This window comes from Molothrus aeneus, chromosome Z, assembly GCF_037042795.1.
Source record: "Molothrus aeneus isolate 106 chromosome Z, BPBGC_Maene_1.0, whole genome shotgun sequence".
Taxonomy (NCBI): Eukaryota; Metazoa; Chordata; class Aves; order Passeriformes; family Icteridae; genus Molothrus; species Molothrus aeneus.
In genome coordinates this window covers 56,306,587-56,550,045 of record NC_089680.1, presented here as the reverse complement: position 1 = coordinate 56,550,045, position 243,459 = coordinate 56,306,587, and the positions used below count along the sequence as shown (strand labels likewise).

Here is a 243,459-nt window from a genome sequence, read left to right as displayed (position 1 = left end):
AGAGTATCTCTGCTTTTCCCTGACCTCTGAGCATAGAAAAGGGTTGCTGGCCAGTGAAACTGGTTGTGCCCTAAAACTGTATAGCTTAGCTATGTTTTGATGTGTTTGGCTTTATTGATTACTGAATAACAATAACAGAACATAAATCTTGGTCTGTGCTTTCTCCCCAAGGCTCTCTGTTCCCATGATTCTTCTGTCTGCAATGTCAAGATCATGGTCTTACCCTCACTTGTCAAACCCAGATAAATTAACCACAGGATCACTGAACCCAAAGAGACCTCATGTCTTTCCTGGTATTACAGCTGAATGAACCTGATGAGGTTCATCAGGCATTTTACTGGTCCAGTTTTCAGGTGTTTTCTAAATCTTCATCTCCTCTGTGCTGTCCATTGTCCAAGCAATTTAATATGTGGAGAGCCAAAGGGCAGGCCTTTTTGGATGCTCCTAGGCAGTATATACTGTATAATCTTTCTGAGAAGTTTGGGCATGCAGCCAGTTTATCTAAAGGCAGAAAAACAAAGACTAGAGTAAAGGTTTCTCTCTTAAACAGCCTAACATGAAAATGCTAAAGTGATAAAATGCTAAAATGAATAGGTCTGGGAGCAAGTGTCTCCAAACATGTGATAAAGTCAGCATCTGCCTCCGCCAAATACTCTCTTTTTCTTACCATGTGCTGGCAAGGAGTCTGTGGCTCTTTCAGTATATCCTGTCTCTCGATCAAAAGCAAAAGCTTGCTATGGCCTGTACATTGTGCAGAAGCCTTCCCAACCATTCCATAAATTCGTTACTTTTTTTTCACATGCAGATAGTTTACATTTTTCATTTTCTCTTATATCTGCATTGGATAAAGTTTTTTTTATCTTACAGTGACTTCAATTGAAAAATAAGCACCCGTCCATTGTACCATTATACCACATTTCTTTGTTTGAGAAGGAGTCTGAGGAGAACTCTTCTAAGTTTAGTACCTTTGCCTTAGAAATCTTAGGACTTTGTAAACCTCTTTGACATGAAGTACTTATTGGAGGCTCTGTAAGAGTTAAGAATCAATAATTTATATGGGATATCATCGGCACTTTCCAGTCTTAAACCTCAGAGGTGGAGAATAGCATTTTTTCTTGATTTTTCTGGGCTCAGAAGAAATGGTAATATTGATGTAGTTCAGAAAAAGATGATTTAGTACCCTTACAATTTGCTTCTCCAAAAGCACTTTCTTTGTTTTCATACTATAACGAGTGCTTTCTTCAGCCAGTGCGGCCAAGAAGAGGGTGTAGCCTCCATGCAAGTCATTAGTTCACTAATTCAGCAGTGTAAACACAAAGTTTAGAAGGCAAAGTCATATCACTTGCAGTAATTTGGCTTTATCCCAGTATTCATGATAAGAAACAGTTTTGTTATGCTAACCCAGAGTTTAGTCTGGCTTGCCAGCCGTTGAAGGTCTAGATTTTAACTGGGAAGAGTACCATGCTAGATTGTCATTCAGAAAATGATACTGCACAGGCATTGACAATCTTTACATGGAATTTAGAGAAGCAAATAATTCAATAAATATGAATGGAAAGGGGGCAATTATCACTTCATCATTGCTTCTCTTTTTCCACTCTCTGAATTTCTTCTTCAAGGGGATGGGGGAGGTTTGTATTCTTTTCCTTTGCTCTCACAGACGGTGACATTGGCTCAGCAAAGGGCGGGGCTGAACAGCTGCATGAAGGCAGGAATAAATAAAGGACCGAAGGAGGACAGGAAGTTTTAAAACCAGTGCTGTCACTAGAGACGTGTAAGATGAAATTGCACCTTCCACAGAGCTGAAGATTTGCTAACGCACCAGAACTGTCACAGAGACATTCTGTGTATGTGTATATGTCCCGTGCCCAGAAAACACAAAGCTGGCTGCAGCAAAAAATCCAACTGGTGAAAAGTTCCAGCATTTCTACATATTTTTCTTTTCACTTTAGTTGAAGGGTCTTTGCTAAATTCTACGTGCTTCAGTCTGAATTTAGAGCCTTGTAGATTTTTTGTGCCTTTTTAAAATAGTATATGTTTTATTAATATTACTTAATATTAATATAACTTAATATTTTAAGTTATTTTATTACATGTCTGTTAATAATGTTTTTTATTAGAAGTACTGTAGATATTTTAGTAATAAATATATTAAACTTTTTTCATTAAATTAATTACTGAAATTCCTACGGAGGGTAGGAAGTTGTAGTCATTATTGAATTGTTCACTGTTTCACAATTGATATTAAAAATTATAATATGACAATTTAAAATTAAGATATGAACAATTTAAAAAATATTTCAAAATTAAACCAGCTTGGAAATTATACGGTCTGATATGTTTGAAGTGTTTTGCTTCACATTAACTCAAAAGTATCACTTTAATATTTCTCACCAAAATTAATGTTTCCTATTTTTTTTGCTCAAGATACACACATATTCTGCCTCTGCCATGCAGCAAGATTTGCCTGGGTAGATGTGCTAGCTAACAACTATGAACTTTTCTGTCTGCAGTGAGCAGAGTAAACCTAAGGATGCAGCCTTAGCACACCACCTCAGTTGTGAGAGGCTTTTGAAGAGTAAGTAAAGAAACAGTAGAACAAAAAAAAGTCAAAGGAGAATAAAAAGTTATGATACCAGAATGCTGGATGCAAACCCCTAGTGTTATTTAACTACTTACAGTCTGTTGATAGTTATTTGGTTCTTACCTGTTTTTCTGGACCTCAGCAAGATGTGCTTTTGCTTTTATTAATTTCACCAGATTGCTCCAGTGAATTGTATGGTCAAGATCTGATTCCCAGGGCTATTAGAGAGCCTGGTTCTTTTTGTGTGGTAAGATGCTTACTTAGTTCTACCCCATTTTCTGATACTGCAGTCATTTTGTTGTGGTAGTCAATTTTACACAAGAGAGGTTAGCTACTTTTAGAAACAACCACAAAAACTTTCTATGTTAACTAGAGAGAAGTATGTTTACACGATGCAGTAAAGGTTGTAGCATTCGACTTCTAATAATTTCTCTTTTTGGTTTTGGTTTTGAGGCAACAGTCTTTCTACAAACAGTAAAACACATAATGCAAATAAGGGATTGATCATTCAGAATTTCCTCTCTCTTTTTTTCACCCCTCCTGCTGGAACTCTGTTGTTCCAATTCTCTGATTATTTGGACCATTCCTGGAATTCTTGCTTTTAATTTAAAAATTCCAGAAATGTTGTTGTGCAACTTGTCTGCATCTTTTTTTGTAATTGCAAATGAAATCACTTTGCTGGCAGAATTTACAATATAGAATAAGAGAATCTCTAACTGCCCTAACCAGCTCTGTATGTTCACGTTTAGTGTTTCTCATTGGAAAAAAACAAGCATATGCGTAAGCTGTGGCATTTTGTGAAGGTATCCTGAGATCTGTTTCAGTGTTAGACAGCAGAGCAGTAATAATGTGCATATACTTAGAGCAACACGATGCCAAACTTTAAAAAAGGGGTTATCAGAAATTGGTGCTCTTTTAATTGGCAATATATATGACATTCCTCAATTAGAGATACATAGACACCTTCCTTTTACCTGTAACATTCATACTTTTACATGCCTTCATCCCACACTTCTTTCCAGTTCCAAATCTGTCACTCAGTTCCCACCACATGACCTCTTTCCCTTTCTGGTATTTTCAGGAAAGCTTCTTTTTTTTGGCACAACAGTCATGGCAATAACAAGTGTTGGTGTGGCAAACCACTACTCTGGCCATGACCAGTGCCTAGATTTCTGCATGTGAGGCATTCATGCCTGGCAGGTTAAATGGTTGGCAATGAGGCAATAGGATCATTTTGATGTCTGCGACCCATTTTCTTCAAACTGCTGGTGAATATCATTATTTCACAACTGCTGGATAGATACGTGGATGATAAAAACTGTGGGCTCCTCTACAGTAGTGGATACATAAGCAACACTCTAACAAAGAGTTCAGGCAAGAAAAACTGATGGCTGCAGAACTGGAAGATGTCTCTCCTAGGAGAACTTTTAGCTTGGCCCTATCTTCCCTGAGAAGTGGTTCATTGTCTCATTGAACTGTGAGCTGCTGGGGTACTGGGGAACCTTCCTGAATGGACCCTCTCTGATGGTACTAAGGGATACAGTATGGCAACAGAGATATCAATAAACACAGCTGTTAGGCAAAAGTTAGCTTGTTTGCAGTTTAATGAGGACAGTTGTGATGTTAAAATGAAGTTACCATTCCCCATGGTAAAGTCTTTAGCTCTTGCCTACTATGATCACATCACTTTGTTTTAGAATTGACACAATGAATTTGGGAAGAGTACTGAGATAATTCTTGGGATACACTCCAAACTCCATTATTTCTACTACGTACCCGCAGCAAGGAGTCATTAAGATATTTGAAGCAATCCCTGACTGACATTTTATGATACAATACAATATGTTTATGAACTGAAGTGTCTATTATGTGAGAGAAGGAAAATAATGATTAAGTAGTGTAACAAAAGTGGCATACTGCCAGGGCTTTGGCTCACTTGCACTTTTTATAAATACAACTGTGTTAACTAAACTTTGAAAACATTTTCAGTTTGAGACATAAAACCCACAAAAAGTGACTGTATGCAGTAGTTCTGGTTTTGAGATGGAGTCCTGAATAGCTGCATTTGGTTCAAAAAGTTTTTTTGGGATATTCCCCCTAACATTCTTTTGAAAAACTACTTCTTGTGGTAGATTATCTAGCAATTGGATTAACCTTGTAATAAACAGAATGTGATCAGAGGGAAGTAAAGAAATCGAGAATGGAGTAAGTCATTACAGTAACTGTAACTTGGTGTGCATTACCATTCAAACAGAATTATTTAAGAGAAAGTTAATCACCAAGATGATTGAGTTCCACACTTGAGATTTCTATGTATTTTGAAATTAAATTGGACAGATTGTTGTAAAGGTTTGGGTTCTAATGTACGCCTGTTTGTATCCAGCTTTAAGAAACTGCTTACAAATGTCTCTCTGTTCCATACAGGTGAGGTATCTCAGCTTTCACCTGCACAATATTTGTGGGAAATCTTTGCTGAATATGTTTTAATGTAATCTATGTGATATAGGAATATCCCAATTACATGTTGTGTGTCATCTTTGCTTTGAAATATGTTATCTCTGGTCAGACCAAGGTGAAGAGCAGGCAAAAGGGGACTCAGCAAAATGTGTGTAATGTTACTCTGCATAGTGGTTTCCAAAAATTTGCTGCAGTAGAAGGCCAGTACTGGTGTCATTTTTTTGACAGCCCTGGAATTGTTTTCTTGCCTTTCACAATTCATTCTTTGTTTTAGTACTTTCACTTTCCTTATTGCTCTTCTGCATTTTGCAATGTCTTGATTTATGGAAGAATACCCTACCAAGGCTCAGGGTAGTTATAAACTACCTTGAGATAAGTAGTTGTTGCTGATGTGTACTCTCTATACTGAGCTTCATCTTTGTCTATCAACCACAGCAGGAAAAACCTTTCCTGTGAAGTATCTGTTTATAACCTCTAAGGTGCTATCAGCTTAAGCAGAGTATGGAACAGTAGTCAACTGAAGGGGAAAGAGAACACTTTGTTCTGTTACAGAAAGGAACACTTCAGAGTTCACATTTTGTTGGTGTATACATTTTTTTGTGCACATGGTGAGGGAAAAGTCATGCAACAAGGGACCAAGGGAATATTAAATGAGTCAGCATATTGAGGAGGTGCTTGAGAAGGGTAATCAAAACCAGGAGGGTTTGTTAATTCAGAAAAGAAAACACTACAAAGAAAAAAGACTGTTCATCCTGGACATCACTTGAAATGTGCATGAAATGGGTGTGGGTTTGGAAATAAAAGCTCAGCTTGCTTGACAGTCTTCCAATAGTTTCCCGTGAGTTCCCAGAAGAAAAGTTATTTAGAACTTCCCTTTTGTAAATGAGCCCATGATAATCCTGGTATAGTTATGTTGGACATCTGCTTGGTCTTGGAGGTTTATTTCACAGAATTTCACAGAATTTCTAGGTTGGAAGAGACCTTTAAGATCATCGAGTCCAACCCATGTGCTAACACCTCAGCTAGATCATGGCACCAAGTGCCACATCCAGTCTTTTTTTAAACACATCAAGGGATGGTGACTCCACCACCTCCCTGGGTAGATGATTCCAGTATTTGACCACTCTTTCTGTGAAAAACTTCCTCCTTAATTCTAGCCTGTATCTCCCTTGGCACAGCTTGAGACTGTGTCCTCTTGTTCTGTCTGTTGTTGCCCGGAGAAAGAGACCGACCCCCAGCTCACCACAGTCACCCTTCAGGAAGCTGAAGAGAGTGACAAGGTCACATCTGAGTCTCCTTTTCTCCAGGCTGAACAACCCCAGCTCCCTTAGTCATTCTTCATACAGCTTGTGTTCCAAGCCCCTCACCAGCTTTGTTGCTCTCCTTTGGACGCGCTCCAGCATCTCAACGTCCCTCCTAAACTGAGGGGCCCAGAGCTGGACACAGCACTCAAGGTGTGGCCTCACCAGTGCTGAGTACAGGGGAAGAATGACCTCCCTGCTCCTGCTGGCCACACTATTCCTGATACTAGCCAGGATGCCATTGGCCTTCTTGGCCACCTGGGCACACTGCTGGCTCATGTTCAGCTGGCTGTCAACCAGCACGCCCAGGTCCCTTTGCTCCTGAGCACTGTCCAGCCACACCGTCCCCAGCCTATAATGCTGCAGGGGGTTATTGTGGCCAAAGTGCAGGACTTGGCACTTGGACTTATTGAACTTCATCCCATTCGATTCTGCCCATCCATCCAACCGTTCCAAGTCCCTCTGCAAAGCCCTCCATCCCTCTAACAGATCAACACATGTTCCCAGCTTTGTCATCTGCAAATTTGCTAATGAAAGACTCTAAACCCTCATCCATGTCATCAATAAAAACATTAAACAGAACTGGCCCCAGCACAGAACCCTGAGGAACACCACTGGTGACTGGCCGCCAGCTGGATGCAGCACCATTCACCACCACTCTCTGGGCCCGGCCAAACAGCCAGTTCCTAACTCAGCAAAGAGTGCTCCTGTCCAAGCCACGGGCTGCCAGCTTGTCTAGGAGTATGCTGTGGGAGACAGCGTCAAAGGCCTTGCTGAAATCCAAATAAACATCTACAGCCTTCCCTGCATCCACTAGGCGGGTTACCTGGTCATAAAAGGTGACCAGGTTGGTCAAACATGACCTACCCCTCCTAAACCCATGCTGACTGGGTCTGATACCCTGGCCATCCTGTAAATTCTGTGTGATGGCACTTAATATGAACTGTTCCATTATCTTGCCAGGCACTGAGGTCAGGCTGACTGGTCTATAATTACCAGGATCCTCCTTTGCACCCTTTTTGTGAATGGGTATCACATTGGCCAGCTTCCAATCATCTGGAACCTCACCAGTGAGCCAGGACTGTTGGTAAATGATGGAGAGTGGCTTTGCAAGCTCGTTTGCCAGCTCTCTCATTACCCTGGGGTGGATCCCCTCTGGTCCCATAGATTTATGAACATCCAAGCATCTCAGTAGTTCTTTGACTGCCTCCTCTTGGATAATGGGGGGACCATTCTGCTCCCTGACACCATCAACCATTCCAGGCGGGCAGGTGTCTTGAGGGCAAGTCATCTTCCCACTAAAAACTGAGGCAAAGTAGGCATTAAGCACTTCTGCCTTCTCCTCATCTGCAGATGCTAACTTCCCTCCCCTGTCCAATAAAGAACAAAGGCTGGTCTTACCCTTCCTTCTAGCATTAAGGTATTTGTAAAAACATTTTTATTATCCTTTACAGAAGTTGCCATTCTAAGTTCAAAATGAGCTTTGGCCTCCCTAATTTTTTTTCTGCATGCTCCAGCAGCCTTCTTGAATACTTCTTTAGAGACCTGACCCTCCTTCCAACGCTGATACATCCTCTTTTTATTCCTGAGTACCTCCAAAACCTCCTTGCCCAGCCAGGCTGGACGTTTACCCCGTTGACTGATCTTTCAGCACACAGGGACAGTCTGTTCCTGTGCCCTCAGGATCTCTGTTTTGAGGCATGCCCACCTTTTCTGAACTCCTTTGTTTTTAAGGGCTGTTTCCCAAGGGACGCTCTGAATAAGTCTCCTAAACAGGCCAAAGTCTGTCCTCTGGATGTTCAGTGTAAGAGTCTTCCTGGTGCTCCTCCTGACTTCACCAAATATTGAGAACTCTATTATTTCATGATCACTCTGCCCCAAGCGACCTCCAACCACCACATCTCCCACCAGCCCATCTCTATTGGCAAACAGCAGATCTCTCCTAAGTGTCAACTTCAGTGGATGGGGCACAGATCTTGTGGAGTTCAGTTTTAAATTCTGGTTAAAATTGCAGCTGGGATCATACAGCCTTCATTCTGGTCAGAAGCAACCCCAGGGAAGTAAATTAAGATCTATTCATAATGCAAGGGACGGGAACTGAAAATGTGTACATGTCCTATGATCTGTCATGTGTGCAGTGGTCCCTCCAGAACAGGTGGACTGATGTGAGGACAAGGGTGGTGCACTATGGCCCCAAGTGAGATTCAGTGATATTTAAGATGATTCTGAGTCAGTATGATACCAGTGCAGTAAAGAAATTACAGTGAGCCAAAGAGTTCCTTCAATATGTGAATGAAACCCATTTGGGACCACTATGAGGTAAGAGTCTTAAGGACTAAAGTTCACCAAAAAGACATCAAGAGTTTTTCTCTCCAAGTTACTGAGTGTATTATAAATTTGCCAGAAGTCACTAGCTAAGACTTTAACAAATAATTCTGGCATGTGAAGTCCAGTCACCAGAGCAGATCATCCCAAAGGCTGGCCAGGAAATTGGAAGGGAAGAATCCTGGGGCCCCTCTTCTTTTGAGTGGCTAGCACTACAAAACTGTGCTCTTTTGCAATGTCAGCATTGAGCTTCTCATGGCTTGAAGTTTTGAATACTTTGCCAGAATGTCCTTGCTTATTCCATGGTATTTGTTTTGATTTATCTGCCTGCTAGGCTCCCCTCTTCCCTTACCTCATAACTAGATTTGCTAGTTTCTGAAGAATGAAGAATGTGGTTAGCTGCCCATTTCTGTACTCTATCAATGTCAATCTTTCTGTTTCCAGAACAAACTAATACTAATAACACATGTTGCATGCACCCAAACTTTCTCAGGTTGAACTTGTCTTAGTTTTCAGTAATTTCTCAGTTATATGTTGGGATTTTTTGGCACAGAGACTGTGTTTTTATCACTCTTGTACCAGACATGAAGAGTGGAATGCTCCTTTTTTTGAAACATCCTTCTGTCCTTCATAGAGATTTGATCATTTCATGGTTTAGATTCACCATAATGGCACAAGTTCCTCATGACTTTATAAGGAAACTAGCATTCCTGTAGTTTGGCTTCAAAGATTGAGAAGTTATCCCCTGAATTAACTAGTGATGTAGCCACTGGCTGCCTTCTAGGCCCTGTGCCTTCCTCCTGTTTTTCCTCACTTTGCCATCAGCTCAGAGTTTTTTTCTCACTGATCTTCATGTCACTACTGCCATCTTCCTCAGAGTGCATCCTGACTGTGCTCTCCTAAGACTTTTCCCATACCATCTCAAAAACCACCACAGCACACTTAGCAGTTGGTAGCATGGGTCAGCCTGCAGTCCCACACAACTCTATCAAAGGAAAGATCAGAAATACTTCCCACCTCTATTATTGTTACTGAGCTCTTCTCAAAGGCATCCACTGTATCATTAGTCCTGAAAGAAAATCCTGCTTTTGTATCTCTAGCTTTCCCAACACAGACAAATGCACAGAAGTGTTGTACTGGGTTTCTTCTTTGTTTAGTTTTTGGGGTTTTGTTTTGGGTTGTTTTGTTGGTTTATTTGTTTGTTTGTTTGTTTAATATAAAGAGATATCTAAAGGCTCACCCACATCCTTTATTCTATTGTGATCTTTTCTGCACCAAAGACAGGGTCTGGTAGCTAGCATTATTATTATTTTATACACATTAATTTTAAGTGAAAAATGTATTCCTATCCTATTGTGAGTAGGAATGTCCTATTTCTGTGTCTTATGTCACAGTCTTTGGAGAAAGCTGATTTGTACAAGAGCTCAGAGTACATTCCCTCCTCAGGTCCATCTATGCAGAAGATTTATTAATTATATTTTGTAATTTATTTATTTTGAGCTTCTTCTATGATACATGTTTTCTTGAGACACGTCACATGTCACCAAGCATGGAGACTTGCCAAAAATATTGGAACTCTTTGCCTGCCAATCACATGGGCTTTAGGAGAGATTTTTTTGTTTTTTAATTCTCATTGGAACAGAGTGTTTGGAGATCAGATGAGATCAGATTTAGGATTTAACAGAGCAAACCTAGCAAGTAGAAATGAAGAACTACAATGGGACTGCAAGCTGCACGAGGACAAGAATTCTAAACAGGTACTGTGCTCTGAGATGCCAGAACATACTAAGGGGTTAAACTAGAGACCTGCTTTATTCCACTTATAAATCAGGCTCAAACCTTAGTACATTTCCGCCAAAGGCCTGCCAGAAAGAGGCCCTGGAAAACAGGCTGTCTGGGGAATGTAAGGATATACAGAGCTCTGGCCAATTTGATCACAAGTTGACATGTAGCCACATTCTGCAGTAAGGGTTTGTTGGATCAATAAAGAAGAGAGTGTTTTGTGAACTTCTTCAAGAAGTCTATCTTTCAAAATATGATACCTCGAATCTTGGGATAAAGATGATGCATAAGCTTTATATCTCTTGGAGTCTTGGGTATTTAGGTCTGTGTCAGCATGGGAATTCCCACTGGTAATCTTCAGGTCTGACTGGTTTAGTGAAGATTTTAATGGGGAAAAAAGTGTGGGGGAATAACTGTACTAATTTCTCAGTAATTTTTGAAAATCTGACACATCAAAATGTGGCAAACAATTTATAATCTTAGAGGACAGATTTAAAACAATACTTTGGAATGTGAACTATATATACTTTTTTTGGTTTTTTGATGATGATGAGCCAGTGGAGCTTGCTGCAGATGTGCAATAATAGAGCTCTGTTCAAAGCTAACTCCCAGTACAGAAAAATTGAGCATTTTCTTAGGAAAAGGGGCTAAGAAAGATTAAGCTGACATTTACAGGTATGATGACCCTAAAGAAACAAAGCAGTCAGTACAGAGGACCCAGTGCCCAAAGCATGTGCATTTCCAGGAGTTAACTTTGGATCAGCTGTGATGCCCTGGACCTCTCTCTATTCTGTGTTTTGGCCCAAATGCCCATCAGTGGCTGGAATGCACAATGTGCCCCAGGAGAGAGGCTTCAAAATTCCTGACAAAGATTGAACATGGCCCACTCTTCTGGACAGCTGGACTGGCTGGCACCAGCTTAGTGCAGATGAAGAGGTTATTTCCAGCAGGAACAGCCATGGCTTTTTCTTCTGTTATCCTCCTGTCCTAACAGGAAAGCAAGCTGGATGTGCTAAGGTTCTGCTTATTTCCCTTTCAGCTCCCTCTGCAGCTCTAGGGCTGAAGTTAGCTTTGTGAAGCATTTCCTGTACTTGGCTGTTGCAATCTTAGGCTTGCATACCATCCAAGAGCCCTCCTTGCAACAAAAGCAGATGAAATAAAAGGAGACACATGGGTCCTTGATCCAAATCCATTGGTCCAACTCCATGGATGAGAAAAATTTTACAGTATCCCAATACATCAATTTTTCAAAGTTTTACTTGACATTCCTCCTAGAGAGCTGATAAACCTCAGTATGACAAGCACTCGGGGGACAAGTACTACATTCCTGGTTAATTTCAGTGAGGCTTCCAGAAAAATAATGGGCATCTAAAAGCTTTAAAACATATAATAAAAAAAGCCAACAATTTAAAAAATGACACCATTCATCATATTAAGCAATATCAATCTACTAACCACTTCCTTGCAGTCTGACAGGATGCAAGCCTGAAAATGTTGGCACATTTGGAGAAATGCTGTTTTTAAGTGCAGTAATCAGAATTAAACTTCACAAGAGAGGAGGTTAAATGGTGTCTGGAACAAAGTTTCATGGATACACTTATCCTTTTTTTATTAAATCTGAAACAATTTTCTTTCAAAACTTCATTCCAGAGTGCATTGTTCCAGTGGGTTTTTTTCTTGTTAAGCAGACTGATCAAAATGTGATGTTTCTTTGCCATACAGCCTCAGTTGCCAGACTTAGTTTATCAGTCCTATCGACTGCCTGCCAAAACTTCAAAGCCAACTGATAGTATCACCAGTTATTAAAACAAAAGAAACCAAAAAACCTTACAAAAATGCAGCCTCCTTAATTGTCATCTTCTGCTGATATTCTGGTTAGTGGTTTTCATGTGAGTTGTGCATATTTCTGTGTTGCTTTCCATGCTGTTCTGTGGATCTCTTCATGTTTCCTAGAATTGCTTTCCTGACCCTCCCTGAGGAGGAGGTGCTTTTCCCATGTATCTTACCTTCAAACAGGGCTGCAGGTCTTTCTGGCTTCTTTGGACACCCTCAGCTCTTTGGAGGGAGTCTTCAGCACCATGACTCTGCTCATGGATTCATCATTATTCTATTTTACCCACACTATTTAGGGACTACCCTGTTGTCTTCCACAAGCAGAAGTACCCAGAGAAATAGCTTTTTTTTGCTCCAGTGGCTGTTCTTTCTCCAGCAGTGAGAACCGTTGCTCCTACCCAGGATTTGCTCTTCAGATCCAAACCATACCAGCAGTACACACATCTACAGAGGCAGTCAGCAAGGCCCTGGTAAACAGCTCACAGCTGGTACATCAAACAAGAACAGAAATTACAAATTTTTGCATGGTTTCATCATCTGCAAGACAGAGGATTATCAGTGGCCTGTTAGTCTGAAACACCCAGGAACATATTCTAATTAAAGTATGGGTTAAAAAAGCCTCCAGTTATAGATCATTCATCATTACCAATAATGGTAGTATTTCAAGCATGCTTCCCTGCATACAACTTTTTAAATTGTTGTATAACTTGTGGTGAAAGCACTTGATTTGCTCATATAGTGACCACTGCACAATGACACCTCACTCAAAACCATTTACCTGAATTTTCAATTTTATTCTTTTTGAAGAATGAAATTGAATGCTTGGTCAAATGTGACCCTTTTAAATTTGAAATCTTCTCCCCTTTCCCTTTCTGTATTGCATTGTACTGGCCAATAAAGACAGTCTTATCAACACAAATACAGATCTATGTTCAGTTGACACTGTGACAACTTTTAAACTTTATATCCACTCACAGTTCTGTGCCAGAAGTGTACAAAATCTCTTGAGGGCAGAAATGGTGGAACAGAGTCTGGTGGTGGGTTTGGTTTCTGCTTGTTTGTTTGAGTTGCTTGTTTTGTTTGCTCTGTGGTTTTGTTGACTTGCTTAGGTTTCTTGTTTTTTGGGGTTTTTTTTTGTATTAGGGAAAGAAATGTCATTCTTTCAAGTCTAATTCTAGTTCCTTGGTAGCAAGTATCACGTGTGTTGAATTTGATATTGAAGGTACATACTCCATAAAGAATGACATAAAGTATTCATCCTGAGTCCCAAGGAAAGCTAGGAACTGCTTAAATGTGTCCAGAGACAAAAGATAAGGTCCTCAGCTGCTCATGCTTTGTTCATCTGTATAAATCTTATTTGCAGCTAAGCTAACTGTGCATGGTCACCTTTAGCTCACACTTCCTACTTCAGATGGCTGTGAAACATCCTGAAGTATCCATTTATTTGGACCTTCAGAGCAATGGTAAAAGTTTGCAGCTTCAGCATCTTCCATGGTATAGTTCCTGCCACAGATGCTCTCAGGCATTACAACATTTTTGGCTCTGATACATTATTGTAAAAGAAGGACAATAAATGATGCAGAAAAAATTAGACTTTGTGAATTGAGCAGACCAAGTTTTTAAAAACAGGGGGGGAGGGGGATTTCACTGTGCACATGGATTCCTCATGCCTAGAAGTTCTGGTCTTGTAAATACATAAGAATTCAGGCACTTCCCCAAAACCTGAAGAAGAAACATGATCCGATCTATTAAAATCAAAGTTTCAGGAGGGCTGATCACCCTTGACTGAATGCTGGAATTACCATATAAGCCATCACTCATCCTCAAATTAGAATGAACAAATCATTAAGAATGTGATTGAGGGGATCATCTTTCAGCATAAAAATTATTTCACATTGCTTAAACATGTGATTGTCCCATTTCTTGGCATTCAATAGATATGATTTACGATGACATTACAATATTTTTTATGAAAGCAATACTATTAATCTTAATATCTTGAAAAACTTTAGGGAAGGGTCACTAACATTTTGCTACTTGAAATGTGTCAAATTTCCTGGCCAGCTGCCAGAGGAACTGTTGTTTACCTTACTGCACTTAATAGACAGTAGATCCCGTGCTGTCAGATGTGACCTTTCTCTGTTGCCCAAAATTTAGGGGACACCCATAGTACTTTGAACAGCTGGTGAGCATGGCACAGACCCCATCATCTGAAAAAAGATAGTTAAGTTTGTCAGATGCTTTGGTGCTCTTCAAAGCAACAGAAAACTGACTTCTGTTATAACAGGTGATTTGTTTCGACCTTCAGATATGTATTAAAAGCTTCTTCTGACTTAAATATAAGCCTCTTGGTTCTGTTCAAGGTCAGGATTTGATCTGTGCTATGGCCTGAATAAAAACTCTGCCTTGCTTGCCGTGGTCAGAGTGTCTGGGTCGGAGTGTCTGGGACTGCCTGCATCTTCAGCTCCAGGAGCATGTCATTCAGATGTCTTAACTTTGCAAAGTCCAGCAGAAGGGATAAACTGTAATATTTGCACCAGAAGGTCCTCACATATTTTGTACTGCATGCAAATATTTCCCCACTTCTAACATTCCCTGGTATATATGTTTCAACCAGGAGGGGAATGTCCAGTTGTGGCCTTCACCCATCAGTCACTTTGTGACGTTATAAATTATTTGAGAGGAAAAGGTAGTTAAACAACACTTTTTAAAACATTTATTCTATGTCATAACTATTGTGGGTTTATTATGTGTTAATGGAGGAAAGGAGCAGGTTTGAATTTTCCACTGAAAACATGAGAAAATAAAGTGTGTTTTATTGATATGAACTGTAAACTTTGAAACATATCCCACTCTGTTAATAAGGGCAACCTTCCCATAGGTTGAAAACTTCTCAGAACTGAGAAATTCTGCCTCTTTTCACAGATGTGGAATGAAATGCCTCAGTTTTAACTTTACCTATGCATTATTTTGAGGAGTCAAGTGGATGAGGATGGCTCTACTGAACAGTGTTGACGATGAATAAAAAAAAAAAAAATTGAAAACAGGACATGGAAATCCTCCTTAATTTTCTAAAATATCTGTGCTCTTCTTTCCATCATGTCCTTCTCTGCAGTGCTGTCTTGTCCATTCTGATCTTTCTGGGAGCACATTCTTCTTACCTAGTCTCCCCAGTGTGTCAGTGCTTCTTCTATGGGATGAACCAGCTCTTTGGACTAGCACAACAACCTTAAAATGTTTCCCAAGCTTACAATGTCAACAAGAAGGAAAAGATACTTTCCTAAACACTTGAATACATTTTCTGCGAAATGTTTAAGTGACATGCAGCAGGTCATACTTGTTGGGGGGCAGTTCAGGGCTGCAGGTCCAGCAACCTCCAAGGAGTTGGCTGGAGGTTATTGTAAAGTCTTAATAGGAGAGCGATATGATGGATGTTGCAAAATATGCTAGGAGAAAAGGGAGAGGCTGCTGATGTGCAAGATGAAGAGTAAAGTTACGTGAGGCATGTGCAAGGATGATGGGTTAAGTGGAAAGAGTGTAAAGGCCTGAGCCAGGGAAACAGAAAAAGTCCCAGAGTGTGGGTGGTGAGGACTGGGGTGAATGAAGACCAAATGAGAAAAGAAGCGTGGAAGCAGAAACAGACAAGTCAAGCTGAGTGAAAAAAGAAAAGGAAGAGGGGTGAGCCAGCACCAGGAGACAAAGTGTTGTGAACCCAGTGGGCAACAGCAGCAAAGGCACTGGGACAGGCAGCAGATGAGGCAAGAAGAGTGGGATGCAACCAGTGGAACAGGCTGTCAGAAGGTATTCCCCCATCCCTCAAGTGACAGGAAAACAGATTACAGTCTTCTTCTGGAACATGAAATTTTCACAGTGCAGTGCAGTGGCTCAGAGCTATTCCCTAGACCTGAAGCAGCCAGCCCCGCTGTAGCCAGTATGAGAAAAGCAATACCTATATTCTGTATAGGACAACAGGAAAAGTTATTTATCTTAATTAACTACTAAATTAGCAGGAGATACAGCTTTTAGAGTGAGGTTATTGAGGTGAAATTTGCTTTAACTCTGGTGACCAAACAGTCTGTAATGCCTAATCCAATGCCTTGATTTTGCAAACAGAGATGTTTGTGGAATGTGGCTCTTGTGCAGACTACAAGCCCCAGGAAATTATCTTGGGTCCAAGACAATGTGGCGGGTGTGTGTTGGTTGAGAGTAAATTAAAAGAAAAAAAAAGAGAAAATAAAAAAGGAGGGGGAAACACTGTTTGTAATCCTATTTACAAAGTGCCTAAGGCAATGGCACCCAAAAACCACTGTTCCTGGCTTCTGCTTCTGTTAATGCATGGCTCATCATGATTTAGAAAAGGAGCAACTGAGAAAAAAACCAGGAAATTTTACAAGGTTTCATTTTTCAATCTTGCGGGCAATCTGACACCAAATGGCAAACCCTTTAAGTATGTGTTTAAATGGGAACACGGGATTAATCCTATTGATTGTAATGAAGTTAACTATGTATGGACAGCACAGTGATGTTTATAGCCTCAACTCAGCTTCAAGGAACGGGACTCTATTTATTAAAAACTCACTTTGGTCGCGCCTTTATGTGCCAAAGATTTTGCAGACTCGATCATCTAACATAGATTTCCCTCGAGAACAGATAACACTTCAACCACAACTCTTGTGCTCCTCAGTGCCCCTGCCATTTCCTCATTTTTTCTCCTGCCACTGTGGTAAAAGACGTAGAAACATTTGTGCAGTTTTGGTTTTGGTTTTTTGGTTTTTTTGGCTTTTTTTTCTGGCCGGTACATGGGGATCCCCCATTACCGGCCCGACGGTCGCCCCCGGACCAGAGTTTTCCGCAGCCCAAGCCTCCGCCCTGCGCTGAGACACGGCCGGGACCACCGGGGGCCGTTCCGTCCGTCCGGGCAGCGCCGAATCCCTCATTCCCGGGGGGGCCTCGGCATGCGGCATCTCCCGCCCACCCTCGCTGCCGGTACGGCCACCCGCACGTACATAAGGAGTGGCTGCTTGGCTGTCCGCCGTGGCGTTTCCCCCGCGGGCTGCTGAGGCAGACGGGACGGGGGCAGCCGCAGCTTACCCCGCCTAGGGCTGCCGCGCCCCCGCTGCCCGCACGGGGCCGGTGTCCCCGGGCCACCCGCCCCGCCGGAGCAGCTCTTGGCGGAGCGGCTTCCCCGGGACGGGGGGGGAACTCGACTCCCCTGGCCCGGCTCCTCCCGCCCTCGGGCGCGCTCACTCCCCCGCCCCGTAAGTAGCGGCGGCCGCGGCCGTCGGGGCGCAGAGCGGCGGGCATGGGGACCCGCGGCGGGGGGCTGTACGTGGGGCGGAGGGCGGCGGCCGTGGGGGCCGCGCTGCTGCTGGCGCTGCTGGTGGCGCTCCTGGCGCTCGCCGCTCTCTACGGGCGCTGCCGGCAGGAGGCCGCGCCGCCGCCGCCCTCGCCCCGCGCCCCCGGCCCCGCCGCCCCTCCGCCGCCCGCTCCTGCTGCCGGCTCCGTTCGCCGCCTGCCCCGCCACCTCCTGCCGCTCCACTACGACCTGGAGCTGTGGCCGCGGGTGCGGCCGGGCCAGGCGGGGCCGTTCGCCTTCACCGGGCAGGTGAACATCACGGTGCGCTGCCTGCAGGACACGGACGCGGCGGTGCTGCACAGCGCCGGGCTGCGGAGCCGTGGGGCCGCCGCCGTGCGCGGGCCCCTGTCCGAGCCGGGCGCCGCCGTGGAGGTGGCGGGGCTGAGGCAGGACGAGGCGGGCGAGGTGGCCGTGCTGGAGCTCCGCGGCTGGCTCCGCGCCGGGCGGCGCTACGTGCTGCAGCTGGGCTTCCAGGGCCGGCTGGAGGAGGACCTCGACGGGCTCTTCCTCACTCGCTACACCGACCAGGGGCAGAGCAGGTAGGCGGCGGCCGCTGCGGGGTCCCCGAGCCCCGGCGGCAGCGGGGGTGCCGCGGTCGGGGCCGGCCGTGCCGGGAGGAGGCGGGAGCAGCGCCGGGCGAGCCGCTCGCTGGCGGGCGAGGGAGGGGGACTGACTGCTCCGCACGGCGGGCGCACCTCCAGGGCTTGCGTCGCCGGCTCCAGAGGGAGCGAGCCGCAAACGCCGGGCTGTGTCCAGGCCGGCCGCTCCGCGCTCCGGAGAGCATCGGCCAGGCTGCCCTGGCTCTCCGTCGGCAGGTGACTTCACCTGCAGCACCGGCTGGACAACTTCTGTTCTCTCAGTGCCTTTTTTGTCTGCAGCAAGGGGGTCAGACAGTACTTGTGCCCTGTGCCTGGGAGATGGAGCCCGAATCAGAATCTTCATCCCGGCCCCACCGGGGTCCGCGTAGCGCTGACAACTCCCCACCTCCTCAACCCACGTCTGTGGGGAGCGTGTCTTTATCAAGAACCCGGGATTCTGGCTGTGTATTTGGGCATGAGTTTAGAGACGCTGACCACATACAATTTCAAAAGCATGGTGGAGTAGGATGGGTGGCTGCTTTAAACAGCTGTGTCTTCCTTGTAGATGCTAATGCACATGAACTTGTTCAGCTATCACCAGACAATCCGTGATTTGCACTGTGGGTGCTATCAGGATGCTTTCTTCCTCTTTTGAACTGCAAAATCAGTCCTGGGACAGTGTGAATTTATTAGGTAGTCAATCATCTAAAACATTTTCACACTCAAAATGATATTTTTCGTTTTCTTTTTCTTTTCCTTTTTCATTTCTGGATGTGAAACCTGCTAAAGAGAAGTGAAATTTAAGATTAGAATTTAAGTACTTCCACTGGAAAACAAGTTTCTCAAAATAGGCAGTTGAAGAAGAAGCAGATGAATTGCTGTCTTTAAAGTTATCTCTTTTTTAATAATCAAAGATGTCATGATTTGCTGAGCAAACACCAAGTCACAAGGAAACCCGGAGTTAAAATTAGAGAATTTTGGTTCTTGTCTGAGTCCACTAAAATAAACTTTATCTCAGCAGTTCATAGGCTCTCTGTTTGAGCAGGTAAAATGCAGTCACAAGATCCATACATTCAAGCCTCTGTAGAGGCTGCTCTGTAGTAGTAACAACATGAAATCACAAAATGAAGTTAATAGTTTTTACTGACATGGGGGAGGACTGTGTGGCTCTTCTCAATAAGCTGGCTTTTCAGCTGCCAGCTCTTGTGTAAATCTTGATACCATTGTCTGTGACATCTGGAAAATGCAATTTATCAACTTATACAGGCTTTTTTTTTTTTTGGAAGAAAAAGGTGATAATTTGGTAAGCCTTAGAGAAAAGTGCAGTATAACAATAAGTATTTTAGGAAGCACATTCTGTTTTCTTTAATTACTGTTTCTTCATTCACTGATTGTTGTTCACAGGATTATTTGAGCAATTTAAGGTAAGAAAAATCTAGATTTTTTTATTTGCATAATTTTATAAAAATCCAAATTAGAAAGGAGCAAGCACTTAATTACTTAATTCTGTGCCAGTGTGCTCTCTGATGTGGTATTAATTCAATCAAGTCCTATCTAAGTGATACCTAAAGATTTTTGGGTTTTAAGTATTTTTCATAAATTTGTAGGTTTTTAGACCATTTATATGTGATTATGCAGGTCCTGGTGTTTTTCTTAGTCCTTCTCTTACATTTCAGAGGAATAAGCTAACCTTCTAATACATTCCTGAAATGCTGTTTAGTCTTTTTTTCAAGTAGAGGACCTACAAGAAGAACATTTTTTTTCAGTCAGAATCTGAGAAGACCTAGCAAGAAGTAGGACAAAGAAGCCCTGGACCAGCTCCAATGGGACAGTACCCAGGGGAAAATTTACCTTACCACCTGCTCTTCTAATTGGACAATGTTTGTTATGTCCATATGATATGATAATTTGCTAGACTTATAAAAATTGTAGAAATCTGATACTGGCAGGCCCGCAGGCCATAACTGTGGAGAGACCTGGAAGCTTCCAATAAAGAATTACTTTTTCATCTTACCATTTTAATACTCTTGCAAGGGTTTGTTGCAAGGGTCTTTCTCTTATCAGGCAACATAAGAAACACTGAATTAGATGCTGGTTTTTTTTGATTCAGACTGTATAAAATTCAGAATATCTGAAAAAAAAAAAAAGTTGTCATCAGCCTTGCTGGAGCTGTAGAAAATAAGAAAAAGAGTTTTTAAATCATTCAAATAATGGGTATAATTAAGTTTCCAGTTGTTTAGAGGGTTTATGACAAATTCTCCTTTTCATTCTTAGCTCATCACAAAGCACTAAAGAAATGTGAGATTGCAGTCTGGTTAAAAAGATGACAGTGGTATTTAGACAATGGAATAAATCAAAGAAAATCCACTGAATGCAGATGCAATGTATTGTTTTTTTATTTGTTCCTGCACACATAACAGATATTATTGAATAATTTTGCATTTTTTTTTTGCTTAAAAAAGGTTTTCTCTGAATCAAGGGTATGCAATAGTATCTTCTTATTTTTCCTTCACTAAGATTTAGGTCATCACTTCACCTGCCATTTCCTTAACCTGATGGGTTCCAAAAACACTGAAGGGGTTTTGCTTGGAGGAGATAAATTTTGAGTGATTTGTAAGGTCTGTTAAGGTATTAATGACAGAAGAAGTTGTATTCTAATGAATTACATAGATGTGAAATAATATAAAAACTTCCAGTGCTTTTCAGCTGTCAGTACAAAGCCAGTTACTGTTCTGCAAGGAAACTTCCCTCTCCAGCAGACTGTCCTGTAAATTTTCTAAAGTGACTCGTACCAGTCTTCAGCAGACCCTGGGTCAGTTTCCTGCAGAGACTTTCTGACCTCAGCACCTCACTGAAACCAGCAGCTGTGATAGAAAATGTGACCTCTATGGTCATGCAGTTCTGTGTTTCTGCCATGTGTCAGAAGCCTTAGTGGTTTTTGTGATTTCTACTTGAGGAACTGCTGGAGATCTGTCATTTCAGAAGAGTCTGAGCAAGGCATGCTTTGAGAAGTGAAGTCCCTGAAATGTTTGTTCCATGTGAACTTTCTTTTTTATTGGCCATATTTCTTGGTCAGCTAACCCCACTGCTGTTGCACTGTGTTGGAAAGCTGTTCAGAGTGACAGCTATTTTCAGAAGTCTTAACCTTACCTCTGCAAAAAAAGAATAAACCAAAGTTCCAACTTCACTGAATATCCAACACAGAAATTTTTTGTTATCAGTTTGACCATTGATGACTGTATGTGTTTTCACTGTTGCTGACAATTCCTACTAACCACTTGATCATGTCTCACAAAAGAAAACGCTGAAAAATGGGAGCTCTTGTTATGGATAAAGGATAACCCATGTCTGCAGTGCTTGCAGGAGCAAAGGAAGTGAAAAGGGAAGAAACTCACACTTCTCTAGCTTTAGGTGTGTGAAGGGCTTCCCCTTGAAATGGGGAATCAATATTCTGCATGTACCTGTGGTAGTCCATGCCAGCACCTAGGTAGGAAGAAAGATACAGAAACCAGTTTTGCTCTTCTCTAGCACTGCGGGCTCAAACATACACAATGCAGGGGTTTTGTTGTTCATCGTTCTGCGCAGAGGTCTTGCTCTGCCATGAATGAGCTCATGTGTGCTGCTTCAGGGTTAGAGGATCCCTTAGGCTGTGTTATGAAGTGCAGGCTTTATGCATGTCGCTGTTCACATCAATATTTTGAAATCCTTTTGGAATTTTACTCTGCCTATGTCCTATGCGTGAAACACTTGACTGGATAGGGCTGAACAGGCATTCCAAAATGTAACTAAACACAGTATTTGTGCAGATTTTTATTAGTTGCTTCTGCACCAATTACTAGAACGTAGTGCAGATCTGACTCATTACCCGTTGTGGGTATGGGTACTGCCCTGATGGCTCCTGGCTTGTTTGGGGTGCCTCAGTGCTAAGAATAAGCATTTCTCACCTTGGTGGGAATAAACTGTTGGGAAACACCTCAACTACAACAGAAAAATATTTGCCCTGTAGTAGTGAGGTCACAGAAGCAGTTGATTATGCTGTTCTTGTGTGCCCAGCTGCTGGTACTGCTTGCCTGACAGGTCTGGAGCTTTGAGGACCATTGAATGTGTATTTTTTCTAATTCTTGGTATGGATGCCCTCATGTGAACAGCTCAGATGTACAGCTTGTTGAGAGCTCTGCCACAAGACATTGGTTTATCTTTTGCTTCCAGCAAGTGTGTGTTGCAGGAGAAGAGTCGGAGATAACTCCAACAGTAAATTTAGGTGTTAATATTTAACAATGAGTAAGTATTAAGTACAAATAGATATTTTAGTATTTAGTAAATATGGATGGATTAGAAGTCAATGCTCTACACTTATAGTTATGATGGGATATAAAGATTATTGGGTAAGTTTCCTATTAAAAAATCTTTAATGTTGCATGCAAAAAAATGTCAACAGTTCAGCCATGTCCAAGGCCAGGTAAAAGGTCTTACACCTTCAAGGGTAACCTTGAGAGGTCTACCTCCTTGAGGGGAGATCACTGCCCTGCAGCTAGCTACTGTGGAGCACCATACTATCTGCAGCTCAGCAGACTGATAGCTGCAGATAGTATGGTGTAAAGTGATTGATTTGTAGTCAGTTTTTCTACTATTAATGCAGTTCCTGCCATTTACCAGTCCAGTCCAGTCTCCAGTTTTGGTTTACTGCTGAATTCTCACTGACAGCCTCACCCAGGAGGATTAACCTTGACTGGACTCACTTGCTGAACATCTGAGAGGAGCAAAGCTCACTTGGTTCACACAGGAGGAGTGCATCCCTCACAGTGTGCCACAGAGATCTGCCTCAAGGGAGGTGTAGCTCCTTGGCATAAAGGATCCTTTTGAATATTATTCTGGGCTTGCCAGTGCACTGGAACATCACTGGTGCTGCATTCCCAAGGGTACTTCTCAGTGGCACCTGTCAGAGTTGTGCAAATGCATGCATATGCAGTTAGTTAACAGTTATCACAATGTTTTATAAACGTGTAATTAATTAATAAGAGTGCATGCATTAGGGAGAAGAGCAGGTGTAAAGAGATATGGTCTCCTGTATCTCTTTATTCAACTCTGTTTTAGCAAACAAAATAGAAATGCTCAAATATTTAATCTGGAAAAGGCCTGCTAGGAAAAAAAACCAAATGTGATTAAAAAGACTGCTTTTCTCTACAAACATCCAAACTGAACTGGCTGTTGGGTATGGGGATTTTGTCATGACCTTAAATAATAGCTGAATCTTTTCCAAATCTGCATATCTATGTGCTTCACTTGCTGCTTTTTCTGATTTGTTGTTTCTATGTATATATATATAATTTTGATCAGCTGTAGCATGCTGCATTAATCTTATTTGCATTTTTAATACAGTATGCTCATTGCCTCCCAAATGGAACCAACGTATGCCAGGAGAGTTTACCCATGTTTCGATGAACCTGCCATGAAGGCCATATTTAATATCAGAATTATCCATGACCCAAGCTATGTGGCTCTTTCCAACATGCCTGCTATTGGTAGGTAAACAACAACTTGATGTATGTTTTTTTTTCTCCCCCTACATTACTTTTAAAAAGAGTGCAATTCATCTGAGAAGTTTGTCATCTAAAAAAGTGTTCTGTTGTCCATTTTCTAGTGTGTTCAAAAGGCACAGAAAATCTATGCCTATGACCTTAAAAGTTTGGGCACTTTTATTGATAATTAATGTCCCCAATGGTAACCATTCTGTTGATCAATTTTATCAGTTGTGGTGTGCTCTCCTCTGCCTGCTCAAGGCTGCACAGAGTTTGATTTCTGATATTTACTGCTTCGTTAGTGTGTCTGTCATACTGTGTGACATCATTTTAAAGCAAAATCACAGCCCCAGGAATGCAAAGTCCATATTTGTGACATCAAGGGGATACTTTAATTCTCAGTACATGTTAAGATATTTACAACAAATTAAAATATTTTTTTCTAGGCAGAGACATTCTAGCCTCCTGTGTATGTGCAGAATAGGAACAAGATGAGTATAAGACTCTGGAGATGCCCCTTCTGTCCCTTGCTGGGATCTCAAGTGGAATGTCTGTGGAGTATAAGATTCCAAACAAATTTTCTAAATTAGTATTCCTAGAGAAATCCATTGGGTCACTTGCCTCCTTCTTAAAAACTCCTTTTTTTTGCAGTTCAATGCCATGAATCTTTATTTTTCAGCTAAATAATTTTCAGCCATTGTCATGGTTTTGTAAAACCACTACAGCCATAAAAGTGAGTTTTATGACATTTGCATGGAAATGAAGTCACTTAGGAATTATAATAGGTGGGATTGCTGTGAGAATCACTGGAAGCATTTTCTACCCCAAAGAATCTTGCCTGTGTCCTCCTTACTTAACAGGAAGGTATCTGATTAAGTATTTGATAATTCTTAGGCAGACCTAACCAACATTTTGGTCATAACAGGTTGTATGTTTTAGATAGGTAGCACGGGATAAATTATCCTCAGCTTCCCCACAACTTAAAAGTGATGGAATTTGATATCCTTCCAAGACTTCAGTCATGAAGCCCAAGAGTGAATTTTTGCTGCTTGCATGGAAGGTCATGGCTCTGGTACATGTCAGTAGCAGCAAGTCTGGCTTTCCTTCTCCCAGAAACATACCAGTTAATGCAGGAATACACCATATTGAAGAAAGGAGTAAAAAATAAACATGCAGAAAACACAAAATTCCTTGTTTGTTATGGGAGAATTTTGATTTTAATAATTCTTTGGCTTTTTTTCTAGATGTATGTGAAGTGAAGGATGAAAATGGAAGCCTGTGGACAGTTACCACATTTAACACTTCACTGAAAATGTCAACTTACTTGACTGCTTTTGTGATTTGTGATTTCGATTACGTCACCAGAACTGAGCGGGGAAATGAGGTAGATATGAGGCTGCCTGACACCTTACAGTAATTTACAACAGAAGTTGGCCCTCTGGTGCATCATCACAGACATTAACTGTGCTAAATACCATTCCCAAACTACCTGCTTATGTTGCAAAACTGCTAACATTTGTCCAATAGATATTTCTGCAGAACATTTTCCTTTGGGACAATGAGATTGTTGTCTTGTCCTGTTCATTTCATACAACTGCACAAGTAGGCATGACCTATGTATGTTAAAATCTAGGAGTGGCTACTCTGCAGAAAGAACTTGTTATAATTCATGATCTTCTTACTTTCTTAGGTGTCTTAGTTGGAAAACATACTCATTTCCACTGCTGTGACAAACCACTGATGTTCAGTGCCTTGTTCCTCAAGGTCCTTTGAGGAGCCACACGGTGACATCAGTAGGAGTAACACTGTACTCCAAACATTTTGTATACCAGTACATTAACCTTCTATTCCACAGTATGCACGCCTTTTAGCCTCCAAAAGTGACTGTTTTGGGTTTGAAGTTTCTTCATCTGTGAGTATTCAGTTTTGTTCTTAGACTAAAATGGCTAAGGCTTGCTGAGAGAAGCTGTAAAAAAATGTACTGCATGGGCAGCAGTTGCTTCACTTCCATTCTTTCATTCAAAGTTAATGGGGAAAAGATGTAACAAGTTCTTCCAAAATGAATAGTAAGTTCAAGCATAAAGCTATTAAAGATAGATTTACTTTATCTCCTTATTAAATGAGAGCACTTCACAGTTTAGTTTGCTCTCATCCTACTGGGAAAAGGTGGAGCAATGTAAGTGGAGAGTGCAGAGATTGTCTAAGAAGCACAGTGTTGGGTCTTTTTTACAGGGAAGGTTGGATTTGGTGTGTCAGATCTGCCATCTCCTGTGTTAAACTTGTTGGATACTTACAGCTATGGCTGCGGTGGCTTTTTCTTGGGCCTAGTTCTTGGACTGAGTTCTTGGACTGAGGAGTCAGCAGAGCAGAGCATTCAAAGGAGCTGTTTTTCAGAGGGAAAAGGCACCACCTGTGTTCTGTGAGATTGAGTGGAGAGGGTATTTCACCCCTAGGTTTTGGACAGAGTTGCTCAGTTTATGCCTCCACAGTATTTGTGTGAGCATGTTTCTTGTGCTTGTTTTGATGTTTCTGGTAAACTGAAACACTCAAAGCTCATACTAGGATTAGGATTTTAAGATGCTAGCTGTGTTAAGGTTAGCAAAATTAAGTGATTAGGTCTTTGAATCTCTTCTGAAGCTTTGGCTGAAAAGAGGGCTTCTCTTGACTGAATATGCCTAATTTTTTTTTCATTGTGAATTGAATCCTGATGTTTTCCAAGCATGCTCTTAGGATTTGGCTGTGCAGCTCCTTGTGAGATCATGCATTGCATTTAGATGCAAGAAATATGAAGGTTTTGAGCTGCTGGGCACCAGGCGAGGTATCTCTTGTTCAGAGATATATGATGGAGATAAAAACCTTTTCTCAGGCTACCCCATCACTTTTGGGCAAGCAGCTGCTCTTTTTAGTATGGGAACAAAGTCAATGGGCACAGGAGAGGAAAGATTTCTTGCTGCTGTGGTCTTGGAGGTACGGATGTCATCTGCTCAGATGTCACCTGCTCTCTCCAGCAAAGGAGCAGGCCAGTGGTCTCAGAGAAAGTTCAGGAGGAGAGATGTGCATGTTAGGACTGCAAACACTCTCTGGACATCTATTTCTCTCTCTTCAGGTGGGCTAAATGCAAGCTTGCCACCCAGACATACTCAGTGGAATACACTGGTTTTAAGATGTGTAATTCTTAATGGTTTTGCAGTGTTTTCCACTTAAAATAAAAGCTATGATTTCATTTGTTCCTGCTATGTATAGTTGTATTCAAATTGTTGTCCTTTTGAAGTACTGGAACTCTCCTAGATTTTAGCAGGATCAGGGTCTGTGCTGCAATTTGTTAGGTCCAGTAAAACTTCAGTTGGATTTTTTTTTAATTAAAAGTTCATTGAATGGTCTGGTGTCGACAGACAGCATTTTTCCAACCATGTCACAGAGGACAAGCAAAGAAAATGAAATGTGAGGGTTGTTTAAAAGCATTCTTCCTTGTTTTATTGCAGATACGTATTTGGGCCCGGAAGGAGGCAGTTAAAAATGGGTATGTTGACTATGCTTTAAATATCACAGGCCCAATATTTTCATTTCTGGAAGACAAACTTAATGTCAGCTACCCTCTGCCAAAGACAGGTGAGATGACTTATATTCTGGAATGGATGAGAAATGGCTGCTGATGGTGTAATGTTCACAGAAACTGTGGGGTTTTTCTGGGGTTCTCCTTTTACAGCTTACCACATTCATGGAATAAACCCCCTAAACTTTAAATCACTGAATTCTCCTTTCTGTCTCATGGCTTTTACAAACCTGTAATTCAACACTCTTACCTTTGCACTCCACCCATTTTTTAAGGCCTATTCTCCTAATAAAAGGGGCAAGTTGGACAACAAAGTGGATAGAAAGGTGTAGTTCAGTCACATGGGCTGTCTTGGGGATCACAACATGCAAGGATGTTGTAGTTCCTCTGTCCTTGAAGTAAGTCCATGCTGCCTCTATGTAGCCTCTGTCCCCACAAAGAATTCCTTACTTTCTTCAGTATATTCCTGTCTTGCCTTGGGTGTATGTTCCTGCACATTCCTCCCCAGAAAAGCAAGGAGGATTGCCTGCAGGAAAGCATTGTTTCTACTTCAAATGGACATTGGGTAAGTTGGTTCAGACAAAAAAACACATGACACCATGTTGTTTCACTCTACAGTTTGTTTGCTACATGTACTTGTATTCCCAAGGGTTTCAGCATTAATATTATGGGAAAATGGGTAGAATATTGAGAAGACAGTAAAAAGTTCTTATCTAAAAATAATTCTGGACCTGCCAATGATTTTAGAGGATTGCAGGACTGGGGGAGAGGAATTTCCCCTTTTCTTGACTGGATAGTTTGTTGATTTGTCAAATCTGTATTTTGGCACTTGAAAGAAATAAATTTTAATATGTGTGAATTTATTATCTCCCAGTATATTTCTAATAACTTGTAGAATTACTCACTACACTTCTTTTAGAAAATGCAATATATGCAGTCTACACTCTTCAAATTTTCTAGTCTTAGTAATCTTACAAGCTAGGCAAGGGCTGTAGATAAACCTGTTTCATGCATGTATTGCTGTGTTTAGTAGCAATGTCAATACATTAATTCATTAGCATAAAACTAATACACAACAGAAGTAGAGGAACAGTGTTGTAGACTTCCTGCTAGGCAGAATTTCAGTTTCAGAGAGGGCTGTAATACCATTACAATCCCCACTGTAATGCCATGCAATATCCACTGGATTTCCCAGTGTCTTTCTTTAAAATTTCACTTAAAAAATGCTAAAATTAGACCAATCGAGAGTGCCTCCATGTAAATGCAAGAGATTTCTATTGCAAACTCAAATGTGAAATTAAGAAAAAGCACATTTAAACCTAGGGTCTTTAACCCAGGGTTTTAGTGCTGTTGTAAGTGAGATCTCCTGCCCCAGGGCTGGATAAGGCCTGCCTCACCAAAAGTGAAATACCTTTGCTGTAAGATGGAGCCAATAATACCAGTTGAGATGCAGCCTACCTGTAAAGGGATTCAGCACCAATCTTGCATTAATTGCCTTGCTTTTGGTCTGCAACTTTCTTGTGGTCAGCTGCTTCTAAATGTTCTGTACAACTTTTCCAAATTTTGATTTTCCCTGCTGAGTTTAAACAGTATATCTTTCTTTGAGACCCTGATGTTTTGTCCGGCTCTCACATTTGAACTGGAAAACTAATGGCTGTGCATAAGACAGAAGAGGCAGTATAGAGGTGACAGTCTTACTGTGAAAATAAAGAGATGCTGTTTCTAAGGCACCTTTCAAACAAGAGTGGAAAAGATACCTCTTCTCACACAGCTGAAAGAGCAAGACTTCTTTTTTATCAGTTGCTAGGCTGAAAAAAGGTAATTATTACCCTACCCAAACACAAGAGAAACTCACAGAGAAAGATTTCTGACAGCCAGCAGTGAATATATATTCTCTTCTAACCTCCATTTTAATTCAGAACATATGTAGGTAGAAAATACAGTACAGATCTGGGCTTTGTGGAAATTAATTATGTGGCTTCCTGGAAGAATGGCATCATAGGTGAAAAGCATGACAAGAAGAAATTTCAGCAATCATTTGCAAGTTTTGCTGTAATGCCACAAAGAAGCACTATCATGTAGTATCCTTCAGTGGGGTGCTAAGCCAATGTGAGCATTAAAATTGTGAGCATTTTATTTATGAAAATGTTTAAGATAACTTTTTTTTGTGTGTGTGTCTGTTTGAATCAATTCAGATCTGGTTGCACTGCCTGATTTTGGAGCAGGTGGTATGGAAAACTGGGGGCTAATGATTTTCCAAGAAGCATCATTGATGAACCTCCCAAGTGATGAATTCACAAGCAGGAAGGCAATGATTGCCTTAATTGTGTCACATGAACTAGGACACCAGGCATGTGGTAAAAAATTCTGTACATGTATTTCCCTGTGACATTGTTTCCTCATGGCTACTGATTAATAGAAGCAAAATAATCACTTAACAATAGAGGGTGTGTGTGAGCACTAGAGAACTGAAAGCATATTTGATCGTATGTTCTGCTGATAAAGCAATGTTAAAAGTAGGTTCTCTCATCTTTCAGACTGCATGCTGATTGTACAGGACTCATTGATATGAAACTGTTAATGGGACACTTGGTTTTTTTCTTACACAGTACTTAATTGCCATGAGAGAAGATACTCTGGGAACATAGGGATGACACTACTGCCCACACAATAAACTTAGTATTTTGTTAGGACACTCATACTGAGTTCATCAGTATCCTTTTGTAGGGGCAGTGCACGTACATACTGCAAAAGGTATTTGTTCTTCTCTAAGACACAGCCCATTGTACAATAGAACAAAATTAACATGAAAATACTTTGTGCTGGATGTTTGCCCAGCCTTCATAGAGATTTCCAAATTCTTTCTTACTTTATTTGGAATGATAATACAGTTGCACTTCCTTATTGACAGTGTTTAATTTCCTGTTATTTGCTTGAGCAACAACTATTTACACTTAGTCAGTAAAATTAGCAAAAATAGCTTAACTTGGCTAGTGCACATTTATGCCTTTCTGACATTGTCTGTAACTTTTCAGATCTTCAGATGAGCAGAGTGTTTTTACTGCAGGCCAATTAAATAAATGTCAGTGGTTAACTACAATCTATTTTACAATAAACTTGTACTTCTGGTTTTTAAGAATTAGCAAATAAAATATAAATCCAGAAATGATAGTTTTTTTGTTAAATATTAAATGCCAGATATGAGAACACAGCAGCTGTTTTGGAAGATGTGTACTTGCCACGAGAGGGATTTGCTGGTTTTGGAAATGGTTATTTCCCCAGTTTTATGTGACATTCCTTTGACAATTTCTCTTTGTTAAGAGCATGGAAATATGATTTTGTAATTGCTTGATTGATGTCCTACTTTTACTCATAGCCTGGTATGATATTTTAGAAATTTAATTTATATTGAGAAGTCTTTAAAATTAAATTTTCTATAAGAATGACATAATGGACTGAGGTTGACCCTTATGGTATGAAATTGTAGATGAAGCAATTTAAAAATTACTGCCCTCAACTTCTGACTTTTTCTAAAATATGCCTTTTTCTACTGAATTTCACTACTTGAAAGAGCATTCAGCATTTTATTCAATTTACACACAGACATTAAATAAAGTTACTTCCACCTGTTTATGTGTGTTTAACCTGCAAAAGCTGTTTAACCTGCAAAAAAAAGTGAAAACAGCACTCCAAGAAGATTTTGAGATATTTTTTCTTTCAATTTAAGTGGTTTGGAAATCTGGTTACAATGAACTGGTGGAATGATCTGTGGCTTAACGAGGGCCTGGCATCTTACTTTGAGTACCTGGGAGCCACCTATGTTGAACCCAAGCTTTCACTGGTAAGTGCCAACACTCACTAGCCAAGTTCCATTGTGTACAAAGGAAAGGAAGGTGCAGGAGATGGGAGTTAATCAAACAGTGCTATTATAAATGTCACTCCTGGGGGAAAGACCAGTCAGTCTTGGTTCTTTCCCTGTAGGTCTCCATCTGTGGGGGCACTGGGATTCTATCAAGCCCTCAATGGCTGGTGCAGAGAACAGGTGGACAGCTGGGATTCTGCAGTGGCAAGGAGTGGGTGTTTGGCCCTAGATCTATCATGTGGCAAACCCAGATTTCTCTCCTGGGTCCTGTTGTAGCTAATGGTTTTCCTCCTCACCTGCCAGGCTCTTTTCTAATAATCCCAGTCCTCCACTATCTTTACGAGGCAGAGATTAGGCTGGGTCATTTTGAGTCTGCTTACCCCAGTGGGTCCCTGGATATCTGGTTGTAGATAAGACAAATTCAATGCACATAGCTAATCCAACAGCAGGGTAGAATTCCTTCCTATTCTGCCCAAATGGGAATAAGCATAAATCCCATAGCATATCAGAAGACTCTATCCATTGTTAAACTGAGAGACAGATGGATAGGGGCTGCTAATTGCAGCCATGAGATGCATGAGGTGCACTTGCCCCTGCAATCTTAAATGTCTGTACATGGTGCCATCAGCTTCTGAAGGAAGGAAGGGCCTTAAGTCTGGGCAGTTACTCCAGGGTGCTTTTTATGTGGCTAAATTGATACACCATTTGTCAATTTCCTTTTTGCATTCACCAAAGCTCTTAATTATATGTTAGATTGGAAACTAATAAAGACATGCCAAACAATTTCTGTCAGGAGGATTTCTAGGTCATGGGATATGCCTACCTTCTTCTTTGAACTTCAACAACAGCTCACTTTATTCTCTGCAATACAGTGTCTTAATACCAGTGAAAAGTGTTAAGGTCTCTGAATTTTAAATTGGAAATAAATACTTGACTTTTTTAAATTTAAACATTTAATTTAGAAGCTTCCCTTTCTGAAAATGAGCAGTTGTCATTTGTGTCCATAAAGTAAATTTTAATACTGGGCAATAATTCTGTTTGATACATGGCAGTTAGGTAACGTGCCTTGGGAATGCAGAATTAATCACATAGGTGTAAGAGTATAGATCTTGCAGTTTTGTGGGTCATAAATGTTCACAGAGTCAGAGAATGGCTGAGGTTAGAAGGCACATGTGCAGGTCATCTTGTCCAGCCTCCCTGCACAAGCAGGGCCACAAAAGATCCAATTGCCCAAGGCTGTGCCAAGACAGCTTTTGCACATCTCCAAGGATGGAGGTTCGACAACCTCTCGGGGCAACCTGTGGAAATGCTCAGTCACCTCCACAGTGAAAAAGCTGTTCCTGGTGCTCAGAGAGAACCTCCTGTGTTTCAGTGTGTGGCCACTGCCTCTGGTCCTGTCACTGGGCACCCCTGGAAAAGCCTGACTATGTCCCCTGCTCAGCTTCCCTTCAGGTACATACACTGGAGAGATCCCTCTGAGCCCTCTCTTGCCCAGGTGAGCAGTTCCAGCTCTCTTAGCCTGTCCTTACAGGAGAGATGCTTCAGTCCCTTCCCTGAGCTGTTGACCATGGTAGGTGACAATTACTTGGGAGACATTTTCTGAGGAGCCACTTTCCTTCCCCATTTCTCACGGGGTGACAGCAGCAATGCCACACAGCTAAACCCTGGTACCTCCAGTAGCTTAGGTTTTAGGTTATTGCTCAGGGTTGCAGCAGAAGAAACAGGGAAATTAGGAGGAAAATGCTGCCATATTCATAGCAGAAATAAATGAAATACAGGCTTTCGGTTTTCAGTATTTGTTCATTTGCTGTTTAATACAGTTGACTTATTTTTGCCTGAGGATTACACTATAACTGACTGTCAGACCCAAGCCCACAGTACTTTGAAGATGTAATATTTTCACTGGTCACTGATGCTGCATGTAGGAAATGTCAGGATCAGGTATATGGTCCCTTGTTCTTCAGTAGAAAGCTGGGGAATTGCGGAGCTTACTTATAGAAAAATTATTCATAATAGTGCTAATTCCATACTCCTCATTCCCTCCAGAAAATTAGTATCTTCTGTTCATCTCACATGACAAGAATTGTCTTCTTCTTGCAGGATAAAATCTTTTACGCTCATGTTGTACAACCTGTCTTAAGGGAAGACAGTGAAATAGCTCGATCACTGTCAGAGAGTGAAGACAAGATCAAAGGATCATTTTCTTTAATGTCTCTTTTTGACAACATCACATACAGCAAGGTAAAAAAATAGAAAATTTTTCCCATTTCTTGCAGATTCTAAGCTAATGGTATAAGGTAGGTTTGGGAGGAATTCTTGAACAAAACTACTTTGTCATTCAAAACGTGTTTCTGCTGCACACACAAATTTATTGGGTGTTGCAAATCTGTGTGGCTATGAAGGAAGAGGTGAAAACATTTTTAATCTCTGTGAAATATGAAGTGTGGGTGTAGACCAACTAGCATCTCTGGAATATTTGAAAAAATACTGCAGCAGTAATTGCAATAATAGTTCATTTTTTCTCATACTTGTTTTTTGTACTCTAGGGGGCTTCTATAGCCTGGATGCTTTCTGGTTTCCTGACTGAAAGGTTGTTCATCAGAGCACTTACTGTAAGTTTGAAAAAACAACCTTCTTTGTCTTGATTTATAAGTTTGAAAATTCCAGTTGTACAAATTGCTTGCTTTGCCAATGGTTTTCACTGAATCTCCATGGATTCTGATGCTTCTCTTTGTTTCTTCCCAGTCCTATCTGAAAGAATTTTCCTTCTCAAATGCTAATCAAGATGATCTGTGGACCCACATACAGATGGTACTCATTTTATGTCTCTAGTATTCTTTTCCTGCTGTTTAGCCCAGTCCAAATTTAAGGCATAAACTGTTTGTAGAAGACTGCATTGGAATGTGGCTGTCTGTAATGCAGCCTTTCTCCTGCATAAAATTTGCTTTGCTAGTTCCTCAGCTAATGTCTTCTCAAGTGTTTATTTGGCTGTTGTGCTGCACCTGAGATCAGTGGGACGGAGTACAAGGAGTAGAGAGATGAGATAGGAAATCAGGACCAGGCAAAGTTTTGGGTTCCATGGTAATTACATAAGCCTACATGAAATTCCTCTGTAGCTTAGGTTTTGCTAGATCAGAGTGTGTGATGCCTTAGGCTTGATGATCAAAGATGCTGGTATGTCACAGATCCAGCAGAGTCTCTACTCAGGGCAGTAGCTCGGCATTTCACCCTTCAATGGTTTTGGCAGAGATCTGACTAAGAAAACATATGCTAATATTAGTTTTTTTTAAAAAATCCACCTTCCTGGTCCTCTAAAGAAGGCTTCTTGTGTTTCAGATTCTGTCTTTAGAATGGGAGTGCTAGAATTTCAGATACACAATTCAGATATGTTTTAAGCCAGTGAAGACTGTGCCAATTCACACCAGTTTGGGCTCCAGCTTAATGTCTTTCCCAATTTGTCTTTACTAGTTCAGTTTATTATGACACTTAAAAATATTTGTGTTGCATCAGTTCTATTTGAATGAAATTAACTAGTCAAGTCTGTCATAGCCATAGAGATGTGTAAGTATATTAACGCTAAAAAGGAAAAGGTTAGCAGCAGGTTGTATGTGACCGTGTTCACAGGGGTTCTTGGATGAGGGAAGAGATGAGAATGTTGACTCCATGTTCAGAAGGCTTGATTTATTATTTTATGGTATATATATTACATTATCACTATAATCACTAAAAAGAAATAGAAAGGAAAAGGTTTTCTCAGAAGCTAACTAAGCTAAGAATAGAAAAGAAAAGAATGATAACAAAGGCAGCTCTCTCGCACTCTGTCCGAGATAGCCCGGTCCTCGATTGGCCATTAATTATAAACATCCAAGATGGGCCAATCACAGGTGCACCTGTTGCATTCCACAGCAGCAGATAACCATTGTTTACATTCTGTCTCTGAGGACTCATAGCTTCTCAGAAGGAAAAATCCTAAGGAAAGGATTTTCAGTGAAAAGATGCCTGCGACAGTTGTAGAATGAAAAATGTCATCTCAGTATTTCATAATTCCTGAAAATGGCTTATGCCTGTATTATGTCTTTATTAGGATGCCAAAAAGGTTCCTTGGAATTTGTTACATTGATTTTTTTGCATGAGCCAAAGACCAGCAAGCTGCTAAGCATTATTTTCTCTACTACATTAGGAGCACTCCCAGAGATTCACTGAAGCAATATCAGTAAGTACCTGTTCATCATAAGCATTTCTAATTTCTCTTTCCCTTTCAGGTCGTAGATGCACAGGATGAAGTTCAGTTGCCAGCACCTGTAAAGCAAATAATGGATTCCTGGACATGCCAAAATGGGTTTCCAGTTTTAACGTTAAATCTAACTTCGGGAACAATCAGACAGGAACAATTTTTTAATAAAAACAGTAGAAAGAGTACTGATTCTTACAAGTATGTTTAGCTTGTGTTTTTATTGTATATTTATACCCTGTTTTTTACAGGAAATGCTTCAGTTACAACAATATGTTTTGATCATCTGATTTTTTAACTTATGGTTTTTTCTTGTGATGAGCAGTCAAGCAAAATCTGTTTGAGATTTTGCTAGAGTTTGCAATGGTTCTGCAGATTCTGCTTGTTTTTCCAAAAGGTTGCTTTCTTCTGGAATAGTGACTTTTCCAAATCAGATGTAGGTGATGAGTGTGTTGCAGACAGGATTTTTGCCTGGCATTTTCTTTTTTCCTCATCCCTCAGGTATACGGTCTGGGGACCTGGATGAACCACACTTAGCTTCCTTCCTGTGCACACATTCCCAGTCTCTTCTGCCTGACAAGGATAGAAGGGTTGCATTTAAATACTTAAATAAATGACCCCTTTCGCAGAAAGTGCTGATACCTGAACAACAGTTTTAAGTTCTTGTGAGCATTGCTAAGTGTCTGGGGCTTTTGAAAACTTACTAGATGTCTGAAAATGATGATAGAAGTAGCTGCCTTTCGTCACCCACTTTGGAAACTCCTGGCTAGGGTTTGAGCATTTATGAAGAAGCAGTTTTTATGAGTCTTGGGGTGCATGGATGGAGTCCATGAGATGAATTGTCATGCGAGGAAAAAGTGAAAAGAGCAAAATCCAAAGCAGTTTTTCCTTGGAAATTATGGCTGGTAATACAAACAGACAAAAGGAATTTTAACAAAAGTCACAGGGTTTCCTTTGCTCCCGATCTCCAGGAACTGTAATGCATTAATCTATTCAATATTCTTGGTTAGCTCAGATAAGGAATTCTAAGTCACAAGTGTGAAGTCCTGTACAGTTAGCAAGCACAAATTACTGTGTGAATGTAAGAAAGCTCAGGATCCATATTACAGAATTTTTCAGGTATTTGAAGCTTTCATCTCTTTTACCAGAAAGGAGCTTTACATTCCCTCAGAAAAGAAATTACAGTTGTTGGAAAGACAGTTGTATTTCTTTCCTGGAACCTTTTTTTGGTAGATGTGCTTCTGAAAAGTAGCTTTAAGGTCTCCAGAAATAGGGTGAATTGTAAAAAGTGAGGAGAATAAAATTGCTGCCTGGAGAAGGAAAGATAGAACAGAAAAACTATGGTATTGAAATACCTAGCACTGAACAATATTCTTGATATTAGTGCCTTTTAAAATCCATGCTAAAGCTCCCTTTTGGAGAAGATAAATGCTGATCCAGCAGAAGTACCATTATCTGATGAGGTTGCATGCGTCAGAGAGGACAGAAGGTAGATGGATATTCTTGTAAGATGGAACTAATCTGCACTGTAGTTTAGCATCAGCTAAGAGGGATTTTTAAATATAACAATTTTAATAATATCCTTTTATTTGTCAAGTAACACCTGGATTATTCCTATTTCTTGGATGAGAAATGGATCATCACAACCCTTAACCTGGCTAGATAAAAGCAGCAGTAAGTAATGTATTTGTTTGCACATTCTAAAACCAAACTGATGAGAACACTCGAAAGTCTTTTTAAAAAAAAGGATATATTTGAATTAAATAGGGAGATAAAACTTTAATACAGAAATGTCTCTGTTTATCCATAACAATGATTTTGTGCTACAAAATAGCAGTAGATTTTCCATTAGGTCAATATAATGTTCTTTTCTCTGTTGTATCAAACTTCAGTGCAAGCTGGAGTTTTTAATAAGATGGCACGACATATTTTATGAGTAGAGATTTCCACAGAAATTATGATTTTATAATTTTTACACAAATCCAAACTTGTACGTCCTCATGCTTCTGTAATATTCTTCCCCCAACAGATCTCATTGATGTTAAGGACAGCTTTTGAATATAGACAGGATCTCAGCTGTGAAATATCAGAAAATTATCAGCTTGAGCAGTAGATAGAAGACTGAAAAAATTAACACTGGCTGTGGGAAGCAACCCAAATATTATTGCACATTAATACCTGTAACAACAGGAAAATTAATGTTTTCAACAGCATTTAATTTGTTTAATGCAAATTAAATTTAAAATCAACATAATAGGATTTTTAAAGTTTTAAATTCTTACAATAGAAAGTGATTTTATGGGTGTCTCCGAATAAAAAATTCAGTTCTTTCTGAACTCAGTGCTTTCCAATAGCTTTTTTCTTTTTTCTTTTTTTTGAGAAAGAAGAAGTATAATCATTAGAATGGGGTAATCATTTTGCTTTGGCAAGTCAGGCATGCATCAGGTTTTAGATGAGTCAAAATAAGATGCAGAGACTAATGCAGTGGAATGCTTGAGAGCAAATCTTCAATATGCTGTGTGCATTGCAGCTCTCCACCCTCTGTTGGCAGGGGTTAAAAGTTACTTCCTCTTTTTTTTAGGCAGTAAGATAGCTTGAGTGATCATTAATTCGACTGTATACAGACAGGCAAATAAGAAAAAATGTGTGTATATTCCTCTGAACACAGGATGAATCTTGCAGTACTTGCTCTGTCTAAACACTGGAGTGTTCAGAGTACATTCTGATGGGTGTAGATTACTCACCAGTATGGACTTACTGTCTTAACAGAGTGTGCCTTCTCAAATCAGGATGTGAAAACAGAATACTCTTCTGATGAGGCAGCTTAGAGCCTTCAGAGCTGCACTGGCTCCTTCAAAGCACAGTAGGCTCTCAGAAGCAGTCAACCAGGCAAGAACCTATGAGTAGTGAGATGGAATGCAGGAGGAAGTTGTTAGTGAGTGATGTAACTCAAAAGGACTATGGAACTATCTTCTTTTAAAAAAGCATTTTTGATTACTTGTCTCTTGTTAAACTTAATAGGTTTGGTTGGGTTTTTTTCCTTGATCTGCATTTATCTGAATAAATGGAGATGGATGGTCAGTTCTTCTGTGAGGTGCTGAGCACTGTGTTTTGGAGCTGGGAGCAGCAGGTGTACTGTGGATCTGTACCCTGCAACAGGTGTGGGAGGATATTGCTCCTCATCTTGAGAGTTTACTGTTGAGTAAACTTCCTGAACTCTCACAGCTGCCTTTCAGCTAAAGGGCTGGAGCAAAGTGAGTCTTCAGCTTTCTCCTTAGAATCCCAAGGTGCTCAGTACCTGAGGAATCATTGGCTTGTTGAAGTCATCCTGCTGGGCAGAGCAGAGATCTCAAGTGCACTGATCTCAAGTCCTTTTGGGGGATTCTTTTTGAGTCCAGCCTCAAACTTGTCTCATACCTCAGAGGAGTAGCAAGTCCATTGTTTGTAAATTCAAAAGAAGCAGTGCATGGAAAACAAAATGATACATTCTAATGTCACTTTACAGAAATGTTTCCTGAAATGCAAGTATCAGAGTCAGACTATGACTGGATCTTGCTAAATGTAAATTTAAGTGGATACTACAGAGTGAACTATGACCAATTAAACTTGAAGAGATTAGCACGCTTGCTTGAAAATGATCCAAAGGTAAGATCATGTTTGTTTTCTCAAGCTTATGAGCAGACTCTTTCTGTATATTTTTTCAGGCAGTTTTTACCTGGAATCACATTGATGAAAATCTGGAATAATGACAAACCCACCATTGCGCCACTAGTCACTGGCTTTTTGTAGTGGAAGATGACAGGCCTGAACACTTTCAGATAACTGTACATGACATTTTGTCTTCAAATTTGTGTTACTGGCCTATAGTTCTTCTGCTCTCTTTAAATCTCTCTCAAGGAGCTTTCAGTATGAATGTGGGACTTCAGCCTTAGCAGGTACAAAGTAATTATGAAGAAGGAAAACTGTGAGAAAGTTTATTTCCGTGTTTTGTCAAACCATAGTGTTTCTGCCCGTAGAATTAAAAAAAAAAACAACCTGACTTTTTTTTTTGGGTTGGTTGGTTGGGGTTTTGTGGATTTCTTTGTTTGATTTTTTTGGTTTTGGATTTTTGTGGATAATTTTCCTAGAAGTTCCAATCAATTCTATTTGAGCTCTTTCAGTCCTCTGTAGACAGTGACTTAGAATAGATTGCATCCCACCTTTGACTTGCCATAGCCAGAACTGAAGGTGAAAGTGGTACAGAACAGATGTGACTTTATATAGGATTGCATGGTCTCAGTGTTGCCTAATCCTACAGTGAGCCAGAGGCTGCAGTAGTAGTGTCAGCTCATTCGTTTTGCTAACAAAAGTGAGAAAATGTAACCTTTTGACCTAATAGTAATCGGTACAATCTTTCTCTAGAGAGTCTGGACACAAGGCTGATCAGAACATATGAAACCTTCCTACAGCACAGTGTCTTCATTTCTTCTAGGCTTCTTTCTTTCAGGGCAGACCTACATCATCAAGATGTTGGGTGTGTGCTGACTTGGGCACCATACAGGGTTGCAAAAATTTAACTCTGGGCCAGACAGGAGGGACAGGAATAGTCTATTAAGTATAGGTTTGGTCACATTCAAACAAGACAGGTTCACAAGTAGCATGGGCTATTAAGGACAACAAAGGAGTTATTTTGGATTGACCGTGACAAGTGCATTAACTGCAGAACAGCTGTGGATAGCACTAACAGTAGGACTGCAATCACAAGCCTAATTTCTTGAGTGAAAACATTTGGCATGGCCAAGGATGCAAGTCTTACCATAAGGCATCCCTTCTGGGAAGGATGAGAAGGACAGACACATCTTTCTGTGCCTAAAGTTTTGTGTCAAATTCTCACAATCCCCAGTCATGTACAAAATCAGAGTGCATTCTCTGCCTTATTAACCAGAATTGTGCGAAGTGCCTTGGCTGGCACTGCGGTGAAACTGTCTGTTCTTTGTCATAATGCTTCCTGGTGGGAAGTGTTCTTGGTAGCAGTTGCGCAAAACTGTCTGCTCCTCATGGTCATGCTGTTTTTAATGTGTCTTACTATCGAGAAGTGGAACGAGAACACGCAGCTTCCACCCAGCCTCACATTCCTGCCTGGCGGGTGTCAGCCCAAGACACCTGACTTGTGTCTGCTTTCAGCATCTCTGCTTTGCTTTATGCTTCCAGCTGTCACAGGGAATATTTGCTCAAGCAGTAAACTGCAGGGGCGTGGAACAGGGAGGGGACAAAGAGGACAGCAGTCCTGCCACAAGAGCATGAGATACATGCCTGTAAGCAGAGAAACAGCCATGGCTGTGCTTGGATCATTTATTTCATGGCAGTGATAGACACGCTGCTCTGCACCACTGTATTTAAACCTCAAAAGGGAAAAATGTACCAAAATTGTGTACCTAGGGTATTTTGAAGAAATGTGGCATTTCCATGTTTTAATTTCAATTACAGCATGCAAGTAAGAGGGGTCTTTAAATTCTCTGCTTAATGGCCTGTAGTTATATGTTTATATACAACGTAATATAGAACTATATTATGTAGCTCTGTGTACAGCACATATCTCTTAAAGCACATAAATAATTTCAGTTTAAAATTCAGGATCCATTTCTCAATGTTTTGTAGGCTGTTTTGATATAGAAAACCTGTTAGGGATGTTCTGAGACATCGTAAAGCTTTTTGTAAACTCTTAATGACATGTTGAAATCAACTAACACAACACCAATGCTTTCTGCAGGCTATTCCCGCTGTCAGCAGGTTCCAGCTGATAGATGATGTTTTTGCATTGACAGAGTAAGTATGTTTCCAATATGTTACAGAAATTGATTCAAAAATATGATTGCACTCAAGATTTCTAGTTCTGCTTCCTTCATTCCTATCCACGTGTGCCTCCTAAGAATAACTGCTTTTACAAAATGGTTGGGAGTTACTTAATCCCTTTTGTTAGTGCTGAGTGATTTACTTCAAAATTTCTTTTGTTCCAGCTCCAAGGAAATTATTTTAAATAGTTGCATTGCCATGAGTTCTTTGGGGATTAACCTGTATTTAACAGAAAAAATACTCCAAATGAGGATTCTGAATCTTCCTTCATTTATTCTGGACTATCTCAACTGTGCTGCACTGTGTCACTCAAAACCTTTTTAATTTCTCTTTTTGAGTCATGACTTGGTTGTTCAGGTCTGTGGTGCTAAGGAGGTCAGCAATGTTGTAGGGAGCTGAGAAGCATTAAGTGTGTCTCTGCCTCACTTGTGCCAGAGGTGCCAAAAGCATCAGACACCAATGATGAGGGTGTCCCTACGATGAGGGACATCAGGGATGAGGTGGCCAAAGCACACAGCCCTGCTTCAGGGCCTTGGAAGTACCTCTGACAGGATGAAGTAAAAATTCCCATTTCTCCTCCCATAAGAATGTAATTTTCCAGAAGAGAGCTCAAAACTAGGAGCTAACAAGAAATGTAACTGTGACGTACAGAACTGTGCTGCTACATAAGTACACCAATGTCATAGACATCTTTTGTGAAAATCTTTTCTTAGGATTTTTTCCCTTCTGAGAAGCTTTATATATATAAACTAAGCTTCCCTACAGAAGCTTTCTGTAAACCCTTCTGTTTACATTTTGTTTCTGAGGCCTCAGAAACAAAATGTAAACAATGGTTATCTGCTGCTGTGGAATGCAACAGGTGGATCCATGATTGGTCTTGTGTGGATGTTTGGATTTAGTGACCAGTCACGGCAGAGCTGGCTCTCTCTCTCTCTGTCCGAGCCAGCTGCCTTTGTTATCATTCTTTTCTATTCTATTCTTAGCTTAGCTAGCCTTCTGAGATGAAACTTTTCCTTCTATTTCTTTCTAGTATAGTTATAATGTAATATATATATAATAAAATAATAAATCAAGCCTTCTGAAACATGGAGTCAACATTCTCCTCTCTTCCCTCATCCAAGAACCCCTGTGAACACTGCCACACACGTGAAAAAATATTTTTTTTTCTGTAGGGGGGTGCTTGAATTGGAATTTTTTTGTGAAAAAATGAATTCTATGCTTATTACACACTGAGGGACAGAAATGCCATGCTGAAGAAGTTAATTCCACAAATAGTGTGCCTGTGAATTAAATGGTTTGACTTTTGCAATATTCCACAAAAGAACATGTAATGAAAATAAGTTGTTTCACAATAAAAATAAAGTTGTATTATAACCGAGACAGTACCTCTTAATTCTGATCCAGTGGGACAGACTGTCCTGCTGTCAATGTGTTTGTACCATATCCTGCAGACACAGAGTGTGCATGCTGCCATGCTTACTGCCATGATTGGCCTATTCCTGTGATAGCAGCACAGTGCTCCTTCATAGATGTTTTGAGAGTTCAGCTCCTAAAATCACCATTCATTTATATTTCTTTTATTTTTTCCAGTGCCTTTTCTAGTTACTTTTCACACAGTATCCTGATGTTTTATTGTCTGCCCCATAAATAAACATATATGTGTGGTAGGTGGTTAATGTGAATAAGCATGTTAAAATGTGTGGGCTTTTTTGTTTTGTTTTGGGGTTTTTTTATATAGCTTTGGATATGTTCCAATTGAAACAGCACTTGAGCTAACGAAATACCTTGCCAGAGAGGATGAACTCTTCATATGGAATGTGGTATTATTAAACCTTATACCTGAGACTTTGGAAAGTACGCTGAAGAACCATGAAGTATATCCACTTTTAAAGGTATGATCATTTTGTTAGTTACCCAAGATATTAGACCATACAAATACATTAGTCTAAAATTAATGCTTTTTAAATTCTCAAGGATGTAGTGGTGGCTATGATTAGTCAGAGAGCTTGTGATTCCTGTTCCATGACTTTATCAACTTTTGAGGTTTTATTAAAAAGGAGGAGGTACTTAATTATACATATTAGCCAATGATAAGTCTCATTGAGTCTTATCTGATCCTTATTGAAAAGCACAAATGCATTCACATTCCTTACATTAAGCTTCATCCTTCATTTTTTGAAACAGTGAATTTAGAAAACAGAACTGTCTCTCAGTAGCAAGTGAAAGGACCAACACTGCTATGTATAAAAGGCATATAGTATATTTGTGCTCTGTGCTTTGTACTGCTTTCCATTCACCTTCATGGAGTGAAAGAAGGAATAGTGTTTAGATACTAAATGAAATTATTCTCTCCCATATTTGACTTACCTGAGGTACTATTTATTTCCTTGACTGCTGTTTCAAGATTCCACTTATGTTTAAAGTACAGCCCTACAGTATTAGTTGTCTTAAGTTCTAAAAAGTAAAGGTATGTTAAAATAAGTGTGAAGAACAGAGTATTTTCTGTTGAGAAGGGCTTTTCCCTGTTTCTCTGAGAATTTGTTGTTTTTCATTATAAGTTCAAAGGTCCTAGTGATGTGAAATGGTTGTGTGCCAGTTTGACGTACAGGTATATTGTATTTTAGACCCAGTTTATATTTAATTTAATGCTCTGTGTTTTCAAGACATTAATAGCCATAAATTTTTAGGATAAACTGAGTAAATAAGGAAAATAAAAACTTGTATCTAAATGAAAGTAATTTTTCTTTCCCTTCTTTTAAAAGAAATACCTTTTAAAGAGAATGTTGCCAATATACCATTATTATGCAGGTTTTATTCGTCAAAATGCTGATGCTTTGGAAGATGACTATTTTGCTCAGTAAGTATCCTGCTTTTCTTAAGAGTTTTTTCTGGTGTGATTGGATCTGATACATTGCAGTTCGCTCAAGTAAATTTAAACCTTATAACTTATAACCTTATAACCTTAAAACGTATAACCTAACTTATAACCTAACTTAAAACCTAACTTATAACCTTAAAACTTATAACCTTATAAATTTAAACCTTATATCTCTTTTAAATACAAGATCCAGGAATAATTCTCTAACTAATGTGAATGTAACTGAATTGTTATTTTACTATTCTGTAAGTGTGACACCTTTGACAGGAACATAAAGGGTGATAGTTTAAGGATGATTAATTTTAAGGACCATTTAATTTTAGTGGTAGTTCTTGTTTGTCAGAGAACAGGTTCAGCAGGCTGCTGCTAGTTGAAGAAAAACTGACAGCAATGAACTTAAGATCTGATTTTGAGTCAATTACTAACTCTTGAAAATACTTCATTTTGCAAGGCCACTGCAGCCACAGGCTTAAACATCAGAGTGATTTGGATCATTCCAAGGAGGATATAAACCACGCAAAAAACTTACAAAAATATAATACATTTGTTGCCTCACTATATATCCACTAATATTAATTCTGGGGACCATTATTGTTTGATTAATTACTTTATTAAAACTCAATTGTTCCTAGTAGAGGTTCTTGTGGGTTAATGGCATCATGTTCTGAAACTGTGGTGGTCAGGCACAGTGCAAGTATGCCAAATGTGGTATGCATATTTTATTCTTACTGTTTTAACTTCCCTTCAAGAGTGTATTTGGAAAAACTCTTGGCAACAGCGTGCTGGCTGGGCCTCCAAGACTGTTTGGACCTGTCATCTGAACTGTATGCTAAGTGGAGGGACAACCCTGAGTACAAGTAAGAATGGTGATCTGCTCTTAGAGGTGTGCCTGTCTAAGGGAGGTGGAAAGTTAAAAGGCTGTTACAAGGGGGAGGCAGAATGAGAAATGTCTCTGTACACTGCTCTTATTTATTGCCAGAATGGTAGAATTTAGGGCAATTATGTCTACCCAACCTCTTCCTCTTCCCCAAATCCCAGCTTTATGACGATTTCATAATTGCTGCTTTTTACATAGACTTGACAGGCTGGAGGATGCAGATTTTGCCACGAAGACCAAAAGTTGGTCCATGTGGCCCAGTCCCTTTGCAGTAGTACAGCCTTGGGATTGTCACATACACCAACTCAGCTTTTAAGCTTCTCTTAACAATACTGAGTGAAGTGATGTTTGCATGATACAGCCAACTGCCCATGGTGAGCCATCAAAGTGCCTTGCATGTTCTGTGTTCACACAAAGAGGTGCTGGGAATAGCTGTCAGTCCTTATGCTGGTACTGGAGCTTAGTGGTTAGGGGTCTGGTCTGTGACAATGGACTCTCAGGAAGAGACTTTCTGTATTCAACCATTGCATCATTGAAAAAAAATTACAATGTATTGAAATTCTTATTATCTTTTCCTCCCTCTTTCTTTTGATGTTTTTCTATGCAATAGTCAAATAATGTTGGCACTGGTGAGTGAGTATTTAAAGTTTCTTTTTATTTGTGGTAGTTGTGATAAACATTTCAGTTTTATTTGATATATGTTGATACATGTAGTTGGCTAAGTAAACTGAACTTGTACCATTATATTGGAGTTTTCTAAAATAGTTTCATAGTGATCATCCTTATAAAAGCCAAACTGAGTTTTGCAGTCAGACTGAAAAGTTTAAATAGCCTACATAAATTTTGTTCCATTCTAAAGAGAATATTATTGCAATTCCACACTAAAAGCAACAGTGCTATGCTGAATTGTCAGTCTATTTTCAAAATAGTCATCTTTCCCTACTAATAACATTTGAGGTGATGGAATACTACATACCTTGTTTGACCTGAATAGCTGAAAAGTCTGTGAAATACATTAGCTGATTGGGTTTTGAATTTGATTAAGAATATTAATTTTGCTGTCCTTCTTGACACTGAGAAAAGTTCAAATGGATTTTACTGGGCTTTATGTGTGGAAAAAATGAAACTCTGAATTCGGTTAAGTTAAACATGATCATTAAAAAATGATCATGTTTTAAGGAGAAAGCCCCATAGAAGATAGGACACTTCTTTGGTTTCAAGTGACAGATCACTGTTCCCATGCAGCTAATGAGACTTTACATACGCTGGGTAGGAGAGAAAACAGGCACAATACACTTTTGACCCATATTTCACAGACAAATCCCTTTAGATGCGCCTATGTTCTCCATGCTGAGAGCAAATTCATAGCAGCTGTTTTGCCACAGGTGGAACCCAGAAGGATTCTCACATCTGTGGAACGAAGTAACGCATTTCTGTTTCAGATTGGGTGATCAACTTTCAGCTGAACATTTCCAAATTGTTCTGGGCAGAACATAACTGGACTTAATACAGTGCATTTTTATCTATTTCATGGAAATAACTAGAGCTGTAAACCCCAGCCAGTTTCTCAATTTTACTCTTTTTTCATTATAGGAGTGTAGTGAAGCTTGCTAAGTTAATGTATTCTCTTAGAAGCTGTTACTGGCTCGTCTTTTGAAAGAAGGAAACTACTTGGGGGAGGGACAGTATTTCAGTCCATTTTACTTTTTTACTAAAGGTTCACATATACTGCTGCTACTCTCAAAAGTTAAGAAATCACCATGTTATTTCTGGATTGATTCCAAATAACAATGTAAAATAACCTGCCCTGCTTTCCAGCAGCTTTTTGCATCTTCCTCAACATCCAGAAATGAGGGATTCTGACAGGCCAGTAATGTCAAATCACACAGCCAGTAAAGATGAGTTTATTCAGTAATGTCAAATCACACAGCTTATTCAAGATTAATAAGTCACACCCCTCACTTAATATACCCTCAAACTCCAAAGTCCCTTTTTGGACCATACTGGACACCCTCTGGGAACTACACAACATAAACCCCTTCAGAGCCCCCACAGATGTCACCAGCCAGCAAACCATTGCCCCATAGTAGGCTGCCTGTCCAGCCTGCTTCAAATGTTTTACATCAGAGTTGCAGCCAAATGATACACAGAACTTGTCTACTCACATACAACTTTACACCTATTAATGAACATTTTCTTGCAACTACTGGAGCAGCTTCAGTAGCAAAATAAATAGCTGTACTTTGGCCAAAATAGCTTTACCCTGTTGTCACCTTACTATGACCTCTTACTGCAACATTATGAAAAGATTATGAAACAAATTACTAAACCTTGTAACTCAGATCTGTTAGAGAAGGATTCCTCACAGGGCAATACTTTAGACTGATGAAACAACCCTACATGTCATTCTTGGTGGTAAATCCCTCATGTCCCAGTAAATAGCTAGGTAAATGAATCCAAACTATTTTTTAAAGTAAATATAGAACATGCCTATGCTTTCTGTTAGTATGACAATGAAATCCCCACATCTGTAACAGAACTACCAAAATCCCTCCATCTTGCCTTTTCACTGACAAGTAATGTCTGTCATGGAAAACATCCAAGTCTCTTGCTCTTTCCTACTAGTCCTTTGTTTCCAAAACTTATGACTTCCTTTTCTCTACCTTGTACTCTAAAGATTGATGTCATATATCCTTCCTCCTGACTCACTAACTCTGTTGGAATCATCCTCATTTTCTCTAAGATAATCTGCTGAAACTCAGGAATTTTTCTCAAATTATTTAAATTTGAATTTGCTGTTTCCAGTTTTGGGCCTGAAGAATGGCTTTTCTGACCAGAAACTTATCTGTTTTTCTAAGTGTATCCCCTGATCAAAGGGAGGGCATTTTTTACACCTTGATTTACAATCTTGGCTTAATGTAATAATAAGCAGACTAACAGTATGACATAGGGAAGTCAAATGTTTTGCTTATAGCAATGGGACCCATTCTTCTGTAAGAGCATTAGTCCATTGCTGAAATGCCATTAGCTGAAACTGTTTTCAGGTAGTCTGCATAGTAGAACACTGCTTTCACTGAAAAGTGTTTACAATGTCTTAATATTAGGGACACATCATTGCTACAGGAAAAATTTCCTGTTCAGCCTTTGCATATGGAGCATTACAGTGGTAATGTTTACATTTAATTTCTGTTATAAAATTCATTGCCCTGTTGAGGACTCTTCCCTGGGGAGGGAGTAATAGGAGGCTGCCTGTTGCATGGAAAAATGTCCCTTCTGTTTCCTTCTGTGCTGCAAATGGCTTTTCCTACTGGGCGCATTCACTGAAGGAACTTAGAAAAGGTTTGTCTGGGATGATGCATATATGCATTAGTGCACTCTTTAATGGTGTGATCCATTTCCTAGGCTGTGATATGGAACAGTGGCATTTTCACTGTATGTACACAAAATACTCTGGTCCAATTGCTCTAAAAACATTGGGGTTTTTTGTTTCCTTTAAACTGCATGCTTTTAAAATGTTTAAATCATAAATAAAGCAAACAGATTTCCTATCCTTATTTACACTGATATTTTATATTTGCATTGCTGTGTATCTTTTAACTGTAAATAAACATTTGGTTTCAGTTACGCATTTACAACAGGATTTGTCTCTACAACAGTACAGTATCTTTAAATATTTTACTTTGCAGAATCCCCTTTCTAATTAGAAGAACAGTCTGCTGCTATGGTGTTGCAGTGGGAAGTGATAAAGAATGGAATTTTGCATGGGAAATGTACAACCAAACTGACTCCCTTGAGGAAGATGAAGACATCCTGCTCTATGCCATGAGCTGTGCCAAAGAGTCATGGTTACTTTACAGGTGACCTTGATCAAAGTATATCTTTGTGTATGTAGAAGTAAATAACAAGAACAAAAATACTTTACTGTGCAAAGCTGGTAGAGGTTTGCTTCCCACAGAAGCATGTGCCTTGTCAACCACTGGTAAAGTTTTAAAGAGTTTTGTTAGGGAGCAAGTATGAAAAATGGGACAAACAGCAATAAACAATCCTTCTGCAAATACAACATGTGGGCCATCAGGTCTTAAGTCCTGACTTCATGTGGGCCAACCAAAAAGTTAAGACGTATATCGAAGAATCTTGTTCAAAAGTTTCCAGAACATAGTTTGGAATGCTGTGTTTATTTTCTTTTACTGGCATTTGTATCTTTGTCAGTAAAATGATGTTGAATTCTCTAATCAGTCATATTTGTAGTAGCTAAAGCATTTGTTAAGGGGTGGAATTTTGGCAGTGACGGTCTAAAGAATTATCATCCAAACATTCACATAAACTCCATGGGTCTAAAGGTGTGGAAGTAACGCTTTAGTCCTTCCAGTGTGGTGGTCATTTGGGAAGACAGAAAAATATGACTAAGATAATAAGAGAATAAGATAAGAAATATGAATAAGAGAATAAGATAAGAAATGTGGCAAAGAGATGCCCAGCCGCCTATACTAATTTCCCCCTTGACCTATGATCCTCTGGCCTTTTTCTTGGAACAGGCTATCACCATTCCCTGATAAATCAGGAAGTTGTTATGAGCTTCTTCCTCCATATACTCAGTAGCTGACAAACCAATCTGTTTTTTGAAATGCCACCCAGGGAGTGTTTTGGGGTAAAGAATGTTAAGATGTGCTTTCCCTAGCCCCCACAATTATGCCCATTATGTTAAACATAGGGCCTGCAAAAGGGGAGAAACCCAACTCTACCCATAAAGCAGCTGCCTGCAACACCCTATGAGAAAATAACTCTAAAAGGGTTCATTTGGAAGTAGGAGCATGCAAGGTAAAACACTGAGGCAAGACAGAGAATAATTACTTTTCAAGATGTTCAGGCATTCACTGCCACTGACATCATTAGAAGACACTTCTGAAATCCTGCTTTAGTCCTCATAAAAATTTTCTAATTGAGTCTCACTGTAGGGGAACCTATAAACAGGTTGTTTTTGTGTAAAAGTGTCTCACTGGCATACTCTATAGGCTCCCTCTGAGTCACAATGAGGTGAATTGCCTGAAGGTGAAGAGCAGTCTGCCTTTCCAACTGGTAGGAGCAGTTGTCTTTCTGGTGCCAGGATAAGAAATACATCTATGTCCATTTGATACTCTACACCCTCACTTTACTAAGAAGTGAAGAGTCCGTGTGCAAGAACAAATGTTAAGGACAAAACCCGAGCTGAATACACAGCTCAGAGTAACACCAACTTTGGTATAACCTTCCACATGCTGATATTAGTTGAGATAGGATTTTTTGTGTACTGGATTTCATTTCCAGATTGCAATACTGTATATTTCCATTTTAAAACACAAGTGAAAGGTTCACTTCTTTCCTGCTTTTCTAACAGATACTTGCAATATGGACTCAGTGACACATTATTTTCTTCCAATTGTACTTCAGTCATCATCTCACATGTAGTGACTAAGGATATTGGGCACCATATAGCCTGGGAATTTGTTACAGAAAATTGGCCACTTTTAAGTCAAGGGTAAGGAACAAGTTTTGGTTTCCTTTAATTTCTGTGGCTCTTTGGCTTCTTCCTCTCTCTTTATATTTGAGCTATGAAATTCAGGTGCAGATTTTCCTTCCAGGGATGGCTATTTGTAATGATTGAGTATTGAGTATGCAGAGCAGAGTTTTCAGAGGATTCAACTCTGATCAGGGTTTAATGCCAAAGAATAGCTCAACAAACACAGAAGACTTTAAAAATTAGTCTGTTCATGACTGTTTCTGTACATTTAAGTACTCCTGGGAATCCTGACTCTAGAAGTGGGTTTATCCACTAGGATTTTACAAGAGGGTGTAAATGCTGTAAATTGTGGGTATAAAATGCTGAAGTAAAATCCTCATATGTAAATTATTGCTAACACTAGAAAAGGCAAGTTGTAGCAGATTTGTATCATATCAACTTGTTCCCTTACAGAGCTTTTCTGCGTTCCAAATTTATGAGAAATTTGCTGGAAAATTGTCCCCTTATTTTCAAATGAAAAGAATAGTGCAAGTGTTTTCTTGTACGCTACCCTCAAGATAGCAACAGGAACACCAGCTTGTTAAACACATTACTGTTTAGTCTTTTTAGCTCAGTTTGGCTGTATGGCCTCAGAGACATTATCTGTTTCATGCAAAGAATTCATATTACCAAAGTACAAATACCAGATCTTTCTAGGAAATGAAAATGAAGGGTAATTATTGTATTTCATGCTGCTCAAATGTCTAAATTGAATATTAATGGTAGTTCTTTAAAAGAGGGAAAAGAGTCCATAGTTGCAAACTTCAGTTTGCATACTTAGTTGGTATTTGCAGCATAGTAAATAATCACTAAATAGTGTCAGTATTTTCAAATGAGATGAAATTTAATATATTTGCTAATGTGCTATTTGAAGGACCTTTATGTCAATTTTACAGATATGGGCATGAATTATTGCATGATGTACTAAAAGCCATGGGAAGATTTGTCAAAACAGATGTACAGATCCGAGAGGTAAACCAGAGAAACGTTTAGTCTCAACTTCATGGCCAGTTTGTAAATACAAGTTTTGGTTCTTAAAAGGAATCATTAACCATAATGTTGATGTCTTCCAAACCTTCATGTTTCAAGCAGAATCTCCACAAATTCTATCAAAACTGTCTCATTTTCCTCTATGAAATCTCTCTGTAGAGACAACCTCTGCCGTGATATCTACTGAAAATGTACCAGCATTTGGGCAGCTGGCCTGTTAGGTTGTCATACTGACATCTGTTTAATTCCTCATACTGTTCAATCACTGCTTATCCCAAATATTTATTTACTATTCTTCACTCCTCTCTTGTCTTTTGCCTATTAGACTGATGAGAAAGATTTCTTGTTCTGATTGTAGAACAGGCAGCACAAGAGGATTCTTCTACCCAACTAGTCCTAGACAGTGTGGTACCACCAGTACCAGTGAAGTTGGCTGCATTTGAAAGGATTTTTAGAGGAACAGCAAAAGGGCACATTCTTGATATGTAAGGAGCTTTCCCACGTTAGTGTAAATCAGTAACCCTGCCCCACCCCCTCTTCAGTCTCTGTCATCTGCCCCTTTTCTGTGCAGTTCTGTCTAAAGCATCTGTCAGGCACACAGTTGCTTGCTGCAAGTGAAGTTATGTGTGAACTAAGCCCCTGTTTATTTCTTCAGTTGCAGGTTTTTTATAATGCTACTTTGGAAGAGGATGAGAGAGAGGCTATTACTATGCTACTGGAATCTGCAAAACTTGAAAATATTGAAAGGAGAAAACTACTAATCAAAATTGCCAACTGGTTAGAGAAAAACATAGATGATTGACTTGGAAAACAATTTCCAGTATATTATATGTGATTCACTATCATATTGGTATTCATTATATGCTGTAATTAAATGTAAAGCACATTTTTATGAGTGCTGAGGTTGTCTTTCCACTGTAAAGTCTGGATAAAATGATTCACAAGGAAATCAAGGATTTAGTAAAAGAGGGTATAAACATATTTGCATCTTATATCTAAAATAATTTCCCCCTGAATGAGGTCTTAGGGATGCATTGCTAATAATCTAACATATAGGTAGAGTCTTGAATACTTTGGGGGTTTTCTTCTGAATATTCAAATGAAAGGTGTGCTGCATATTTGTGGCAAAATAACATAAGGAAGCTGAAAAAGTTTATATTCTGTTTTGTTTCATTTGTACAGTGGTCTATAACCTGTCTGCCTCCACTTCTATGTTCTTAAATTGCTAAGAGGACAATAGTTTAGAATAGTTCTGTGAAACATAAGCTTCACAATTACTTCAGACCTGTATGGAGGAAAGGACTACAGAATCCTCAAATTGTAATTTTAATTAAGAAATTAATGCCTTGTCATTCAAACTTTGATTTTTCTCAGCAGATCTGTACATAAGGTGTCTACATTTGTGTTTGATTAGGAGATGCTTATGAAGAGACCCTGCTAGTTATCTCCATTTAGCATGCTTCAGCCCCCAGAATTGTCTTGGAGTATGTGAACTGGATTATCTTTGGATAAAATTTATCTTGGAGATGATGTGTGTGACATTTGAGGGTCATTTTGTCCATGGCACCAATGTGTAAAGTCTAGTCTAAACTAATGCTTCTGGAACATCACTGTTCTAACTGCACTGAGGTGCTCGCTGATCACAGAATCACTGAATATGTTGAGTTAGAAGGGACCCATCAGAATCACAGACTCCAAATCCTTTGCTGTAGATACAAGGTTAGTCACCTTGATTACATAGCATTTTGGAGGTGACAGGCAGAATTCAGCAAACCACATTAACTTGTGCTTAAAAAAAAGCATGGGATCCTCAGTCCATGCAAATTATTTATAGGGAGTATTGTGGCAAAATTACAGTACTGGTGATCAGTTAACATGTTAACAGGAAACAGGAAACACTGTTAGATGGGAATGCAGGAGACAAAATAAATCAGAATACTGATCTATGAAAAGACAAGAGTAAACTCCAGACATGTTAATACAAAGGATTTTTCACTGGTTCCCTCTAAATACATTTAGAAAAAATGCTGCCATGATGACTGTACTGAATTTCCTCTGCTTTCTATGGCTGCAAAGAAAAATTCAAACTATTTTGAGAGTGCTTGGGAAGCCCTTTACTCTGTGGAAATTACCCATATGAATGATACAAGTTTGTGCTGGAAACAATTGACCTCTTAGCATTTGATCTAGTTAAGATCAATCTATCTAGATAATACCAAAGAAAATTGCATGTATTCTTGCAAGTCTTCAATTTGACTGAGAGAGCAGGGGAAGTTGTCAAGGCTGTGGTGAATTGCAGGGGTTTTATCATAGACTCTTTAGGATGGTTTGTAAGGGACCTTAAAGATGATGTAGTTCCAATCCCCCTGTCATGGCATGGGACACCTTCCACCAGACTGGGTTCTTCAAAGCACTGTCCAGCCTGGCCTTGAACACCTGCAGGGATGGGAAGTCCACAGCCTTCCTGGGGAACCTGTGCCAGTACTGGGGCTGTTTTGCTTCAGCATTTTCTGTGATTTCCTGTAGTTAATCACTGGCACTGTATGTCTCATCATGTGGGTTAAGCAAAGCTCAAGAAACATCCCATAACTTCACCTTGCGCCCAGCAAGTTCAAACCCTTTCTCTCCAACCATGAGCAACCACACTGCCTTTCTAACCAGGCTTTCATGCTTTTGTCACTTTTTCTTCATCCTACTGAACAAAACTTTTAATTTGAACCACCAATATGTTAAAATTACTGGAAGAATTTAAAATAAGAAGATATTTTCAAATAATGGCTGCTGACTTAAGTCTGCCTCCCAGTGACAATCTATATTTCAGAATTTCAGCACAGTTTTCATGGAAGAGGCAGAATGGTGAAGGTGATTGCTAGGCAAGCTGCCTGAGTAGGACCAGATCTGAAACACTTCCAGAATCCACACATTTGCACTTGGTGGCATGTATCAGTGGCAGCTCTTGCTGCTGTTGAGTACAAGCTGAGTGCAGAGGTTTGGAGTGGCAACTGGGAAGTACAGCAGGGGAAGAAGAGGTGCATGGGATGAATCCAGGAAAAGTTGGGAAAGCTGCTTTATTGAAGAGAGAATTGGGGTGAAAAATTTTGTTGGAAATGAATATGAGGACATCAGAAAATGAGCTTTGATACTACTTATGCAGACTGTGTATGTGTTATGGGGCCTGTGGTTGTGAAGGTGTGCACGTATGGGGCAATTTCCAGTAAAAATAGCTGTGTGTCATTGATAGATAGGATGCATTCAGTAGGCCCTGAGTGGGGGAAAAAAGTAGATATGATGTGAAAAGACCAGCTTTGCTTTAAGTCCTGCCCTCTGCCTTGAGAGTAAGGAAGTCACAAAGCTACACTTATTCTGCCCATACTGTATGTATGTGTGACAGGGCAGCAGACTCGTGAGCTGGCAAGAATGCACACCAAGCCCAATGGAGAGGGAGACTTCAGAGCTGCTTAAGCCAAGGTTCAAGAGCACCAGCCAACTTTTCTTCTGCACCTCCTGGCACAGTTATCTTGCTTCCCAACTGGTGGCTGCGCCCCCTATCCCTCCTGGCACCTCAAGAAACCTCCCAGGCAAGCGAGGAGAAGGCAGCTGGTTTTGGGGCCTGGCACAAACCCCACGCCATCTGGCTGCACTGATGGCACATTGATGAGATGGGTAGAGCAGCCTGTGGCTTCTTTCAGGGTTGCTGGAAGTCCCAGAAGAGTGAGTATAGGGTAGTGAAAGGGGATGTGGGCTAAAATGCCAAAAAATGAACTGGGTTCATGTGGCCTTGCCACACTTCTGCTGTGCAGTGACTCACAAAAGATAAAAAGAGATGTCATCTCTGCATCCCCTGGCTCAGAGGTGCAGGGACTCCTCCAGAGCCAGCTGTGATGCCTGGACACAGCCTCTTGGCCAAACTAATGGCACTTTGGTTCAGACACCAAAGGAAGCAAAGGTCCAGACCGCGACCAGGCTAAAACTTCTCTAGTTCCAACTTGTTCTCTGGTAGCCCATGCAGGAAAAGGGTGGCGTGGTGAGCATTGATGCCATAAACTTGGAAACTGGAAATATGTGACTAACACAGGAACAGTAAACTCATTTGTCAAGGAATAAAGGAGGCACAAGGAGTCTCACCTTCACCTTTTCCATCGCTGGTAATTTGACTGTTAGTCAACTCCTGTCTTATTTATCCCATAAATAAGACAGCCTACATGAACCTTCTCTCAGCTCTCTGCCTGCTCTCTTCTGTTTGCCTTGTTATACGCAGTAGTAAAGAACTGTTATCCCTATCCTCATATCTTCACCTGAGAGCCCCTTAATTTCAAAATTATAATAATTTGGAGGGACAGGGTTTACATTCTCCATTTGAAGGGAGGCTCCTGCCTTCCCTAGCAGACACCTGTCCTTCAATCCAAGGCGATTGGTAAGTAAGTGAGCAAGATCATGCATAACCTTGTATCATAGTGCGCGAAGACTGTGAATTGGTAACTTTGAATCATTACTATATCTTCTGCACAGTAAATAACAGAATGAACCTATTGTTAAACAACCATTTGATAAGTTTCACTTTCACAATATCTTACTTCAATAAAACCACTGTTGCTGCTATGGTTCTTTAAGCTGTGGAAACCTTCCCTGCGTCAGAGGGGCTGTGAGCTCTGGTCTTTGGGGGGTCACTAGTGTCCTTCTTTGTGATGGGATGAGACAAGGACCTGAACAGGCAGAGGGCGAGGCTGACCTTGGCTGGCTGAGGGATAACCATTGTGATGCAGGAAGAACATGAGGTGAAAAAGCACATATGTTGAGAGAAAGACAGGGATATCACTTACTGCCTATCATCAGGATCATGTTGTAGTTAAGGAATAGCATTCCCCAGTTTAGTGCTCCCACTGAGACTCCAAACCATGTGCTGCCTGTTCACTCCCTCCTTCCTCCTCCCTTTGCAGCTTGATGGAGAGGAGAGGAGGCACAAGAGGCAAGTATTACAGGTTGAGATATGAACAACTGACTGCAAACAGCAATGAAATATGAAAACAACAGTAACAGGAACAGTACTAATGACTGACTGTACAAGAAAGAAGCAAAGATTCACATAGAAACAATACCTGATCCATCCTTCCATTGGCCCTGTAAGGGACCTCTTCAGAAAAGACCCCCTTCCCTGTGGGAAATAAGAAAAGCCTTATGGAATAAAGACCTTTTCCACCTTTGTTAAATCCTGTTCTGTTGATTTTTGTTCACCAGAATGCACTCAGGGAAGGGTTCAGCTGTGGGTAAAGGTGAAGGGCTTGTCGAGCCTCTAAAGGGAGGAAATGATGCCTTAAGTTTTAGCTTTCGTATTTTTCAGATTCTGTGCTGCTTTACTGTGTAGCTCTGAGCTTCATGTTAAGTGTTGGCATGGATTCTCTTCATACAGTAGGTAGACAAAACAATCCTTTTCCTTGAGACCAGGGACAACTGGTATAAGCTCCTAGCCCAAAAAGTATAAACAATGATTAATTGAAAAGAGACAAACAAGGAGGATGTAACTTCATAACCTGGGGCTATAATTGGACAATTAGCTCCATTATGCAGATGGACCAAAACTTATAAATCTGTGAGACCTCGTGACTGGTCGTCTACTTTGTGACTATTTTGGGTTCATCTTGGCTGTAACTCTGGCCAGGCTCTTGTACTGCCCAAAGTGTATTCATTGAGGCCTTTTAGTAAATGCCTACTTTATTCTTTAACTCTGTCTAGCCTCTGTTCTAGGTCAGACTTTTATCACGGCATCAGGATGAGTGGGTTGATAGTGACCTCTTGTGTGAGGCAGGGATCAGTTTGGGAGACACGTGGACACCACGTGATCAGAGAGTGTTGTGGTGTGTTTTTATCCCCAAGGGTTTGTTTCTTTCCTCCCCTGCATTGTTGGCTTAGTCTGAGTTGCACCCTCGCACCTAGCTGTCAATCTTATCCTAAGACCTTCCCTTTGTTACAGAATGTTCTCTGCCCCTCTTCCTTCTGAGATTGTACCTGACCCCTGCTGTGGAAATCCCCTAATACCCAAAACTCCATTGGCCTGTTTGAACTCTTCCCCTCCATTGTGTTAACCCATTGAATGTTGTGAACCCCACCTAATGCTCCTCTCTGTCACTTTCCTTATTGGCTAAAAATTTGTACCCTCTCCTGAGACCTTCCCTGTATAAGAATCCCTGCACAGCTGTGTTCTGCGTCTTGTGGTCCTGGATCCTGTATAGAATATGCCCTTTAGGAACATTTACAAAAGACCTCTCCCTCATTCTTGCCCCTGCCTTCAACGCTGAACTATTGACACTGAAGTCCTACAGCTATATCCTGGACTGTGCTGCTTTCTGGGAACAGCGCACTCCTGGTGCATGGCCGGGAGCTAATGGAGAAACTCCAGCGCTGCGTCAGGAGAGCTCACTGGGTAAAGCAACGCGTGAACGATGACACCACAGCCACAGCCAGCAAATGTGGGCCTATTTTGGTTAGGTTTTGGTTAAGTTTCAAGTATAAAAAGGCTTGGTTCTTTACAATAAACTATCTTCTTTGGAGCTAGCAAGGAGGTCCATATGTCTGTTCTCATTGCTACGGTTCCCCTGTCCCTGGCAATGATGTGGTGGTACAGAATAACACCCATCACATCACTATCCTGGACATGCCCGCCCTGCAATTATTGCAAAAATTATCTGTCTAGCTGGAACCAGGACAGGGCAAAATAGACTTGACTTGGGGAAAATAACTTGATTTTTTCTGCTATTAAAATAGATGCCTAATATTTGTTGTTCATTAAAATAGCCTCTGATAATGAGAAACAAAAGAAAAAATTAACCATCCCCCCACTCTTCCTTTTTCCTAGGCTCATCTTCATTCCCAGCTCTTTCACCTCCCCTCCTAGAGTAGCCCAGTGGGAAGGAAGGAAGCAGATTCAGCTCAGTCCCGAACCACTTCTTTCTGACATTGCTTCCTCCTCACTGTTCCTCTGCTTCAGCGCGGGGTCCCTCAGCAGTTCCTGCAGTGAACATCATCCCCCTGCCCGGCCGTGGTGCTCCCCGGTGCCTCCCCGCCGGCGTCGCTCACCTCGGCGCTGGCACCACTGTTCCTCCCGTTGAGGTTTCCCCCGGCTCCTCTGCTCGCAGGGCCCTTCCCTCCGCGGACTCTCCCCGGCTGCAGCCGGCAGGCAGGGGCGCTGGGGCCGCTCCGGCGAGGTGCGAGCGATCGGGGCAGCGCGGGGGGAACGCGAGGCGGGCGCGGCGGGGCGGGAGCGGGGCCAGGCGGCAACTCCGGCGGCTGCCCCGTGCCCTGGGGCCCGGGGAGGTGGGCATGTGCCCGCCATGCCCAGGAGGCTCTGGGCACACGGAGGCGATACGATCGCACCTGTGCTCTAGGCTCGGGGGCACGACTGGGTCGGTTTGCCGGTGGGAGACGGAGCCTTGAGAGGTCGGTCCGCAGCTGCAGAGCCGGGCCGATCGGCAAGGAGGATTTGCAGCCTTCTCTGGAAAAGGGGAGCTGGTTTGCTCTCCCCTTGTGCCTCGCACAATTCTTGCATGTTCTCTTCTGGGCATCTTGGCCACTAGAATAATCTCCCAGATGCTATGAATGAAGTTCTATATGTCTAATTTAATAAACAACAAAATTAGAATTTTAGCAGCAATTTTAATTGAGCAGCAATTTTATATAAAATAAATGCAATCAAATATAATCAAACAGGTACAAAAAGAAATTTGGCAATGGTTTGGATAAAGTATATGCAAAACTAGTCAGGGTGCGGGGGAGGTTTTCTCACCCTGCCTCCTTGTACAAAAAGCACAGGAGTCGAAACACAACTTATATACTGTATGCTAATACATATTCATCAGTATTTTCCTGTAAATCTCCTCCTATTTTCAATACTTAAAATCTACATCACTATACTGCACAGCCCATGCTCCGGTTGTTGCAAAGGGGTCTTTTGGCTTTTTGGTGGTCGCTTCTGACCAAAGCTTCTCATCATTGTCACTGTCCTTTGAACAACCCCACAGGTTACACATGCACCCCAAGTCTTGTGTTATAGAGCATTATAAGCCAGCATTATATTCCAAAAGTAAGCCTTATTATTTCATAGATACCTGGAATAATTTCAATTTTGTCCATTTCAAGGATGATTCTCTAATTATCCCGAGGCCTATTCCGTTTTGGGATTTTACTTATCTCAAACTATGTCCTGTATCCTATTCTCTGATGAACATCTGAGAACGTCTGGTTTGTGACACTAATTACATACCCTTTTCCTCTATTACTTTTTAACAAATATTTTCTAAAATATCAATATAGTTGCAATTGTTAGCACGAATCATATTCATTTATCATGTGGACATTGATGTACTTCCCCCGTGTCTGTTCCACCCCTTCCACCCCACCCCATCCTTCCAATGACTGCTGCCAATTTGAACATGCAGGAAGAGGCAGAAAGACCTGATAAACCTGGTTGTTTGGAAAAAATGAGGGTAAAGAGAGGAGGAGGAGGAGGAGGAGGAGGAGGAGGAGGAGGAGGAAGAGGAGGAGGAGGAGGAGGAGGAGGAGGAGGGGAAATTTAATTATAAAATGGGAGGAACAGCACTCTGTCAAAATTTTAACAATTAAATAATAGAGATCTGAAGAAATGTTTGCAACAGGACAAGAGCATCACAGATTAATTGATTACACTGAAAAACATGTTTTTTTTCTTTTTCAGCTGCCCCATTTGTCCCATTTGCTGTAGGTCCTACTGAGCACATTGCAGGCAGAATGTGTTGGGGGGTTCTAGGAGCAATCAGCCTGACCCGAAAGCTCAAGAGAAATTTAAGACATCTGCTCTTCTGCACCTCCCTCTGCCCAGGTAGGGACATTTGTATGGTATCTACCCAGGTGTATTTACAGTCCCGTGCTCATGGCAGAGAAAACTTGTCCCTAGAGAAACCAGTAGGAGTTTCACCTCTGAAATCAATCTCTCTAAGTGTCACCTAAGATTTTAATCCTCCTATGTTTACATCCTTATAGCCTGACACGCACGCAGTAGAAGTTTTTCTGAGCAGATTGCAAGCTACATGTTACCACGTATGCCATAATAAACAAATACAACTCATGCACAAGCAATTCAGAAAAAGTTCAGGTACACAAGTATAATTAGCAAAGTGGAAAGAGATATTAGGCATAAGATGGTTTAATTACAATTTTTATACTGATAGAGTTAAATTCTGTTTTCTTCATCAAGTAGAATATGGAGAAAGAAGAACCTTGGAAAAATTATGAGAATAAAACAGGTTTTTTTGGTTTTGTTTGTTTTTATATAAGTACCCAGGATACTGTGATTTTTTTTCCCCTGGAGTGATTTCTGGTTTATTTTTCACAACACAACCCCCCAAAACCACTCTGTGAAGCAAAATGAATACATGTAGCTACACATGAATACATGTGTAGCAGCATTTGCATCACCTAGCTAAGGTCTGCTACTTGAATTATGGATCAACTTTTTGGTTTAAAAATGTTTGGAGGGAAAGAAAAATATGGTAATTAAAAAAATCTACTTTCCTCCATCTGGATTAGAAACTACCTCAGAGAATGGGTGGATACAGCTGATTAAGATAAAAAGACGTGTTGGGCTATTTGTCTAAGCCACAAAAGGAGAATTTGTAAGACTTGACAGTTTCAGATGCTTAGTATTTAGCTGTGTTGTAGAGAAGAATAAAGAAAGCCATTAGTGATTACAGCATGCTGAAAATTGGCATCTGAAGGTATCAGGAGAAGGCTGAGTTGTCTGCAGTAGTGCAGCAAATAAACTTGAAAGGCAGCAAGCTGAATCATGAGGTTGCACATCACTTCAGGAATTGGGGAGCATATTTATTTTTGACTTCTGGAAACAGTGAATCAAATCAAGAACATTTTATCTAAAATGGTAAAATATTTCTCTACTACATCCACATCCTAAAATTCATCACTTTTAAATATTTTTAAAATAAAAAATGCAATAGTTTATTACAAAGTATTTTTCTTTACTTACCTTAAAAAAAAAAAAAAGCCCTAGGAAATACATTTGCTCTGTTGTTCACCAATGCAAATTAGAAATTAGAACTCTCATCCCAGTTTATCCAATCTCTTTATTCCCACTCTTTGTGCTCAGTACTATGTAAAAGCCATAATTAATGGGACAGAAAGTGTGAGGTCCTTTAAGACAGTTACCTGGCACTGTCTTCAGCCTGCTTCTCTGGGGAGCGCTATTTTGATTATTTGTCTTCTGTTTCAGTCTCTCTGGGGCTGATGTCATACTTTCAGTATCAGAAGAATTGTGCAGCAGTAAATGCAGGCTGTGCCATTCCCCTCCTTTCTTTGGTAAGTACACTTTAGGATTACAGAGACCCTCCTTGCTCTCTTGCTGTCTTCTCTGAACTGAACATACACCCTTCAGAACCACAGATTTTCAGAAGGTAGGTAAGTACCTGGCAGATCTCTTCTGCCTATTGTATGACAACCAGAAATTGCACATGACATTATAATTAACTGTTTAACTTCAGCTACAGAACCCCTCACTTCCAGATGCAGCAGAAAATGTCTGGGTTTGGGAGGGAGAACTCATGAGGATTTGTGTTATTTTACTTGGAGAGGGATGTATTTGCTCCTCCAGACCCCTGTTAAAGGATAGGCCATTGTATTGTCACCATGTTTGTCAGGGTTCTGGTAAACCAGCTGAGTTATAAGAGATGATTTCTATTTCTTCATCTGGCCTGTGTTTCCTACCTGGCTTTAAGGCTGTCCTCTGAACACACGTGCACATTTATAGCTGTGAGAGAAGGTGCAGAATAGATGCCAAGTGGTCTTCCCACAACTTTACAGTTCAGTCCATAGTTGATCTGAGAAAGATTAATTTATTCCTATTCTTAATTTGGCTGGCATCAGATGTCCCGTAGAACTCCAAGATGTGTACCTGAATGTGCCACAAAATTGACTACTGGTTCCTGATCTCCCAGACATCTCTGCAGAATTAGGGCTGTGAAGAATGTAGGAGTGTTGCAATAGGTCTGCCTAATCTGTGTGTGCACAGGGGGATTAAAGGCAAAGGGCAGCATCTCTTCTTTCCCCGGTGAAGGGGATGAATATGCTCACATATCTCAGCCAGAACCCCTCTAATGGCACAAACAAATACTACTTGAAAACAATGTGAATTCACTCTGGCAATCCCTGCAGAGACACTAGCTTTAGGCTGCTGAGATCAAACACCCTGAAGTATCTGGGATGCTGGTCACCACATTTCACACCAGCTGAAACATGTAGCTGTGTAATCTGCAGAGAGCATAAACAGAAATATTAAATTCTTGAAAAAACAGATATAGGAAAATATTTCCTTTATGAGAATCATAAACAAATGTAATTCCTTCCAAATCCCAACAACTTCTGAAATTGTTCTCTGAGCAGAAACATCTGTGTCACGGATAACACTCTAAATATAACACAGCCTCTGATTTTCTTCCTCCCTTACTCTGTTTTTGGCCTGGTCAACTGTTTCAAGGCTCTGTGCTGAAATTGCCAGTTCTTAGCCATACACTGTAGCCACAATGGGATGTTCAGCAGTGGGTGATCATCTCCAGAAAAGTACTTGCTGTATTCAAAAAGCATGGAAGAACCCAGGTTTTGGTGGAGGAAGAGTGCAATTGGTGGTTGTCCTCAGAGTTGAAATTTTTATGGATGAGAACAGTGTTCAATGCATTGCCCCCAGATTATCACTACAGTCAAACTAAAAATGGTAGAAGAAAAAAAATCTGTTTCAGGACCAAGAACACTTTCCTTTGTATAATTAGGTTCTGCAGACTCCACAGTGGGTGTCTGCGTCTCCCTCATTTCCATCTATCCTCAGAACACACTGTGGAGGATAATCAGTCCTGCTCACTTTGTTATTCATTTTTTGTTATCTCTCCCGGAGATTTAAATTCAACATTATCTACTTAAAATATTTGTGGAGGCAGAAGTCTGCTACATTCTCTGCATAGGAAATTTTTGTTGAGGTGCAATGGCATTTGAAACACATCTGTGGAACAAGATGCTTGTTCTTTTCTGCTAGTATTTAAAATGAGGTCTCTGATTTTGTGTGTTTGTTCTAGATAACTGTTAGGACCTAGTTGTCAAAGCAGTCAAATTTTTACACTGCCACAGGACACATGGAAGCTCTCCATGCTTACACTGGTAGCTGCTGATGGCTTTTCTGCTCCTGAACCTGGTGTACTGTGAAAAAACAGGCATGGATGACAATCATGCATACTCATAAAGAGCTTTAACAATGCTAGATGTATGGTTGGACTCAAGAGGAAATGTAGGAAGCAAATCCTTACCAGGACTCCAACTTGAGCAATGTTTGCCTTCTTTTGAGTGCTGCCCTTCATTCTTTATTCAGTTGTGGACCCCTAACAAATTTCCAGTAGGAAAGCAGGCTCCCCCATCCAGTAAATATTAATTGCCTGGCAATAGAATTCCTTTTTCAACCCTAAAATGATACTCAAGTCCCAGAACTAAAACAGTTGCTGTCAAGCCTCCCATAGTGAACTGTGTCACATCTATCATTCTTCAGGTTACTGAAGAGAACAGGAACCCCCCTCTGAAACTGGCTGAAGGCTGTTTCACCTCTCTAAAAGACATTCCACCCAGGTAATACAAAGTCACTCCCTTGTGGTTCCTATTCTCACGTTGACTGTTGCCTTGCAGGAAGTGGCTGCAAGAGAGGAAACCTAAGGCTTGGACTCCTGATTATCTTATAGAAGTGCTGGTCCTTTGGCAGTGGTGAAATGAAGATCTTCTCTGGGGCAGGGTTGGGGCAACAGTTCTGAAGTACAGGGTAAACTGATAGAGGCCACTGTGCTACCTTTCAGAGGTGATGAGGGAGATTGGGTAGCATGTGGGGAAGGGTTGGAGGAACTCCAGAAATCTTAAATTATTTCTGGTTGTGTTTGGGGTTAAAAGTCTGAGGCAGTGGTGCATAAAAAAAATTTAATTAAGTATCCACACAAGGTTGGTAAGAGGTAGCTAATATCCATGCCGAACCTATGTTGATGACAGAGAGGTGATGGATGGCATTTGTAGGATAGACTCACAGAGCCCACAGACCTCCGTAGGCACCTTGTTAGCAGAGTGAGTGATGCCCTTTTTCCTATTAAACCTAAAACGTCCACATTCTACTTTATTTTAAAAAAGTCTTTCCCAAAGGAGTGAGATTCAAAAGCCAAGCAGCCTACGTCTATTCCGTTGGCTGGCGTCTCCGGGAAGAGAGCCGTGGATCCGCAGGGAATGTCGCGGCAGGCGCGGGGCGCGCCCGCACGGCTGGGGCGGCAGCGCCACCTGCGGGCTGGTGGGGGCACTGCGCCCTCGAGCTCTGGGCCGCTCGAACGCCTGCGGTGCTCCGCGGCTGCGCAGTGAACTTGGGGCGCCTTCGGTGATGCAGCTTTTGTACATGCTCGTGGTATTGTTTAATACAGTCTTAAAATCGAGCTTGTCACCGAGCTACATTCTGTTCTGCATTTGCTGCTGCTTAGGAATATGTAAAAGCCTTGTGTGGATATCACCTGCTTACCTTAAAGTGTTAAATTAAAAGTTGTTTATACCGTAGTATATGTTTAACAAATATGTGCTTATTTCACAAGAGTGGTCAAATGAGTGATCTCGTGGAAGAAAACTGCAAGAAAAGCTATTCTTCCCAGGAAACATCTGCAGAAAAAAATATGTCTCCTGCTGAGGACTGCTCAATAAGACACAAAAATGTGGTATGACTTCTCCAGTACTATTTTATTATCAAGATACTTAAAATTGCCTTCAGTTTTTTCAGTCATTACAAAAACAAAGAGCTGGAGTCAAGAGGGAAATATCAGTAACAAGAACAGTGAGATGCATCAAGTTTGTAATGCAGTGATTTAAAGGGCTAAGAGCAATGCTAAGTAGGGAAACAGAAGAGTAGTCTTAGAGGAAGGAATATCACCATACCTTATTTTTCTTTTGCAACTTAAAATTGCATTATTTCTGATCACGAATGGTGATGATGCTGAAAAATCTACCCCAGAATCCAAAGCAGACATGTCTAAATAAGGTACATGAGATTGCCCTGTATGTTTTCAGGAGAATGCAGCTGAAGATGCACAGCATCACCACCTTGGGAAAAAGTGCACTCAAGTGCATGGACATTCCTGAATCACTGTATCAGCAGATTGGGCTGAATGGCCACTGCTTTCCCCTGAGAAATAGTGAAAGTGCTCAATTGTTTGTGGAAAATCACTGTGAACTCTGATGGGAATGACACCCTCCAGGGAAGCTAAGAGATGGCAAGGCAGCTCCATTTATATAACAGGAGAAAAATATAAATTTGTATGTATTTTTGTGCCTTTACATAATGAATGATAGGTGTCAAAGCTTACAGTCATTGTCCAAAGGGAAATTGTTTGACATGATGCTTATGTTTGCAGTGACTTTAGAAGTATCTGTCAACATATGTGGACTATATGGAATGGTAATACACAAAGATAATATTTTAGTTTCCAAAAGTACTCAGCAGTTTTAACTAATTGTAAACATGAATTCCATAAAATTGGCAGAAAAATGCATCTTCCTATTTCTCAGAAAACTGTGCTCAGTTGAGCTTCTTTGTTTTTGCCTGTGTGTTGGAGTTTTTTTTCTCATACTTCTCACTTGTGCAAATATTTTCTTACTCTAGTAGTTGCTCCTTCAGACATTTTTATTGCCCTCAGATTGTTTGGACATAGTTTCTAGGCATCTGAGGGAACAGTGAAAATAAGAGTGAATCCATTCAAGATGCTTATAATCATAGTACTTGTTTTTACATTTTAGATGAAGATGAAGAACAAAACACATAATTCTGCCTTTCACATGGCAACTTGCAAACTCCATGCTGCTGTACCAGAGTCATGAGTTCAGAGTCATGATTGTTCCATCCCCAGTCAGGATGCACAGTCGGTAAAAGGAATACTTGATTAATAGTCAGACAAGCAAACATTTTAAACAATCAATATGATCTTATAAATTATCAGGAATATTAATTTTAATGTCATTCAGAAGCCAGTGAGGACACTTGGCAGCTGATAAATATATTTTCCAATTGTACTAATTACAAACTTTCTGTTGTTCATTTATAGCAAAAACTCGAGAAACAATTAAAATGCTTAGCCTTTCAAAATCCAGGACCTCAGGTAGCTGACTTCAATCCTGAAACTAGACAGCAGAAAAAGAAAGCATGCATGTCACAGATGAAACAAAATTTTTTTTATGAGTCCAAGTAAGACCTCTAATTTATTACCTGATTTACTTTAAAAAATGGCTGGTAGACTGTTCACTGAACCTAAACAAAATTAATAAAAGCATTGTATTTTGCAGAATGATTTCTTGAAAGCCGTGTTGGGAAAACAAGATTTTTCTGTGTGACTTTAAGGGAATTTTGATATAGTATGGCATGGATTCATTTTTTAGTACCAATGGCTGTTGCAATTAGGATATAATGCTTGTATTTCATTTTGCTGTGAGTTTGTTGAAGACTAAATACTTGTTGTACAGATGTTTTCCATGTGTTTGATTTAGTGTCTGAATGCATTGAAGCATTGTCTGAAAATAATTTTTGTTCTCTTTCACAGATTTACAAAGAAATATGACAAACATGGCAGGCTGCTCTGTAATGACATAGATTTATGTGATTGCCTGGAAATGGACTGCCTGGGTTGCTTCTATCCTTGCCCCAAATGCAACTCGAACAAATGTGGGGCAGAATGTCGCTGCAATAGGAAATGGGTTTATGATACAATTGAGACTGAAGCTGGGGATGTGATCAGTGAGCTACCATTTTTTGTCCCTAACTGATTATGTTCTGTTAGGCTTTGTGCCTGAATATTGTTCTTTTAAATTCATGTTTTATTAAAGTAAATCACCACCTGGCAGAGGTGCTTGTGCTTTTTTATTGCTGCCTACCTAGCAAGTTTTAGCATTCCCCATCAAGTAAAAGTGTGTATTTCATTCTTCCTCATCCTTGTAAGCTTTGCTGAGGCACCTAGTCAATTCTTTCTAAATCTTGACTTTCTAAAATTGAAGGTATCTGAACTGTTATGGGAAGATAATTTTCTTACCCTGGGAAGCTGAACTGCTTTACTTGTAATGAGGGTTTTTTGCTGATTTCTCTGCTGGTTTAATTACTCAGATGTGTGACACAGCTCTTTGTTTTGTGTAGGCTTGTCCAAGAGCCTTCTCATCCTGCTGCATTCGTTCCTTGTATAGGTGAAACAGGAGGCATTTGAGATAACACTGTTCTTTGAAACTAGGTCACTACTTTCCGTGTTTGTCTGTATATTAAGTGAAGGAGAGTGGAAACAACTCTCTCTCAGCAATTCTTTCTTGCTTCTTGCTGTCCAGGTTGAAAAACCGAAACCAATATGTACAGTCTGCGCTAATTTTTTACAGCATGTGGCACGTTAAATGTCCACTGGTCATTAATTACATGGCTAAACAGAGTGGATATTTTTCCTTCTGGACAGAAAAGTGTCTTTAGTTCCTTAAGTTTCCTCTTCAGGTAAGACATGACAGATTTTAAATACAATAACTTACACCCAGTCTTCTTATGAGGTAGGTATTCTCATTCATGATAGGCATTCGCACTCTTTTTGAGGAGTGAGGGTCCCTCTAGACCTTGAAGGCAAGAAGGCTGCAGATGGTTGCAGGTGATTTCCAGGAGCATGCTGCTAGTGGGGGAATCATTCCTTGGGCCTAGTGCTTGTTTCTTTTTGAGGAGGTTCTCCCAACTTTGAACATGGCACCACTTTTCTCCCTTACCACAGGCCATTCTCTGTTACAAAGACCATCTGCTCCAAGACAAAGATACCTTCCAAGACATGGAACTTGGGAACAGATCCCAAGAATGTCTTAACATCAAAATTTCCTTCTGATTTGCTATCTTGGAAAATTTTTTTTGTTCCTTTCAGCTATATAATGCAGGCAGCATGGGCAACAAGCTGGAGGAGCTGGAAGCCATTGTGCAGTGGGAATGCTGTGACACAGTTACCATCAATGAAACATGCTGGGACAATTTACACAACTGGAGTGCTGTGATAGATGGCTGCAAACTTTTCAAAAGGAATGGGTGAGGAAGGAGAGGTGGGAAGGTAGCCATGTAGGTTAGGAAGAGTTTTGGTTGTCTCAAGCTCAATGATTATGACAATGGGGTTGAGTGTTTCTGGGCAAGAATCAGAGGGAATGATAACAAGGCAGATATCCTGGTAGGAATCTGTTATAGACCACCAAACAGAAGGGAGGGGCAGATCAAATATTCTATAAGCAGTCTAACAATTGCTTGATCTTCCTCTCTAGGGGAACTTCAGCTTTCCAGATGCCTACTGTCAATACAATATAGCAGAGAGGGAAAACAATCCAGGAAGTTCCTGGAGTATGTGTAAGACTATTTTCTGACACAGCAAGTCAGCAAAGAGAAGGCACCTGTTGGACCTGTTGTTTGTGAACAGAAATTAACTAGAGGGTGATATGATGGTCTGAGGCAATCTTGGGTACAGTGATTATGAAATGATAGAATTTTCAGTTCTCAGAGAAAAAAATGAAGGGGGTCAGTATAACTGCCATCTTAGATTTAGGAAGATCTGTCAAGGGGCCTGGTTGTCAAAGTCCCTTAGGAGGCCGTCCTGAATGGCAAACAAGTCCAGGTTTTTAAAGAAGAAAATCTTTAGGGTGCCGGCTATTGTCATGTGCCAAAAGACAAGCTGATGTGGAAGAAGGGTATCCTAGCTGAACAGAGAGCTTTGGCTGGAATTCTGGGTAAAAAAGAGAATATATCACCTTTGGAGGAAGGGGAAGGCAACTTAGGAGAACTAGGAGGATGTTGTGAGGTTATGCAGGGAAAAGAAATAGAAGGGACAAGGCCCAGAAATTAATCTGGCTACTGCTGCGAAAGACAACATAAATGTTTTTATGAATACACCAAACGTTTTCATAAATACATAGAGAAGTGTTGGACAGTATTCTCAAGCACATGGTATAGCTCTTGGGATGTGCAAGACTAAAAGTCCCTTCTGACTCAGCATATTCTGTGATTAGGTGACCACAAAAAAAAGGAAGGCTAATGAGGATCTCATTACCCTCATAGATGTGGGTAGATGCAACATGACAAAGGATGAGGAAAAGGCAGTGGTACTTAGTGCCATCTTTGCCTCTGTTTTTAAAACAAGACAGGTTGTTCTTTGGGTCCCCAGCCTCATGAACTGGAAGACAGGGATGGGGATCAGAATGAAACCTGCATATTAAAGGGGCCATGACCACCGACCCGTTATATCATACCCAAGTCCATGGGGCTGGATGGGATTCACTGAAAGTTACTGAGGGAGATGTCAGCAAAGCTCACCAAGCCGCTTTCTGTCATGTACCAGCAGTCCAGGATAACTAATGAGGTGACAGATGACAAAAGGTTGGCAAATATTATGCCAATCTACAGGAAAGGTTGGAAGGAACATTCAGGGAACCATAGGCCGGTCATTTTGACCTCGATGCCAGAGAGGGTCATGAAGCACATGCCTTCACTTGGCGTGTATGGGGCAACCAGGGGATCAGGCACAGACAGTTTAGGTTTAGGAAAGGCTGGTCCTTATTGACTAACTTGATCTTCTTTTGTGACAGGATGACCCTGCCTAATGGATAAGGAACAGACTGTGGATGTCTATCTGGACTTTGGTAAAGCCTTTGATACTGTTCCCCAGAGCATTCTTCTGGAGAAACTGACTGCTCATGGCTTGGACAGGGGCAGTCTGCCCTGGTTAAAAACTGGCTGGATGGCCAGGGAGTGAAGGTGAATGGAACTACGTCCAGCTGGAGGCTAGTCAGAAGTGGTGCTCCCCATGGCTCAGTGTTGCGGCCAGTCCTGCTAAACAAGTGGTTTGAGTGTTCCCTCAGTCAGTTCAGAGATGACACTAAGTTGGATGGGAGTGCTGATTTGCTGGAGGGTAGGAAGGTTCTGCAGAGGGATCTGGATTGATAGGCCAAGGTCAGCTGGGTGAGATTCAACAAGGTGAGGTGCTGGGTCCTTGGGCCACAACAGCCTCATGCAGGAGTTGGAGAAGAGTGGCTGGAGAGCTGTGTAGAGGAAAAGGACCAGGGGGTGCTGGTCATCAGCAGCTGAACATAAGACAGTGTGTGTGCAGATGGCCAAAAGGGCCATTGGCTGGTGGTGTAGCCATGAGTACCAGGGCAGAGATTGTCCCCCTGTACCAGGCAAAGGTGGTACAGGGGGACAATGAGTGCTGTGCCCAGTTTTGGGTTCCTCACTACAAGACAGACCTTGACTCTGGAGCATGTCCACATTCTGGAGTAAGTCCAGAGAAGGGCAGTGGAGTTGTTGAAGGATCTGGAGCACAAGTTGCATTAGGAAAAGCTGAAGAAGCTGGGAGTGTTTATCTTGGTGAAAAGGAGGCTAAGAGGAGACCTTATGTCTCTCTACAACTCTCTAAAATGAGATTGTAGACAGGTGAGGGTTGGTCTCTTCTCCTGAGTAACAAGTAATAGGATGAAAGGAAATGGTCTCCGTTTGCACCAGGGGACTTTTAGGTTGGATTTTAGGAAAAACTTCTTTACTGAAAGCATAGTCAGGCATTGGAATAGGCTGGCCAGGGAAGTGGTGGAATCACCATCCATGAAAGCACTCAAAAGGCATGTGGATGTGGCACTTTAAGACATGGTTTAGTGGTTGGACTCAATGATTTTAAAGATCTTTTCCAACCTAAACAATTCTGTGATTCTATAAAAACGCTCACTACCAAAAAAAAAACAAACCAAAAACTATCATAGGAATGTCTCCTGTGGTGGTTAAAACACTCTGTTTGGTAATTGGATCTGGTGATGTTCTCTCATATACTTTACTGCTCCCCAAGTATCCTTTGACTTCTGCCAGGAGTCCAAATAGCTCACATAATTTCTTAAGGTAGGTGGAAATCCTGCTCATAAGTCAGGAGTTAGGAATTGTTTCTTGTTCCAGATGTGCCATAGACTCATTCTAGATTTGATAGAACAAGCAGCTCTTCAAGAAGATGAAGTTGATTTAAGTTGACAGGAAGATGGCAGCCTTTGACATAACTTCAAGATCTGAAATGGACAGGTTTGAATTATCATCTATTTCTTTTTATTTTAAGGCAAAAACCTAAATAGTTTATCACATGGATTCCTGTGGTAAGGCTACATGTTACATTTTCTGAGTAATGTGATTAATGCCAGATTGGTGGAAATACCATTGTTGAATTAATTTGTGTTACTCTGTGGTTTTTAAAATGGACTGTGACCCAGTCAACTCCACACAAGCACACTTATTGCAACCTTGGAAATAGAGCACAAAACATGAAAATAAAAGAAAGGTGAAAGCCAAGATAAAGAAATAACAGGGCAGAGGCAGTTCTGCTGTGGTTTGAAAATAACTCTACTATTGCAATGATCCTGCTAACTTTTCCCCAAATTCCAAATGAGCAATTCGGAGTGAACAAGTATAATTCTATTAGGGCAGATGTACATGGGGAAGAAAAAAACATGTTATACCTATTTTTATATGGATTGTGAAAGTTAGTGGTAGATACAAATAGCAACACAGTGCCCATATTTGACAGTTTTCTTAGGAAATTACATACCACCATACTGCATGACATTATGGTTTTAAATCCCTTGAGAGAAATGGCAGAGAACATTTTATAGTCTCTTGAGAGATTGGTTTTGCTCCAGATGACATCAGATCATCTTACACCTTATAAATCAGTCTAAACAGAATATGATTTTCCCTATGCAATAAGTTTGCTCTACAAAACTGGTTAAGGGAAAACAGATCAATGACCTCTTCCTTAAGGTCTGTGTGTCCTTCTCTCTCTTCCAATTCCTCCCCTCCCCCACAGATTATGCACTTGAAACAAGTAGTGACTCTGTAAATCATTTTCCTGTCTTTTCCTGCTCCATGTGGCTGCTTTGCTCATGGCTTCAAGTGATCCCATTGTGGCTTAAGGAAAGGGGAGAGTATAGATAGATACATATTGAACTATACCCTAAACTAAGATACCATCTCTCAATCTCTCAATTCTGTGCCTAAAAATTGATTCAGATTGTTTAATTTGAAATTATTGTGTCTTCCACTGTATTTCCCTTGCTTACAATCATTATCTATCTGGGAGGAGATATTCACCCTCTGCTTTATTAGATGTTGTTACTACAAAGAAGCCAATCTCAGGGAAATGAACATTGTGTTCCCATATGATTTTTGCATAAGGATGCTTCTTTTCCTTCTAAGCTCCTATGTGCTTGGGCATTGTCTTATTGGAGTTGTTTTAATTCCAAAGATTACACTGTGCATCTCCTGCCTTTTATAAACTCGAAAATTCAGAAAATAAAATAAACCTATGCACAGCATCTTGTTGTTTGCCTTCATTGCACTGAGTTAGACAACAAGCAAGGAATCCATCCACTAAGGACACTCTATTTGACAATGTGTCTATTTCTCTACATCTGAAGTTGTCACTGAGGAAAAAACCACAATAGTTGTCCTTTCATATTGTATTGGATACCTACAACTGCTTCTACAACAAAGGCCAATTAAAAGGAAGTATTAATAGAATTATTAGCATGTGGCTTAGGAGAGGCAAAGGAAGAGCCATTAAATATTATGACTTTTAAGATCTGAAAGTATGCGGAAGACCATGAACATCGGAGGCTTTATTGGGTGAGTTAAGAGATAGAAGTTTGGAATATGGAAGACAAAAGCTGTGCAGGGGCACAAGGCTGGGCTAGCTAGCCAGCTGTAGCAGGACCACCTTTCTCTTGTCTACCTCTATTTCTCTGCTACGAGAAGGGACACACAATGTTGATTTTTCCCTTGCTTGGTATTTGCAAATCCTTCATGCAAAGTTCCACAGTGAAAATTTGTATAAAATAGCACTTCTGAAAACACAGTCTAGGAGTAATAGATCATAGCACTGTAAAACAACAGGCAGAAAAAAAAAAGAAAGAAAGAGAGAGAGAACAGAAAAAAGAAAGATACATTTTTGAATTCTTTTCGAGACTATTTTCATTATCCTTTTAAAGACCTCCTATAAGAGCAGAATTGAACTTTGTCTATATCCATCCCATACTCTTTAGGGCAAAAAACCAAAAGAGATGAACTAAAGAAATATAGACCAATGCTTTCTGAATAAATATTCAAATATACTTAAATACATATTTGCACCAAATGCATTACAGTTGCTACAGCTCTTTTGAGTCGGCACGGCAGGATGGGGTGATGAGGGGAGAGCAGTGGATGTTGTCTACCTCAGCTTCAGCTGAGGTAGACATTGTGTCCCACAGCATCCTTGTAGTTAAGCTCAGGAAATGTGGGTTAAATGTCTGGACAGTGAGATGGATCAAGAACTAGCTGAATGTCAGAGCTCAGAGGATCATGACCAGCAGAGCAGAATCCAGGTAGAGGCCTGTAGTCAGTGGCATTCCTTAGGGATCAATACTGGGTACAGTCTTACTCAGCCTGTTTGTCCATGACCTGGATGAAGGGACCGAATGCACCCACAGCAAGTTTGGTGATGATACAAAACTGGGGGGAGTGGCTGATCCACCTGAAGGCTGTGCTGACCTTCAGTGCAACCTTGATGGGCTGGAGAGCTGGGCAGAGAGAAACCTAACAGGGTTCAAAGGGGGCAAGTGTAGAGTTCTGCACGTGGGGAGGAAGAACCCCAAGAACCCGCACAGGCTGGGGGCTGACCTGCTAGAGAGCACACACTCTTTTTTTCTGTGTGCATACAAGTGTGCACGTGCTATACCAAATGTAGGAGAAATGCTGCTCTCCTAGATTTTTAACTGCTTAAATTGTTTAACTTAAGTTATAAGTTGGATTGCTACTGTTGTTAGCCCAGAAAAACCCACCTGAAACAACATCTACCTTGAGCAAATGCCACCAGGGTAAAGAGCACTTGGCCTGGGTGCTCCAACATTTTAAAGGGATTGGCACCACCCCCACCTGCCATGCAGTTCTGCTTCTGGCTGTGGCGCTGGGCCTTAAAGTGTCAGTAACTATTTTGGGCACAGATAGATATGGAATCCAATAACATTTTGGGTTACCCAGGACAGAGTATAGTACAAACGAGTTTTAAGTCTCAGGCAGGAATTCTCTGCTTTAAAACTCCTGTTGGAATATGGCCATGTCTCTCACAGGGCTTTTTTTCTGCTAAAGTTGCTTTTTAAGGCCAAGTCTATTTAGTCAGAAATTATCTTTTCAGATGTTCTGGCTGCAATGGTGACCATATTGAAGTTGACCCTACTGACTAAATTCCCTTCAGTTAATAGAGGCAAGATTTCAGCATATATGTTTATAAAACATTTCTTCACAGTACTCTCAAAAATTTCCAACCTTTTCCCACCTGTCTCTTCAGGTTACCATAATTGATTACCATTTATTACATTCGTGACACATATTATAAACCTTTGCAGCCACATTCTGAAGAAGTCTTCAAAAGACTTAATATTTTTAGTTGGCTTCCTAGGAAAACAAGGCTTATGCAGTTATGCTGCCTGTTCCTCGGTTTGCTCATCCCATTGTCTTTGATCCTGTTTTTCAATTTCAGCCAAACCTGATGGAAAATAAAGGTCTCACAGACATTAGATCCATTTGTAAAAAATGCCAATCACTTGTTTTTAAAATTTTAAAAGTTTAATAGTAATAAAATGGTTATAAAAATAGTAATACAATTAGAGAAATAATAATTTGGACAATTTGAATTAGGACAATATGAGACAATAGAAACCAAGAGTTATGGACATCTGGGTACCTTTTTCTGGGCAGCACAAGCCCAAAAAAGGACACCTGTTAACAAAGGATTAACCATTAAAAGCTAAAATAACCCTAAAAAATATTCATACACCTCATACATGATGCATAAATTCCATTCAAATACAGGATTCTGTCTAGTCAGTGTCAACTTCTTCCTCATAAGCCTAACAGTGTCATCCTGGCTGTGCTAGGTGGGAAGAAGTTTGTTTCTCCTGATAATGGATCAATAAATTCCCTTTCTCTGAATGATTTAGGTGTCCTGTGACTGCTATCTCAGTGCGAGTCCTTTCTTTAGAGAAAAAATGTATCCTACATAGCATAGTTTCTATTTTTACATTTTGTTATAACCTAAAACTATATTTACCACACTACTTAAGAGAATTAATACAGATTACTTTCTAGCACAACATCTGTAATATTCATTTTAATAGTTGCAAAAAGCCAATCATAAAATACACATTTTTCACACATTCAAGTGAAGTAGAAACACTCAATCCAATGCTTAAAAGTTAATGGTTCTGTTCTTGTAGCTTGAGAACCTTGTACTCGGCCTGAAACAAGGCATGGTGTGCTCTGTGTCTTGTGCAGGGGAGTTCAATGGCGTGGGATGGGGTGGGACTTTGGGAGCATTATCTGGGCACAGGTTGTTTGGGGAAGGCAGAAACTGTAGATTCCATGGCCTCCAGAACAACTCGCTGTTGCTCTAAGGGCGGCAGCTTGCTTTGACAAGTTCATGGCCTACAAGCAAGGATGGTGATGACAGGTATTTTAGGGCTGACGGTGCACTCCCCCATGGGAACAAATATCCCTGTGGTTCCTGAGAGGCAGAACAGTGAGGGCTCAGGGATGATACTCAAGGATGAGCACTGGTCCCCGCTGCCTGCTGGTGGGCAACAGGGCGGCTCGGAGCCGTCCCCGCCGGGGTTCCGCCGCAGCCCTGCGGCCGCCGCCGCTGCGGAGCCCGCGGGGAGCGCCCTCAGGGGGCGCCCGGCGAGGCTCGGCACCTTCGCCCAGGCTACCGGCGACGAAGAGAGAGGACACAGCCTCAGGCTGCGCCCGGCGAGGTTAAGGCTGGATCTAAGAAGGAATTTCTTCACGGAAATTGTAATTAAACATTAGAATGGATTGCCCGGGGAGGTGGTAGAGTCACCGTCCCTGGGGGTATTTAAGGAAAAACTGGACGTGACACTCCAGTGCTGTAGTCTGGCTGACATGGTGGTGTCCGATGATGGGCTGGAACAGGACGATCCCAGACGTCTTTCTCCACCAAGTTCATTCCGTGATCCTCTGGGTCCGCGCTGCCCTCGCTGAGAGCGGCGAGGCAGCGCTTGGCCCCGCCAGGCCGCCGTAGGGGGCGGGCCCGTGCCACAGCCATGGCGGCGCCCGTCGTGCCGGAGAGCGACAGGTACCGGCGTTCCGGCGGCGCTGCTCCCGCCGGGCCCCGCTGCCCCGGCGGGCCGGGCCGAGCTGGGCCGTACGGGGCGGGGCGGTGCGGGGCGGGATGGAGATGAGCAGGTACCGCCAAGATGCTGGGGCGCAGCGGGGCCAGGGCCCCTCTGACACCCCTCTCTCCCTCCTCCCAGCATCCGCAGGGCCGTGTCGCTGCTCAACGCCGTGGACCCCGGCCGGTTTCCGCGTCTCCTCTCCCGCCTTCTTCAGAAGCTGCACCTGAAGGTTGGCGGGGAGCCGGCTGGGGGTCGTGTGACGCTGGGTGGGGTGGGTTGGGGTGGGGCGGGAGCGGGGGCTCGGCGGTGCTGGGAGGACGCGGGGCCGGGCCCAGCCGGAGCTTGGGAAGCGCGCCTACGGAGCCTGAACACAACCCCCGCCCCCTCCGTTCCTTCGTAAGGATTTTAGATCTTGATTCCATTCATCACTAGTTCTTCAGAACTGATTTCGGGAGGATGAAGTAAAAGCCGGTAACGAATAGCCTGAGAAGGTGAATGGCATGCGAACGAGTGATGCTTGTTGTAGCCCGCCTCCTCCAGGTGCTGCTGCCTCCGAGAGCGCTGTCAGAGGACCCGCGAGTTGCTTGGCCTTTTGCAGAAACTCGTCCTCTGCCCTCACGAATGTTGTCCAAAAAAAAATCGGATGTGTTACCTGGTTTGCAAAAAGCCAGTAATTACACACTCGAGCGAGACATTGATTATTTATTTCAGAATTGTGCAGGCTCGATTTTCAGTGGCATTCCCCAAGGCAAGCACCCCAAGCATCAAAACTTTTTACCGTTTATGCATCTTAGCAAACAGAGGCTTTAGTTTTCATTGGCAATAAGTTACATAGTTCTTTTTAGTTAATATTCTGTCTTCTACTGGTTAATGATTCTCTCGCTTCCCATGCTAATTAGTCTGCCTACTCTTTCTTTTTTTTCTTTTGAGTCAGTGGGCTTCTTGGGTTTGTGGTCTGTGAGCCGGTGGTTGCAGATTCCTCTGCAGGAATTACCTTTCACCCAGTCAGAGCTAATTTCAGCACAATTGCTGAATTGGCTTTATCAGTTTCTCCCTTATCTTGGGAGTTCTGCCGAATGTCCTTGAGGCCCATAAATTCTGCATTATTTGTGTTCACTGTTGGTGGTACATCCTTCTTCCCAGGTTTTGTTACCCTTCCCCTAGGTCTGAGGTCACTGATGCATGTCAGGCCTTAAACTTTAACAAGGCAACTCTTCCATCAAGTGTTTTGTCTTTCTAAATCTTGCACATCACTCAGAGCTCGTTCGCTGCTGCTCTGTGTTTCATGGGTTAATTAATCTTTCTTCTTGATTAGGCTTGAAAGTATGCAAAGATTAACCACCAAAGAACATCCTTTCTTAAGAAAATGTTACATGTTCTGTGTTTTACAACACAAAGGAAACACTAAATAGATGTTTTGTGTATTTTTCTGAATTTGTGGATGTCCATCAACTGAAAACACCTCTGGAATTGAGGAAAAAAATTAAATCCAGAGCTTTTAGTGAATATTTCTGTCGTCTTTGCATAAGACAATTATTGATTGCAGAATCAAAAGAAATAAATAAAAAAAGAGAAAGAAAATCAGTAGTCAGTTTTTCACAGTGCTCAAATGTCAAATGCAGGCTAACTCTAAACTTTGTACTAAATATTGCTGGGGAGACTGAAAAATGAATCTTACACCAGAAATTATTTTGTTAGTTTCATTGTCTTACGGTGTCAGATTTTGTTTATTCCATTGCTTTGTGTTTAGAAAAAGTATAAAAAGAAACACAGAATTTGTTTTCTATACACTTATGCATATAGGCTAAATGGTAAAATATTACAGGAGCAGCATGGAAAAAATGCAAATATATTAAGGATTGTAAGTGTGGGACTGTAAGGATTCATTTGATTCAGTTGCTGGTTTGTTTGTTTGGTTTTTTTTTCTATCACTAGCTTGGATGCCACTGTTATTGCAGAGAGTTTTCTCTGTTTTGCATGGATATTAACTGCTAGGTAACAGGAATGCATCACCAGCTTTTTGTTTGTTTGGTTTATTCTTTTTCACTACTCCATAGCATTTTAGTAGCTCTTCACAGTTTTAATTGGCATTTACATGAGCTGAAGTGGTTATTGTAATTCAGCCCACTCAATCTCATGAATAGTTTTACTTTCTAAAGTACCTAAGTAACTAGTTAAATTGCTGGAAGCTTGAAATGAACTTCATTGCCTTAGCAAAGCAGACACTGGGAACTCTGTGTTTCCTTTTAACAACTAATGATTCAAATAATGTTTCCACTTTGATACTCTTGTTATAAACGTTGTGATCATTGAAAGTTTTGTGTAATTGCCTCATTTTTTTATTTGGACAGCTAAATTGTTTTGCTTGTCTAGCTTTGCAATTTCGGATTGCTAAGTGGTCTAAATGTGGTGTTTGTTAGTAATTGGATTTTAAAAGAAGGCAATATCTGGATTTTAAATTACTATTTAATTTGCTGTAGTATAGTAAATACAACTGCTGTATTTTAAAAGTACAGCAGATTCTCAATTGTCTTCAGTAACTCAGTAGGCTATAGATTCAAATTTGACTTTCAAAATAAATATGCATTAGGCCTTTATTTCCTTTGCAGCAGCATGGGTGATTTTTAGAAGGGTATCCAGAATGGAAGACGCATACATAACTAACTTAACTATAGTTTTGCCTTCTGTTTTCTGGGGTGTGATTTAACTAACGCAGTTTGTATTTGCCTTATTTTTGTTTATAAAAGTTTGTTGGAGATGATCTGATAATTGAAAGACTAATATTTCCATAGTGTCTATGAGGTACAAAGAGAAAGCTTTTTCTTCTGATGTATGTCAGATAATCCTGTGGTACTGTGTGGGCTTTTAGTTTTTATTTTCAGTGAGAGGAATTGTACCTGCTTTGTGATTTCTGTTTAGAAACAACTGTATAGCCACTGTGTTCATAAAGATGAGGAGAAAGTTTTTATTTTGATAACTATATTATTTGTCCTTAAATGAAATGTCAGGACTAACCATTTTTGTGCTTCAGGCTGAAAGTACCTTCAGTGAAGAGGAGGAAGAAAAACTTCAAATAGCTTTTTCATTGGAAAAACAGGATCTTCATCTGGTTCTTGAAACTATATCATTCATTTTGGAGCAGGTATTTTGTTTTCACTATTAGGCATTAATAAATGTATTTTTTTTATCCAGCTATAGATTTCAAAAATAGGATAGTGAAGTTAAAAAGGAATTAGTGAAAATATATCTGTAGTATATTTTGTATGTTTTGGGGTTATGATTTAACTGCTTTTTGTTTCAGGCCTTTCTGATTTGGATGGGACTAGGTGCCTTTGTGCAGTGGTTTTTCAGCTAATGTAAATATAAATAATATTAGTGAGGTCTGCAATACTCCAAGGGAACTCTTGAAAATTATGAGATTAGTATTCTCTCTTATTCATCGTATCAAGCCAGCCATGCATTTTTTAAGTTCTTGTGAGGAAAATTTTAGATAACATTACTGAGCACAGCTTAACTTACGTTAGGAGTCAGTTATGGAAAATTTTCATGCACAGAAGCAGGCTGTACTGAGGTGGACAGGCACAACTAATGTAGCTCAAGAATTTGGAGGAGTGGATGACTGCATGGTGCAGCCCGGTGCAGTAACCTTGTAAACAGAGAAGGTTTTCTGATTCTGTGGTCTACCTCTACTAAAGCTGGGAAGCTGTTGTATTACCCAGTAAATATGGTAACTGTTTTAAAAATTATGTTTTTTATATAAACATATAAAAATGTTTAATGTATATAAACAGTTATATAAAAATAACTGTTTTAAAAATGCTGTTATCTACCCATTTAATGTAAATATAGAAAGTGGAGTCTTGTACAGAGGGTGTGCATAATGATGGTCTTTTGGTGGGTTTAAACCCGTTCCTTTCTTACACATGTCAATTTATGATCAGTTTACTTAATTAACACATTCCACTGTATTAGAAATAAAACAAACAGTTCTCCTCATGGCTCCCATCCACCAAAAATCAAAATAAAACCTGAGGTCACCTCCAGACTGGAATTTTTTTATTTTCATCTCAGCAAAACAGCAGAATTACCTTGTCCTGATTTCCTCAGACTGCTTAATTTATATTATAATTACTGAAGATGAGCAGAAAAAGCAGTTAATTCTCTTCATGATTCTTATGCATTAAAAAAAAAAAAGAGGGAAGAATATTAATATCTTCCCAAAAAAGAGTCCAAGATGGACTACATGTTGGATGAGAATTCTTTGTTTTCCTGCTGATAGCTGTGCTTCTTGGAGCAGCTGCTTGTTCTGTCAGATAATAACTGTTTTAACAGCACTTTGGTCTGTGGAGGTATTATAGATAAAAAGACTGCTATACAGTTTTTGCCATGTATGTTGCTTCTTTTTTTATCTGACTTGGTGGTGACACAATCCTGTTTTGAAAGTGAAGAACCATTCCCAAAAAAATGGACCCTAGTAGGGAGGTAATATCTAACCCATTCAGTTTAGGCAAACTTCTTGGTTTTTCAGAATATTGCCTTGTAGTTTAATTTTGCTTGAATAGTGTGAATTTGGAAAAGTTCTCCTTTCTTGATGGTCACAATTGGCTTCAAAGCCCATCTGTTTTTCATTGATAGCTGCTTTGTGATTATGTACAGTGGAAATCTGTACATATACTCAGATCTTACTTGTGTCTACATTTTTTTTGTAGTGTGTCTATCTTGAGAAGAATAATTTGTTACACTGCATTTTGAGATAGTTACAGTTTTCCATCTACCAAGTAAGAGGGTTAAGATGAAAAGGATGCAGATAGTTCCCCTAGCGGAGTTGCTAGTAAAAATCTTGAGTGAACACGGTGGCCATTTGTGCTAGAACGTATCTGCTACAACCTGTAGAACAGCACCTGGCAACAGCAGTTATTTTTCCTTTAACAGGCAGTCTACCACAATTTGAAGCCTGCTTCACTACAACAGCAGCTGCAAAGCATTCACCTGGATCAAGATAAAGCCGAAGCATTTGCTAGTGCATGGGCAGCTGCAGGTCAAGAGACGATTGAAAAGTTCAGGCAGAGGATTTTGACCCCTCAGAAGGTAATGTGCGTGGCTTTTCTTCTGAGAGAGACTAAAGTTGTGTTGTATTAGTTCAGTTTAAAGCAAAGAGTTTTAAACTAAGGTGCAAAGTTTGTGACAAGCCAGGTCACTTACAGGTACTAGATAAATTTGATTGAGACAGTTAAATTCTGTTGTCTTAAGGAGATGTTGCATGTTAGCTGAGCTGCTGTAACTGCTGGAACCCAGCTATATATGTAGTATTAGAAACCTGCATGCTGTTTGTGAGCAGACCTTACAACATGCCCAGGGGACAGTGTGTTCGTGAGCATTTGTGGTGATTGAGCTCATCAGGTTGGTCATTCTCTGTGCTTGTATCTGAGCTCCTGCCATCTTTAATTTTGTAAGCTGGTTGTGTAGTGAATTTTGCAAGATACTTATTATAATTTTGTGGTGTTTTTTTATTTAGTAGGAGAATATTTTGCCCAGTATTTCTCAAGGTACAGAAAAGTAATATAATTAAAAAGCTCTCTTGTGGCTTGCTCTCATATGTGAGGTGCCCTTCCCTGCCCTTCCTATCCTTTCATCATCTTGGTGGCCTTTGCTGTACTCTTTACAGTACCTATATGACTCTTATACTGTGGAGCCCAGCAATGATTATGCTACTCCACGTGAGGCCTCACCATTGTTGCATACAGGGGAAGGATCATTTTCCTCAGCCTGTGGGCAGTACTTCTCCTGGAGCAGCCCAGGATGGCTCACGATTGACTTGGTGTCCACCAGGAGGCTCAGGTTCTTTTTCACAAGGCTTTCTTCCAGCTGGACATCATCCAGCTTGTACTGGTGCTTGTCCCCTCCAGTGCAGGACATTTCACTTCCTCTTGTTGAATGTCATGAGGTTCCTGTCAAACCATATATCCAGCCTGCCCAAGTCCCTTTGGATAGCAACACAACCCTTTGGTGTACCAACCACTCCTCTCAGCTCTTCTCAGACCTCACCTGGAATACTACATGAGGGGCTGGCTGAGGGGCCCCCAGCACAAGACAAACTCAGATCTGTTGAAATGGGTCCATAGGGCCATTGAAGTGATTCAAGGGCAAGAAGACCTTTGCTGTGAAGGCAGACTGAGACAGTTGTCCAGCCTGCAGAAGAGAAGGCTCCAGAGAAACATTCTTGTAGCTATTCAGTACTTAAAGGGGGCTTACAAGAAAGATGGAGAGAGACATTTGACCAGGGCTTGTAGTGGCAGAACAAGGGGCAATGGTTTTAAATTGAACGATTATGGATTTAGACTGGATTTAAGGAAGAAGTTCTTGATGAGGGTGATGAGACACTGGAGCAGGTTGCCCAGAGAGATTGTGGATGCCCTGTCATTGCAGTGTTCAGAAGATTAGATGGGGCATTGATCAACATGATCTAGTGATCAACATGTTCCCAGCCCATGGCGGAGAAGTTGGACTAGATGATTTTCAGAGGTCTGTTCCAATCCAAACCATTCTATGAGTTTATGAATGCTAGTGGTTGGTTGGTTTTTCTTTCCTCTTTCATGTTCTTTCAAAAATACATACCAGCTTTTTGGTTATCATTACATATTTGGTACGGACTATTGCTGACCTGTTTAGGTGGCGTGCAGCACTACATATGAATTCAGAATTTAGTTCACATGTGATTCTTTTGTACTTTTGCTTACCATCTGCTTCCTCCACATTAGTAACTCTGAATTTTCTTTATTTGAAGCTTTAGTGGGTGTGTAAAAGGGTTTGCTTGTGTGGATCCAAGTGCAGAATCAGGGTCATGGTTAACATTACTGAGGTCTCGATAACTCTCTTCCAACACATTGTCACAGTGTCCCTGAACACATTCACAGGACAGAGTTTGTGAAATAACTAAGATCTGTTTGGAATTTTATATTGTGTTTTACTAAAATCTGTGTGGCAAAATAATTCTAAGTCTTACCTGACACTTGGTACTTAGAGGTTGTCTGTTTCAGTAGTATTGAAACGCTGACAGTACAGTATTTTCTGTCATGTAGACAAGAAGGATTGGGCTGTAATCCATTTCTGTTTCAAAACAATAAAAAATGGCAGACAGTTTAATTTTTTTTTTATTAGGGGTATGGTTTACATATTAAGAGAACATTGGAACCTGTGTGATTCATTAGCTTATGGTCAAAAACTAGTGGATAACTGAGTGTCCAAGTTTGTTGTTTCATAATAGAGCAAAAAGTTTGACTTCTGACATTTTTGAGAGTAGGCCAGTGCATCTTTTGGCTTGCAGAAGTGTTCAGGTTTGGACTCAAAACCACTAGTTATTATGAGAAATAATTTCATACTTTTTCTTTATTGATGTGCTATTTCTCTTAAATCAGATTGTTTTCTTGCCTGCAAACTACAAGTTGTTAAAAAGTAGTATTCTGAGTTCTAGGTCTGTTAGTTCTGAGCAAGAGGTGTAGGTGGTGATGTGCTGGTTGATACCTTCTTTACGATGACAAATCAAATTGTATTTATTAGAGCAGCAGAACAAGTATTTCCTAGAATATTGATTAGGTGAAGTTTTCTGTGGCATATTAAACACTATTTCTAATAGTTTGAGAAAAAAACATTCTTTTTGAGCAGAGGTTTTTGAAATTTTTTGTGCAGACTGTTTAGTAGATAGGGATGTTATTGACTTGAGGAATTAAAAAAACTGTGGAGTTAAAATAAAGCTGTACTGTTTAATACTGCTTCTCACTTCATCTTTTCATTTTTCTTTGCTGAATTATTGGCAATCTTCAACTGCACAAAGTTATTAATTATGTATATTCTGCTGTTGTGTTAATTGGTTCTTTGGTCCTTACTCATATGGCAGTGCCTTTATTATATGATTTCTGCTGATGATAATACAATCCTAGTCAATTAAAATCATGGTATTTGTATCATGTTTTTCTTTGAATGCATTCTTAATCTGGCCTTTAAAATGATAGGCTGGTAATAATAGTTTGATATTAATCTGATCCACTTTATAAGTCTTTTCTTGGTAATGTACAAGTTTAGAAATGATGGCACACTGATCAGATGAAAATGTGTTTTTTTCCTCCCTGCAAAGAAGAGCTGGATTTTTGATGGGGTTTATGATGAATTCTCATGGCAGTTTTACATCAGTTTTGTTGCTTTTCTCCACTTCTTCTCCCCCTAATATTCTGTTCTCTGTATGTGTTTTGGTATTCTGTGAAAATCTTTGTTTTAAAGGCAGATCAAGCTGAGTGCTTCATATCTTTCTAGTTTTGGAAAACTATTCAGGGTATTGTTAAAGTATCTATAAAGAAAAAGATAAAAGTCCTATGTTGCCAAGCAAGAGGAGTTTTTTATAGCTTTCAGACAGCATTGCTTAATATAATGATGCGTGGGAATGCAACTAGTGAAATTATGTACCTAAAATTCTTGACAGAGCTGTCAGTTCTGTATCTTGAGTGCCTATTTGAAGCCATATGGGGAAAACTCTGAAAGTAATTTTCTCAGAAACTGGCCTTCTTGCTAATGGGTGTATATGTAATGTTAATGTGCTAAATTCCCTCTGCTAAATGCTGGCACATCTACAGAAATACTCTGAAACACATGCATACTGTGGTTATGCCAAAAAAAAAAAAACAAGAGAATTGGTGTGCTCTGTGTGTGTATGTCATGGCCGAAATTTTTTTTTCTGATACCAGAAGAATGCAAAATAAGGAGAAATACAGCTCAAACTATAAGAAATAATTTTACAGTTTCTTGTTGGTATCTGATTAACTAATTGTTCTTGCAGTGACAAACTGAGGTCACAAAAACAGTGTTGTACCTACGGGTGTTGTCACAGTGAATTGTGAACCAGCTTGCATTATGTGATGCCAATGCACTCACAAAGAGACTGCAAATGATGAAATACAAAGTAAAACCACAATTTTATACCTAATGAGATTATTTTAATCACCGGCTACAGCACAAGTGAGTCTTAGTGTTTCACTCACTCAGCTTTGTTAGTAGGAATTTTAATTGTTAACAGTTTTTTGATACTACTTCTTAAGGTTTTTTTAATGAGTTGCTTCCTATCCTTGCCCTCTTCTGCCAAGAAAGTGTAAATTAAGAAGGTTGGAAGAATGTACGTTTCGAGAATGTTTAGGAAGATCTGTAAGTTTTGTTCTGTTCCTACATGAAAAATAGCATTTTAAGAGGTTATAAAATGAGTACTGTCCTTGTCTTGTGGAACTTCCTGTGTAATACAAATCATAATTTTTCCTCAATATATAAAAGAGCTTTTGGGACAGGAGTCTGGTTGTGATTTCAAAGCTTGAAATGACACGTAACTTCTGAAGGTTTTTTAATGGTTACTAAAAATGTTTGCCTTATCTCTAATTAAAAACTGTCCAACTTAATCTTTCATCCATTGGATCTTGTTATATTTTCTGCTGGGTAAAAACACCAGTCAGCCATGACTTAATAGAAATGGTCATAGACTGGTGTACATTTTTACTGCAGCTGTGCCCACAAATTTGCCATAGACGGAACACAGCAGCACGTTTACCTTTTACACTAAATGCTACGGTTTTTGAAATTGGAATGCTGTTTCTAATGTTTGTCATAGAGTCTCTTTCTGTTTGCTTTCAAGCTAGCTGTTTATCAGTAAAAATCAGTGAAAGATGAAAACTTGCAGTAACTTCAAGTAGGGGAAAGTCTTTTAGAGTTGTTGCAGCTTAGCACTAGTTTTACTCTACCAATGTCATGTCATGTTATTTCTCTTATATCCTTCCTTTTGAAGGATACTGGTTCTTTTTTGGAATGTGTCTTTTTTCAGATTTCCTAGGTTAAAGAGGTGAGGGAGATTGAGATAAATATTGAACAAAGAAGTCTGAAAATGCCACTTTTCTTCGTATACATGCTAAGTAATATTTGCTGAAGAAAAAAATAATTTATCCTTGAAGACAAAAACGGGAAATCAGAAGAAAGAAATCTCCAGTTAGTCTCGGATAAGTAATCTAGCTAAACTTAAATATTTGCTAATAAGGTGAATTTAGGTGCATAATTTGTGCATATTTTATTTTTAGAGTTAAATCCTAGTCTCTTCTATTTTTAATATGCTCTTAATGTCTTCTCTGAGAGGTAAGTGAGGTACTGGCTCTTTGTTCTGCTCCTGTTGCTTTTTCTAACATTAATTACAAGCTGAAACTGAGAGTTTACAGAGCTAAAAAGCTTACTGCTCTTCATTTTAATTTTTTTTTTGCTGCCTTCTTAAGTTACTGATGTTCTTTGGCAAAGTTATGCTGAGGGGTTCAAGAGTTGCACGGCAAACGTTATGTGTTTGTTCACATTAGTGACAATTCTTCACATTCAGTGGCTCTATCTCATTTGCTTGGTTTAATCACTTGACAGAGTCTTTGACCTAAATTGTGTTCAGTCTCTTGATCATAACACTGCCTTCCTTTCAGGTCAAGATACTTTTCTTCCCCCCTGGGAACTGTGCTCCATTTGATCAATATTTACATGATTCTGTAATTTCACTCTCTATCTGCCTAGCCCAATCCAACTCTTTCCTTGCCTTTATACTTTAATTTCTAGTTATTCTTGTCTACTGGTGGAAAGTATAGTTCCTCCTTTTTTTTTTTGTTGTTTGCTTGTTTGCTCATGGTCTTACAACATTGACAAGATTAGGGCAGAATCTGGTTTAACATTGCATTCAGGTATTGTGTCTAGGTAGAAAGGATCCATCCAGTGATTCTTACTTCCTTTTGCCTTCATGACTGAAAAACATTGCAAGAATATCATTAAAGTTTCAAAGTCCAGTCTTAAAAATGTAGTATGAGTCACTGTAGTTTACTATGCCACTTCGGCTTAACCTGGCTGTGCATATGTGTTATGACTGACTGTAACTACAGACTTGTAGTTCATAAAAAGCTTCAACCTATTGTAGTGAATCTGTTATGTGGCTGAGTAGTTGTACCCATGGTTTTGTTGACAGATACATACCATTTTTATGGGGACTGCTCTTGTGTTTATTTTGAAGATTTGTGTAATACTGTCAGCTGAAGATGCTAGTCACTCATTTTGTAATTCATATATACAGGTAAAATATGAATGTTACAAATTTTAAACCTGCCATGAAATAGAAACTTATCACTGAAACTACAAAATGCCTCAGTAACCTATTTATGCAATGGGGATGCTGAATTTTATTGAAGTTGAATATGTTTGTCCAGTAGAGGGACAGTTTTTTAACTACTGTATACTTTATTTTCTATTAAAAAATAGAAGTCTTTTTCTATGGCTGTTAAAAATGTGGTAAAGGACTGCAGTCAGAAATTTCATGCAACCATATGAAAATCCGGCTGTTTTCACTGTAGAATTGGCACCTGTGGAGCAATTGTTACAGAGAGACCTGCTGAGAAGAAGGTGCAGCATCCAGAACTTCTTCAAAGATATTCAAGCCATCTGAGTTCAACTGATGTCAGTAGCAACAATGGAGAATAGAAATCAGTGTGTTTGTGCAGTAATCTCCCACACTCACAATGCTCCAGGTTTCCCATCAGGAGAAAATTGGTGTTTGATATGGGACTTATCTTTAAGGAAACACTTTCTTTCTGATTACAGATTATTTCTGTGATGAAGACCCTACCTGTGGTGTCTGGCAAATTTTGCCTGTCAATCATTGCCTTCTCTTAAAAATTTGCCCCTTTTTTCTGTTTTAATATTCATTTGTTATATTGAGTACACTTTTGGCTACATCCTGCTGCTGTCTCCTCTGCAGTAATATTCTTTTCTTGAGATGGAGAGAGTTTTTGAAGGAGTTAATAGTCAGGCATGTTTTGTCACCCTTAAATCATTCCTAAATTATTTCTATCACCACAGAAGGCAAAATTGATATTTTCATGTCTTATTTTGATTTTTGATTCTGGAGTGCTGTTTGCTGATGAAAAGTGGAATTTGCACCTCCAGCTGCAAATTTTAGAGAGAAGAATTAATGGTTTCCTCTGGTTGTAGGCTGGTGTGATTAGACAGGTATGAAGTTAGAGTAATGCATTGTAGACCAATTTTTTTTTAAATATATAATAAACATTTTGTCCTCTCCCATCATACAAAACTGATACTTAATATATTAAAACTATACATACATGTTGCAATAATTTATTTAAGTGAAAATTACTCATTTATTTAACTATTACTTAGTGTATTTTGTCTAGTTGATTATTGAAAGATGAGGGGAAGAGATCCTCAAGCTTTAAACATGAGTATTTTGATTTTAGTTTTTTAAAATTAATTGAGGAATATTTTGTCTTCATTGTAGGAACTAAGCATGGCAGTTACTCTTTCAAGAATTAAACTGAGTGAAAGGATGGCCATACTAATTTTCTTCTAGGTTATTTGCTTAGAACAACCAAAAAAATATAAGTGAAAGAACTGCATTAGAAAATTTCTTATGTTGTGGAGTATTTATTTCCTCAAAATATTTTGTTGAGTGGAAAACATTTTAAAGTGTTTTGTTGTCAGTGTGATACATACTACTGTAATAATATGAGAAAAAGATTTTCTGAAGATGTCTTTCATATCCCATTGTTTCTTCACTGTTCATAATAGTTCCAATTAGAATTGTATCGTTGGCTTAAATTTCATAATACCTCTTCCAATTATTCTAGGAAATGTTTCATTTTTCAAGTTGGACTATTCCTCTGAAGTTAGGGGGAAAAATAACTGAAGTGAATGAGTTGATATCTGAGATAAAATGATGAAATTCTGATTTTTTTTGGGACATTATAGTCCCTTGCTAAGGTACATATGGCAGAGACATTAAGTTGTTCATTTTCCCCATTACTGCAAGCAGCAAAATTATGTGGTGCACTTTTTCAGTTTGTCAGGTTTCATTTTTAAGGTATAGTTTTTGCTCACACTGGGGCTATTCAAGGATAGTTCCTTTTTTCTTCTGCTGTGAGAAATCTACTTCCTCAAGAATAGGCTGAAGGTTGGGTTTTCATCCCCCTTTCATGCAGTCTTTGACACTGTTAGTTACTCATTCTTAACACTAAAATAGGCGTTTAGAGTTTACAATCTTAATATGTCAATATTTACTTTTAACTATGAGTTAAGGTAGCCTATTAAGTAGGGAGCCTTGATGTAGTGAAGCTGAACTTACCTCCAGAGTAGCTGCTGTGTGTAAACTGAAGATACACCACATTTAGTAGAAATAGATGACGAGAGTGTCACTTTGAAAAATAGTGCTGTGCACTTGTGCATTATTATGGTGTTTTTAATAGAAAGAGCTTCAAGCGTGTCAATTTCTTTCTCAGGCTATGAAAAGCTTAATCTGATGTTCAGTAACACTGAAGTTATTACAAATACCAAATAATTTTGAACTAAATGGTCTTTCAAAATAAGGATTAAATTATTTGTAAATAAATGGGTGAATCTATATACCAGTGGAGCATGACACTAATTTCTGTATTGCTGTAACTGACCTCCTTTGTCTGCAGTAGTTCGTTAGGCTTGAGCCTAATGGGAGACTGTTTTCTGTAGTACCTGTAAAAAAATGAGCCAGTAAGAAGTTATTGGCATTCTGTTTCCTTTATGCAGTTTTTAAAAACCTCAGAAAAAAATGAAGTCAGTTTCACTACTTTGGCATTTACTCAAATTAATCAGACTGCCTGAGAATGGAAGTAACTATAGATGCACTTAAACTACCCTGAAGTCAGTCTTTGAGTATGGATATAAAGTCAGGAGACCTGGATATTAATTCCTGGCTATGCAAGTCTACAGAAGCATTCTGTGCCATAAAAAGCTGCTGGCAACCAAGAACAGGGGTGTTCATGTTAATCAAGTCTTTCAGCCCCACCACTACCAGGAGGGGATGACCCCACAAGAAGAGCCTAGAGGAGAGCTGGAGAAGAACTTTTTACACAGGCATGTAGTGATAGAGTGAAGGGAAGTGGCTAAAAACTGAGGAAAAGGACAGGTTTAGTTTAGATGTTAGGAAGAAATTCTTTACTGTGAGGGTGGTGAGGCACAGGAACATGTGGCCCAGAGGAGCTGTGGAAGCCCCATCTCTGGAAGTGTTTGAGGCCAGGCTGGATTTGGCTCTGCATAACTTGGTCTAGTGGAAGGTGTCCATGTGCATGGAGGAGAGGGGAGTTGGAACTAGATGATTTTTAAGATTCCTTCCAACACAAACCATTCTATGATTAGAAGCACTTAGCTTTCTGCCAAGATTTGAATTTGCAGAAGGAATGGTAGGATTTATTTTCATTTGTGCTCATGTTACTGGCTTATAATTCTGACTGTGGGCTATAAGCTCAGTTTGCTTTAAAATTCTCTTCAGTCATGTTAGACGGCTTTAAGCAGTTCCTTAGCAACTTTGTGGTAATGAAAATCTTTCGCTACCTAAAAAGGCACATGTTGGGCAGTTTTTTGCTTTAAAAAAGTTCAAGCAGACGAACTAAACTATAGCCCAGTGACAGTGGAAGAGATACTGAATTGAAATAATACTGTTGAAAAACTGCATTATACAGCTGGTCTTCAAAGATTACTACTATATGGTAATGTTACCACTTTTATTGACCAATTACCTTTAGGCTATACTGAAAACATTTGTGGTGGTACTAGTAGTAGACTTCTACAAATTGGATATGTTAGTTTGCCTATGCTATATGTTCCTTTTCCATCCGGGGCTTTCATAACCTTTTTTGCTTCATAAGCATAAAACCACAGGACACTTGCTGCCAGTTTAGAGTTGCTTCTGCATTCTCTCCCCACCAGGCTTGTTAAGCAGTTCAGCATGGAATTGTGATTTTCTCCCTTTTTACGTTTTAAGATGAAACACTGTTTTTGACCATTCTTCTTTCTCTTTGCTAACTGCTAATCAGCATTTATCGCTCTGCCGGTAGAAATGCTCCTGATCATTTGCTTGCCAGAAAGGCTAATACTGGATATGACAGGACCTTTATACCGTTTTTCTGTAGTCAGGTTATCTGTAGTGGATTGTTAAGTAACATTTAACCTGTAGCACTGAATAATTGTCCACATATTTTGAATCGAGTATGTTTTCTGAATATAACATTTTTATTCTATTTCGTGAAAGTTAGGTGTTCTGAAAGCAGCAAATCTTGCCAAGAAAAGGGTGAGCAAGAACTTGAACAAAAAAATTAGATCTTCATAACAGGTTAAATTTGGTCTGTAAAGTAATTGGCTGTTTCATAACTGTCTAAGTGCCTGGTGGTTATAAAAATCTCAGTGCTGTTGAATTTGTGTGTCCAAGCAGTATTTCTCTAGTGTGGTTCTTGCAGGTTCATTGCAGTGTTGAGTAACTCATCGTTGCTCTTACTTTCCATGAGTCTGTGCTTAAAGCACTTTCTAAGGGACAAGCAGGTGCCAAATCATGGATGAGAAACAGTGGTTTGCATGGTATTAGGGCATCCTGCTGGCGCTGTGGTAAGAAGTAAGCTGCTACATCTGAGTGGCAGAGCGCCATATAAAATACTGGTTTTCTGTAGTTTCTGTAATGAAATGTTACAGCCCTTCTAGAATCAGATAATTACCTGTTTCTCTGGGTCTGGATTGAAGGCACTTGAGACAGTAGTTCATGTTCTGATTCAGGTGTTTATTATTCCCTATCAGTAAAACAGTCTTACAACCATGTGTTCGGCAGCTTTTCATTAGAAGGCACAAAATGGCTAACGGTCTCTTGTTACAAGGTCTTTTAAGACTAAACTATCCAATTAAGAATTGACACCTAGATTATTTTCCCTTTTAACCCAATGACTGATCTCAAAGAGCCCCCACTGCAGACTTTTCTGCCCAGCCACCCAAACCCAAGAAGAAGGAAGAAGAAGCATGAAGAAGAAACCCTGGACAGCACCCTGTGCCCTCCATCTTGCTTCCATCCATAACATACTAAAAAATCCCCAAACCTAAATTTCTCACCAAGTGATACACCTACACTACTCTCTATATCTATTTCACACTTTTGTGGATTCTAGTCTATCTTAAAGTCTAGGGAACTTTCTCCACAAATGTGGGTCAAACTCAGTGCTCCCCTGGGGGTCAGGACACTGCAGAGCAGACAGAGAAATATTCCTGGTGCCCTGGGTTTCCACAGGTAATTTACATGAAAATTGAAATTTTCTTCTTTAAAATTAAAGCAAACTTCCAGTCTTTATGAGTGTAGAGACAGACAGGAGGTGTAATCTCAGTTTATCAGCCAAGACCAATGGAAAAATATCCTCTTTTCCTCCTCTGGTACTGGCTGAGTATTTAAGGCCCTTTTTTGTCTTGTCCTTTAAAACTACTGGACCCTGCTCCAGAAGTTTGGCTGAAGTTGGAGGTATTAGGTAAGAAATTTTAGGTGAATACACGTTTTCTGAAATTCTGTTCTACTTCGTTGTCCCTGTTTCACAATACTTCCCCTTATTTTGTTCCTTCAAATTAGGCCCTTGCCAGCCATTTTTAGTGTCAGTTTCTTGTTCACTTGGGCTCTGTTCTTGCTCTTTCAGGTTGAAGTCCTGCAACATGCCCATTATTGATATTTGTTCTGCTTTCCATCTCAAAGTTGTAGTCCTTCATTTTGAGTCTGGCAGCCTCATTCTTGTATAGTTGAGATGATTAGACTGAACTTTCTTGCCAAAGAACATTTATTTGATTTCTTGTTGAAGAGTGTAAAATATATCTGTGTAGTTGAGAGAAGTATTTTTGACAACTAATATAGAAACTTGTCCTATTTGACAGACTTCTTGAATTTTTTCTCAGTTCAGATTTAATTCGTAATAATATTTATGGGCAGCAAAAAGTGGAAGTAAGGAACTGTGGTGAAGATATACTGGGAAGAGAACAATAGAGTATGCCAAAACACAATAGGTTGTAAGAGAAATGGTGGATTCTATGGGTGTTAATTTTGACTGTGTGAACCTTGATTTAGCTGGAGATTGTGCTTGAGGTTTATATCACCTGTAAAGGCTGCCTTGACATTTAATGCACTGGGCTTTTTCAAGAGAGTGACTTTCACACAAATGTTTTGCCATAGTTATGTTAGATTGGTGATGGTCTTGTCTTATTGTGTAAAATGCTATGCTCTACTATTTAGCATGTCTGCTGGATAGGGCTTGAGTTGGAAAATCCAGTGTTTTACACTGGAAGAAAATTACTGTGGCCATCATGGACAGACCAGGTGATGTTTTTATGTACCTGTAAAGGTGCTGCTCATCTTCAGTTGAAGAGTCAGATCTTCTTATAGGAGGGGAACTAGCTGCTTTCTGGTGTGGATCTGCCCTGGGACAGCTGTGGGTGGCCCTGAGAAGTGCTGTGGGTGGGGGAGTACAGAGCTAGTTCAACATGCAATGACACCTTACCTCTTCTACAGCCGGTACAGAGTGAGTGCTGGAAGGGAGAGGTGCTTCAGTTCTCCCGTGTCTGTGAGTCCCTAGTCCCATGGTAATCTCTTCAGAAGCCTGAATGAAACAAAATGGACAGAACAACTGAGGATTTACAGGGATTGTTGAAAGCTTCCTCATATCTTTATTGCCCTGACTTATTTGCCAGAGCGTTCATAAAACAGATCTGAAACTTTTTCATATGTTCTTACTATTGGTTTGGCTTAGTACTTATGTTTATTTCCCTTTCTTTTTTCCAGCTTGCACCTGTTTACTTTTTGTTGTGTTTTTTTTCCTAAACATATCCTTGAAGTTAAATAAGTGCCAGAGAGATCAGTGGGAATTTACAGCAATAAACAGTATATTTTCAACAGTGTTTAGTGTTGCAGTGACAAGGTAGCTTGCATATTTCTAACCTGCTGATAAGAAATTGTGAGAAGGAGGTCTACACTAGCTAAAAACATGGCTTTGTTTTCATGCTAGGCATGGAGAAATACTTCTCCTCTGCCCCAGTAAGTGCTTTTCAGTTAGTATATCACAGATTCTGGCACTGTTCTTCCATCATTCTTTTTTCTGTAACAAGTTTTATACCAGAAGTAAAAATAATTTTATAGTCCCTTCATATTTGAAAAAAATTGCCCTAAAGTATGTACCACCTTGTGACTAACAAATACTTTTCTTGACACAAATGCCATGCAGAAATGTGTCACTACTCTCAAAAGGTTAATTAACATTGCAAGATGTTGAATGTCTTCTAAGTAAACCAACACAACCATTGCCAGATACATGTTGCATTTTTCTTTCAAGAAAATGGACCATTTTGATGCCTCAGGCAGCATGCTATTTATTAATTAAAATTTATTCTCATACAAGTATATTTAAAACAGAAAACAATCATGGCTCATACAGGAAAACAATGTAATTTTTAAGGTGAAGCAATATAAAACAAGAGTTACAAGTGCTCCTCAGCTATAAACTCAGGCTGGTCTGCTTCCGCATGTATTGTATTTGTTCTAAGCTCTCTACGGTATTCTGGGATAGATGTGTATTAGAAGTGAAATAGAAAACACAAACTTAATTTTTTTTATTTTTGGTGGTTTGTTCTTCAGTCTACACAGAGTATACAGTATTTAGCAGCTTCAGCAAAGTCTTAAAAGTCAGACTTCTTTGTATATTGTTTTTGTCTCTAGTGGCATTGTCTTATGATCCTGGGTAAGCTGCTATCCTGTCTAAGGCTTGGTTTCTGTACTACAGTAATAAACTGTTTAAGTAGCTGATAGAAAGTCCTTTCTAACATGAGGAGCAGAGTGCTTGAACCACAGTGACTGTAGTATGAAGAGCTGTCACATTCCAGAGCTCGATGTCTCTGGTTTTGTCCTTAGTGATTAGCTGTTCTATCAATACATTGTTTATGTTACCAGTTGCCTGCTGTGGCCTCCTTCCACCCCTGTAACCCGTAACTTAGGATCTGAGTCCTTTTCTGTTGACCATTATCAATTTTCTTAACTGAGCTATACTTTTTTTTTTTCTTGATGAAAACTCAAAAGTTATTTAGTTTGTTTTTTTATTTTTAAGGTACTATCTTTATACTCCTGAAATAGAGTTAGTTTCTTAATTTCATTGAAGTTTGTGGAGAGAAAAATGTTTTCTAGTTGTGTCATTGTGGTATAATTTCCTGGAAAATAGGGGCTAGCAGAGGGACTTAGCAGAGTTGTCCATTGGTGTGATTGACTTGAGCATTTACACAGAATCCACTCTAGATTGTTCTGTACTTTTGGGTGGGATGGGTTATGCACTATTATTTTCACTATCCAAGATGTAATCAAGTTAGAGAAAATCAAAATCAAAGCAGAATTATGGTTAAAAATTCATCTGCTTTTATAAGTTATGTAACTTTTCTTTAAAACATCTTCTCATTCATAAGCTGTGGGCCTACTGTTATTAAAGCTATGCTCAAAATGAAGTGGGCTGGACTTGGAACATCTTCACTGAGTCCCTTTATGTGGTCTGCACGCTTTCATGGATTTTACTAAATGTAAACTTCCTTATTTTTATGACAAATTGAAGTTTGAATGGTGCATTGATTGCAAAGCAGCTGCCAGACTGCAGACTGACCTGCTGAAGTTCTTCCTGCTGCCCTGTTCTTATAGCTGTGCACAGAGTCAGTCTGAGGTGGTGTCTTTCCCTTAGCTGTGGTCTTGACTAAGCTCCCTAACCATCTTGTACTGGCCTTGGTGGTTAAGATATATCATGATACATAGTTTTCCTTCTGGTATGCGTAGATATGTGGTGTTAAGTGTTTGTTACATAGTTCTGCTATTCATCCTGCGTACAGATAAATGCAGTATAAAGTACATTAGTTTGTAAGTGTAAATCATATAGCTGCAAGAAATTTTCGGAGTTCTATCCTTGAGCTGTGTCCACAGGAGGAGCTTTTGCCACCCTTTCCTATCTTTCATCTAGAGATTACTGTCACTGTAGGATGCAGGGCGTGTATTGCTGTTCACAAGGCCTTTGGCATGGCTTTATTCTGTTAATGATTTTAGCTGAATTTAGCTATTAGATTGGTAAGAGATTAATGAAGATGTGGCACTATTTCACTTTTCCAAATCAGCTGCAATATTTACTAGAAGAGGGGAGACCCTAGATTAAAAAGAATTTGTGTGTAAATTATCTTGGCAGATGGTAAGGCTTTGTATTTCCATTTCTTATTATTCACTAAGGCCAGGAGGATCATTTTGTGGAAGTCTTGTGGTTCTGTTGTTGTGTACTTCATTTGTGCATGAGCTGTACCTTAATAATGCTTGAATTTAACTTCATATGAAAAAAGAATTTTCACTGTATTTAAAAAAAATTCTATTAAAAATTCTATTGCTCACATGCTTACCTGGGTTTTGTCCTTTCAGCATTAATAATTCAAAAAGCAAAATTATTTTTGTCGTTAAGATCTGAATATAGTACAACACACATGAGTAGATCTGTGGATTAAGAAATCACTATTTTTAAGTTGTTTAGTATTTACTAGTTTTTTTCTTTTTCCTCAAAGTAAAATAAATATGAAATTGAATCTGCAACTTTGCTGATAAACTTCCACAAGAAGAGGAAGCTACTGTATTCTGGATCTGTAGTTGTGTTCTATGGATTGGGTCCATCAGATCTGAGACACAGGAAGTTGCTCTATTTGAGTGGTAGTTTGAATGGTAATTTAGATAAAAGCACATCTGTCCTGGAGTCCAAGGTAATTTGAGGGAAATTGTGTACAAATATTCTGCATTGTAAGCAAATATTTAACATTTGTAGAATGTGACCCTCTGTTCACTGACAGACCACTGGCAGGCCTGAGGGTTGACATCAGTGCTTCTGTACCATCTGATTGTCATCTAAACTTGTGTTTTGTAGCTTGAAACAGTTGGATGGCAGCTTAATCTTCAAATGGCGGAGTCCATGCAAGCAAAGCTGAAGTCTCCTCAGGCTGTGCTAGAGCTGGGAGTGAGCAATGAAGATTCAAAGGTAAGAAATATTAGCAGAGCTGGAACGAGTTGTCATGGTGATCTTATGTTGAAGTTCTGTTAAAGGCATCCATTGGAACTCTTAATTGTTCTTATTCTTGCCATTATTTTTGTTTTGTATTTCATATAAGTTATAGTAAACTCTTGGAATCGTGAAATACTGATATAATAGCATAAATATTCAGCAGACTGAGAGCTGTGTTACCAGCTCTCTGGGCTGTAATAGGAGAAATAGGGAATATGGTTATTTTAGGTCTCTAAAGTTTTTGTAGATAATATATTTTTATCACATAGCATGTGACTGTAATTCTTATGCTTTTAATACATAGTAGGTTGCAGCCTTCTACCATGTGTGCAGTTATGCAAGACATTGCTCATCATTTGCAATAATCATCATATGCTATTGATAAATATATGTGAATGATGACACTATGTGAGGCCACAGAAACCCAGTATTTGGAGGTTTTAATGTGAAGTCTTAAGTTCAATGATTTTAGTGAGTTGGTGGCATATCAGAATCCAAACTCACTAAAGAACATAATTTTTTATTCGTAAAATCTGTCTCTTTGGTTAGCCGGCATGTTTCAAATTAGACACATGATTTGCTTTTAACCTTATCTTGCTAACGGAAATTGAAATTTATTTCTGTGGTGTCTGTCAGAATGTTTACCTATGTCAGAACGTTTACCTATGAAAAATTCAGTATAAGGAGTTTGAGGGGAGAAATCAGAACTCAGTGCTGCTTTAGCATTACATTTAATTCAGTAATTTTACTAATGTGAGTGGAATTTCTGATTTATGGTGAAATAAAATGAGAATACATAGCTTAAGTTTGTGCTTCTCACTAAGACTTGCAGCAGTTGTATTTTTTTCAGCAGTTCATTGCTGCAGATACAGGAACGGGACAAAATTTTATGCCCAAGCTACATTGGTGAGCATTGAATACAGATTCAGTTCTTATGGCAAAACTATTAAAAAATACAGACAGAAAAATGTCACTTTCATGTAAGACAGAAAGTTCTGTTTCTTGTACAAACAGAATTCATGTAGTGGACTTTTTCTACTGTTTCCTCTCTTACTTCTTTTTGTGGATATGTTTGGATATCAAGATCAGAATTACTTTGAGATAATTACAAGCCTAGAATAAACTATGGTGGGCATTTAGATGAAACAATGCAACAAGAAAACTGATGCTCTCACAGTAGAGACATTAAAATTTAAAAATCTGGGTTGGTGTGAAGATCACTATGGGATTACTTCCTAGTACCTAAGATTGACTAATATTTGCTTAGTGCTGGTAATTTTTCTGCTATATCTTGCATCTTTGTGATCCTTGGTGCATTAAGTATTGTATCTGAAAATTGTAGCTGCTGGATACCTCTTCTTTTCCTCTATGAAATTGTGTGTGCCTTTTGTGCAGAAATGTGGTGTAAATTTAAAATGTATATTCTTAATGATTGGATTATTTTTTCACTTCTTTTCATAATTCATGGATATAATGACTTGATTTTTTTTTCAGAAAGACACAAAATGCTGTAACAGAGGAGCTTTTATGGTCTGGCTCATTAGGGGGCAGTAGTGCTCTTTGTCACCCTGGTTCTTTGCTTTTTTTTTTGAGATAATACTCAGACTCAATTCTGAAGTCAGTCATTGTGGGAAGTGTTTAAGTGTTTACATTTCTAATCTGTATATGACAATAGAAATTTCTCTTGTGTATAGATAAAAATAAAGCCTATTAATAAAAAAACCATACTGAGCAAGGCAGATGAAATGGGCTATTATTTTCACTTTTGCTAACTAAAATTAATTATATCAATACATTTGTGTTTACTACAAATCACACTACTTAAAGAACAATTTAACTGTTCTTATTCACAAGAAGACATTTAAAATTAGTATTTAAATTATCTCTGCAGGAAAGGTAATCATAAAACCTGTGGCTATATGGATGTTACTTGTGTGTTGAGAAATGAAAAAAAAATCTGGTATATGCTGTATAAATATTTATAGAGTACATTTTGTCAGCTTCAGATGAAATGCAGAGTCCCAGAGGAATAAATCCATCGTAGTGCAAAAGTAGGGTATTCTTTATTTCTTTCAGGTGGTTCAAGCTGCTAGTGACATTTGCATTTCCCAGGAAATAAACTGCTTGTGACTAGCAAGAGTTGTGATCAGAGCTCATGATTTTTGTTAATCTGTTTTTACTGGGTTTTGTTACAGATTTGCTGTTTGCTTTTATATTCAGGCATGGAATTATGCTTGTGTTAGCCCCAGTGCAAGCAGGCGGGTGGATAATGTGGGCTGCCAGACACAGCCTTCCAGCCCAAGTTGTCCTGTGATCTAGGCTGCTTTGGTTGCTGCTGATGTTTTGTATGAGAAAGAGAAAAAAGGAACTTCCAATTAAAAATCCAATTAACAGTGTTTTATTATAATGATTAATTTTTTCAAATGTATAATTAATCTCAGAATCTGAGAGAAGTGAAATGTCAATGAACTAGACACATGAAACAAACTGGTATAATAGGAAGCATATTTTTGATTTGCAAGATCCCTTTGCTTCCCTTATGACATTTTGATGAGTTTAGGTGGCATTTGAGAACTAATGTGTAACTTAGCAGCTGTGTATAAGGGTTTTTTTTAATCATAAATTTGGTTTCAGGTTTTTGGACTGTTGATAGCAACGTGACAGTCTGGAGATTCTGTACAGGGTATCATTATTTTTATGGCTATAAGTTCAATTGACCACTAGAAGGAGCACAAATTAACAATCCTGACAATTTAGATTGTTGTTAATTTAGATTTTTTGGTTTGCAAACAAAGGCTGATGCCAAAAAGTGCTGTGTTTTTTTTTAGTATTTCTTTCCTTCAGTAATCTGTTTGGTAACTATTCACATAGACACACACTCTCACATTCCTTCCCACTGTTAATAGCAGTAATTCCTTAGGCTATCTAGTCCAGACTTTTTTAAACAACTGTGATAAATTTCTATAACTGTAGGAGAAGCCACATAAATAAATAAATAAATAGTATCGAATTGTGTAGTAAGATTGAAGGGCTTCGGAAATGTCACACAATTGGTGCTGAATATCTTCACAGAGAAATATGGGAAGTAGGAGTGTGTTCTTAGAGTTGTTGCTATTACTCATCATTAACAAGATACAGTAAGGCACATTACTATATAAGGTATTTGTTACTGTGTATTTTCACACATGATCTGTAGTTACCATTTATGCTTGAAAATCGTTAGGATAAATAAATTATTCTTGCCCAGTGTTGTCTCTCGATAGTTATCCAATTTTCTTCTGTAAATCCACTCCACAGATTTTATTAGATTCAGTTATCTAATTGCAATTTGTCCTATGGAAGGCTTTGCTCTTTTCTTGTTTTCCTTCTCCTTATTTAATCTGTGAATTTATTCTTAACCATAAAGAACTTCTTGGGGGAGCTCTATTTTTCAGTATAAATACTATGTAGATATTCCTTGTGAAAAATCAATATTTTGCTTCTTTTGTTCCTTCTTTATAGATGTATATGAAGAATTTTTACAGGATTTTGCCTCACAAAAAGTAACTGATAATTGTGCTGGTTTGTTGAACCTGGTAGTGTAATACTTTTGGCAAAAGACAGATAATATTATCCTGATTTACTTTTATTTCCTTTTAAATAATTTCCCCTAACATCATGATGCTTTAACAGGGGAATGTAACACATGAGAGACTGCAACAAATTAAGAGAGATGGGCAATCACTAACCAAATGTATTTTAATCAGGACAAATGCCAGATTCTGCACCTGGGCTGGGGCAACCCTGGGTATGTGGACAGACTGGAGAATGAGATGCTGAACAGCAGCTCTGTGAAAAGTGATGTGGGGGTTGATGGAAGTTGAATCTGAGCCAGCAGTGCCCTGGCAGCCAGGAGGTCCAAGCGTGTCCTGCAGAGCATCAGGGACAGCATGGCCAGCTGGGCAAGGGAGGAGATTGTCCCAGTCTGCTCTGCTCTGGGGCAGCCTCACCTGAGTGCTGGAGGGAGTTTTGAGTGCCACCATATGAAATAGATTTATTAGAGAATGGCTGTGAGAGTGCAGCAAAGATGGTAAAGGGTCTAGAGGTGAAGTGATACGAGCTTCAGATGAGGTTGCTTGCTCTGTTCAGCCTGGAGAAGGGGAGAGTGAGGAGACATCTCATAACAGTCCAGAGCTTCCTTGTGAGGGGAGAGGAGGGGCAGACACTGGTGTCTTCTCTGTGGTGGCAGTGACAGAACCTGAGTGAACATTGTGAGGCTGTTTCAAGGGAGATTTTGCTGGATATTAGTAAAAGGTTGTTCACCCAAGGGATGGTTGGGCCCTGGAACAGTCTGCCCAGGGAAGTGGTCACAGCACCAAGCCTGACAGAGCTGAAGAAGCTTTTGGACAATGTTCTCGGGCACATGGTCTGACTCCTGGGGCTCTGAAGGGCCAGGAGTTGGAGCTGGACATTGATAATCCTTGTGGGTCACTTCCAGCTCAGGATATTCTATGATTCTATGAAAATCAAAGAGTAGTCTGATTATATTTGAAACTGAGGTGATACTACATATTCATGATTTCACTGAGTAAGTAGAAATCTAGAAATCTGGAATTATTATCTTTTACTTGTTAAGATAATAGCATATGTGTTGAGCTTTTTTTTTTCTCCTGTTTTTTACAGATTTTTTATATATTTCTGGGCAGTGAACAAAATTTTTACCTTTTTGCTCTGTTTACTTCAATAAGTACACCATTCTGCTTTCTGGGTTTGCCATTGTGATTACTTTTCCCATCTGTTACAAAAAAAACCAACAAAGCAAAGTAAATGAGAAATCTTCTATCAGAGCTACATCAGTTACTTAATTCACTCTATACGTTCTCTGCAGCCTGTATGGCATGCAGGCAAGACCTGCACATTGATCAATGTGTAAGAAAATATGGTGGTACTTCCCTTTCCACCTCAGTTTAGCCCTTTGTTTTTCTCTGAAAAGAATTTGTGTTTGTGGAGTGGCACAACAGTGGGAGTTGGTGGATGCTAGTAATATGATCCCACTTCTGAGATGTAGGAGGTGGCAGAGTTGAGCATGTTCTCCTTTCATTTGTCATGTCAGTCCTTGCCTTTGGGGATGATGCATTTATGTGGCCTTTTTTTTTTTTTTTTCGAAATAGAAGAGTAATTTTTATCTGTAGGGCCTTCAAAAAAGAGGACACTTTAAAGTAATAATGCTGAAAGAACTATGATGTGGTCCAAAGATGAAACAATTGTAAATTGCTTCCAACATTCATCAGCTCCCTCTCAACCACTTTCTTTTCTGATGAGAACATCACCCTTTTCCTTCTCAGAGCACAAACAGCCTTGTATGTACACTCTGGAGCTGAGCTCAGTTTTCTCATCAAGATTATTTGTAAGTCTCTAACAATTGCAAAAAGAAAGTAGGACAGGCCTTGTGTGAATGCAAAAATATTTAAGGATTAGATTGAGAGAAAAGGGTTTCTTCATTCCTATTTGGAGGAGTTAATTGGAGACCGGGATAGCCTCAGACAGCACAGTCCTGTGCAGGTTTTTCTGTGCTTCTGAACAGGCAGTGTTGCTGCTTTTGGCAAGGTGTACATCATTAAATGAGTTTTGTTCCGAGTATTAAACCCTAATAAATAGTGCTGCTGTTGGGAAAGAAGAAAGTTCCCTAAGAGGAGGTTTCAGAATATGAGAAAGGTCCTCATATTTGTAGGAGTGGTAGTAAGAAAGACAGTATAATCTTGAGTGCGGGAAAAACACAGAAAAATGAGCCTGAAATTTATAACTTGATTCCAGCAGTCAAATTGCTACGGACAGATGACAGAAATTTAATTGCTCCATGAGTGACGGAAATTCAGCACCTAACGATGAAGAGCAAATCCTGCATTAGACTGTTTGGTTTTGATCTAGCATAGCTATTACTTCTGATTAAATCCATTTAAATAGAGGAAAAAAATTAATCTGTGGTCCGGAATTTTTAAAATGCTGAGAGGGTTTTTTTTTTCTTACTGGCATAGAAATGGATGCCCGTGTAACCTATGTTCTGTAAGTTTGGAGTAGTTTGACATTTTTCTTAGTAACTATTTGTCACAGGGTGTGGCTCCAGGAGTATGCACTCACCTCTGGCAATTCTACTAAGTGTGTACTTAATTATCTGACTTCATGTGTGATTTTACATTATTTCATTATCCAGCTTATAGTAAGGATCTCTTTTCAGTATACTTACATTTCTTTCATCTGGCTGTATGCAAAATTTATGAATACAGACTATATCACATAAATTTACAAACCCTGTAACTGGTTACAGCCTCTACACATGCTCTGCTCATGGCAGAACATTCTTAGACTTTCTCCCTGTCTCTTTGTGTCTTGGAACTAAAGAAGATAGTGCCAGTTGACTGTAGTTGGTTGCAGCCTTGGGCAACCTTGGCCTACAGTTAGAAATGAATCTTTTGTGCAGGAGTAAATTTAATTGTGTCTAATATGTAGCTGTACTGTTGTGAGTCTCAATAAGCAGCAGAAAAGTAGTTCAAATACTGAAGTTTAAACTTGGTGACCATTTCATTGCCAGGCAGAGTTAAACTTCAGGGCCTTGAGGGAGTTTAAAAAACAGAAAGATATGGTGAGCTTTTCTTATTTTATGCATTTGTTCATAACATATTTTTTCTTAGAAAACTTGTCTCCTGTTTGCCCCAAACTGGTTTTGTAGCCTTGGTACTTCAGTCTTTTCAGATGAAGAAGACAAATCCCTGGGATTCATGGCAAATTCTCAGGCACTTATATATTTTCTTGCCTGTTAGTCTCAGAAGCTATGGAGTGCCTTAACAGATGAACTGTTGCTTTTATTTGTATGTAGCAATGGAAGATAACCCTATTTGTTCAGTGCTTTTGCAGAACTTCTGGACATTATTTTTCCCTCTGCTTTTACTGAGACAATAAGCTCTGTGGTACCTTCGCAAATATGTAAAAAACCACCATCTCTCCCATGTCTGTTTCTTACCAGCTCTATGGTAGAAAGATGCAGTAGTCTAAGAAATGGGTGAGGTTAGGGAGAGATGAATGTGAAAGTTGGACTTGCTCTAACAGAAAATGCAATGTTACTAATATTGCTCTTCTGCCTTTTCCTTTGTCACACTGATTTTGACTGCTGCCTTTGAGAATTGAGTCAATTGGAGGCAGAAGTAGACAAAGTATAACAAAAAGAAGAGCAACAGAGCTATGAAGGGTCTGGAGTCTGATGAGAAGGGCTGGGGGATCTGGGGATGTTCAACCTGGAGAAAAGGAAGTCAAGGGAGACTTGATGGCTCTCTACAACTGCCTGAAAGGTCATAGCCAGGTGGGGGTCAGTCTCTTCTTCCAGGCAAGATAGGACAAAAAGAAATGATCTCAGTTTGCATCAGGGGAGGTTTAGACTGGATACTAGGAAAAATACATTCACTTAAAGGGTAGTTCACATTGCATATGAAACTGCTTAATTTGGTTTAAGAAATTACAAATTCTATTACTGGTTTAAAATAAGTAAAGTAAAAATACTGTGCAGCCCAAAGCAGAAAAACGGATCCATGTCAGAGCATTTGCATCTTGGCAGGGTCAGGCTCCACAGCTTACTTTGGGACCACGCTGGGGCCGTGCATCCTGTACCTAGTCATGTTTCCTCCTCCGTACACAATCTGTCACGTGTCTTATGGAAAGATATGTGCTTGTCTTTTCTTCCTGATAATGTCAATATTTGTATCAGAAGAGGCTGTGAAAACAGTTGAATGGGTGACAAGGAGCAGCTGCCAAACCAATTCAGTACCATGCAGATCGCACCTTGCTTTTCTGTCGTGTACCTTTAAAAAAGATTATGGTGAGGAGGACCATTTCCAATTACTCTGTTGGTTCATACCTTGCCAGCAGTTCTGTCTTGCTTAGACTACTACAAACTAATTAGGTGTTTTATGTGACAGGCATCTCACCAGGTCTGCTCAGAGCAGTGTAGCAAGAGCCCACACTTCTTTATTTGCATTCAGTTTACATTTCTGTTCACCATTGTAATTATCTCCTGTGTTTTACTTTTTCTTTGTCAGTTCTTTAAATTAATAGTTTTGTGAGTTTTGGTACAAAATGGTAGGTACTGTCAAGGAAAAGTAATCTTGTGGTGATGAGTTTCAAACCAAGCATCTTTGGGGGTTAATAGCATGGTTTTGAATTTAAAAGCAGTTTTATCGCCCACTTTGTCAAATTGCTGGACTTGCATTCCTGTTACTTTTGCTATTTTTTTTGTCAGTTTGAAACTAATGTAATTGCCAAATCTGGCTTTCTGGAGAAATAGTACGTCTGTTCTTGAAAGAGTAGAAAGTTAGTATCTCCTGTGTTGCTAACATCTGTCCTGCTCATGGCAGTAAATATGCAGTACAAGCTGTCAAACAGTATCAAGGCCAAGCATTTGACATCGAACAGGTGTCTAACAATGTTGTGACACCCTTTCCAGTCCCTCTTCAGGTGGAAGAAGGTAGGTCATCACCTCAATCATATGCAGAGGAGACAATTTTCACTTGTCTTGTTTCCTGTTGTTTACCTATGACAGGAGTCTGGTATCTGAAACTGTGTGGCATCTCAGTTTGTGCCACTTGGCTTTGTATGAATGTTTAACAAACTTTAAAAGCTGCTATGACAAGTGACCTTTTTCACTGGTTGAAATACATGAAATATGATCTCTTTCATAGGAAAACCATAAACCACAGCATGGCCTACAGCCTCTGAAAAAATCTTGTTCAGTATGATTGTATAAAATTACTACTAATGAAATAAAACATATTTCTAGAAGTGCATGCTCAGTGGCAAGACAGTAAGAGAAGATTTCAAGGGAGAGAGGAAAAACATTTTTTCCATATTGGACAGATCCTGTTACTAAGAATATATTTGGAAGCCTCGCAGTAATGAATAGATAATACAAAAGGCGAGAGAGATCCAAAGCTACTGAAAATGCTTGTCTCTCTTTTTTAGCAATGCCTGATTTGCAGCTTTTTGTATTACCTCTGGTGTACAGAGGCAGGCAGCAGACTTTTAAGAAAGTTAAAAATACTAGATTATTTCTCTGTCATCTTTTGCAATGTCAACAGAAACAAGAAGTTGGGAGATACCTATGCTTTGAAATAAGTCATGTTATGAGACTGGGAATTTGACAGCAAAACAACTTGCCAATATCTAGATTACTGCGGAGCTCTACTACTACTACTACTTCTGTTGGTGTACAATTCTTTGATTAGGTACTTCAGCACTAAAGGCTTCACTTGTCTGCTTCATGACATGGTGTAATGTATTAAAGAATCATAGAATCCTTAAGGCAGGAGAAGACCTTCAAGATCATCAAATCTAACCAGTGACTTAGCATTTCTAACCCATATCCCCAATGCCACATCCACATGCTGTTTGAACATTTTGGGAGTGGTGATTCCACTGTTTCTGTAGGCAGCCCATTCTGATGCCTGATCATGTCAGTGAAGAAATTTTTCCTGATATCTTTAGGAAGAGCCACAGGCTTAAGCTTTCTGGGGGATGGACACAGTACCTTAGGGGCTGCCAACAGGCAATTTAGATGTGCCGTCATACCCAGTAGTTCTGCAAGTTTTGCAGGCTGGAACTGAGTACAGGACTCAGTAACTGCACAGAGAATTTCAAATTCATGTCATCTTTACTCCTCTATTCTGAATCCTAAATAAAGGAATTTCAAAATCTACACATGTGAAAGCAAAGACATATTTTGTTCAGGAACCAAGTACATTTTCAGGCAAATACTGCCTGAAAATACCTGAACTTACTACTAGAAAGTAAGTGCCTTTTATTAGAAGATCTTAAGAATAGTCAGGAGGAGAAGGTTTATTTGAAGATGCAGTCAGAGGCAGGAAGAAAACCTGTAGATTACGGAAGGTCCTTTTGACTACCGAAAAACAATTCCTGAGCTGTTTTCTTCCTGGTTGTTATTTCTCTTCACATTCCCATTCCTTCTTCTTTTTTGTCATCTCATCTTCATAGGAACAGATGCATTATTCTCCTATCAAAGAAATGCAACAGATTCCAAAACATTTTTGAAATTCCTCAAACATCAGAGTTGCCATTCAAGTGGGACAGAATTCCTCAGTTTGATGCTATATCTAATAAATTCTATGCAAGCTCTCAAGGGCTGCCACATATAACTAGTAACTTTTTTTTTAATGGTTGTTTCTGTTTCTTTTATTGTTGAACAATGATTGATTAAGTACACAATCTGTCACATATCTAATAAAGCGTTATCATTACAATGCTTTATTAGATCGGCTTCCTTTGTTGTTGAGGCCTTAGAGCCCTTATGCCATGGGGTATCTTTTGCTCCATAAGGATGTAAAGCACAGTGTTATATAAACCCAAGATGTTTAGGCAGTTTTTACACAGCTTCAGCGTTCCTGAATGGCAGTATATTCCTGTCTGTATTTTTGACTCCAGTTTCTTGAGTGAACATTTTAGTTTCGTCTTTCTGAATTTGTATCCTGTTTAGTGGAAATGAAGGTCTTTCTTGTGAGGACCAAAATGGGGTTGGTAATAATATAGATGAAATGAAGAAAAGCCAGGTTATAGTATTGAAATTTATTTCTTTGATTTCTTTCCAATATATTGGGATATATTTGTGCGAATATATTTGAGACACCATACAGGAGGAAAAGGTAAACCTTTTCAGGAGAGCTACTTTGCTGTAGCAGCTAGGAGCTGCTATGTTGGAGTGCATTAATTTACCAAGGGTACTGTAGCCAGGCAGATTCAGGTGAACTGGCACAGTGATGTTTGGAAATGGTAAAACAGAGCAGAAGTGCATGAAACAGATAGGGGAGATGGAGGCAGTATGGGCAGTGAAGAGCACAGAAATGCAAGAAGGTAGTGTTCATTGAGAGCTATCTGAAATTGAGTTGAGCCTGAAGAAGTTTTTTGGAGTAAAACTGAAGGTGATTATCATGGAGGAAAATTATGGAGGAAAATCATGGGGGAAACCTCTGAGAAGGGTTATGGCAGTGCTTTTTTTTCAAGCACTGAACAATCATTCTGAAAAGCTCTTGAAAATTCAACTCAATTGTAATTTGATTTTACTTTCCTAGTGAAATTGCTTTAGAATTCACATTACTGTTTCAAACTGCAATTGTATGCTTTTGTGGCCTTCAGGAAGTAACAAAGCACTTGGAACTATCCTTGACTTTGACATTGAGGCCTTTGATGCTTGTCTAGGATGATGTATAAGTAAGTTGTGTTTGCTACTTTGAGAAGAGAAGAACATTTTTCTCTGAGGGACTGCATTCCAAGGGTGAGCCACAGACCAACAGCAGATCTTTTGAGGAAGTGTGGAAATAGTAAGGCAGAAGAAGGATATGACTCCAAAAAACTCCCCAAATTACCAAAAAGGCATCTAATATGTCTCTTCTTTTTGGATAGACAGATGAAATATATTTGTCATTGCAGAGCATGTGATGTGCAGTGCTGTAACTTAAGCACTGCAGTGAGGCATCAGATTGTGGATACTTGTTCTAAATTCCTTCTTTCCTTCTTTGCAATAAAATAATTTGTTTTCAAAATATTCTAATCCCACTTGACAGACTGCTCACTTTTTACAGTGATGTGGCTTTAGATGCTGGAAAAATAAATAAAAAAATGGAATTCTGTTCTTCCCACTGTTTTATGAAGCAGTTCAGTAATATGCTTTCATCATTAGCCTCCTTTTTCCTTTTCCCTTTTTTTTTTTTTTTTTTTTTTTGTAGTGGATATGGAAATAAAAATTGTAGACCAAACATGGATCAGCCTATAAAACTGCAAAAATAGCTTTGCATGTCAAAACCAAAGAGCTATTATTTTAGTATGTGTCTTTATATGCAGATAAGCACGTCCCATTTGCAGGCTTATGTGAAATTCATATGTGTGGAATTCTGTCAAAAAAGGTTGCAGGACTAGGGCAAGTTTGAGTGTCAGGAAGACTGCACATTGTTACCACTGGAAACAACATCCAGTAGTGTGCTGTTCTAGCAACAGGTTTGGAACAAGTGCAAAAGTAATCTGCCATTGTATTTGTACCTGTGTTAATATCTTCATATTACCTCAGAGCTTGAAAAATTAAATTATTCTTTGGCTTTGTGGAGGCAAAGCTTTTTTAAGAAAAGTACCTGTTTACATGGAATCACTGTTTCCTTATTTGCATCTAATTCCTAAGCTTCCAACAGAATACTCTCTTCAGTTATAGGTTTGAGGTTTCTTGTGTGAGTGGTTTTTTTGGTGTTTTGTTTGTTTTTTAGAACTTTTTTTGTGGGGGGAGTTTGGGTTTTATGTTTGGGTTTTTTTGTTAAAGAGTACTAGTGACTTTACTGAATGTAAAAGTGTGGAGAAGAAAGCCTTTGGGCTAGTAAGGTGTCTTGTAGTTTGTGCCACAAAATGACTTTCAAGTTTAATTGACCTAAACTGTATAAAAACTACCATTCCATTTCTGCCAATGGTTTCTCATAAAACTCCTGGATTTTTACCCAAACACTAAGTCGTTATGAGCATTCTGAGTTAAGGTCAGGCTTTAGTGTCATTAAGCACCACAATCTTGGGCACTGTGGGGAGTAAGTAGTCTAAGTGCTGGAGATAATGCGCCGTGGAGCAGAAGAAGGCTTGGTGCTGCTTCCTTCCTGCCTTGAATCTTAGTACAGGGAATCAACTGCCTTCGCTCTGCTTTCTGAAGTTGGCAAATAAAATAATGTAGAAGATGATGGCTGATATTCCCACAGGTGGAAATGTGGGGGAATGCTCTACAAAAAATCCCAACATTTCCAGGGAGTATAAAATATACTATATATAAAATAAGACACAGCCATACTAGCAGAAAGATAGATGAGGTGACCAAAAGGATTCTCCCTGTAATTTTTGATTATAATAAAATAATTTCTTAACAAAAAAAAAATCATATATATATACATGAAAGTAGTAAGGGACTGTATATGTGCTAGTGACAGCAACATCTGTGTTGCTCTCAATTCTCTTCCTCTGTCTGTGGCCTGCATGGCCCCTGGAAACTAGTTCAAAATGGGGCAGGAAATTCTAGACCAAGGAGGAGATTACCTCTGGAACAGGCATCAAGGACAATAGCCTATTGTGGGGGGTTCAGTTTCCTTGACTATTCTTATTAGAATGTTGGGGATGTTTTTAATCCTTAATGATGCTTAACTTACGTGGTATTTTTTGCATTGAAAGTAGATACCTTGTCAGCAATTGTCAAGTATCCTTCAAGGCTAGCACAAAAGCAGTAGAACAAACTATGATTGTAGATAGAAACCTTGGAAATAAAAACAAATCCAAACCCCTTTCTCCTTCTGGCAGTTGAGAATTGTGTTGATTCTCCCTCTAAATATATCAAACCCCCAAGTGTGTGGTTTTTTTCCTGTAGAGGGTGAATGAAGTTCACATTCTTATAGTTGTGCTGGTATGTTTGTAAAGTGGTGCTGCAAAATGGAGCCCTGAAATGAATTAGAAAATGAAACAAAACTGATGGCCTGAAGGTTTTTAGAAATTATGACACCTTATGTTTCTGGTGGGATCTACAGAAAAATTGTACTGGCACTCAAAGGAATAGACTGATTTGCAGGTGGTTGTGAGTTGTTAGCATGGAGAGGAGTGCGACATAGCAAAGAAAACACAGCTTTAAGCTGTGCCCTGTTTTTAACTGTTAACACTTCTTTTTCACAAAATAGCAGTCATTTCCCTTATTTTAGTAGGCATTTAAAGACTGTCATTCTGCTTTACAGATGTAGATAAAAGTGAGGCACTTAAATATGTATGTTTGTCCGTTTAGTATTGCTACTAATGCAAAGATAGGATGATTAAAACTTATTCTTTTCAGAGGCAGGAAAGATAAATTACTTGCATGGAATTTGTTAAAGTTGATGCATTGGCATTTCTTTTTAATGAAATCAGTTAGAAGGAGAGAAAACTAAATATTTTAAAAAGTCCCACAAATTAAAAAAGCAGGAAATTGCTTAGCACCTTTTTTTTGTAATCATGTTTGTCCTTTTTTTTGTAATCATGTTTATCTGATGTGCTATTTGATTAGATTGTTTTTCTACTATTAGTAGTGTTGTTCATACGCTCAACCTTAAAATTACATAATTTTTACCCCAAATAATTCGCTTTAAAAGAGCTGTCTGTATAAAGTTTTAGACATGAACATATTTTGTACTGCTTTAAAATAATACCTGTTTTAAAATAATTTTCCATTGTGTCCAAATGTAAACCAAAGTATACAATAAGAAGAATTTGATATGTAAGTGAAGTATATAGAACTAAAAGGTACAGGTGTAAAATAGCAATGATAAGAAAGAAAGGCTTATGTGGTTGTAAACAGCATGCATTATGAAAGAGAAAACAGCAAAGGAAGAAGAATGGGAATTAAGGAAGTGTCAATGTGGACCACATTTAGAGTAAATATTGGGCAAATTAGTAATAGATAAAATAGAATGAAGCCAAAATACTTTGGGTTAAAGGATTAAGAGTGACATGAAATGTATGAAATTAATCAAGGCAGGAAATGAATGTCTGAGAATCAAACTCCTCTTTGAGCTGCAGGAATTAGCCTACCACTTTGTTTTCGCAGCTAATAATTGGTGTGTATCTAAGGGAGCTGAGGAAATAATGGATGAGAGGGATATTCCTTGTAATATATCCAGTGATTAAAAGAAAAAATAAAAAGAAATTATGAAATTGCCCAAGAAAAGCTAAAAAATTGTTGCAGTGATCAGGGCAACTGAAATGAAGAGATTCTTTTCTATGATTATGGTGATTATTATCAAAAGGATTTCAATGTATTCCTTTAGTATTTTAAGTAACATTTTCAAGGAGGGGAAAAAACTGAGAACATCACTGGAAATGGCTAAATATGGTTTGGAAGAAAGGGTTTCAAACTTTGAAAAGTTTGAAATTTGAAATTTTCACATTTCACATGGGAAAGTGCTGTCCTCAACCAAGATGTGAGAAGTAGACATTTGTGGGGTATATGTTGAAAATTCTCTGTAAAGCAAAGTACTTGGACTTGCAGAGGTATCCCTGCTTTAAGCAGGGAATCTGGGGATGGTTGGGCCAGATGGCTTCCTGAGGCCTATTTTCAAGATAAATTTTTCTGCAGTTATGCAGAGATTTCATTTATGAAAACCACTTTAGAAGGGGGTTCTTTTCAAACTTCTAAAGAACCTTGGAAAAGAGGCTGAAGAGATTAATGTTAATTTTGTATTTAATCTGCCCTGTTTTGCTTAAACAAGAATAGTGAGATAGAGTGCGTGGGTTCCAAAGATGAACCTTTTGTGCAAGGTGTCTAATTTGTTTTGACTCTTTCTAAAAACCATGCTGTACTAGTCAGTTGGTCACATTTTTCATTTTGAGTTTCATGTTAAGGTGTCCAACTGAATTTTCATTAGAAATGCTGCTTAATGGGAGATGTAAAAAAAGCAAAACAACCTATAGCATTGCAGATGGGTTCTTCAATGGAATTGATTCTCATTAAAAAATCACTCAGTCTCTGTTAGATAATGGAGAATAACAAGTAGCACATAACCTGGCAGACTTGGGACCTATGTCAAACATTAATCAGTAGTATAATAGTTAGCATAGCCTGGCATTATAGTAATTATGTGAAACATGCACAATAAGGAGCAGTTTGACAAGAATGAGCACCAAAATGAGGTAAAAGCTGTTTACAGGATAAAGGACCGAAGACAATGCTTGTTCTGTGCCTAGAGTGCAAATTCTGTGGTATTCCATATTTAATGTGAAAATAGTATTTGGGTATATGTTTATGGTTCCAGTTACTCTGGGCATGGCTTGTAGTTTAAAAAACAAACAGCTTGAGACCTGGATTCCGATCCCTTGTGACTCTTTATGATTATGGATTTAGTTTATTTTTACTAGAGTAATGCTAGGGATTTAAGTTTGTTTAGTACCAATAAATAGAGTAGCATTTCATGGAAACTTTTTTCTGTTTCTTCTATGAGACTGTAATCTGATTCTGCATTTTACAGTGATTGAGGCATGAAGGTTAAATATTAAAATTAATAAATTTTTTATCCCTGAAAATCTTCAACATTTGTAATGTTGACCTTAATTTTTGCTGCATATTCCTTTCTAAACTCTGCAGTGTTCTGGAGAAAATACATTTTTGTAATTGGTAACTTATATGATTAATTTCTCTTGGAAGGTCTGAAATTAGCGGTAGATTTGTTTTAACTTGTTCCTTTGTGTGTAAATAAGATTAGCATTTGTAAATTCCTTGCAGCGATGATCCATTTTTGTCGTACTTAAAAATAGCAGATTTTTGCCACAACTGGAAAATGTTCTTCAGACTACTGCTAAAGGCAGTTATTGATTTTAGTCCAGCACTTTCATATTTCCTCATATCAGTGTTCTTACCGTTTACTGTTACACCTTGAATTCTCTTCGTTCTTTAGATGCTAATTTTAATATGATGCTAGTGCTCTCTAGAAGAATTGTGGAAATGCTGTAGAAGTTTTGGATTCTGCGTAGCTTTGCCTCTCTTTTTCACAAGTAACAAGCAGCAGCGTTCCTTATTTTAATCCACTGGCTGCTAAAATTGCATCTTGTCTGTACTTCAGTGTGACAAGCTGCGCACCCAGTTAACACCTGTGCCCGAGCTGGTGTGTGCCATGGGTGCGCACGCGCCTGTGCTGTGCCGCCGGCTCAGGGCTGCTCGGCAAACATGGCTGGCTGCTGGAGCCATCAGTGGGGTGTGCAGTCCCAGAGCATCCCCTGGCACCTGGCACTACACCCCTGCCTCCACAGTGCCTCCACAAGCAACTCGGGTGTCAGGAGTGTGCTGATGGGGCTTCCCTTAGGGGTGCAGCCAAAACATGTCACTTCTTTCAGTCTGCTGCAAACACTACCAGCTTGAGGTTGGTGAGTGAGGGCAGAGAGGCTGGACAGCTTGCTGGGGAATGTGGAATAATGCATGGCTGCATTTCTGTGGCATTGCTGATGGTGTATGTAGGATCACTTTATAAACCTACGGAAGGAGTTTGTAAAACAAAAAAAGTACAAGCCAGTTGTTGGACTGAATTCACATTCAGTTTTTGGAAAGTGTAAGGAACAGAAAGATGGTAGTAAAATGTTACATTGCTATAGTTAATAAATAAAAAAAGTTTTTAGAAAGTGTATTATAAAACAAAAAATATTGATTATTATTAGGCTAAACTTGGAAGCAGGATTTTGCTTGGTTTTTGTTTTTTTTTCTTTAACCGTAGTAATCGGCCAGTGGAAGGTGCTCATCCTAACATGCAGTGCTTGCTGGTGGTAAAGGTATGTTTGTGCTTGTTACAATACATAGTGGCAATAGTAATGCTGTTGCCTTCCTCACTTATTTATCCTAATAAAAATTATTTTTTTATTTAAAGTAAAAAAGAATCACACACTGAAATATGTGCCCTACATCCCTTTGGATCTTCTTTATTTTGTTGATTAAATTCAAAAATCAGACTTTTGAAAAGTTTTGGAAATGCAAAATTAATCTATTCTTTCTTTATTATATGAAACAAACTTTGCAGTGAAGGAGGAGTTGAGGTATTTTTTTTCCTCTCTTAATGCTCTTGTGAATTAGTAATGGAAACACTTTTTTCTGAGAATGTATTTTCACATGAAGTCATAGATTCTAACGGTAAATTTTCTATATTATTCCTATTTGTAAGTGGTTAAAAGTAAAAAAAAAAAAAAAAAAAAAAAATCCCAAACCAGAACAACCAACCTGAATTCTGTAATCTGAAACAGACTAACAGAGATAAAATATTAGCAAAAGGTCATGCTGTGTTTTGGTGGTAAGCTCAGGAATAGAGCCCAAGAACTTTCTCCTTGGAAGCAAGGTGTCTTAATTCTACTTCTTGTGAACAGAGGGGAAGAAGGATATTTGTGATGTGTTTTGTAACAGTTGATGGACTCTGAGCTATTCTTACACAGTCAGATTCTCAGAAGTAATAAGCATGTCTGAGGCATAGCCACATAAAATAAGAAATTCACACATGCTTTTATTGTCTTTAGTTCTGTGCTGTAACCATTTTGTAGGTCTGGACTGTGTTATTGCAGCTTGCTCCTTTGTTTTACTTTTAGCAGTACAAATACGACATGCAGAGCAATGTGGTGGGGGAGTAGAGGAGTGGATTTTGACAGTCATGATGTTTATGGCACAATTAAAACAGTCTGAATGAAACTTTAGATTTGCATCTCACTGGGGCTATCTGTTTTAAGTAAGGCTTTATGTAAGTGGATAATCTGAAGAAATCTTGAAATCCCTGGGGTGTGTTGCCTTGCTTTCTTTAAGATTTGCATTTATAGTGGCCATTTGTGCCTACCTCAGAGGAAGAGCTTATTTACAGCTTCTTGTGGCATGTGAGTTGTGGTAACTTGTGACAAAAGTGAAAACTAGGCATAATTTTAGACTAGATTTAACCTAATAGTTCTGTCTTTCAGGTCCTTGACTTGTTGACATATTCATTATTATTTGAATAATTTATTACAGACACTCTTATCAGGATATGTTATGTATTATTCTAGTAATTTTTTGGACATCATAATTTGATGGATAGATTGCTTGTTGAAAGTAAAAAGCATGTTATTTACTTTTTCTTGATTAATTTTTTTTATGAGCAAGGGATTAATTAATTCCCTATGCTTTATCAGTCCAACTGATCTATTTTATTACATTATGTCCATGATACCTATGACCTTGGGAAAGCCATAAAAATTTCAAATGACCTCTCCTGTTTGCCCATGTCACTTTAAAGGACAATCCTAATAGGGAAAATGGCAGCAAGCAGAAAGAAACATGCTACATGGAAAAAAAGCACGTTTTTCTTTCTTGCTTCTATATTTAGGTTGGAATACCTAATTTGTATTTTGAGAGCCCAGGTTTTTATAATCCAAGTAACCTGAGTAACCTGAATTCTGCATTTGGAATGTCGGTTTTAATACTTGACATTTATGTTCATTTCTGGACCACAATTCAGCCTCTTTGCAGGAATCAGAGAACTCAGTGCAACAGTTACTATGAACATGGTACACAATCTAAATATATTTGTGGAGGTGGTTTTATAGCTGTCTGTTGAGGAATACTGTATGACTTTGTCCTGAAAGATACTTTTAAATTGGCATTTAAAAGGAATAAGCCCTTGTTTCCTAAATTTCAGTATTTGTAAACAGGACATTGTGATTTAGTGGAACTGTGAATAATGCGGCAGGCACTAATATAAATTCTGATCTAGTGGGTATTTTTGCCTAAATACAATAATAATTCAAATTTTTAAATAATACAATTTGATAATCAATGAATCATAAAACATGGATGGAAGTTGGAGCAGAATTGTTGTGGACTATGGAGATACCTAAATATAATGTTACTGCTGTCATCAAAATCATAGGAGTAGTCCATTGAGCAGAATAATTGCATGCAGCACTGACTCAAAAGAAAACAGTTGTCTCTTGTTCATCTTTTTGCTGTGGCCTCTTTTTTTCAGTAGCAATTAGAGAGTGTGTTAAAATCAAGTGAAGTGTATCACATAGGGCACATGTGGAGACTTCCTTTCCTAAATCAGATACTACAGCTTAGCATAGTTTATGCAACCCAAGGTCGCATAAAAGATTTTATCATTACATTGTTTCAGACTTACATTTTAGCTTTTTCTGCTGTGTAAGACTCTACACCTTGGTTTTGTTTTCTTTTTTTTTTTAGCAGTAGTGGTAATGTAAAAGGTTGAGGAACATTTTACATCTAAAATTGTGTTTCTGATGAACTCCCATGTTCCCATAGCAATTTTAGTAACCACGCGCTGTTTAACTGGAAAAGCAACTTGAGGATATTGCCTGGTTTCTCTCTACCTCCCATGGTAAACCTTCTGTTTGTTTTGTGAATTTAGTAGTCAGAGGTGCGTGGATAAAACTTGCCGTCTCCTACTTAATGACATTTCACAGCCAGCAAGGCTGCCAAACTGCTATGCAACTTTCCTTTTTACTTCATTAAGCAACACAGAGGAACAGATCACAACAATTATTTTCTACCATAATGCCTCATGTTGACTGAAACATTTGAGTCTTAGAAATAGAACAGTACCGTAAAATAAAAGGCTTAAATGGGAGATGGACATCTTCACAATTCCAAATAGGTCTAATGGGTGAAAAAGTGCAGAGATCCAGGTTAAGAAAATTGAGCTTTTTCAGATGAGTGAAGCATGAGTTGAAAATGGTGAGTAAAGGTTAAGCTATGCTTATCATAGTATATTATATTAGAGATAAAATTGAAACTTTTTTTTCAGCAAAACCACACTGAAGGAACAAAACGGAGCTAAATGTTTCTGCTTTCCCTAGTGGTAACATTTGAACTGTAGTGACACTTAAAATAATCTGTGTACTATTTTGCAAAGAACATGACTGTATCAAAAGTTCTTTAGTAGCTGTCTGACCAACCTGCATCTGTGATGCTCTGAGGGTAGGGCAACAGTAGTCTGATAATCCTCTTCAGTACCAAAATGGCTTGCAATATGAATTGTTTACTTGTGGTTATGGAGTTTGTGATTTCATATGTGTATTTTGGTTTTCAAGAGCTGAAATTAAAAAGAAAGAAAACATATTTCCTTCTTTCTCTCTGTCTTCTCTCCAACAACAAAAAATTGGCCCCCCATTCATCTATAATAGTGGTTTTGGCACAAGGTGTTTTGTTTGTTAAAAGGCAAATAGACTCAGTGCTTGTGTTAGCCTGCCTTCAGTGTTTTTTTCCTTGAAGCAGCAGATCAGACAAAATGTTCAAGAAGAGAAGATGAAGAGTGGAAGAGTAAAAAAGTGCTCTGTGTGCAGACTACTGTATCCATTTGAAACATGACTGTGGCCTTGGGAGAAGCCTGCAAGTCAGTTAGAATATAATTTGATCTCCGCAGAATGTGATAGCAAATCCTTAGTACATATATGTGTTTCAAAAGTGTTTTTTCTGTTGTAGGTGGGCATAGATCACAGTTAATGGCAGGACTGTGGTGGTGGTGTTAACTGAGGTTGTGTCCTGCTGAGGACTTACTTTGCTTGTCAGTTCAGATTTCACTGGAAACTGGGCAATCATTATGATGATGCATTTGCAGAAGAAAAATTGACACTTTGATGAGCTTACAGTGTGACAAATTGGGGACAGCACTTGGGGAGGGCTGGAAGATAGCCTGCTATTGTTTACTGTTTTTACATTGCATTGAGAATAGATAGATTGTTACAGCAGAGGATAAATATATTATTGTGAGGTTTTTTGGGATTTTTTCTGGTCTTGTGTCCTGTAAGGAGAGTAGGTTCTGGAGCCATGTCCTTGTAATTTTTCATTGGTTGAAAACTTGTGTTACTATTCAATTTACATATTGATGGAACCTCCTGTCAGCTGATTTCAGAGTTAAATCAGTAGCATGCAGATTACTTAGATAATACTATCTGAAAATATTCCAGTACACCCTGCTGTAGGATAGAACACACTGAATTAATCTTGCACTTGAAAATTAGAACTCTACAGTTCTGATTGTTTCTGCCCTTCAGACAAAGCAGGACAAAGACAAAATAGGAGAATTGACTCTTACAGAAAGCAATTTTGAATTGTTGTCCCAAATTTCCAGTATTTCTTTATTTGTGTTTGTTATTTTAGCCTGCTTATCACTTTAAATTTAGGTTATGATTTCTAAAGTAGTGTCTAGTCTTTCAGATTCAGTTATTTTGATAAAATAATTTTACCTCTGAAAATATGATGTTTCATTGTCTGAGATTCTGTTACTTTTTCTGGCTTCAAAAATTTTACCCTGATCCTCTGGCCATTTCAGCTTATTTTTCCAACACAAACCTGAAATGATGAAAATACTGAATTATTTGAATTGAAAATGTAGAAATTGAGCTTTGTGCAGCAAGGTAAGCCATGACTTGATAAGTAATCAATTTAGCTAATTCTGCATTGAATTGATTGTAGAGGAAACCACTGGGAATTCTCTTCTGCTATATTTTAGGATTTTCCCTGCATGATTTTCTGTAAGGAGTCCAGAGAGATCACTTTGTTGAGTAATGGGTTAATGTAATTAGTTGAGTAGACATAAATTCTCCTTCTGCATTTAAACTAATGAAACTGCAAAGAGGCTGATTATATTCTCCTGCTGCAACAAGCAAAACCAGGAGATTTTTTGATGTGATTTTTAAGAAAATGTGGAAGTGCAAAAACTCATTTCTGTTACTATAATAAAGGCATTACAGATGCCAACTCCTAATTAGGATGATACTCCATAAAGCATACAGGTCTATACAAGTCTACAATGTGTGCTGACTGACACAGTGATACCTTGGAGTACTCATGCAGTGTCCCAGAGCTGTGGTGGATAGAGTAGAAGATGACAAAAGCAATGGAGAGCAAAAGGCAGTAAGTTTTTTGGACAGATGACGTACAGAATTTCTCCTGTTAAAATACTGGGTGTTGTTTACCTACTGTATGTCTTAATCCACTGCAAAATACTCAGTCATGCTTAAGAAAACTAAAAGATGCCAAACCAGAACCAGACCTACCACTGAGTTTCCAGTTTATTTTTATTTTCTTGCTTCAGGAGGTTAAAGAAAATCAGCTCTTCTGCACCAGGAAAGGAACCTATAGAAACAAGTATGCAAGAGCCAGTAATAATAATGGTTAGTGGTGCAGTCTGTTAAGTAACAGAGAGATCAGACTGAAAATGTTAAGCTTTTTAAATAGAACTTTTAATATCCCATTATCTTCTTAATTAGACTGTAAATCAGGAGTTTTAATTACCACTAGAGGTCTTAAAGAAAAAGTATGAGCTGATACCTTATTAGTGGTTACTGTGGTGGTTGACAAATCTGGAAGCACCAAGGACAAGTTGTAGAACCCCATTCATTATTAAAGACAAACTTAGTAGCTCATAGGATACTATGAACGCACTACCAGTCAGTTTCCTTTGCTGTAAAGTCCAAGTGTATGCATTGTGCGTGTTAGAAGTGTCTTGGCTTTGATTAACTCTGCCTGTAGGGAAAGAGCTGTAAGGTAAGAGGAACAAGTATACACGTAGTTCCTCCCAGTTGCCAAGTTTTTCTCTGAGTGCTAAAGCTTGCTTTAGCACTCAGAGTATAAGTATAAACTTTTAGAATGATTATAAAGCAAAGCTTAAAAATTACAGCAGTGAGGGTCTTCATGCTCAGACCTGGTCTTTCTTATGAATTTGTTGTGCTGAGCTTGAAGTACTACATGCTTTTACAAGGTAAAAGTGGGGTTTTTTTCCCCCACATTTGCTGGGATATTGCATTATTTAAGAACTTTTTTTAAAAAAACCCCAACCCTATGAAAGGTGACTGGACATTGAGGGCTAAAGTAACATTTGCATCGCTGGTGTTTTACTTCCTTTTGCTACATTTGGGGTTGGAAATGTTTCTGAGAAACACAATATCTGAGAATCTTGGAATGTTCTGCCCTAATTTGATGTTTGTTCAGTGCTTGCACAATACAGCTCAAGTGACATAAAAACTGAGAAGACATGGGAAGACATGATTTTGGGAGACCATGCAATACTTGCTTTAAGTGCTTATAGTGCTGTAAGCTTTGGTGTTTTTAACATGAATTTTTCAATTTGCCTTTATCCTCACAGGTTTCATGTGAGAATCTTAGATTACATTTCATCTGAAAAGGGGTGAGCTCTTTTTGAACTGAAACCTAAGTCCCTTTTCTTGTTCAAAAGGAAAGCTTTTACCATGGTTGCCTGACATAAAGATGACCACCTGCATACTTGTTTGCAGTGTTTCTTTTAATGTTGACATCCACATAGCTATAACTGGATTACTCATAAGGAGTAATTATTTGCTGCAAAATACAGAATCTTTTCTTTTATGAAGAGAATGGTGGGTAAAAAGTGGTAAAATTGAGATGAGGATTTATTCCAGCTTTTTAAAAGGTTGAAACTTTCAGATCAGAGATTCTATTTGCATGTTGTCTCTGAGTCAGTTCAAGAAAGAAATAACATGTTTATAACATCTGTTAAAAAATATTTGATCAATTGAGCATTGTAATGTCTGGAAGTTGGATAAAATACCGAAACATAGCTGGATAGCTATGCAACCATTCTTTATTTTTTATTTACTATTTGAAGTGATGATATTTAAAGTGCAAATAATCTACAGGTAAAAATCTGTTCCTATGGAATAATGTAGCCTTTTTAAATAAATTAATTTATAGTAATGTGTCATGACAGTATTGAGAAAATAGACCCCAGCCACCTTCCTTGAAAAATAAGTAATAAATCACTCAGTATTACCATTTTTTAAAAAGTGAGAACACATCTTAAACAATGCTAATCAAAGTGGGAATTTGTGGCACATGTGGCCATCATAAATCTAACAAACATCTGTTGTGTGGTTTCTTCTGCTTTCTTGTATTTACATTTAATTTGGTTTAACGTTATGAAGTGTAAAACTGGTTTAGGTATGAGGGATTTCTTACATACTATAATTTTGAACTGCACATGGGAAGTACTGAACAATACATACAGAAAGCTACATGTAGAACCCATTTACTTTAGTGCACCTAATTATTTGCAGATAAAAAAGGTAGTTTTAGTCTGGAAGACTGGTATTCATGCTTTCACCTCTGTGCAGTGAAGAACTGCCTGCTGTTTCATCAATGCCTGTTTCAGACAAATGTTTTTCCTTCTTGTTTCAGCCATTGCTGTCACTACCCCACAGGTGATAAAGCAGTACAAAGTGAACTTTTATCATCTAGAACCACTAAATATAGGAAAGAGAGAGAATTATGCATTTAAAATGCTCCTATTTAAGATATGTAAAGCAGAATTAAAATTTGGTTTCTTATCAAAGTGTAAGGTTTCAGTGCCTGAACTGACTCCAGAAGCAAAGCAGCAGTATATGAAGCAATGCTACTTTCAGGCAGGTTTAGCAACACACACCTAAGCTTCTTATCTTGGTGTCTGCCTTTCACAAATGCATACAGTGGCCTACTTAATTCTTCCAATTATTTTAACAAATTTCTAAATGCCTGCAAGCAGTGGCTGCTATGTGGGAAAAAAAAATTACCCACAGCAAACCCAGGTGAAATGCAGTTATAGGTGCATCAGCTTTTTCCTATTGTAGCATTTTTTACAGTATTTCAGTTTAATTAGTTTCAGAACTCTGTTTGAAAGAACACAGCTGTATTTCATGTCCATTGAAGCTTTCATATTTCTTTGAAGTTTTCACAGTGTCTATAAAAAGTGGGAAAGGAAATACTTCATGAAATTTTACAACAAGAATAAAATATTAAAAATAGTTCATAAGCTTAATAATCATAGAAAAAAGGATTTTTTTCTGTTGTTTTTTTTACTTTCATGTGTACATTTTAGAATTATAGCTGTAACTTCCACAATTCTGTTATTAACAGTGTTATTAAGAATGTGTAATAAACTATTAAATAGATTTCTGAAATACAGCAGGGACATCCAATGTTCAATACAATACTGATTGTAATTATATAGTGTTTTTATCATGCATCTTATTCTAGCCTATCTTCTTATTAATGATATGTTTCTTGGAATTTAATACCATGGCACATGGTTTTGGTTTTAGAGGGTTTTTTTGTTTAGTTAGTTTTTCTTTCTCTCTAAGGATCAGTTTGGTGCTCCTAGTCAAATTTCATGGCTTCCAAGTTAAATTTCATGTGAAATGTAGGGAGGAAAGATCATTATGATGCTTATGTTTTCAAAAGGAAGAATCCTAGGAGGGAAGCCTTTCTTAGTAGCATCCAGAAAGCAGAGGGTATTGAATTCACTTGTTTTGTATTGTGCAGTATACCTTTGTTTTGGCATTTGTTATCACATGGCAGTAACCTCCATCAGGGACTGTGATTTAAGGTTACTGGTGTATGTTAGCAACATACTGTTCATCTCCATTCTCTCCTATCTCAAAAGTATCACACCAGTCTTTACCTCAGAGGGATAGTCCTAGTCAGTCACTGTAGGAGGCATCACGCTGTCTAGGCCACGGCCTCATCCCAGTGAGGGAGGTGTACTGGTGCCTCCTGTGCTTCCAGGTGGTGTCTTGGGGACCTACTCTGCCTAGTGGTTTTCTCTGCTTTAAGCCAGTGCTGTTTGGAGTAACTTTCCTGAGATGAGATTTTGTCCTTTTATATTCCAGCTTGAGGAAAAGGAGTATTGCAAAGGAAGAGTGGAATTAATATATGTTTTACTTCAGGCTAAATATTGAGCCATGATCTATGTAGTAATTGCAAGTTGAACTTTACCACAGGTAGTGATGTTGGTCTTGCAGAAGAAGGACATTATGAATTTTTTCTGGTCATGGGCTTGTGCTAAGTTATTGAACAATTGCTTTGGGTAGAATAGCAGTAGACCAGGGCACTTTGCTGCATGTTTCTGTTGTTTGTAACAAATTGTCATTTTGCCTGTCCCATAACTTCATCTAAAAGTAATATATTTTATTTAGGCTGAGTATTGAAGTGGTATACATAAGGTAGTATGTACTCAGGTACCTTGAGAAAAGCACTGAGACTTGAAAATTGCAGTGGAGATGTAGCCAGTTTCTCAGAATATTTTGCTGGGGTGTTTCAAATATGAGTTTTGGACAGAACAAATTGCACTTAGAAAACAGAACAAAAAAAGCAGTCTGTTGTAAGGCTGTCATCTTGGGGTGCAGATACATATTTTTAGGCCGCTGGTCTGAGATTGTCCTGTATATAGCCACCAGTAGGTAGTGGATATTAATAACATGGACAGTTTTAACAGATGCTGTGATCAGATAAAGCTGTCTTGCGGTTGTATTACACAGTTTTTATGTCACTGAGAAATTGAAGTACATGGAAGAAACCACCAAAGGGTGAATATCACAGCTCCTGATAACCTACAGATCCATACTATGATTTAAATAATTGTAAGTGCAACTGTAGTTGGATTAACCATAGGGCAGAGCACATGTATAGCCTGTATATTTAACCTTGTGGTTTTCATCCTGTGTAAATACTAATTTTTAGTTGTATTCTCTTGTATTGGTATTTTCATGTTTTCTACCCACAGATGCAGGATATGCTTTAGGAATATAGGGTAAGAGCTACACAAAGAATGATTAGATTTTCAATGTCACATTAGATTTAGAAGTTTGTTATATTTTTTCAGCCATTTTCCTGAATCATCATCTCTTTTCAAAGACTGTACCATTAAAATAAAATCCCTCTTCTTGATCTGTTTCAAAACTGATGGACAAACCAAAAATAGGAAAGTCACACGTTGTCTTTTTGTAGCTCTTACATTACCAAGAATGTCTTCCTCAAATTAGCAGCAGAAGGAAAAATGACAATGCAACAAAAAATTAGTGATGGTGTTACTTTTGAAAGGTAACTTTTAAGTGACAATTTCTAAGGAAAACATTTTCATTTAAATTATTACTATTATATCTTCTTTGTTTGTTATCATGGAATCCTTCATAATGTTAGTGAATCATGTGACTTCAGTCATCAAATATTTCTTGTCAAATGAGTGATTTTTACAGAACCAGTGGAAATGCTGGTGTCTACTGAGATTATTGTATACTTCCAAATAAGACTAAATATGTTTAAGCAGAGAATGCTGTTTTGCCTGAAAGGACGAATCTCACAGAGAAAGATTATTGCCAAAGATACCTAATATTCTGGTTATAGGTGAAGGGCTGCATGCTAGCAGAGTGGAAAAGGAATCCAGCATGTATGCTGCTCAGTCTAATTATAACATTACAGATGGCCATTACATAAGGAATGCCTCCAAATCAATATCATGCATGCAGAGAGACTTCTAAGCATATACCTGATCCTGAAAGAGCAGCAGCTTGCTATTTTTCCCCAGGAATCTAGCACTTGAAGCAGCAAGGAAGATCTTCCCTTCCAAGTTACCTGCTTGGTTGTGCTGATTTGGTATTTACATTTGATTTTCCCTCCCTGATCACCATGCTTCCTTCCTTAATGTGGTTTTCTTTTTATTGTATGCATGCATCAAGCTGAACCACATATTAGATGGAAACAGTTATGCTTTATTAAAAATGAATGATGTATACCCTGGTTAGGATTTTTTCATTAGAAGGAAGAGTAGGGTGACGCAGAGACTGAATTTCGCTGAAAGGGAGTAAACTAAGCTAGCAACGAAATAATGTACAGAAACCATAGTTGCCCAAGTTAAATTTGTCTTCAAATGCCTACAGAAACTGGCAGTTAGCTTTCAATAACAGCTGTAATTAAGATTAGTGTGTTAGCACGCTATCTGCAAGCACAAGGCTCTAGCAAACTGCAAGGAAAAGTAACTGAGTAATACAACAGTAATATAACAGTGGTGGGAATTGGGCTACCAAGTTGCACCATTTAAGTGATGTTTAGGCCTAATACAGAATTAGACATTAAATAATTTATCATATTTTCATACTGAATAAAAATACCTCCCCATGGCTAGGTAAAGAGCATGTCACCTTTCCTGCCGTGGGCAGCGCATAAAGAGGATTGTGTTTGTATCAGCGGTTCTTATAGTTCCCATTTGTAACTAAGCATACACTTGTGTGTTTAGTTATGTTCAATTCTATTACTATCCACTTTTAAAAGGCAAAAAAAAAGCTAGTTTGATGGTACAATCTGCACAGGTTTAAGTAGCATAGTCTTCCACCTGTGTATGCATGGTTCTAGAATATATTGCTTTTTTACAGCTGACTGAGTAGAGAATTTTGAAGGGTCTGAACACCAGGGATTTTGGATTTGCCTATGCATCTGCCTTGCTGGATGCACGTTCATAAACTAGCCAGACTAATGCAAATAACTAATGTGCTAGATGAATCAAGGTAATATTAGAGGAAGACAATTGCTAGTCTGCTTGGATTTCTGGACATGTGTCTTTTCATAGCAGAATACTCTTCATTAGGATAATGTGCAACTTTTGGGTAGATAAGAGTGTTTTTAAAGTATGCTGCCCCCCGTTTTTAAAAAATAGGTGCCCTGCTAGGTTGCTATGTGTAGCTTCAAATAAGTATTACAGATTTAGCATATGGACTAAATTGAACATACTTAGGCATGAGTACAGATGGCAAAAGCACATTTCAAGCTTTTGTCAGGTCCCTGTAGTTGTTGGGTTGCATGATGTCAGCTACTCCTAATTATGTAAAGCTACTAAACAGCTAGTACAGTCTTTTCATGTGTTACAACTTTTGTGCACCCTCATTTATTTTTTATCTTTTAATTGGGACCTTATTTTTAAAATGCATTATCTTTTTAGCATTTAAATAATGAAATTTATTATCAGTATGATACGGTCTTTGTATGTAACAGTACATTGCATGACAAAGTTACATTTCTTGAAAGATTGAAATCCTTACATAAGGTGCTCACAATGCCAGGAGTTTGCTTATATTAAATAGTGTGGTTAGAGTGCTTGGCTTGTTGATTTAGTTTTTTGTTCTACATTGCAGTACAGAGCAGCTGTTAGTTTATTACCAGCTTTCTATGGGATTACAATATAAGGATGGGGAGAAGAAGCTGGAATTGGCAAATTGGTTAATTATGTAAAACAGCATGAGCTATAAAGTTGTTGTCTGGTGCTGCTGCATTGGGATGTCTTGCAGACATCAAAAATACCTTAAGTTTTTATTTACAGGAGAAGCTGACAAAACCACCTCTGCACCTTTAGGTGCACTAGTGGTTAGGTCAGAAAAGGTTGGTATTTTGGCCTTTCACCTAGAGTCTTCAGGCTGAGGAATACCTCAGAGTAAGAAGGTTTTGTAGGCAAGTGTGTGCAAATGGTTTTTCACACTGTATGTATGAAAAGATAACATTTGAAAGAAATTGCAGTCAGAAAGTCATATACTCATGGTATATGAGCTTGGAATATGAGTAAGGCACAGGCCTATAGAAAAAAGGACTTCTGAGATCTTCTGGCTTTCAGCAGCAGTAGTACTGTTTATAACCAAACCAAAAAGCATCTTGCTCCTGGGATGTTCCTTGCCTTGACTACTGCTAGCAAAAACTATTCAGCGTATTGTTCACCTGGTGATGAAGGCTTCCAGTTCCCAGCACCACTTGTTAATACCCACTTCTTGTGTGCCATTGTTGCCTATAGCTTAAGAGTTTTTCTCCTTCCCTTTTCTTACATCCCTGGTTTGTTTACAGAGAGTACTAATTGCCTCTCAGCTTTCATTTTACAAACACCAATTAAACAAGCTTCCATTGGTATACTCTTTATACTGTCCTCTCTTTGCTTCTGTGGTTGTTCTTGTAGCTTTCCCCTATAGCATGCTGGAGCGTAAATCATGAATTTTCTAAGACAGGTGACCAGAACTACTCACAGAGCTCCAGATGAGATCTTACCAGTTTCTTGTAAAACATCCCCATCTCTACTGAAAATTTGTCCCTTGATATAGCCAGATTGTATATGTCTTTTTGACAGCTGTAGCTCTTTAACAGGTTGTATTCATCCCAATTGATTAATACATCTAAGTCATTCTCCTGCTTTATTATTTTGACTTGATGATTCCCTAGTAGAATTACAGCAGAAATTTGTCCTGTTCCCAGAATGCTTGACCTTATCTTTGTGCTATTGTATTTTGTCATTACTATCACTTTGATCCTTGAAGGCTATTCAGTTCTTGCACTATGATGTTCTGATTTTACTCTGTATTGATACTAGTTCCAATTTTGTTATTTTTTTACACCATCATCAAGTATTATATTTATGATCCAGGGCTTTTTCTTTCTTTTTGCTACAAGGTCATTTCTCACAATGGTTTGTAGGAGCTCCACTCTTAATCTCACTTTTAGTTCAATGGTTTCCTTCCACATTGTAGTCTTATTTTTTCTAGTAAAATCCTTGTTGTTTTGCATTCAGTTGGGTTTTCTGCATCTTACTTACTAGTGTGCCTACAATATGGTATTTTAAGATTTAGTGAACTACCTGTTTTTGTAAGACACATTGATTTCAGTAGTCTAAAATATTAGTTATCACCACAATCAGTTACCTTGGGCTATTGTGCTTCTGTGTGTGAACATAACTAAGTCCAGCCATTTTTGTTTGGGTGAGAATCTGTTCATTAAAATGCAATATGAAGTTTATGAAAATCCTAAATGAAGAAAATTAGGTTCTTCAGTGTCAGAAGAACCATTAGTGACTCTTAGCAGTCTCTCTGAATTTCTTATGAAGTTTTCTGAATGTAAAATGTGATTATTTATAAGCTTGTCTATGCCTTTTTATGAGACCTTTAGTTGTAAGATGGTCTAGGCATGCTTTTCAAAAGTGTATTAGGTAACTGGGAACCCTGGTGACACTTCATTTTTGGATTATAAAATTAATGTAGGCTTAGAAGTACATTGAGTTCCTGCTTGCTTCATGCTGTGAGAAAGAGGCAGAGCATTTGACAAAAATTTTTGTAAGATACTAAGTTTTCTTTTTTATGATGAAAAGGAATACCGAGGATATTAAAAAAAATCGTGAATATTCCACTGGCAGGCCAGCCACAATATTACAGAACACTTTAATACACTATTCAAGCCTGTCTTTCTTGAATGGAAACATACTATGCAAATCTGCTGAAAAAGGCCTGTATTAGTGTATGCCTGCCTTAACCAATATGACTGTTAGACATGATTGCTAGATCCTATCTGTGTCAATCTTGCTAGCCTTCATCTTGATAGTACCTGACTGTCTCCTTTGTATTTAAAAATAGAAATGACAGTCTCTCTCCCTCTGCCTTTTTAGCTTGATTAGTTCATAGTTGAAGGTGTGAGACACTTGAGGGAAAAGCTAAATTGAAGGGTTGAGGCTCCATTCTGCATGTGGTTAGGATGCATTGTTCTCCCACGAGCAATTGCTGCCTTCTTGTCTTTTGTCACAGTCACATGAAAGTCTTCAATTTCAGTGCTTTCTATTGTTGTCAGTTGTGCTGGTGTGGAAGATTAAGGCTGTTGTGCTGATGGAGCAGGGAATGGAGAGGGAAACCAGCCTTTCAGCAGCTGGTGCAGTAAGAAACACTGGGAGATGCTTAAGGCTGTGCTCAGGGCACAGCAAAAGCTGCACCAGGGCAGTGGGTGCTCACCTTCCTGTCATGTAGGCTTTCTAAACTCATTTATGTGTGAACTGTGTTTCTGTTAATGTGCTCGCAGTGTTTTCTCACCACAATGATTTAAATAATTCAAGGCGGAGGTCAGGTATATGTGGAACAGTTTGTTTTTTATCTATCATGGGCAGTGATGGAATGAAAAGTTACTGTCTATCGATGACTGTGAGTGGTCTTTCTCCTGTTTTTATCTTAGTGTTTAGTAACACTGACACCATCAACAATGTGTGATGCTAAGCAGCAGCAAAGAGAACATTACTGTACATGCATCTATATGAAAAAGCTGTTTCAGTGGTTATACAACAGAAATTGATAGGATAGGTTTTGTGCCAGGTAAAGAGGCAGTGTTTGGACTGAATACTGTTCAAAGGAAAAGGAATAGAACTTCCTTAGGAGCATGAAAATATCTCTTTCTTCCCTATACTGTATAGATCCTATCCAAAGAAAACAAAATGTGTGCTTAGTTCTTTCAGGATTCCTCAAAATTATTTTAACTCTGGAAATGACACTTGTCATTACTCTCCGGCTGTAGTCAACATTATTGTAATTACTTGATGTAATTAATGTTTTTTATGATTCCATAACTTTGCAAGAAGAGCCCTCTTTAATGTGAGTAGTATCATATGAACAAAGAGAAAAAACAGATAAATTTACAGATAAACCTCATTAGTGTATTTTGAGTTCTCTATATTGCAATAATGTAATTCAGGGTTTTGTCTTTTTGGTAACTGAAGATGTTTAAAAATACATGTTTCCCCTTTAATAGCATCAGATGAGTTCAGATGTACTAGAGTGAGTCTGGGGATTTTGTGCAGCTCAGGGAATGTGGGGGACAGTGTTTAAAAATGAGACAGTTATGAGAAAGAAACACTAAGAAAATGTGAATGTGTCACTTCAGGCTATATGTAGAAATACAATCGATAGATATTCATCCCCTCCTTCAACCAAATATGCTTTCTTCTTTTGCCAACAGAGGGCCTTTAAGTAGCTGTGTATTGCTACATCTCTGTGTTGAAAATTATCCTACCCAGGGGCAGGTTGTGATCCTTCAGTGCTGTGTTGACAATTATGAAATGTAGGCCAAAGAGGGAGAAGATAAAAGAAGAGAACTTGGTGCATTTTCTCATGGGAGATAGGACCCAGGGCACAATGGAAGAGGCATTACAGTGATGCCAAACAAACTTCTGGAGCATTCAAGCTCAATTTATTTCCTCTAGTAACCCTGTTTCTGTGAAAATACTCCCAAGTGGAGCAAGGAGGGAGCATGGCCAACTTTCTCTTCAGGCAAGTTTGGTTTAGGTACTGGAATTGAATGTTAATAGATTAATTTGGAAACTTACTCAACCTGAAACTTCATCTAAGAGAAAAAATGCAGAACTATAATGTGACTGAAAATATTTAGTCTGATAAATTTTTGCAGATGCCGTAGCTTAATACCCTTTTGAAAGTGATGTATTTAAGCCCTAGGTATACCTAGTTTAAGGTATACCTTATTTAAGCCCTAGTATACCTAGGTTTCAGACTGTCATAGACATTTAAGTAATAAGGCAGTCTTGCCCTACAGAAATATCCCTGTGTTGTCAGGAACACAAAATAAAAAAGAGAATTTCTTGAAACTCACTTCTATTAGCAGTAAGTTGCCTCTGTCTTGTATAAACTAGAGGACTTTTTTTTTTAAAGGATTTCAGAAGGCATAGGAAGTTGGTGCACAAAGATAAATATGGGCTTCTGTTTGTTTGTTTATTTATCTGGGCTTGGGATTTTTCTTAAAATGTGAAACTTAAACATTGTCCCTGTACTTTTTTTTTTTCAGGTGGAAAAAAAAAGTAATATTTAATGTAATTTTTCAAAGATTTCTTTCAAAGATGTTTTTCACAAAGTCTTTCTTCTGTGATGTACTTGAAGACTATTATTTTTAAAATGAATAATTATCACTGTTATTATTCAGGTATGCTTGACCAAAAAGAGCTTAGTTCATCCCATTTTGCAGTTACTGCTGTTTGCAGTTAAAATCAGAAGTGGCTGTATGTTCCTTTTTTAATACAGAAGCATCTTGAATACTTCTACATTACACCTAGGTCATAAAATGAAACTTGTTGAGAATCAAACCTAGTGAAGAAAAAGGAAATTACAAAAAGAGAGGTCAGGAATAAAAGAGGTGGATGTGTAGAGGATAAGTCTGATGAGTAGGAAGGAAATAGGTGTGCCAGAACTCCAACATTTGATTCTAAAACCCCCTGTGCTTTGGAAACTAACTCAAAGGGGGTAGCCTGCAAAATTCAGGAAGTTAGTGTGGACATCTAAGAAATGTGAAAAGTATTTTAATTTCCCAAAATCTTATAATTATAGAATACAACTAATGTACTAGAGTTAATGTTGTGAGACTGTTGTAGCTCAGAACAGGCCAGTTTTATTTGTCTGTGAAATGAAGGGCTGGTTGGAAACTCTGGTTGAAGGGCTGGTTGAAGTGTTGTCAGTCTTCATGTATCTAGGGAAGATAGGATTATGTTTCTGTCTAATCCTATACACATAACAGAGTACAGCAATTAAACTATTGACCATCATAACTCTATTTGTAAAATCCACTTTAAAAAGTGGTACAGCACATAGATTTTTATTCCTCTTTTGGCAGGTCCCAGGATCAGTATTTTCCTTGGTATTGGTGTCCAGTCATCCTTGCAGTTGATATTTAGGATATTCTTTTCAGAAATATTCTAGTTACCAATAGTGAAGTTGTGGAAATATAGCATTTAGAGTTGAGATGTAAAAATAGGTTCTAATTGGAGGCTTATGTGGTTTTGGCTAAATCTAAATGTAATTCATTGTAAATCTAATATGCAGATAAGAGAAGTCCTTATACAGAATATTTAATCAGTCTAGTGGCAATGTATTCTTTTTCAGATAAGTGTTACAGGTATACTTGCATATGCATTCTGGACTGACCATATGGTTAAAGTATTCGTTAGTATTTTATATATTTAAACACTTGGTACTTGTAGGCACTGTTAAACATTCCTATATAAACATGTAGGAATGTGGATGGAAAAAAACCCAAAAAGACTAGCTTCCAAGTTGCTCTCTAAATTATTGATATTAATCTAGCTATGTGCTACTTGCTGATCCTGCATTGTACTGTAAAGTACATGTCATGATTACTGCCTGCCATTAGGTTGGAGCTGCTAGCAGTTGTGTAATTTCATCTTTGTGTTGTGGAATCGGATGCAACTACTTACCTAAATTGAGGGGGGGTTTTTCTCAGTATGGTTGAAAAGAGCTCCTGGTTTGATTGCAGGAAAATACCTACGTTCTAACAGTTTATTTTACCGCAGTAAATTGAAAGTTTCTGTGTTAGTTACTTGAATCTGACCACACTGATGTGGCTTCTTCATGAAGCTTGTGTCACCCAACCCTGCTCCGATACTTCTTGCTTCCTAGCTTTTTTAAGTATTCCTTTTAAAAATCAATATTAAGGATTTGCTTTAAACCTTCAAGCCTTTAAAAACTGCTTCTAAATTTTAAGTTGTCTCTACGTTATTCATGAATAAACTAAATAACTTTGTCCATTGCCTGTATTTGACACTGGAATAAGAGAAACAGTGGGGATTTTTTATGGTTATAATTTATTTCTCTTTCCCTTTTTTTCACTTCTCAGTACAAAAATATTGGCAAACTATCTCTTAGAGAGCACCAGCAGCCTTCCATTCTTAAGTACATCTCTAGATGAATTGATGTACAGCCAAAATGGAGTGAAGCTTGAAGGATAGTAGACTGACTATCAGCAGAAGGTGTGAATGGTCTAATGGTGAAAGAGACTTACGATTTTTACCAGACAGTAATTTTTGCTGCATTTTGTGATTTTGTCTGTGACATTTGTCACAGCACTTTGTATATTTTTTATAGCATGATAGCAAATTTTCAGTAACCTGATCTGTGGTGTTCAGGCTCACTCTTACCAGTTTTCAGTTCAGAAAAATCAACCTTTAGTTTTGCAGTATTGGATTTCTTTGCTGCTATACCTTCATCCACATATACAACACATATACATAGGAAGTAAAGCTCAGTCTGTTATAATCCAGATTCATCATTATTTGCAAACCAGTAGGAACCAGACATTATGCTTGGCCAAAATCACTTATGAAACTCAAAGTCCTTTCTCACCATGTTAATTTGATCTTCCATAAATGTCACCAAAACAAATGACAAAGTAAAATGCCACACGCAAGATGCACATATATGAAAAACTGCTGCAAATAACACTGACTGCAGTTTTTTCGCCACAGATGCTCAGCCTTGAGAGTCAGTGCACTTGTTTGAAGTGTTGCTGTTTGCGAGAAGGAAGATTGAGCTGTCATTTCATTGAATATCTAATTGTGGATTGATGGGGGAGCAGTCTGTAGAATCGATGCATGTTTCATAAATGATCCTGAGTTAATTACTTGTACAGCGCTGTGGAGTTTAAGGCTGCAGGTTCAGGCACAGATGTTAGAGAGTACATCTGTGTAACTTTCTTTGACTATAGGACAATGTGCTGTTTTTTCATAGCATTTCTCTCTTTTTTAGAAGGTATATAATGATGTGTAGACAAAGGTATCAGGACGAACAATAACAGTTGTAAGATAAAGAAATTGGGATATTCCTTGAGAATTCCTGGAAAAGCTAAATGAGTGATTGCCAAAAATTAGTTAAGTGAATTTAAAAGCACAGTCTGAGGCAGACAACTCCATAGAAAATTTTAGCCCAAGAATTGTATCGGCAATGTTGCGAAAACTCTCCTTGAAAAACCCCAAAATCCTATGTATATTCTTATGCAAACTGAGATTGGATGAAGTAGTGTAGTGTACATGAAGATATTAGATAGCTTGAATGTATGTGCATAGTCTTAAAGAGAGTTGACTTGTTTCTTTCAAAGGTCAGTACATCTGTAATAATTTTTAATTAATTCCTCATACCTTGGAAATTTATTTTAAGTTGTGTATAAGGCCTTAAATCTTAATTAAAATGAAAATGTCTTAGATGTTGGTCCACTTCTCCTAAGTTTACTCTGTGTTACTTTGACCATTTTTGTGCGAGTTAATATCTTAATATATCTACTAAAGGAATTACCTTTGCATAGATGGCAGTAAGTGGTTGATTTTATCTGAAAATCAAAACAAATCTCTCTCTCTATCTAAAACATATATAGCTGACTTTTAAGTATAGCTGTCTTTTTGGAAACTATCCTTTTTTATTGTTTTTTATTTATACCTTTTTCAAAATTTACCAGTAAAATAAAATCTACAGTCTAACAATGAATATAATTTCTAGACAATAAATCAGTTTTTTGAATCACCAAACCCTAGGGACAAAGGCAGGGAAATATGAAAAATTAAATGAACTTTCTCTGTTCTCAATGCAAACTCAGCAAGCTTCCTGTCCCTTAACTGACGCTGATCTGTGTACACCAGAAGGCAAAAGCTTTCTTGCAGAACTTTTTGGATACTTCTCCAAGACTTACTGTGATTTGACAAAATAAGCAGTTTAGAGAGAGCAGTTGTTACTTGTTGGAGACAATACAGCGTATTCTGCTGAGACTTGGTTGCTTGTAGCTAGTGACTAAATTTAAGGCACTTCTAAATTTGTTCACAAAAAATTTTCACAAATATTTACATGCTATTTTTATTACTCCAGACATGTTTTTTAAAAAGGCACCAGATAGTTAGAAACTGGGGTCATGTTTTATTTTATCTTATTTTTGAAAAGGAAGGACTTTTAAAAAATCTAATTGGATTTTTTTTTTGCCTACACAAAAAGAGTGCTAAGCACTAAACAGGGTCACAAGTTTTGTAAACTTGACTTAGTAGACAAGAGATTTTAATTTGCCTTGTGATTGATGGGATCTGGGATTTTAATGTGGTAATTGTGGACTAAGCATTTTATATACAAGTCTAGAATGGATTTGAAGCTGAGAGTGATAAAATACTGCCTGTTATTAAAGCACTTCTTAATAGACACTTCTTAACAGATATGCACCTATAAATATAGTTGCCTTTCATTTTTTATTTCATAACTATTGCATCATTCATTTTTATGGCTTTTATGTGACAATAAATTGCAAAAAGTTTATCACTGAAGTCAAATCTTCCTCTAAAACTCTCTCTGCACATTTTAAGATAATTTAATCTTTGTTCTTGTAACATGCATTTTGAAATACTTTTTTGACTGCACCATTTGTTACATTGTTTTAAAAAATACTAAATTTAATAAAAAGTGAAAGTCTCTCCCTCCAGAATTGAAACCCCAAATAAATTACAGCTAGCATTTATACAGAACAGAATTAGTGACTCCTTTATAATGTGTGCAGTACCATTTTCTGACATTGCCCTGTCTTTATTTAGGATTTGAGACTAGTGCTTACAGTTAAATTGCATGACATTATTATAATAATTTTGCAATTATATTGCACTGACAGAGGTACCTAAAATATAAGTTGGCTGACTAAACACAATACAAGTTTTTACTGTTGGATTAAAAAAACCCAGACTTTCTTAACTGTCTAATGGAATTTCTAGTGATGCCTGACTGCTGTGGTCTCATTGATGTGAGTGGACAGCTCTTACATGTCTAGAGGCACTGTTTAGATGTTTGAATCACTTACAACAGAATGTGTAAATTGGATGGTAATGTAGACTAAAAATTTAACAATTTCAGCAGCTAGACAGTGGGATGTAGAAAGACATGTTATAGGAGAGAGAGCAAAACATGTAGGGACGTGCCTAGGTAGAGGAGTATTACAGGAGAGCAAAAAATAGAAGCTAAGTGAATGAAGAAGTAGCTCAGCTGGATTGCAAATTGTATGGTGATTTGATAGAAATCCAAGTTATATTTTTTATCTCTAAGTTCTGATTTATGCAGTCCATTGCGCTTACAGTATCTTGGTCCTGGGTAGATTTACAAAACATTATCTTTAGACTTCCTTCATTATACAGTTATAACCAGTAATTGCAAAACCAGGATTTTTCTTTCTAGGAGCAGAGATTACTTTGCTTAGGACAAAATGCTGTATACCAGAAAGACACAACACTTGCTGTTCAAGAAATAGTGAAAGTGCAAGACAGCTCTTCAACTTCCACTCAGTTACAACTAGAAAAGCCTTTAAATATTTTTTTTTAATTTTAATTCTGTAGTTGTTTTTTTTTTTTTTTGTGGCCTGTGTATAATGTGTGGGAAACACAATCATGAACAAATGCCTGGTTAGCATGTTTATTTTATGATCAGTTCATTCATTGCACCTTCCTATACTTGCAAGATGGGCTGCTTGATAAGCTCAGATGGTTATTATGGTGTTGGAATGATCTTGATGTTAAAAAACAGTCTGTGAAGACAACCGTTTGTGCTGCTGCTTTTTCACTGTGTTTTGTTGGAATGTAAAAGAAATGTATTGTTCAATTGTTTTCTTTCACTATGTAGTTACAACAGTATAGCTTATTCTTCTTTCTTTTAGCTACTGGTCATTCATTTAATCAAATGCAGCCTGAAATTATGATACATATGAAAATGTATACTGATTTGGGGAAGATTGATTTCTCATAATGACTCAATTCTTCATAAGGCATATTAATAAATAATTTCTAATTTATTAACTGAATCTTTAATTTATTCAGCAAACTTTTATTTACTGTTCCCTTATGGCAGATCCAGATTTTGAGTGAGGTTGGGAGTGACCAAACTTGTTGAACACACAGATCAAGCTATTTTTGACAGTGTGAAACCTTGAGCAGGAAGTTTGAACTGTATATTCTCCAAAATCCCTTTCATCTTCACCCACTCTCTGAATCTGAAAAGGCTTCTTGAATTGCCTGCATAGATGGAAAAGTGTAAGGGTGGAGATGCAAAACAGGATCCTGCTCAATGTTGCTGGATTTGCATTAATTCTTCCTTATTGCAGAAAGTTTGCTGTTTCTCCAGATACAGGAGTAGCTGGCTGCACATGTTTTGGGTGCCACATTTAGTGATCTGACCTGAAGTGCAAAGCAACAAGACATGGTCTTTGGGCTGCATTTAAAAGTACTAATGTTAACTCCCCAAGTTGTTCTAGAAGCTACCTTACATTTGCACTCTTCTCTCAGTGAAATGGAGAAAGTGGCAGGTAGGAAGTAATTGCTGGAGAACAAAAGCAAATTCATGGGAATTTGTGTTTAAGCCTTTTTCGATAAATAATTCTTAACTTTTGTTTGCATATCCCAATGGCAGAGATTCTTAGGCTTCTTCTATACATTCTACTGGGGCAAATTTTCTTTCTAGCTCTATGGATATTAACATTAAATCTCTCTGACTGCAGTTTGGCCTGTTTATTAGTTTTGCCATGAAAAGGACCATGGAGCACAGATCTCTCTTGTAAGAGTCTTCCGAGTGTATCAAATTCTGAAATATATGCTCTTCATAAATTCTTTTGTTATGAACAGATTATTTTTCATTGTTTTAGTTCATCGTGTTCTCTGAATGTTACTTCATGCTGGTACTTTTCCCTGAATTCATTTCAGTTTGTGCACATTTGATGTGAAGTAACTGAAATCGGACACAGCTCATGCTTTTTCTTCTACAAAGAAAAATCCCTAAACAAAAAACCTCTGTGTCTTGTATGCAGCAGTTCTCTTAAAGCACTAGAGAGGGCAGCATCCTCCCACAGTTGATTCAGTTTGTGTTCTGAAGTAGGTTCAGGATCCTTTTCTACAGAAAGGGGTCACCTCTGAACATTACAGCATTAAATTTCTTTCAGTAATGGTGGCATGGTTCCTTTGTTGGCAATGGCTTTGTTTTATGTTTTCTCCAAATCTGGAACCATTTTTCATTCTGTAGTAAAAGAAAAGGAAGGGGAGCTATCTGCATTTGAAATACTTGATTATCAGAGTTTTGAGAGGTTGATTGCTTTTTTTACGTTTTTCTTCCTGTTTCCACTCTTCTCCATCCCCCTTACCCCTACCTCCCAAAATATGTCACACTGAAAAAGAGATTAAAGAAGAGCATTAAAGACTCTGCAGAGTCTGACTGCAGAGGTCACTCTTCTATAGAGAAAACAATCTAAGACCTTTTTTTTTTTTTCCCAAGGAGAAAATGAAAAAGTTTCAGGAAAGAAGGCCGTCATGCAAATCTTTCCATTGGAAAGTCTCTGAAAAGAACAAAAGCTGGCTTAGGAAGATCAGAGAATTCTTCATTCATTTTGATGGGAGCAAGCACGGCTCTTTACTCTTGGGGCCAGAGCTTATGGAGAAGAATACAGCTTTTTTTTTTTTTTCCTAGGAATATTTGAATCTATTCCTTGGGTTTTATTTCATATTCCATTTCCCAAAGAAACATATGAAGAAGAATGAATATATCTACATGTAACTCTACCATTCTAAATCATAATTTAAAAAAATAAGCAGAGTCAACCCAACAATTTCCAGAGCATCTAGTATTTTCTGCATCCTGTGCAGGTCTTGTCCACTGTGACTACATGATGCTCTATGGCAGAAAAAAATAAAAGTGATGAAATGTTTGCATGTTTTATGGATACTGCATGAAGGAGGGAAAAAGCAGGGAGGGTGGAAATTGTTTGTGTAATTATCTTGTCTGGATTGCACTTCAAATATACTGTAAGTCTAAAGCAAAAACAGTGATACACATTTGTTAGTCACAGTAAAATTAATATGCAATTGATTTCACTAGTGTGTGGCACTGTATTAACTTTACAAGATTTTTTCCATGGAGAAGTGATATTCATGGAACTGTGGTTACAAGACGCATGTCATTTTTAGCCGCTCATGTTTGTACCAGTCAAATGTCTGAGACATGTCAGTGTAAATATTATTCTGAGTCCTCTTCAGAAACTTTTGTTGAAAAAAATCACTTCAGCATCCTTTGTAGGTGGGTAAGGCACACTGTGAAGTACAGGTTAACTTAGTCTGGATAAAACCAAAATGTGATTGTGTTTGGAGTTTTAGTTACAATTACAATAAGATGCTACATTGCCTGATAGTTATCGTGTTGCCTTGTCTGTGGCCTCACACAGGATTGTGTGAGGATATAAAGTTGCTCATTTTTTTTTACTGGAAAAAAATCCCTCAATACTATCCTTTTACTGAAAAATTAAATAGCCTTATTTTTTTCCCCTTTTACAAATTCTTTGAATTTCCTATCCTTTAAAGCTCATTATCTAGCTATAATCACTTTAGAAACTATTATTGAGGGGAGGATAAAAAAACAATGGCATTGTTATATGAGTAAAATTGTATTAAGAATAAGGATGGTATTAATTGCAAAAATAAACTCAGTTACTGGAAATTCTTCCTCCACCCCTCAAGCTTTTGTTGACATGCAAAACAGATTTTAAGTAAGTAAATGAATTAAAATACAAAGCAAGCAAACAAACTGACATATGCCTCTGGCCCACTTTTAGTTTCAAATGACTTCTGAAATTTGAGATTGAATACACTTTCTTTCCCAGAAAATATCTAGGTACACTGGTTTATAACTTATAATTTATCATTTGTAACAGGTGCTAGGTTCTGAATTTTCATAAGCCCTGAATGCCATGAATAGTGCAATTGTGGTTTTTGGAAGGTTAATAAGAGGTGTTATTCTCTACAATCTTCATGTTCTTTCATTAAAGACAATGAAAACACTGGCCTGAAAGACCATATGAAACATTGAAAACAGTGATGAAGACACATATCCGCATGCTATTATTCTGCATGTTTAATTTGCACAATGGAGTCTCACTAGTCTGTCTCTCAGAGCAGTATCTGTTTTAAAAATCAGATCTCTGTCTTTTTAATTCTTGACTCTCTTTTATTATGCATTGCTGTCGGACATCCCATCAGGATGGAGTTAAACACTTCCCTGACAAAGCTGAAGACAAATACTATCTTTCTTTACTTAAGAATATTTAATGGTAAATATTTATGGACCGATCTTACTCAACAGTGTAGGCTAATTCTGAAACAGACTAGAATTTCCACTTTTGGAGTAATCAGTGCTCCATTGTTTAGGGAGGTTTGTTTTTCTGTTTTCCATGAGTCTTTGGATTCTACGCGTTTGTCTTCAAAATAACTGAAGAACAGCATTGTTCTGAATTCCTCTTTTTCAACTTGAGTCCATTATCATATCTTAAATTGTGATTCTGCTGTCACAAGAGCTTTTACTGCTGTTTCTGAGAACACAGAACTCCTGTAGTAAATCAGTAAAGCACAGCCTGTGCCTCGGGAGGGACTGTCACACCCGATGCTGCCGCCTGTTGCTGCCGGCACGGGGGTTATCATGACCTTGCTGTTTATTGTGCCGAGGCCAGCCAGCTGAATGCTGCTGCAGGACAGGTAGGAGTTGGCTGCTGCTGGCAAGCAGGAATGCTTCCTCTCATCTACAGAGGTTGCTGTCACGATCCCTTGTGTCTCTTCCTTTAGCAGCATGTAGGTTAAATACTCTACTGGTAATAAACCCCCGCAGAAGCTGCATAGAATTCTGTTGTTTATTAGTAATTATGTTGCAAAGATTTTTTTACCTCTTTCAGAAGCAAGTTGAAATATGCTTCTTTTTAGAATTGCTGAATTTTATAATTCAGAATGTATATAATAATTGAATGATTCATGTGGCAGCTCAAACCTTTGGTTTCTGGAAATTATTTGCATTACCAGCTACTGTGGGCACAAGTGTGAAAGCGTAATATGATTATTACAGAGCAGGGAAATATACACAGGAATTGGAGAGACAGGAATGGCTGAGAGAGTCCACAAGGTTATTATCCAAATCTTGGTCTTGAAAGTTTGTATTTCTTCAGAAACTGACAACAAAGAGATTTCATATGAATTTCTATCATGACAGCTGCTACACTTGTGGTTTCATTTTGTGAAGTCTTGCTATTTTGGACAATACTTTATACTTTAGTTCTGCAAGTTTTACTCAACATTGGATATTTAAGGAGTTGTTCAGCTTTTTGTATGAATGGTGCCATTCCTAGAGGAAAAGTTTTGGCTGGTATATCAACACCATATGTATTTCTCCTGCTGATTAATTAGATCTAAAATAGTTGGAATAGCACTTCTCATTGCTAATGGATACCTGTCCTGACACCTAGTCTGAAAGGGAATCTTCTCGAGTCTTTGGCATATATATAGGGGTTACTGAGTAGACCTCTCTAACCTTTTCCCATTTTCTATGTTTAAAATATTAAAAGCTCTTATTTTAAGATTCATTACCAAAGTCAGGTTTTTCCCTCCTGCCTCCAGTTATTCAAGACCTGTAATTTTTGTTACTGTTATGCTGCTTTTGTAATCAGATTGAAGAGTTACTAAATCATATAGTGAAATAAGATCTTTTCATCTTAGGGGATACTAGCATAGCATTTAATTGTTTTCATAGTAAAATAATATACTCTAATAATTAAGGCCATGGTACTTTAGTGTATTTACTGCTGCAATTGGTATGGCTATGTGTTTGAATATTTATGCTGATTGCATGAATCTATTTTTGCAGATAAATACTTTGTCATATAAATACTTAAGCACAAATACAGGCTGGGCAGAGGATGGGTTGAAAGCAGCCCAGAGATGAAGGATTTGGGAGTGCTAGTGGATGAGAATCTGGATGCAGTCCAGAAAACCAACTGTGTCCTGAGCTGCATCAAAATCAGTGTGGTCAGCAGGGCAAGAGAGGGGATACTGTTGCTCTGCTCTGCTCTGGTGAGACCCCACCTGCATCCAGTGCTGCATCCAGCTCTGGTCCCCAGTACAGGAAGGACAGGGAACTGTTGGAACAAGTGCAGAGGAGGGTCACAAAAATTGTCATAGGGCTGGAGCAGCTCTCCTATGAAGAAAGGCTGGGAAAGCTGGGGTTGTTCAGCCTGGAAAAGAGCAGGCTCCAGGAAGACTTTATTGTAGCCTTCCAATACCCAAACAGGGCCTATCAGAAGGCCAGAGAAGGACTTTTGACAAAGGCATGTAGTGATGGGACAAGTGGGGAATGGTTTTAAATGGAATGAGAATAGATTTATGTAAGATATTATCAAGACATTCTGTACTGTGAGGGTGATGGGGCACTAGCACAGGTGGATGCCCATCTCTGGAGATGTTTCAGGGTCAGGTTGGGTGGGGCTTTGAGCCGCCTGGGCTAGTGGGGGGGTTCCTTCCCATGGCAGGGGACATGGAACTAGATGATCCTCAGGGTCCCTTCAAAGCCGTACCATTTTAGGATTTGATATTGAAAACAAAGTGTCATCTAAGGGGAAAATTTAATAGGTGTAGAATGAAACTGAAAGACATCTGGAGCTGTGTGATTCTTATATGCAGTTTTATTGTACTTGGGTGTTTTACTTTTGCTGTTGCAGCTAAGTTTTTGACCAGTATCTATGCTCTGAGAACAATGAGCTTTTTTTTATTTGGTCTCTTTTCAAAGTCTTCCCTCCTTATTTTTGTGTGTAAGAATTATCTTTTATCCTAACAGTTTTCTGCAATGCTTCCTCTGACATTTAAAGAGCAATTTTATTCCTTAATTGCCATTGTATTGCAATCCTATGCAAGCCAGGCTACTTTTGTTGCTAGTGTAAATAAGCTTTCCATTCTCAGAAATTCCTAGCATCCTTTTCCTGTTCTTCTGCCAACTTGAATCATATTTTTTGTAAATGGATCACCAGATTTGCCTGTCTCAGTTCTGATGAGGTCTTACTGGTAGCCTGTGCTGTGATTTCCAAAGTTTTCCAACAATTTAATGGCTGGGTTCCTGTTCTTGTCCTGTACTCTACAAGACAGTAAACCTTGTGTCATGTCTGCAGTCAGTGTTTGTGTTCTCATCCCCTAGCAATCTGAACCTCTTATTTTTTTCCTTCCAACTTTGGAAAAAAGGGCAGAGGTATCAAACATAGTTTCTTCCCTGCTAATGTTGAGAGCAGGATGTAGAGTGTTCTGTAAGCCCTTGACTACATGAAAAGCTACAGAATAAGTTTATATACCATCTGGCAAAGAGAGCCCATGCAAGAAAGAGAAGTCATAAATGCCTCATCTTACGTGGACCACACAAGTGTGCGTGCACATAGGTGCATAGTCTATTAAGGACCACACTTAATTGTTATCAGTTTGTTAGCTTTCCAAGTTTTGTTTTGTTTTCTTTACTTAATTACATACTCAGCAATATGTAAGATCTGTTTCCTTTCATTGCCATACAAGTTCTCAGATTTTTTGGTTGTTTTCCTGGTATGTTTTAAAAAAATGCCAAGGTCTTGCCTTTCAACTCCTGAACTATTCAATAAGATTTCACTGTTGTTCTTACATGTTATTGTGTGGGAGCTCTAATCCAACGGACCATTTCCATGTGGTAAAAGTTGCACCTGTGATGCTTCTTTTCCTTTCATGGGACTACTCAGATGTTTGGAAATTATCAGATTTATATATTCTGTTGCGTTGGAGCAACTGGGGTGAGAAGATAAGGATTACTGCATCTGCCTCAAAATTGCATGGGGGATTTATGTTTGTATTTTCTTAAACAAGGCTGATCCATTCATCACTTCAGTTGAGTACTGAGAAAAATGACATATGCTTTCTGGGTTGTTGAGTTTTGTTTTGCTTGTGGTTTTCTTTTGATTTGTTGGTTGTTTTTTTTGTTGTTGTTGTTTTGGTTTTTTTTGGTGGGGGGGGGTTTGGTTGTGGGGTTTTTTTTTGTTTTTTTTTTTTGTACTCTTGTTGGTATGTTGTGTTGGATGGTGAGATTACTTCCATTCCTGAAAGCAAGGTAGTCTTGGATGCTAAATATGCTTCAGAGCACTCTAGGGTCACCTGAATGGTTAGTTTAAACAAATGACAATATTAAATAGATACATACTTTGATAAAAGTGGAAGTGTTGGAGTATTGAAATGTGTCGTCAAAATACGACAATACTGCAGCAACAGAAACTGCATCTGTTGGGTTCTTGCACATTTTGTCACCTTTTAAAATGTTTTTCTGAAACTATGGATGTGTTGTATTTTCAGAAAAAATTGTCTTGGAGTAACATCTCTCTTGATAAAATTCTAATTGTGTGTGAGCCTATATTGACTCGTTGGAGACATACAGAAACTCAGTTCTTCTCTCTGAAATCACTGATTAAGTGAACAATAATAGGTGACTGTTGTTGTTTAGGGTTTTTTTCATCTGTAGTAAATGGATCAGTATGTAAAGTCCACTTGAAATATATTGAAAAAGCAGTCTAAATAAAGAAGTCAAGCTATTTAACTGAAATGTGATTGAAACTCATTACTTCAAGTATAGACAAAAGAAGTTGGTTTTGGTCTCAGGAAAACAGGATGTATGTGAGGCTGGCAATTTTACAGAAGTAACATTTGTGAACAAGTGTTACAAGAACTCCTCTTAGAAGATAAAGACATGTTAGCAAATATGTATATCATGGATATAATAATGTTTAGGGAATGCTTAAGCATAAGTGTACAATCAGTGTTTCAGATCTGCTCTACCATCTTACTGAGAGGAAATTGGACAACAAAAATAGCCCAGTTATTTTAGTTTTAAAAATATATCCAATGTCCTCTGAATTGTTTACTTCTTTTATTCTTAGCATTTCTTTGTACTCTTTATTCTTGGCAGTTTGTATATTGACATGATATTATGGATACTAAGAGCTGGATTGTTAAGAAACAAAAATTTACCTTTTTGAAGCTGTTATGTTCCGAAATGAAGCCTTTTTTTAATATCCATAAAACTCAAGATCACTTTTTCACCTAATTTCTAGCACTTAAATTAGCTTTCACTGTGCACTTCAACATGCTGTAGGTCCCATGATTCTCATGACGTTTTTGTTTTATTTAAGTCTGAGCAGAGGCTAGAGGGCAAAAGTATAATTTAACTTTATGGGGTAATCTTAAAGAAGCTGAAGCAGACTGAGAAGATGAAGTACTATTGCTACTTGTTCTTGAAAAGGATGCCTCTTTAGTTTTGAAGTTAAAAGATACAACAGGGTTCAAATCCAAAGAAACTTACCTGTGTGGAATGAATGATTGTTGTCTGTTATCATTTAACTTTTCTGTGGACCACCCTTCTAAGAATGTTTTATGAGAAGTGCTACAAGTAATGTGATAAAATGAAAATGGAGAGCCATGAAATGCTACTTTTAGTGTCCCTTGCCTAAGTGTGAAAAAAAATTCTGTTTCTGAATTCCTTTGGAGTCCCCACTGTGGATCACCCAAGTAGCTGGAGAGGTGCATGGCTGATGGCAACAGCCTTTGGCTGCAATCTATCTGCCAAGGAAGGCATCCAAGTTCATGGGATAAAGCAGTAGGAGCAGTATTTAATAAATATGGTGCTGCTCCTGCCCCAGCAAGCCTGAGTGTCCCCTTCTGTGAGATTCTTTACCCTTTCTTAGCCGCCCAGCAGCTCTCAAGCCTCCACTGAGTAAAGTCAGGATCTTCTTGATGGAAGCTTTTTAATAAAGGTGAATTTTAGACTGCTACTGACATGCTGAAATGTAGTGACCAAGTCTGAGAATTGGGTAAAACTGAGTAATACAGAAATGTAGCCAGGACAGTAGGGATGGTCCTAAAAAGACAACTTTACTTAAGGAGTTGCTATTGTGAAGTAAAACAAAAGTTTGTGGGAGCAGAAAAATTTCTCCATACTGAGTGAAAGAATAAGGCAGTGAGAAAACTAATGAACATTTCCTTAATAAATTGCATTTTGATGGAAGGTTTTGCATTTCTATAATGTGTCTCATGTGACTAACAAAAGGACAGATCTTCACGAGAGGTGAGGTTTGGTGGGTGCCATTGTGTGTAATCTTTTTCTAGAATTGTGCCCCTTAGGCTGACCAAGTGGAGCACTGCCTTCCCTAATGCTATATAATGGTAATTATTAAAGTTTTCTGGAAACTGTATAAAAGAAGTTATCATTTGGATGAAAGTGCCATATTTTACAGGAATTATTCTTTCTTAAGTATGCTCATTTGAAAGTTCAAGGATGCTGTATCCTGCTAAGCCACTGGTATTTCTATTTTCAGTACTTTGTGTGCTGCTTGAGTCATATTGATTTCAAAATACTTTTATAGTGTACAAAACAGGAAGAATGTAATAGCCTCATACAGCAACTGAGATGCTGGTGTTTTTTTCCCCTAATTAAAGTATTTATTAAAATTGCAACAGGAATTGCTCAATGTAACAAGAACCTGCATTTTCTTTGTTTGCAACCCAAGCTACTGCTTGAACTCATTCCAGCTGTTTCTTGTTATTGTTCAAGTGGAAGCATTATCTGCTGTGGAAGAAAAGTAAGGGATATACTTTCTTTTAATGTCTTTTCTAAATGTAGGAACACGCAATTTTGCAGGTCAGAAGTGGGGAAGTCTAACAATACCAAATTACTGATGAAATAATAATTTTCCCTGTGTCTGTGTTATCACTGTTTGATCTATTTATTTGAATGTCATTATAATAATTAATATTGTGGAACACCAACTTGCTGTAATGAGGGTAATTTTTGTTTCCCTTACCCTGAATATTCTAAAGTACACAACCTGAATAGGATTTCATTTGTGAAATAGTGTTGGCAGTTCACATTTACATGTGGGTTTGGTTTGGTTTTGTTTTGTTTTGTTTTAGTGAGAATGCTTGCAGTATCTTTACTTTCTAAAGTAAGCTGCAAAATGCAGGAACAGTGTTAGTGTTTTTGGCTTCTAATATATATGGGTACCAAATACTTCCCCTTTTTTCAGGCAGAAGAAAATCCCTAGAGCACCTGCTTGGTTCCTCTCAGGAGGCTTTAAGTTCTGGGATTTGATGGTTCCACATAGCTGGTCATGTCCTATGAGTGATCAACAGTCTGCCAGATTTCCTGCACAGACATTAACAAGTCTGGTGGAAATCATCCGGTAGGATTTATTTTTGTGCTCTTAAGAGACTTGATTCATTTTTTTCCCCTCATGCATGCTTGTGATTTCTCTGAAGGGCAGGGACAAATACCAGAGCCTGAAGCCATCACCATCAATGTGCACCTTCCTCCTGGAACACAGAAAGCTTGCCTTTTGCTGTGGCATGATCCCCATAGTGGGAGGGAAAGGTGGGTTCCCATGTGATGCTAAGTGTTTTGGCTAACAGCATTTTAAACTGTGCACTCAGCCTCTGGTTTCCACATACAATTCATACACTGAGTCACGTGTGGCTAGACACATCTGTTGCATCTGAAGAAGAGCATCTGAAGTCATTGCCTGTTATAAGCTTAGGTCCCACATAAGATAGCCTTTATTATTACTGATGGAATTCTTGGTTTAAAGAAGGAAGATATCAGTGATAATGTTACATTTGTCAATATAAAGGCTTCCCAAATCTGAGGAGTGCAGAGTAGTTTGGACCTTCTCCAAAGCTTGAGGAGGTGACTGGGTTATTTCTGTAGCTGCTTGTGAACTGTAACAATAGCAGCTTAAACAGAGAAAAATTACAGGATAATTTTGAGCATGGGTAAGTTTTAAGCATTTTGCCCCAAAGTGCATAATGAACTTGTAAGAGCAGAATATCAAGTCCAAATTTCATAAGGCATAAGCCTTGCCTTTATCCATCTTCCTCTTGTACTGCTGATCCCTGCTCTTTTACAATCATTTAAATACAGCCTTTTTGCAAGCTGGTCCTTTGCTATTCTTATATCCTCTGCTTTTCACTTCTCCATACCTTTACTAAGATCTCTCTTTCTGGGAGAATACCTCAAGAGTGTGAACCAGGCTGTGCTGAACAGCAGAGAAATGGGAGGATGATGTAAAGGCAAAGAAAAGGGTAATTAGAGCATTCTGTATTCAGAAGTATCTCCTCAAAGAATTCACATAAATGGAAAGAAGGATTAGGCCTCTGAATTAAGGGTCTGCCAGGAAATCTGTTGCTTTGAAGACCAAGGAAATAAATGAATAAAAGCTTCACTAACATGGGGTTAAGATTATTCATTGGTGCTCTGTAGTTTTTGAGGATGTAGAGAATAGCTAATACAAAGACTCTAGAAACCAGAAAGTGCATGATTTAATGTGTTCAGCTTCCACTACAGGATTTTAATTCTGAATTTCTGGAATCATGCCTTGCTGTATCTTTACATGCTCTACACAGCCTCTGCAGGTGCTCTAACAGCTCTGGGCACAGAACACCTAGGTTCTTTGCCTGGCAAAATTTTGATTTTTAAATAGGTATGGTAAGTAGGGGCTTTTCCCAGCACTGAGATTACTCTTCACAAATTATACCCGACTTGCCTGGGGTTTCATTCTGAGATGCTCCTTTCATTTACCCATTGCTAAACTTTCAGGATTCATTGTCATATATGCCAGTAGGCTATTAGTAATTCCATGACACGGAGGCATTTTTGTTCATCTCTAGGGAACTTTTCCCACACAATCAATTCAGTTCAGCCCTGAAAAGAGGCATTCTTGATTCCTTGGGATAAATATATACTCTTTTCAAATCACAAGATGCAGCTCCTCCGGGCTGCTCTCACTAACAACTCCACTGGTTGCCACACTGAGTGTTAACATAGTGAATGCAGCTGGAGTGTTTGCAAATATGTGCTGGAATGTAAATGTGTGAATACAGCATAAACAATAACACATTGTTCGAGTTCATTCACATTTCTATTCATGTATCTTGTCGCAATTTTCAGGCCCCTGAGAACCATCATCTAGACTGGCCCCTTGGCTATCCTTTCTGTATGGATTTCTCAGACATTAGCTTTCTTCAGAAGTTCATCCTCGCGCTCCAAAGAAATTAAAAGATGGACAACCTCTACTAATTGCAGAGGTTTTCCTATCCATGGACACTTGTCACTGAGCCATTCCAAGAGACTGTTGGCAGCTCCCTGACTTTGTAACCAAGATCCCCTTGCTGAGGTGATAAGTACATTATTTTTCATGGCCTAAGGCACAGTCTAAAAGCATCTGAGGCACCAGTGGCACATTTGAACTGCAGTAACTATGTTGGTGAAAATTCAAAACATGCAGAGTTAAAGAATGTTTTTTGTCATATTTCTTAGCATCTTAACTTTTCATATGAAAATGTGGATGAGAGCACTAGGCCTCTTAAAACACAATAAATCTTTTAGGCCAGGTTTAAGATTGCTGAAGTTCTCCTGTGTACATGGCTCAGCTAGTCCACACAGGCTGTAATTCATATGAAGAGGAGTTAGCACATGAGTTGCCTTAAGGGGAGATCTTAAGAGGAGCCAGCTGAGAAAAAATACTTTTGTTGAACTTGAGTTTTGAGTACTCACTAACACCAAAGAGTAACAAGGGTTTGCATATTAACTTCTGGACTGTGTTTTCTTAAAGTCTTGGCTATGCTCTTCCTCTGTTAATTTTCTGTATGTGATTGAGCTGTGTTCTGGGAGAGCCATAGTCTCTAAAGCCTTAACACTTTGTATTAATTTATCTGTGATACTTTGCTGGCTTATTATGAGAATAACGCTTGCCAATGCTCTCTATTAACTTTCATAGTTATCCTTGCAAACAGTAATTGATCTTTTGGTGAATTTAAATATCCTTCTTCAAAGGCATGCTGGGAGATTTTTTTTCTGTGGCTGAGCGATAATCTTTATTATATTTACAACTTTTAACAAAGCTCTGGTTTCTCAGCTAATTAAATTGTGCAGGGTTTCTTTCTTTTTTCTTTTAATAGAAATACTTTCATCTTCACTGCATTTTTACCACTTGAGATATTTTTAAAATTAAAATGATAATATGAAAAAGCCACAAGACATATGTTAGACATTTGTAGTGGATTCTTGAGCCTCAAGTGAGAATGTATCAAGAAAAGTTTAATTTACTTAACCAGAATGATGAAGGAAGTTTGTTCATTTTGACACAATAGTAGTCACATTTTAATAGAATCAACTCATGATCTGTTGATGATGCATTAAGATTGTATTAATTTCCACTTCTTCTGTTTGCTGTATTTCGAATACAACTTTTAAAAATTAGTTGTTGAGTGGTCCTACATCACACTTCTCTTCTTTTATCGTGCATATATGCTGCAATATAGGTTGCATTAGTAGAACTTACTTTATTTGAAATAGTGTCTGAAAATCTATAGTAGCATATATGTGTTTCAGAATGCATATTTTCATATAGACTCAGATATTTTTGCTTTCCTTTTAAAGCATTGCAATGTTCATTACTGTCAAACCAGGTTAAGTCAGTAAAAGTTAAGTCAGTAAAAGTTTTTTCAAATTTGGTCTGGGAAGAAAAAGTAATTAAAAGTAAAACATAATATATTTTTTCTGGATCAGGAAACTATTTCTTGGTGCAAATGTGAGTTCTGTCTCACTAACGTCAGTATTCTTTTATCAGTTTTACATGGATTCAGCTAAATCTAAATGCTTTCTTCAAAAGAAATCAAAAGTCTTTTAATTAATAGTCTTTAGGGCCTTCCACTTTACAGCCTCAGAGCTGTAAAGTGGAAGGTTTTGATTGGGGTTTTCTAATAAAGAAAATTAATTTTGTCTTTATCTTACAACCTATTTTATCCGTGACATACTGAGCAATGCCATTTTGTTCTACTGATATGTGAAGTATTCTAGAACTTTCTTGTATGGAGTAATTTGGCTTTGTTAAACTAAATATTTTGAACATGTGAGTATGTGCTTTGTTCTCCTTGATCTATATTTTGAGAGGTTCAGCAACTAAGGCATACGTGGACTTTACAAAGTAGAGACAGTTTTTTTTAGACTCTTCCATGCCTGGTAGGACATCAAGATTTTGATTTAAGCATTTGGAATGGTTTAATCTCAAGGGTTAAATTTTGGAGTTTTTTTAAATGAATTTTTACATAAGCGGGATGTACAGTAAAAGGATGGTAGTATTCCCTTTCTGGAAGCTGCATTTGAGAAATCTAGTGGAAAGATGGGAGCTTTATAAATTTGAGCCAAGACTGCTTATGTTGGGAATGGGGGAATAAGATTTTTCTGGTGAGCTGCATTACTAAAGGATAGCGAAAGGTTGCGTCATGTTAAAGAAAGGGTGCCAGAAGTTGGAGGTTTTTTATATTTGAGTGAAAGTATATTATGAGGGCTAGGCTGCAGATTGAAAAGAAGGGACCCACTTTTGAAATGCTTGAAATAAGTTACTTTTCACCATCATGTTCCAGGTAAGCATGCTTGCTAAGGACAATAACCCCTGCGGTGTAAATGAAAGTGCATTGTTGTAATTAGAGATGCAGCAGGGGCTTTGGACTCTACAGTTAGTAGCCATAAATGTGCTTTTCCTGATCACAGGACAGTGGTAAGGTGTAAAAGCTGCTCACACTTTCCTTATAGAGCAAGTTCTTTTATAACTAGCTAGAATTTATTGTTCTTCTGCAGCACTGAATGGGTCTCTGAGTAACCTGATCTAGTTGGAGATGTCTGTGCTAATTTGCAGGGGCTTGGACTAGATGATGCTTAAAATTCCCTTCCAGCACAAACCATTTCATAATTCTATGATTTCTTCTCATCAGTAAGGCTAGAATTGAAAATATTTTAAAACCAAACCCAACCAGTCTGATTACAGTATATAAATGTAGTATATGGTAGAGATAATTCATGCTATATATGTATAAAATATTGTAGAACCCAAAGTATGTCTTTGACCACCCTGGCTGGGAGCAGAGTCTTATGTTTATTCAAGTAGTTCCCGGTCTGTTAACGTATGAAAGAAACCTTCCCGGACCATGAGTGCTGACTTCCTTGGAATGCTTGAGCCACTCACGAGGACCTGCAGCCTGGGAAGATTGCATCTACCATACTCAAGCACCGGCGCCACTCTGCTACATGCGAATACAGGCTCTGCCGAAGTGCTCAGACATCCGTCTGGACACCTGGATTTACCTTTGTCTATTTCTGCACACGTATGGCCCCAGTTCTGCATTTGAAGAGACACAAAGGACCCTTCGGTCATCTCTGCCTCAGGCAGAATAAACTGTATATTAGCTAGCAGCTTGAAGCAGTCGGGGTGAACCACTGGGGAGACGTGGGTTGGTCGGATCTCGGTTCACCCAGCGCCAGCTCCTGGGGTTGATGCTGCCTTGGCTGGGGTGGTTTTTCAAAATTCTATTTTTGTTAAGAATCTGATAAATCATTGTTAAATTTTCTTATAAATTTGGCTGCCGATTTGATCATTTATAACAATAAATTCGATCCAAAAGAAGCCTGGAAATCCCTTTTCAGCATCTGTAGAGTGTAGGGTGGGAGAACAAAGGAAGGGACCACTGCTGCTTGGTTGTTTTTTTTAATTCTGGATGGTTAATACATGAAGACTGTGTTATGATGCAGGCTGTGCCTAGGCTATTGATGACAGAATGTATGACTTGTGGGATAAGCAAGTGTGCCTGATCTCAGGCCCTGATTGTACTTCGCAGCATGTGTGTACTTCGCATTCACTGTCTCAATGTGAACATGTGTGATGCTTTAGTAGTTGTGGTTTGTGTTTGTTGTGTTTTCTCAGAGAAAGAAAAAAGTCGTTCACCATTTTTACAGTCTTTATTCAGGAATATTTTGAGGGAAAATACAGTCTCTGATCAGCTGTCACCTAGGCAGTGTACTGAAATGTTCTCACAGATTTTATGGATTTAGAAGTAAAGGAACTGAAACTGAGGGAGACTTTGAATTTTATCACTGCAAAAATATTCAGCAGTTTTTAGCCAGTGTACTCTTTTGTATATAGCTGCTTTGCTCCATTTGATAAATTATTCACAGATGACTGCAAATTCTAGCCAAATTGCTTATTTAAATGCATCATTACTGGACACCTCACCAGCTTCTCATCCATTTTCAGCACAGTGTACTTCTACTTCATTTCAAAGCTTATTTTACTCAAGAAACCACTCTATTTTTCCTGATTTACTGGCTTTGCTCAGAAACTTATGATTTTCCTACTCTTTTTAAGAGTAGTATTGCAACAGATACAATGCTTGACTGTAAGGTTTTTTCATGCTTATTTGGACCAGTTTATATGATAATGTGTAAAGTAATCTGTTATTTAATGAACAGTTGTTTATTGGATTTTACCATTCAGATTTGGTTGGTAGATATTTCATACAGAATGGGTCAGGATTTCTGGATCCAAGATGTCATTGTATATGTAGTCTTTGCTATTCAAATGTTTTAGCTGAAATATGAGTGAAAACAGCCTGTGTCCAAATCCAAATTTTAAGGGGCAGACTGGTTCTCTTGGATGATACCACAAATGTGGTTAAATCAGTAGCCTTACAGAGTACAAAATGAAGTCCCAGTGAAGGGGCAAGGTAAAGAAAATATTAATTAGTTGCATTTTCTTTTATGTTGTTTTTATATTATTTGAAACCCCACCAGCCACACAAATGAAAACCAGATACTTAGTGCTTTTTGTCCTTTGTAACAAAAAGCATTGCCTTTATCAAGCAGGCCAAGGCTGTAATAACTACAAAGCCTTCCCACACATAACAGTAGGTGTGAGAAAGTCCTATACAGATAGGGATCTTGGTTTCTTACAAAGGAACTTATCAGTTGCCAAGATAACCCTGATGACTTTGTAGGCTACCCAGTGTGACAGACTAGCAGGTGTTTGGCCAGCTACCACCGAGAAGAACTGGTAGTCTTGAGGATCCAGCTGTCTACCAGACAGCCTATTGGCCAGAGCTTCCAGCAGGTCCCGGAGCTCAGAAATCCCAGTGTCTTCATTGTCCACAAGCCAGGGCTGGCGCTGGTCTGGAAATCCCAGCCTTTGGCTGTCTCAGTATTCTTTGCTCTGCAGCAGTCCTCTGGACAGATTGGTAGAAAAGATGGGAACCTTGTGTCCTTCCCAGTCTTCAGGCCCAGGGAAGCAGGCAGAGGAGGAGACAGAAGAGCAGGCATGTTTCTAGCTAGTGTTTTGTTAGAATTTGATTTTTTTGTCAGGGATATGTCAAATTCAGCATTTTCTATCTGAAAGTTACTATACTGAAACTTTCTTAACTGGCTGTATTGAAACCTTAAATTCTTTCAGCCTGAAAAAGAAAAAAATTAGGATGTTGGAAGTTGGTGATATTTTGCATATGTGTGTCTACAATAATACTGTTTATTGAAGTCAGGGCAGAAAACTAAAATATCCAGAAGAGAGAAGGATTTGTATGTTTTCCATGAAGGAGCTTGAAACAGTATAAAATGTTCTGCAGTTAATTTAGAATTTTTTTAAAATTGGAGGGAGGAAAAATATATTGGGCATAAGAAAGAGGTTGTAAATAATTTTTAATTCTTCTCGCACTTTAATTCTGATTTACCCTGTAACAGATCACAATCAACAGTTTGCAAGGCAGTGTGCCACCCAAGTTCCCCTATATTTAATAGTTAAAACCTCAAAACATTTTTGTGCTTGTATTCCTATTCTTGAGTATTTGTTCAACTTCTAAGCTCCTGGTTTAGTTTTTTAAAACTACAGAGCTTAATAGCAAACATTTGATCTCAATTAAATATTTTTATTTTAATTACTAGCATACCAGAGAAGGGGAGAACAGTTTGTCCTGTTTCCAAATACATTTTAAACCTTGATGAGACTTGCTAGCAATCAGAGCATGATCAATGTGCATGTTCCTGACTGAATTTTTACAAAGATTACCTTAAGCACAATTGTTATCTTTGTGTAATATTAATTAAACAATATATCCCAAAGCACATCACGAGTGAACAAATAAAAACCCAGGTGGATTGCTACTCTCATTAGATTATCTTCTTTTCTTTTGCTTCCCTTGTCTGCCTAGAATTGATATTTCTATTTGGAAATGCTAGATCTTAAAGTGGATGTTTTGAAAAGTTACTGCTGTTAATGTGGCAGAGTGGATTTATCATTTAGAGAAGGAAAGATAGCTGAGAGGAGGCAGGAAAAGCGGGTTGCCAGAAGCCCCTTTTGTGCTTCATTCTTGTGTGTCTCTGTGCAAATGCAGCACTTTATTACTAAGACTGTAATACTACATCATCCATTGTCCTGAGATTATGGTAGTTATGCAACATCCACATTTAGCAGTAGAGTAAATTTTAATTTAGAATGAAGGACAATGTTGAAATGTCAGTTATAGAAAAAGTAAAAATAATAACAGAATAAAATTTTGTAAATCTTTCACCACCAACTGCTTGTAAAAACTGACCCTTTCAAGACATGTTCAGATTTTTTAAACTTTGTGGTGTTCTTACATGCTGGAACAGCTCCTTACTTCTGTATCAAATCTATAATGTATATTTTACACATATTGCCTCTTTTTTATCTCCTGTTCTTAACACAGAGATCCTTGAAAGTAGCATGTAAAGATAGGCATTGTGTTTAGTGGCTTTATATTGTGGTAGCTATTTACTTGTGCTGAGAAACAAAGCTCTTTTTCAAATATTTCTAATAAAAAGCGTCATCGCCATTTTCTTTTTCACCATCATAAAATAAGTTATTCAGACCTGATCCTACACTATGGCTTCTATGAACCATGTAGCTTGAATTTGCATCGTCTTTGATTAAATTTTTCTTAGTTCTCGTGGTCTCTGATGTGTGAATTTACTATTTACTCTGCATTTGTCCATACAGGTGTACGCTTGACAAGGAATTTGCTTGCTTTGTCCTTGTTTTGTTTATAGCTCCTCTTTCTTCTAAATAAAAAACCCCTAATGATGCAAAAGATACCAATACATGTTACTTTTTTTACAAATTTGCTTTTAGAAATCAGAATATGCCTCACACATATCCTCATTTTTCAAAGCAATTTTTGAGGAATGGGAAACTTTTCTTACTATTTGAAGGAACTTTCATTAAAAACATTAAACTTGTTTTCACTCAAGTGCAGATTGTTTAGTTATATACAATTATTGAAGTGTGACAGGATCCTTCTACAAAATCTCCTAAATTCAGCTTTGTAGTTTAAATGTTCTTTTTATATCCATTAGCTGAATGAATGCACAAGAAGAAAATTAAAATTAGTTTCTGTTGTGTATCTGAAAAAAGCATCAGAAGACTGCATTTAACGACAAATTTGAATAAAAAAAGCTTCAGGGTATTTTGGTGCAGAAGCAATTGGCTGCAGGAGATGAGATGATATGGAAACAGGAAGATTGTAGATTTTCAATTTGGACAAGACTGACTGAGAATGTTTTCTTTCTGTTGTGTGGAAATCAGTTCTATGATAGTAGCAAAATTAAATATTCTGCATGTGTTCATTTAGCTACAGATTGGCCCTTTCGGGACTTATCTCAAATGCAGGAGTAAAACAAACTGATTCTGAGAGTTTTGAAGACTTTCTTTCCTCTGTACCCAAGAGAATTAAAAGGAGAAAGAAGTAAAACATGGATCAATTAACTCCTTTTGCAATTATTTTACAAAACAATACAGATTGCAGGGAATGAATCATCTAATGATATTTCGCTTCTTAAAATTTTAATGAAAGAGATTATTCTCTGAAGTAACCTGCTGTGCCTGTTTCACAGTGACAATATACAATATTCCCTGAGGCTATTTCTGACATCACTGAGTCTAACGTGGTTTAGGATGTTTGATGGAAAATTAGGGCGTGGGAGAGATGCTGGTTAGAGTACCCAGTATCTTGGGGATGGTACACAAAACGGAGGGTCTGGGCAGAGTGGACTTTTATTTTACTAGCTGTCACATATACTGAAACAAAATAAACAAATGGACTGACATTCTGATATGCTATGCTGTCACTTCACAATGGTAGAAAGCGTGCTTCTGAGATTTTGTAGATGTGACAAAGTTAAGGTACATGTTGCTGTTGATGACGTGTTGTTTGTAGAACTGAAAGCTTTATGTCATGTTGGGTCATATTAGCAACAGCATTGCAATCAATGGGCAGAGACTAAGTGGGTGACTGCTTTGTTTTGAGCTTCATGATTTAAGGTTCATTGGAGGCTTGTGGCACTGGCTGATCTTAGCTGTCAATATCCAGTGGATTTTTGGTTTAATTTTAATGTGGCTTCATATTTAGCATACTTTGAGAAACTAATATTCTGTAATACCACTGAATTTACTTTGTGGTAATATATTTAGTGGTATAGATACCTTCTAAGTAGGGTGCATTACTCTTTAGATGAGAATTTAAGAATCTGGAGCTAAAAATCTGCTATTGTTTCACTGCTTTTGTTAGATTTTTCTGTCATGTAGCACCTTTGTAAGTTCTCTGATCTTCATTATAAAATTAATTCAGATTTTTTCCCCATTACTTTAATGGCAAGACTCTTCCAGGCTTATCGGTCACAGTGTTTGGGAAACTTCATTTCAATTTGAAGTGAATATTTGCCTAATTTATGTTCATTTGTTTTCATTCCAATGTTCTTTTACCCTCTTCTTTCTCTCTGTTGTATTTATGCCCTGTAATAAACGTAAGGAATCCTATATTGTGAAAGAATTTGAGGGAGCTGAGGTAAATTCTCTTCAAGCATCTCAATAATTAATTACTTCTAATGTTCTTCCTGCCTTTATACTGGTCACTCTTCTCTGCATTTAGTGGCGTAGCATTATACCACTGACATGGTTTTAAATGCAAAGTTTTCAGTACCCCTTAGGATCTGTGTTCCCTTTCTCTTTCTAGATGTCCTGTACACTTCATACTTGATGATGTAGAATACTATGTATATTATTTCCTGCATATATTGGCGCTAGATTTGGTAAACTTTCTAAATATTCAAACTAGCTCTTGCAATATAATTTTGATGTGATATTCTGTGCAGCATTTTATTTTCCAGCTATGATTATGTCAGTGTCATCAGCACAGATTGCTTTTGTTCAGCTCCTTTTATTTGGATGGACCTCAGAAAAGTATATATTATGTATGACCTCTGCAGATGCACTGTGAAATCATAAGCTGTCCAAATGTGGAGCTGCTTTTTGTTGTACAAGTGCCAGTAAATTTACAGAGTTATCGAATACTAAACTACTTCTGTACAGGAGGACCGAGGCACTAATGTGCATTCAACAAGTTCTTTGTTTTCTTCATTGCTGTAAAGACAAAGATCAAAAAACCATGTTGTCAACAGGGAAAACTGGCTAAATGAAGAACAGAGATGGTCTCATCAGCCTGTATTTGAGATTGTTACAAAGGGAGCTGAGGAGACACAGCAAGATCTTCGGCTAGAATTGTACTGCTGTTGTGCTGAATTTTATAAGCATAACAGGCTTGATCAGAAATTAATTTAAATAACTGTTAGGCTAATCTTAACAATTGCTTAGGTGTAGATACTGTTCCTGAAAAATGCTGTGACACATACTATGAGAGAGAAAATCACATTCAGCATCTTTAACTATTTCCCTATTTGTAGAGTACATATCTTGTAGACTTTATTTTCTCCTTTATGTTTAATATCTCTGCTTTCCTGCAGAACACTAAACATTGAGTGTTATTTTATGACTCAAGATTCATCAAATCATTACAGTAAATTATGGCTTTACAGTGTTCTTGTCTTTTTTTCCCCTTGTATTATGAGAATAATAAGCTTGCTTATTCTTTACTTCTGTAAAAAAGCAGTGAGCATATGTGTATATTAAAAACCTTAGTGTTAATTAGAGTTATGTTAATACAATTGCCTACAAAAATCACAGAATTCTGTTAAAGGTGATGAAAATATTTCTTTCTTCTTATTAGAAGTTTTAAGCAGAAGCCTTGGTGAAAGACATCACACTCTTATGGTGGAGAAAAAGCTACAACCTTAGAAAGTAAATAGATTGTTTAAATGTTGACATATGTGAATGCTACAATTTTATTCTTATTTAGCTTACAGTAAACTCCAGCTAAGACTAAGAAATTTGAAGGGTCTACCCATATGTCCTTTAGATAAAATTTTAGCTGCTTAGGTCCTAAAACAAAGACTCAAACAAACAAACAAAAGGAACCCCAATAACAAACAAAAAACCCCCAATCCAGTAGTAATAAAGTGTTCTTGATTGCTGTAAAAACACAAAGAAATGTAATGGGTACTAATGCTCTAAAAAGTATTTCCTATGCTATGAAGGGTATTTGGGATTAAATACTTTTCAAGAAATATGAATTCTTTTACTTACTAAATTCAGACAAGTTGTTGCTTTACTATTGAGACCCTCTGAAATCTTTGTAGAAGAGGGGAAATCTGCTGCACGTTGTTTTGGGGTGGCTCTTGCTTCTTACCAGGCGGCTGCATACCAGCTTTGCAATGTCTTGAAGTGGCTAAGCTATTATGGGAATGTAACTTCATTCTTCTGCCTAAAAGTCCTTGTGGATTTGAAAAGTTGACTCACATTACTCAGTTTGCTCCTTATGTATAAAAGTATGTCAGCTGAACTCTCCTGAACTGTGCTGCTTTAACCAGCTGCATTTGCATAGAAATCAGCTGTCTTTTAACATAAGCTGATAAACAGTTGACAACTATAGCAAGTCATTATCAGATTTGTCTGGGTGGAAATCCTTTTTTACATTAATGTGCTGTCACGTAAAGCTGTATGAAATCTTGAAGCATATTTAGACATGTTTAGGCATGGTCTAGTGTTTAGCAGCAGGCTAGGAATTTCTGCAGTAGAGCAGCAGACTACATTTTAAAGAAATAAAGGGAGTGAGTAGATGAATTGAAGTGATAGCCTTGCATAGGGGCATTGCACAAGGAACGAAAAATATTTTACCATCTAAAGAAGCAGTAGATCCTTTGGCAGGAAAAAAATTAATTACATAATTTTGTAGTCTGTATAAGTTTCTTAGTATTTTTTCTGTAAATTTAATGTATACTAATGTTCACTAATAGTTAATATTTTCACTAATGTTCACTAATAGTTAATATTTTTATCCAATATTCGATAGAAAGAGGGCTCATTGGGTTCTCAAATTTGAAAAGTGTGAGTGTAGAGGAAACAATATATACGAAATCTGCAGAAGCAACAATTAAATCAATTACTGTACTTTGTATTTACTTAAAAAATAATATTATATTCTGGTATTCCTAATTCTCAAGGGCAACAACCATTTTATAAAAAAGGTGTCTTTGGGAATGGGAATGCAAAATTGAAGGAATTATCCAGGTATTGAAAAATATACTGTGAAAAAAATGCATGTTTGCAAGAGAGTTGATGGTGAGCAATAATTCTGTTTCATTACCAATAATAATAATGATAATAATAAATTTTCAGTATCCACATGGATTCTTACTTTTAAAAATAGAACTGAAAGCAGGACATCATGTTTTTCTGAAGTTCATTCATATTTCAAAGTCATATTTCAAAGAATTTGGCCTATTCCTGGAGTTAAGCATGGGGTTTTTTTCCTGAAAGGAAGTGAAGACTTCACAAACTGTGAGTTCTTATAGAGAGAAAACTAGATTTTCAGGAAAGAGAAACTGATATAAAGGTGGAAAAAAAATGGAACAGAGAGTTAAGGTGCTTTGGGAGTTAAAGCAAATTCCTTCTTATTGCATTATAAAATGTATCTTTCTAAAACTGAGTGGATAAAATGCAGTATAACCTTTAAGCAGCGACTTAATATATTCTTCTCAATTTGACAATGGCATGACAATTAGCAGCTGAAGGGAAGGCATTTACTGAGATTAGCAATACAACTGTCATTGACTCATACTAACTTTATAAACTGGGCTGATACATCAGGAAGTGTTTTTAATTAAAGTGAGAGTGTTGGTACGGTCACGGAAGTAATAATCCTTTGGAAAGCTGTGCTCAAAAATGTGCTGGCAAACTTTTTATGTGAGTTTCAGGAAGGACAGAACAAGTCTTCGAATAGAGGTTGAAGGTTATTAGACAAATAAATTCACATGAAACTGAAGAAACCCAGCTGAATTCTGAAAGAGTGTCTAGTGGGAATGCATGGATATTGCCTTTAAAGCCATTGGTTTCAAAGTGTGCACAGTGAAACAAAAGAAACCTGAAAATATTATAGATTTTTTAATCTGGAGAGCTGATAATCTTTTAAGGGAAGCTCTGCCTGCACATTTCCTTTATCTTTTTCACTACAAATCTTTGTTCCATAATTTCTGGCATTTTGGTCTATGGGGTGACTTGCTAGGAATTTGTTAGGTTTTGTGTTCTGAGGTAAAATTAAATTGAAGTGCTATTTGGTCTGATTCTGTAACACTAAATAAAAATTTTAATGACCAAGAGTATTTTCAAGTTAATTTTGTTAATTAAACACATGCACAGAAGGATTATTTTGATAGTATAAGTAGACTGTGGAAAATAAATTAACATTTTATGACTTTTGAAGGCCAGACACGTTGTTTCAAGAGGTAGTTTCAAGAAGCTTTGGCAGCAATACCAAAGTGTTTGAAATATTTACTCTGCAAATGCATGAAGGGAGAAGACAGTCTGAAGAGAATTTACCAACTGAAATTGGTGGAATTTAAATGGTGTTGCAGTTCTGGTTAGCAGAGTGTGACAGAATGTGTTTCTTTCTGGACCATTAAATTGATTTCAAGTTTGAAAAGTTTGTAGAGGGCTTTAGGATCAACATGGATTAGGAATGGTGTCAAGCATCAAATATGCCTTTGATTTTCAGAATTCTTTGATTTTCTGATATTGCAAAATAAAATCTGTTGCACTTTGCATGCCTGGAAGTGTTCAAGGCCAGGTTGGATGGATTCCTGAGCAACCTGATCTAGTGAAGGCCCCTTCCAACACAAGCCAGTCTGTGATTCTACAATGAAAATTGCTTGCTTCTCCAAGATGGAGTCTCTGGCTTCCATGGTATTACTAGATATTCCTGTAACATGCTTCAAAGTCTCTTGCTGAAATAATTTCCAACACAGGAAAAAATGCATTTTCTGTCTTAGTTTTGTTTAATGGTAATTTTTCCTCATTTATTTCTTCTGTCCTCTGCCAGTTCTACTTGAGCAAAAACAAATGCAACTATGCGTTTTAAAAATAATGACACTTGGTTTATCCTCACTGTATAAAATGCATGTGTCACAACTTTCAAAAAAGGAGTTTGGGACAAAAGGTTTGCATATTGAGAAAATTTGTATTGTCAGTCTCCTTGCTATACAGACATGTGACCTGCTCATGTGAAGACTGGCATTCTGATTCCATGCTAATAGGCCCATTGTTATTAATATATGCTGCCTGCTTCTGATCTGCTCTGCTTAGAATGCATGAGGGTTTTCAGTGTGTGTGACATTTAAGGGTTATGAATTAAAAAAATTCTCCAAAACAAAAAATATCTCATACATTTTTAACAGAGTTTACAAAAGAGCCATTCTACATTTTCCCTCTAGCAAGATGGTACAGTATTAAATTAAGTATTGTTATTTCTATGGCCATGTAAGACTTAATGATCTGGGCAAAGATATTAATTGTCTTTTGAAATGGACAGATGGTTTTGCCTAAAATCTGCTTGTTAATTAATTGGATTTTTTGAAAAATAAGTAATTTTCAAATTAGGTTTGAGTCTCATTTTTTTGATAGTGACTTTTTCATATTGTAGGCATGAGGATTTTTTTAAGAAGTACATTGTGTGATGTAACATCTTCTATTGGATTGTGAAAGTAGAATCTAGGTAGGATAGTAGTTCAGATCATCACTCATGCAAAAGATGTCCAAACCTGGATTGAAAATAAATAAAAATAACTCAAGAGTCAAGGTGTTACAGCTCTTCATTACAACATGATGAAACTGAATTTATTGATTTATACAGGTCTGCACTTTACTCTTAGTAAAAAATATAAACTGCTAGTAGAAAATGATGTATGAAACAAGTTACCATTCTTAGAGTCTCCTAAGCTTTTTCAGAAGTGCCACTTTTGAAACTTCAGCTGTTAGTGTTGAGGATCAAGAAGAAAATGAAGTCAGCAGAAGTGTTAGCAAGTCATTTCATCTTTCTGCAAAAGCGAGAACTGAACATCAAAGCTATGGCTAGGTAAACTTATCAAGAAAGCATTAGACTGTATAGTCAGTCTAATCTCATGCTGTGCTGCAGATCACACACAAACCTGTGTACAAATGTAGTATATCTTTGGTAAGTTCTTGGGAATGCTGGAGAGCTCACTTGTGTACATTTTTTATACACTTGTGTACACCATTGCAGTTCTTTTATTCTACACTGGTGTAGTATTAATTCATTGAACACAATAAAACTGGTACTTTTACCCTGTTCCATTTGCCCCTTTTGTCCACTGATATTTATCTTAACTATAATAAAATGATTTCATGCTAAGCATTTATGTAAGATGTGGATGCCCTGGAGCATATTTCATTTTTGTTAGAAATTATCTGTAAAATGAGTTTATTTATTTCAGGTGCATTTTCTCTCCCTGTTATTCAAAAAAGCTTGAAGTAAAAAAAAATGTTTTAAAGAACAGAATACAAGATTTTAAGTAATGAATGCAGGGTGTATGCACCTAATATTTTCCCACAGGTTTTAGGGCAAGATTTTTAGACTAGAATAAGGGTAGTGCAGAAGGAACTATTTCTGATCTAGCATGGATAGGCTTTATGATAGGGGGCCCCAAAAAAAAATTAAAAGGCCCAAATTACATGTTCACTATAGTTCACTGGAAAGCAGCTATAAGAAAACAAAAAACCCCACCCAAACAAATTAAGTAATAAAGTATTTACTACAGTTTACTGAGAAGTAGCTATACTGGCAAAAATACTGGACATACTTTGAGACTTTAACGTCAAGTGAATTAAAGATTCTTATAATTTGTTTAATTAAAGGTGTTAAAAAATTATTGTACTGATAGAGCAGAAAGTTTTTATCACTGCAAAACTTAAGAATTTTACTTGACTTTTAAAAAAATATATTTACAAAAATTTTTCTCCGTTCCTAGTGAAGCACTCTAGTCAAATCCTTATTCAATAGGAACAAGTTGATAGGTACATTTTTTTAATAGGTGGACTTAGTGTTACTCTGTAACTGTGGTCCCTCAAAATTGCTTTTTGCCCTGGAAATACAGGGACAGACTGTTACTGGAGCCCAGGTATCTTCTAACTGGGTGTTACAGGGATGGCAAAAGAAGGAGTCTTTCCCTCTTCACTGCTAGAACACAGAGTGATGACAGGGCTCGACAGAAGCCACTTTTTGGAGAGTCTTGATCCTGAGGTCTGTCTTTTCCAAGGTCTGTGTTGATTTGTAGATCGATGTCCATGAACTAATTATTTTCTTTGTAATCCCCAGTCACAACTGATTTCACACATTTTCTTGATTGTGAAGCTATTAAAATAGCTTCCACCCGTGGTCAGGGTGGAAAACATTATTTGTGACAAAGTTATATTTAGTTGTAAAATTCTTGCATTATTTCGTACTTTCAACTGTAGCTGTTCAACTAGAGAAGATTTTGGAGCTTTTTTGTAGTCAGCAACTAGAAGCAGTGGGCTGCTGGGATTATATGAAGTAACTGAAGTAAATTACCTTAACTTTTCACTAATTTGTGAAAAGTTTTGTAGGTTTTGATTGTGAGTCTCTGTCAGTATTTCTTGGTTTCCATAAAACATGTATTTAGAAAAACATACTGGAAACTGCAACACTAGGGAGATGATGCCATGCTGCATTAGAGAGTGGTGTAGAAAATACAGCATTTTCTAGTAGCCGTTGTTATTATTATCATTTGAATAATGGCCTGTGAGATTCGTTCTGGTATGGCTTCAGAGTAGTGAAATATTCCAGGCAACTTTTGAGTAAGAGCATCCAGCAAGTCAATTTACAGCCCCATTTTGATACCCATCTTCACGTCTTCAGTCTCTTGTTTGCTTGAAGTATTGCCACATACTGGCCTGTAAATAGCATTTTCAGTTCAATTCATAGCCAGTCAGTACCCAGCCGTGAAATAAACAAAGTCTAATTTCACAATTAGGTTAGCGCCACGGAGTTAAGGCATGATTTGACAATCATTAATACTATATCTCTGCATGGCTGGATTGCTCACAGTAGAATTGTAATGTCGGGTACAAGATAGCCATTCTGTCACATTAACTGGAATATATGCAGCTAATACAGAGTTTATGCCAGCCTTGTGTTTTTATGCTGTCTTAGATTCTGAGAGAATGGGCTATGCAACCACTAATGCAAAATTAACATATTGACTTTCTATTAAGCACATTTTAGTGGTTGGAGGTAATCTAGCTCCTTGTATTATCTGACCATAGCATTTTACCTCTACACCAAGAGCCCTAAGGCCCAGTGGTGCTCTGAATGGTAGTGTCTAGAGAGGTGTAGCTGACTAATAGCAGCAATTTTTTATTCAAGAGCTCTGGATCTTTTGGGTATTCACTCTTATACTTGCTCTTTATGGATATTTTACTCTCTCTTTAAAGTTTCAGAGTTATTGAAGTTTGTGCTGGAATACTTTAATGAGACTCCAGTTGCAGCACTTTCAAACAGCTGGTGATAAACAAACAGGTCAGTAAGTCTTCAGATCCCAAGACTTGACTATTCAACAGCCTTGTCTCTTGTGAACTTCATTGGCCTCCTACTGAGTTATCTAGATCATCTTTCTGGCTACTCTCACTGCTTATCAGTCAGTATCTATTGAAATTACTTGTGCATCCACATCTACATCTTTTTAGAGTGAAGAACAGTGGCCATCTAAAAGATGTAGTTGCCAGCTTTTAGGGATTTTGTTTGGATCAGCTCCCTCTGAGAATTATTTGGAGAAATTGAAGTCATGAATGGATTGAAATTGTATTCCTTGTCAATTCATCAGGTTAGGGATGGTTATTATTTGTTGCCAAACATGGTTCTTTTTTATGAGGTGAACTCCCTAAGCAGGTAAGATCTCTAGTACTTAACAGAATAAACTAAAATCTCCTGTCACAGAGATACATTTTAATGCTACCATTGTTACAAATAGGTGTATAATTTTGAGACAATTTAAAGAGATGGGCAGTCTGAAATGGGTAACTTTCTTCTTGATTCCAACTAATCCCTTCCCACCAGTAATGAATGAAATAACCAAAGGATGTAAGTGAAAAATAAGAGTTTAGTAAATGTGGTGGTTTGACAGGAAATGTGTTTTTTGGGATGCTGTGTTTTGGGCCAATGGATATTCAGACTTTAATATTGGCATTTAACCTGACCATTGAGACATGGACATGCCTCTGAGAACACGGAGTTAAAAGCAGAGCTCTCCCCTGGGAGGGTCCTCTTGGGTTTCCGGCGGGAAAGAGTTCGGGTCTCTCCCCCGGCCCAGCTGCTGGCTGGGCAGGGGGAGGGGAAAGCCATGAGGCCGAGAGAGGTAGGCCTGAGCCCCGGGGTGGAAAGGTGGAAGAGAGAGAGAGAGAGAGAGAGAGACACCTGGAGCCATCGGGCAGCCCCCCCTGAGAGACACACAGAGAGAGAGAGAGAGAGACACCGGGAGCCACCGGGCAGCCCCCCCTGAGAGACACAGAGAGAGAGAGAGAGAAAGCGAGCCGCTGCCTGGGACTGTAACCTTGAAGCTTGATAAACATGGGCCTGTGCTGGCAGCACGGCTGGGACGGAGAAGAGCGGGGGGGTTCAGCCGGCCGCTTGTAGGAGCTTTTAACCCCTTTTTAGAGAATGAGAACTTTACAGATCATTGACCTCTCCTAGAAGATAGAGTGGAAGATGAGGAAAGAAATGGGCCAGTGTGAGAGAGGCCTGGGCGAGTGAGAGATAGTAGAAGAATAGAGAAGAATCCTAGTGGGAAGAGATGATGGAGTGGCTTTTGCTGGACTCTTTTTGTATAGCCATGGACAGAACCATGTTCCTTGTGATACAGAGACTGCATTCTAGGGGGAGGCAATGGCCTCAGAACCAAGAAGGTTCAGTGTTAGTGCCCCTCGGCCCCAGGGGGTGAAAAAATATGGGGGAGACAGGTGTCCCAAAAAGAGAGATTGTGGGGACAGGTGTCCCAAAGGAGAGACTGTGCCTTTTTTAGATCAGGACAGAGCATCCTTAAAAGACAACCCTAGAAGCAGTTCTGGTCCGTGTTCAGTGGTGAGAGCACTGGACATGGAAAGGAAAAGTCATGACGGCAGATGTACTCCGGGCGGTGCCACGAGTGACACAGAAACACACGAAGCTTCAGCTGTGTTTCCAGGGGAAGCCCATGGTACAAGAAAGACTCCTCTCCTCTTGATGAACTAAAGATTGATTGTCTAAAAGGTGGTACTGGACCGAGAGTTGGTGATTTGAAGAACCAAATGTATTGTGTTAGAAATTTGGTGGAGAGAAGAGGAAATGCATTTGTGAAGTTTTCATTTTCCCTGTATGTGTGTGTTCCTTTTTATTTGTAGTTGTAGAGTAGTTAATAAAGTTCTGGTTCTTTTCTTTCCTAAGTAAGAGCCTGCTTTGCTTATTCCTGGTCACATCTCACAGCAGAAACCAGAGAGAAAGTATCTTCATGAGGGCACTGGCATTGTGCCAGTGTCAAACCATGACATTTTTGGTTCCCTGACCGGGAATCGAATTTTGGAAGAATGATAAGATAAAGTTGTGAGTAAAGCTGTGAGATGAGACCAAAAAAGAATAAGAACAAAGCATGTATTGAGTTAAAGTAGATGCATAGTAAAATCTAGAGATGAAAGTTTTCTTGTTTTGTAGAAGTGTTGAAGTGTTTTGTAATTTTATTAATAATTTTAGAAAGTGTGTTCTCAGAAGCGAAGAGTAGAAGTTTATAAAATTATGGCAACAGGCAAGAATAAAAAAGGTAACAGTAAATAACGGCTAGATAGCCAACTGCTGCAAAGTCACGATCAGCTGGAAATGCCCTTCCTGATACCATGCCCAGCAGGGACGGCCTCGGGCTTGTAGGACTGAGGGACGAGATGGCAGCAACAGATCCGTGCCAGAAGGCAGAGCTCTCAGGGCAGGTGCAGCAGCACATGGAGACCTGATGGCTCCCCAGGGCCGGCACCCTCCCCCAGAGGCCCAGCAGGGCGGGGGGCACTCGGTGTTCCCTGTCCCCTCTGGCCCGGGTCACTTGGTGTTCCCTGTGCTGTCCCGGGTCACTCGATGTTCCCTGTCCCTGCTGTCCCAGGGCACTCGGTGTTCCCTGTTCCCGCTGTCCCGGGTCACTCGGTGTTCCCTGTTCCCGCTGTCCCGGGTCACTTGGTGTTCCCTGTTCCCGCTGTCCCGGGTCACTCGGTGTTCCCTGTCCCCTCTGGCCCGGGTCACTTGGTGTTCCCTGTTCCCGCTGTCCCAGGTCACTCGGTGTTCCCTGTCCCTGCTGTCCCAGGGCACTTGGTGTTCCCTGCTCCCGCTGTCCCGGGTCACTCGGTGTTCCCTGTCCCTGCTGTCCCGGGTCACTCGGTGTTCCCTGTCCCTGCTGTCCCGGGTCACTCGGTGTTCCCTGTTCCCGCTGTCCCAGGGCACTCGGTGCTCTCTGTCCCCGCTGTCCCAGGGCACTCGGTGCTCTCTGTCCCTGCTGTCCCAGGACACTCGGTGCTCTCTGTCCCCTCTATCCTGGGACACTCGGTGCTCTCTGTCCCCGCTGTCCCAGGACACTCGGTGCTCTCTGTCCCCTCTATCCTGGGACACTCGGTGCTCTCTGTCCCCGCTGTCCCAGGACACTCGGTGCTCTCTGTCCCCTCTATCCTGGGACACTCGGTGCTCTCTGTCCCCGCTGTCCCAGGACACTCGGTGCTCTCTGTCCCCTCTATCCTGGGACACTCGGTGCTCTCTGTCCCCGCTGTCCCAGGACACTCGGTGCTCTCTGTCCCCTCTATCCTGGGACACTCGGTGCTCTCTGTCCCTGCTGTCCCAGGGCACTCGGTGCTCTCTGTCCCCTCTCTCCTGGGACACTCGGTGTTCCCTGTCCCTGCTGTCCCAGGGCACTCGGTGCTCTCTGTCCCCGCTGTCCCAGGACACTCGGTGCTCTCTGTCCCCGCTGTCCCAGGACACTCGGTGCTCTCTGTCCCCTCTATCCTGGGACACTCGGTGCTCTCTGTCCCCTCTCTCCTGGGACACTCGGTGCTCTCTGTCCCCGCTGTCCCAGGGCACTCGGTGCTCTCTGTCCCCTCTCTCCTGGGACACTCGGTGCTCTCTGTCCCCGCTGTCCCAGGACACTCGGTGCTCTCTGTCCCCTCTCTCCTGGGACACTCGGTGCTCTCTGTCCCCTCTATCCTGGGACACTCGGTGCTCTCTGTCCCTGCTGTCCCAGGGCACTCGGTACTCTCTGTCCCCGCTGTCCCAGGACACTCGGTGTTCCCTGTCCCTGCTGTCCCGGGTCACTCGGTGTTCCCTGTTCCCGCTGTCCCAGGGCACTCAGTGCTCTCTGTCCCCGCTGTCCCAGGACACTCGGTGCTCTCTGTCCCCGCTGTCCCAGGACACTCGGTGTTCCCTGTCCCCTCTATCCTGGGACACTCGGTGCTCTCTGTCCCCTCTATCCTGGGACACTCGGTGCTCTCTGTCCCCTCTATCCTGGGACACTCGGTGCTCTCTGTCCCCGGCCGGAGCGCTGCCACTGCGCCACTGCGGGCAGAGCCTCGGCTGTGGACAGGCACCTGCGGAATCCTCCCCAGGGCAGCCCAAAACTCCTGCTGCAGCCCCTCTGAGATGAGGAAAAAGAAAAAAAAATGAAAAGAGAACCCAAAATGGAGAAATTCTCTGCTTAAGTGAAGACCAAAGAGCCAGTGAAGCAAATACCATGTGGCAAGAACCAGGAAACTGCATGCAAGAGGTGATCGCTCCCTGTGATAGCACACTCCCTATGAGAACCAGGGTTCTCATTTGTAGGATCTTCAAGATACAGTGAGAATTTTTGTGCACAGGTAGATATGGAATACAATAACATTAAGGATTATGTCAGGACAATAGGACTGCAGGTAAATTCCCTATTCTTAACCCTCTTACAAAACCAGTATATCTGGATACACCAGGTGTGAAGAGATACTTCTAGTATCTCTTCACATCTGGTATATCTGGATGATAACCCTTCAGTTATCAACTCCCCCTAGTTTCCAAACATCTGTCCTGTACTGGGGCTGTGCAGGACTGGAAGCAGTGTCTCAGATGAAGGCTAATGGCTTCATCTGAGACACTAGTTTTTGCTAGTGGAGATAAACAATCTCTTACTTTCTTCTTACAATGGAATATGCTTTAAGAGAAGGATTTCTTGTCATTCATGTATTAATCTGAAGGGTGTATTTCAGAAAGTAAATTTTTAGTTCCCAGAAAAAAAGAGGAATGGAAAGTCTTTCTGGATCTTCAGTATTCTAGATCTTCATTCACTGTTGTACCAAGGATGCCTATTGTTAAATGGCTTGTAGCTTTTTGACCTCTCATATGTTTATTTTCACATTTCAACACACAGAAAATATGAACAACTTTTGGAGGAACATTTTAGTTCAAATACAAAACCTCATTTTGAGTATTTATCAAAGTTCTTGCTGATACAGACATGCAATTTATTCAGTTGGTCCTTTCTCTTGTAATATCAGCTTTGTTACTGCAGTCTAGAATTTCATATCTCTGTAGGCTTCAGCTTTAGAAGGATATTATATAGAAGGATTTAGACGGGATCACCAATGCCTCAAAACCCCGAGTACTGTGTTTATCATTTTGAGAAGTAGATTGCCAACTGGCAAATCAGCTGTTAGACCTATGTATTCCTTAGGTAGCCTCTAATCCCACATAGCCATTGGCTGACCATGGAGTCCTGCCTAGTTTATGGTTGTAAACCAATCAACCTGTAAATAAACAAAACAGTTCAAATAGCATTACTTCTCATTCACAATAGTGTTTTAATCCTTTAAAAATAATGTTCCCAAGTATGTTAGACTGTCGTTCTCATTAAAGAAACTGGTTTGCAATTTGGGCAATTCAGTCTTCTGTGTAGGGTTTTGGAATTACTTTCTTCAACAGATAAAAAACATTTCTCATGCCTGGAATCCAGTGGCATCTCCCTTTAGTGTGTGTTCAACTGTTAATTTTGTCACACCATTAAGAAAGCACAGATACTGTTATTATGCTCTTTTATAAAGACTGCTGTCACCCTTTCATTCTTCTAGTTCATTTTTCTGCTGCTCAGAGACCAGTTTTGCACCTTGAATGCAACTGGATGCTGCTTTGGTACTAATAGCTACCTCAAAGGAGGTTGTGGAAAGGTAGGGAACTAGCAGCAGGACAAGAGGAAATGGCCTTGAGCTGTTCTTGCGGGGATTGTTGATCCTGATGTTGGACATCAGGAAGAAATTCTTCCTGGAAGGGATTGTTGGAATAGACTGCCAAGGAAGGTGGTAGAGAAAATGTTCAAGAAATGACTGGATGTGGCATTTAGTGCTGTGGTTTAGTTGGCATGGTGGTTCGTCAAAGGCTGGTTAGGCTCAATGATCTTGGAAGGTTTTTTCCAACCTTAATGATGTGTGATTCTGAGAAATTAGTATTTGCAAACTGACCTGTAACATCTTGCTATTCCGTTTTTCTTTTTGAAGAACTCCTATGTTAAAAGGACAAAAAAAGACATTAAGTTTAGTTTAAATATTAATTTCATGTCTATCTTTGTGAAAAGATTACGCCACATATACTTTTTATTGCTTGCTCTACCATTTTAGTTTTGCATCATGCAGTGTTGTCTTGAAAGAGAAAAATGTAATTAATTGGGAGCTAAATGGGTTCATTTTGAGAGAGAAGCATAAAAAGTGTCTTGGTTTTGATACTTACTGAAACCATTGCAGCCAACCTGAGTACTGGATTGTGCTCCTGCTATCTGTAAAATAATCTGAATGTAGTACTATATTCCTTCATATTAATTACTGTCTTTTAAAGCAACCTGGCAACCTGTATGAATTGTAATTCAATAGCACACAGACTTGAAGAAAATAAAAAAGGCTTTGATACCTTCTTTCAAATTGCTTAGCTTAGCCAAAAATTGTTTTCTTTCCTGAGAGGATATTACTTACACACTTATGTTCATGGTCTGGCTTTGAAGAAAATTAGGGGTGAGAGATCTTGTTTCATCTTTGGTGTATGTGAAAACACACAGAACTTGTCCTTTCAGTCCTTAGCACGTTGTTCAGTTTTCAGTAAGCAGTGAGAATTCACACCACTCCACTGCATCAAGCTTTAAATAATTTGTCAGCAAAAGCAGTAAAGTCACTGAAATTCCATTGTCTGAAATCCAAAATAGCTAATTTTTTGTCATTAGAATGTGTGTAACCTTCAGTGACAAATGAGAAAGTTGTTGCTTGATTGCTTTGTAGTATAGTGGTAGTTTCCACATTCTTATTGATTTTGTGGAGTCATAATGAGAAGACCACATAATCTATTAGTAATTCTTGTAAAAAGGCAAAGCTTTTTTGTCTCATTTGGGAAACTTTGGTTTTAATAAACTCTTCCAGTTTTGCACTGTGGTCTGTTGTCTGAGAAATGTTGGTGTTTACTTGGTCAGGCTAGTGGTGCAAGGTAGTTTTGTTCTCATCAGTGAGACATCAGACATCAGTGTGTCCTTGATACACACAGGTAGCTCTGGTTCAAGGCTTTGCTGGGTTGCTTATGGCAAGGAAGAGATACCAGCACTTATTTATAGATTATGAGCATTGTAGCAAAAGCTGCAGATATATTACAACCCTTAGAATACAGTAGAAATAGTAAGTAGGTGACTTCCTCATAAAATTAAGTAAATTTTTAAAAGGATAAAATATGTATTACTTTACAAACAACCTTATTCCCTAGGCCTTTTGCCTTTGATTCTGCTAGGGACTAGTCTGCTAGTTAACATCCCTCATTCCTACATGACTTCCCTGTCTTTCAGCAGCTGAGATTTGTGTGCAAGTCCCCAGCTGCTAGCTGCTGGAACTATTTGCCTGCTGGAGATCAAAAACATACTTACTGACAGCCACTAGCATCACTTTAGCACAGAAAAAACCAGCCCCAAACATTTTATCTTTGCTGATCTGCCTAACAAAATCCAAATTTGTGATACTTTGAGTGACCCATTTCAAACAAAAAAACCTGATTTACAGATTATCTAATCTCAACATTTTGTGAATATTTAAACAGATTTTTGAAAGGTGTTTTCACATCAGTTACATTGATTTCATGTGTGTCTGAGCTTCCTTAGATCTTTCCCCTCACTGCTGGCATCTTTTATCCAGCCACTTTTCTTGTGCCTCAGTAGAAACAATAGATACTTTCAGATATTCCAGCGATGAAGGTTCTTTGTGGTAAAACAATACAGCATTGCAGTTTCTTACTGAATCAGGTAGGCTCAGAAGGTCATAATTCAAAAAGATGCCGGCTTCCTCCATTCCTAAATGGAGGTATAAATCCTTCTTAAAGTGTTAATCATCTGCAGGATATCACCATATAATATTTCTGTCAGATCTGTAGCTCTAGATGTGGACGCAGATGATAACAACCCAGGTTTCTTCTCTGGACAGAGGAGGTTTGATCTGGCTTTTTGACAAGAGCAAAGGGGTGGTTTGGATGACAGTTTGAGTTTTCTCTAAATCCAGCTTCAGACCCAGGATTAGATGTGTAACTGATTAGAACGTAAAGTGTTTGTAACTCCAGGTTAATTACATCAGCTGCAAGCAAGCTGTGTGAAAAGCTCTTTAAAACACTCAGTGCATGGTGTTGAGCTGCTCTTCTTGCTAATAGAGGGTTTTCACCATTGTATATCAAGATGCAAAGAGTTTTCAGTCTGCCTTTGCTGCTGTAAGTTGAGCTTTGCTGTTCTAAGATAGCCAAGGTGCATTGTTTGCCATTTAGGCCTCATAATCTTGGTGGATGACAATACTAGGCACTTAATATTTATACTCAGTTCTGTTAGTTTCCTAGAATTTGATCATTGTCCGATCACAATAATGAAAATATTTCCCAGCTATAACTACGTGACATCTTTTTAATGTGGCATCAAATCAAAATGGCATCAGCTGTGATCAAATCTGGTGAACATGTGAGGTCAGAAAAGCTTGAAAGCATTTCTGGTGCCAGCATGATGCTTTCCATTTCTTCAGCAGAGGTTATCTGTGAATACAGTAATAAGAAGAAAAGTGAATTCCTTATCATTTGAGGTGAATGTAAGACTGTTGTGTCAGTTTTGATGTGAGGTCTCTTTAGAATGGAAGTGTGAACTCACTGGTCTTCATGGCTTTGAAGACTTATACATGCTAGCCCAAGTGGAAATAAAAGAAACACAGAATCACAACTGCCTGGTTTTCCTTGCAGAGTTCCTGAACTTAATTTTTTAAATGTCGTAAGTTCTGTGACAAGTGAAGTGTACCAAAATGGGAAAGATAAGAATTTAATTTCTTCTGAGGAATAAAACCACTTATCACAGTATAGCTCTGATTAAAGAAGAAAGTTGTAATTTGACAGTTACAGACAGTATAAGCAGTATACAACAATTAGGGTGTATATGATTTCTTGTGAACTCTTTTTTCCTTTTTTCCAAATTTTATACAGTGAAATTTAAAAGGGAGAAGGTCTGTTTGGGTGGGTTTTAGAGTTGGGTTGGGGTTTTGTTTTTTTGGGGGTTTTTTGGGGGTTTTTTTTTTTTTGGGTTTCCTTTTTAAATTTTTAGTAAGATTGCTTCTTCAGAGGGCTTTCTGTAGTATTTGGAGTACAGTAGAATTTGCAAAATTAGATGAAAGATGAAACAGGAAGATAATAATTATTGGAACCTGTGTTCCTCAGATTAATCTGTGACATTCTTAGTAATTGTGGCAGCATTTCAGTGAATGAACCAATTTTTAAATGCATGTTTTGTTGGATGTACTGTTTTTGGAAATTATGCATGCTTTGCTATTGAATCCTGAAAATATAACAACATTCATGTGGATGGAGGCTTGTTGCTCATAGTGACTGAATCCATATGGAGTCTAGTGAGGAATCAGTCAGGAGCTTGTGCAGTGTGTATAGTTATCTTCAAAGAAGGAAAGGGCATGTGAAGGTAAATACAAATAAAGAACTGACATAAAGCAAGTCAGCCTTTCAATAGATCTTCTATGAGCCATTTTCCATACCTGCAACATACAGGGAAGTATCAATATAAAAGGCATGCTTTTAGGTGATAGGCATACACTGATACACATCTACCACCCATTTCTCCAAAAAGCATGTTTGCTTACTGTGATGTTTTTCTGAAAGTGTATTTAACATAATCTGCAGAGAAGTGTCAACCCTCATCTCTAGATTTCTGGTTTTTAAAAGTTTTCCATGCAAAAGTATTATTGAAAGGCCAACCAATATAATGATGGTACTTACAGGAATGTAAATTCCTAGGAACATTTTGCTTGGATACAGCTATTGGAAAAAAAGGCTTTTCAATCTGTCTTTTCTTTAGCAGGATGGTATTTACTCTGATACAATGCACTGAGGTGAAAACTGTAGTTTTGGGGTTTTTTTCTCAGATAATTATCTCAGTTTTAAAAGCATTTTTCTTACCTGTTGTGAAAAAGGGACCTGTCTGCCTCTAATGATCTGTGATCCTCCCAGCCTGTGTGGGCTTTTTAGGAGTTCTGTCCCATTTCCTGTCTATAGTTTTGCATCAGTTCATTCAGCCAGCAATGGGTATTTTTGTAAGGATGGAGAGGAACAGGAGTAATGAAAATGGTAGTGACTGACAATTCTTACTGCAGTTTGGGAATATGTCAGGTCTTCTGTAGGTCTTCAAATGCCTGCAGAATCTGTTGCTTTATTACCAGATTGGACAATAAATTCATTCTTGCCATCTTCCATGCAAGCATGCTTAAATGATCCTGAATCTGCTGGAGTAAGATTCAAGATTTATCTGTATGTATCTCCATAAATTCCAGTAACACATTGGTTAGATCTCAGGAATCAACACAGGATTTTGTTAGGATGCTTGCATATAGGTTGCAAAGAGAGGGAAAGACATCTTTAGTATGATACAGGTCTTGATCTCCCTGAATCCACAGGGAATTTGAGTTTCTTAAGCTTATATGAAAAAGAAATGCAACTTAGAAAGGTAAAATGCAGTATATTTATGAACTAGATGTTACTATGTTGGTCAGGAAGCGTGGGTTAGTATCTTACATTTTATAACAGTTACACACTGAAACTTGAAATGCATGTAATTCGGTAATAAAACATGATTTTTTTCTCTACAAAAATAGTGATTTGGTATTGCAAATGGAGATAAGCTTTGAAAAAGAATGAAGTTTGAAGGTTACATTTTTGATGATGTGAAAGAAGTTTAATTAGGAATATATTAGTCTGTATCTAACTCCCAGTGTTTTGCTGAATCCCTGAGCTGAATTACATTCATATACAGCTGTAAGAATATGAAGAAGTTTTAATTACTGTCTCTTATATGCAGAGAGTTAACAAACAGGTGTGCTTCTAAGAAATGCTGATCTGTTTTAATACATATGCTCTTCTTAAAATCGATCTTCCTGACTAAGCCGCAGAAACATTTTGATAAATTCTGTGAGATATAAGTAGAAAAAGTTCTAAGTGCCTAGGTGAATGCACAGTTCTCCGGGATCCAAGCAAGTTTAAAGGAAGTGTGAATTAATGTAGCACAAAAATTGATAGGTCCAGAGGGAAATGCAGGCTACTAAGAATCAACTGAGGTCTGTTTAGGAATGAGTCTTAATTTGTCCATGCACTGATTAGCTTAGTTATCCATATAATTCTGTTATATCTCAGATTTTAAGGATCTCTAATAGGAATAGATTGGAGAATGGATAGCAAATGTGAATATATTCTTCTCTCAAACCTAATGGAGATGTGGCTCAAGATAGTATTAAAGGTAATATTAGAATATGAAGACTGGGATGTATGTTATTTCACTTAGTTGCTATTAAAAGGCTTTGCTGAATATACTCTATTTTCTACACGTGCTCAGCCACATAACATTATCATTATCAGCAGACATTTAGTTTATAAATATATTATATAATTCAGCTTATCTCTCCATTTGCTTCAAAATACTTGGCATTTATTTTTCAACACCATTGAAGTAGTTGTAGCTTTGCAGTTGAGAACAGTAATATCAGTGGTTTTGTATTCAAGATAGCTTTAAACCAGAGGTTTAGCTTTAATTTATAGCTTCTAGTGCACTATTTTATGCTTACACATGGGGCTGGGGACTTAAAAGTGTGGAATCACTGTGTAGTATGTAAGGTTGCAAAACTCTATCATTAGTAAAAAGGCTTTTTTCAGTAGCACATTATGAATATCTAGATGACTGTATTAAAAACACCCAACAAACCACTACAAACACATAAACATCCCCACTGTAAAACCAAACAACCAACCAAAAAACTAGCCAATCCCCTAAAAGCAAAACCCAATCCTTTTTTTATAAACTGAAATTTGCCTCTGCTTTCTGAAGTATTTTAAGGAGACAGCTTTTGCTTGGTTTCCACAGAAATGTTTTGCAGCAAGAAGGTATTAATGATTAAAATAGTTAGCCAAGATAATGGGAAGTTGGAGACTCTTACATTTCCTGTTTTTTTTTATCTTCATCATTTTATGCTGATGATCATGTTCAGCTAAAAAATTGCCTGTTTGGTGGTGGTTGTAAGCTAAGTATATATTTAAAGACTGTGGCTCTTTTGTAGAATTAGCCAGACATTCAGAATGGCTGTTTTGGTTAGAATAACATATTAATATTCACTGGGAATACAAAGGTTTTATCTTAATTTTCTTCTCATTTCTCTTTTCTCTTTCTTGCCCCCCTTCCACCTGGAAAGGAAATTTGGTTTTAGAGACTCATGAAGACATTATGTTTTTTAAATAATAGCAGACAGTAAGTGAGAAGATACTTAAGGGGAGAAAACAACCCTAATCAGTTAAGCTTATTAGAATTTCACGGTTCTCAGGAGGCTCTGAGTTGTAAATTGATACAACCCTGGGGTGACAGAAGAGGTGGAATTAAATCAGATTTCATCTAGATATATGAAGGCAAAATGGCACTAAAATCTAATTTTTACACTTAAAATACATTCACTAGTGATTTATGTCCAAACATGTTAAACCACACATTTCAGAAAGCTTATTACCATATTCCTTGCAGTGAATTCAGAATGATGTAAAGATTTTTCTTGGTGACACTTGCAATTCACACATACCTTTCCAGTAGTAAATGCAGTGCTTTGTCATGTTTTACAGTAGATGAACACACTGAAGAGCAACTTTATTTAGCTAATGTGCTGCACATACTCTTTAGCTACACTTACTGAACATACTGCTCCAGTGCAGTCCCTGCCACCCTTCATGGATATTGTGTCAGACAAAAAGCCTATCTCCTTGTTTTCAAAGCAGCCCAAAGAATGAATGTTTGGTACTTTAGAGATTTCTTTGTCGTCATAAGAATATCATGTTCAGCCATGTTTATCTGATGCTATGAAACTGTCACACTCAAGCCTAAAATTCTTAAAAGCAGGAGCTAGGAGTTAACACTGGCACAGCAGAAAAATTTGGGATGTAATTAGAAAAACTGTTGGATTGACAAGGTGTGACAATGGGAATAAATTCAGTTTGGTTTTCTGGTTGCTCAAAATAGTTTTCTTTCACATGAAGATGATAAAAAGAAAGAGAAAATGAGATGCCAGAAAAGAGGGGGAGAGTAGTGTGAAGGTGAAGGATGGGAAGATATTTATAGGGAAAGAGGAAGAAAGAATGATACACTTGATAAAAAGAAGAAGTTAGACATCCAGCAAATTGCTGTTTTCTTATTTACATCTGGGAAAAGCATACTAGATCAGAGGCAGCATCTGAAAACTTGTATGTGCAGATAAAAGAAGTCAGCTTAGCTGTACTTTTCATAAATAGGTCGAGGCTTTGTCTGCACACAGTGACATTTAATTAAGTAGGTAAGCTGAAAGCGATTTTTTTCATCCTGTGTTTTAACTACAGTTGAAATATTATTGGGGTTTGTAATTTTGTATGCTTATCTGAGTAAAATTCCATTAAGTATATTAGGAATTTGCCTGTTCTGGGGGGTTTAGCAATAATCTATCTATACAGTAATTTTTAAGACAATTTTACTGAGTAATTGAAGAACTGGGTGGTAACCTAGTCTTGTGGTGCACAGTTTTAATTGCACTTGTTTATATTCACACAGAATAAAGCAAATAAGTAAATATTGGATATCTCAGCTAAAAATGGGTGGCCATCAGGCACCTGGGTAGGGGTTTTTTGTAGGGATCTAGTTATGATACAACATTTTTGTAATTTGTATAGCAACTCCTGACGACATAATGATAATTTGTCACCATCCTTAGCGGACTCGTGCTAGTGAAAAATTTGATATAGTAATATAACATTTTTAACTGGTGCCATACATGTGCATGGTTTTTCTGTACACCACTCTCTGTTGAAGTGGTGTAGTAGATGTGCCAGGTTTTTACACATACAAACAAATGTGTTTTAGCAGATGATTAAGTACAGATAAACAACATATTTCATACAAGATTGTTACACCTCTCTCCCGTTGACACTCCTGCTCCCACCCCAGATCAGAAACATGCCTGGCGTAGCATGCTTTCTTTTAGATCTCCACAGACATTTGCCTAACACAATCCAACATACATTTTGTCCTAGTTATCAGAGTATGACTATTAAATAATTATGGGAAGAGAGATCTCATCCTTTTCATAAAGCAGAGTGGGTTTTTTTAATAAAGTGTAAAGAGTATCTGAATTAAAAGGTCTGCACTTTTTTTCACTTGCATACTTTATCTTCTAACTAACAGTAACTAATGTAGGTAGAAAATATGAAAGACAAGCAGTGAGAGAGAGAAGAATTGATTGTGCTTGCTGATCTGAAGAAGTACCAGAAGACGCTCATCTTGAATGAGACACGGAGATTGGAGAAATGAGATCTAATGGTCAGAAGTCTTTCTCTGCCCCTCTCTGGTGGCATTGCAAAACTATGACATCAAAATGCAGCAGACTTCCAGAAATCATTCAGGAAATGATCCTAGCTATTAATTGTGACTGGTAAACTTAAAATATACAAAATATCTTCCTTTTGCTGAACCTCATCTTTGCAGTTCTGATTTCTTCCATTCAGTCGCCAAAATCCTTCTAGGAAGGCAAACAGCAAGCAAACATCCCAGCTGAAATGGTGGATGCCTTTGCTATTAATGTATCTTTCTTCTTTCCTCTACCCGCTTTCTCTTCTGAAAAAACCCTTGTTTGCTTTCTTTTTTTTGTTTCTTAGCTGTTAGAAAGCCTTTAAAAATGCTTTTACTTCCCCTGTCATGGCATTATGCTCTTTGGAGGGAGGATCAGCTGGAGTCATGGCAAAGAAAACTGCTGTCCTGGTAGTTTTATTTTGTATTCACCATACGATTCACAGTATTGCATTGTTCCTTCCCAGAGGGGGAAGATTGGTCTCTCATGCAAATTACTGGTCCTTTTCTAGGCTTTTGTAGCCATCCTGAAATTGTTGGAAGGGATCTTTCTTTCTGCGGAGTGAGAAGGAGGAATTGCACCAGACAGGCTGGCCCCAGTTATTTTATCTCTTTCCTGTGTCTCTTACAGCTCCTTTTGAGGAGCAGGCAACAGGCAGTACCTATACTGTGTTCCCAGGGCTTCTACTGGTCTTGTGCATTTGGTGCGCCAAATTCAGTGACATTATTTGGCATAACTTGAGACTTACATTGCTTTGAGTACACAGAATCTGGCCCTCCTCCTTGTCTGTATGCAAAAGTGTCCTTGCTCATTTAAGCTGAGTGGATAAGCAAGTGTTTTTCTATTGACCCAAGTGGTACATGAAGTTGCTACCAGTTAAAGAAATGTGGTGTGTATACGTTATTTCAGCTGATAATATTTTGTGAGTATTTTGTGAATCCAGAGATTCAGCTTTCACAGAGCCTCATTATTGTTCATGGTAGTGCAGCTTTTATCCTCAGGAATGCCTCTAACCCTTGAAAAGTCTAAGAAAAACAAAGAGAATCTGCAGAAATAGAAATTTACTTTTAAATAAATAAAGTCACAGAGTGAAGTAGAAGGAATAAGGCTAGGAACTGTGTGGATGGATCTGCAGTGTGATTGAAGGTATCAGGCTCCAAGCAAGTTAAGCAGGACAGAAGTTTTAATTTAACCCCCATCTTCACAGACATCAGCACATTCATGCAGAGGATTATTACCACCATCTGTTTTATCTACAGCAGTTTTCATCAGTTGTGTTATTTTGTGGGTTTTTTAAGTGCTTAAGCACTGCTTTGAAGCCATTGTGTTAATTGTTAACTTTGGCTGAATCTGCATGGATGCCTATAGCAGTGTCAGCATGCTAAGATTGGAACTATTAGATTAATGAATGGAAGTATCAGCTCTGTGCCTGTGCAGTACGTTAATAGCTGTGCCAGTTCAATCAAATACACTACTGACTTTGTCACTCTGAAAGGTATTTACCAGATCTTAGATGGACTGCTGAGAAAGATGAATGTAATCTTTCATTTTAGTCTGACTTAAAAATAAGGTAATTAAATTCTTTACATAGATTATTTTGTTACTGTTCTTCACAGGAGAAGAATAGATATACCGATAGATTTGAATTCTTTGCTTAAATGAAATATACATGTATGAGGAACATTGTAGTGAATAGAAGGAAACTAATGGTTATCTTTCATATAGCTTAATCTCATATTCTCATTTACTAGAGTTAATGTTGAAAAGAGAAAAGAGAAAGAAAAGAAAAAATAAAAGAGAAAAGAAAAGAAAAAAGAAAAGAGAAAAGAGAAAAGAAAAGAGAGAAAAGAAGTATGCTTAATCCTTAATTTTTTTATATTTGTTTTTTCTTTCTTCTTTACAGAACCTGAAGAAGGTGTTTGTAGAATTTAGCCATCAGGAGCTATTTGAGTTCTACAACAAGGTCTGTAGATTTTACAATATTATAGTTTCTTTGTAAACACCTTATGCTGCTCAGCAGGAAGTGTTGCCTATATGAATTAAATAGAATAAAACTGGAAAGAAGGGATCCAACTTTAAATTAAGGCTGTTGAATTCCTTTGATCACATAAACCATTTTCAAGAAGAGCCTGTGCATTCACCTTTGGAATAGGCAGGGCTTGGGTCACTGTAAGCATACCTGGCGGTTAGTTCAGGAGCAGTAGCTGATGATTGACAGTGGGGATCTCTCTGGAAACAGCATCTTCATGTTACATCTTCAGTCAAGATGCTAGGCTCGTAATCCAGTCAAAATGAACTCTATTTTTTTGCCTTGTTATTATGCATTGGAAATTCAGAGGAAAACATCTGTGCATGCTAAAGAGGTAGTATTTAGTCAACTGTTTCTTTAAAATTTGAATATTTAAACTGCAGCAATGAATTCTAATAGCTTCATGTAAAAACAAATATTCATGAGTACAGGATTTTTATATTGGTATGCAAATATATTTGGTATGCATAGTTGAAGATATTGGTTATTTCTGTTTGCATGTTTCTAAACAACCCTTTATGAGTGGAGGTTTTTTCCTCTCTTTTTCTTTCCTTTAAATAGCTGGAAACTATACAAGCACAGCTGGATTCCCTTACGTGATGTTTTTGAAGACTTATTTCTCCATCATGCTCCTGCCACCTCATTATTTTGAATTGAAGATAGATTGCCAAGCTGCATTTCCTGAAGGGTTCAGCAGGTTGCTTCTAATAAAATGATATGGCTTATCTGCTTTTCAGACCAGTACCATAAGCCAAGAGTCTTTGTCAAGGGTCTGAAGATTCTAATGGACTTTCTCTTATTTGCTTAGCAGCTGTGGAAAATGCCTTCTTTACTTACAGTGGGAAAACACCTTGCCCAGACCCTCCCCCCCCACCTCCCCAAAGAATGCTACCCTGCTTCAGAAATACTTTTTTCATTCTGTGTGTTACTTGATTCTGGTAGAAATTTGCATGTTAGTGAGAGACCAGGAAAAAAACCCTTTTTTGTAGACATACATGTAGAAGTTATAAGAAAGTACACAGCTGATACAATCTCTATCCTTTTTAAATAATATTCACACAATTGATAATGCTTCTTGCAGATTTGTCAAAATAAATTCAGAATTTTGAAAGTTTATTTTGGGGCTAGTCAAATTTCATTTCACTATCTTTATTCTATTTTATTTTGGTGGGTTTTTTTTCCTTTGAAATAATCAACAATATCTCTGATTTCAGTGTTTACTCTTGGCACTGAAAATAAACATGGCTTCTTAGCACTGCATGCCCACTAACGAATCTAAGAAGTGTGATGTATAATTGAGAGGAGAAATCTCAGAGTATAAAACAAAAAAATACTGAAATGATCTGAAAGATTTCTGAAAGCTATGTTGATCCTTCCTCATGCTCTTTTTACCACCAGTATTTTTACATTGAACAGGAAAAATTGAAGGATGGTGATTAAAGGCCGACTTAGTCATACTTTCACCTATTAGTTCCAGATGATTCATGAGCAGCAGGAGAAAGGTGAAAGTCATCTTAGTTCTTGTTTGTTGACAGTTTGTATATGACTCTGGGGTCTGGGCTTATAGAAGGTGAGAGGAAATTTGCCTGTTCAGAAATTTAAATTTTTTTTCTTCCCTACATCAGGGATGGTTAATACCCAACCAGACAGTTTCCTTCTTTACTCATGACTGTAGGTATAATTATAACCAAAATGTATGTTTTGAATAGCTGGTTTCTCCTGAATAGTTTCGGTCCTCCTGTTCCAGATTTCCTGCTTTGTTGCTTTTTTGTGCCTTTTTGTTGCTTTGTTGTTAGGGATTGTGCTGTCAACTCTAGAATACTGTGAGGTTTGCACAAGCTGTCTGAGCTGAAAATTATTAGATTCAGATGATAACAGCCTATGTGTGAGTAAAGGGTACTGGAAAGAAAACACACACTTACCATGGTCCTTAGCTCTTTAAGGAAGTGCCAAATGATACTTTACTCCTCTGGTACAGTAACACTGTTACTGTAGAAAAGGAAGAAAGTCACCTGGAAGAAGCGAGTCACCACTGCCCAACAGAATACCCTCAGCTATCCACTATAGCTTGTGAGGCTGGCTGCCAAAATCATGTCTTGTCATAAGCCCCTGGTACACGTGCCATATTGTCTGGAGATACAGACGTCACCTCCTAGGTCTGGTTGTTCATCAAGAGCTTGACAGCTTACTCATCTCACCCATGCATAGACTGGTGCATGTCTGCAGCTGGACACATCCCCACCATTCCCGCTGCTTGCTGACAGTAGCAGTACTTTGTAGTTAGTGCAGCTGAGGGAACCCCTTTCTGCATGACATATCTTCTCTACCAGTCCTGTGGCACAGTATGCTTTGTGCAAGAACACTGCTCTTGAGCCTTTTCACTGAGTTTTCAGAGCTTATGTTCTGGAAATCAGGTCTAAAGCAAGTTCAGACCTTCCTGTGTGGATACAGGACATACTAAGGCAGTTGTGTGAGGGGTTTAAGTTATCTTTGTGAATGTAGGCAGTGTTTGATGAATCCTGGAGGAGGACGTGAAGGCTGGACTAGTTTGGAGAGCAAGAGCCGTGGACAAATCAGCAGGCATATCTTAGAAAAAGAAGTCAGGGTCAGAAGAAATGGGGCACAAGAGAAATGAAGGAGAAAGTAGAGAAATGGATATTCCCAAGGATGGAATTTGGGGGTTGGAAAATACCAGGAAGAGAGCAGAAACATTGGAAAAGATGACAGAAGTATATATACAAAGGAAAATATTAAGCAGAGGGGGAAATAACCTTATAGTAGAGTGAGAGTAGGGGAATCAGAGTAAACCAGAATTAGCTATAGAAATTAGCCAGTTGTATAACTGCATCTAGTATTTCAAACTAACCCAGAAGTGCCAACCTTGGTGCAAAGCTGACCAAGATCAAAGTATGGGATAATGAAATACAGATTTGAAATCTAGCTTTAATAGTAAATATTTAAAAAAATTATAAAACTATGTTGAAAGGGATGAAAAAGCCTATGACTGCAATAATTTAGTAAAATACATTTAATGTTTTTCCTTGTTTGCAGATGATTGAAAAGATTTACAATTTCTTTACAGTGTCCGCCTTTTATTTTTTACTAACTGTACCGAATTCTTGGTGTCAAAAGCTTTATTGTAAGAAGTACAGTGGTTGCCTTTAGTCAGGAACTGCTGAGAAATAAACATTTAGTTTAAAAAGACTTTTCTGTATAAAATGGGAAGCTTTGGGGTTGTATATTGTTGCGGACCAAGGACATAACCTGTACCATCTTAGAGAAGAACGTTGCCACTTAAATGTAAGTGCTACTGACTAAGGAGAGAAAATTGGCTAACTGAGAAAGAGCAGAAGACTTTGGGGGTTTTGTTAGGTCTTGCAGAAAAGAAGGCTGTTATCCTGGTTGCTTCTGCCTGGGTGTGAGTGAACCTGGAGAGGGGAAGGTTATTCTTCTCCTGAGAGAAGCTGTCTCTGCTTGGTTTGTATAGAGTCCTGGTGTCACACAGGTGTCAGTGAACAAGAGGAAAAACAAGCACTGGCCCAGACGGGGTCATGCGTGGGTAGATCTGCCTGAAGCAGGGACTCAACCAGTGCCTTAGGGGTGGCAGAAAGAAAAACACTTCTGGGAAGAAGGTGGCATGTAGACTACACAGAATGACCACACCAGGCTGGTGTGAGAGCCTAGACAGAAGTGTGCATTCTGGAGGTGTTCAAGCTGTGGTTATGGGTACTGGTGAAAAACAGAACACTTGAATCTCAGGGCTATTTTGAATAGCCCCGAGAAGAATTTTGAAATTTTTTATTGCAGAAAACAAAAGGGATGCTTTTTCCATTTTCAGGATCCTAGCATACTGGCCTGTAATATCTCTTGGACATGATCCAGATTTGAAATTACCAAGGCTTCACATAGTGTTGAAGAAGATATTTGCAGAGATTTATTGAACTCTAAAACTGGAAATTGGAATGAGTAAGAATTACTAAATCTTATTTCAGATCTTCCAGTGCATTTAAAAAACATTTGATTCATCTTTGTTCAGACATTAAAGACAGTATTTTCTGTGACTGTGCTTCTTCCAAAACTATAATGTCAAAATCTGCCTCAAATGGACTGTTGGCAAAAGAAGGAAATCTTTTGATTCAGGTGTAACAAGCATCAATAATATTTTGACGTGAAGATTTGGAGTTCTGGACCTAAGAGAAAGCCAGTTCTCAAACTGCCTCAAAAGCACCAAATTACTGGTAAAGAGCAACCACCTGTACATCACTGAGAAGAACCAACACTAACAGCATGTTAATGCTTGTTGAGTACAAATGCATTAGATTATCTTTGTCCAGTTCAAGCTCGGAGATGTAATTCCTGTTTTTTAAGCAAATACAAAATGTCTGTAAATTTTTGCATTTATTTTTGTTGACGTAAAATACATAGTTAGACAAATATACCTTTGCTGTCTCAAATTTTGACTAACTGCGAAACCTATTTTGGCACTCCAGAGGAGGCTTTCAAATTCTCCTTTAATTTCTGGGTTTGCTGACCCATAAATTTTGAGTAATGACCTGCAGCTTCATTTCTACAGTCTGATTTTAAGGGCTCTGAAGTCTTGTTCTTTCAGAGCATGAAGAATTTACGGACATGCTAAAATTCTTAACCATGGTCAAAGGAAGAAAAGTGGTTATTGTTATAAAATAGCATAAGCTCCCCTTCACACTTGTTCATATTCTCATATTCTTGATTCCAGCATCATCAGTAACATTTCATTGCTTGGCTTCACTGGCATATCATATCTTCAAAGATTATGAATTCTCTCTTTTCCATAATACATTATGGTAAAATAATGACAAAGCTTAGTAATGTCTGCTGACCAGTGAATAAGTATCATGGCACTTTGTGTTATAAGCTTTAGTAGCTTATTTGACCAATGAAAATGAGTAACATTTTGAACTACTGTGTGGAAGTTCCTTTTCTATGGAGTAGATATGAATAACAGTGATTTTGAGTAGGTGTGTGAACCACATTGCTGCTGACTGGTACGCTATTGATGGTGTCTCATTAAGATAAACTAGTAAGATATTTTTATCTGCAATTGCATAAGTTGATTTCTAATTTCAATAGAAATTAATCAGTTTTGTTGGATCTTCCCTTGGCCTCCTTAATTATTGATCAGACCAAATTATATGCTGTGATTTTAACTGAAATAAAGTGTTTAGACCATCCCTTCATCCCCTCATTATTTTGTTTCTGAAGAGATAAAAACTACTGGTCTGTTACAAATCAGATAGTGTTCATCTGTGTTCAGCTATGCATCCAGGAAGCACTTGCCCCTCTCACTTAGAGGAGTAGTCTTTTTTTCTATTGAGGTCAAAATATATTTCATGGTTGTCCAATGTTTTTCTCTGATTATTGAAATCATAGGAAGGCAATTTGTAGTCCTACACATGCTGGAAGCATAACTGTCTTGACCAGCTGTTCTAATAAGATTATTACATTTTTAGAGCACTTTTAACTTCTTGTCATCAGTATTAAACATTAATTGCCCCTTTATGGTAATAGAAGACATACATTCAAGAAAATGTGAATGCATGTAGCACCTGCCTCTGAGATGGCTGTGCAGATCCACAGAGGCCGGCACAGGGAGCTGTGGAGTACTAGTTCTGGCACTGGACACACTGAAGTGGCAGATGAGCTGTTTTGGAATTCACCCTCTGGCGATTCATGATAAGAGAAGGGAGGAGGAAGCAGCACTCCCTGGACGGTGCTAACAAGATTCCTCACTGTGTTGGAAGGATCATCCCACCAGGGTTAATATGAAGAGCTCCACATACAGGTGAGCCACCTTTTTTTCATTTAGTTCCCATCCATGGTTTCAGCTCTTCAATAAAGTGTATTTCATGGACAGCATGAGAACACTGTGCTTTTTCTGTCATGCACTTTCCTGTTTTTCTGCTTCCAGGGTTAAGAAATGTTTCTTTGTTAAAAAAGAAAAAAACAGTCTGATTTAAGAAATTATGCAGTTAATTATGTAGTAGCATTTTAAATACTGCTTTCTTGTTTTTGTTTCTAATTCAAAGTGTTTGTCATAGCCAGTATCCTTGCTGGCAGCAGAGAATGAATCTCAGTGAGGTCAGTGAAGCCCAGGGACTGAGGAAAGGACCATGTCTCCTGTTCGTTGTATTCCTCCCTGTTGATCCCTGTGGGGCAGTTCAGGCTTTTCCTTTGTTTTCACCTCAAATTGCCTGTTAGTTGAGTGGTTGCTACCTCTTTCCTGGATAATAGTGCATCAGGAAAAGGTCAGAGATGCTGACTGCATTGGAAAAAAACTTAAGTCAGAGTACGTGTTGTTAGCTTAGCTCTTTATTTTGAAAGGGATGAGAATGTTTTCTTCATGCAAGCTGCAGTTCTGCCCAGGTCTCTTCCCTGTAAGGGAGGAGTACTGCTTTGCACATAAGATGATTCCCTGATACCTCTGTCAGGAGCTATGCCTTGTGATGGTAGATCTCCACCATCTTCTTCTCTTCTAATTCCTAGCAAATTCTTGCTACTTCTAGCTCATACACAGCCTGGAGAGAGGCACCACAGGCCTCAAGAACAGAAGAGGATCTTTCTCTTGCTTCATCTCTCCTCCCAAGAGGATCCCTACTCTTCTCTCAGGCTAGTGTTCAGTACAGTTCCAGGTAGTATCCTACCTACAAGCTTTTGTTGAGGTTTTATCATCACCCCAAATTTGAAACTCACTTTGAGAAAGGTCCAGAAAAGATCTGTATGAAAAGAGAAGTCAAACAAGACCAGCCTTTCAGGATATTCCATTTCAGGGGTATTATTCACTATTTGGCCATTTCTGGAACAAAATCTATGTTCAACTAATCGATGATAAAATTTTTTCTTTGCAGCCAAACTGCCTACTTGAATAAAACTGCCTACTTGTTTCCCCACATCATCCTTATGAATCACAGCAAGCTAAAATATCCTTGGAATCGGATTTAGGGCAACAGAAGTGAAGTGCATCAGATAAATGTAGAAAAAAATATATAAGTGTGAACTGATACCTTCGGAGCTGTGTTCACTCGCTGTCTGACAGGATGAATGGCAGTGATCCCAATTTCTTAGGTAATCTGATACTAGATATAATAAAAAAGCTGGCCTAGTTAAAATAGATATAAAGAGGCAAAAAGGACACAAACAAGCAAAGCAGAGTCTCCTTTAAGCAGGAGAACATAGTATGTCACTGAGGATGCTTGAAGTGAGAAGTTTTCTCAGGTCTTGCTTGGGGCAGCGCAGACTGTGTGTAATCCTCATTGCAGCACCCAGTAAGTGACTTTGAGTGCTTTTAATGTCCTCCTGCAACTGAGCTGCCTCTCCTCATATCCTGTCAAATGTCACCCCTGCATCTACCCATTAAAATCTGTTTGGCAGCCTACTGATTGATTCCTTTGTGTCTGTAGTCAGAAGAAGGACAGTCTGGGTGCTCTTCTGTATGTCAGGACAGAAGATACAAGGTCCTGAATTACCTCCTGCACTACTGGGCAGTACTGCTCTTAACTGCTTCTGCAAACAGCACCCAGCACCCAAATGGGAATGCAAAGTATTTCAAGTAATTTTAGTGTCTTTCTGTCTGAATGAGCTGTGTTTGCTAGGGTTGATGGACAAGGTTTTGGGTGGGTGAGTGTCTCTCTCAGCACTGAAGTTGATAAGTTTTAAGATCCACCTTCTGTCTGAAAACAGAGAAGTTTTAAATTAATATTTAGTTGAAATACTCAATATGAAAGAGAAGCCAAAGGTGGAGCTTATTCTGCTGCCTAGAGCAAAGTTCATGCTTTAACTACTATGTTAGATGAATAAAATCTACCCTTGAGTTCCTTTCAGATGGGCCTGAATATGAATGTGTAAAATTATCTGAGCAAGAGGTCGTACCCCTGTGGTATAATGATTTCAGCATGTTGGAAGAAAGGAAATCTCCTATTAATCAACCTTATTCCAGTGTGCAAGGTCACAAAGCATGAACTTGGTACCTTATTCTGCGTTTCATAGCCCTGCCTAAATCAAACCCAGGCTGCAGACATGACTGCACTTTTTACTTGCCAGAGTAGCCCCATATCATAAGTATCTTCAGTCAAGTGATAGAGGTGGTTTCAAATCAGACAGAGCATTCACCTGCCACATTAGCCCACTTCTGCAGCCAAGATATTAGTCCTTGAAAATTCAGCCCTTGAGAGTTCTGTTAGCCTCCAGATAAAGTAACCATATCTCTTGTATAAAAAGATACAAGGGATCTTCTTATCACTTGTATGAAGATCTACTGTACCTCTTGACTAACAATATATGTGTGTGTGTGTGTGTGTATATACATGTATACACATATATATGTACGCACATATCTTTACAGAAGAATTCTGATGACTTGTTGACCAGTCAAAGATGCTACAGATTTCTTTGCATAATCTTTTCTCCTTATTTCTCCCTTTCTGCTTATATTTCTCCTGTATTTAAAAGCTGATTTTTTACCCAGTCTGGGAATACAGTGCAGCAGTAGTCCCCCTGGTATACTGACATAAGGATGAAGAAGAACAGGAAAACACTACTGTGCCAGCTTGTAAAAGACTTTGTCTTCTAGGAAGAGCCTGCTTGGAGGGGAAAAAAAAGAAAAAAAAAGTTAATTTTCATAGATTTAGATTAGCTTATTATACATGGAATGATTGTCCATCCCTCTCCCCAGCTACAAGTTAGCTGAAATCTCACTGTTATGCATCATGTTAACAGCACATTATCTGAAAAATGCAGATACCTATCTGTAGTCTCTAGTTTTTAATCCATCAGATTTCATGAACATGATCTCTGAGGACAGTTATAAGCCCCAGTAATAAAAATTATGCATCCCATGAATCATGAACTGGAATTCTGGTTCTCCTTTGGTTTTTGTGAAAACCTTCCTCCAAACTCAGCTTCTTCTTTGACCTCTTTGCTGATGTATTCTATTTTTTACTGATTTTAGCTTAGTTCACTGAGCTAACTGGTTCTGCTCACAACTTTCCCTACACTCTTTAAGTTGAAATTAATGTTTTGCCATGTTCTTTCCCTATTTGCTATATATGTACTCTGTCAACTTTTCAAAAGAAGGGTCAGGAGTTGCCATTTTTCTGTCAACAGTCCTCTGCTGGTGTGCACTTTTGAAGGACTTAGTACAAATCTTAAAGTCAGTAAAAAATCATTCACAATTAGATTATGCTGTATAAAATTGCACTATTCATCACAGTGACACCCAAGGTTACTGGTGATACATGGAAGTGGTGAAATAAACCAGCTAAACAACTGCAAAGATCAGAAAACAGTAAAATACAGAAAAGAAAAAGGAGAGGAAGGAGAGGAGAGGAGAGGAGAGGAGAGGAGAGGAGAGGAGAGGAGAGGAGAGGAGAGGAGAGGAGAGGAGAGGAGAGGAGAGGAGAGGAGAGGAGAGGAGAGGAGAGGAGAGGAGAGGAGAGGAGAGGAGAGGAGAGGAGAGGAGAGGAGAGGAGAGGAGAGGAGAGGAGAGGAGAGGAGAGGAGAGGATCATTGGATATTTGGACACATGGGGCACGTAACTAATCCACCTTTATTAGATAATCAGTCCTGCTACAAAACTAATGTTTCCCTTGCTTCTTTAAGTGATTGTGTAAACTGTTACTCTACAGAAGTTTTGCTGCATTAGCAAGAAAATCTTTCTGTTTTCTGTAAGTACAGTCTGTTTATTTGAGTACACAGTTTTTTGGACACAGTCATTTTGGCATTTGGAAATGGATGACTCATTTATAATACATTTTTAGGGGCACTTCAGCAACTTTTCAGTCCCTTCATTGAGAAGTAAATAGGTCTGAGAATGTCTGAGACAATGTGGAATAGCCTTATAAATTCATTTTAGTATCCATAAGGAATGATGGGAGCATTGTGTTCAAAAGTACAGAAAGTTGAAAATGTTGATGCTTCAGAAACACCAGTATTTGAAACATATTTTTATAATCAGAAGAAAAAGGGCAGCATGAAACATAGCATGGCAAAAACCACTCAGGGTCTTGTCTATGAGTCTGATGAGATTTATGATCCATGGTCCTAGCCCATGCATTTTTGCAATGCTGGAAAAGCAAACACAAGGTAATGGAAAACAATTATGAGTCATTCCTTTACTTCAGAGGTGATTAATGTGACATAGTCAAGTTAAATCCTCCGAAGAGACATCAGCTATGTTTTCCATTGATGGGTTTTGTAAGCATGGGTTTGATACTCTTCCACAGGAGATTTTAATTTCCTGCTAAAAGATATGGTTCATGATCAAAACCAAGGTATACATAAATACTAGCTGCTCAGCTTGTAAGACTGATGGTTTTCTTATCAGCAAATGATAAGGACATCTTTAGTTTTATGACACAAACAACTCTGAAGTAAAGCATACAGAAGTGAATTGAAATATTCTAATGGACTAGGCTGCAAAGGATCTAATAGCATCTCATCAGACCACCATATTCCTGGTCTGTGTATACTTGCATTTAAAATCTGAAAATATTTGTTGTTCTAAGTGAAAGAAAGAGTGGCATTTAGAAACATAGGCAACAAAAAGGATGAGCTCAAAAAATATAAAGGTCCTTGGAAATGCTGCCAAATAAAACTATCTAAAGTCCACATCCACAAAACTGGATTGTCACTTTGTGCTTGCAAGCATTATTGAACCCTGATCTGGCTCCCTGTGCATATTTGCAAACCTACTGGTGTCACTGCAGAGGGCATAAAGTTAGATTTAGCCCCTGAGTAGTTTCCCTTGATGTGTGCACTTGATGCGTGTCACTTAAGGTATTAATACAGGAGGTTAAAACTGTCTTTCATTCCGTTTGTCTCCAATTTCTAATGGGAAACATGTCCTAGGGTTGCTTTGCCACCACCCCCAGCACTTCAGTCCTAAAATGCCTCCATTCAGACTTTTGATTCCACTTTTGTGTATGCTAAGTTAGCCCAGCTCTTCTATTGCCTTTCTCAGTTTCAGCAAATCCTTAGTTGGAGCAACATCTTCTCTGGGTGGGAGCTGAGCCCAGAGGTTCTCTCCAGTGTAACTGAGTGTAGTTTTGTGGCTCGGCTGGATGGAAGTGTTTTGCAGAAGTTATTTCAAATTTTGTCTATTCTTACCTGTTACCAGGATGTCAACTCTCAACTTAATTCACATCCCACTTCTGTGCTTAGAAAGGCAGAAGATTGGTTATATGAAACTCATTTTTGATGTATTGAGTGCAGTTGTATTCTAAGGTTACAAAATCAGGTGCTGTCCTACAACTCAAAGCTTGAAGTGAATGTGTTCCTTGGGATGTGAATGCCATCCAGGCAAAGTCTGTTCACTCCTTGTTTCCCTCCATTTCCTTAATATCAGAGACAGGTGAACTCAGGGCTGTATACATCCACATACACAGACGTATCTTGGTTCATTGTACTGCTGCAAAGGGATACATCTGTATTGAATTAACCATTTGCAGAAGTATTTAGCACTTTTATGGTCAGTTTGTTCCTAGGAAAATATTGGAAAAGCTCAGTGATCTCAGGGTTTATCTGACACTTAATGAAGAGTTTTTTGGACACAGTCATTTTGGCATTTGGAAATGGATGACTCATTTATAATATATTTTTAAGGGCACTTCAGCAACTCTTTCCCACTTTGCCCCCTTCACTTTTCACAGTTCCTTTTTTTTTCCCCCCCAGACTTCACCTATAGCTACCTATATCCATATTCACGATATGAGTAGTGATGAATGAAGCACTACACCATATGTGTAGTGCTTGGGTTTCAAAGGGTCAATGCTGCTCCATTCTGTGTGGCAAATAATCTGTTGGTGCCACTTCAGGAGCTGGATTTAGGGTTTGGCGGCCCTGGAAAGGGGAGAGCTGAGCAAGCCAATGGAGCTCAGCTCCTTCTGGCATTATTCTGCCACGTGGACTGCAGTACTGTGACTCCTGCTTAAACCCCTACTAAAGACCTCTGTTTATTCTGCAGGTAAATTCCTCTTCCGAGTCAACATTTCTCAGATTGCTCTCTGACACCTACTTGTTGTTCTTCCCCATGGAGAGCTTCTGATACTAAAATTCTCTCCATCAAGGCATATAATTTAGTACATTCTTTGCGCCAACCCTGAGTTTATTGTGTCTTTGCTTTGTCTTGTTCTCACATTACTGACTAATAAAGATAGTTCTTATTTTCTATCAGAATTATTTTTCAGGAACACATAGTGTGACAGATCTCTGAGGATTAAATTCCTAGGTAGTATTCCAAGTTTCCTGGTTTCCCAGTTCTCTGTTGTAGATAAGGATCAACATGCAAAAAAGATTTTTTTCTCAGGTCCATGTTAATCTCAGCTCTTGGGCACTGTTTTCTTGCTTTGTGGGGAAAGTGTGAAGTGGGTGAGTACATCCTCCTTTATTCACCCAAGTATTTCTCTTATCTGGTGTTTTTAGTATCCAGACAGTATAACTGGAGTTTTTTCCTATCTTCATTTTTCTTTTTTGTGTTTTTGTTTTGTTCTGTGGTGTGGGTTCTTGTTTCTCTGTGCAGCTTTTTCTTTTCTTCTCTGTTTGTTTGGGGCTTTTTTTACCAGCTTTTGGTGTTACTATTTATGCAACCTTTATTCTTAACTTTGATCTGATATTTAGGAAGTTTGTTCTATTTTTGCAGGATCCCAAGCATCAGATGTTAGCCTGTACTTATTCCTCTAGTACTGCTCTGTTACACTGATGATCCATAGAGGAAGAATTGCTTTAAATGCGCTGCCCACTAAAGATAAAGATAGCTCTTAATTCACCTTTTTCCTGAGAGACATCTTCAGCCTGTGAAAACTTTTATAGAGATATAAAGTGACAGGGAGTTTTTCATAAAAGAGAGGCCAAAGGCGGCTTGAACTAAAGCAAAGCGACATGGCATTTGAGTCCCAAAGATTTTTGCCTCTCCTTACAAAGACCTGAAATGTAGTCAAAGGATGAAACTGAATCTTGAATTTATAGGCACGTGGTTACTCACAACTTGCAGATAGAACTACAGAATATGGCCTTGCTGGTGAAGTTTGAAGATAGCCAAGAAGCATCCCTCTGATGCAAGGTCCAAGAGGGATAGCTTTTTTGCTTCATGAGTGTCTGAAAGTACTTTGGTGCTTCTGTCTTTTTCTGAAGGACAGATAGTTTCTTGTGCTCACCTAAATTGCTTTTTATATCTTTTCAAATTGATATGAATTCATAACCTTAGTCCTTGGGGTCTCTTGCTGATTTGGAGTTGGGACCAGGGTCAGAGGTGGAAGGATTGAGAAATTTTATTTGAGTGGAGTTCATTTCACCACAAAGTGCTATCAAATTATTTATCAAGTGTCACATATATGAAGTGAAGAGAAAAGAACTGTATTGTTTCAGGGATCTGGCAATATCTAAGAGGGTGACATAAAGGTAATAAATTGGACAGGGAGCTAAACTATTACAGAATCCTGTCTACTGCCCCTGTTAAGATCCATTCTAAAGGCATTACATCAGCTTAAATAGAGGGAGTACTTGCTCACATCCCCTGTTGGGTCTAGAAAGTTAAATGGTCAGCAGAGGCAGGAGGCAGATAAAAAATTATTTGCTTCTTTGAATTCCACCAGCCTTCATCTGTGAAGTTATCTTAACCCATTGTGAAAACCTTAAAAAGTCAGTATGTGACAGTAGTGTCTAGTAATTTAAATAAAAAAGAAGAAGAGTATCTACTCTCTGATGGTAATAAAATTCTCATACCAGGCAGTTTTTATTCTTTGATCCATAAAAGCCAGGTATTCAAAGTACAGCTTCATTGTCTGCCTCATTAGCTAAAATGGAGCCTAAATTGAAAGGGAAACAAAGTGTTTGTATGTTTTGGTACATCTTTTAGTATAGATAATCTATTCAAGGGAAATCAACCAAACAGACTGCTTTTGGAGAGTGGATGTCTGAAAGGAATAGCACTCACATCCCAAGACTTCTGTTTTATAATCATACCCCTCCTTGAATACTAAAGATGTAGCTAATTGTGATAGTAAAAATAAATAATTGTCCAAGAATTTACATTGTTACAATATGAATAATAAGATTATGGCCCTTAAATTCAGTTGAGATCCAGATTTGTTATGTAGAGTCTATTTTTAATAATGTTTGTTTTGTCTTTTGAATCCAGTTTTGTCCTCATTAGGGAACGTGAGGTGCTGTCACATAGGATTTCCTGAGGAAGGGATATCCAATGTCAGTTCCACAGCAAGCAAAAATAAAAAACTGAACACAGGCAGGTCAAAGCAGTGTTGTGCAGAGACACCTAGGCTAGGTGGGGTGCTGAAGTAGCTGCAGAAGATCAACTCACTACAGGATAATATATTTTGCTTCTCAGCAGAGTTGAGTAGCTAGAAGCAGAAGCAGGTGAAAGTAGCTCTGAATAGGCCTGCAGTGAGCCATGAGGATGTTTCTCATTATTGTAATGTAATAAGAACCCTTTTCTGGTTTCCTCTGCTGTGTTGATGTAGGATTCACTTAGTCTTGGCAGTCTGTAAGATGTTGAAACAAGAATATTGTTTTAGTTAAAATAATGGTTTAAGATCACAAATTTTTGGAGACCAGTGGTGAGAAATGATTAATTTAAAACTTTGAAAGAATTGTTTGTATTCTTCCCCCTCTCCTCTACTGGCCTCATCTATTAGTGCTTTGTAAGTAATTTCAAAATAATTTCCATTTTCTTTTCTTATATAGCTGGTCACTCATGCAGGATTCAGGATTCTGTGTGGAATTCAGGATTCAGTTTTTATTTGCACTTGATTTTATCTGACTTGTATCTGACTTTTTATACTTTCTTTAACTTTTCGAATAGGATTACTTGTACAATGACAGAAAAAGGCTGATTCTGAAATGGGCCTGTGGGTACTACTCTCCTGTGAACTGAAATAATTCTGGTTTGCACTGAGACTGCTTACTTATTTGTCAAGCTTCCAGGAGAGAAGTGGCAGAAGCAAATGCTCTGACTGCTAAACTTCAGCTGGGTGCTATTCATCAGGATCATGTCATGCTAAGAACTGCTGCAGAGCTCACTCTTGAGGTGACTCCTATACCCATTATTTCCAAAACTAGCACTGTCATCATTTCTGTCTGGACCATACATATGGCAAAGAATAACTAAGGTGTGTGTCAGCTGTCAGAAGACTTTTAAGTATATCTCTAAAATGTACTTAAAGAAGAAAACCTTCAGATGTTTCAGACTTCCACTGGCTGTGTTTATATATCTGCATGCCAGATTTTGCCCACAAGAGACAGCAACTTAGAAACCGCCTATAAGGCAAAAGAGAAATCTCCAGCAGAAGTGACTGAAGTCTCCACCAGGCTTTATTTCCAGGTGCCTGGGCTGATGGAACATGCTCTTCCTCAGAGGGAATCTGAAAGGCAGTTACCTGTTTCATAGAACAGTGTAAGACAAGTCTGCAATGTTCAGCAGGTGTGGTGTCTGAAAGTAAAGACTCCTAAATGTGATATCTAGTTAGTCACTGTACGTTTAACCAGCAATCTGTAGCGTGTTTGCATAACTACTTATGCTTATCTTTAATAGGAGGAATAACAGCTCTATTTCTTCTCACTCTTATCTGTTACCTCTGTATAAACCTAATATGGAGAAAGAAACTAAATTAGGAATGCAGGTGAAAAAGTTCAGGAGTTCTTCCAAAATGCTTTTCCCCCCCCTCTCATTCTATTTTTTTGAAAACTCTTTCTCCTGGAGAGGGGCTGATGTGCATTGTCAGTAAAATTCCACCTCTCAGCATTGAACAGGAACATGGAGGAGGCTCATCCGTCATGTCCCCAAACATCACAGTGAAAAGATGATGTACTCTTGCCTTGGCCATCAAAGGGAAGGGATGCTTTTCATGCTGTGTAACTCATGGGCAGCTGACAAGGTTAAAAACATGGTTTCAAATCTGCCAAGTTAGATTACAGATTCAATACTCACTTTTAACTTTTAATCCAGAGTTTTCAGGGAACTTTCTTCGGTAACTTTGCTGTGAACATCCTTCATACTCGTTACACACTCTGGCAGCTTGAGTGAGACACTGTCACTTGAGGTCATGAGTACATCAGGCAGAGAAATGAAGTGCTCTATATATACATATTTTGGTCTATATTTACACTGTTGGGATGTTTGTTTTCTGTTCTATAAGTGTTCTTTTGATCAGTCTCAGCTGCATTTTCTTGTAAAATATAAAGATCAGAAAGCTGACTTGTACTTGGATTCTTTGTTGGAATGAGATTACTCAGGTTGTTTCAGAATTTCCAGAAATTAGACAGATTCCATTTGTTTCTTCTCAGAACAGATGGTGGAGTAGAATTTGAATCACTGAAGTGATCGTGGGAGAGAAGTTACAGTGGGGGAAAAAAGGGAATTTAAGTGAAACTTTTCACACTTTCCCTTTTTTTGCTGATTCCCAGCTTTTGTTTTTATGTGAAGAGTTTAATAGATCCAGCTTTCAGATTTGTCTCCATTGTTCAGAGAACTATAAAATCAGATGGATACAATCTAGAATATTCTGTACTTTTACTAGATACTAAATGGATACTCATAAAGAGTTAGACTTTCACCTCATGAGTTGAGTTCAGATCTATTTTAGTGGGCTATTTCCTTCTTCATTCCCTGAAGTGACAGAGCTAAAATCAGGATTAATTCTCCCACTCTTTAAAATGAGATGGATGGATGAATTTAGCATGGAGTCTGAAGAAGCCACATCAAAGCCACCATCACTACCAAAACTGAGGCCCTGGATAAGAACTCAGTCTCTTTCTACATCATCCCTTTAAATTATTTCCGTGCAGATCTTTCTTTATTTATGCTTCTGTATTGTCTGCAGTTGTAGGATCACAGACCAGGCTAACTCAAGGAAATAGCTGGCACAGGGCAGTGACAGAGATGGAGGACTGCACTCTGGATACCAAAAAAAAGGGCAAAACTGAACCCTAAGTTGCTTTCTGTTTGGTTTGATTTATTTTTGTCAGTGCCTCTTGTACATGGCACAGATGATTGTGAGAGAATACATGAGTTAGTGTGCCTTGAGTCTCTGTGCCTGCAGCTCTCTCACTGACACCAACAAAATCCCAGAAATGCCTTGCTGCAGATGAGATGAATGAGAGATTTCCCCACTCCCCACACCATGAGCCAGTGAACGCAGTGAGGGTTTTATTATTGTATTTATTATTTATTATTTATTCTGTAATTTCTGTTGTATTGAATGGCTCCTCTTAGTCTTCCATGCACAGAGCTGCAGAGGGCTGAGAGCTCACATGCCCTGAGCAGGGGACTACAAGCTTCCACAGGCTTCCCTCAAACACATTGTGGGTGGGCTCTGCATGCTGACCAGACATTCACTGCATGTTTGATGTGTTCTTCGTTTTTGCTCATGTGTCAGTCTGTTCTCTCTGCTATTATGTGTCCAACCTCAGTACCTTAGGCTCCTGCTGAATGTCACCTCACCCCTGCAAGGGTCTGTAAGAAGCTGGGTGGGATACTTGAGGCATAGGCATTTGGATACAAGGTTAGAGCTTCACTGTATTGGAGGTTTTATCTTTCTTTATTTGATCTGTCTTGACCTCCAACTGTGCTTTAAACTGTGCTTCTGGGTCACTTAAGTGGTGCTCGGGTTGTTAACTAAACTTGTCAAACTATTCTGTGGGGTAAGAGGTCTACACATGGTTAAAAAAAAATTCTATAAGCTTCCAGGACAGATTCAGCAAAGTACTTACAGAAAGTGCCTAAATGGAAAGATGTGAATGGCCCTACAGATTTCAGTGGGATTATGGATGCAATTAAAATTATACCTGTGATAAAATACCTGGCTGCACTGAAGTCTAGTAGTAAGGGGTTTCTCAGAGCTTCACCTGCCTTTCTGCAGCCCAAAGCCCTGGGTGGTTTCCAGGGGCTCATCTGCAGCCCTGTGTGGTGCAAATGCTAACAGCCATGCTGTGCCATTGGCCTCCCCAGCAGCCAAATTTCAGTCCAGAAATCAAAGGTCTAGGCTGGGAAGCAGGCAGAGGTGAGAGCACAGCTTTGCACGTGTCTCTCCTCTTTTCCTGGTGAATGAGCAGCACTGCCAGAGTCACTGGCTCTGTGACCTGTGATGTGCTGGCAGATGCAGCCTCAGCGCTTCAGATCTCAGTTAGCCATGCCTGTCCCTTGCCACTCCTCCCAGTGATTTTCTGGCAGGGAAGAAAAGCTAGTTAGATTGATAAACTTCTAGGCAGCATTCACTGTAGCTTCAGGAAACATGGTTGTGGTCAGTTTTATCTCAGTGCTATCCAGTACATGAAATAACATAAAGAAAGAAGGACAGAAATGCGGAATCATAAGAGGAAAATGTAGTAACACAAAAAAAGGGCCGAATTCAGAGAAGGACTATAATAGTAGTGTAGGAACATAAAAATAAAGGTGTCACAGTTCATCACTATGAGGATAAAAGGTGAAATTATGTAGTTTAACCCATTGCATGCTGCTCACATGATTTTCCACCCCTCAGATGCTTCAAATTACTTTTCAACCTCAAGCACTTCTAATGATAAAACATCAATTACAAGGCTGTTGTCACTTTGCCTTTATATTTAAACTTTCTGACTGCATTATTGAAATGTTTCAGCATAACACTGTCACCTAAAATACCCACAGTGCATTCAACTGTAGGTGTTTGTGGGTTACTGTAAATGTCTCTGCACATATAGGCGTAAATAGCTCTCTTTTGATTCCCTAATTCAGAAACCACTGCCTCCTCCTCCCTCTGTCTCTGGTCTCTCTGATTCCACACAGCCTCATTAGTAACTAGCCTTTAAATGCTCCCTCCACTCCTCCAGGTCCAGGCCACTCTCCACTAAAAGAGACAGAGCATACAATTTGAAGCTTTTTGAAAGAGATGAAATTATATCCTCAACTCCCCTAGGTTTCATTTCCCCTTAGGAAACAAAAGAGCCTGAAGACACTGGTGTTACCAGGGATCCTGCTGTGAGCAGTGGTGGCATCTTGGGTGCCTGTGGTTGGATTGTCAATGGCAATCCAAGATGGTCGCTTAGGAGACCCAGGGCTTGGCTTTTCCACGAACAACTCAGGACTTCTGAGTATCCTGTCTGCTCCTCTGTTCAGAGCCATGAATCATCTCTGAGGAGACTGATCTGAGACCCCCATTTCACAGACATTTCCTCAACATCTAAGGCGAGGACTTAGTCCTACTTGATATTTTTTAAATCAATATTTCATTAAGCAATGCTTTTATGGCATTTCAGTATTCATCTACAGTAATTAATATAAGCCTTTTATCTGTGTAAATCAAAACACTTTGGGAAAGCTGAAGTGAATGAAAACTCTGTATTAAAGATAAAGAAATATGAATCATGCAGAGGGATTATGTACTTTGCCCAATTGCCCGGCCAATTAACAGTTTAATTCTTAATCCAGTTCCATATCCACAGGGCCACGCTGCCAGATTTTATCTCCTAAATGTAAAATATTCTACATCTGAAAAAAACTAATCAAGTTAATGTCACAGTCACTTTGCAATTCAAGTAATACTCTATTTTTAATGAACTTAATGAAAAAAAAGTGCTTGATAAGGGTGTTTTTCTGAAATGTCTGTATTTCAACCTAGTCTAAGATTTTCATTTAATGACATGTTTAACACTCAGCTGTTAAGCAACATGTTTAATTTTTCTTATTTTAATGTTTGACTCTGGTTGTCTGCACATGCAACTGGGAGAGAAGTCTGTGTCACAGACAAACCTTATTTCTAAGGTGTTTCATCACCAAAACTTAGGTGAAGAATACAAGTGGAAAGAAATGTTTACACAAAATTGATGTTCTCTGGTTTCCCTGTGCTTTTTTTTTTTTTCCAAGGGGCTAGCAGCTTTCCATTTCATAGCAGGAAAACAACTAAACCAGAGGGATTTCACCTACACAAATGCATTTTGTGAGGTAATTATTCAACTGACATTACAGAGCTTAAAAACTCTCAGACTTCATGGTCTCTGAAGACTGAATTCATTATATCTTAAACAAGACAAGATTCTCTTTTGGGAATTTTCTGTCTGTCTGTTTTTCTTATATATATCATTTATCTGCTTAGGAATGAGGCAAGGAGAATAGATCAGCTCAAATTTGTTGATACTTTTTACTTTTATTTTTCCTAAAAAAAGAAAAATAAAAAAGTTGCTTGTTATTAGAAACATAGCCTACTTCTCCTTATTTAGGCAGGCACGTGCTTCTCTCCTCAGCTGAGACACAAGGCCCTATTCTTAGCTTCACTTTCATTTACACTGTGCCTTGAGGCAAGATGCACAGGATATAACAGCTCTGCAGATAGGACTGGTTTAAACTATGCAAAATTAGAGCCCTCTCTAACATTACAGGCAATTTTAAGGGTATGTAAAAGGATGTTAGAAACCTGTTATAGAAACCCTATCCAAGGATATGTAACCTTGACAAGCAAGAAAGGAACATTAAAAATATTTGGAAATATTTGAATGCAGTCACTCAGAAAGGTATGGAACCAGCCTGCTGCTTCATCCTCACGGCAGCTGAGAACCAGGAAATGTCTGCAGTAAAGGGTTGGCTCCCCAGGGGATGAAGCTTACTCAGTTTCACTGATATTGATTTGCACAAATGGACAAAATAGACAGATTTGAGAAATTGACAGACTCAGAGCATTCACCTGTGATGGATGCACTCAGCCTCCTCAACCAAACTAGCAGAAGTCTGGTACAAACTCCAAAGGAGGTAAAAACTGGGCATAGGCAAGGCAGAATCTCCCCCGGGAAGCCACAAAGGGGCAGAGTGACCCAGGGAGCATAGGTGCACGTGGACTTGGAACACCTAGCATGCTGTTAATGCGGGGAGAGCAAGTGGTTTTGCCAAGGCTCATATATGTGGGTACAAGGAGTCTCATGCTTACCTTTCTCGCTGTATGCACTTGAACTGGGAGCCAACTGCTTTATCCCTTAAATATGACAGCCTAATTGAGCTCTCCCTGCTAGGCAGTGTGGCTGCATAAGTGTGATCTCCACTGGAGCTGGAATGTCTCTCCAAGTTTGAGATTCTTTACCTGAGATCAATACATCATTCCTTACCCCAGGCAGAGAGATACCTTCTCTGCAACAAATCCTCTGTAAGTGGCTGATAGCATGCTAAATTAACACTAATGAAAACATGTAATGGATGCCTTTGCAAACAAATTGATTCCTTTGATACAAACAATTGTCCAAGTCTGAGACTAAGATCGGCCCTAGGTGCAGCTAGGGTTCATCACGAGTTTAGAGAGCCAGGGGGTTCACTCTGAGCCTCATGACTCAAGGGGAGAACTTCCCATACCCTGTTGGATCTTTGGTCTCTGCCACTCTAAATGGATTCTGACTTGATTTACCTTTGTATGTTTCATTCATGAGCTAGGTAATAGAGTGAACCTTGCCATTGAGTTTGTTAATGCACAATTTTATAAAGAGGTTTTAAATCTATTTTTGCCAATATCTTTGATGGTGATTCCTTGAGTGACCCTAAAGCATTCATTTGTGACATCACTACTTGTTATTTCTCCACTGTTGCTTCAGCACTGCCTATTATCCCTTTCTTTCAGATCTGCACCTTACCTAGCCCTCCTGTCTCTGTACCTGGATGAAAGGAAAGCAGACTAAAAACTGTCCTTGGAATATGGCCTTCATTATCCCAAATTAGTTCACAAACATCACAGAGTATTTGGTAAGAGTCAATCTTCCCAATAAAAATTCAACCCACAAGGTGCAGAGCAGAAGAAACAGTATGGAGACAGTTCTTACTCAAATCCTGAAAGGTAGGTGCCAGCTTGGCTGGTCATGGCTTTGCAGTCCATCCCACAATATCCAAACCAAGAGTTTGCTTCTGCAGAAACGTAGCTACTTACTGGCTGTGTTTGGGAAGTGCTCTTGGGAGGTAATGTTCAGGGTGCTGTGACCTGGGATATGTGCAGGAGACACATGGCCCCACTGTGGCAGGGCCAGGCTGCGCTGTGGAGGTGCCGTCTGTTCCACCCAACACCACAGTGGGCATCCATCTGCTTTGGAAGCTGCGTATGTCTTCCTAGCCCAAAATGGGTAGCCAAGATCCCTCTCCCTCCTCATGAACTTCTTGAAGCTTCCCTTGAAACCCCTGAGCAGAGGAGCAGCTCCTCCAGGTGTCTTGAGGGGGCCTCCCCCCATTTTGAGGGGAAGACAAGAAGTGAGAGGAAATTATTAATTTCTCTTTCTCCCTCACCACCTCTCCAAGTATGCTGGGGAGGGCATGGATGGACTGGCATCATTCCTCTCAGGCACAGCTGCTGCAGAGTTTGGCACAAGGCTGAGAGCAATGGCCGTGGCTTGAAATATTGACACTGGTGCCAGCAGCAGCTATTCTGGCTCCTAGTTTAGGGATTTTGAAATAATTTCCCCCAGGTGAGGAATCTGGCAAAAAAAAATTTAGGCCTTCAAATGACAGGCATTTGCATTTTGAGTGTTGGGTGTGTAAAGAGTTAGAGGGGACTTATCTGTGACCATGTATATCAGAGGCCTGATTAAGCCAGTTACTGCAGGGGTATGTGTTTCCATGAGGAAAGACTCTGGCTTCAAATCGGTATCCATGGCTGTTACTGAGAGTGAAGATAAAGCATCAATTTCATCACCACAACAAGGTTTTCAGCAATTAGAGCCATTGGCATGTCTTGCAGCTGGTGCTGCAGCAAAACTGCCAGAGATGTGGACATTTCCCTCCTCTCGGTAACAATGATAGATAAAGGTGTAACTTCATAATTGACCAGGTGGGGATTTATATGCTTGCTGGTCTTTGTTCACCATGTTTCCTTGCACAGTACAAAATCGTCATCTGTTCTCTGCTTGCTTGTTCCCTTGTTATACCTGAAGATCTGTCAATGCCATGGAAATAACTCTGCACTAAAAAGAAGCAAACAGAACCAGTTCCATTTCTGCTGCCAGGGCATATGCACAGAGCCTGGAGCATCTGCTTGGGCCAAGTTGGTGACATGACATCGCTGCGTGATGACAAAGACGTCATCAGACCTTCCTTTCCCCAGACTTCATTCCTTCACCTCTTACTGAAAACCTGTCTGCTGTGGTGTTTTGTATTTATTAAGTAGCTCTCCCCTTCTATGTTAGCTCAGTGCCAAGATGCTGAATGGTGTTGGAGGAACCATTCCACTAGAAATTCATTGTTTGGGATATTCTCTGACAGATCAGATAAAATAAAAGACCCTTTGGAAGCATAGGTGCAGAGTCAAAGTTGAGGATGTCAGGTGAGCTGGTATTGATGTACCTCAGAGCTTTTTTTGTAGATTGGTGGTTCCAGAGTTTTGGATGCTAAAAATAGCTGTGCTGCTGCAGAAATGCAGTCCTCAGGAAGTAATTTTATAAAGCATTACAGTGGCTCTGCTCTGAAAAATAACCCAGGAAAAAGTGTGGTATAGGGGTCTATATTTATTGCTTTTCATAACTGGTTGGGATCCATACATGAAGCCATGTCTTCTGCATCATTCTGCACTGTCCCTGGTAAAGGAAATGTGAAAGCTGATGAAATAGGGAAAACTTTTTTCTCTTTCTCTTGCTCTCAATGGTATCAGTTTTATGCAACTAGAAAGCAAAAGGTAGTAAAAATCTATTTCAGTCACCTGAAATCAGCAAAAGTGAGAATTCACAGACTGAGCAGGTTGGTTATGTGAGAAGGTGCTGCGTGTACAGTCAGTTTTCAATGTGGAATTCCACCATAATTTCTCACTCACATGAGAACACATGACGATTTGGAAGAGAGACATGCATTTTCTCCCCCAGGAGTAACAGCTGCCGAAACACAGAGAGGTAACTGCCAAGGACCTGACTGCTGGTCTCTGGTGTGTTTTAGGTAAGGACCATTACTGCTGGCTAACCCTCCCAAACTGGAGCTCAGTCCCCAGACTTGGCTGGCCAGATGTGGTCTCTGGTACGAGCATTTCCTGAAAGCTTTAAGTGAGGTGCCACCAGAACAGTGCAACATCTTCCCCATCATGACCCATCCCTGCATGCCCCGATCAGTGAGAAGGCCCTCCATCTCCCTTGCGTGTTTTGTCTCAAATATGAATTTGTTTGCCTGATGGAACTCCTCAGTTTTCAAAGAGGGAAACCCTAAGACAGTCTTTGTGAATTTGGGGCAGCCAGAAAGAGTGGAAGGGATCAGTCTTGGGTTAGAGCAGCTGTAATTAGCCTGAATCAGAAGCTGAAACATAAGACAGAAATGCATTTAATGGCAACCTCTGTTTTTCAGTGGTCACTTCCTCCAAAACACACGTGATCTACAGGCAGAGGTGGAGATGTGACACCAGTGCTGGGTTCACCCTCTGACCCACCAACACCCTGCTCAGTCCTTGGGGAGCAGACTCCAGCCCAGACTTCAGCAAATATGGGCTCCCTCTCTCCTACTCACAACTGAGGTGTCATTTCCTCTGCTCACATCCATTCTGCAGCAGTGGTGATCCCTGGGGAGCAAAAATGTATCATTGTTTCCACAGAACCATGGGATGCTCCAGGAAAAAAGAAATCATAGGCTGGTGCCCTGGGAAAAATTTCCAAATCAGACTTCAAAGCTGGATTGGGTAGGGCTGCTGGCAATGGCAACTGGAAAAAAAAAACAACCTGTTCTTTTTGCCTGTATGTGTAGCTCAAAGTGCTGCCTCTTGGATAGTAATTATATTCATCCAAGTTATTTTACTATTCCTCAGGAAAAAAAAAATTAATATTCCTTAAAAATATGTTTTGTATGCTAATCTGGCAATGTGGCTTTCCTGAAAAGAAGCAGTTAGCTCCAATTTCTTTTGAGCAATGGATTGTAAAATGGTTGTAGGATTTTTTTTCCCCTGATAATCAAGCTAAGTGGTCAAAAAATAAGTCAGTCCTTGGAATTAGTTATTGGAATTAGTCTTGACTTTACATTTTATTAGACCTAATTAAATATTCATATTAGATCATTCTTAATTGTCATTTTGTCATCATTAAAAAAGTTAAGGTTTAGTGAGTGATTTTTTATTAACTGTTCTATGCAAATGCTTCTGTCAAGACTTGTTATTTTGCTTGTAGTTTATTTAAGCCATCACTATAGTGCTGAATATTACATCTGAATTGACCAATCTTTATATTTCTTCTTATAATTCTTCATAGAACCATGGGATGCTTGGAAGGCACCTTAAAGATCACTTTGTTCCAGCTTCTCTCCCATAGATGGGAACACCTCACGCTAGACCAGGTTGCTCACAGCCCCATCCAGCCTGGCCTTGAACACTGCCAGGGATGAGGCATCCACAGCTTCTCTGGGTGTCCTGTACCAGTGCCCTGCCACCCCCACAGTGAAGTATTGCTTCTTAATATCTAACCTAAATTTCCCCCCTTTCAGTTTGTACCCCTTATGGTTCCTGATGAAGGGTCCCTCTCCAACTTCCCTGCAGGCCCCTTCAGATCCTGCAAGGTCGCCATGAGGTCTCCACACAACCTTCCCTTCCCGAGGCTGGGCACCCCCAACTGTCTCAGCCTGGCATTGTAAGGGACGTGCTCCAGTCTTCTCATAAAGTCTGTGGACCTTGAGTTGCTCCAACAGGTCCCTGTCCTTGTGTTGGGGACCCCAGAGCTGGACACAGCACTGAAGTGGGGTCTCACCAGAGCAGAGCAGAGCAGAGCAGAGCAGAGGGGCAGAATCCCCTCCCTCACCCTGCTGGCCACGCTGCTTTGGATGCAGCCCAGGACACGTCTGGTTTTCCAGCTCTCTGTCTCAGCTGTGCCACAGGCCCTCATCCACCAGCAACACCAAGTCCTTGTCTGCGGGGCTGCTCTCAAGTACTTCTCTACCCGGCCTGTAGGTGTTTCTGGGACTGCCAGGTGCTGTTATACCTTGATAATAAGCCTGGTGAGAAAGCCTGGCAAATATGGCATAAATGGGTCATGTACATATTGTCAAGACTGAAGCTGAGAATTAGCTAATTTTACTTCTTCTCTGCTAAAAATTGCTGTACATTTTTTGCTTTGTCCTGGACAATAGTTGGGATTCTTCTTGAAAACAGGGCTAGCTAAACCCAGTATGGGATCACTTTGTGAAGAAATAGAGTATAGGCTGTTTTTGAGAGGAAAATTAAAAAACTTTAAGCATTCTTTAGCTTGATAGAAAAGTGAAAGGCTACATAATTCATAGTACTATATTGACCATGCTCTACTTCTGCTTCATTCATAAGTACCTATATTCAATGTGGTTTTCAAGAAGAAACAAACCTTTGCATGAGTGAGATCCCATTGGATGAGCAGCCAAATTAAACTTAGAGTTCTCAGACCAAAAACAATTACTTTTTTGAAGGAAGCTGAGGAAAATGTGCCACTTATTGCCATTGACCCTTTTGACACCAGTTCAGATTTCAAGCTGACTATCCACTCAGCATGAGATATATTTGCTTAAAATGAAACATGCCAAGAGTCAGACTTCAAGGGGAATCAAGGTGAGTTTGTTGTTTCCACTCTGGAAATCTCTATGTCTGCATCAGTGAATTTTGGTTCTCTATTTTGCCTACTTAAATTAATTGCTAACCATGCTAAAATAGAGCAATTAGGGCCTGAAAGCTCTGATGCAGTGTTTCTTGGTGAGGGAGCGGGGGAGTGGAACAGGGGAGGGAAGGGTAACTAGCAGCAAACCAGCCTTTATCACGGGTAGAAAAATAACAAGATTGCAAGAGAGCTTGGGAAAATTTCGGTGAACAGACTGTTGGGCTTGGATACAAAAGTTTTCTGTGTGAAAACCTGGGATTATGCAGTCAGATGAGGGAGACGAGCCTTGCCCCAGCACGTCTCTCGCAGCTGCGATGGGTGCTGTAGCTCGAGAGGTATCTGCCAGGATGGTATCTGTCATGTCTGTGTTTACAACAGGATTAGAAACACCCATTTCAGGGGTCTGCAAATCAACTGGAAAAATTGGCTCAGATCAGGAGCCTGGCTGACAAAGCTATGGTCTTAAAGCAATTGTAAAAAAAACCAGATCATCTGCTTTTCCAATCACAGCAGGAGAGCAAACAAGTGGGCCTATTTTCTGTTTGGTTTTTTTTTTTTTTTTTTAAATATTTCCCTAGTTGTGGTTGCATAACACAGGATGTTTTTTTATATTTTAAATTAAACCATTGGTTGTTGTTAACTAAAATTTGAGATGTGTGAGAAAGAAGTGTGAACATATTTAGTAAAAAATATACTGATTAATACTACAGTGTAAGCTTTTATAAATGTGGAGCTATATTTTGATGTTGTAGCCAGATTGCGATATAGTATCAAGGTCAACATAATTTGAAAACATCCAAATAGATTTAGAGCAGGAATTGGTGGGTGAAGCAATATTCCCAGGGTGTTTGGAAGATCACGCTATATTTAATGATGGTCTCTTTGGCCTTTAAATGCACATTATCTGAAGTTTGCCTTCCCTTGCAGGGAGCCCCAGCATCCCTGCATCACCAAAGGGGCTGGATGTGCCCCTCAGGAGGTCCATATCACTGACATTATCTTTCCCTGAGCATGCAGTGGGCTGGGTAGTGAGGTGGGATCAGCATGGAGTGCTGCCCAGCTGGCATTACAGCTCCTGCTGTACATTACTGCATTACTGCACCTGGGGCAAATGCCCCTATCAATATGCACTTGTTTTTCCAGCACAATAGATATCTGTAACTGGGTTGTTTGTGAATGAGTAATCTCTTTGTTCATGTAAATTCTCTGTGTGAGAGCTCAGGTGGGCTCGGGTGGGATATCTGAATTCAAGCACGGTCTCATGACTCAAGCTGCTGAGTGCTTGCAGATGGGTGTACTTGCAGGTGAGGTCTCCTAGCAGTCTAGCAGGTCACTCAACTCTTTGGTTTGGTTTGTTCAGTTTGGTTGCCTTTGGCAGAGTGCAACTTCAGGAGGCTGCAGCTTGTGCTGTAGCAATAGTAAGAAAGTTTCAGAGGGCCACTCATCTGTGAACTCAGCATAACTTGTGCCATTACCAACAGCAGTAAAATCTGGGACCTTGAAACAAAGCCAGCTGTTTCTCCCCATTGTTGGCTGACGCCTGCTTGTACAGGGAGAAGAATGGCAGTATCAAATGAGCAGGATTATTGAGGGGAAAAAACATAGCAACGGCAAGCCTTGTCACTTAGTAACAAGGTAGAATTACGATGACGAAGGAGGGAACATATATAAATAAAATATTCAGGAATACACATATTCATTAAAATGATACCCAGAAAACAGAAAGAAGGGCAATAGCCAAGCATCTAAAAATGTTCTTTAATGAAAAAGAATTTTAAATATCTGTCTCCGCTGCTCAGAGCTCTGTGATATTACCTTCCCACATGACACTATGCTATTTCAGGTTCTCCTGGTTTCCTTCCCCCATCTCCTCACCTCAAGTACATGAGAAGTCTGACAGATGAGCTTGAAAGTGTTGCTTTTTTGTTCCCAGATGTGTTGCTGGTTTATTATCCTTACTGTGTCTATGTGAGTAATGTTCTTTATGTGTCGCCATGCCCAGTGCTGATGAATACACAGTGATATATTTCAGCTCTGAACAGCACCCCAATTAATTTGCCTGCTCCAAGAGGCAAATTTGCTGTGGGACCAAGAGCATATTCCTCATTGTTTTGATTGCTTTCCTTACCTCCTGAATCTGGTGAAGAGCGGGAGATGAAAAAACAATGCTAGTAACCAAATAAAACACCTTCTGTCCTTTCCACACCTCGACACTCAAATGTATTTATGTCATCTTTAATTCAGGAAAAATAAAAAAAGGCAACAAAGAAAAACCAAACCCAAAATCAAAGCCTCAATAATCTAAAATTCAGACCCCTTTCACAGAAAGAAAAGTGAGACCGTGAAAGCTGTTGCAAAACAAGGTTTTATGTTATTAGATGTTGTTCTTCTACCTTGAATATTTAATCAAATGCCCAAGTCTGTTCCCACATAAAGTGAAAGATTAATCATTGCCCTTATAAATCATTCTCCTCATCTCCCTCTCACTTGCACTGAAGGTGCTCTCTTGTCTTTCAGTGCTGTAGAAGCTGCTACCCCTTATCGCCCCTTATGCTACCCCTTCACTTTTTCTAAGGGTTTCAGCTGGGATTGTTAAAGTAAATGTTAAACAGTCACCTTTATTGCTTATTTTATGTATGGTAAACTGATTGCAAGGCTTTTCTCTTCAATCCACTGCTTTTAATAAATATTTTACCTTCCACTGCTGAAACACTAGTTATGAATTTTCATGAGCAATTTCAGATAAGTCTTAACAACTCTCCACATGAAGAGGGGCTTCAAAAGCATTGTGCTGGCCAGGCAAGGGTCATCTTGTATTTGGTTTCTCTCTCTCCAGTAGAGTGCTTTCAGGGATTCAATGGAACATTTAACACAAAGAAAGGTGTTGTTCTAGGCTTCAGTCATCTCTGTTGATAACAAATGTTTGACATGACTGGAGGCTACAGTGTGCTTGTGTAGCAGTTAGTTTTGGAAGATCCCTAAGATAAAAATTACTCCTGTTTGGGAAATACTCAAAAGAATTCACATTTATATTTGGATGTGTACCAAGACCACATTTGGTGTTTTCCATCTGAAATTTTCATAGTAAACTTAGTAGCATGTATTTGAAGTATAGATGCATTTAAAGTTTATCTGATTTACAAATATTATATAATGTGATCAGTTTGTCTGTGCAGCACCTGTCCATGATTCATAGAGATGATGAGGAACTACTGGGGTGAATAAATGACCCCTGTGTAAAAAGATCCACTGGCAGACAGCAATGGCATTGTCAAAAAGCTGAACAAATTTTTTGCATGCATTGGCATTCACTGTGATGGTAACGCCATGAATGGGGAGGGAGTCAGAGGAACCACCTCAAATGGAGGTGGTGGGAAAAAGCATGTTAGGACAAATTGATAAACTAAACATTAACAAATTCTCAGCACCAGATGGTGTTTACACAGGAGTCCTGAAAAAACACACACCACAAATAAGAATTTTCTGAATTGCTAACTATGTGTGATCTGCCACTACTATCAGCTCTGGGTTTAGAGGGATGCAAGTGGGAACATGATGCCAAGTTTTGAATAGGGCTTCAGGAGTGATCCTGGGAAGTAACGGTCAGTCAAAGATTTCATTTGCAGTGCTCAGATTTGGTTGGAGGTTTGAGAAGAAACATGGGTGTGGGGAAGAAGGTCAGGCTTGGAAGCCACAAGAACTCTCAGAAGGATACCATGAGCATACATATTGTGCTTGTTCAGGCTGTGTAGCTTTCAGCAGAACGTTAGGGAAGCAATGGCTCAAAACAAATGATGCTTACTATGGAATAGGAGAAGTTACTTATGGGCTAACCTGCAGAAAAGGGAGAGTTGGAAGAAACAGCACCTCATACATCAAGAGGAGGTCCAATAGACGCAAGACCTGGGTCAGATGTTCAGCATCTTCCTAATAGGCCTGGAGAAGGTGGTGCAAGCAAATAGTGACAACTGATGAAATATTATTCAGGATAACCAAAACTAGTCTTGACTCTGAAAAACCACTGAAATTATTCACTGTACTAAAACGTAATTCTGTGTTAGGGGAAAAGTGACTACTTATATAAAATCTTGATCTCTTATCTCAGGAAAAAGTGAGAGACTGCTTGAGTCATTGTCAATGTTTGCTAAAAGCATCCAAGTGCTGCTCAGTGGGCAAGCTGGCTGCTGGATTTGGAGCGGAGGCAGAGAAGTGCCTTTTCCTGTGGTGCAGAATTGCACTTTTGCTTCTGCATATTGGGGATGCCAGAGTACCAGTGGGGTGTGGGGGAGTGGGTAATCTGAAGGAAGAAGACTGTGGGGAGCAAGTTAAACTGGGCAGCATGGCTACACCTTCTGGCATAGCTGTGTCCCAGACTGGCAGCAGCACAGGAGCAAGGCAGAGGCACTTGCCCTGTTTCACATAGCCCCTCTGAAACCCACACTGCAAGCCTTGGATGGCTCTGTTTTTTGGGCTAAATGGGACTTTGGTATGACATTTCTCAAGGCAATCCCAAGTTACCAGGCTTTCAAGGGTTTGAGATGAGTTATTACACCCAGGAGAATAGAAGCAGGTTGGTGGTGGGTAGCAGGATGTCTGTCACAGCTTACATTTTTAGCTGGGCAGTTACAGTTGAGACACACCTAGCCAGCTGCTAGTCAGAGTTTGTTTTTTTTTTTTTTTGCCAGGAATTGTTTTATGTGCTGGTATTTGAACCTTGATTAGGTATACTCAAAGATGTCTTGTCTTATCTTACTCCCTTACCCTGTCTGAAAATAATTTTTTTTTCCCCTGGAGAAGTAGGACTTGGCTCTCTGCTCTCCTAGAATTGCCCACAAGAAGAAAAAATAAAGACCAAAATGAACGATGAATGTAGCTGTTTTTCCCAATTATTCTGTATATGATTTATTGCTTTATTTTCAAGACACGAAGAATGTTGTTAATGTGAATATATTGAATGGAACACCTTACTGTTTTTATTATGGTGACTTTCTCTTTTTATCATGTGGGAGAGCAATAGATTTGCATCTATTTGACATTTGAATGTTCTGCCTTTGGCTGTTCTGCAGCTCTGTGCAGCATGACCCAGACTAAGAAAAGCTCATTTCAGTTCTTAGGACAGGTGCAAGATTAAACATCAAGCATCTCGCTTCTGAAATTGCTTGTGATTGTTTTTTTCTCCGCAAATGTCTGCATAGCTAGCAATTAAATGCATCCAGAGATCAAAAGCTAAATTGTTTCAGACAGAAATTGCCATATCAGAGCTTAGTGCTACTTGTACTGTACTTTAACAATCAAGCAGTTCCACCAATCTTCCTTTGCTTGAAGGTGAAACCAGCAAGCTGGTCTAGCTCTGCAGCCAGGGAGAACAGACAGAGAAAGAAAGGACTACATGATGAGCTGGGGAGAAGCACAGGTTTTATGGTCCTGAGCTTGTAACACCACAGGAAAATGTTTTTGTTTCCTCTGTAGGGCTAGAAGAGTAAGAGAGGGCTCCTCAGTGGACCTGCAGTCTCAAGTGCCATAGATGCCTCCTGCAGGGGGTAGCCCTGCACTGGCCCCCCTCTGGTGTGGCTGGAGCCTGGGGCTGGCCATCTCCTTGCAAGACAGGAGGTGACAGCTCCATCCGCCCAGCTGGGAGAAGATGGGACCCAGCAGGGAGAGGAGGCATGAGTGTGGCTCCCCTCATGCTGCAGGCAACACGGGCTCAGGGAAGCACAGGGTTCGGTGCCTTGGCGACTTCTTTCCTGTGATTTGTAGAGAAGCTCCTGATGCCTTCACCCTTAATTGCCTTAATTAGTCCATTATCCTCCTCTGGGGGAATTTTCCTCAGAAAGAGAAGATGTCACTCTTTGAAATGTTTGACTGGTAGACCAAAAACTCCACTGTCAGCTTTTTTAAAATTTTACTATATTCTAAGTTGAGCTATTGTATTGACAATTTAGCATCTAATCCTATTGCTCTAATTCAGTCATTGGCCTATGCATTAGGATAAGGATGATTTACATAACAACCTTCAGTCTTCTGTTTAGCAACAAAATATTCTGATTTTTTCTTAAGTGAGATCAAACTGCTAACAGGTTGGAGAGTGATCCCAGGGGACCTGCACTGATTCTGGCATTGCTGGGGAAGATATGGCTGCTCCGTTTTCTGCAGGCTGACTTGCAGGGAGCTGGGGCCTGCTGGCAAATGTCCCTTCTTGGGAAATTTGAAAAAAGAATAGGAAAATGTCTTGTTTGCCCCAGTCATGAGCAGTTAAGTTCTACTTGCCTGTATTTATCACTTTCTGCACCACTGATAAGGATTGTTTTAGCAAGTTGGCCTTTATGTGCTGTTTTCCCTCCTTAGAGCAGAAAAGGTTTGTAAATGGGTTGTAAACCTTCCACTGAAGTGGCAGGATGAATAGTTTTTTGCTTTCAAGGAGACAGTCCCCAAAGAGATTATCTGCACCAGATTTTCCTGGTGAGAGCTGGAAGTGTTTATTCCCTTTTTGAAGACTGGAGGGCTTGGCATGGTCAGAGTTGCATTAGGTGCCCCTACAGCCTGTTACCAAGCTGTGTATGCCTCTGTCCCATTGCCGAAACAATCCTGCTCCCTCCCACATGCTAAAGCACAACCCCCACCCTACATTCCCTGTGCAGGGCTTTGTTATTCTGACATGTCAATCTTCCAATTCACCCAAATTTTCAGTTTCTTCTGCGAAGCATTTTTATTTTGTTTAGCAGCCAGATTTTATACATGCTTTGTAGTTTTACATTCATTTTCTGTGGCTGGCAGATAACATTTTCCCAATTGATTAAGTATCCAGACTTACAAAGGTAGAGCTGCTGTATGTGACTGCAGGCACCTGGAAAGTTGTAACCCCCTGTGGCAGATCATTAACTCCAGATCAATAGGAAAATCACTTTTTTCACTGCCTTTTTTGTAATACCTTTTTTTTTTTCCAGTGTCCAGATGCTTCTCAGGGAGGTGTTTTCAGAGAGAGCTGTCATTCCTCTAACAAAAAATTGTATTATCAAAGAGCTTCTGCTGGTACTACAAAAATGCTGAAATGAAATGCAAATCTAGACCTTAAAGACAACTTCCTTAATAACTGAGGTAGATTTCTTTGAGCTTTCCTCTTTTGAGTGGTACTTCTTTTCCTAGGAAAGAGTATGTAGATAAAGGAATGTTTGTACAAACAGCCTGATTTTAGAACCCTCCCTCAACTTTGGTGCATATCTTCCTTAAGAGGCCTATGGGATAATACCATTTGCAGATGTCCACGTCACATGATATTCTCCATTGTATTTTAACATATATATTTTTATTAGGATGTGATCTATCTATCTATTTAATTAAAATTACTACCCTGGGGGGAAAAACTGTGGATGTTTTAATTTTCCAGAGGCTGTTGATAGCCTGGGGTTTGCTTGTTGGAAGAATATATTTCAATGTTTTCTCCTCTTTCCTGCTAAATGATATGCAAACACTCCTTCTGAAGTTAAGCAAAGTCCATTTTCCATTTTGAAGATTATCCTGAGGTGTCCCTATCCGCATGTCACCTCTTCCACGAATTCCCCACAGTCCTATTTTAGCATTTTCCCGTGCTGTGAGGTGGAGAGAGGAGCAGCTACGAGGGTGGCTGGGCACCCTGGAGAAGGCAGGTTGGCTCTGGGGTCAGGGACTGCCCAGTCCTGGCTTGGTATAGGGATTTTGGAGCTTCACCTCACTACTGGCTTCCTCAGTGCTCCTGAATGAGGGAAAGAACAGAGGAGATGGCAGGTCTCTTATGAACCATTGGGTCTTTAGGATGAGTTTTGCAGCATTTAGTGCCTCTGTCTCTCATTTGTTACCTTCTTAGCTTTCAGACTATGGAACTGGCATGCTTGGACAGTGAGGAAGCCGCATCTGCAGCAGGTTTGGATCACTGTGGCACTGATCCTATCCATTGCACAGCCACTGCCAATGTCATGTTTTAACACATCTCACCATCCTGGCTGCGGAGCATCCAGGTCCCCATTGTGTTTGCCAATAGAGATGGGCTGGTGGGAAATGTGGTGGTTGGAGGTTGCTTGGGGCAGAGTGATCATGAAATAATAGAGTTCTCAATATTTGGTGAAGTCAGGAGGAGCACCAGGAAGACTCTTACATTGAACTTCTGGAGGGCAGACTTTGGCCTGTTTAGGAGACTTATTCAGAGTGTCCCTTGGAAAACAGCCCTTAAAAACAGAGTTCAGGAAAGGTGGGCATGCCTCAAAACAGAGATCCTGAGGGCACAGGAACAGACTGTCCCTGTGTGCCGAAAGATCAGTCAACGGGGTAAACGTCCAGCCTGGCTGGGCAAGGAGGTTTTGGAGGTACTCAGGAATAAAAAGAGGATGTATCAGCATTGGAAGGAGGGTCAAGTCTCTAAGGAAGTATTCAAGAAGGCTGCTGGAGCATGCAGAAAAAAAATTAGGGAGGCCAAAGCTCATTTTGAACTTAGAATGGCAACTTCTGTAAAGGATAATAAAAATGTTTTTACAAATACCTTAATGCTAGAAGGAAGGGTAAGACCAGCCTTTGTTCTTTATTGGACAGGGGAGGGAAGTTAGCATCTGCAGATGAGGAGAAGGCAGAAGTGCTTAATGCCTACTTTGCCTCAGTTTTTAGTGGGAAGATGACTTGCCCTCAAGACACCTGCCCGCCTGGAATGGTTGATGGTGTCAGGGAGCAGAATGGTCCCCCCATTATCCAAGAGGAGGCATCAAAGAACTACTGAGATGCTTGGATGTTCATAAATCTATGGGACCAGAGGGGATCCACCCCAGGGTAATGAGAGAGCTGGCAAACGAGCTTGCAAAGCCACTCTCCATCATTTACCAACAGTCCTGGCTCACTGGTGAGGTTCCAGATGATTGGAAGCTGGCCAATGTGATACCCATTCACAAAAAGGGTGCAAAGGAGGATCCTGGTAATTATAGACCAGTCAGCCTGACCTCAGTGCCTGGCAAGATAATGGAACAGTTTATATTAAGTGCCATCACACAGAATTTACAGGATGGCCAGGGTATCAGACCCAGTCAGCATGGGTTTAGGAGGGGTAGGTCATGTTTGACCAACCTGGTCACCTTTTATGACCAGGTAACCCGCCTAGTGGATGCAGGGAAGGCTGTAGATGTTTATTTGGATTTCAGCAAGGCCTTTGACGCTGTCTCCCACAGCACACTCCTGGACAAGCTGGCAGCCCGTGGCTTGGACAGGAGCACTCTTTGCTGGGTTAGGAACTGGCTGGATGGCCAGGCTCAGAGAGTGTTGGTGAATGGTGCTGCATCCAGCTGGGGGCCAGTCACCAATGGTGTCCCTCAGGGGTCTGTGCTGGGGCCAATTCTGTTTAATAATTTTATTGATGACATGGATGAGGGTTTAGAGTCTTTCATTAGCAAATTTGCAGATGACAAAGCTGGGAGCATGTGTTGATCTGTTAGAGGGATGGAGGGCTTTGCAGAGGGACTTGGAATGGTTGGATGGATGGGCAGAATCGAATGGGATGAAGTTCAATAAGTCCAAGTGCCAAGTCCTGCACTTTGGCCACAATAACCCCCTGCAGCATTATAGGCTGGGGATGGTGTGGCTGGACAGTGCTCAGGAGCAAAGGGACCTGGGCGTGCTGGTTGACAGCCGGCTGAACATGAGCCAGCAGTGTGCCCAGGTGGCCAAGAAGGCCAATGGCATCCTGGCTAGTATCAGGAATAGTGTGGCCAGCAGGAGCAGGGAGGTCATTCTTCCCCTGTACTCAGCACTGGTGAGGCCACACCTTGAGTGCTGCGTCCAGTTCTGGGCCCCTCAGTTGAGGAGGGACGTTGAGATGCTTGAGCGTGTCCAAAGGAGAGCAACGAGGCTGGTGAGGGGCTTGGAACACAAGCTGTATGAAGAATGACTAAGGGAGCTGGGGTTGTTCAGCCTGGAGAAAAGGAGACTCAGAGGTGACCTTGTCACTCTCTTCAACTTCCTGAAGGGTGACTGTGGTGAGCTGGGGGTCGGTCTCTTTCTCCGGGCAACAACAGACAGAACAAGAGGACACAGTCTCAAGCTGTGCCAAGGGAGATACAGGCTAGAATTAAGGAGGAAGTTTTTCACAGAAAGAGTGGTCAAGTATTGGAATCATCTACCCAGGGAGGTGGTGGAGTCACCATCCCTTGATGTGTTTAAAAAAAGACTGGATGTGGCACTTGGTGCCATGATCTAGCTGAGGTGTTAGCACGTGGGTTGGACTCGATGATCTTAAAGGTCTCTTCCAACCTAGAAATTCTGTGATTCTGTGATTCTGTGTCCCAGGCTCAGGCCTTTGTCTGCATTACTTAAATTAATTCCTCTTAATGGATCAAGTTGTTTTTCTTCTGCACTAGAACCTACTGAGGAAGAAAAAGTGGTTCCCCTGGTTAATAAAGTGTTAATATTTTCAGTCCCAAGCCCTTATTTTATTTTCATGGCCTTAGTCAATACCATAAAGCCCCCAAATCCCTGGCAGTCTTTACCACAGAGATAAACACACAATGAACATATCTGCACATCACAAAAAGCCGACAGTAAATTTCCAAGTACTCAGTGGGATACGGGGCCTCCTTGCTGATAACCAGCTTTGGCTCTGAACAGGAGCTGTACACTTGTGCCTGCTTTGTTGTGTTATGTTTTTCCCTGCAGATAGCAGCTCATTGTGGGAAAAGGCAGGGACTGCTGCTGGAGCACACTCAGCGACCTTGAAAATTCATCTGTGCTGTGTCTCAGTGCTCCTGCCCAGTTTAGCCAGCACTAGTGTTTGTTCCTCTTTCTCTTTCTGTGCCTCCTCTCCCTTGTCTCTGCTAATAATTTCACAAATTCTCTCTATCTTATGGGCCAGAGATAATTTCTATTGAAACTGGCTGAGTTGCACAAATTGTGAGATGTTTTTCCATGGTACTCTGGTTTTAATCTGTGTTGATGTTAAGATCCTCTTCTCTGCTGAGTGCTTGCTGGGGTGTGAAGCATCTGCTTAGCTGTTATGTAAAGAAATACATTTATTAGGTAGTTAGTATAATCACATAATCTTGACAGACACCAATGCAGTCACAGCTCCATATTTTATGAAATGGAAGGATATATAAGCAGGCAGGCAGCAAAGCAAAAGTAGGCACATTTCTGCTGCCGAGGGGCACCTTTTCAGGGTTATGTTTCCAAAGTCTGTTTTCTGGAAAAAATGTAGGGTCGTTAGCTCTCTGTGAGTGCAACAACTGAGGCAGGGGTGGAGTGACCACTCTGTGTCCAGTGCTTCCCAGCTGGAGGGGCACAGGGCAATGTTGCAGGTGGTGGATGCAGTGTGCAGGACAGGGGCAGAGACAGAGCTGGTCCACTGGAGGAAGGTGACAATGACCCTCAACCATCTTAGCTGGTGGGAAGTGGTGATGTTCATGTAGGAGATGGGGATGGAGCAGGGCCAGGAATCATTCCACAGCATGGCCAAGTCTGGATGGAGGGGTGTGGGTGGTCAGGAGGAGTTTTGGAGCATCCTTGTTGAGGTGTTCAGCAGTGAGCAGCTCCTCCAGGCTCAGTTGGTGACCAACAGGTCATATCAATTTGTTACTGCCCTTGAATGGAAAGGAAATATTTTAATCCCTTGTGCTGCTCAACCTGCAGCAGAGTTGGTTTCAAATGTACACAGTTCTTACCAAGTGTGTGCAGGAATGGGCAGGGACGGGGATGAATGTGTATGGAGAGATCCCTGCACATGCATTTTTTGCAGGACTCCCTCTGCCTGCACTGCCCAGCACTGATGAGTGGTGGGGCCTATTGGGAATCAATTCCACTGGAACAAATCCCAGAGATTCTGAGCTAATTGTGCACAATCGCCCCCAGGGGAGGAATTTCCTCAAATCATTTCAGTGCAGAGAGCTAATGGAGGCCACAGGGTTGCTTTGTTTCCCTCATTCAGGCAGGACCCAGAGGCTGCCACCCACAGATCTCTGGGTTCACTTTGCCCACAAGACTCCAGTCCAGCAATTGGAGTAGTCTGCATCTGTGGGAGAGGTGAAGGCTAGAAATCTCACCAAGCATTTTAGTCATGCAAAATCGTCACCTTTGATTTTCAGAAAGCTGCTTCCCCCTTACCATCTGGTGCCACTTACCTCCCTGGAGACACCCAACAAAATAATAAAATGGATTTTTGCATGTGAGCTGGAGATGATCAATAGCAATCCTTCCCACAGCAGCAGCACAGTATGTGAAGCACTATAACATTAGAGTGTAGGAGGCTCAAGGGAGACAGAAGCAATGCCCTGCACTTCCTTGTTGCCAATCTTGTCCTCCCAGTGCTCCAGCAAGCAGAAATTCTTGCTGCTGTGCTTGTGGTCTGTTTCCCTGATGTAAAATGAAAGCAGAAAAGGCTGAGCTACCCGCCTGCTCTGAGAGAAATGGTTGCTTATGGTGGACAAGCTGGAAAATAGTTTTCTTTCTGTTTCTTCCATCTCTTAATGACCTCTGTTATGCTGTCAAGACCTTTGGTGATTTGCTGTCTCAGTGCCAGTCAGGCCATCTAAATCTGTTAACTGCTTTAATATACATATCCAGGGAGTTTTCCACCCACAACGGATGCAGGCAATTTGCATAAGGAAAGTATGAGTGACTTCTTTGGGCCAATTTCTTTATTTAAAAATTTCTGCATCACCTGAACTCCCAGTATGCATTGCCAACATTTCTAAGATTTCTGGAAGGGACAACATCATCACTGAATAATTACAGAGAAAACCAAACATGTCTATGTATTTTTCTAAATTATTCAAGGATGTAAGAGTGTTTCATGCAGCATGAGTGAGCTCTGAAACTGTGCATATGTGAGCCTACCAACATGATGGAGTAATGGTGTACAGAGCTTTTGGAGGAGCTTCTCCTCTTTTCCTTAAGCTGTCATTGCTTATGATGAGAAGACAAAACATTTCTTATTTCCTTTTCACTTTGCTGGTGGTACAAAACAAGACAACCCACCATGCCATGATACTTTTTCTGTGCTCCCCTGTCACAATAGAGGAATGAAACTGGAATACTCCAAATGGATGTATGAAATGGTCTCTCGTGCCACATGACAGTCAGACATGGCATCCAATTCCTTCCTCAAACACCATATTAATCTCTTTCTGAATTAGGAATTAATTGTAAGAGGATGAGAGAGTTCTAGAGATTTCTGAAGAATAAACCAAACGTTGTCAGTTTGCTCTGAATTTTTCACATCTCTAGTGTACGATGAAGCAAAAACCCTTTAAGTACGTTGTAATCTGGTATCAGACATTTCTCAAATTAGCATTTTCTGTAGCATCATGTATGAATTAGAATTCTGTTGATACTTATTTTTTATACTAAGCTGGTTATGTGGTACATTAGGTGTATGTCATTGTGTCCATTAACATGGATCCATTTTCAGCAAGTAAAATGTATGCAGTTTAAAGGATTTTGCTAGCTGGTGATGTTCACTTTGGTATGCATGGATGGATAGTGAAGAAGGTGTCTTTTCATTTAAATGTGTTACCCTTTGGATAGGTCTTAATTTACTTCACTCTGTTTACAGGGTGTAAATACATCTCTAAGTAAGATTGGATTTTGCCAATCAAATAGTCTTTGCAGCATAAAACCGCATAAGGAAATAATGGCAGTTTCAGTAAATTTTTGTTAAAATTAGCACTGCAATTTCTGACATATCTTAATATTTTTGTGAATTTTAGGTGTCACACTTCATGCCAATTTTTTTCACACTCCTGCTTCTACCCTCCCAATAACATGTGCTATTGTTGTAGGGAATATTACAAACACGTCACAGGAGGATCTGTACTCTCAGTTCACCTGCCACATGCTGAGTAATAACATCAAAACAGACTAATCTTGTGGAAGTAAACTGACTTTCTGTTTAGAGCAATATTTACAGAGATGTGAGAACTGCAGCCAGCACTTTCGCCGTGTGTGTGAAGGGTGATCTTTCTGCTGCCTCTAGGTCCTCCTCTCCAGAAATTTTGGCTCTGTTCTCCAAATTTTACCCAGCGAAGCTGCAAGAAAGGGGCTTTCCAGCTCTTGAAGCTCCTGCAGGAAAATAAACTGACATTGTCAAGTGGCTGACAGCCACTGTGGCTGGCTACAAGCCAAGACTGGGCTGTATGTGTCTATCCCACATAGATACTGAAGTTTGTCCATCAGTGGACACATGGACTAGCTTAGGTGCAAGTGTGGAGAGGCAACGCATTTGGAGAGGTGAATGCTTTGGGGGTCAGGATGTGCCCTCATCTTTAACTAAATGAGTAGCTGATTAACTGACCAAGTCCACAAGATAATGCTTGGCCTTGCAAAACCTTATTTGTTCTTCTGAGGAGCTGAAAAATATTTGTTTTGATTAGAAGGTGGCAGGACTACCTCAGGAACACATCACAGGGAGGAGGGAAAGAGGCACCGTTGTATCAAAGGGAAGGTTAAACTCCCTTGGAAGAGATTGACTGTAGGGTTCCTGTGTTTTACCAAGCTTGGGTGCTCTCCAGCCAGCTCTGGAGGAAGGCCAGAAGGGAGGGAGAAACAGAGAGACCTCACATATTTTTACTAGCTGAATCTTAGGCATTGTTTTCTTTTGTGTTTTTACCTATGTCTTCAAAAGAATAAACTATCCCCTAAATTCTGAGGGTTGTGATTAAATATTTCTCTTTTCATGTAGCCTGATATAAGGATGGTGTGAAAGAAATTAGACAGTGAGCTCACTTCCAGCAAAGTGCTGCCAAATCCATACTGTGATGCAGCAGCAAGTGTCCATATCCCCTCTCTGTGGCTTTTGCTTGCTGTCTTTCACAATATCAGCTTTCAGTAGGGAGGAATGTCTCTCCCTGACTGTGGTACCTAGGATGGCTTTGGCAGCTCCCCATGTGTGTGTGTGAGCATCCATACCCTGTCATGGCATTGCTCGACCACAGGAGCCCTCCCCAAGGCAGAAACAGTGAGTTTCCTGGGGTGACAGCCTAGGAAAAACCAAGCCTGGCAGGAACCTCCATTTGTGTCTGGATGCTATACCTCTGCCTTGCACCAACTCCTGCACAGGAGACCCTTGCTCTAGGAATGTCTGCCCTCTTATTTGGCTCTCCCTGGGGATGTGTGTGGGCCCACATAGAGGCTCCAGCCACAATACGAGCAGCTGATGAGTAGATTTTGTTAATGGTGAGGTAAAGGTCAAAGCTGCACTGGCTTTAGTGGAGCAGTGCTTGTAGTTTAATCTGAAGAATACACCTGTATCATATTCCTCTCAGAAGAATCTCTCAGTGTATATGTTATCTGCTAGTGCACCTAGCAGTTGTCATTGGCAAGCTAAAATTGTGGTCTACTGTAGAATGTATGAAATGGTAGTCTTAAAAATAAGTAATGGATCCAGGGTACGAGGTGAGACCCTGTGGAGTAGGTGGGAGAGGATCCCTGCAGCAATCAACAGCCTTCAGGAGTCACTGCCCAGAGCTGATGGAATGATGAAAAATGGTACCTAGAGACTGTACAACACCTACTCTGGAATGTTCATAGGGTAGCTGTGAGGATGGTCAGGCTTTATGACTAGGGAAGAATCAGATACAGAGGAATAGGGATCAGGGATGATTGAGAAAGAACAAGTTCAGAAAAATAAGGGATAAGGGATAAAAGGGGACAGATGTATGTGAACAAGAATGGCAAGTGTACTTCTCACAGTTGATTGACTCTTCTGCATGCATGTGCATGTGTGTGCCTTCAGTGACAGCTGTGTGCACCAGCCCATGGTCAAGAGGTCACCCGCCCAACTGGGATCCTGGCACCTGGGAATGACACACTGTGTGAAGCATCCTTGGGGACTTGTGTGTATGTGTTTGTGCACCAGAAGCTCTGAGTAGGAGCTGGAGTAGGGTTGGGGCTGGTAAGGCAGACAGGGAGGCTGGGGATCCAGGACCAGCTACAGCAGAGACTGCCTAAGGCCACTTGCTGGAGGGAGAGGGAACAACAACCAGGCCACATGCACGCTTCCCATTCGGATGAGCACTCTGTGTGTGCTGGGAATAGAAGCTCAGTCTTGCTGCTGGGTGGATCTGGGGACACAGAGCAGCAGCAGCAGCCTCACATCTGTCAAGCCACCTCTTCAGCAGCCATGAACACTGGGATTATTAAGTAATTCACTGATTACCTGAATACTGGAGTAGAGATCAGGCTTATCAATGCTGCTGCAAGGAGGTTGAAAGTCTGGATTAGCATTCCACATAATGTTGACGGTAGAGATATGGACTGAAAAAAAACCCCAGGATATAACTCAATTGGGGTGAATCTAAGATGGGTGAATATATAAATTTAAATGGAAATAATACACAGACACAGTATAAAGTGACAGCCCACCTGTCTACAGCACATGAATGGAACTCTAACATGATACACATTTCTCTTCACACAGAAAAAAAGTTCCTGAAACTACTGGGTCCAATTTTGGACACTGTATCTCAAAAAGAGGCTATTTTACTTGATTAAAGCCAAGAGGACAGTGGGAGTAGTACAGTAGACTAGAAAATATGAAAAAAATTTGGACAAATTCCTTCTTCAGTCAGAGAAGAAAATTTCAGCTGGAGATAGGATGACTTTGAATCCAAAACAGGTCGTGGTATGGGGGTGTTTACATTTGATGTTCTTGAACAGAAAAGAAAGGCGTGATTGGTGCCAAGAGAGATGTGGAGATCCTGGAACAGGTCCGGCAGAGAGCTGCTGAGTTGGTCAAAGCTCTAGAGTATCTTTCTCACCAGAAAAGGCTGAGAGAGTTGAGTCTGTTCAGCCTCAAGATGTGAAAACTGAGAGGGGACCTCATCACTGTCTCTAAGTATCTGCGGGGAGGGTGCCGTGAGGATGGACCAGGCTCTGCTAAGTGGTGCCCAGCAGCAGGACAAGAGACAAGGGGCAGAGGAAGTTCCACCTGAAAAAGGGGAAGAATTTACTGTGCAAGTGACCACACACTGGAACACATTGCCCAGAGAGGCTGTGGAATTTCCCTGTCTGGATATACTCAAGAACTGTCTAGAAACAATCCTGTGCTATGTGTTCTGGGATCACCCTTCTTGTGCAGATGACCCACTGTGGTCTCTTCTAGCGTTGCCTGTTCTATGATTCTGTAAACCATACAGGGAATGGAAGAACCACAGAAGCACAGAGGAGGGCAGGGGCCAGGTTGTGGGGCCAGCTGCCAGTTCACAGGGCTGGTGGGGTCTCCAGTGCCCCAGCCCTGGTGTTATCAGGCAGGCATCTGCCAGAGGTGGCCCTGGCACACAGCACCCCTGACAGCCTATTGTCCTCTGTGGATATCTTGAGGAGGTCACACTCTCCAGTCTATGCATGCCATTGCTGAGAACATGGGCCAGGGCTTTCTGCCTTCACCGGCAGAAATGTACACAGACCACAGCAAGATTAGTCAGGAAAGCACCAGGCCTCCCAGGCTCTGGGCTCACTGTCAACTGAAAGCCATGCCTCCCTCTAAAACTCTGCTGACCTGATGCTTTGTGGAAACAAAGGGCTATTGAAAGCTGCTTCTAGCAAGAGATGAATACAGAAAACTGTTTGCTGCCTCCAGGCTTAGAATATAGGTCAGGTAAAAAGTACAATGTTACCAACCCTTTGTAAATAAGTAATTAGGGCACTTAATGTAATTGAGCAGCATAATGAATAGTAGTGATAGAAATGAATTGCAAAAGGTTTCTGTCCTTCAGAGAAATGCATAGGTATGCAAAAAAGCATTTGCTGGTATGTTAGTGTGTTTGTGAGTGAGAATAGTTATCAGAGAGACAGAAAGAAATCTTAGGTTTTCCACTCCGCGTCTTGCTGGGGCAGATTTGGTTCCAGCAATGCACTTTACGGTATTTGGTTACCAGAACTATCAAACGTAGGTGAAATATATACTTTTCAGATTCTGGTCCAAGAGGCTCAGTAGGTGTAGGCTGACAGAGCACTGCTGAAGGCAGCAGAGGTGTGCCAAATTACGCTGTCTGAATTAGCTAATGCACACTTGGGGCAACACATCCTGCTGGGCCCCACCAGCCTCTGCGAGCTCAGCAGATTTTGTCATCAGTCGGAAAATACCATGGCAGGTTTTGGCTGTGTCCTGTCCCCAGGTCCCCCTCCACAAGCACCCTGCCTTCCAGTTTCTTCTGGCTCTGTCCCCTGGCCCAGGAAGGGGTGGCATCTGCCTGACTCAAAAGCTGTTGTTATGAGTCAGTCTGTTAAATCGATCATGAAGTGACTGGGTATCACAAGGAGAAAAACCCTTTAATTATCTAATGTTAGGCTGTTGGACGCTGTTGCTAGGTATCAGAGGGTTAAATATATCTGAACTTCTGTAGGCTGAATTGAGAAGATATGGTTTCTATCATATAATAAATGTTTATAGAAGTTTTATAGACGTCGCTCCTGAATTACCGAGACTGGAATATTCATGAAATATAACCCTAAGGGAAGCAGAGTATCTGGATATTTAATCACTGCACGTTTATTTTTAATTAAAACCCACCTTTTTTCTTAATAATACTTCACCTCCTGTGTTTGCTGAAGGTTTAATCCAGCTGCTTTTCAACAGTGTAGCACACTGTTGGTGTTTAGCTGTGGTCAGTCCTGGATAAGGATGGATGGGGAGTGTGTTCCCAAGAAAGTCCTTCTGGTGGAAAACCAGATGATCCTTCTACCTGCAGACAGGTCATAGCAGGTGTTGCCTCTCAAGCCTGGGGCCAGCTTTTTGCACCTCTGTGATGTGCTCACCAAACCCACATATACTCCAGAGCCCAAGATGTTGCCCCTGACAAGGATCAAGAATACCCCAGGAGATCTGGCAGTATAGTACATTTGGGACTCTTTTACGTGCTTATCTTTAACGTAGTTCCCTAGGGTGACTTATGTATTTCCAATTTATTTTATGTACAATCTACTGTGCAAACTACAATTACAGATTTCTGTACTGCCCAACAATGCAGTTGTAAAGCACGACAGTAAATAATATCTGAGTGAGAATGCATATTTTCAGTTCAGATTTGAAAAGAGAGGGGGAGTCAATCAGGCATGTAAATGTAAATGTAAATGTATCTAGTTTTCATAAAGGAAGGATTTTACCGTTTACCAGGGTTTCTCTTTTAGGCTATAGAGGACCCAAACTGCCTGGAGTCCTGGGCTGCAGCCAGTTTGCAAGCAATCAACCCACAACATCACCCATCCAGGGGAAGGAGCAGAAGAGACTTCAGAGCAGGATATAAAAAAGGTACAATGTAGGGGGGGAAACTTTCCCCTGCTGAGCCTCTCCTTTCTCCAAAGTGCACTCTCATTCCTGGGAGTGGTCTGCAAAAGAGCATTGCTCACCCTGGCCTCTTTGCTCTGGTTTCTAACAGCTTATCAGGTGACTGACTGCAGCAGTTCAAGTTGCAAAGATGGGGGAACACTCAAGCCAGTGTTAGGAGTAGTTATGCATGCACATAAATCATGCACGTGAATCCTGAACCATATATGGAACTGCAAAAGACCAAAGAAAGTAATTTCTACAGTTCAAATAATGATTATTCTATTTTCAAAAAATGTCTAGGTTACCTAAGGTTTATTTGAACCAATCTTGAAAGACAAATAAAATCATATGATGAAATAAAGCTAAGCCTGCTAAATGGAACAGCATTTGGCAAATAGCCTGTTTTATAAAACAAAAGTGAGGATAATTCCTCTCTGATGCATAATATTGGTTTAATAGGAAAGACTCTCTCAATTTAACAAAGAGCTAATTCAAGATATTTGTGAACGCTAATAGGGTTGTTTCATGGAAGTTTTCAAAGGAATTAGTACTTTTCTGTTTCTTGAACTTTTAGCTGAATGTGGGCTGAAGTATTTCAGGACTAGGTTAAATATTGTTTAAAATGTGCTTTTTTAAAGCTCTCCATCCCCTAGGTTTTAGCCATGATGTCTTTCTACTTCTAAGTAAATGAGAAATCTTTGAACTACTCTTGTTGTGTGATTTGTTTATGTGCTTTTATAGGTTAAAACCTTCTACATTCACATTTAGCTGTGGAGGAAGTGTATTATTTTCCCTGAAATGAGCTTAGACAAATGCTTTCTGTTCTCCGAAGCCTGGAGTCCCTCAGGTATTTTATGCTTTAAATAATCCCTCTGAATGGATGAAAAATGCCTTGTAACTTCCCAGCCAGCAGGGCGGGTGAGATAGTCTGGTGGGATTTAGGCACAGTAATTTTCTCTTGACCTGTGCCCTGTTCTTGGACTCCCAAGGACGGAGAGGATGGTATCCTGACACTTTGTAAGACCCCCTGCTGATGCCACAGGGCTTTGAGTTCTGCCACCACGTGTGTTTAGACATCCTCTTCCTGGTCATCTTCTGCTTCATTTTTCCTCCTTCACTAAGAGTTTTTTCTCCATACACTAAGACACCCCAAAAGACACATGGTGATCCTTCTCATGAGCCCAGCTGCTTTGCAGCCCCCAGAGCTGTGCCGTCCCCGGCGTTACAGAGTGTTTCCCTGCTGCTAGGAGAGCAGGGGCTGCAGGCAGGCCTGTCCAGGCAGGTGGCAAAGCTCACACAGTGAAATGCGCTCAGAGCCTCCGGGGACGGGAGCTCTGCTTACAAGGACCACATAAATCCCCAGGTTTTCTTATCAGTCTGGCCACAGCTGTGTGTGCCTGCATTCTCCCTTCCCCCGGCCTGTGGGATGGAGATGGGGGGACGTGAGCTTGGTGGTGGGGGGCAGCGCAGGGAGGCACCCATTAACAACTCGGCTGCTGTGAGAAGAGCTTTGCGTTCCCCGTGGTTTAGCCCACACAGAGTGATTTGATGCAGAGAGCTGTGCCTCACCTACCTCATGCTTTATTAGGCTCTTTTCCAGCTCGGCTGTGCATGGTTAAACAGACTTTGAACCCCATTACATGACCTTTCAGGTCCTTGCCTGTCAATTGAGTTGCTTCCCACACGCTGCTCTCCCCATTTACAGCTAGGGCCAGACCTTGCCCTCTCTGTAAAGTATCATGTGAGTGTGACCTGCTGCCATTGTAAGTGGAGCTTGGCTGTTCCAGCTATCCCTACTCATATTCCTCCTTTACCGAGAAAGCAGGCAAAACCAGATATGTTTGCAATTTGTTTTTTGTGTTCCTTCCCCAAAACGGCCTAAAACCCAAACCTTGGATTTTTCTCCTCAACTATAGATATACTGATAAAGAGAGGTTATTGTTTGCAAATTGGTCCTACTGTGCTTAATTTGCCTTGCATCAGTGTATAGCACTCTGTCTACATTCAAGGCTGTCTGTGTGGGCTGGCTGGGGCCAGAAAGCTGTAGTGCCTTATATCCCTCATATCTGTCCCTGGATTAATCAGGTTATAGATATTTGCTCCCATTGTGAAAAGGCATGGAAAGAAAAAAGGAACCAGCTAGAAGACTTCTAGGGTCCCATCCTCCTCTGCCTGGGTAGCCTTTTCTTCTCTGTGGCATTCCCTAGTGTTCATGTGCTATGAATCATCCCTGGTTTGTATGCTTTGCATTTCTTAAGGGCTGAAGTTTGTGTTATTAGGTCCTTCATGCCTTGCTGCAATGTGAAGTAATAATAGGATAATTATTTGGTGATGCTTATTCTTCCTATTACAGGTGTTGAGGTTTAACCCCAGTCAGCAGCCAAGCCCCACACAGCTGCTCATTCACGCCCCCACCAGCAGGATCAGGAAGAGAATCAGAAGGCTAAAAGCTTAGAAAACTCATGGGTTTGGAAAAACAGTTTGAGGGAAAGCAAATGCTGTGCACAAAAACAAAGCAAAGCAAGGAATTAATTGACTACTTCCCAAAGGGCAGGGAAGTGTTCAGCCAGCTGCAGGAGAGCAGTGCTCCATCACAGTATCAGTGACATGGGAATACAAACACCATCACTTCAAATGTCCTCCCCCTTCCTCCTCATTCCCCCCACTTTATGTACTGACCATGATGTCACATGCTCTGGAATATCCTTTTGGTCAGCTGGGCCACCTGGCCTGGCTGTGTCTCCTCCCAGCCTCCCTGGCACCCCCAGCTCCCTCGCCAGGGTGGAAGTGCAAAAGCAGGAAAGGCCTTGGCTCTGTGTAAGCCCTGCTCAGCAATAACAAAACATCTCTGTGTTATCAACCCTGTGTTCAGCACAAATCCAAAACACAGGCCTGCACCAGCCACTTGTGAAGAAAATTACCTCTACCCCAACCACAACCAGTGCAGCATGAACACAATCATTCAAAAAAGACCTAAGCAAACAAAGTCCTTTAATGTGAGAAAATGATATCAAAATTGGCATAAATTGTACTGTTTTCAGGGAGTCTGGTAAAGGAATCAAAGTATATTTTAGATATTTATGGGTTTTACCTCTGAAAAGTGAAAGAAACAAGCCCACAATCAAAAATATAGTTTTCTTTTTCTGCACATCTACAAGATGTTAATTGTAAGTGAAAATACTGTTGATTTGAGAACAAGTAGGAATGTTTTTTCTGTTCTGATAAGGAGTTTATTTGAGATGCACAACAAATGCCAAAAGAAAGCAATTTTTCATAAGGAGAAGTCCTGTTTAGAGATCTGCAGTATTTATTCTTTTGATCATGATCACTCTTTATACTCATGCATGTTACAAGATAAAGTCAAGAACACTTTTGCCTACTGCTCTGACATATATCAATGCTTACCCACCCCACAAAATGTTTGAATGTTTGGTGTGTCAGAAGGGCACATCTGTCCCACTCTGGGATCCTCTTGGCATGGTTTACTGTGGCATAAACAATTTTTCTATGTGATGAAAGCAGAGAAAACTGGTGTTTGCATTAGTGGGCCATTAATGCCTTTTTTTTTTTGTTGTTGTTGTTGTTTTGTTTTGCTTTTTTTTTTTCCCTTCAGCTGCATTGCTTCAGCTGTTATGGGAAGGGGGAACATGAATAACATGATTCCTTTCGGTCTGACATTACCTGGTACACTCCTGACCCTTTTGGCAGGCACTGCTGCCAGAGCTGAGGACTGGAGCTGCAGCTTTCTGGTTTTTGAGGAGCCCTCCTACCCAAAGAAGAAGGCCGAGTCTCTGCCTTGTTTTACATAAGCTGACAAAATTAGCCTGTGTGGTTGAAGAGGCTTCAAGTTCTCCATAAATAAATCACCAGAAAAAAATAAAATATCAACAACAGCCCTTTTAATGGCAAAGTTAATTCTGACTTGTAAATGAAGAATTGTTTTATAAGTTGCTGAAAGTTATATTTAAAAAAAACAACTTGATTGCGTAAACTTCTTTAAAAGCTGGTTTTCTGTTTGGTGCCTGAGGCTGCAAAGACTGAGCTTGGGGGCAAGGCTGAGGGCAGGGAAAGCAGGTGCTGCTATTGACGTGGCTGCTAACAGAATAGCATTAAACTAGATCACTAATAGCATTGAACTAAATCACTTATCTCTGTTTTGCCTTCCACCTCCTTGGATTTCTGACCTTGGTGGGTGAAGCTTTGATATATGTTACAGCATCTCAGCAGAGCCCTGCACATTTTAATTCTTGATCATTAGGTGATCTCAGCATGGCCCCTGGTAAATCACAGACTATTAAGTTGTCTGATGGCCTCCTTTCTCATCCTTCAGATGAAGGAAGGTGCTAGGGAGGCTGAGCCACCTCACACCCCTAAGGCCACATCCCAGCAGCCAAATAAAAAGCATGCAGCCCAGGCTTTGCTTGGTGCAGAGGTGTTGGGACACTGCTGGTAGCTGGACTGTGTCCTTCAACAAGGTCACAAGCCACACCACTTCCTCTTCTGCATGCACTGACCATGACCACCAGCTCTGTGTTTTTCCACAGAGACATAGGTCTCTCTATCTCCCTTCAAGGTGAGGTGCAACTGAGCCCATATGGCTTGTGGGAGCCAACCTATCCTTACATCCCACCTGAATTACCCAGTTAAGGTGGTAGGTCCCTGCAAACCCAAAAAACAACTGAGATGTGGCATTCAGCTCAGTTCATTTGGCAGCCACAAGCATGTCCTGCTCACTGTTCAGTGCTGTGTGACCAGTACAGCATTTTCAGGCATCTTGTTGAAGATTTTATGTAATTTGGAATATTGATTGAAAATATATTAAATAAGGTTGGCCCAAGACACAGTCCTGTGAAAACCCTACTGGATCTGGCCTCATTATTAAGCATGCTCTAGGATCTACCAGAGTTCCAGTTTGTAATTTGTCTTCATGCACAATTAATGCAATATTGTTTTGGAATCAAACCATCCATGCCTAGAATTTACTGGTGTTTGAAAATCATTGAATGGCAGAATGGCATGGGTTGGAAGGACCTTAAAGGTGGGAACCTTAGCATAAACCACAACTTGGTCTCAAGGCAAGACTTCTTTCCATGCTCTTAAGGCTCTCAGAAAGACATGTGAATAGAAATATGGCAAGTGGTTGTACTAGGTCTGCTAAAAGTCACAATGGTCTGCACTGGGAGCCTGCAGATGGTGTGAGAGCAGTGCAGGAAGAGCAGTGTGAGCCCTCCTTGTCTGTCTTATACTTACAGCATAATTAGGATCACATAAATGCCACTGCTGTTAACAACCATGGTGATGACTGTAGTATCAGAAAAGTCCCCCTGCCGCCTGCCTCCCAGGTGTTTGCACTTACATTTCACTTCCCATTAAAATGGTCTGCAGCAAGTGCCGGGGGTGTCAGAGCTGGGTGATGAAATTGAATTAGTTTGAATAACTGAATAAGTTTTAGATCTTGAACTGACAGCTTGTTCATTTAGATCTTAAATGCCCAGCAGCAGCAGCAGCATAATTTGCATTACCCAGGCAGGGCTGTTCAGAGCGGGAGGGCAGGGCTGCACATGGCTGGTGCTTGCTCTTAACCTCACTGCCTTCAGGAACCCTGCCTTGCAGGGAGAGACACAGACTCAAATGGAGTAATTGCAAATAATCCTCTCCCTCTCCCAGAAATGTGCAATTCCTTGCAGAAAACAGCATATATTCTGATTCTGCCTGATTCTGCCTGATCCTGCACAGCACAGGCAGTGCTGAGGAGGGCAAAGTTTCATCAAGGCCTTTTGTATAGCTCATTCTGAAATCTGGCATCACCCAATGAAATGCAGACTGAGCAAGAAGATTTTGAAGAAATATTTAATAATTTATGTTGTACTTGGCACTTGCATAGCACCTTTCATCCGTGGCTCTTAAAAGACTTCAGAGATGTCAATAGATGATACAAACAGAATAATGTTTTATTATAATAAAGCCATTTTGCATGTTCATAAAGAGGCCGAAATTGCATTCCTAAAAGAATGAATTGTTTTATCTATAATCAATAAAAAGGGAGTATGTAAGAAAGTGGGACATAAAAGAAGAAATCTTAGTTTCCAATTCTTCCTCGTGAAGTTTTTGAGGAAATAGAAAGCTTTAGGCAGAATAATGATTTTATACTTTTAAAAAAGTACCTACTTGACTAGCATTTTTTATCCACAGTCCTTTAAGGTCTCCCACGCATGGTGGATATTTGCCCTCCTGCTCAGTATCCTGCTAGCTGAAGGGGTGTTACTTCTGTATAAAGCAGCAATTTGAAGCCTCTGTGATTAGGTTCACCTGCAAATATTTTTCTTTTATATGTTACCAATAAATAAGAAGTTGTCTGTAAAGCCTTTTCCCCCAAATGCAAAACAAGTAGTGGATGTCCACAAAAATCAGAGACATCATAACCTCAAGTCTCCCTTGGAGTTTCATTTTTTTTAATAGATTACATTATTTCTCCCTATCATCCAAAGTATACTTAGATTAGATTAGATTAGATTAGATTAGATTAGATTAGATTAGATTAGATTAGATTAGATTAGATTAGGAAATGTATGAGGTTTTACAGCTAAAATTTCCAAAAACCCTTTCAATTTATGACAGTTTAGGCTTTAATAAGGTGTAAAGAACAACTGAGAGAAGTCTGAGACTCAGAGCATGGTACTGTACAGCAGTCCCCACTACCCAGAAGGGCTAGTCACACTTCGTGTTGCTATATCCTATAGAAATGCTCTTTAGCTGATGGTTAATACACCAGAGGTTGATCAAGTGGTAATGTGGTGGATGTAGCTCTGAAGATGGGTTCAAAGAAGGTCCAAAAATTCCAAATGGCATTCAGTGAGATTTTGTGATTATTTTACTGTATTCCTTTACCCAGAGGATAAAAAAAACACCTTATTCTGGCTTGTGCATGCTACTACTTCACACTGAATTAAAAGAAAACTAAGAAATTAAATGGAGTTATTTAGAAGGAAAATATCATAATGTACAAAGCCCTTCAAAATAGAACACTACATGAAGTACTTAACCATTAAAAACATTATTATTCACCAGTACTTACCACACAGATATTGTTCTGATATGCTATTCTAAACAGCGAGGTTACCACACTGTGGTTTCTTGGAAAATGCATGGGTTTTAATTGCAGTAACATTACCTGCCTTAATGGCGTGGTAGGATGTGGGTAAATGTGCCCTTGTGCTCAGGGCTGTCCAGTATTTTCCTGTGCAAGAGGTAAGTTTGCTGCTGTCTGTGTGCCAGCAGGCTTTGTCCTGCAGGATGGCAGTGGCCTTAGCCAGGTGGGTGTTGCGAGGTGATGCTGCTGGGGAAGTGCCACGAGTAGGGGGCTGTGCAGCCTCGGTGAGGCAGCTCCTCCCCGCCCCACCTGACAGCCTCTCACACCTTCTCACTCTGAAACTTCAGATGTGCTTTGCAGCAGCACAAGATTTGGGAATGTAGTGGGAGACGAAGGTGGTGTTGGGCCAGTGAAAGGCCTTTTCACACTGACTGAAACACACACTTTAGGACATATGCAAATACATAATCTGAGTAAGTATGGTGCATCTGACAACAAAACTTGATGCTCTTATATGCAGACAGATAAGCTTATTACTATGTATTTTACCGTGTAGCTTTTCATTCCACTTTTACTTTCCTGGCAGTTTGCCTCTCTTTCTTTAGGTGTTATTTGGCTCAATTCTTGTTTCAGTTACAGAAGTCTGCTTTCATTTTTCCCTTTAAACACATAGGGTATTGAAAAAACCACATAAAAATATACAAATACTTGATGGTAGGGAGCCAGGCTCTTTTCAATGGTGTGCAGTGACAGGACAAGCACACACTGAAATACGGGAAATTCAGCTTAAACATAAGAAAAACCATTTTTTACTGTAGAGGCAATCTAATGCTGGAATAGGTTGCTGAAACAATCTGTGGTGTTTCCACCCATGGAAATACTAAAAACACAAGTGCATGTGGTCCTGGGCAGCTGGCTCTAGCTGAGACTGCTTGAGCAGGGGAGATGGATGGGATGGCATCTGCAGGTGTCTCCCATCCTCAGCTGTCCTGAGAGCATGTGGGTACATCTGGTTTCTGTAACATACACAAATATATATTAAAAATGAAGGCTGCAATATGTGAGTTTATCTCTGTCAGTCCACGCTGCTGCTCAGAAGAGTTTGGCTAACCTGTGTTGGGGGTGTTTCAGCTCTCCAGTGCTTCCTCTCTGGCACAGCCACAGTCGCAGAAGGGACTGAAAACATCCTGAGACAAGAGGAAGGAGGAAAAGGATGTGGTTCAACTCCAAGTTGCTTGGATTGAAGACCTTCCAGGCCCTCTTGGCAGAGCTGCTGCTCAGGGATGGCAAGTACCCTCATGCTCAGTGCTGAGGGGCACACACAACAGGAAAGAAGAGCAGGAAAAGAAAGGCATTGCCATGTGCATCATGCCAGTCATGCTGTTGACTTCAGGGTCCCATTCTGCCAGACCTCCCCTGCGCTCTGTAGCCAGGAGCACAGAACAGACCTTGGAAAGGGACAGCAGCTGAAAAAGCTGTAGGTGGTAGCCCTGGCACTAGCTTCCACCTAAAATAAAAATAAACACATACAAACCCTCCACAAATAAATGAAGAGGAAGGCTAAGTGAAGGAGATCAAGCTGCTTTGACAGCCTCAGTACAGCTGATGACTGATTAGAGATGTATCTTCACTGAGGCCCAATTACAACTGAGTGTTTAATTGCTTCTGGCCAGCATCAGCCCTCTGGGCAGGAGGCAGCTGGTTGCCTGCAGCCCTCATTCCCCAGAGGAGTAGGGGAAAAAACTTTTCTGGCTCTGTGGATTGTTTGTCTTTGGCACAATTTGGAAGCAAACCAGTTATCATTTTTATTGCTCTACAAATTACGCTATTATTTTTCCTTTAAGTGAGGTAACCTTTAATTAGCTGCATGAGTGAAACCACGCAATCTCTCTTAAATTACTTAAATTTAGTCTCATAAGGTTTCTGGGTTTTTTGTGGGAAGGTAGCAGATTTTTTAACACCATCTATTCCTACCCTCCTCATTTAAGAGTCTGCTGCTGCAAGTCCTCCAACCCCTGATGTTGTTTCCTCCCATGACTGTGCCTTTCATACTTCATTTCTGAAGGACAGGTGAGGTCTCAGACTCCTGGATGCCTTGCTGTGCCTCATCCCAGCAGCAGTGCTTCTGGAGAAGGGAGATCCCTCCTCACATCCACCACAGCCAGGATGCAGTGTACTGGGGTAGCTTTGCAAGCCTCCACTGCTGTGAACAAGATACAAGTTACTCTACCAAAACCTGAAAATTAGCAGTTAATTTGGCACATAATCCCAAGAGGAGTCTTCTTTTTAATAGACATAAAATATATTTAATATAACTTTCATATCTTATATATCATATGTGCAAACCACATTTATGTCTATATTTTCTAGATATAATATATGGCTCAAAAATTTGTATATATGATATGCAAAAATATAGATATAAATATTGTGGTTTGCACGTATGATATATTTTCTATATGTCATGTATGCAAACCACATTATTTATATCTATATTTTTGCATATCATATATGCAAACCACATTTATATCCATATTTTCTAGATATAAAATTAGTATAGTTAGTGTTTTATGATCAATTTGCCACAGGAGGGTTTCTGAAAGCAGAAGTTCCTTGATGCTGGAGACATACCACCTTGGCAGCAGGATGTCCTGTGAGCACCCAGGCAGTGCCAAGGGGCAGGGTAGGGGCAAGTGGGGCTGGTGTAAAGTGGTGGCACAGCTCGTGCCCAGCCTGTAGCTGCAGGTGGAAACACACCTCACCAGAGACAGCATTGGGGAACTCTGTGAACCCCTCCCTGGAAACAGATGACCCATGGCCTTGCTCCCTGGGGCAGCAGCCTGCTTTCCTTCCTCCTCTCACACCAGCAGCTCCTCTTCTTATTCTTCTTCCATGCTCTGGGAAAGTTCAGCCTTGTTCCTGGCTCTTTGTATTGAACCAGGAATATCCGTGTGCCTGCCGTGTTTGTAAATTCTTCACAAAAGAGAATTCTTTTCCATTCAACCCCCTTTCCTTTGATTCTCTGTTTCTGCCACCACTCTCCAGGCTTATGGAGTTGTGCCTTTCCTCAAACCTGCCAGTTATGCTGGGCAATGCAGAGGAGAGCGTATGAGATGGTGACCTGGGACCTTGTGACTGCCTTTGTCCCTGCTGCTGGTTTGCAGGTAGCCTGGGACAAAATGGCTTCAGTCCTTGCTTTTCCTGCTCATAAAATGTGTTATCCAGCCTATTCTCCTGCATCAAAGTAGTCCCTGTAGGGCAGGCAGCATGATAAGACGGAAAAGAGAGAAAAAAGAAGGATTTAAAAAGGAGCAGCCTGAATCACACCCTTGTTGAAATACATGAAGGTTCCCTTGTGCTCTCCAAATCAGGTTGAATGACCTGTGGAAGCAGGCAGACTTCTGGGCTGGAGGGGAGCAAAGACCACTTTTGTGCAACCACCACAGATGACTGGGAACACCCTTTGCAGAGGCTGATGCTTGTAAGCTGTGCCCCTTCCTGCAACTCTCACAGCACCTGTGTTTTGCAGTGCCAGCCACAGGAATGGCAGTAACTCTGAAGTGCTCCCCTTCTCATGTGGTGAAAGTCCCACAGACATGCCAAATCCACATAAAGAACTGCCTCGATGATCTGAGCTAATAGGGCAGCTCTTAATTTACATAATTAAAGCAATGGGGAAAGACCACATACATCTTTATATAAGTCAGGGGAGTTTGTCCTTTCTCTTATATAACATAGTCATAGAATCCAAAGACAGAATATTAGTTTTTATTGCTTTTAGACCAATTCTAAGTAATGTCCTTTCCAGTGTTAGAGCTAGTAGTTCAAAGTTCAGGTAGATTTTTTCATTCAAAAATTAATATGAACAAAAGAACTACTATTGAGTTGCATTTGTTATACTGAATGGCATATGCATTTAAAAGCAAATACTCTGGACACTATTTAGTTTTCTGTCAGTCAGCCTAATGCATTTCATATTCTGTGTATCAAGTGAGATCTTGTATCAGCTCTAATTGTGGATGAGACTAGACCATCTAAACAATCTCTGTGGTGAGCTGGTTACACTGGGAGATTGAACCTGCAGCCTGTGCAGCTCAAGAGTCCTGCATTTCAGAAAGTCCCTTCCTGAAAATCAGATTTCCCTTCACTGACTAATATTTGGTATGACTTATATAATTGTGTTTGCCTGCACAGGATTTTAAACTCTAAATGCAGGTGTACTACAGTTAGGAGGTATTTAAACACACCAATTAGACTAAAGAGGAGCTATTTGAATGTAGATGTGAATGTAGATGTAAATCTTTAATAACTGGGCACTCTGAGTAGTGTTTAGGACAGTAAGTGGGATGTATTTCTACTCAGAAAGTGTTTATATAACTATAGTGCATCAATGTGGGCTTAATTACCTGCTGATCTCAAACATGAAATCTCAGTTAAATGCATTTTAATCTTATTAGTACAACAGAGCCAGTACAGCAGAGGATGAACAAAGTGTTACAGGCTGCATCAGCCAAGCCCTTTTCCTTTGTCCTCTGTGTTTCCAACACATCCATGAGTACAGCTTCTGGGTGCCACACAGAATAACCAATTATGTCCACACAATTAATGGGACATGAACAAGGAGAGTGGAAGCAGGTCCTGAGTCTGCACTTGGCCTTCACAGACACGGCACGGCCTTATGCCTGTTCAGCTCTGTCAGGTAACTCCTTTAGATTTACTGGCTTGGAGGGCAGTGGTTCTCATGGAGTATCAATGGCTGTCTGGCCTCGGTTAGTTTGGAAGAAACTCAACACCATTCTTAATGTGGTTGGCAATGTGGTCCCTTCAGGAGGGGCCCTGTGGCCCTGCCCAGAAAATCTGTCATTCTGTCCCAGTTTTAAAACAGGGAGCTCACTGGTGAAATTGTGTTTCAGGTCAAGACTTTCCCTGGGTCAGTAACTGTGTTGCCAGCAGTAATGCATTCCAACTCTTCCAGAGTGCACATCTGGATCCAAATGCTGCTCTCTGCACAACCTGACAAATTCCGTAGTTCGCCAAAGTTCACATTTCTGCACCAACAGTAAATGTCAGTTCTTAGCTCACCTGCTGTTTGGATTATCCTGGGCTTATAAACATGAGCTAAACTCTCTGGATTCTGTTCTGAGAGTTTTCCTCCATTGTCAATTACCTGCAGAACAGAAATTCTCCAGGGACCAGAGACAAATACATCATCATGTACACTGCAGCTTGCCACTGTCCCAGACTCTGCTTGAGGAACAAAGGACGAAGGAACAAGGTAGTAAAATTGAGTAACTGGAGTGGGGAGGCAGTAGTAAGGATCAGTGCACTGGGTGTGTGCTTTCCAAAGAGGAAGTCTGGTTAACTCAGGGAGGTTTGCTGGCTGAGGTTGACAGGGACAACCAGTGCTGCTCCTGTCACCTATGAATGACACTTTGCTTAAATTCAGTGCAACTATTTCTGAAATACTTGCTTGCACTTTCTCCAAACTAGGCAAAAGGAGTCCTAGGACCTAAATCACATCCCCAGCCCTGTTCAGAAATTTTATTTAGTCTGTTGCAAAACAACTGCTTGTAAAATATCCTGCAAGAAATGGGGTGTTTTTGATTTGAGCCATGTTGGAGCTTTGGCCCTGTCTGTCTGGCTCTGCTGCCTTGTATACAGTGCTGCAGTGCTTCTGCACTCGGGCCAGTATGCTTTTGTAACTGGTCTTAGTTCTGGGCAGAACTGCAGGGGTCTGAGTGCCCAGACTGCAGCTGGGAGGATGACAGACACAGTAGCAGCACTGCATGGGCTCATGTATTGTCTAGCTAAGGACTTCAGCATATCGAGGTCTTGAGAATAGCTATGGATGGGGCAAAGTGTTTCATACATCAACATGTCTGCAGTCTTTAACATGTGCAGGAAATGCATCTAATGCTACATCCCTATTAGCATCTATGAAAGCAGGACAGCTAATGAAAGGGCTTGCAGCCAGGTCAGCTCAGTTATCTCCTGTTTGGATAAACAGCTGAGCTGTCCTGGTTAGGAACTTTGCACTTTTGGGGACACACTGCTTGCACATAGGGAAGAGAAAAGTGCTTGTCTCAGGTGGGTGGAGTATTAGCCTTTAATTAAGGAAGATCAGGCATATGTCCAGATCTCTGAATAGTTTTGGATAGCTTCGCAGGCAGTTGATATCTGCTTTAATCCTATAAGTTTATGTCGTGTACTATAGGCTCCACAGAGATAAGAAAATACACTGGGTCAGCCATGAGGACTATCTGAAACCTGAAACTTGGCTCTGGGCATTTTCAGTCATTGTTTTTTCCTTATTGTGAAACCACAGTGCTACAGATTAAAAGACATGGTTTGTATCAACATTTTTCTTTTCTGTTTAGAGAAGAGATTTGATTATCAAAGAGGAAAATGTCCTTCAGATTGTGCGTTGATGTGGTACAGGCCTATCCTATTCTTGTGCTACCATCAAAAGGTAAAATTGGCCAGCAATACCATACATCACACCAAGAAAAGGAAAAAAAAAAAGAGGGTCAAGAGAAACACACACGAGCACACACAAGTCCTTGAACTTCCACAAAGAGATATCATGTTACATTTTGCAATGTTTCCTAGGAAACCATTATAGTGTAAAAGGAACTCTTTGTCTCCTGCTCTTTGTAAAATTGTTTGAACCACCACATCTCGTAAAAGGTTTCTTCACAGACAATTTATGCAGCATTTAATAAAAGCTCAATCTGCAGTTTGCTGCACCATCAGAAGCAATATTTCTATCAGCAATCTGAATATTTTAGATTGTATTTATTGAAAATTGATAAGATTATGTAATAATTTCCAGAAGTCAGAGAAACAAAATATTCTATTTGGCTTTTTTTTTTTTTTTTTTTTTTCCTGACATGGAATGTCTTTCTCTAGCAGCAAGGCTGTATAGATATATAGAAAAAAAATGCAAAAAAAAAATCCCCCAAAAGGCAGAAATTGCTTTACGAAGCTCTTATCAGCACCTTTTTACTGGTTCCCTGAAGCAAAAGTGTGGTTTGGTTTTTTTCCTGTGAACATGGAAGAGGCTTGAACAGGGTTTCCACAGTCTCTTACTTGCTGTGGAGGCTGTGGTGTGGCAGTGCCCAGCGCTGGTGTGGGCCCCCTGCTAGCCCAGATCCAGCAGGTGGAACAAAGGCTCATCTGTCCTGCGCTACCTGTGCCTGTGACTGCCCCAGGCTGTGCAAGGTGCTTCCCCAAAACAGGGCAGTGCCCAGCTGGTGCTGGGGGGGCTTGCTCTGCAGGAGGGCAGCCTACATGCTCTGGAGGGTGCAACCATCCCAGTCCCGCTCTGCAGAGAGGGTGAAAGCCTTGAATGCTAGGGCAGGGCATGCAGGCCAGAGAAAGGGAGGAGTTTCCACTGAGGTCTTTGCCAGTCATCTTCCATTATTTATCATCTTCCTTTAAATCCAGTGCTCGACGTCTGCTATTTCATTTTAAGGAGGATAAATGTGAGGGCTCACAGGGCCTCCATGGCTGCCAGCAGGCTGTCCTGTGCTTCCCAAGCACTTTGCTAAAAGAGCTAACCTAATGAGTTTTTTTCCCCTCCTGTAGTCCCTGTCATTTACAGTTTCTATAATTTCCTGTCATAGTTACTTTCTTCCTCCCCCACCTCCTTGTGATATTGCAGGATTCATCTCTAAGCCTGATATGCTCTGACTGCAGCATGCTAGATTTGTCTTCGTATTAATATATTATTTATGATGCTATTATTCCTTGCAGCAGACTGCCTGCCATGGTCTGCATACAGTTGCTGGTCTTCCAAATGCATCATGGCCAGCAAAGGAAAACACTGATCTAATTGAATTAACAGTGGTTCTGTTAGCCTTAATAGAGTTTGTCATGAAACACTAAGCAGATATGACAATGATCTTGGTTAGTCATATTTTTGTCCCTACTTCTAGACATGGTTACTGTTAGCCAGATCAATGGGGAGGGTAATTCTCCTTTGCTGATCAGTAATTGTGCTTACCCAGACATGTAG

General features: G+C 39.6%; 3 protein-coding genes across 5 annotated transcripts; all 3 read left to right on the top strand.

Annotated features, from left to right (window-relative positions):
• The first annotated feature begins 17,584 nt into the window (after positions 1–17,584).
• LVRN (laeverin) lies at positions 17,585–52,296 on the top strand. 2 transcript variants are annotated; one of them, XM_066569382.1, is made up of 20 exons: positions 17,585–18,177; positions 23,596–23,738; positions 24,980–25,119; positions 27,218–27,344; positions 29,484–29,638; positions 31,016–31,129; positions 33,251–33,391; positions 33,697–33,762; positions 33,896–33,961; positions 35,413–35,582; positions 36,979–37,055; positions 38,887–39,026; positions 41,131–41,186; positions 42,952–43,105; positions 43,976–44,070; positions 44,841–44,948; positions 48,655–48,825; positions 50,343–50,483; positions 51,401–51,476; positions 52,150–52,296. In XM_066569382.1, exons 1-20 carry the CDS (start codon positions 17,585–17,587, stop codon positions 52,294–52,296), a joined length of 2,880 nt encoding a protein of 959 aa, XP_066425479.1. The 2 variants fall into 2 exon arrangements, with proteins under 2 accessions (XP_066425479.1, XP_066425480.1); XM_066569383.1 differs by lacking the exon at positions 52,150–52,296 and adding an exon at positions 51,833–52,081 and having other exon boundaries at positions 51,401–51,491.
• Positions 52,297–65,134: 12,838 nt separating this feature from the next.
• ARL14EPL (ADP ribosylation factor like GTPase 14 effector protein like) lies at positions 65,135–67,396 on the top strand. Its single transcript, XM_066569814.1, has 3 exons — positions 65,135–65,245; positions 66,626–66,765; positions 67,118–67,396. Exons 1-3 carry the CDS (start codon positions 65,135–65,137, stop codon positions 67,338–67,340), a joined length of 474 nt encoding a protein of 157 aa, XP_066425911.1. The 3' UTR covers positions 67,341–67,396.
• A 9,278-nt stretch (positions 67,397–76,674) lies between these two features.
• On the top strand, positions 76,675–183,645 carry COMMD10 (COMM domain containing 10). 2 transcript variants are annotated; one of them, XM_066569560.1, is made up of 7 exons: positions 76,675–76,720; positions 76,899–76,989; positions 79,792–79,902; positions 81,693–81,848; positions 97,562–97,672; positions 182,404–182,463; positions 183,091–183,645. In XM_066569560.1, exons 1-7 carry the CDS (start codon positions 76,689–76,691, stop codon positions 183,127–183,129), a joined length of 600 nt encoding a protein of 199 aa, XP_066425657.1. In that variant the 5' UTR covers positions 76,675–76,688; the 3' UTR covers positions 183,130–183,645. The 2 variants fall into 2 exon arrangements, with proteins under 2 accessions (XP_066425657.1, XP_066425658.1); XM_066569561.1 differs by lacking the exons at positions 182,404–182,463; positions 183,091–183,645 and adding an exon at positions 98,547–98,734.
• The last annotated feature ends 59,814 nt before the right edge of the window (positions 183,646–243,459 follow it).

Excerpts from the sequence above, each read along its gene's own strand:
- LVRN (XM_066569382.1), top strand. The coding sequence starts at position 17,585 with ATGGGGACCCGCGGCGGGGGGCTGTACGTGGGGCGGAGGGCGGCGGCC. Across the intron at positions 41,187-42,951 it reads GATGTTTTTGCATTGACAGA|CTTTGGATATGTTCCAATTG; the intron begins GTAAGTATGTTT and ends TTTTTTATATAG. Across the intron at positions 44,949-48,654 it reads AGGGACAACCCTGAGTACAA|AATCCCCTTTCTAATTAGAA; the intron begins GTAAGAATGGTG and ends TTTACTTTGCAG.
- ARL14EPL (XM_066569814.1), top strand. The coding sequence starts at position 65,135 with ATGAGTGATCTCGTGGAAGAAAACTGCAAGAAAAGCTATTCTTCCCAG. Across the intron at positions 65,246-66,625 it reads CAATAAGACACAAAAATGTG|CAAAAACTCGAGAAACAATT; the intron begins GTATGACTTCTC and ends GTTCATTTATAG. Across the intron at positions 66,766-67,117 it reads AATTTTTTTTATGAGTCCAA|ATTTACAAAGAAATATGACA; the intron begins GTAAGACCTCTA and ends TCTCTTTCACAG.
- COMMD10 (XM_066569560.1), top strand. The coding sequence starts at position 76,689 with ATGGCGGCGCCCGTCGTGCCGGAGAGCGACAG. Across the intron at positions 81,849-97,561 it reads GGATTTTGACCCCTCAGAAG|CTTGAAACAGTTGGATGGCA; the intron begins GTAATGTGCGTG and ends TGTGTTTTGTAG. Across the intron at positions 97,673-182,403 it reads TGAGCAATGAAGATTCAAAG|AACCTGAAGAAGGTGTTTGT; the intron begins GTAAGAAATATT and ends TCTTCTTTACAG.